Source organism: Cyprinus carpio, chromosome B19 (assembly GCF_018340385.1).
Source record: "Cyprinus carpio isolate SPL01 chromosome B19, ASM1834038v1, whole genome shotgun sequence".
In the NCBI taxonomy this organism is placed as follows: domain Eukaryota; kingdom Metazoa; phylum Chordata; class Actinopteri; order Cypriniformes; family Cyprinidae; genus Cyprinus; species Cyprinus carpio.
The window spans coordinates 15,510,858-15,771,177 of record NC_056615.1 but is presented as its reverse complement, the minus strand read 5'-3'; the positions used below and the strand labels follow the sequence as shown (position 1 = coordinate 15,771,177).

At 37.5% G+C, this 260,320-nt stretch overlaps 27 protein-coding genes across 47 annotated transcripts; 4 read left to right on the top strand and 23 right to left on the bottom strand.

Moving 5' to 3' along the window:
• Positions 1-1,982: 1,982 nt before the first annotated feature.
• lypla2 (lysophospholipase 2) lies at positions 1,983-10,086 on the bottom strand. 2 transcript variants are annotated; one of them, XM_019124718.2, is made up of 10 exons: positions 9,935-10,086; positions 8,568-8,660; positions 6,827-6,858; positions 6,671-6,736; positions 6,500-6,547; positions 5,869-5,939; positions 5,567-5,640; positions 5,372-5,473; positions 5,100-5,276; positions 1,983-3,845 (listed from the first exon to the last, which is right to left on the bottom strand). In XM_019124718.2, the coding sequence occupies exons 2-10, from the start codon at positions 8,643-8,645 to the stop codon at positions 3,795-3,797; spliced, it is 699 nt and encodes a 232-aa protein (XP_018980263.2). In that variant the 5' UTR covers positions 8,646-8,660; positions 9,935-10,086; the 3' UTR covers positions 1,983-3,794. The 2 variants fall into 2 exon arrangements, with proteins under 2 accessions (XP_018980263.2, XP_042600894.1); XM_042744960.1 differs by lacking the exon at positions 9,935-10,086 and adding an exon at positions 8,758-8,788.
• A 736-nt stretch (positions 10,087-10,822) lies between these two features.
• Positions 10,823-13,983, bottom strand: LOC109111731 (PITH domain-containing protein 1-like). The gene is made up of 6 exons (XM_019124719.2): positions 13,357-13,983; positions 13,060-13,103; positions 12,833-12,910; positions 11,611-11,715; positions 11,398-11,506; positions 10,823-11,188 (listed from the first exon to the last, which is right to left on the bottom strand). The coding sequence occupies exons 1-6, from the start codon at positions 13,555-13,557 to the stop codon at positions 11,087-11,089; spliced, it is 639 nt and encodes a 212-aa protein (XP_018980264.1). The 5' UTR covers positions 13,558-13,983; the 3' UTR covers positions 10,823-11,086.
• A 163-nt stretch (positions 13,984-14,146) lies between these two features.
• LOC109111732 (elongin-A-like) lies at positions 14,147-18,236 on the bottom strand. Its single transcript, XM_042744959.1, has 9 exons — positions 17,717-18,236; positions 16,914-17,185; positions 16,715-16,826; positions 16,428-16,580; positions 16,060-16,157; positions 15,744-15,924; positions 15,238-15,364; positions 14,931-15,079; positions 14,147-14,753 (listed from the first exon to the last, which is right to left on the bottom strand). The coding sequence occupies exons 1-9, from the start codon at positions 18,219-18,221 to the stop codon at positions 14,692-14,694; spliced, it is 1,659 nt and encodes a 552-aa protein (XP_042600893.1). The 5' UTR covers positions 18,222-18,236; the 3' UTR covers positions 14,147-14,691.
• Positions 18,237-18,920: 684 nt separating this feature from the next.
• Positions 18,921-25,324, bottom strand: LOC122140632 (elongin-A-like). Its single transcript, XM_042744961.1, has 3 exons — positions 25,139-25,324; positions 19,194-19,250; positions 18,921-19,076 (listed from the first exon to the last, which is right to left on the bottom strand). The coding sequence occupies exons 1-3, from the start codon at positions 25,208-25,210 to the stop codon at positions 18,957-18,959; spliced, it is 249 nt and encodes an 82-aa protein (XP_042600895.1). The 5' UTR covers positions 25,211-25,324; the 3' UTR covers positions 18,921-18,956.
• Positions 25,325-25,831: 507 nt separating this feature from the next.
• On the top strand, positions 25,832-32,069 carry LOC109112293 (kelch-like protein 31). The gene is made up of 6 exons (XM_019125257.2): positions 25,832-26,051; positions 28,583-29,293; positions 29,649-29,995; positions 30,225-30,524; positions 30,813-30,988; positions 31,253-32,069. The coding sequence occupies exons 2-6, from the start codon at positions 28,879-28,881 to the stop codon at positions 32,007-32,009; spliced, it is 1,995 nt and encodes a 664-aa protein (XP_018980802.2). The 5' UTR covers positions 25,832-26,051; positions 28,583-28,878; the 3' UTR covers positions 32,010-32,069.
• A 2,623-nt stretch (positions 32,070-34,692) lies between these two features.
• LOC122140650 (60S ribosomal protein L11) lies at positions 34,693-37,162 on the bottom strand. The gene is made up of 6 exons (XM_042745119.1): positions 37,142-37,162; positions 36,421-36,571; positions 36,193-36,299; positions 35,888-36,019; positions 34,902-35,012; positions 34,693-34,780 (listed from the first exon to the last, which is right to left on the bottom strand). The coding sequence occupies exons 1-6, from the start codon at positions 37,145-37,147 to the stop codon at positions 34,751-34,753; spliced, it is 537 nt and encodes a 178-aa protein (XP_042601053.1). The 5' UTR covers positions 37,148-37,162; the 3' UTR covers positions 34,693-34,750.
• A 550-nt stretch (positions 37,163-37,712) lies between these two features.
• Positions 37,713-41,160, bottom strand: LOC109112294 (cyclic GMP-AMP synthase-like). The gene is made up of 7 exons (XM_042745622.1): positions 40,949-41,160; positions 40,366-40,450; positions 40,063-40,277; positions 39,304-39,532; positions 38,765-39,022; positions 38,568-38,667; positions 37,713-38,483 (listed from the first exon to the last, which is right to left on the bottom strand). The coding sequence occupies exons 2-7, from the start codon at positions 40,385-40,387 to the stop codon at positions 37,982-37,984; spliced, it is 1,326 nt and encodes a 441-aa protein (XP_042601556.1). The 5' UTR covers positions 40,388-40,450; positions 40,949-41,160; the 3' UTR covers positions 37,713-37,981.
• Positions 41,161-42,112: 952 nt separating this feature from the next.
• LOC109111739 (elongation factor 1-alpha-like) lies at positions 42,113-46,232 on the bottom strand. Its single transcript, XM_042745046.1, has 8 exons — positions 46,079-46,232; positions 45,157-45,312; positions 44,572-44,751; positions 44,154-44,450; positions 43,899-44,049; positions 42,851-43,107; positions 42,536-42,770; positions 42,113-42,433 (listed from the first exon to the last, which is right to left on the bottom strand). Exons 2-8 carry the CDS (start codon positions 45,298-45,300, stop codon positions 42,309-42,311), a joined length of 1,389 nt encoding a protein of 462 aa, XP_042600980.1. The 5' UTR covers positions 45,301-45,312; positions 46,079-46,232; the 3' UTR covers positions 42,113-42,308.
• A 186-nt stretch (positions 46,233-46,418) lies between these two features.
• On the bottom strand, positions 46,419-49,771 carry LOC109111735 (elongation factor 1-alpha). The gene is made up of 8 exons (XM_042745044.1): positions 49,614-49,771; positions 48,749-48,905; positions 48,222-48,401; positions 47,825-48,121; positions 47,561-47,711; positions 47,236-47,492; positions 46,915-47,149; positions 46,419-46,830 (listed from the first exon to the last, which is right to left on the bottom strand). The coding sequence occupies exons 2-8, from the start codon at positions 48,890-48,892 to the stop codon at positions 46,706-46,708; spliced, it is 1,389 nt and encodes a 462-aa protein (XP_042600978.1). The 5' UTR covers positions 48,893-48,905; positions 49,614-49,771; the 3' UTR covers positions 46,419-46,705.
• A 6,251-nt stretch (positions 49,772-56,022) lies between these two features.
• LOC109111742 (sialin-like) lies at positions 56,023-62,843 on the bottom strand. 4 transcript variants are annotated; one of them, XM_019124735.2, is made up of 13 exons: positions 62,664-62,843; positions 62,378-62,436; positions 62,159-62,213; positions 61,525-61,670; positions 60,799-61,019; positions 60,417-60,650; positions 60,143-60,317; positions 58,845-58,963; positions 58,474-58,635; positions 58,263-58,395; positions 57,420-57,567; positions 57,027-57,117; positions 56,023-56,921 (listed from the first exon to the last, which is right to left on the bottom strand). In XM_019124735.2, exons 4-13 carry the CDS (start codon positions 61,619-61,621, stop codon positions 56,775-56,777), a joined length of 1,527 nt encoding a protein of 508 aa, XP_018980280.1. In that variant the 5' UTR covers positions 61,622-61,670; positions 62,159-62,213; positions 62,378-62,436; positions 62,664-62,843; the 3' UTR covers positions 56,023-56,774. The 4 variants fall into 4 exon arrangements, with proteins under 4 accessions (XP_018980280.1, XP_018980281.1, XP_018980278.1 ...); XM_019124736.2 differs by having other exon boundaries at positions 62,163-62,213; XM_019124733.2 differs by lacking the exon at positions 62,378-62,436.
• Positions 62,844-62,903: 60 nt separating this feature from the next.
• Positions 62,904-66,341, top strand: LOC109111744 (palmitoyl-protein thioesterase 1-like). Of its 2 annotated transcripts, none has more exons than XM_019124741.2 (10): positions 62,904-63,041; positions 63,404-63,532; positions 64,140-64,249; positions 64,465-64,592; positions 64,689-64,759; positions 65,219-65,321; positions 65,416-65,506; positions 65,592-65,690; positions 65,760-65,831; positions 65,935-66,341. In XM_019124741.2, the coding sequence occupies exons 2-10, from the start codon at positions 63,418-63,420 to the stop codon at positions 66,055-66,057; spliced, it is 912 nt and encodes a 303-aa protein (XP_018980286.1). In that variant the 5' UTR covers positions 62,904-63,041; positions 63,404-63,417; the 3' UTR covers positions 66,058-66,341. The 2 variants fall into 2 exon arrangements, with proteins under 2 accessions (XP_018980286.1, XP_018980285.1); XM_019124740.2 differs by having other exon boundaries at positions 62,909-63,041; positions 63,378-63,532.
• Positions 66,342-66,650: 309 nt separating this feature from the next.
• On the bottom strand, positions 66,651-76,050 carry cap1 (CAP, adenylate cyclase-associated protein 1 (yeast)). Its single transcript, XM_019124738.2, has 13 exons — positions 75,894-76,050; positions 73,066-73,173; positions 72,543-72,643; positions 72,369-72,446; positions 71,657-71,800; positions 70,868-70,953; positions 70,667-70,772; positions 70,407-70,581; positions 69,343-69,515; positions 68,960-69,083; positions 68,784-68,866; positions 67,928-68,071; positions 66,651-67,845 (listed from the first exon to the last, which is right to left on the bottom strand). The coding sequence occupies exons 2-13, from the start codon at positions 73,169-73,171 to the stop codon at positions 67,762-67,764; spliced, it is 1,404 nt and encodes a 467-aa protein (XP_018980283.1). The 5' UTR covers positions 73,172-73,173; positions 75,894-76,050; the 3' UTR covers positions 66,651-67,761.
• Positions 76,051-77,021: 971 nt separating this feature from the next.
• Positions 77,022-92,660, bottom strand: kiaa0319l (KIAA0319-like ortholog). Of its 3 annotated transcripts, none has more exons than XM_042744711.1 (22): positions 92,640-92,660; positions 90,716-90,862; positions 90,497-90,614; positions 88,621-88,949; positions 87,681-87,936; positions 87,426-87,530; positions 87,254-87,351; positions 87,068-87,155; positions 86,856-86,948; positions 86,163-86,295; positions 85,706-85,934; positions 85,484-85,607; positions 85,258-85,390; positions 81,179-81,327; positions 80,868-81,019; positions 80,488-80,626; positions 79,670-79,829; positions 79,292-79,434; positions 79,078-79,200; positions 78,888-78,978; positions 78,704-78,792; positions 77,022-78,479 (listed from the first exon to the last, which is right to left on the bottom strand). In XM_042744711.1, exons 3-22 carry the CDS (start codon positions 90,591-90,593, stop codon positions 78,283-78,285), a joined length of 2,928 nt encoding a protein of 975 aa, XP_042600645.1. In that variant the 5' UTR covers positions 90,594-90,614; positions 90,716-90,862; positions 92,640-92,660; the 3' UTR covers positions 77,022-78,282. The 3 variants fall into 3 exon arrangements, with proteins under 3 accessions (XP_042600645.1, XP_042600644.1, XP_042600646.1); XM_042744710.1 differs by lacking the exon at positions 92,640-92,660 and adding an exon at positions 92,320-92,595; XM_042744712.1 differs by lacking the exon at positions 92,640-92,660 and adding an exon at positions 92,320-92,595 and having other exon boundaries at positions 90,716-90,842.
• Positions 92,661-100,848: 8,188 nt separating this feature from the next.
• Positions 100,849-110,648, top strand: fam83hb (family with sequence similarity 83 member Hb). Its single transcript, XM_042746074.1, has 6 exons — positions 100,849-101,364; positions 105,051-105,520; positions 105,919-106,083; positions 106,163-106,287; positions 106,384-109,162; positions 109,657-110,648. The coding sequence occupies exons 2-6, from the start codon at positions 105,071-105,073 to the stop codon at positions 109,675-109,677; spliced, it is 3,540 nt and encodes a 1,179-aa protein (XP_042602008.1). The 5' UTR covers positions 100,849-101,364; positions 105,051-105,070; the 3' UTR covers positions 109,678-110,648.
• Positions 110,649-110,884: 236 nt separating this feature from the next.
• On the bottom strand, positions 110,885-113,958 carry LOC109111761 (synaptonemal complex central element protein 1-like). 4 transcript variants are annotated; one of them, XM_042746075.1, is made up of 10 exons: positions 113,541-113,958; positions 113,377-113,424; positions 113,077-113,154; positions 112,898-113,002; positions 112,770-112,817; positions 112,620-112,674; positions 112,230-112,322; positions 111,883-111,946; positions 111,673-111,739; positions 110,885-111,247 (listed from the first exon to the last, which is right to left on the bottom strand). In XM_042746075.1, the coding sequence occupies exons 1-10, from the start codon at positions 113,554-113,556 to the stop codon at positions 111,150-111,152; spliced, it is 672 nt and encodes a 223-aa protein (XP_042602009.1). In that variant the 5' UTR covers positions 113,557-113,958; the 3' UTR covers positions 110,885-111,149. The 4 variants fall into 4 exon arrangements, with proteins under 4 accessions (XP_042602009.1, XP_018980301.1, XP_042602011.1 ...); XM_019124756.2 differs by having other exon boundaries at positions 113,077-113,136; positions 113,541-113,956; XM_042746077.1 differs by having other exon boundaries at positions 112,928-113,002; positions 113,541-113,954.
• A 915-nt stretch (positions 113,959-114,873) lies between these two features.
• Positions 114,874-121,304, bottom strand: si:ch211-199g17.2. 2 transcript variants are annotated; one of them, XM_019124758.2, is made up of 14 exons: positions 121,159-121,304; positions 120,432-120,497; positions 120,272-120,343; positions 120,033-120,166; positions 119,359-119,472; positions 119,226-119,283; positions 118,680-118,760; positions 117,743-118,570; positions 117,516-117,674; positions 117,265-117,407; positions 116,981-117,094; positions 116,837-116,894; positions 116,665-116,748; positions 114,874-116,358 (listed from the first exon to the last, which is right to left on the bottom strand). In XM_019124758.2, the coding sequence occupies exons 2-14, from the start codon at positions 120,451-120,453 to the stop codon at positions 115,760-115,762; spliced, it is 2,466 nt and encodes an 821-aa protein (XP_018980303.2). In that variant the 5' UTR covers positions 120,454-120,497; positions 121,159-121,304; the 3' UTR covers positions 114,874-115,759. The 2 variants fall into 2 exon arrangements, with proteins under 2 accessions (XP_018980303.2, XP_018980304.2); XM_019124759.2 differs by lacking the exon at positions 121,159-121,304 and adding an exon at positions 120,606-121,132.
• A 3,806-nt stretch (positions 121,305-125,110) lies between these two features.
• Positions 125,111-130,472, bottom strand: cd164l2 (CD164 sialomucin-like 2). Its single transcript, XM_019125402.2, has 7 exons — positions 130,333-130,472; positions 130,042-130,143; positions 129,349-129,453; positions 127,070-127,147; positions 126,952-126,981; positions 125,830-125,980; positions 125,111-125,661 (listed from the first exon to the last, which is right to left on the bottom strand). The coding sequence occupies exons 2-7, from the start codon at positions 130,115-130,117 to the stop codon at positions 125,646-125,648; spliced, it is 456 nt and encodes a 151-aa protein (XP_018980947.1). The 5' UTR covers positions 130,118-130,143; positions 130,333-130,472; the 3' UTR covers positions 125,111-125,645.
• A 3,307-nt stretch (positions 130,473-133,779) lies between these two features.
• Positions 133,780-136,912, top strand: gpr186 (G protein-coupled receptor 186). The gene is made up of 2 exons (XM_042745953.1): positions 133,780-134,048; positions 135,367-136,912. The coding sequence occupies exon 2, from the start codon at positions 135,369-135,371 to the stop codon at positions 136,347-136,349; it is 981 nt and encodes a 326-aa protein (XP_042601887.1). The 5' UTR covers positions 133,780-134,048; positions 135,367-135,368; the 3' UTR covers positions 136,350-136,912.
• Positions 136,913-137,015: 103 nt separating this feature from the next.
• On the bottom strand, positions 137,016-147,250 carry wasf2 (WASP family member 2). Of its 2 annotated transcripts, none has more exons than XM_042745949.1 (9): positions 147,080-147,250; positions 145,967-146,125; positions 145,753-145,887; positions 144,535-144,688; positions 144,266-144,383; positions 144,004-144,128; positions 141,334-141,501; positions 140,785-141,242; positions 137,016-138,011 (listed from the first exon to the last, which is right to left on the bottom strand). In XM_042745949.1, the coding sequence occupies exons 2-9, from the start codon at positions 146,097-146,099 to the stop codon at positions 137,854-137,856; spliced, it is 1,449 nt and encodes a 482-aa protein (XP_042601883.1). In that variant the 5' UTR covers positions 146,100-146,125; positions 147,080-147,250; the 3' UTR covers positions 137,016-137,853. The 2 variants fall into 2 exon arrangements, with proteins under 2 accessions (XP_042601883.1, XP_042601884.1); XM_042745950.1 differs by lacking the exon at positions 147,080-147,250 and adding an exon at positions 146,813-146,973.
• Positions 147,251-147,392: 142 nt separating this feature from the next.
• Positions 147,393-153,175, bottom strand: LOC109111763 (methyltransferase-like protein 24). Its single transcript, XM_042745952.1, has 5 exons — positions 151,937-153,175; positions 151,175-151,273; positions 150,892-151,013; positions 148,563-148,779; positions 147,393-148,311 (listed from the first exon to the last, which is right to left on the bottom strand). The coding sequence occupies exons 1-5, from the start codon at positions 152,237-152,239 to the stop codon at positions 147,997-147,999; spliced, it is 1,056 nt and encodes a 351-aa protein (XP_042601886.1). The 5' UTR covers positions 152,240-153,175; the 3' UTR covers positions 147,393-147,996.
• Positions 153,176-154,420: 1,245 nt separating this feature from the next.
• On the bottom strand, positions 154,421-177,430 carry LOC109111752 (AT-hook DNA-binding motif-containing protein 1-like). Of its 2 annotated transcripts, XM_042745940.1 has the most exons (6): positions 177,088-177,430; positions 176,707-176,828; positions 174,355-174,440; positions 160,492-160,526; positions 155,884-160,324; positions 154,421-155,710 (listed from the first exon to the last, which is right to left on the bottom strand). In XM_042745940.1, the coding sequence occupies exon 5, from the start codon at positions 160,151-160,153 to the stop codon at positions 155,912-155,914; it is 4,242 nt and encodes a 1,413-aa protein (XP_042601874.1). In that variant the 5' UTR covers positions 160,154-160,324; positions 160,492-160,526; positions 174,355-174,440; positions 176,707-176,828; positions 177,088-177,430; the 3' UTR covers positions 154,421-155,710; positions 155,884-155,911. The 2 variants fall into 2 exon arrangements, with proteins under 2 accessions (XP_042601874.1, XP_042601873.1); XM_042745939.1 differs by having other exon boundaries at positions 176,707-177,430.
• Positions 177,431-179,290: 1,860 nt separating this feature from the next.
• yrk (Yes-related kinase) lies at positions 179,291-198,356 on the bottom strand. 6 transcript variants are annotated; one of them, XM_042745946.1, is made up of 14 exons: positions 198,074-198,356; positions 191,577-191,613; positions 189,036-189,301; positions 188,826-188,928; positions 188,537-188,635; positions 188,344-188,447; positions 187,244-187,393; positions 185,623-185,787; positions 184,069-184,224; positions 183,322-183,501; positions 182,394-182,470; positions 181,399-181,552; positions 180,973-181,104; positions 179,291-180,734 (listed from the first exon to the last, which is right to left on the bottom strand). In XM_042745946.1, exons 3-14 carry the CDS (start codon positions 189,244-189,246, stop codon positions 180,526-180,528), a joined length of 1,740 nt encoding a protein of 579 aa, XP_042601880.1. In that variant the 5' UTR covers positions 189,247-189,301; positions 191,577-191,613; positions 198,074-198,356; the 3' UTR covers positions 179,291-180,525. The 6 variants fall into 6 exon arrangements, with proteins under 6 accessions (XP_042601880.1, XP_042601877.1, XP_042601878.1 ...); XM_042745943.1 differs by lacking the exon at positions 184,069-184,224 and adding an exon at positions 191,023-191,087 and having other exon boundaries at positions 198,074-198,351; XM_042745944.1 differs by lacking the exon at positions 184,069-184,224 and adding an exon at positions 191,023-191,087 and having other exon boundaries at positions 191,577-191,609; positions 198,074-198,351.
• Positions 198,357-198,954: 598 nt separating this feature from the next.
• Positions 198,955-204,971, bottom strand: sesn2 (sestrin 2). Its single transcript, XM_042745951.1, has 10 exons — positions 204,437-204,971; positions 203,711-203,779; positions 203,341-203,529; positions 203,060-203,242; positions 201,528-201,737; positions 201,293-201,434; positions 200,883-200,995; positions 200,243-200,433; positions 199,843-199,987; positions 198,955-199,500 (listed from the first exon to the last, which is right to left on the bottom strand). The coding sequence occupies exons 1-10, from the start codon at positions 204,440-204,442 to the stop codon at positions 199,414-199,416; spliced, it is 1,335 nt and encodes a 444-aa protein (XP_042601885.1). The 5' UTR covers positions 204,443-204,971; the 3' UTR covers positions 198,955-199,413.
• Positions 204,972-205,886: 915 nt separating this feature from the next.
• LOC109110957 (cartilage matrix protein-like) lies at positions 205,887-213,228 on the bottom strand. Of its 2 annotated transcripts, XM_042745947.1 has the most exons (8): positions 211,924-213,224; positions 209,878-210,224; positions 209,452-209,674; positions 208,767-208,895; positions 207,504-207,908; positions 207,264-207,416; positions 207,102-207,182; positions 205,887-206,610 (listed from the first exon to the last, which is right to left on the bottom strand). In XM_042745947.1, exons 1-8 carry the CDS (start codon positions 212,003-212,005, stop codon positions 206,561-206,563), a joined length of 1,470 nt encoding a protein of 489 aa, XP_042601881.1. In that variant the 5' UTR covers positions 212,006-213,224; the 3' UTR covers positions 205,887-206,560. The 2 variants fall into 2 exon arrangements, with proteins under 2 accessions (XP_042601881.1, XP_042601882.1); XM_042745948.1 differs by lacking the exon at positions 208,767-208,895 and having other exon boundaries at positions 211,924-213,228.
• Positions 213,229-213,732: 504 nt separating this feature from the next.
• LOC122140681 (lysosomal-associated transmembrane protein 5-like) lies at positions 213,733-219,631 on the bottom strand. Its single transcript, XM_042745307.1, has 7 exons — positions 219,466-219,631; positions 218,455-218,563; positions 216,726-216,802; positions 215,493-215,621; positions 215,267-215,362; positions 214,190-214,282; positions 213,733-213,964 (listed from the first exon to the last, which is right to left on the bottom strand). Exons 1-7 carry the CDS (start codon positions 219,532-219,534, stop codon positions 213,890-213,892), a joined length of 648 nt encoding a protein of 215 aa, XP_042601241.1. The 5' UTR covers positions 219,535-219,631; the 3' UTR covers positions 213,733-213,889.
• Positions 219,632-220,803: 1,172 nt separating this feature from the next.
• LOC109110956 (homeobox protein NOBOX) lies at positions 220,804-227,074 on the bottom strand. 2 transcript variants are annotated; one of them, XM_019123904.2, is made up of 9 exons: positions 226,854-227,074; positions 225,046-225,972; positions 223,983-224,089; positions 223,789-223,889; positions 223,596-223,699; positions 223,155-223,374; positions 222,017-222,399; positions 221,628-221,938; positions 220,804-220,902 (listed from the first exon to the last, which is right to left on the bottom strand). In XM_019123904.2, exons 1-8 carry the CDS (start codon positions 226,885-226,887, stop codon positions 221,637-221,639), a joined length of 2,178 nt encoding a protein of 725 aa, XP_018979449.1. In that variant the 5' UTR covers positions 226,888-227,074; the 3' UTR covers positions 220,804-220,902; positions 221,628-221,636. The 2 variants fall into 2 exon arrangements, with proteins under 2 accessions (XP_018979449.1, XP_042601239.1); XM_042745305.1 differs by lacking the exon at positions 226,854-227,074 and adding an exon at positions 226,420-226,761.
• An 854-nt stretch (positions 227,075-227,928) lies between these two features.
• Positions 227,929-258,239, bottom strand: LOC109110959 (syndecan-3-like). The gene is made up of 5 exons (XM_042745306.1): positions 257,836-258,239; positions 237,531-237,624; positions 235,311-236,023; positions 234,071-234,302; positions 227,929-231,668 (listed from the first exon to the last, which is right to left on the bottom strand). Exons 1-5 carry the CDS (start codon positions 257,890-257,892, stop codon positions 231,502-231,504), a joined length of 1,263 nt encoding a protein of 420 aa, XP_042601240.1. The 5' UTR covers positions 257,893-258,239; the 3' UTR covers positions 227,929-231,501.
• Between the last annotated feature and the right edge of the window lie 2,081 nt (positions 258,240-260,320).

Sequence of the window (260,320 nt, the reverse complement as noted above, 5' to 3'; positions counted from 1 at the left end):
CAATTATGGGAGTACACATTTGCAAAAATACATAAATAAATAACTTAAAAGTAATAAATAAAAATAAATAACTTTTTAAAAATATTTTTTACAATTAAAATTAAAGTCCTGAATTTATTCTGTATTATTTGTCTTTCATTCCTTTCTGTATAAATCCATTTATTAAATATCTCTTTTCTTTAGTATTTTATTTATTTTTAACTTTATTTAAGTCTATATTATTAATGCGTAATATTATTAGTAAACCATTTAAATGTTATGTCGTAGGTGTATTTATATGTTGTTCACGTGAAACCCAGTCTGCATTCATATTTACATCTCACAACTCTGTGTAAAATACATTAAAGGGGTCATATGATGTTGCTAAAAAGAACATTTTTTGTGTATTTGGTGTAATGAAATGTGTTTATGCGGTTTAAGGTTCATGAAACACATTATTTTCCACATACTGTACATTATTGTTTCTCCTCTATGCCCCCAACTTTCTGAAACACGTCGATTTTTATGAGGCTCATCATTCTGAAAAGCGAGGTGTGCTCTGATTGGCCAGCTATCCAGTGCGTTGTGATTGGCCAAATACCTCAAATGTGTGATGGAAATGTTATGCCCCTTAACATATTGTGATGCCCTTTCCAGCCGGAGCGACGAGACATAAACATAAAACCCATTATAAAGTGATATAAACATGATTTCTAGTCATGTCCTCTTCTGGAAGGCCAAACAAAGTAGTTTCGCTTTCTCAACGAAACAGCATCACACATCGCAGCCTTGAGTGAGCGGAGGCGGGCGGCTTGAGAACGGTGCGGCCGGCGGATTCTACGAAGGAGCATCCATTGGGCTTACGGCAACCTCATGTGACGACCCTGGGCTGGACTCCGCTTTGTCCACTGTGAAAGCCGGTATGGAGATCCACAGTGCAATGTTGATGTATTTCCTCAGCGAACAGCATGGATCAGCTCCAGGCATGACGAAGCGGATATCGTCCTCTTTTGAAAGGCCAAACAAAGTAATTTCGCTTTCACATTGAAACACACAGCATCTATACGACATGGCAGAGGCAACAACAATACTACAACGAGAATAAAAGGTACGCCTTCTTTCGTTGAGTGAACATCTGGGCCACGTTATGCAAATCTTCCCACATCATAGACATGTGGGGGCGTGTTAGAACGAGCCGTTTCAGGGGGGCGTGGACGAGTCTTAACTTTGATAAAGAATATCTCTTTGGATTTGAGACTTTAGTCTTTGCAACTTTACAGATCTTCTTCATGCACCAAGAGCTTGTAACACTCCATAGAGAAAGGGAAAATTGAAATCGCATCATATGACCACTTTAATAACTTTAGATTATTCAAGCACAAAGAACATTTTGGTCACAGATGTGATCTTTTCGAAAAAAGTAACGCGTTTACGCCACCTAAAGGAATAATATCGACTCCGTCATGTAAATTTGAGTTATTGCGCGATTAGTAGATTCTGAAGAAATATGATCTGAATCAATCTGGGTATTTTGATATTTAGATAGATGGCACTGAATCGATGTTATGCATTTGTCAAATGATTCTGATGAAAGACGGAGGCAGTTTTATAGGCCTGCGTTCTTTAATTAGGGCATATTTTTGATCACTCTTTGATTTCAGTACTATTTCAAGCAGTGGTCAAAACAGGTCATCCGTTGTCAACAGCATTTCTGCTCCAGCTAGATTACTTCCTTTAGGGTTTGTGTACATTTTGACCTTCATATAAAATAAGAAGTTGTTACTGTTAGATATTTAAGACATTTTCTGCATTAAAACTGTTACACCCTTTGGTCTATTTGCTTGCCTCCTGTTAGGAAAACAAAAACAAAGACAGGGCAAGACCTTGATGCTGGGAATGTCTTGTTCAATTGAAGTTCAATCAAATTGCTTAAATTGATCCATCTATATCACATTAAAATTATTAAAGGAGCATTATCAATAAAATGCGCAGGACTGCTTTGCTATGATTTGCATCATTTATTTCACATACAGGTGTTTCGGTAAAGTTTCTGAAGAACCAATTGTCCCTCAGTACACTTCAAATAAAAAGACAAAGACAAAAGAACATGACAGATTTTTTTAAACGAGCACAAATGACAAAACAAAAACCAACAACAAAATACAACTCAGGTGGACATAAACTGATAAGTTCACTGTTAAACCCAAAGATATTGCCAGTTTCTGCTGACCGACTTGTGCCTGGCATGCCCATGATTCATACAATAAACATTCAAGCCACAGGGCACATAGGAAACAAGAAATTATTCTAACTAATAATAAGGAATAATGCCAATTAGAAAAGAGGGGATCATAAGAGTTATGAAAACATGGAAGTCAAATGGACTCTGTAAGATTAAAATAACAGTGAAATAATATATCGAAGAACATCTATTTAGATTAAAAAAGCAACATTCACTACTTTGCAAACAACTTGTTTATACATCATCACACAGAAACCTTTTGAATCCATTTTCAAATGTATACAAGCAAACTGTGAGAGAAATGACTATAGCAACCATGTTTGCAAACTCATCTTTCCATTTTTATAGCTAATCAAGGTTACTTCTTTAATATCAGCAGGCTTAATCAACTACGCTGCTGCGTAACTGTGACCTTCCGTCTTTTATTTATAGGTCATGTCAGTAAACAATACTTTTATGCAATAATACGGAACCTGAAATGTATATACATTTGCAATCTGAGACCCCAGAACACTTGAATGTGTTTGGTCACGTGAGTGAAGGATGAGGTGGACAGGGAATTAGGGAGGATTGAGGAAGCTATTTAAAGCAACTGGAAAATATTATCGGCCGTCTGGAGTGATTCACTCGGATTATTTTTAATATGTGATGTCAAGAGCTTAGTATCATTGATTATTATACAATAAAATACTCAAATCTAAAACTGGTTATGTGTGTTTATTCTAAAATGTTTATTTTAAATAAGTTTATTATATATTGTGTTATTTAAAAAAAATAAATAAATCATAATTTTGCATAAAGATTCAACGCATTGGTGCCAGATTTCATTCTGGCACAAATGAAATAATATTTTCTCATTCTGTGAATTGTTTTAGAAGAACAAAGCATACTGGAAGATCTGAATGATTCATTTGCGCAGTTTATTTGAGCCATTTTCACTTGCCTTTCTCATATTTCTAGTTAAAAAACAAGAGAACAAAAGATATTTCAGCAAAAGATATGATTTGCAGCCCCACCACAGGCATGCACCGTGGGACAGCATGCAGAGCAGCGCGACGCAAGTCACTCCAGACGGCACCGGGATCTCACTAACTTCCTCCACCACCACCACAGATTTGCAGCATCTGAACTCTCCCGAGTTCTGTTACAGAGCTGTCTAGCAAAATGTTACCTTTACCGCCTTGCTTATTGAGAGAAAGAGACAGAGGAGTGAGTAGAGGAGAGAGATAGTGGATAATGGTTCAAGATGTAACACGTACAGGAATGTATAATGAAAGTTAATGAGTCTCCCTTAAAGAAAAGGCCAAAAGACTTTCATGGAATATTATTGTATGTACGGATGCCACTTTTAATATCACCTTTTTAATGAATGTCCACTGATGTATGAAATTACAAAGAAACGTGTGAGATGACATGGTATGCATGTGTTGCATGTTCACAGTATGTACAACTGAATGTGCATGCTCATGTGTGTCGTTTCGTGTTGTAGGGGATCATGGCTGTTTCCTGTGGGAGAATGGCAGGTCGGAGGTGAGAGGTCAGTGTCTAAGGGTCACAGTGAGCTAGAATGAGGTCAGACTCGGGGCAACTGCTTTTCAATGAATTCCTTCACAGCAGACATCTCCTGTAAAGCCAATCAGAGAGTGGTATGGGTGTTAGAACTAGCATGAATGAATAATACAGTTTTACTGTAACCAATGTACTAAAGCTAAAATAATATTTTGCATGATTACAGTTCAGACTTCATCCCGTTATTAGGTTACATGAAGTGTCCTATAAAGAACAGGAGCTTGCTTCTAACTATATCCAGGCAGTTCTTTGCAATATTTACATTACACGGAAAAACTGTCACAAGGGCGGTACCCTTTCAATCAAATCAATTTTGTACCTTATTTACCACTAGAGTATGGAACATATAAGTACTTTTTGAAAAGGTACTGCCCCAATGACAGCTGTTGTAGGCTGCTGTACCACTGAATAGTTTGGGATAGGTAATTATTTAAAAGAAATTAAAGGTGCTGTATGTAGGATTGACACCGAGTGGTTGAACTAGGTATTGCAGTCCAAATTCAAAATATTGGAGAGGATTTTTTTCACCCGGCCCCTCCTCCTTGGACTTGATGCACAGGCAGGTTGCCAGATTGATAACACCAACAGGAATGAGCACACTTGACGATGAATGAAATGAAATATGCTGTGTTTTCCGCCAACTGGCAACCCGGGGTGCCGAAATACAATTGGGTAAACTGGCAGTGAGTGGGTTTCACAAACCAAAAAAAGAGATCGACATTCCACCCGGAACGCACATTTTTAAAGGAGAATAACTGAATGTAGCATTGTTTTTCAGATAAACAAGTATGTTAACTTAGCATGTTTCTTAAATATCTGCCAACATATTATGGTATATTTACGCTTTAGCAGAGTCAAAAACTTACATACAGCCCCTTTAATACTTATATTCATCAAGGATGCATTTAAATTGGTCAAAAGACAATACATAAGAAGATCACGACAATAAAGACATACATAATGTTAAAAAGGAATTCTGTTTCAAATTAATGTCTTTTGAACAATCTAGTCATCAAAAAACATGTCTGGAGTTACAGCTGCTAAATATTAAGCTTTGCCATCACAGGAATAAATTACATTTTAAAATACATATAAACAGAAAACAGTTATTATAAATTGTAATACTATTTAACAATATTACTGTTTTTTGATCAAATAAATGCAAGTAATAAAAATAATTAAATCAAAATCAAAAGACGACATGAAACAAATTCAGTTTTTTTTGTTGTTGTGTTTTGTGCATATTGAATTTGAACATGGCAAAACATGTTAAATTTAGGCTTCTGTGAGTGTAACAGAAGAGTCTCACCTGAGGACAGGAGCTATGCATGAGACCCGGGTAGGTGCGGAAGGTGACATTCTGTGGAGAAACAATGGTCTTGAGCTTCTCTGCCGTCATGGCCCCGAACTGCACCGGGATCATGGGATCCATCTCGCCATGACACTGCAGAATGGGAGTGCCCTTGTTTCCACTCCCACTTGCAGCCTAATGGATAAAAAAGCAGATCAATATTGACACACATACCTATTTACATATATACATATTTGTCCTCACACAAACTCACTGCTGACGTTTTGTACCTGTGGGAAAGTCTTGTGAAGTGGAAGCCAACAACTAAGTCCGACAACAGCCGCTAGTTGCTGCTGAGAGGTCAGAGCAGTGTAGAGAGAGAGAGCTCCACCCTGAAGAGTACAGACCACAAAAGAGGAACTGAAAAGCACCTGCCATGTCAGCCATTTGAGTGATAGTACAAAATTTCAGGATGGATCACTTACCTGAGAGAAGCCACCAAGAATGATACGACTGGATGGTATACCATTCTTTACCTCGTGATCAATGATGGCCTTTACTATCGAAGAAAAAGAGTGGTTTACACTTAGTGCCACATAATCAAATTTCAACACACCAAAATATTCTCTGGCAAGAAGTGTCTCATGAACATGACGTGTTTCTTCATGAGGTTTTACATATGATGAAACAGACTAAGCACATTTTTGGATGCTTGTTAGTGATGGGAAATTTGTATTCAGGAAACTGTCCCAATGTGCACGTATGTACAAAACCAAATTTTGCTCACTGTTCTCTGCTGCTTTCTTAATCCCTGCTTCATCCTCCGGTGATTCTGGGCTTAAGCCTATCAGATCAAACCTAAAAGGAAAACATTATACAAGAATTAAGGGAGAAATCCAAGAGTCCAATAGTGAAAATGCTTTATTTAGCATTTTATTCATACAATTTTCCCATATTACATTATATCATATCATAACAACATTTATTTTAAAAAAAATAATCTTTCTTTACTGTCACTTTTAATCAATAATGCATTTTTACTGAATAAAGGTTTTCCTTTCATTCAAAAATCTTTCTGACTGAACAGTAGTGTATATTATATTAAATATTTGTTATAAATGAATAAGAGTTGCATGACAAATTTAAATTCAAATGAATTTCAGAATGTCTTAGTATTTTGTTTGCTTTGACCACAAGTAGGCTATGTAACATCTGACCATGTGTACAAAGAGCCACTTGATTTATTAATTACCTATAAGAGTACAGAATTTGAAATTCTTCTTCATTTTACTCCATACATTTTCTTTGTTTTACATTTTTCAAAAACCTAGGCATTATTTATTCTCAGGTTTAAATTACCACTGCATTTTATGTGAATGTACTAGATTTTAATGTTATCTACAGCAGAGGAAACTTACCATGAGGGCATATTCATCTTCATGTTGAGTGTTACAGGGATTCGGGGTCTAGAGTCAAAGTATGATAGGCTTGTGGTCAATAAATTAAAAAAGTAAATCAAGTGATACTAACACTTTTGTATTGCATGACAATCAACACATCAAAAAAATATTTCACAGGTTTTCACTTACGCATGTGGGCAGATGTATTTGATGTATGGCAGTCGAATAGACGTCATGGCATCAGCCCAGCCGTGTCTATAATAAGTAACACCACTGGGTTATTTCTACACCAGGCCAGGGGGTATTAAAAGATCCTGCAACAGGCAGGTAATAAACAGAACGTACCCTGTGTCGCCCAAGCCATGAAGGAAGATCACCTGCAAAGTTTACAGAATATGATGTGAAACTTATCTCTGCACAGCCCAAAATAGGCCAGATTTCCTGTCTGATGCTGACTTTGTGGTTATTTTATATGAAGATACTATCTCAATAGCAAACTTCAGCTTTCTATGAATCTATTCACCCTTTTCTTCCAATAAAGATGGCAGCAGGCAGCCTTTTTGAAGATTTGGACTGTAAATGTGAATCTGAGTAACAGTATAGGTTGTATGTTGACCAGTGTTGGGGGTAATGCGAGTTACGTAATCAGATTACTTTTTTCAAGAAACTAGTAAAGTAAAGCATTACTTTTTAATTTACAAGAAAATATTTTAGTTACTTTTTCAAAAAAGTAACGCCAGTTACTTTGCTTTCCCATTTATCGATTGACAAGTCTCCTGTCCCCATACTGGGAGAAATCAGAAGTACAGAGGCGTCGTGTGCGCATGATGTAATTATAGACTAAATGAGAATGTGCATTAATTCATCCCACTCGCAAAAAAAAAAAAAAAAAAAAAATGTAATATTCATCAAAATGAATTAAAACAGTGAAATGCAAACTCAGAATATGACGCAAACCTGCAATAATTAAATATGTTAACACAAATGTATCTAATCCCATTTTATTAACCAATGCCTTTGCTGCTGACCTTTGATGATCCAGTTCAACCATACTAATAAGCAAAAATGACTTTAGATAAACTAACAATTGTGCTTCATTGTTTTTTATTGTTGTTGAACCGTCTTCTCCTGTGTTCTTCTGTACAGACGTGAATTTACTTTTCCTTCAGCCTGAGGTTTATTCATTACACTTTTTGGTGTGAAAGGGCTTTTATATTTGCTATAAATAGAACTTCTTATATTAAAAACAATCAAACCCTGCTAACATTTAAAAAGTAACTAAAAAGTAATGCAAAAGTAACGTAACATGTTACTTTCCATAAAAAGTAACTAAGTACCGTAATTAGTTACTTTTTTAGGGAGAAACGCATTATTGGAATGCATTACTTTTAAAAGTAACTTTCCCCAACACTGATGTTGACTATTAAAAGAATGAACTTTCTGGCATCAATTAGTCACCCTCATATCGTTCCAAACCCAGAAGACTTTAGTTAATCTTTGAAAGACAAATTAAGATATTTTTAATGAAACCTGAGAGGTCTGTCTCTCTTTTAGAGTCTAGGTAACCAAAACTTAGAAGATCTAAGAAGGTCATAGGCACTGTAAAATAAATCCATATGAATAAAACTGTTTAATCCAAGTCTTGTGAAGAGACACAATTGCTTTATATGATGAACAACAGATCTAATTTAGGCTTTTATTACATATGATAAACACAGATTTCCATGCATGCCATGCGCTAGAACAAACCTTATTGATTTTCATGCTGATTTTCATTATCTGAGATGCCTTTATGGTCTTTTTAAATCTTTGAATCTCTTCTTTTGAATCGGTTGGTTACCTGGACTTTCAAGGGACAGAAACTTCTCAGATTTGATTAAATCTATCTTCATTTGTGTTTTGAAAACCAACGAAAGATTAATTTACTCACAACATAAGGGTGGGTAAATTACTTTTTATGATTAGGTGAACTATTTAATGAAACTTAAAATAACTGATTTGGTTTATTTGAAGGCTTTCCTGTGTAATGCTAATGAATAACTTGGACAAGATTAGAATTGAGTTAATTATTCGACTGGTCTCTCACCACAGCCGTTTCCTTCTCCGTCCCAGGCACTGTCACGGCTTCAGAGAGCAGAGGTACAGACATGTTGTTGCCACACATACAATGTGAGGAGTGCTTTTAGGAAAACACAAAGACAAAATGTTCAAATGCAATCAGTACTACATGTTTATGCAAAATAAAAAGGCCCAGGCAATAAGTGTTGGATACGAACCAGACGATTTTAGAAAGAAACGGTCAGCAGGCTGCAGAATGATTAACAAAAGTTGGTTTAATTACCAGTGTTACTTCCTAAAGTAATTTCAGCTAGCAATTCATGCCCAACTAAAGCTAAAAGTGCTCTACTGCACCTGCAGAGCATCTAGACGTCAAAAAGAAAAAGCACTTTGGAAGGTAATGTAAAAATTACAGGCTGATTTAACCTACTGGATAAGCGCAAATGCTTACGTTAATCATACAGACAGGGGTTCGTTTTCTGCTGGTGGCTGTGCGGATCACAAGTTTGTACTTGCAGACATCTGCTTAATAGGAGTTCTCAGAAAACGGTTTCTAATGCAGCCTAAAATGAAAACCACGGGTCCCTGTTTTCCTGGAATCACATGACAGCCCTAAAAAATTGATTCTTGACAGCTACAGGAGGCAAAACACTCCGGTTTAAAGGTTTCATTCGTCTTTTGAGTGGCCTGGGTGACCCTATCACAAGTTTAAGCCTTAAGTGTTTCAACACTTGAATGAACTCCATGTGCCAGACTGGTTTTATGGGTCAGTCTGCCTTTATTACTGCACATGTTATCAAATATTTCTATCAAATCATCTGCATTCTCCTCTAAATACCAGAAAAATAAACTTTTTCAACTAAAGTACATTGTCTCCATATGCATTTGATTACACCACGACTTATACACATTACTAAATGACTGTATTGATAATCTCTAATGCGTCAGTGCGATAATCCTTCTCACGAATCCTGCTATGAATACCACGATCATATTCAAAAAGAATGAGAAGAAAGGGATGGGCAGCGAAAACAGAGAAATGGGCGAAGCTTAGCTAATTTTTTTGCAACCTGTCGCAATCAAGGAAAGGGTACATGTACAAATAAAGCCACCAGGTCGTTTCAATTAATACTCGAGCGACATGATCGCAGTTAGGCAGCTTAATCCTGTTTCGCCTGTATGATTGTCACAATGAATCCACAGCCTCGTACATGGAGCTATCTGGCTCTCCAACACCCCCGCGAATAATCGCACAATTACGCTACTCAACGACAAGCTTGCGCCTATGTAGCTAGGAATAAAGCCAAGGTCAGTGAGCAGATTAAAATTTAGGGTTCAACCGGGAAAAAAAGCAGATATAAACAGTGGCCCACTGCTACAAATTTATTGACTCACCGCTTGCTATCCCAGGTCACAACGGAACTTCCGCTCCTGCTGCCGGAGAGGGGCGGAGTCATGGCGCTGTGATGTCACCATATTTGTTCAGCCGCGTGATGTTGAATGTTGCAACTGTTCAATGCGGCTCCAAACATTTTTAGGTAGTAATCTGTAAATAATGCATTATTTTGTAAGCGTAAGGCTACAACGTAATGCAAAATGTTAATTATTTAAATAACTCTTTTTGTCACTGTATTTTTATTTGTTGTTCATTATTTTTAAATCTATGAAACACTTACCACAACAGACCGCAATTTTTTGTATATTTAAATTGTCTATTATTTAGCCCATCACACACCAATACAGCACTTTCTTTAACATCTGGGCCCAGCTGTAACACCTTTTAAATCAATAAAACCGTTATACAAAATATCTAAGCGTTTTCTGAAGTGGTTTATTGTATTACACCAAAAAAAAAAAAAATGTGAAGAGCAATGGATTTATAGTGAAAGTGTATGCTCAAACCGTTTGTCCACTGCTCCTGTCACAATAGACATTTATATGTGAGCATGAACTAAAACTGTAGAAGTGCACCATTAATTAATTAATAGCAGAATAACAGAAGCTGTTGTAAAATGTGTGATATGAAATGCCAAATGTAACATTAACCAGGAAATGTTCTTAAAAACTTTCTTTTTACACAAATTACATGAATCCATCACTTTGAGGACTCAAAAAAACATTTTGTAGTTTTTAATGTCAGATTTTTACCCAAGGTAATAATGCAAAACAATATTAAATGAATGTATAAGATATTGTAAAAATGAGAACAAGAACAACAAAATTTCCACTAGATGGCATTCTTTAGAGATGTTTTTAAGGAACAGACTTCTTGCACAGCTCAACTGTTCTGTTTGTTGAAGCATAAACTTTTTATTTGATATAAGCACACATTAAGTAATTATGCTTATATAGCCTAAGGTTAATTGGCACATTAACAGAATTGCAGATGAACAAACCCTGGTAAAGAAATCCCTGTTGAACACAACAAAGAACACACAGGCTCTCTCAGTTCATCAGCTGTTATCTGAACACCGTTATCAAGACTCATGCACACTTTTGACTTTATGGTGTCACACAGCACACGTGAGATTCTCTCTCCTCCGTCTGTCATGATATGAAATGTGTTTGGGGTGTAATAGTTTCCACTTTGTGATCTGCTGGGTTGGCTGCTGCTTCATAGTTGCAGATTGTGACTTCATGCCTATGAGCCTGAAAGAGGGATAAAAAGATACTAGATGAAGGTGACTGCAAAAATACAGATGCTTCTGGATTTATCTTATTTTTCTCTCCAAAGCAAAACAAATATGAATAAAAACATAAACACCAGCATAATATCGTCATAATATGGCGCATCTTTCACCAGTTATGATGGAAGTGTTTTTGTTGTTATAACAAGATATGTTTTATTCAATACTGACCTCTGTGTACTCTCCCCGCAGACCAATGTAATACACACGAGTGGATTCTGCCCCAAAGTTTCGAGATATGTGGATTGATAAGTGCTCCACATTGGAGAATCTTGCAATTCTAAATAAAACATTTGAGCATGGTCAACATAGATTTATAGTGTCCAACATACAGGATGTACTATTAATGTGCTTATGCACCTTAACATATTTAAAATTGCTTACTTGGTTGGATACTCAAGCTCAGCAAGCGGATCCCTGTTTAGACGAAACGCTTGCTCTGGCTCTCTGCTTGTATCGTCAAATGACATTTGAGGGATGTTCTTGTACCTGCTCAAAAAGTACCCAGTTGCAACACTCATTCATGGAAATTGTAACTGCATTATTCATATATGATGCTGCAAGAGATTTTTTTCTTTTAATATATATATATATATATATATATATATATATATATATATATATATGCCCGAGCATAGTTCACCCAAAAATGAAGCTCTCCCTCAGGCCAACCAAGATACAGGTGAGTTTGTTTGAGTTTTTGATCAGAGAGCTGAGAGTGAGATCTGATTCTGAGATTTTTTTTTTTTTTATCAAACGCTCATAAAAACTGTGGACTATTGTGATGAATTTTGTCAGCTGTTTGGACCCTCATTATGACGGCACCCATTCACTGCAGAGGATCCATCGGTGAGCAAATAAGTGACGTAACATACAGCCAAGTATGGTGACCCATACTCAGAATTCGTGCTCTGCATTTAACCCATCCAAAGTGCACACACACAGCAGTGAACACACACACACCATGAACACACACCCGGAGCAGTGGGCAGCCATTTATGCTGCAGCGCCCGGGGAGCAGTCGGGGGTTCGGTGCCTTGCTCAAGGGCACCTCAGTCGTGGTATTGCCGGCCCGAGACTCGAACCAACAAGCTTAGGGTTAGGAGTTAAACTCTCTAACCATTAGGCCACGACTTCCCCTAACGACTTCCCCAAATGGTGCAATGCTAAATTTCTCCAAATTTGTTTAGATGAAGAAACAAGCTCATCTACATCTTGGATAGCCTGAGGCTGAGTACATTTTCAATCAATTCCCATTTTTGTGTGAACAATTCCTTTAAAACAAATTTTAAGATATATAGATAAATTAAAATAAAAATTAAATACATATATATTTTATACAATTATTTGCATAAAACATTGTTACTTTATTATTATTTTTTTATTTTAAACAAATGTACAACAACAGACAAAACTATTTTAAATGTTCTAATATTTAGCCTTTTACACAATGTTCTCTTTAATAGTTTAGCAGCTGCACAGTTATCATTATTAAAACAAACTGCTTGGATACTCAAGTTCAGCAAGCAGTAACTGCATTACAGTTTATATTGCATTGCATCCATATGTGACACTTTTTTTGTTTTTACAGTGAGTGCAAACTCACAGTCTGATTTCAGCTGGGTGTGACTCATCATCTTCTCCAGAAATAATGATCCCTTTCAGCTTCACGCTACCTGTAAACCTGCAGGTTTAACCATATGAAGCAACTGTATCAACTTCTGTCGGTAAACCACTTAGTGTTTAGGCAAATCGTTTAAAAGTTATATTAAATAGACGATAATTTAGAACAGAAAAGAAACTGAAATGGATTCTGCTTGTAACAAATCTTACGGTATGTTGAACAGAAGCTCCTCGTCAGCATCACTTTCGACAAACTGAAATTAAAACAGAAGACATGCATTAAAACAGGAACAGCAATCTGACAACCGAGTTTATTAAAACCAGTTTATTTAATTTCTCAAAGACAACCGTTGACTTTTACTTAGAAGAGTTCATATAAAGTAAAATAAACATACATGTATGCATTTAAGTATGTAATTAAATAGAGAAGTGTCTTAATTGGCAGTTTGACAGGATAATGTAACGTATGTCACACCTCCTGCAGAACTAAGCCAGGTGAACTGGTACCTTCGTCCTCTCAGTGCGTTGATCCCAAGGCTTGAACACCAGTTTACCGTCTCCGTCTCGGCTCTCATTCAAACACTGAAGCTTCTCGGTATCAATGCGTATGTACAGCTCATATTCCACCCCTCGCTCTGCTGGCTCGTGATCGCATTCACAGCAACCGTGACTGTGTCCGCCGCCGTGGCCGTGACCGTGTCCAGACATGGCGTGAACTTGCAGATCGGGACCGAAAAAGTGCCGAAACACTCACAACTACGCTGACTGGAGAGGTGCGTACGACTGCTCTAGTAGCGGCTTCTGTGATATATGCTAATATCGTAGTTACACAGGTGGTAGAAGTGGGAAAGTAGACAACACGCAAATACGAAACGTGGAACGTGATTGGACCAATAAAAAAACAAGGGAACCAATGTCGCGTTCTTGTGACGCATTAACGTCTCATTGGTCGCTTCGCGTCATCGTAAAGTGGAAAGAAAACAAGCTGTGCCATTGATTCAGTTAAATTAATATTTCGACATTATTTACTCGGTCTAATGTTGTTTTATACCTGTATCATTATCTTTTTTAGGTTTAACACAAAGGTTAGATGTTTTTGGCATAATGACCTTTTAATGTTTTTAGTGGTCCACTGACGAAAAGAAAGTCATACAAGTTGGGACAACACGAGACGAAGTAAAAAATGACATAATTCCCATTTTCGGTGATAGGATAGTGATAAATGGAAAATTTTAATTTTAATCTCGTTATTGATCATCATAACCAAGATGTGAAACACCCATAAATAAGAACATGGTGAGATCAACACATGGTTTTTATTAAAAATTCCCATAGAGCACTTCATAAAATCTATTAAAACGACTTGATCTTTTATTCAAGGCAAGGTCCAGGACTGCCAGGTCCAAGATTTAAAATAAATATGATGGTGTGGAAGTGTACAGTCCTTGAACTTTTTACATCTCATCTCTTTCTCCCTCTCACTCTACAATTAAATCGTATACTTAGTCTCATGAAAATGCAATGATTATTGTAAGCAATTGAATAAACATAACAGAAAGTCTGGGTTCTGGTGTCACACGGTAATCTGTAGTGTACCACTTGTTTTCTGTGTTCGTAAAACGCTTACAACATGCTATGACATAACTGAGTGTGGATGGTCGTTGATGCAGATATTTTCTGTGATTGCGTCCAGTGAGCTGTACTGATAATATTAAAAAGCATAAAAAGACAAGATGCGCGAGAGGCATTGCACATTTCCTATGAAGCATTACAGCAAAAAAAAATGTTTCCTCTTCCAGTCGTTCTCTCTTCTATCTCACACACACAAAAACATTTTTCCTTTTACCGCCGAGAAAATCTGTTCTTGAATGCCTTGATAGTCTTAGCCATCATTGGAGCAACTTCTGGAAAACAAAAAGCAGAAAAAGTTGCAAGACACATTCAAACAACCTGTTCAAGCGATTAAATGAGCACATATTGGACATGATCTTAATAACATTAACGGTGAATATACAATACATAAACATCTGTGAAATAAATATGTAAAGATAAACAGCAACAACATTTCCTCTTAGACTCACTTTTGACCTGTGGTTTGTCTCTGGCACTGTGAGCACCAGCACTGCTGGGAGCAGAGGGGCGTGAGGAGGACTCAGGGGCACTGCTAAAAGAAGACTGACCACCATCACTGGATTTGCTGTAAGCACTGTAGTTTGTTGCTGGTCTGATCCTGTATATGACGAATTAGCATAATATTTAAATGGAGTTACAAAAAAACGCTTCTCTTTTTTTGATGGGAAGAAAACCAGATTGTCAGCTAAAACGTCATGATAAAGATTCATCTACATGACTAATGGCATCTTTGTGACTAATGCAGCATTCATTTACTTGGCAGATGGAGGAGCAGCGCTTGTGCTGGTAGAACCATTTTTAGTGCCAAACTTCTCCTGTCTACGGCGGACATCTCGCGGAGGCTTAGCGACAGAGTTGACAAAAGCCATTTTAACCTGCCGCCCTGTTAAAAGTGAGCAATATAGAGAAAACACTGTTATTATTGTGAACAGTTTACTAAATCCTCACCTACATTTTGTATTGCACTCACTGAGCTACAATGTTAAAGGGATAGTTCACCCAAAAATGAAAATTATGTCATCATTTACTCCCGTTAACTTCCATAGTAGGAAAATAAATGCTATGGAAGTCAATAGGAACCACCAACTGTTTGATTACCAGCAATCTTCAAAATATCTTCTTTTATGTTCAACATAAGAGATCAACTCATATAGGTTTTGAATGACATGGGGGTGAGTAAATGATGACAGAATTTTCATTTTTAGGTGAACTATCCCTTTAATATTTTCTATGCAATAAGTTTGATTACTGCCTGTGTGTACCTTTGGGTTTGTTTGCATGGGCAGAGGAGATGTTCTCTGTGAGCTTGCGCAGACGCTCTTCCCTTTCTTCATGGAGCCGGAGATACAGCTCCCTCCAAGATTCATACTCTTGTCGAGGTTCATGTTTAAAATCCCGCTGGCAGTGTTTCATCCACAGATCATCTGAGTCTTCTGTGAAATACTGAGTAGAGAGGATTGAAATTAAAGATTAGTCCAAAAATAAGCCTTAAATCACCATGCTAAGTTGTAACAGGAAAACTTCGAATGCAGTGTTGTTCTTAAGATAAGTATTATGACTGAGAATGTGAACACATACTGGATTACACTGCTCAATCCGGTAAAGCTGCTCAGGAGTGCATCTCTCCAGAACTGGTTCCAGAATCTCGAATGGCACTCCACCAACTTCATCAATTGCTAAGAGAATGCAAGAAATACCAGTAAAACGCAGATTCATTTCAGGTCAATTGGTGGTTGATACTTAAGCCAGCCTGAAACATCATGGCATCCTTTACAGATGTGATTTGAACGAGGTGTCATCACAATTCTCACACACATCCGACTGCGACTCTTGATTATATAGGGTTTAACTGACCCAGTAACAGCACATTAGGGCTAAACACTATACTAAAATATTTAATCAATAATTACTATTATAACAAATGATCAGAGAATGAGAAAACTTACAATCTATATTGTTCTGAAGGACTCTGATGCACTGTTCATACAGAGACATCATTTTCGGCATAAACGCAGTCTTGGACCCAGAGTACACCACCATTTTAGAGTTCAGTCTTCGCCCTGTGTAGCCACCATCCTCTTCCTCATATGACAGTGGGACTGGAGAAGAAATACATGAGTCCATGCAGAAAAAAAATCATTGGGATTTATATACTTATTTTGTTTTTTAATTCAGATTGTTTCAGGTATGATAGGCTAAATCTGATAGGGATAGAAAATAGAAAAACGCATACCTTTGCGCCTCTGGGGGGACAGTGGTGTAAGATCAATGGAGGGCAGTGGTCTGTAGTAGGGCTGGATGGCTGGCAAAGGGATATCAGGCAGTGTGGGAACCACATCCACTACCTGGAGAAATAATGATTAGAAATCCTTCGACACATGGACAAAATCTGGTTTCCCGTCACCTAGTCTGAGAAACAAGTTCAGCCTCACCTTCCTGCGTTTCTCCGGAACAGGCGTGGTCACTGAGGAAGAGGATGGCTTTGAGTGTTTACTACTGGTCCCATTGGCTTTGCCAGACTTAGAGGAAGCAGAAGGAATTGCGGCAGGAGGCTGAGGGGGTCGCGAGGACTGCTTTTTCTTCTTTTTGGTTGGGGTCGGAGCATCGTATGTGAGAAAGGATTCGAAAGACATAGTTGGAGCCTCATATGGCTCCTCATCCTCAACCACTGGCTCTGGGATTTCCCTCCTCTCCCTTGATTTTCCAAAGGCAAAGACAATTCAAGTAAAACCTTATACAAGTCAGTTTTAAGTTATTGAGAGGAAGTGTATAAAATTGATCAAAAGTGACAGTAAATCCATTTTTAATGTTACAAAAGATTTCAAATAAATGCTGTTTTTTTTTACTTTCTATTCATCAAAGAATGGCCTGGAAAAAAACAGTTTCACAAAAAATATAAAGCAACACAACTGTTTGATTATAATAAGAAATGCTTCTTGAGCAGCAAATCAGCATATTAGAATGATTTCTGAAGGATCATGTGACACTGAAGACTGCTGAAAATTCAGCTTTGCCATCACAGAAATAAATGACTTTATTAAAACATATTACAAGAGAAAAAATATTTTAAATTAAAAAACACATTTACAATATGACTATATATTAATAATATATTCACAATATGACTGTTTTTACTGTATTTTTAATCAAATAAATACAGCCATGGTGAGTATAAGAGGCTTCTTTAGGGGTATTGTCATGTCAACCACAATAAAAGCAAGCAAAAATTTCTTACCATCACTTCCTCCTTTCTTTTCCCTTTTGCTTTCATGTGGGCTTAAATGTCGATTGTGTTTAGATTTGTGACTCGTCCCACCCTGTTGCTCTCTGTCGGCTCTATGCGACCTCTCCTCACTGCTGCCGACACCCGTGGGACGATTCTTCCGTCTCTCCTGTTCCCAAATATCTTGGGAATTGTGCTCTCTGACTGCCTCTTTGTTAGGCTTGCTGTGTCTCATGTCATTGCGTGGGGGACTGGGCTCTGGCTCCTCTTCAGGAGGGCTTTCATATTCATCTGACTGATACTCCCTTGCGCTACTGTGACTGTACTGTGAGCTGTAGTTCTGTGGAGGGGAGGGGGAGTAGCCATGTTGGTATCCCATCTCTTCATGTTGTTCCTCCTCTATAAGTGGAGGCTCATCTGGAGACCGCTCCCGGACTCGTTTGTGCCCTCCAGACTCATTAATGCGTGAGTGGGAACGCCCTTCCTTTACACTTGGCTTTTGATAAACATGAAACATATGACATATGACATATATATATTCATCTCTTATCTCAGAAGACAGCAACACCACAACCAGGGTTCCAAAATTATTACCCGCCAAACATCAAACCTGAGTTAAAACTCATTAGCACTGGTAACTTCTGGTACTGGTAACCATTCAAAGGTTTGGGGTCAGTAAGATTTTTAAAAATATACTGTATACATTTACTTTTATTTAGCAAGAATTCATTAAATCTATTTCAAATGAATGCGGTTCTTTTGAACTAGTTATCAAAGAATCCAGAAAAACCAAATGTATCATGGTTTCAACTTTCCACAAAAATATTAGGCAGCAAAACTGTTTCTTAAAAAACAAATCCGCATATAAGAATGATTTCTGAAGTTTCATGTGACACTGAAGACTTGAGTAATGGCTGCTGAAAATGTAGCTTTTCCATCACAGGAGTAAACTGCATTTTAATAAATTAACATTTTAAATTGTGATAATATTGGACGATATAAATGTTTTTTTTACTGTATTTCTGGTCAAATAAATGCAGGCTAAGTGAACATAAAACACTTTTTTCAAGAACCCCCTTATCAAAACCCCAAACATTTGAACAGTATTCTATATATAAAAATATGCAAAAGTGCAATATACAGTTTAATGACCAATAAGAAACATCCATTTTCCTCAATACACCTGGTACTTATTACTTTAAAAGGTTAATTGCAATGATATGAATATGCAATATATCACCTTAAAAAAAACTCACCTGTCTGCAGATCTCTCTGGCACAAGCTTTTTCCACTTGGCCACAAGGTTCTTTGCTGCCTCCCCAGCATATTCATTTTTGCGCAGAGAATTCACTGTCTTTCCAATGCCTGTTTCCTGCAAGAATCGAATAAAACAAACATATTAAAAGCTATAGAACCAACTGCATTAATAAAAACTGTTAGACCAACTCAAGAGTAATACTTTAGAACATAAGTAATATTTGAATCTTACCACCAGGATGTCTACTGTTATAGGAAGCTCCCCCAGCCTTTTGAGAGTTTTCAGCAGCTAGACAGAAGGTGAAAAGTGGAAAAAAGTATTTATAGCTGGTAAATTTTCCATTAACACTCACCATTGGAAGTTGTAGCAAAATGTTAATTTTGGACCATCACCACAATATGAGAAAGAACATTGTCAAAATCTTTGTGATCAAATGAAGTGGAAAACTGTCAATTTTTTTGAAAACTACACTACTCTTATCACTAAAGATTATTTACAATGTATTTAACACATATTACCATAAAATCCCAATCACATCATTCTATAAAACTTACCACAAAAAAAAGAGAAATTTACAATGATACATAAATTATACCCAAAAACATATAAATACATATAATACATATAATAGAAATAATAATAATAATAGTAGAACAAATAATAGATCAAATACATATAATAGAAAACTATATAAATGTAATACATTAAGGAAAAAATGGAGTAACTAGCTTTGTTTCCATCCAAAGATACAAATCTAACTTGTATGCAAAACTGGAATATCGCATAAAACATTTGCGAATAACACCGTTTCCATCCAATGAGTCAAAGAGAACAAAATCGTCACTTCCTGATAAACTGGCATTAAATCTCTCTAAGAAAACTAGGAGAAGTCACTGAATATAATATTTTTTATATTTAATAAATTACTTGTGCCTCAGAGAGAGCAGACGTAACACAATAAATGCGGTCATTGGCGGAGGTGGATGCCTGTTATTTGGGAATGCAGTCGTGTGAGACAATAATTATACAGAAATACTTTGTTGACAGACTTTGCTCAGGCATTTCAGAATGACCAACACAACATATAGATGCTGTGAACGAGATCGGTCTGCTGGTTAGTCAAGTTCCCTTTCGAGGATGGTTCATTTCGACATTGCGTCAGGAATCTGACATGTCAGGGACTCCCTTCCTTCCCTAACCTACCTGAAATCTTATTGCACAACGCCAGTGCTGTTGCACTTCATACTGGCCAATGCCAGACAAGACGGCAAAAAGGGGTGGAGCATCAACACTATATAATCCGCTGTCTTGGCAGCATGAACTCAGAATCTTCCTCTTTCAAGCATCCTACTTCAAGACAGCTGCGGAGAAGACGCAAGAAGATGGATTTCCCTCTTGGCGTTCCAGCATGTCAAGCTATTGCACGCTGTATTTGGGACCCATCGAGGCTCAGGAGACCCACGAGTACTGCATCCTGTGCCTGGGTCTCGCCTACGTGGAGGCAGCACTCACCGTGTCTGACTGCCCACACTTCGAGGAGTTCTTAGTGCGGGTACTTAGGAGCCGGAGGAATATAGCACTTGGTGATTTCTCCAGGCAGCGTCCCACTGCTGCCAGTGAGCCGCTGGTGGGTCCGCCGCATGGGAGTGGTCACACACAGTGCGCTTCACCCCCCTCTTTCCGGTGCACTTTGTTGAAGACAGTCTTCGACCCACCTCTGGTGCCTCAGAGGTTATTTCATTTGGCGCTGTGGGAGACGACAACTTCGGTGAGTCTATGTCATTAACAGCTTCGAGGAAGGACTAGGCCCACACCCCAGTGGAGCGCTTTGAAGTAGAGGGGCCCACCACATTTCAAGACAAGCTCGTCCGAATTCTCACCAGGGCCATGAATGATCTCGGTCTGGAGTGGGAATCCCAGATGAACCGGTTAAGAGTAAGCTAGATTCATGGTTCCTTTCCTCTGGCCGCCAAGCCAACGTTCAGAGGAAGCGAGCCCCATGTCTGCCTGATTTGCACAACAAAGTCACTAAGGCGTGGGCAGTGCCCCAGTCGGCTCGCACCCACTCCAGCAGATCAGAGATTTTCACTAAAGTCGATGGAGCAAAAGCCTGGGGTTAGTGCACATTCTGCCTGTCGAGGAGTCTGTCGCCGCCCACCTCTGCCCCTCCTCGGCCTCTCTGAAAGTGGAGTTGATGCTGCCAACAAAGCCCTGCCGTCTAAATGCCCACATCACAAAAGCATACGCTGCTTCAGAAGAGGCGATTTAGCCGCTTCATACGATGGCAGTGCTACAAGTTTTTCAGCACAGCTCCCGAAATCCCTGGATGAGGGAGAGATGGATCTTGAGGTGTTCAAAGATCTGCACAAAGCGACGGACTTCGCCTTTAAAGCCACAAAAAAGACAGCTCAGGCAAGCAGACGAAGCATGGGTTTCATGGTGCTCCACCGGCATCTGTGGTTGACACTGACAGAGCTGAAGGACGCGGACAGGAAGGCTCTTTTTCTCCCTCCGGTCTCTTTGGAGATGCCGTGGAGGCCATTGTGGAGCACTTCTCAGAAGCTCAGAAATGCTCCAAAGCAATGAGTCACTTCCTGCCGCACTGTGCTAGAGCAGCACAACCTGCAGCACGCAGTAGCTCCCGCTGCATCGGCGCCAGTTCAATGCCTTCTGTTCGCGCCAAAACCGAAGATGCTCTACGGCCCCAAGAAGAAGAACGACCATCCCGGGGCCACACGGCGCTTCTATTTATCCTGTGAATATTCTGAACATGACCCCGGTGTTAAGCGGTGTTGCTCAGAATACAAAGAACAAAGCACTCCACCCTCTGTGCCGTTTTGCAGGCGCTTGGCAATCCATTCAGGGCATCTCAGACTGGATTCGGAACATAACAGAGAACAGCTTCATACTTCAGTTTCGGTGCAGACTACCCCGGTTCAATGGTGTAGTCACGTCGAAAGTACTGGCACACAGAGCGTCGGTGCTGAGGCAAGAGGTTGTCAATCTCCTCTCGAAATGCATGATAGAAGTGGTCCCGCCAAGTGAGAGAGAGAGCGGTTTCTACAGCTGCTATTTTGTCATTCCGAAGAAGGATGGAGGTCTCCATCTGATCTTGGACCAGAGGCCCATCAACCGTGCATTAGACAAGCGCGCTTTCAAAATGACAACGCTGAAGCAGATCCTCGCACAGATCCGGCCAGTAGATTGGTTTATCTTGGTGGATCTGAAAGACGCGTATATTCATATCCAGATTGCCCCTCAACACAGGCGCTTTCTGAGATTTGCGATCGAGGGCACAGCATATCAGTTCACGTTAATGTTGTTCGGGCTAGCATTGGTCCCATGTACATTCATGAAACGTGTGGATACGGCGCTTTGCAGAAAGCGAGCAGAATGCGCATTTTGAAATATTTGGATGTTTGGCTGGCTTTTGCCCATTCAGAAGATGTGCTCAACAAACACAAACACATCCTGTTACTTCATTTGGAGAGCTTGCGTGAACACACAGAAGACTGCATTATGCCCCAGCTGATCGATGACATATCTGGGGGTGCTGCTGGACTCGATGAGAGTGGGTCTTTGTCAAGAGCGCATACGAGATTTAATGTCTGCTCCAGATACTTTCAGCCTGGGAAGCCCCGTGGCGCTGAAAGAATATCAGAGGCTTTTGGGACGACGGTGTGTCACCTCAGTCTTCTTTATATGCCCCCTACCTTTAGATTCGCCTCGAGCTGAGAGCAGCCTTTTTAGCCCTCCAAGTGCTGCACAAATCAAAGAGGAGAGGGCGCCGGTGATTCTAATCACTCTGTACTGGCCAAACAGACCATGTTTTCCCGACCTGCTGGAGATACTGACGGTTTCCCCGTCGCAGATTCCGCTGAGACGGGACCTCCTGTCTCAAGCGGATGGCTGGATATGGCACCCCAACCCTGAATGGTGGAAACTTCATGTGTGGATGGTGTGCAGGAACCAGTAAACCTGGGCTTATTATCTCACCGCGTGATAGACATGATTACAGAGGCGCAAGCTCCTTCTACGAGATGCTTGTATGCTCTTAAATGGGCAGTCTTTATTAAATGGTATGAATCGAATGGCTGCGACCCGGAGAGCTGTCCCGTGTCTGACATTCTGGGCTTTCTGCAACAGCGAATGGATGGTGGTATTATGCCTTCCACTCTTAAGGTTTATGTTGCAGCTATTTCAGCCTCTCATGCTAATATCAATTTGGATGTGTGCTCCTTGGCCTCACAGGTCTTGTTGGTGAGCTCGACCCGTGCTTCCACATACAGATTCTAGCTGCTTGACTCTATATGTTTTCAACTAGGTCGTATAGGTGGAATTCGGAGGCGGGGAAACCACCGTACCTAGACATCGGTGCTCACTAAGGGACATTGGAGCGAGCTTTGTGACACATAGTGTTATCGTGTGCTTCGCCCTTTTACTGTATTACTGCTTAAGGGTTAGCGAGGCACAAGACAGCAGTTTGTCTCTGTCCTCACAGTATGCACCAGCTTGTTTATAACCTCTTATATTTATGCACTTGTACCGGCTACGGCTCCTAGCTGAGTGTGTATATGGTTATCGTTGTGCCCATCCTGTGTCTGCATTATTGTATTTACATGCTTATATATATGCGCATACTGCTGTGCTCAATAAAAATCCTATCTTTAGTACGATGGCATAAGCATTGTCTCAACAAAAAGGCCATGTTTGGATTCTTAGTGATCTGATTGGTTTTCTAGGTGGGAATATACATCTAATCACCTGGGGGCCTGTCAGGAGGTCGTCTGTGATTGGTTGGAGAGTGTTTGGTGTTTAGCACACTGTCAGGTCCACTGAGGCTGTGCTCTCTTCGCTGTTCTAATGGTGTTGTTCTATACAGTCCCCATTGCGTCAGATTCCTGACGCAATGTCGAAGTGGACCATCTTCGAAAGGGAATGTTTTCGGTTACTCTTGTAACCTTGGTTCCCTGAGAGATGGGATCTGCTGTGCTGGTAGTTCAGTCTAAGGATTCTGAGTTCATGCCGCCAAGTTGGTGCATTATATAGTGGCAAGCTCCGCCCCTTTTCACTTGGTTGGCATTGGTCAGTATGAAGTGCAACCTCACTGGCGTTGTGCAATAAGATTTCAGGTAGGTTAAGTAAGGAAGGGAGTCCCCGTAGCGTCAGATTCCTGACACAATGTCTTGTTCCTGTCACTCAGGGAACGGAGGTTATGAGTGTATATGACTTTTTTAATGCGCATGGTGGAATTTATTCGGTAAATGTGTTTCCATCGTAGTTTATGCACATTATTAGAATGTATACGCATCTTGGCATTTCCATCCAGCATTTTTTTTTTTATGCGATATACCAAAATGCGTATTAAAACAGATGGATGGAAACACAGCTACTAATATTGTATAGGTAAAAAAAAAAAAAAAACCTTGACATGACCATGTTGTAGTGCCCAAATAACACTGTAGTATTTTAAGACAACATTGTAAGTAAGACGAATGCTAAATAACAAACTTATTAGTTGGCCAAGCAGTAGACTCACTTTGATGCCAGAATTGGCAAAAAAACGTTTAATTGCACTTTTAAAGTGTCGTCGTGGCCTACACGGGAACATGGGGGGTTGCACTGACCAGTATGTTTGGCAGTATCTCCAACCTCGTTGAACTGCCTATCTAGACAACATTTAAAGGCATGGAATGAAGCATTCTGCCCACTAATGCCCTCTACATAGGCAGATCACTAGGTTTTGAGACACAACCTAAGTGTAACAACCATTCACAATTAAGAAGGAATCGTGTCTTACAGGGAGTAACGTTTACAGAAATTCTGCTGCATTACTCAAGGCCTGTCTTCATCTGTCACCGCTATCGTATTAAATCGCTATGGTTGGCATTTCTGATAAATGATCATAAGCTTCTGGGAAAGTGCATCGATGCTGTTATTGCTGTCGTATCGAGGCATATTTGAGGAGAAAGCTCAATCCAGATTGATCTATGTAAACCGATCATCCATTTCACGGTCTGCTGCTCTTGTAATTGTTAGACGTGGGATTTCTGGATAGCAATGTTGATCGAACCTCAGGCTAGACGATCGCCGAAGTGCGTATAACATAGTCGTACACGGTGCGAAAGGGGACGACGTAGAGCATTCGCGTCGTCTCACCAAAAAAGGTCTCTTACCTTGCGAGGCTCTTGATTCTCTGTGAGCCTTAACTGCAACTTCTCGACTGCTTCCAATATCTCCTCCGCCATGTTTACAGCTGGTGCATGTTGCCCGGAAGCCAAAACAGCAGTGGTGGGGGCCTGCTGTTGTTTCAGACTGCTGCGAACTTCCGTCACTCCAAATGGAGATTCCGGAAGAACGTCATTCTGCTGTTATAAAGTCATCCTAATCACTTTGTGAGGTCATGATGTATTCATGTTTTTATTGTTCAGCTTTGATAATTCAGCTTTGTGCTTATTTCAGATACATCCTACCTAGGAAGGCCAAATGAAGTAGGCCTAGTGATTTTTTTTTTTTACTTGCAAACTTTAATTTGCCTATAGCATGTCTAAAAGTGATTTAGAATTATTAAAGTATTTAATTAGTTACATATTCAAATTCAAGAAATTACCACAACAACATGAGAGAAGCATCTTCTTGGCCAAAGATGTAATCAAATGTTAAATCCTGATATATATATATACTAATCTTCCATTGAATAACTGTCTATGGATAATGTCTAGGGCAGTTATAGCCCTAATCTTGTCTTGGCTGTAAGAATGACGCTGCCTCTGTGTGTCCTATCAGGTTGGTGTTAGGAGGACAAGCTGGATATGGACAGTGTTTTTTTGGGGGAGAGGATGGCTGTATATGGAGAAGGTTATGTAGGTGGGGTGGAGGACTGGTAGGATTGTGTTGCAGAGCTGTGGTTGGTTCATCTTTTGCACTAACTCCTGCTGCCAACAGAGCTCTGACTGACAGACAGACAGACAGTGAGAGAGACCGATTACCAAGAAGCGAAAGAAAACAGTGTGGATTCAAGAACTAAGAGAACGAATGAAAGAAGAACAAGTAAGGACAAAGAAGAGTGGAAGAGAGCTGTAAATAGAGGTAAAATATTCTGACTGTGCTTCTTTTACTTTTGATGAATGCATAAGGAGATAATAATACATTTACATTAAATTAGACACTGACATGTGAATGTTTTAAAAAGCAACAGAACATTGACGTGAATGTTTTAAAAGCAACAGAACATTGCTTCCACTTTTAGTGCATGAATTAGATTCACCATCTCTTTGTAATTTAGAACAAGGATTTACAACAAGGATAAATCATAAGACATGCTTACTTCATATAGACATGCTTCAATTTATGTGAGTTTATTAAAAACTAAACATTACTTTGCATCCCTGACATCTCACAATCCAAACACAGACTCATAGAATTTCTTATCAAAGGCATCCCACTGTAGTGGGGTGGTCTAAATTTAATCAGACCCCTGTCAGAGTCAGAAACAGAGAATGACATGAGGGTTGTTTCTCAATGTCTATAAATAACAAGCAGAGCGAGGAGCTTGTTGGAGGTTGGCAAGCATATATTCAGTCAGACATTCCACGACACTACAGCATTTTAGACTGAAGACAGCCAGCCAGCCAGGCCTTCAGCTTTTAGGAATGATGTGTGTACCAGCTGCTTCTTTCCCATCTCCTCTTACCCTCTCATCCTTTCCTATTATCTTTCTCATTTCAAAGTATAGAAATTTTCTTGTCTCCCTGCTTACCTCTCACCTTTTCATATTGAGTGTTGTGAAATCTTCTTTAGAGCATCAGATAAAAGAACTTTAATCTATTACTTTTTTTTTAGTTAACCTGAAAGGATCACCAGATGACTTTCATTGAGCTATCTGGGTCAGATGGTTGTATGATCATCACTGAAACTTTCCTCAAACTACTGCAAACCTGAAAATTAAATCAGTCATTGATTCTTTCCCCTCCAGCATTTTCCTCTCTGTGCTGTAAATAGCTGTAAATGTGCTGTGGTTTTGTGTGTGCATGTCATAGCCCATGCAGGGCCAGCAGCTGCCGTGGTATAATGATAGTAAATGTCACAAAAGCATGGCAGGCGACATTACTTCTGTATCTAATGTGTCATCAAGAAAGCAATATAGCTTGTATTAAGACTTAATGCATAAAAATGCTCTATTTTATCATTCTAATATACTGTATATATATGTTACCTATTCATGTATGGTAAATCTTGCCATATTAGGGACCAACTAGAAATAAAAAATATTCTGACTAGGAAAAAAAAAACAACTGTGAAGATGGAAATAAGCACTGAAAAGTTTGCACAATATACTAAAATGGTATACTACAAAAAGGTTGATTTTTGTAACATTTTAGCCTTAGCAAAACAAAAAGTGGGCCATTCGATTAAAACAATTTTTTAAATGACACTGTTTATATAAGGTAAAAACATTGTTGCCTTTGGTGCCATATACATATGCTTTTCTAACATTCAGGATTTTATGCATTATATTGTCCAACATGTAATTGCTTTTTTGATGCTATTATTTTTCCTTTTTAAATGAGACCCTTCGTATTTTGAACACCTGTTGATCACACTCAAGCAGCAGCCCTTTGTGTATATGTCCCTGGTGAAAAAGGTTGTCATGGTAAATGGGCGGATTCACTTTGCACGACTGAGTCATCCATGTATTTCCGCTTGATTGAAAACAACTACATCTGATTTTGAGAATGCTGATAAACGTTTGTATTGTGGCACAGATTTTAATGTGAGATGGGGGTGAGAAAGGGCACAGGAAGGGAATGATGACAGTGTGAGGGTAATTTAAGCAGCACAGCCCCTGCCATTCTTCCTATGTGGCTTTAGAATGTTTTCAGAAGAGATGTAAGCACACCTGTCTATCACAGGCCAATCATGCTTGTTTGTTTGTCTATGAGTGGTCTGCTTTGTTCTGGTTTTGCAAGCATAACAGAACAATCTCCTCTCAGAAAAGATACACATTTTCAAGGAGCTGATTACAACCAACCTGGACAAAAGTAATAATTCTGCTTATGTATTTGCTGTGATCTGTAATAAACTATGTGGCTAAATATTTGAGTCTGGTAGTGTGCATGTATATTTAACTATAATAACTGCCAAATGGGAGGGGTTTGCTGATATAAGAATAAACACACATTCTCTAAGACATGCTGAGTCCTATAATAATAGTCAGATGTCAATGCAAAATGTACGTAACATCCTTTATAAAATTTAGTAACAAAACTGCATATAGTGTCCTGCAATATGCCCTGCTATACACTATCGATCTATGAAATGTAAAATTAAACCAAAAAAAAAAAAAACTACATGGAATATACTTCACAATTTTCTTTCAATTTGGAATACAAAAATCTACTCAGCTTGCTTATAATAAATTATAACTGTGGTCTGTGGCAATCCTTTTTGGAAACTCTCTTACGAGACCACATGCACCTGTCAATCAGCCTTATATCCTCCCACTGTAAAAGAGTAAGATGAGATCAAGTGTAAACCCATCCATGTTGACCATGATATTGTAAAGCATATGATATTTACTGAACTCATACTTACTATATGTTAACTGTGTTTATTTTCAGGTGGTGTGCACTGACACGGATCAATCGCACTCCTCCACTGTTAGGTTGGAAGTGTAGTGTGTCTGTCTGTCCATATAGCATCTTGGTTAATCATTGCTCTTGTGATACAGTAAAAGTGTCACAGCTTCAAAATTATTCTGTCAGTAAAAACCTTTAAAGAAAAAAACAAAAACAAAACAATTGAATCTATTCAAGTGTTATTGGGTCATTGTGACTGTCAGCACATAATCTATCAGTTTGAAAATCTGTTGACCTGACTGATAAAAAGCTATCATCTAACCAGCCTACACATCTCAATGGCTCCCAAGAAGAAGTCACCACGCCCTAAGAAGTCCATTTCTGAACCAACAACAGTTGAGAGTAGAGTGGCTGTCCCAGAGCCCGGTGTTAAGAAGCTGGAGGGTCCTCTTAATGTTGAGCAGCTCAACCGGCTCAATGGGGTGCCCCTGCCACCCCCTGTGATTCGACCTGGGGAGAGAGGTTTTGGCCTGGGCAGTGAGCTCACCCGCCCCCTGCATGGATCCGCTCTGCTGGAGGAGCTGAGCCGCATGAGACAGGAACGATTCCTCACTGATATGGAAATGGCCTGCAAAACCAAGGCATTTGATGTCCACAAGCTAGTAATTTCCTCAGTCAGCCAGTATCTTCGTGAAGTCCTGGCCAAGGACCCTGAACTCAAACGACTGGAACTCCCTACCCTGTCACCTCTCGGTAAGCCTTAAAAGATATAACCTAGCTCAGAGGTTTTCACTTGTGTGGCTGGAGACCCACTGTCCTGCAGAGGTTAGCTCCAGCTCTCATCAGACACACCTGAACCAACCATTCGGGACACTTCTGAATCTGATTAAGGATCAGAACCAACAAGGCAGGTGGTTTGGAGCAGCTTAGAACTAAAATTTGTAGGACAGTATGTCTCCTAGAGCAGGGTTAAAGACCTAGCTGCATTTGTTAAAGCTCCCCAATATTTTGAGTTGCCCAAATAACTGGAATCATGTCTGACATTATGGCTAAGTCATAAATATTAAAACACCATAACATATACTGTATGTATTATATTTATCCTCAGGACTTGCCAATGTGATTACTTTTGCTTACCTGGGACGTGTGCACATGTCCCTGTACACCATTGGCTGCACTGTGTCTGCAGCCAGCACCCTGCAAATCCCTCATCTTCTCCAGATGTGCATGGACTTCCTGATGTCCGAACTGAATGTGCACACATGTGTGTATGTGTGGAACATCGGCGCTGCATATGGCCTGATGCCTGTTCGAGAGGCTGCCCGGCGCTACATTCTGGAGAATTTTACCCAGTTTTCTGAGACAACCCAATTCAACCAACTCACCCTGGAGCAGATCACATCTTTCCTGCAAGATGACAACCTATCTCTTCCTTCAGAGGTCACCACCTTTCAGGTCAGTGTAAGGAAAGATGGATGGAAGGGCAAGAGGAATAGGGGTATTGCAAAAGCTAAGGAAGACCTATTTATACAGTGACCCAAAAGCCAAACATGTCAGCACATACTTGTAAAAAGAGATATAGTTAGAGTCGTGAGAAGAGTATAAATATGTACACTATTTATAAAAGTAGACTGCATTAGATACTAAACTTGGACCACTCATTTTAAATTTTCTTGGAACCTAGATTGCAATGAAGTGGATAGACTTTGACCCAAAGAGGCAGGAACATGCTGCAGAACTGCTGTCTCACGTGCGCTTTGAGACCATCCCTGCGAGCGCGCTGGTTAGTGAGATCCAGCCAGTGGCACGCATGATGCTAGATCCTCAGTGTCACCGTCTTCTGGTGGATGCCATGAACTACCATTTGCTGCCCTACCAGCAAAACACACTGCAATCCCGGCGCACCAAGGCCCGCGGAAGCCAGAATGCTCTTCTTACCATTGGGGGTCGTCCTTCACTAACTGAGCGTGCCCTAAGTCGAGAGGTACAAACCCTTGGAAAATGTCCATGACATGTATATCATTGGTTTCCAGTTCTACTCCTGGAAGAGCACCTTTCAGCAGAGTTTACATCTGTCCTGCTCCAACACACCAGCCTAGAAGCTTCTAGTAATCCTGAATACCATGGATAAGGTGTTTTGGATTAATTAGGGTTGGAGTAAAACTCTGCAAGAATGTGGTCCTTCAGGAGCAAGACTAAACTCCCTGCTCTGTCCAAACAAGGAAATTGTTTTTTTTTTCATTTGATTGCTCACTTGTTTTACTGTGCAAAGGTGCTTTGGAGAGATCCACGAGAGGGAACGGCTACATGGCGTCATCTTACTCAGCTGCCAGCCAAGAGTTTCAACCAGTGTGTGGCTGTGATGGATGGATTCCTGTATGTGGCAGGAGGAGAAGATCAGAATGATGCTCGAAACCAGGCTAAACATGCTGTTGGCACCCTTAGCAGGTAGGCTATGTTACCACAAATAATTTAGTCATCAGTCTAAAACTTGGGTGGTCCAATCTTGCTCATGAGGTCCCATCTTCATGTAGAGGTTAGTCCGAAACCTGATTAAACACAACTGAACTAGCTAATCAAAGTTTAAGTATTACTAGGTACTTCCAGGTAGGTTGCCACTCTGCAAGAAGGTAGCCCTCCAGGAACAGGATTGGACACCCTTAGTCTAAAATCTAATACACAGATTTGACCGCGTTACTTTCTGAACCTCAGATACGATCCTCGCTTCAACACTTGGCTACATCTTACCAGCATGCGCCAACGACGTACCCATTTCAGTTTGGTGGCAACTGGTGGGCGACTGTATGCCATTGGTGGCCGCAACACTGATGGCCTCTTGGCCACCATTGAGAGCTACCAGCCCTCTACCAACAGTTGGCAGCTCCGTACGCCAATGGATATGCCACGATGCTGCCATGCCAGTGCCGTCCTTCCATCGGGAGACATCTTGGTGACTGGTGGGTATGTTAACTGCGCTTACTCTCGCTCTGTCATTTGTTATAGCATTGACAGCAACACTTGGAGCGAGCAGGGAGAGTTGGAAACACCTCGTGGCTGGCACTGCTCTGCAACAGTAGGTGGCAAGGTGTACGTGGTAGGAGGTAGCCAGCTTGGTCCCGGTGGAGTCCGCATTGATGTGATGACCATGGAGGTCTTCAACCCTGAGAGCAAGAAGTGGACCAGAGCTGCTAACCTGCCCCTGGGAGTGAGCACAGCTGGTATGTCTCCACTGGGAAATCACCTGTACCTGCTGGGTGGATGGAATGAAGCAGAGAAACGTTACAAGTCAGCAGTCCAACGCTATGACCCAGGCACTGACAGCTGGTCAACAGTTGAAGACCTGCCAGAACCCATAGTGGGAGTGTCCTGTTGTGCCCTTCCCTTGCCCCCACGCCACACGACCCGCAGACACCGGAACACACCTTCCCATGAAGATCAGAGCAGTGTGACACAGCATAACACTGCATGAGAAAGAAAAGCTGGGGAAAGACAAAGAGCAAGAAAGAGACAGGGTGAAAGGAGAGATTGTTGAGTGTAGAAAAAGACAGCAAGGGAGAGAGAAACATATAGGTGAAATGGAAATTTGGAGTAGAATGTAAAGAATAACAACATGAAAGGAAAAGCATAGGGGTCTTTGTTTTTAAGCCTTGTTCTTAAAACTCCAAATATGCATTAGGTACACAGCAAGTTCAAAGAAAAGGTACTACCTAGGGCCCACTTATAAAGAATGTTAACAGATACATTTCACAAGAGACTCTGCAGTGCGAAGAATTTAGTGAGGTATCTGCTTATGAGTTTCTGTGAATGAATTTTAGAAATTGAGCCATACAGTTCTATTGAAAATACTATAATGGGATTATCACCATTTTAATTCAGTAGTACTGAATTAAGCCATCAGTTTATTTATTTCTCACATTATTTATTTATTTATTTTTACCTCTTAACTGTGGATGCCTAAGTTTACTTTACTATATTACAATTAAATCCTAATCTAATCATGACAAACTATATATCGTTGTAAAGGTCTATGACTCCTAAATAGATATTTTACCACTGTCTTTTGTTAAAAACTTATGTAGGAAAAGTAATAGATTAATTTGACAAGAGTGCACCTCAAAAATCTACATCACAACAGGAGTTCTGACCTTTGTCACAAAAAGCCTTCTTCATTGCCTTTTTCTCTATCACACTTTAGAAATCATCAGAAATGATATATCAATTGAAAACTTAAAATCTCAAAATTCATCCTTTGAAAACCATTTTAAAATCAGACATTGCATTACCATGAAAATGGTACATCAAAATCATGTGACAAAAAGTTTGGATAGTGCACTTTTACATCTATGTTCAAAAATGTGAGTGACAGTTAAGGGGTCAAATCAAGTTAATCAGTCTTCTCTCTTAATAACCAAACCCAATAACTGCAAAAGTTGTTCAGTGGTACATGCAAAAAGGTACAACACAAGTCAATACCCCACTCAGACACACAATTAAAGGGTTAGTTCACCCAAAAATGAAAATTCTATCATTAATTACCCACCCTCTTGTTGTTCCAAACCTGTAAGACCGTTCATTATCGGAACACAAATTAAGATATTTTTGATGCATTATGACAGCTCTCTGACCCTCCCATAGACAGCAAGGGTCCTTACACGATCAACGTCCAGAAACGTAGCAAGGAGATCAGTAAAATAATCCATGTGACATCAGGGGTTCAGCCGTAATTTTACGAAGCTACGAGAATAGAAAAAAATAAACGATTTTATTCAACAATTTATCTCCTCCGTGTCACCCTAGCGCCATTTTGGAGAGTATCCGCTGAATGCAAACAGCACATGCTGTTCTGTGTCAGCTGGGCCACACGGATATGTTTACTACTTTGTTTTTGCTTTTGAAGTACGCTGTTTGCGTTCAGTGGATACTCTCCAAAATGGAGCCAGGGTGACGTGGAGGAGACGAATTGTTGAATAAAGTCGTTATTATTTTTCGTAAAATTATGGTTGAACTCCTGATGTCACATGGATTATTTTACCGACCTCCTTGCTACATTTCTGGACGTTGATGATGTTAATTACATTGCTGTCTATGGGAGAGTCAGAGAGCTCTCAGATTCCATCAAAAATATCTTATTTTGTGTTTCGAAGATGAACGAAGGTCTTATGGGTTTAGAACGACTTGAGTAATTAATTAAAATTTTCATTTTTGGGGGAACTATCCCTTTAAGCACCAAACCAATGATACTGCCCACCAAAGAATGTGCTTAATACCACACATATTAACCAACATGATTCATAGACTATCTATGAATTAAAAAAATAAATCATGCTTACCATATTTACTGTTTTAACCCACTTATGTATTTAAGTTGCATTTAAGGGTCTTTACTTTCCTATGTAGAGGTCAAAACAACTACCTATAATGGTATATTACGGGGTGGCGAACTCCAGTCCTGGAGAGCCGGAGCCCTGTAGAGTTCAGCTCCAACCCTAATTAAAACTCACCTGCCTGTAGTTTTTTAATAACCCTTCAGACCTTGATTAGCTTGTTCAGGTGTGTTTGATTATGGTTGAAGTAAAACTCTGCAGGGCTGCGGCTCTCCAGGACCGACGTTCGTCACCCCTGCTATATGATAAAACAAAATTATCTAAAAGAACCAGTAAAATACCAAACAAAATTGTCAACAATTGAATACATAACCAAATGGAAATTAATGCATAACATGGAAAATGTAGCAGATTAGAGAACCTGGAGTATATCTGGTACTAAATCTCTGGAATTTCAATGAATAAAACTTGTTAAAGAAAAAACTTCTCTCTTCTTTCCTTTGCAATATTCACTGCAACATAATAATTACCATACAGCCCTCAACTGTCAGAAACTACTGTCTTTGTAATGAAATATCCTTCAAAATGCATTTAACTACCACACAAGTGTCTAGATTTAAAAAGGTGACACCCAAGATCAAAAAGCACTTCCTAAAATTTGTACCACCTAAACAGCTGATATTTCAGTTTTAAAATAACTTGCTAAAAAAAAGTTCAACAAGTCATTTCATAGTATTCATTGATAACTGTGTCACATGCCACACTACAAACTATGTGAAGTGAGTCACACCAGTGTTATACTTCACAAATAAAGACACATGGACAGCATTATATTTGGGCTTTTCTTTTATTTATTTGTTACAAATTGTGGAAAAAAGGTGGTCCTTTACTTGCCAGGGAGGATGATGCCATCATACTGAAAGAAGAAAAAAAAAAAAAAGCAAGCGTAAGTAAATTCAGGTACAGAAAAATTTTTGTACATTTGCTTATAGACTGTTTGGAAACTGAATCAACATAGGTATCAACTATTTAAACACCTTCTGTTGGAACCAGCGCATTGCCTCCTCTTTGCAGATACGGTGCTTGGCGCCGATGCGGCCCTGCTTCCTCTTTTTGTCAGCAATGCTGAAACCAGGTCTACCGAGAACCTACAATAAACACTGCTTATTCACAGCTGCCCAAATAACCATGAGATTAGAGGTTAAGGTTAAAAGATGTGATTGCTTTCATCTGTACTGCACTGCGACATACATTGGTAAAATATCTGTTATAATATTACAGATGATTCTGGACTTATTATTGGCTGAGCTGCTTTTGAAGCCATTGTAAAATACTGTATATACAGTCAACTGTGAAATTGTTACATCAGTAATATTACGAAACTGAATCGGTGTTGCTCAAGAACCATTCTGCCACACACCGGTGAAGAACTATATGGACCCTTTTCACAGATTGTGAAACATTTCACAGATGTTTTAGCGGTCATCAACACTGCAAAAAAGTTTCTATTTTAATTTAAAAAAAAAAAAAAAAAATTGTATGTACATTTTTAACTAGTTACAAAAAATTAGTTGCCACAGCTGTGAGGGTCTTTTTGACAGTCGTGAAAAAACTCATACAAAACACTGTTTGTCGAGTTTCTTTTGCTATTTGAGCAAATAGCAACGCAAAATATTTGATGTAGTCTCCAATTCACTGCAGATTATTAATCACCAATAAATGACTACATTTGTTACCATTTTTAGTACTCTTCCATGTTAGCTGTTCTGAAATCACTGCACATCACTGTTACTCCTTTAATTCAGTTTCAGACAGCCTAAAGCTCATCAGGAAGGGAAAAGTCCCTCCTAAAATCCACCTACAGTACAGTTGGTATTAAAATGGATACTCATATGAGCAAGTGTAGTGGCAGAACAAGATCACTTAAAACTCCTTAACCACCAGGAAATAAATAAGGTTCTGCAGCTGTAATGTAAATAGATGCATAATCGTGACCCTTTTGGATCAGTAAAATGCAACTCACCACATAAAAGTCCAAGCCGTAGATTCCAATGCTTGGGTCGTACTTGATGCCCAAATCAATGTGTTCCTGGATACCAAAGCCGAAGTTTCCTGTGTCTGAGAAGTTGTTCTTTCTCAACTCGTACTCACGCACCTACACACACACACAAAAATAAATAAATAAATAAACAACGGCTTACAAACAATACAGCATCCATAAACAAAACATGACATTTCAAGAACCCACTATGCATGCGCTATGAGTGAGGTACAGCCCTGGCTAATTTTAACAACAAATACTTTCCACTAGCAACACATTCCTCTCACCTTCAGTCCCTTCTCCAGGATTTCCTCAGCCTTGGCTCCACGGACAGTGCAGTGGACTGCAATCTTTTCATTTCTACGGATACCGAAGGATCGCACAGTGTAGCGGGCTGGTGGGAGACATTTAGACTTAACGCATGGCACAACTTCACAAACACCAATGAATACAAATCCACATTCATAAGATACAAAAAAGTGCACTCATCTTCAACCACTAGCAAGTCCACCTACCCTTGGAGAAGACAGGAGTCTGGCCTGTCAGCTGCTCCAGCACCTTAGCAGCACGGGTCAGTCTGTCACCACTCTCACCCACACAGATGTTCAGGCACAGCTTGCGGATGCGCAGCTCCCTCATGGGGTTCTCCTTCTTCTCACCCTGGTCCTGTACAGCGATGCACAGCCAAATAGTTAGCTGTCATCAAACCGGTTTTCTCACAAACCTCACCGCAATTTCATGCTGAAGTTGTAACATAAGTAAAACTTTAAAAATGAGGTGCTAAACAAGAGAGAAACTCTAACGAACCAACAGCTACTACATTATGAGCATGGGTCCGAGATGAACATGCCCGGACATATCCACCATTTGGAAAGCTACTAGTATGGCAATATAAGCCAACAAACTATCAATATTTCACATTACATACAACGGAGCTGCCGGTTATCCAACCGGACCCTGTCGTTTCCACAGAAACAGTACAGGGGAGTATCAGAAGCACAGAAGTAACTTTAAGCTAGTCAAGGACGTGCCATCTCGGCTATACAGCACACTCTAAAGCTAACGCCGATATCTGCCGCATCGGATCATTCTGGCCACAAATACCGCCATCATTCTGTATTTCACAGCCACAGGGACTGATAACAGTGTGCTGCACGTGATTATTGCATGCAGACAAGCAGATGTTTGTTGATTTTAATGATACACCTTCATGATCACAATTTCTCCTGTACTCACCGCCATGTTTGATTACTAAGAAGAGAACGATACAGTTCCGGCGCAGAGCATTTATGCTGCGTTTTGAGTCCTCAGAACTACAAAGACCAGCATGCTTTGCGCCGCGGAGCGAACTTCGGGTAATATTTAGAGACTCCAAAATTGAAGTCGAAGACCAGATTTAATATATGTGACACTTACACGTTTGCTTTAGAGTTCAGAATATAAGGGAATATAAGCTGGTGAAGGGAAAATAGTTTTCAGTATAAAAGAAAGCCTATTAGCCTATATCACTCGAATAGGAAATTCTGTTTTAAATCATGTTCATAATAGGGAATCATTAAACAGTATTATGTAGCCTAATCATTTGGTCAGGCAGAAACTGTTTAGCATGTATTATTCCATAGCTTTTATTAGAGAAAGAGAATAGTTTAATAGAAATTCAGAAATGGCCTGTAAGTTTAATCAATTACACTCTTATTAAATCCATCAGGCTGTCATCAAAAATACAAAGTTAAATACTTACACTTATTCAGAATTACAAATGATATACTGGGGAAAAAAAATTGTGTAGAAACAATTTCAACTCAGATTTATTTATTTATTTAAATAATAAAGGAAGCATACACTGTGTATCCCCATTGAAAAAAGGTAACTATTTTTTTCTCCAGTTTTATTTCTCAGAATATGGACATTTCTGATAAAACACACAGAAAATAATTTAAACATATGACATAACTGGATGACCTTTTGCATAATTTGCATTAGAAATGTATTTTAAAATTTTTTATATTGCACAAGGATTACCTCTCCATATTTGGAGAAGATTCTAAAAAATAAAAAAAATAAATCATTCATTATTCAGTTTTGAAATACACATCCGATTCCTACACACACAATAACAACCAATAAGCATACATACACATGCTTAAAAGTACGTTCAGAGGCAACAATACTGTCTGTGCCACTGATTGGGTGAATCACAGCATCGGTGTCAGGAACAAGAGCAGGGGTAGGACTTGGCACCTTCAAAACAGGGAACCCCAATTCTCTTTGCTCCCTCAGAACATTGGTCAGAAATAAAAGAGCTCGCTTGGGAAATGCAGGTGGGGAGAAAAGATTATGTTCGCGGACGAAGAAGTGGAGTAGTGAACCATTCAGTGCACATCGCTCAAAGTATCCAAAGAGCTTCATAAACGAGATGGACAGCTGGCTTGGAGACCAAAATGAATCTTGCACTCTGTCTGAAAGGACATGGAAGAAGGCTGTTTTCCCATGGTAGGAACACAGTGGCTCAAGCTCTTTGGGATACTGCTGCTTCAGTCCCTCAATCAAACACTTCAGAAGCCGCAAACAAAGTTTCCTATAAGAAAGAAGAGAAAATCTTAGGGGCATCATAACATTAATCTATAACATAACGAGCTATGAAATGAATGTTCGTTCATACCGACAACACTTATTGGAATTACTCTCACAACACGTCTTCTTGTTGCCATGATACTGCATCATCTCTTTTTCAATGTGAGAGAAAGATATTCGCCAGCTCTCTGAAAATGAATACCTCAAATATATAAATCCTTTATGTTAAGGAAAGAAAGAAATGTTTTTGGAATGACTGAAGATGTAGCTATAGTGCCAGCATACCTTTGGCGTCATCTTTGAGGTTTCTTCCTTTTGGTCTCTTTGGGACGAAATACACAGCCTTACTTACAAACTGGCGACGACATTTTTTTCCAAGCCATTTGTCTATATTGGGGCCTGCCCGTGCTGCCTGTGGCCAACCTTGTGGCACCTCAAGAGTAGGTACGATGTCCACAGACATCACATCATCGTCTTTCGCCTTAAATTCAAGGGTCACCGCCGGTGAATTTACTAGATTTCTGCGTATCACCCAACCTTCACCTGTGAACGGGCAGAAGGTTATACACTACCTTTTAAAGTTTGGGGTCAAAATGTTTTATGTTTTTTCTTGAGCAGCAAAATAGCATATTAGAATGATTTCTGAGGGATCATGTGACTAAGACTGGAGAAATTGCTGAAATTTTAAAATCTTTTTACATTATTTTTGCATCAAATAGACTTTTTAAAAACATAAAAAATCTTACCCCAAATTTTTCAATTGTAGCATATAAAAAGCTTTCTGAACATGACATGGTGTTGAGAGACAGATCAGTAAAACGCACCTTGAAAATGGTTGCTAATGAATTTGCGGACCAAGCGGTACATTTCTGCTTTGATTTTGGTTGCTGAGACGGTTCGTTCATCTTCCAGAAGAAAGTGCTGGATTTCAGTTCGTGTGGCTTTTAAAAGCTTTATCTTATAAAACAGTCCTTGATATTCTTCCAGTTCTGAAAATACAAGCCTTGGGACTTTCAGTTTCAGCATAATGTCAAACTCATTGGGTTTGTTGATCTGTTGGTGATAAAATTATAGTTTGTCATTCCATTATTCCAAACATTCATGAATAATTTTAGTCAATCTTTGTTCTTCAAAATGTGGAGGATTATTGCATATATAATATATATAAATGCATATATATAAAACGTTCAGCAGTTTGAGGTCGGTAAGATTTTTTAAATAATTTTGAAAGAATTCTTCAGTGTCACATGATCCTTCAGAAATCAGTGTAATATGATAATTTGCTGCTCAAGAAACTTTTCTTATTATTATCATTGTTGAAAACAGTTGTGCTGTTTTTTGTGTAGGCAAAGGTTCTTTGAAGAATTAAAAAGTTCAACAGAACAGTGTTTCTTTGAAATAGCTGAACATTTTAAAATCATTTGAACAGTGAATAATTTGTAACATCATAATTGACTTTACTGTCACTTCTGCTCATTTTAGTGTATATTAAAAACAGACCATATCTGATACAAACTTGAGCAACTCTTTCTATTTGACACTACTAGCTGATTTTTCTAAAAATGATCATTCAGATTTTTTACCTTCACCAGCTCATAATAGCTACCACTGGTGAGAACTGAGACCTCTCTGAAGAAGGGCTGATCATCATTGTTCTTCAGGAATTCCAGCAAGCTGTCAATTAGATGGTTTACTATCTTCACAGCATTCTGCTGGTCAAGCTTACGCAGCCTTAGATCTCGACCTCTCTGTCTGATCAAGCGGTCCAGTTCGGGTGAAATGGAAGAATCATCTCCAACTTTATGATAACAGAACAAGTATAAGCAAGTATACATAGATACAAACAATAACTCAAAGAGCAACTTAATAAAGATCCTCCACATTACTTGATCTCCCCTGGCTTTCCATAATAGAGCTGTGAAAAACCCAAGGTCAGATATACAGTGCTCTTCAGATGATGCTCGACCCAGCCTAAAATTGGAATGCAGTATAAAGCAAATGAATTATGTATGGAAATGTGCTAGGATTTCTTCATGGATAAAACAATAAGAATCAGTAAAAACCATAAACATAGAGAGTAACTGACTATCAACTCAGTGTTTGTTTCCAACACTTGCTCACATATTGTTTTTCCGTTTGTTTTACAGACAGTTGTGCAATGCCTGAGAGCTTTACACCCTGTTTTATGTCTTTCATACATTTTAAGAGTATAAACGTAAATGGAACGCCAAAGCTTAAAAAGGGAATAGAAAATAAAAGAAATTCGAAACTGATAAAAACATCAGGGATGTTTTGATGTACAGTATTTATATGTGTATTTTGCAACAAGAACAGAAAACATTTAAAAACTTCTAAAATTTACAGGACAGTTAAAGATAGGTAACTTTGTGACACCACATTTTATCTATTCTACACTTATTTAGATTTTCACAAGCATGTATTTAATGATACGAATGAATCCAGACTTACCTACTTCCTGGTCTAGAGAATAAGATCTACTGACACAGAAATACAGCACAAGTGTATATTAATTCTAAGCTCCTCCCTGCCACATCAGATCTTTTGCTTTACGGTAAAAGGTTCAGGGTGTGCCTTTTTCTGGTGATGTAAAACCGAAACTTAAGGAACAGATTTTTGATGTTTACATGCTAGATTCTTGTCTGTCAGCAGGTGTCACTCAGGTGGCGTGTGTACAGATGTACTTTATCAGCTGAAAGCAATGTTTAAAGGCCTTTGTAATGCACTCTCAGAAATAAAGGTAACAAAAGCTGTCACTGGGGCGGTACCTTTTTAAAAGGCACACCTTTGTACCTAAAGAGTCCATATTGGTACCTTAAAGGTACAAATTAGTACCTAAAGTATACATATTGGTACCTTTGAAAAGGTACCGCCCCAGTGACAGCTTCTGTACCTTTTTTTCTGAGAGTGTGTGCTGACCGAAGTGTATATGGTTAACCCTTAGTAGTTTTAAAAGTATTTTTCTATGGATGGCACACAATTTAAATACATTTGAATGGCGGTTTCATGCCAATTTCATTTTGTCTGTTTTTTTTTTTACTTTAAATGATACAACAGACTGTTAAATGAAAACAGCTGGTTGAATTTTACTAAACAAAAGTATGAATACATTTTTTTTAACAGTATAAACAATATGAGAAAATATATTTTAGCCTAAAAGTGCAGTATGTGTACATAACAGTGCTATTTTTGTATTATTTATATATTCTATTATAGTATTTAACATTTGAATTTGCTTTTATTTTTAGTATTCATTTGAATTCTTTTGCTTTCATTTTTGTTCCAGTTATAATTTTAGAAATTTTAGTAGTTCAGCTTAAAACTTATTTCAGTTAATTGCCAAGGGTATATTTTTTATGTATATTTATTTTTATGTATATTTAATAAGTTTTAAATCTAAAATTTGTATTTTCTTTTCTTTCAGCTTTATTTCTATTAGCATTTGTTTTAGTTAACTGTAATAACACTGAAATATTCAGGATTCAAATGTAAAAAAAAAAAAAAGAATCTTAATCATATTTATCATGTTCAAAAAGAATTTATTTATGAATGCACTTACAATAAAACCCATTCATAATGATTTGACCTCTTACAAGAAAGAATAATGGCACAAACTGATGAATGATCACTGTTTATTTTTATAATGGTTTTCTTCTAAGGTGTTCAGAAATAAATGGTTTCCTCCTTTCCTTCTGAAGCTTTTACGGTGGGTTTTTATCAGCATAAGCCAGTCCTTTAAAACTGTGCTCAGGTTCTGAGACATTGCAGTGTAGGATATCAATGAGGCTTGCTGGGTGTCTGTCAGGACGATTCATTTGGCTTTGGCAGCCTTCTGAGCAGACTTGGTCACCTTGCCAGCAGTGGAGGCTTTCTTGTCAACGGCCTTGATGACACCAACAGCGACGGTCTGTCTCATGTCACGCACAGCAAAACGACCTGGAAAGTAGTAGTGGGATAGTAAGGAGTTCAAATTAAAGCAGAACGTTTGATTAATGTTCAATATATGATGTTCATGGCAACATAAATGATGACTCTTACCCAGTGGTGGGTACTGAGAGAAGCTCTCCACACACATGGGCTTGCCAGGGACCATAAGAATAATGGCAGCATCTCCAGATTTGAGAGCCTTGGGGTTGTCTTCAAGCTTCTTGCCAGAACGACGGTCGATCTTCTCCTTGAGCTCAGAAAACTTGCAGGCGATGTGAGCAGTGTGGCAGTCCAGCACTGGGGCATAGCCCTGAGAGATCTGACCAGGGTGGTTCAGGATGATGACCTGCGAGAAAGAGGGTTACACGATAAAACACCTGACATTATGAAGATCATGCAGATAATATTCTATTAGTTATATCTAACCTGAGCTGTGAAGCTGCCGGCCTCCATAGGGGGGTCGTTCTTGCTGTCGCCAGCCACGTTACCACGGCGGATGTCCTTCACAGACACGTTCTTAACATTGAAGCCAACGTTGTCACCAGGGAGAGCCTCAGCAAGAGACTCGTGGTGCATCTCAACGGACTTGACTTCAGTGGTCAGGTTGGCAGGGGCAAAGGTCACAACCATACCAGCCTTCAGAGTTCCAGTCTCAACACGTCCAACAGGCACAGTTCCAATACCTGAGGGAAACACACAGAAAATGTTTGAATGAGTGACAGACGCTGGTTTCTCATTAGTGAAAACTGTGAATGAGTTTGGAGGCTGTGTTGTTATTGTTAATGAAAACTGAAACTAAAAGAAAACACCTTCGTTCAGTGAAATAAAAATAAAAAACAACATACCTGGGAAACACTGAGACTAAACTTATATTTATTACTTCAAAACTAACTAGTCCGCAAAATCATTTTATTTTATTTATTTTTTTTGTTTTTTTCACTGTATACTATAAAATTTGAAACCTTCGCAAACTGTCTACATTAAACATGAAAATGCTGTTTGTAATTTACTGAATAAGGATTAAATGTGAGGATAAAAAAAAAAAAAAAAAAAAAAGTTCAAATATGCCCATGGAGTTTAAGATTTTATTAATTTACATGACTTTCCCAGATCTAGAAATCCCTTTCCTCATATTTACAGGTATCCAAAGTTTTTCAAAGAAAAAACAGTTGTTGAGGGACTTTCTTTAAAATAAGACGCCTCTTGGAAGTTTTCTTTGGGCCCATTTGAGAATCGCTGCAATAACACTAGACTGTACTAAGAAAATTAAAGCATTTTTTTAATTATACCAGTTGGTGCAATAACTATGGCAGCCCTAAAATACTAAAACTGATTAAATAACAAGAAGCAAAACTAGAAAACAAACTAAAATGATAACTACAAGTTCAACACCAAAGACAAATAAAAACACTTAAATATATTAAAAAAATAAAATTTGAATCTATAATAACCCAGGTTGGTGGTTAATGCTTACCTCCAATCTTATACACATCTTGCAGAGGCAGACGGAGGGGCTTGTCGGTGGGCCGACTGGGTGGCAGGATGGAGTCCAGGGCCTCGAGAAGGGTAACACCATTGGCAGCACCCTCCTTCCTCTCGATCTTCCATCCCTTGAACCAGCTCATCTATTATACAATAAGAAAATAAAAACCAAAAAGCATGAACAATCGCAGTGATCACAAACCCTAACGAAACCCTTCCAACACAGGAAAAAGCAGCAGATGCTCACGTTTGTGCTGGGCTCCAGCATGTTGTCACCGTGCCATCCAGAAATTGGGACGAAGGCAACAGTGGCGGGGTTGTAGCCAATCTTCTTGATGTAGGCGCTGACTTCCTTGGTGATTTCCTCATAACGCTTCTGGCTGTAGGGGGGCTCGGTGGAGTCCATCTTGTTGACTCCAACAATAAGCTGTTTGACTCCCAGAGTGTAGGCAAGCAGGGCGTGTTCACGGGTCTGTCCGTTCTTGGAGATACCAGCCTCGAACTCACCAACACCAGCAGCGACAATCAACACAGCACAGTCAGCCTGGAAGGAAGAATGAATAAAATCACAACATTTAAACAATAATAATAATGCAAAAATAAAATCACTACACACAGACACAGTAATCTGTGATAGATTTGTTGACATAAAAAAAAAAACCTACCTGAGAAGTACCAGTGATCATGTTCTTGATGAAATCCCTGTGTCCAGGGGCATCAATGATGGTGACATAATACTTGCTGGTTTCAAACTTCCAGAGAGAAATATCAATGGTGATACCACGCTCACGCTCGGCCTTCAGTTTGTCCAGCACCCAGGCGTACTTGAAGGAGCCCTTGCCCATCTTGATGCAGAAAAAATATTCAGAAGCATATTTGAGATGTTTGTGAGACCGAATGGACAAAAGAATAACATAAATAAAAGATAGATAGATAGATAGATATATAGATAGATAGATAGATAGAAGGAAATAGCTTATAGAAGACTAACATCTTTTCAAACATAACATCTATAAGTGATGTATAAATGGGACTGTTTTAATTGTCATAATTCTCTATATTTCATGAATGATTATATTCTAAAGAACCATGCAAGCATATGCTGTTTGGACATTTTGAACTGACTGAGCCCAGTAAAACTAAACTGTAGATGTCGCTCACAACACATGGTGTTTAAAAAGACCCGCCCAGAAGATACTCGTCATCGAGATGCATTAGTCATCGGAAGTCACCCGGCTGTGATGACGTACCTCAGCGGCTTCTTTCTCAAACTTCTCGATGGTTCTCTTATCGATGCCTCCACATTTGTAGATGAGATGTCCGGTGGTGGTGGACTTGCCAGAATCGACGTGGCCGATAACCACAATGTTAATATGAGTCTTTTCCTTACCCATGTTGTATATTTACTGTGGAAAGACATTGCTGGGTTTAGTTTAGCCGACATAAACATTATCCGGGCATTACACATTAGCGTTCAAGGAATTCTGGAAAAAAATGCGCATATGATCGATCAAACAGGATCAATGGGCGCGGGGTAATCTCTGCGTCAACGCGCAGCACCGGCGCTGTTGCCATGTCTGCATGCAAGAATAATAATTTCTATACTGCATATAATATAACGAGTTTATTATGTCGCGGGCTGATATAGTCGCAAATTTTAGGAGGCTTGCAAGAGCTTGGTTCATATAGCATAAATTGATTTACCCTTATTCGCAGCTGTTGGAATTTTCACATACTATCTGAGACTAGCAACTGTTTCCATAATGCTTTTGTTTTCTGGGACTGAATTAGAAAACCCCGCATTGACGTTAAATAGATGGCTCGTTTCCATTTTTTTCAGTCCAGCTTCTTTTTGCAAGATCTGGCAACACCCACCCCTCCCTCTGTTCACTTCGTGTCCTCCATGTTGAAGGACTGGAATGACAGCACCAGCCATGTTCTCTCCAGCTTTGCCAACAAGTTTGAGCTCTCTATGCGTTTAAGTGGAAACGAGGTAGTAGAGAAATCATAGAAACCTGGAAGTAAAATAAACCTGATCTGAATCAGCTACCCTGAAAATAAAAAATTAGACCTCCTTGTGATTTTAAATGCATTTAAGGGCTTTTCCTTAGAACACAGCCTAGCAACTTTTTAGGATTAAGACTGAATAAAATGAGGCAGTAATAAACTTACCCGACTACAAGCACTACGGACAGCCCCAAGCAGACTGGAGAAAAAGGAACGAGTCACACTGCCCGTCTAAATTTATACAGGTTCAGAAAGGGGTGGGATATGAAAAAACACCTAGACCACATAGATACTGCTTCGATGTGGGGTACCATTGGTAGCTTTACTCTGCACTCACTATTTGCGATTGGAGGAGAAGACATCAGTAAAGTGGGCACACTGTAGAAGAAACCCGGCTGAAACACGTGTTAAAACAGCTGCAAGGACCATGACAAATCATATTACAGTTGCTCATCCCAAAAATCCCACCCAGTTCCCCCACTGATGACAGGAGACAAAGCGCAACTTCAATTTTTAATACCTTTATTAGTTTCTTATTCAGCAGCTTCTTTCGAAATTTTACTGTGGCATCAGGTGCAGTTCTAAACCATCAACAAATTTAACAACTGAAAGAGGCACTATCAGTCAAATGAAGCCACACTTAAATCCAAGTTGGTTTCCTTTCCTGCGAAAACTTTTCCGATGGGTTTTAATCAGCATAAGCCAGTCCTTAAGTAGAGTGCCCAGGTTTAGAGAAATTCCAGGAGGTTGGGAAGAGCATACCACAACCTTTGGAACAGCTTGAAGGGAAATTCATTTGGTCTTGGCAGCCTTCTGTGCAGATTTTGTGACCTTGCCAGAACCACCAACTTTCTTCTCAACGCTCTTGATGACACCAACAGCAACGGTCTGCCTCATATCACGCACAGCAAAGCGACCTGTGGATGGAGAATGATTAGTACAAAAACCTACAGAAATGCAGGATATGGATGCAAGAGTTGATTAGCATGACATGAACTTACCAAGAGGGGGGTAGGTAGAGAAGCTCTCCACACACATGGGCTTGCCAGGGATCATCTCAACAATGGCAGCATCTCCAGATTTGAGAGCCTTGGGGTTGTCCTCAAGCTTCTTGCCAGAACGACGGTCGATCTTCTCCTTGAGCTCAGCAAACTTGCAGGCGATGTGAGCAGTGTGGCAGTCCAGCACTGGGGCATAGCCCTGAGAGATCTGACCAGGGTGGTTCAGGATGATGACCTAAGAACAAAAAACAAGTTAGTATACATACACAACCCTGGAATTCAAGTGACTTTGTGACCAAGATGATAATGGGAAAGCCTAACCTGAGCATTGAAGCTGCCGGCCTCCATAGGGGGGTCGTTCTTGCTGTCTCCAGCCACGTTACCACGGCGGATGTCCTTGACAGACACGTTCTTAACGTTGAAGCCAACGTTGTCACCAGGAGTGGCCTCAGCAAGAGACTCGTGGTGCATCTCAACGGACTTGACCTCAGTGGTCAGGTTGGCAGGGGCAAAGGTCACAACCATACCTGGCTTAAGGACACCAGTCTCCACACGGCCCACGGGCACGGTTCCAATACCTGAGAAGTTGAATGCGTTAAACCAATTCGAGTGCCTTTAGAACTTTAACTTCACATGTTATACCAACCTCCAATTTTGTAGACATCCTGAAGTGGCAGACGGAGGGGCTTGTCGGTGGGACGGCTGGGGGGCAAAATGGCATCCAGGGCATCAAGAAGAGTAACACCGTTAGCATTACCCTCCTTGCGCTCAATCTTCCATCCCTTGAACCAGCCCATCTAAAAACACAGACATTGTCAACTAAGATGTGGTGTGAAGAACACTAAGAGAAGAGTTCCACACACAGAATTGTGTTTCCCACCACCCCGTGAAGTTTCACTGAAAAACTTACGTTTGTGCTGGGCTCCAGCATGTTGTCACCGTGCCATCCAGAAATTGGGACGAAGGCAACACTGGCAGGGTTGTAGCCGATCTTCTTGATGTAGGCGCTGACTTCCTTGGTGATTTCCTCAAAACGAGCCTGGCTGTAGGGGGGCTCGGTGGAGTCCATCTTGTTGACTCCAACAATAAGCTGCTTCACTCCCAGGGTGAAAGCCAGGAGGGCGTGCTCACGGGTCTGTCCGTTCTTGGAGATACCAGCCTCGAACTCACCAACACCACCAGCAACAATCAGCACGGCACAGTCAGCCTGGAAGGAAGGGAGAAAAAAGAAAAAACCTGTGAAGTTAAACCTCACCCTACAACATTACTCACAAACACAGTTCTGTGTGGGTGGAGGGTAGTCATACCTGAGAAGTACCAGTGATCATGTTCTTGATGAAATCCCTGTGTCCAGGGGCATCAATGATGGTGACGTAGTACTTGCTAGTCTCGAATTTCCAGAGAGCAATGTCAATGGTGATACCACGCTCACGCTCGGCCTTCAGTTTGTCCAGCACCCAGGCGTACTTGAAGGAGCCCTTGCCCATCTATTTTGCAAACAAATTAAATAAGCAGTATTTAGTCATTTTGAATTTTATACAAAACATTAAAGCTTTAAATCACAAGTGGCTTTAAGTGTTAAACTACGAAACCAGAACTGCTTGGAACGTTGAATGGGACGAGCACACATGTTGCGCGGCCTACTAGGCGCCATTACAGAATCTGCAACGTCATAGTGAAGCACCGCTTAAACCCCGCCCACTCCACACCCAGCCGGCTTGAGCCCAGGAACGCGTGCTACCGCCGCCATTTTGGCTCTCGTTACTCCGAGTTGTGCCGCAATCAATTAACAGAAATTCACGAAGCAGTCCCTACAAGTGTTTAAAAATCTCACCTCAGCAGCTTCCTTCTCGAACTTCTCGATGGTTCTCTTGTCGATTCCACCGCATTTGTAGATCAAATGGCCGGTGGTGGTGGACTTCCCGGAGTCGACGTGGCCGATAACCACGATGTTAATGTGGGTCTTTTCCTTTCCCATGATTGATTAGTTTCTGTATTAAAAAAAAAAAAAAAAAAAAAAAAAAAAAAAAAAAAAAAGAGAAGAGTAAAGTTAAAAAAAAATAATAATAAAGGTATGAGTAAAATAGACTTTCCATCACTAAAACTTTTGAGCGGGTATTTTTTAAACAAGTAATAGATGGCCCTGAGTTTGAACCGGCCTAGTTCACCAGAAGGCAACTGCGACACGTGCTTCTCTAAAGTAACGCGGTATTAAGTTACAGGAAAAATCCAAAATGTCTGAAAGGAATCCATAAGGATGCAGACAGCTGGCTCTCCAATCACTGATAACAGTTGTTGGATGCGAGAATGTGCGGAAGGCTTTTAACAGGCCCGCGACTTCAAGTCTCTGGGTGCCTTTGTTCTTTTGCCGGTTCCCTTTCTTTTGAGAGATGAACATGCACGGGAAAAAAATGGAAAAGCTAAATTAAGCCCATCTCCTCTAAATACACCACTAATTAAAAAGAAACCACTATTACGAACACATAATCAGAAAGAAAACCCATTGTAGAAACCAAAAGTGATGACAGCACAAAGACTAACGAAATAACGCTGAAAATGTAAAAAAAAAAAAAAAAAAAAAAAAAAAAAAAAAAACTCAACCTGAAGAAAATCCTTCAAAAATTATTCAAAAGTTCTTAAAGGGGAATTAACGAGCGTAAAAAAACCCCCAAGGCCTAACCAAGAGAGAAAGTACTCACCAAGATTGAGAGCTAACTCCTCGGCTGCGGCTCCCCTTTGCCAGGTAACGTTAACAGAAAGAGGAAGAAAACCGCTTGGTTGGAGAATTTATACACGGGAGGAGGACCGACTGCGCTGCAACCCCCCGCTTCCTCTCCCTCCCCGACCGAGCCGCAAATCACACACAATCGAGAGAAATTCTCCCCGCCTCGACAAACTGCGTCACGATTCGTTTCACTGAGCATCTGTTTGACTGCATGAAATAATATATATTTTTACAAATATTTGGGATATGTTGCGCTAAACATAATGGGAAAATATGTCTGAATACATACAACATATAACCAGCTAACAAATCTACAAAATAGCATAAATAAAATATATTTTTAACGTCAATGATAATGTATTCTACTAATTTGTCTTTTTAAAGTATTTCCATTTTAAATTGAGATTGTCACAAGATGTTTATCACACGTTTACATGTTTGGTCTCCTTATGATGATTGACGGCAGTCACTACAAAACCATATCACTGATTGAATCTGGTTTAAATTGAATCACTTCATCACATTTACTTCTTAAACTAGTTCACATTTAATTCTCTGGTTTTGGTCAAAGTAGCTGCTAAGTTTAATGCGACACAGTTAGTGTGCATGTGTATGCATAGCCAGCAAGCTGCTGATTTTCAAATTTCTTTCTTATCTTTGTGCTTATTCTCACAATCGTGACATCTTTGTTTACATGCTTTTATTCACAACAGTTTTAGAAGAATGTAAAGAAATCAGAATTGTATTTTATTTTATTTTATGAAACATCCAGTCTTTCACTCCGGAGACAGTGTGATCAGCCCAGTCTGTATGCAAATTAGTTAGCCATTTACTACCAGCACAAAGTTGATAAGGGCACTCAGGTCTGTTGTCTCAGATGCATCTCCACCCAGTGGTTCATCTATTCAGATTCAAATGCAATCAGATAGGACTGTTTGCTGACCAGTGAGATTCAAACTATCCTATTTTGAAACATAAGTCCAGGGGAGGCAGTGAAACTTTGGTAATTTCCCTTCGTTATTAGAGTGTGGGAATCTTTAATTCCTTACAGGCCTTCAATGCCATATTCAATGCCTTACATTCTGCATAGCCTTATTTCAAAGAGCTGGCATCTCCCCCTGAACCTCCGATCAACTCTCTCTACCTCTAGGTAACAGATGCTCGGTCGACAGCTGCTATTTTCAGTCAAGAGCAGCAGCGCAGACACACACAGTCAGACGATACTGTGACAATCAGAGCAGCATGCAGTGGGGTCTAAAAGTCAGGGACCTCATTAAAATTTGGAAGAAAAACAAAACTTAAACCTGGTTATAAATTAAGTTTTATAGTTTTAAAACATCCTAGCATGGACATTCATCATGAAAACTCCTTTGTACAGATAGTCTGATGTTTTTGCCTCCACTGAAGCACAATTTGCTCTTAGGCTCGTTTTCAAATCATGCTGCAGAACATGATCATCCAGTTTTACATAAACTTGTGGAGCTCGTGCAGCTCAGAATTGCTGCAGTCATAAAAGCAAAATGGGGACACAACAGATATAATAAAAGTATTTTAACATATTTTTATTTAACATAAAAAAACAAAACAGAGGCATTCCCACTACTGGTTACACATAACTCTCTTCATATTCTCTTGTAAAAAACAAAGATTACACAGAGAACAGTGATGGATTGATTGGCTGTTTGAGTAAAATATACTCAGACATAATTGCATTAACAGTGTACTGTTGTCATTGTCCTTGGTCGACGTCCTTAATGCAAGCAATGGTTTGAATAAATAAAAAGATTAATTATGTACATTAATAATATGAGACACAATGTGGGCCAGTACAGTATAAACTATTTTTCTAAATGCACCAGTTGTAATAAAGTGTGTGAAGGACAATGGAATTTAATATAATTTGTGTCCACAAAAATATGTCAACAACACATTGTACACTGCACATAATAACAATAAAAAAAACATAAAAATAAACTAAACAATCGTGAAAGCTCATGAAATTTCTATTCATGTAAAATATATGTCAGCATTTTTTTTTTACTTTAATTTTGCCATTTTTTTCTGTATTGCTTTGTATACCAGACCTTGTTATAGCTGTCAGTATATAATTTTGAAATAAGAAATATTAAACAGAAAATTAAAAAGTTTAAAATGAAAAAGTTCCAGGCAACTTGATGGTTGGGAAACAGCTAGTCTCATATTCAGATGTCACGCCCACGGACCGTTGGCTATTGCCGCGTTCCAGGCAACACGTAACCCATGTTTTTCCATCCTTCTACCTGTGAAAGTGCACTGGAACAGCAGTCAAACCCGTGACTTCCCACCCGTGAACTCATACTGGATCGATGTACTTCCAGTTACGAGCTCTGACGTCACATAGCACGCGAAACAACAATGGCAGCCCCTACGGATAATATTGCCTACGGATGCGGTGTTTATGCAAGTGGTACAAGTTGAAAAATAGATTTTAGGACAATATAACGTTGCAATAAAATTAATAATCTAGCTACAATTCCTTGCGCTCAGGAAGTTTGGCATGACTTGCCTGGAACGCTACAAAGTTGTGAAGCAGCATAAACTTCTGATGCATATGGGACACAAAAGTGGAAAGGTTTAGGTTAAACCTTAGCTTTAATTTACATTAAAGAACTGTTTTTTTCTTCTGTCAATAAAAAAATAATAAAAAAAACTTCACTTCAGGAGTGTTTAAGTCGTCATCGGATTGGTTGAATTCTACAGGATTTCCGTGAGACGTGTGTCGCGTTCTTTAATGTTCCCCCTGGAAACATAGATACTGTGGCACCAAACCCCCTCACGAAAGAAGAAAGCCTAGTGTTTACAACTGTGACGATGAGCGCTTATCAGGATCAACTAAATCCTGGATTTCCAAAAGTATGTGAAATATATAAAGTTCGCAGCATAGAATCTTTAAAATATGTCAGAGAGTTTTACACACCGGTCTGTTATTGTGGCGACATTTCCACGCCTCGAAACGTGACGATGAACGAAACAAACTGTGATTGGTTGTTTGACATGTCAGTTAAATGGCCTCATGGGCGAGCCTTGGCCAATGAAAGCTGCCATAGATTCCAGACCTTCAGTCTGAAAGTCTGGCTACCTGAGACTAGGAAACAACTAATCTAAAAGACTGAACAACTCTGATTACATCAACCAAACCTACAGATCAAGCATATAATCAAACAAATCCTTTGAAAAGTCTCTTCAGTCATTATCATGGCCTTCTTTAACTATAATACTAGAAAATGAAGTAAATAGAGTTATGCAGTAAGCATCAAGTCATATGATTGATGTCAAAAAGAGATGCCAAGGCATTTGAGAAAAAAGCTGGCACATGATTGTACTATGTGAACTGCAGTGATTCCCACCTTTCTTTCTTATTTTCTCACACACACACACACACACACACACACACACACACACACACACACACACACACCAAAGATGATTACTGTTCACAGCACAGCTGTCTAAAGTCCCACCCTGACATACAACACACCTCAGCATATCCTGCCCTGCTTCAAACATTTGTCTTTTTGTATACTGTGATGACTCTTGATCTGGTCTGGCCTGTTTACCAGGTTCATGTAGCGACACAATGCTAACAGGCTTAATATCTATTTGTCCAGATAAACTGCCTTTTGGTCTCTATCTCAGGCACTCAACAAGTGTGGGGGAGGGCGTGATGAATTTATGCCATGAATCAACGTCAATGCCTGACATGAGTTCACTGCTGAGTCATGCAATACAGAAGGAAAGGCCTGAACTTTTCCCTCCAGGCTCAAACACAGAGCAGGCCTCACTGCAAGATTCAAGATTTTTATTTGTCACATACACGATTATACAGAGCATATATAACCAGCAGTGAAATGTGAGTCAGGTCCGCTCCATGGACAGTGCAATTATAGATTGCTGTGTATTACGGTTTACTCTTGAAATTTGGTATTGCAGCAATGCTGATATTTCGAATGATCACAAGTCAGTCTGGACCAAAATATCTGCTAAATGAATAGATGCAAATGTAATGTAAATGAAAAAGTATTTTAATGATAGCAATGCTGTGTACCTTCAGAAGTGCTAAAACTGTTTAAAAAATCCTTCAGTCTTCTAGCTTTAAATCAGTTTCCGAAATAGGCTACATGATTTGACATTCAATTAAATAATTGTACTCTAGTTCTTAAATTAAAATACTAGTAAAACAACATAGCATTTAATAAAAGTATTTTAAACATAACATAACTTAAAATGAAATAACTTTAAAATGTAGTCATAAATATTAGACCAACCTAAATTATTTTTATAACAAAGAAAAAACTATTAAAATGAAATGCAGAAATCCCCCACCTCCCCCTCAAGGCAATAAACTTACACTTGCAAATCCCCTCAAAAATGTGTTTTGCATTTTTTAGGTGTAATGCAAATGGGTGGGGGTCAAGGAAATGTGTGAGAACCCCATGGGTCTGTCTCAGACCCTTGGTTAAAATGCAAATGTCCATGAACTAAAGGAAGCAATTCCTATTCAGTTCACAGTTGCTGAAAAATATGTTGTTTATAGTCAATATAATTAATACATTAAAAAAAAAAAAAACACCCATCTAAAGACATAGTGTTCACCTTAATGTTTCCTTGACTATGTCTTTCAAGCAGGGAATTTAAATAAGACTCATCCACAGTAATATTAAACAATATAACAGGGTATAGTAGGGCGAGATCAAGTTCATAGACCAAATTCTTGGCTCATTTGAACAGCTAGTAAAACTGTAACACAATATAGGTTATTTTATCACTCTACCAGTCTTATTTTTGTCCTCGTGGTATGCTGGACTAAAGATCGCTCATTTAGTCTCTCTCTCACACACACACACACACACACACACACACAAAAGATACGGAAAGGGTGCATTTACACTGTCATGACAGGAACGATTAAAGAGACCAACCTAAAATAATCAAATATTCGCTGTCTTATTGATAAAAATCGATATATCACATCAAAGTTAGCACTATATGACACAAAGGGTTAAAACGCCCAGTAAGGTTACATGTCAGCCTTCACGCTTACATCACTGTCACACATGTAGATAAGCACGTGAGACCTTGCCGCATTCAGTCATGTACATCCGGGTCGTTTTCTCAACAGTGCTGAGGTCAGTTGAAAGTGTCGGAGCTTATCTGACATAGGTAGTGACATTGTGCATATAACTGGGATTGTTGCCCCTTGACTGTTTTAGTTATATTAATACGCAAATTTAAGATATATAACATTTAAACACGCAGTACTGTCTATGATGTAAAATTTGAGGCATTCTAATAATTCAGCCATTTATCATCGATGTGTTGCGCCATCTGCAGGCTGTTGTTTTGAGAAATCGAGTCCCCAAACGCCACAAGTTGACTGTAGTGCTGCCTCGTACATCATTTGTAGCCATTAAAATGATGGGGTTATTTTCTCTGTAATCGCACATAGGAATATAAATGTTTGATTAATGATCTAGTCATCCATATTGAAGAACACATAACAAGTGCTGACAAAGCAGATGGAATATGACTGCACTGTAGAAAGTTCAATTTTATTTATTGAGCATGATCAACATAAATGAATATGACTTATTTAAAAAAATGAAATAGTTATACTGGGCAATTTTCAGCATTGAGATATTCATGACATTTAAAAAAAAGTGCTGGCCATTGTGACTCAATTAATGTATGACTCTTTGAGTGTTTTAAATAAACATTAAGTTTAACTTAATGTAAGAACTTGTTTAAAAAATAAATTGTGCACTTGCTTACCAAACGTGTAAAAATTTAATTGTGCCTTAGCTTAATGTAATCATCAAAAACTCAAATTCATTAAACATTTCAAGTTTCAAAACAATAAGGTACCATGTCTTGCAAATTCCAGTAAATATGAATGGACTGTATCTGTCAGTAAATCTGTAACAAACAGAGTGGCTGAGTGCTGAACTGAATGACACAATTAAAGGGTTACTCAACCGCAAAATAAAATTTTTGTCATTATTCGCGTAAATTTTTTACTTGTATTTATGCTTTGGTTAGAAAGCAAACAGTGCATCACGCAGCGTGGCTGACACAGAAGAGTGTACTTGTGTCCAGGCATTCACTGAATTGCCAAAATGGTGCTACGCTGATTTGGAGAGACACAGAGGAGAGGAATTGTTGAATAAAGTCGTTATTTTTGTTTTCTTTTTGTACAAAAAGTATTCTTGTCGCTTCATAACGTTACGGTTGAATCACCGATGGCAGATGGACTATTCTGACAATGCTTTTCATACTTTCCTGGACCTTGACACTTATTTATTTGGCAGTCTATGGGACAGTCTCAAGCCTCCAAAATATCTTAAATTGTGTTCCGAAGACACACGAAGCTTATAACGTGAATAATGACAAAAATTTTATTTTGGGATGGAGTATCCCTTTAATGGAAGTTACTTCATTAGCAAGTTTAAAATGACCTGAACAGCACTGGTACCAAGAAGTAAGATATTTTCTTTATTAATGCATTAAAGTGCTTATTAACAAGTATTTTCAAATGTAATTAAATTTAGATAAACCTCTAAAAAACCTCTAAATCTGTTCTGTTTCACCATTGTAGTAAACATTACACTTGTGTAGAGTATATTTTTTTTAATTGAATGAGATTAAGACTGAATGAAATTAAGACATGGAATTACTCTGAATTCTCCATTCCACTGTATTATGATTAATTCTGAATTGTTCGGCAATGAATAAATATTGCCAGACTAATAAACTACACATTTTAAGGCCCTTTTAAAACCCTGAGTGAAGTATTATTAATACTATCAGAGTCAAAAGTTTGGACATGCTATCCCTTTTTTTTATAAAAGTAATCATAACTATAAAATAACATATGGGGATTATGTAGTTACCATAAAATCTGGTCCATTTATTAAAAAAAAAAGTTATAAAGTAGGTATATTTTATGTTGGTCTTTATAACACTTATAACACTTGTTTTATTTTTTTAATCATGAAAAAGTATTAAGTTTGTCCAAACTTCTGGCTGGTAGCATGTATTGAGTATAGGATAAAACTCAAAGGCATTCTTCATATCCCTCCGAATTGGTCAACTGGAGTGTTTAATTGTGTGTATCGGTGTCAGATTCTTCATCTGTCCTTGCCCAGCTCTGAATCTTTCCAGTGCCAAAGATCACGTAAAAGATGGCTCCAAAGGCACTCACCCCTGCAGACAACCAGAACACGTGTCTCCATCCTGTAACTGAGTGCTGCTCGGACAATGAAGAAAGGGAGAACATATAAAAATGTCAGCTTTTGCTGATGATTTCTTTTAAACTACTGCAGTGTTACACAGAGTAAAGAACACAGCTTACATCTTTGGTCAAGTAACCCACTACAATTGGTGCAATAACACCAGGGATGGTCCCAAAAGTGTTTGTGATTCCATGAAGTGTACCCACGTACCTGGAAGAGAATAGCACAATAGATGATATTACTATTGCAATAAAAGTGAAGTTTGTAAAGATAACTTAATGGATAGACTGATGGACATCAGTTTTAGCACAGAGCTGTTCAGTTTGTAGTCCTATAACCCAGATGAAGATTAACATTTTCAACCATTATTTTAAATAAAAATTCAAAAACCCATAAGAAATCCTAAAGGGAACCTAAAGTGAAGGATCCTTCTGAGTTGCTCTATAGGGCCTACTTGAGCAGATTGACTAATTTTGACATAATAAACCAGTCAGACAGTCTTGGTTTTGTACCGTGGAGCAATGTCAATCTGGTTAATGAAGACACCACCAGCACTGAATCCCCCAAATGCACTGGACAAAGTGAGAAATGTCACAGCCAGCACAGCGCTACAACCCGTGAAGCCTACAGCAAGCAGGAAAACAGCAGGTAGAAACAGACCTATGGGACACAAAACATAAAAATATTAAAAACACAATTAAACTGCAATACTTTAGTGTCACGTTGTCCTTCAGAAATCATTCTGATATGCTTTTGTTGCTCAAAAAACATTTCTTCTTATTGTCAATCTTGAAGACAGTTTTTGCTTCTTAATATTTTTATTGAAACTTTGAGACACTATCATTTAAAAGTCTGAGACTGAAAAAATAAATACTTCTATTTAATCTAGCCAGCCAGGATGTATTAAATTAATTAAACGTGACAGTAAAGACATTTATAAATGTTACAAAAGCTTTGAATTTCAAATAATTGCGTTTCACAGTTGCCAAAAAATATTAAGCAGCAAAACTGTTTTTAACATTGAAATGTTTCTTGAGCACCAAATCAGCATATTAGAATGATTTCTGAAAACTGGAGTGATGGCTAATGAAAAATTACATTTTAAAATTGTAATGTTTCAATACATTACAAAGTACAATATTTCAGTTTTTTTATTGAAATGTTTCTTTTTTTTTTTTTTTACATTACAAAGTACAATATTTCAGGGCTTAATAAGCACAAGTGTGTTTTAAAGACATTTCAAATCTAACAATTCCAAATTTTTTGACCACTAGTGTAACTATTCTATTTCCACACCTTATACATGCACTCTGTCATCATAAATATGTTATTTATAAGGTATTTATTATTCATACCGATAAAAGTAAAGAGTTTTCGGACAGCTGTGACACTCAGGAGCTCCCTCTCCAGGAGGTTGTCTGCAAGCACACCTGAGCCCACTGAGAACAGCCAGTCAGCCAGATACGGCAGAGCGGAGAGGAACGAATTCTGATTGACAAAATAAAAATGAGTGAGACACAGGATTTAAACCAGGCTGGTTTAATCTAAATATCCAAATGGCCTCACCTGTCGCAAATCAAAGTGGAGCACAGTGTCCATGTAGGTAGGAAGTGAGGTGAGGAGCGTGTAATAAGACCAGTTAGAGCACATCTGTGGGATGATTATGGCCCAAAGAGGCACAGAGAACAGCATAGATAATACAGGCACTGACCAACCATGTGGCGTCCCCTAAAAACAGAGAAAATATCAAATCATTATAAATGCCTGCAGATCTAAACCTCTAAATTCATGTTATTTGAGGATTCCTTTTCAATTAAATAACATATTCTAATACATATTCACATATAGTTATTTATTTATTTTTAGCATGAATGATTTACTTGAATAAAGAATGAGACCAACTGTATACATCATCAAAAATTCAAATTTCCTCATACCTGTGCACCTATTGAGTTAATTATGTAATATTTCTCTCTGTCACTAATTCTTGGGTGAGTTCGGGGTTCATCTGACACCAAGATAAACCAAAACACTGCCCAGAGGCACCCGACACCACCTGGTGGTAAAAACACTTTAATGTTTAAGACATGATGCTATTATATTACATGAAATATGAAGACAAGAGTAAGTACTGTTAAGTACTTTCATATATCATATATGACCCCGGTCTTAAGTCACACAGATGTGTTTGTAGCAATAGCCAATAATACATTGTATGGGTCAAAATGATAAATTTTTCTTTTTTGCCAAAAATCAAGTAAAGATTATGTTCCATGAAGATATTTTGTAAATTTCCTACTGTAAATATATCAAAACTTAATTTTTGATTAGTAATATGCATTGCTAAGGACTTGGATAACTTTAAAGGTGATTTTCTCTATATTTAGATTTTTTTGCACCCTCCGATTTGGCCAAATATTGTCCTATCCTAACAAACCATACATCAACAGAAAGCTTTTCTTCAGCTTTCAGATGATGAATAAATCAATTTAAAAAAAACTGACCCTTATGACTGGTTTTGTGGTACAGGGTCAAATATATGAAACAATTACTTTCAAGCATTTTGCTTGGACTAGATGCTACACCAATAAATTTAGTTACATATAATGTTAAAAATTTTTGGGTCAAGATTTTTTTACAAGTTTTTAAAAGTCCCTTATGCTACCAAGGCTGTATTTATTTAATCAAAAACACAGTAAAACATTAATATTGTGAAATATAAATATTTTACTGTAAAATTTTTTTTTTTTTTTTAAAAGTCCCTTATGCTACCAAGGCTGCATTTATTTAATCAAAAATACAGAAAAACATTAATATTGTGAAATATTCTTACAATTTATTAAATAAATTGTATAATATGTAAAAATATAAATTAAATGTTTTAAAAAAATATTTTTTTGCTATATTTTAAAATATAATTTATGCCAAAGCTGAATTTTCAGCAGCAATTACTCCAGTCTTCAGTGTCATATAATCCTTCAGAAATCATTACAATTTTTTCAAGAAACATTTCTTATTATAATCAATGTTAAAAAAAACTCTTGTGCTGCTTAATAAATTAGTGGAAACAGTATTTATGTATTATAAATGTCTTTACTGGCACTTTTGATCAAGCTCTGAATACTTACAGAATGAAACTATTAATTTCTTTCAAAACAAACAAACAAAAATTTTACTGACCCCAAACTATTATGTATATAAATGCATCCATAAGTTAAATGTCATTTTCCCTCACCGCAGGAGTAGAAGACCGCTGGCCACCCCAGACTATGGCAGATGAAGCCAGTGAGAGGAAGAGCCACAAAGGCACCAAAGCTAGATCCTGCACCTGAGAACGTCATCAGACGAGCCCTTTCCAATGGAGGAGCCCAGCGGGCCCACATCGCCATCATGGCAGGAAAAGTCACACCCTAGACAAACAAACAAAAAAAGATACAGACTCAGATGCAAAGATTCTCTATTTGAGAATCATTGTGGAGCTTTTTTGTCTATTACAAATGTCCCCTAACCTCCCCAAATCCCTCAAGTGCACGCAAGGCAAACAGCCACTTGGCTCCAAGTTGTGCTGACAGTGGAGTGAGGAGAGTGAGGACGGCTGTTCCAAGCACACCACCTCCAAGGAACAGGCTTCCTCCAAAGCGACCTGATAGGTAGCCTCCCGGGATCTGAGTAAACAGGTATCCAAAAAAGAAAGCACTGAGCAGCATTCCCTGCATCTTGGGATTCCATGGGTATCTTGGAATCTAGGAAAAGAAAATCAAAAACAGAGAGAGATATGACAAGAACCAAGTATTATATATTTTTAAAGTATTTTAAGTTATAAAAATGCATGACATATGTGGAGATCCACCAGGTTCGGTGCATGAAATGCTGCATGCAGTTTATTCTTACCCCATCTGGCTGTTCTAAACTTTGGCTGTTGCTGTCAAGTGTATGGGTGGGTACTGGACACTCGTTTGATATATTGCTATTGGATGATGACTGGTCATTGGTTTCATTAACCATAGCAACCATGGCAACACTGAGATTTACACGTAGACCATAGACCACAGCAAAGCCAAAGAACATCATAGCAGCCAGATTGCATCGTACAGAGCAGCATTTGGGAGGCACTGTCACACATACAAACACATTCTGAAATTTTAAATAGTTACACATAGAAAAAAATAATTGGTAAAGATTATAGTCACTTAGCACACTACCCTTCAAAAGTTTAAGGTGCATTAGATTTTATATTTTTGAAAGAAATTAATACTCACATTAAATCCAGAAAAAAATTATCACATTTTCCCCAAAAATATTGAGTAGCACATCTGTTTCCAACATTGATAAAACAACAAAGTAATATCAGAATAAAATAGAAATAAATTACATTTTAAAATATATTCAACTAGAAAAAAGTTGTTTTAAATAGTAATAATATTTTGCCGTATTTTGATCAAATAAATGCAGCATTGGTGAGTTGATCTGGTAAGGGATTTCTTTCAAAAACATAAAAAGAAATCTTATCACCCCAAACATTTGAATGGCAGCATATGTGTGACAAGACCTATTTAATGCACAAAACACAGCACCACATTTCATGCAGACTGCAGGAGGATCAAACTGCAGACCAACCTGTGATTTTTTCCACTTCCTTCTTTAGAAATGGTGCAGTGTCACTGTCCTGGTCATCCGCGGTCGAGTTAATGGAGTAACCGTGAAGGAGTGCCATTATTGCAAAGACTGTACTTGAGTTAGTTTAAGTATGACATCCACAAATCCTGAAACACAAAAAAGACATTTCAGAACATGCAATTCATCTCATTTGTGTTTTTTTCAGAATTCATAAGCTTCAATCAATCTGAGGCACCGTTTCATCAACAACTAATCAACAATGCTGTATTTATTCAGGTTTCATAAATTGCTGTTTAGTTCTCCTTATGAGTAGTCCATTTTCTGTTAGTCTTCCTCTTCTGTTTGGACCATCCATCATGCCAAATACCAATTTTCCTGTCATCATTCGTTATGCAAATGTGTCTGTTTCAGCTTTCACTGAGTAATGTTCTGCTAAGAATATATATATATTTTTTCAGATCTTTACTATGGCCTGTAATATAATTTATTGCTATTCAGATGTCATATTGCACAACTACTCCTTATTTTTGGCATTAATCAGAAAGCTCCTCATTTGAAAGCTGTAATATGTTTTGAATATTTCTTGTTTAAATGCTTTTAAAAAATAAATAAATAAAAAAAACATGGCACTCACTCACTCAGGGGTTGGCAGCATCTACTGGGAAGCCCAAACCTCTTGTAGCACCTTACTGAAAATGTCCAAGCACATGACAATGTAAAATACCCTATCATGTAGGTTTTAAATTCCCATTATCTCTTGTATAGCACATGACAGTATCTGAACATAACATGACCATTGAGCAGCACAAAGGTTAACAGAACAGATTAGCTGACATCCTCCACAACATCCAACCTCTTTAAGTCAGGAGGAGCATCAGTGATACAGAGGACATTCTTTGTCTCATCTGAATCCTGGAGAAAATACAGATGCAATTCAGTTCTTTGACCCTTCAAGAGCTAGTTTTGGGTCCCTCTATTTTCTTTACTAGACTCAGCATATGAAATTAAATACACGATGAAAACATCAGTTCAATGTAAAAACATGATACAAAGGTTTAAAAGGTACGTTATATACATAAATAATGTTATCTATACAAATACAAAATTTGACATGGGGTGCGATTTTTATTTATTCTTACCATTAACATGCTTCCTAAACCCATGTACGATTCAGTCGCTGGATGCTTGAGAAAAAAAGATGATTCGTTTTCGACCCCTCCATAGCCATACAAACCGTTCATTACTTCTATAAGTGCTACATGTTTTAATGTTTCTCTGATGTTGCATTTCAGGAAAGCCACCGGTTTCGTTTGACGTAGCTTGTTGATCACATGACCTCTTGAGACTTCCTGCTCTGGAAAGCATCATAATCTAAACACTCTGGACCGACTGACTGTATGTGTCAGGTTTGATGCTATGACATACAAGTCTAATATCTGCAGCCATAAACGTATTTGTTTGATGTAAGCGGTGTTTTCATGTTTGTCATGTGGTAGAATGAACAGAAAGTTATCACAGTAAGTACACCATGGCTGTAACTGAAAATATTTGTATATTTAAGCATTTGTAAACATGTTTATAGCAATTCCTAGCTTAGCCTCATTAAGGCTCCCGGTTGTATAATTGCAAATGTTAAAAAGGGAAACGATTTCGAAAGCCATTGATGGTTAAGTTGCGATGAAACTGTTTTTTATCTTCTTATTTTTTATCTGTTTGTGCACCATGGGAAAATATTGTTGACATTTTAAAAATGTGTCGCAGAAAGCCCCTTCAATTAATTGTGGGCGACAACTTCACTTCTTCACTTCCTTATTTGAGTGCTTTCCCTTCCTGTAAGTGTTTTCTGTTAACAGGGATGTAAATGTGTTCACATCTTCAGGCTCGGATTCAAGTATGGGTTCATCCGCGGCTCTTCGCCTCATCTCTGTGTCTGGGTGTCTGCTGCTGCTGTGTGGCTCGTCGTGGGGAAATAATGCCACAGTCCCTCTGGTGATATGGCACGGCATGGGTGAGACTCACATCCGCACTTGATCAAATAAATAATAGGTCTGAGTCATTAAATAAAATCAATCATTAGGGTAATATACACTGGTCACAAAAAGGCGTTTGCTTTAGCAATAAAAAACTGACACTATATAATATAAAATAATCAAATGTATTACAGTTTCCTCTAAATATTAAGATATTATGTTTACATTTATAAGGCTGGAGACTGGATATTTTTTGTGGAAACTATAGTACATTCCAGGATTATTTTTGATGTATTTAGTGCGTTCTTTATGGATATAAGTGTGAATATCTTTCAAAAAGAAAAACTTGACCCTAAACTTGTGAATGGTAGTGTATTAAGTGACTTTAATCTTTACAAGTCTTTTTTTTATGTATAATTTGTTTGTACTCCACATTACTCCTCATTATCAATACACAATTCCATACCGTAAAAAATAGCTCCTAATTGTTTCATTTAATTTAACATTTTGTATAATAAACACCTTGTAGTGCCGTGACGTATGGAAACATGTTTACCAGATTAACAGAAACACACCTGCTGAGTTTACTATAAAGATAATTAGATCATTGCTAATTATCACTGTTATTTGTTCGTTTTTCTGCAGGAGACAGTTGTTGCAATCCACTGAGCATGGGTGCAATACAGAAGATGGTGGAAAAGGAAGTCCCAGGAATATATGTGCTTTCCCTGATGATCGGCAAGACTGTCATACAGGTAAAGCAGGTCCACACCCTCGATTTTTCTCATTCCTGTTGTTGTTTAAAATAAAACATTAGCAGCGCAAAAGGTTGTGGGTTCGATTCCCAGGGAACACATTAGGTAAAAAATGTTAGCCTGAATGCACTGTAAGTCACTTTGGATAAAAGTGTCTGCTAAATGCATAAATGTATTAATGTAAAAAGGCCTGATTTAGCTTCTGTTTTTTACAGGACACTGAAAATGGCTTCTTCATGGATGTTAATGAGCAGGTGTCTTTTGTATGTAATCAGCTGTCTCAGGACCCTAAACTGAAGGGAGGCTACAACGCAATGGGCTTCTCCCAGGGCTCACAGTTTCTGTAAGGGGTTATTTATTCAGACCAGTCCATGCAAGGGATTCTCTGAAGTCTTATCCATGTTGTTTTACCTTTCTATCTTGTTTAATGTTTCGTAAGACGGGCGGTTGCACAGCGCTGTCCAGATCCCCCAATGAAGAACCTCATCTCAGTCGGTGGGCAGCATCAAGGTAATATGACAGATGTGCTCTGCTCACTCTTTGGTTGATGTACTTGCTAAAAATAGCAGTACATTTGTTCCTATAAATGGTTCGCACCGTGGCACAACAACCCTGTTTTAATTTCACAACTTATGCTGCTTCAGGAAATGCAACCATTTTGAATTATTGAGTAAAAATAAAATTTGAAAAAAGAACGAAGGTTATAACATTTGCATTCAAATTACCGCATGAAAAAGTATATATAAACTACCATTTGCTAAGATTTTTAAAATGATATTTAACACTAATGAAAATAATATAAATTAATAAATCTTAATAAAAATGTTATCAATTAATAAAATAATTGTTTTTGTTACTTTATTTAACTAAATCTTGAGTGACTAAAATACGTTTCAAACGTATCTTTGGTTTAACCTGCTTTTTTGTCAGACATGTGATTCTCTCTTCCACTTTTTTCTTCTTTCACAGGAGTATTTGGTCTTCCACGATGCCCTGGTGAAAGCTCTCATATCTGTGACTGGATTCGCAAGATGTTGAACTCAGGGGCCTACACCGATATAGTTCAAAAACAGTGCGTGCATGGCTGCTTTTGGCTTCTCAACAGACCATTTCATGTTTTCAGTAACGTTCACTAGTCAAGCAAATTGATTGTCATTTGATTTTAGCTTGGTGCAGGCACAATACTGGCACGATCCCCTCGATGACGACTTGTATAAAAAGCACAGCCTCTTTCTTGCTGACATCAATCAGGAGCGGGTAAGCCACAGGATATTATCACAGAAATTATTATAAAAATAAATATATTTGTGCGTGTGGTGTAAATGAATGTTATTTCTGTCAGGTGGTGAATGAGACCTACAAGAAAAATCTCATGTCTCTGAATAAGTTTGTCATGGTTAAGTTCCTGCAGGACACTATGGTAGATCCTGTGGATTCTGAGGTACATTAGCCTCTCTTTTATTGAATTAGAAGAGGACTGAACTATTACTAATTGAATTGTCTTTATCAGTGGTTTGGCTTCTATAAACCTGGTCAAGACAAAGAGCTGGAAACACTGCAGGAAAGTGCTATTTATACAGAGGTAAACTAAAGCTTCTATATTATCCACATTTAACCCATTTATATATGTACATATATATATATATATTTAAAGAGATTTATCTGTCTTTATTTTGTTTGGTCAGGATCGCCTGGGTTTGGCAGAGATGAATTCTGCAGGAAAGCTAGTGTTCCTCGCCACTAATGGAGATCACCTGCAGTTCACCCAAGAGTGGTTTAATGACAATTTACTTCCCTACCTATGCTAAATACAGTAACAGGCTTATTCCTAATGAGGGAGTTCACACACACACACACACACACAGTCCAGTGTCTGCTGACTTTAGCATGCTCCTAACTACTGCCTTTGAGTCTTATACAATGTCTTATATACAGAAATGAAGCCAGTCTTGCTTGTTTTATTGCACTGATCTGATTTCAGATGTAATCAGAAAAAATCATCCTTGTTTCACTCCAAATTTTAATTTGTTCTAATTGTGTACTATTTTTCAGTTCATTTTTTGCTAGCGAATAAAACTTTGAATCTTACAAACCATGTGGCCTATGTTGTATTTATGAATCACATAAAAAGTGTACCATTACACTAATTATTTAGAGATTACTATTAAAATGCATCAAACTTAAACATACTTTGCAAAACAAATATTTGTAAACTGGTGCTATAGCTCAAGCCAGAGTCAAGCCAGAGACAGTTTCTGATAACCGGATACATTTTGTCCCATGTGTTCTGCTCCACATCACCTTTCTGGAAATGTTAAACCATAAAATGCAAGATGGTGGACTCCTGCAACAAAATGTATCTGCCAATTATATGCAATGAAGCACATCAAAGACTCAGAAATTTTTTTTTTATTATTATTTATTGAAAGTTTTAATGATGTTTGTTCTCCAGTACTAATTCTCGGCCAAATAAAGACAAACGATACAAAAGAAATTCCATACTCATGGCCTCAGTATTACGGAAAGTAAAGATTAAGAGGTTGGAATTAAAGCCTGAACTAGTTAAAGCATGCGATGAGAGCAAGAGGTGGACACAGGTCATGTAAATCCAGTATCTGTACAGCAGATAGTCATCAGATATCACACAGTACCATGAGCATCACAACATTACGCTGCATGTCCTTCTCTGCCTCCTCTCCAGTTTGTGCCAAGAACACTCAAGACAACAAAACGCTTTCCACACCTTTCCGTCATGAACATGGAATGTTCATTTATTTATATTACACGGAATGTGCATGTGCTCTGGAATACAATGTGAAATAAACAGGGAAATGAGAATTCCTAAAGCAACTACTGTTTTTTGCAACATTGTTTCAGTGTCACGATTGGAAATATAACTGTGAATCCTGCAAGGCGCCAATTGGTCCTGTAAGAATTGACACAAATCTTGATTCTAATTATCTCTAGAAAACAAATACAAAAAAGTTACAGTAAATGTCTGCATTGGTGGTCTGTAGAGGGACATTTATGTGCTTCAGATCTGAATTGCATATGTCAAACAGAAAACGGAATGACCCCCCCCCCACCCCCAACACCTGCCCCCTGACCAGAAAATGCAAATGAAAAAAGAATCTAAATTACATCAAAAATACAAAATTTGATTAAAATGACTTGCTTGCTCATGTTGGCCATTCACATGTTATTTTGTTTAGTATGGCTGCAAGACAACAACAAAAAAAACATATGAAAACACCTCAACTGTTGGCAATCAAATTCAAGTGCTTATGTTTTAAATCAATGGAATAGAAGAGAATGGAGCCCTGCTGCTGACTGAGCAAGTGCTTGTGGTAAGCAAGCAGTCATGTCATTAGCTGAAGGAAGATATGATTGCCGCTGCGATTGGCTGATAGGAGAGTGGACCTGGTTGGCATTCCATACTACTTTGTAGTTTAAGCTCATTGGTCAGTCAGGTAGGACACTGCAATGGGGGTGGTCTCGTACAGGCTGGTCCTTTATCCCGCAATTTCAGTGGCTGTGGTGACCAGCTTGTTACCGTCCCATACAGTTTTGAATTGTTCAGGGACTGGGATCTCAGTCTGGAATAAAACAGAAATAGAAAAGCAATTACTCCTATTCTTATAATCTTTATAATCATAGATGATTCACTCCATTACTTACATATTCTCCATCCTTGTTGGGCACCAGCACGTTCATCTCTGAGCTCTTAGCACTGATGATTTCACATGACAGAGAGTCCTTGCTCAGGTACACATGGCAGCCATCTGTCTTGTTGATGGAGATGGTTGGTATCTTACCCATAACCTGGAAATCAACAGAGGAACAATGACTCAGAAGATACAGATGCACAGAGTAAGAAGAAAGAAAAATTGGCAATATCAAGATATCTGGGAGTTTAAGACAATTAAATACAAGACCTTTTTTTTTTTTTTTTTTTTTTTTTTTTTAAATGCATTTGTGAGGAGTTTAAAAATCAGAAGCAGAAGGATTTTTAGTAACAAACAAATGCAGTCACAATCAGCTCTGTCTGACCACATGTGATCAGACCACCCAAGACTGAAATTTAGAACTTAACAGTAATTTTGACTTTTTAACCCACAATTTTTATCTTGTAATTCTGAGTTTATATTTGGCAATTCTGAGAAAGTCAAAGTGGGAAGAAGAAAAAAAGGGGAAAAAAAAAGGGAAAAGTGTAAAATTGTATAAAACCTTAAATGCAAACTCCAAATTCAAAGAAATAAAGCAGAATTAGAATTGTGAGATGTAAACTCTGAATTCTGAGAAAAATTGTATATAGAAATAGAGTTTATATCTCAAAATTCTGAGAAAAATAAAAGTCAGAATAAAAAGTCTGAATAAGTTTTTATTTAATTTTATTGTGATGGAAACAAGCTTCCATTCAGGATCAAATTAAAATAATAAAAAAAGAAATTCAAGACATTTTTACTGTTAAATGATACCGCAGATACTCAACTACATCTATAATGAGAAGAGTACAAAGCACAAGCATACACACCTGGACCTTAACATCTTTGCAGTTGATCACCTCAACAATACCCACAACATCGTCAAAGACCAGACCCAGTTTCTTACAGTTATCTGAAAACACGACAAAACAAACTTATGTCTAAACTTTCTACCTATATAAAAACAAAGTGAAGACCAGAGGAACACATGGTAGTGCATACATACCTAAAGTAATGGAGTTGATCTTCCCCTTCACCTGTAAAGTGCTGTTGTTGCACTTGAAGGCATAAACCACCTGCTTCAGTTCTGTGTCACTGATCACAAGGTTTTGGGCGCCTTCATGATTTTCCTGTAGGGGGAAAAAGCCCAAGAGAGAATCAGCATAAGAAGTGAAATGAACTGGCCAAACAGTGCCATGTCTTCACAAAAATTCCCCAAGTTCCCCCGTCTGTTTAGTTTAGTACATAAACAGTTCTAGTATCTTTTCTACTGGCATGTATAAAGTAAACATACCTAAGATAGAGATGGAAAATACCTTTCAGAATGGCATTTCCAAAAATAATTTCAGCTGCATACACAGACTATAATAGGCGTACTGACTCACTCACCACTTTCCATTTCTTGCCATCCAGCTCCAGCACTGGGGGCAGAGTGCGGGCTGGGCTGGCTGCTGCTGTGGGCCGAGCAGCGAAGGGTTTGGGCCCAGAAGGCAAAGGACCTCCTTGAGCTTTGAGCCCAGGATTCTTGTGTGTCTTCTGGTCATCAGACACATGCTTCAGTCCTAAAGAGAGTTAAAAGATATTATAGATAGGATATCAAAGACAAGTCTTCAAAAAAGTATTTTCATTGCCGTGTTTGTATGGGTGGGGATGGGAAAAATATATTGGGTACTTGTTGGTAACTTCATTGTGAGAAATAATAAAGTATTTGAAAAAATTATTTACTTTGGATAAAAGTGTTTGCCAAATGCACAAATAAAATAATAATAATTAAACAAAACAACAATAAATAATAATTTATTACAGCTGTTACAATCAGGGTTAATTTAGTTAACTAAAACTGAAATTAAAACCATAATAACAATTTTGTTACTTGAAATAAGACAAACGTTAACTGAGGAAAAAAAAAAAAATCATAATTTCTCATTTTTAGTTTAACTTCATGTACTAAAATAAGTAAAACTGTAACAACAAAATTACTAAAACAAATTAAAATGATAAAATAAACTGAAAATACAAAAATAAAAACTGATTCAAAATGTTAAAAACAACATCGCAGTGATACTAAAATAACACTTATGATGGCTATTTAATAATAATAATTATTATTATTATTAAAAAAAAAAAAGACAAATGACACACCCTACAGTCTCACCTCAAGTGAAAGCGCTAACTGTGCCCTATTATCATGAAGGCTGCATTGACCTTTATAAATATATACACACACTGATGCTCCCATTACAGCACATCAAGAGAAACAATCTGCATCATTTCCAATTAGTTAAAAGAACTGTTTAATGTTTTAGCAATGAACCTTCCATTTAAAAAGCAATAGAAGTGTCACTGAAAGTTTTGTGCACTATCGGCTCTACTGGACACATTTTAAACCTGTTTTAACAAACAACATCATATCCGTGTGTAGTACTACATCAAGTTAGGGATCCATTTAATACCTTTAGTGATATCAGCTCCCTTGTTGAGGGAGGCAAAGAGAGCATTGCGATTGGTTGCTCCGGAGTCTCCACCTGATGATTTGCCCAAGTCCATAGGGGGTGGAGGAGGACCTGGAGGAGGTGGGGCTGGTGCTCCTCCACTCGGGGCGCCTCCAGAGGCTGAAGCCACCGGACCCTGTAAAACCAAAATGCTTAAATATTTGGGAAATTCATTTATAGAAGCATGTGGGACAAACCGAACACACAAGAACGTGACTCACAGTCTTGCTCCAGCTCAGTCCAGTCGTGTGGTGCTGCTTGATGTAGGCCTGCAGCTCGGTCCAAATGGACACATAGGCATGGACCCATTCCACATGCATCTTATCTCTAAAAATAAGACAATAAGGCAGACGGGAAAATGATTGATATGCCATTTTGCTGGCATACAGACAAGCTGCTTTACATCGCAGACAGACACATACTTTTCCTTGTAATCCTTGAGCACACGGTTTGTGTAAAACGTGGCAGCGTCCTGCATCTCCTTCACAAAGGGGCCTGGCTTTGGTGCCTAACACATTTAGAAAGAAAAATATTATATGTTTACTGAAAGAAATGAATAAAGATTCCAAATCCACACTGATTATGACTTTTGTTTCTTGTGCATATGCTGTGGGGTTCAAAAGTCTGATGAGAAGGTTTTAGGAACATTTATGCACCAACGTTGTTGGCTTAGTGAAAAAATATTTTTTGTTAAAATGTTGCTTTGATTATCATAAGGACTGGTGCTTTAAAATCAGCGTACATCCAATCAGTCTGAGATTACTTGTGCTTCTATTTTCTAGCTTATTAATAATGTTATTTATATAACTATTTTTTTTCCATTACAAATTATATTCATTTGCATGAAACAATTAGTAAACTATATATTTTTATTAATTCATTTAAAATTCAGTGTTGCAAATTGGCTTGTATTCAATCTATGACCAAGAAATAGAACACAATCATAAATTTTTCTTATTGTACATCATAACATTTCTTTCTAATGTGGTCTAAGACTTCAATCCCATGTAAGCATCCCTAAAAAAAAAAAACAGTTATTTTTAAATGTAGGGAAATTCTTGAGAATGAGGAATGAGGAAACTGATTGGTTAGAGTACACTTCCCAAAATATAAAGTCCCATAATAGATTTAATCTCAGACAGAAACAACACACAACTACAAAAACTGCAACACTCAGTGCTGATAATCCCAGGCTCCACCCTCCGCCTTACCATGGCAACCCAGCCGAGGGCGGGAACGCTCTCGCTGACAGCAGAGAGGTGGTTGAAGAGAGGTGAGGAGCGGTTCTTCTCCCGGAACGCCTGCACCTCCTGGATCACTTTAGACACGGGGGCCAGCAGAGAGGTCAGGACAGACTATATAACAGAGAAAAAGAGAAATTGAGAAAGAGGAACAGACAACTGAGATTAAAGATACACTACCTTTCAAAATACTACCTTTTTTGTAAGAAATTAATACTTATTACGCAAGAATGCAAGTGACAGTAAAGACATTTACTTTATATATTTATTTTTACTTCTTTACTTTATAAAGACTTCAATTAACTGAACTTTCTATTCAAATCTGGAAAAAAGTATCACTAAAATATTAAGCAACAACTGTTTTCAACATCGATTAGAAATGTTTTTTGAGTAGCAAATCAGCATATTAGAATGATTTCAGAAGGGTCATGTGACACTGAAGATAGGAGTAATGACTGCTAAAAGATTCCATTTCTACATCACTTATTTAAAATATATTAAAACAGAAAACTAATTTTAATTCATAATTTTTCACAATATTACTGTTTTTAATATCTTTTTGTTACACATAATGTAGCCTTGTTGAGCATAAGAGACTTTGAAAAAACATTCATTTTGAAATGGTACTGCAGTAGCGAGTCTTAATCTAACATTCAACATAATATGGTGCAGGGACACTTACATCAGAAGGTTTCTGAGAGTTGGAGGCAGTGACCAGAAACTGTCTTTGACAGGAAAAGGCCTGCTTCATCAACTCAGCCTATGACACAAAACAAAGGATAAGACACATCGAGTGGAGTCTTTATCAATGTGTGCCAGTGTTCAGGAACTGTAATGACAGCGCTGCATTACGCACATGCTTCTGGACGTCCCCCCCTATCTTCTGACTGAGGGCGGTGTACTGAGCCACAGGGCCAGAGAGCAAGTTGTCATAGGCTTCAACATACACCGAAACCGCTAAAGAGAAGAGAAACAAGAGCAGAATTACACCATGTCCTAAACAGACACAATACAACATTTCCAGAAACCATACGCAAGCATGGCCCAACGGCAGAGTTTCACCATGCACGCACTTAAGAGTTCTAAAAAGATAGTAATTTACAGGACTAAGCCAAAAGAAATCAGGCTCATAATTATGATAATAATGTTTTGCAAGTCTATATGCTTTTTAGTCCAGGTCAATGTTCAAATGGTTAGTAAGATTACAGTAATATTACTCAAGTAATAGTTCATGCATCTTCAACAAACTGCATGATTTGAGGGGAGACAATTTACACAGCAAAGCTTAAATCTTCAAATTGCTAACTCGCAAACTCCCCTTTTGCACTAAGCACTACTAATTATTGTCAGATATATCTGGTTTGCATTTTTCTTAATACCTCCAGATGCAGCAGCAGGGCCGCCTCCACCCCCAGAACTGGACATGGCCTCCAGACGGCCCACAGCCACCTCCAAACGCTGCACTAGACCCGCCAGCTCTGCCATGCCTGATTGGTGAGAAAAAGAGAGACAGTGGGACAGCTCACAGATTACAGAAACAACAAGGTTGTACAGAAATCACTGTAATCAGATGTGATTGTGAGCTTGTGGTCGATTGTTAGTAAGGTTTTTTTTTTTTTTTTTTTTTTTAAGCGAACTAAATGATTGGACAAGTCTAGCATATGTCATCAGAGAGAAAACAGACAGGGTGAATTTTATTTTTATGCCAACTTTAAAGGCTATTATTGTATCCCGACTTCTTTGACCTATTCTTCAACTCATTCATGGTAAAATTAACAACAAGAGCAACAGTGGAAGTGTGCATAAAAAGTCAACAGATGGAAAACAGGCGTGCGCAATGTGCAGAGCCTGAAGAGAATGCAGGACGTGCCATAACATGTCCCACAAAAATGCTACAGGAAGAGAAAAATCTGCAATTGAGAGAAAAAATATGTGCCAAACCTCTAAAAATACAAAAAAGAAGTAGATCTTGTTGGCTTTCTCTGGGCAACTTTCAAAGGGCAAGTCCGTCTTTACTGCCCCTTCACATGCACGCACACTAAACAGGTAGCATTACGTAACAGAAACCTGATACTCGAATCTGGCTCACTGACTCACTCCTCCTTTCACCTGAATGGCTCTTCTGGGAAATGCACAGGTATCCATACGAGCACGTAATCACCTGCCTTTAATGAGAGCTTGCACAAGGGAAAAATCCCACTTATTTGTAACTCCTTCAGGAATCACACATTTCCCAAGACTACATTATAACGATAGTAGAAAACTATTAACAATGAAGTTTATGTCGGATACTTTAAATTGCACTAGTTTTGAGAAAATGTGAAAGATTGAGTAAGCTAGTTAACAATACTTTCATAAAAATAACAACGGGTTCCTCTGTGACCATAAGCAGCTGTGGCTGTTGTTTTCAAAAGTTCAGGCAACTGGAATGAACGATACATTTGATCACACAGGAATAAAATCACAGAAGCAAATTCACCTTTGAGGAAACAAAAACACAGGAGCAAATGAAACTTTAGTTTTTGCCAAATATAATAATGAGCAGACTGGAGTCAAACGAGATTCAAATTTCTTTTCTCCCCTTCTTTCACATTATAAGAAAATATTCACATTCAAATTAGAGTAGTCAAATTGCCTTGCCGCAGGTAAACAATTTCAGGGAGGCAACAACAACTGAAGAAACAGCCATCTGCAGATGTAGGAACATCAATGAGGGGATCTGAACTGCTTATTATTTGGGTATAAAATTAACTTTCACTCACCAGCCAATTTGGCTACAAAATGTTAAAGTTTCTAGTCAAAACTAATAGAAGCCAGATTATCAAAATCACTGCTAAGATTTAAGCAAATTCTTTATTCAAGCTGATTCTGAATCAGTCAATGGCTGAATGAGTCACTCTGTGTTGGCGAATACCATAAAGATGAACTTAAAATGAAATAAAAACAAAATTCTCATTGTAATTTGAGATGTGTGTTTTAAAGACATGGCCCTTGTACTGTGTGCAACCCTCTTTGAGCATTACTTCTCTAATGTTGGAGGACATCATTTATGAATAACCTAAACTTTCTTGTGTGTTGAGGTGCTGAATTTCATCCACATTGAGTGTGTTAGTGGATGTTCATTTCGAACCCAGATTAAGCTTCTGTGCTTCAGTATAGTAACACCTGCTCTACATTCTGCAGGTAACACCCTAAAGATAAGCATACCAAAACAAGATAAGAGAACTACATTCAGACGGTACATTGAAATGCCAAGCATAGTGTGCAAGCTGTGCTCCTGGACATAAAAACAGGTCATTTATGCTTCAGGACTAGTAAAACTAGGCCATATCACATCCATTCTCGGCATTGCGCAGGGTGAGATGTGCCATATTCATTAAACATACATACACGTCACTACCAATAGTCCAATGGCTTTCTTGAAAAGCAATCAAGCCATTATTAGGATTACAATAGGATACGAGGCAAGAAGCAAGCCAAGAGATGTGATGTGATTTGACTGAATGTCGCGCCTTCAGTCAGACAATACAGAGCGGTTGTTTATAGGAAATAATATGAAGACGGAAACAATGCAGCAATCGTTCAGATTTCCTTTACTTAACGCACGCCCCACTTCCTTAATTTGCGCTGTAGCGATTTTCAGTATTCTTTTGAGTCGGATCTTCTCAGTGAATCGCTTGAACCGATTCACAAGACTTTGAAAAAAACCTACATGTAAACGTACTGGAAATATGTTTAAGACTTGATGCACGAGAGTGTTATAAACACGCAAGCGAAACATAGCCATTTGCATTAAATGCATTTTATTAAAACCTGCGATGACGTAATAGTGATGCAAAAGAATCACATAATTTTCGAATCAGTTCTTTGAAACGAACCGCTCGAAAGAACCGATTCGCACAATCGAATCAGACTTCCCATCACTGGGCGCTGAGCTCTGCAAGATCAGGAACTTTTCCCACCGACGCATTACACCGCTGTTATGAATTCTGCAAACATGCAGTTGTACGATAAAACGCATTTTATTCATAAGGCCTAATGCCACTGCGAGGATTCATCGCTTTTGGCAATATTATGCGCGAGCGATGTCCGTTTCAGTTGTCATGATTTGCGCTGAGACGCCGCGGCGCGCTGTGTCTAGAAAAGATTTCGCCGGCAGGTCGTTTAACACAGATATCTAACAATGCATTCGGACTTTTCTCCTTACCGTCACCGTCTGAGAAATGTTACAGTGGTCCTGGCTTTAGTCTTTGATATTGAATAGGTGTATTACGGGCTCCCCGTCTGCGTCGTCTTCCTGTATGAGCGTGCTGAAGTTCCCAGCTGTCACCGCGCGCCGTTTCCGCCCAAACTCGCCCCAACTGCTCCACTTCCTTATAAGGACAAAGGAGAGAGAGAGAACGAGTGTGTGATGAAGTGATGAGAGAGAGCGAAGCAGGAACAGGAAGACTCGAGACCGAGCAAGAATATGTGTTTGTTTTTTATTATTATTATTATGAGTTAAGTTAGTATAGGTGATTAAATGTAATATTCATAGAACAAATTCCCCTATTCTACCCCTTAAAAATTATGACATAATTATGTAGTACTAGTGAAAGTGCTTGTTTTCTTAGTTTTACTTTTTGTTCACTTGTAGTTTTGAAGTCTTGGCCAACAATATTTCTAGAGCCGGAGGGGAAGAGAAATTCAGTACAGATGCTTCTTGGCCAAACAGGAAGTATGAATGCCGCAATTTTGTTCTGCTCGAACAGTGCACGGAATCACAAGTGCCTGCTTTCACTGGCTAGTAATAAATGGACAGTTTTCAATAGTTGGTCAGTGTGCTTTAGGACAGGGATTTCAGACTAATTTACAAAATGTTAACGCAATTTTAGCAACTTTATTTTATGGTGCCCTTGTTATGCATGTTGCATGTACTTCCTATTGTACAAAAATACTAAATTACAAACATTGTATATTACACTTTTGAAAGGACAGTCTAATATAAAGTGTAACCTATTTTCCTCATTATGTTACACTATGAACAATGAAATAAATAGGCTACATCAAAATGAGAATACTGTCAGTAAATAACTGCAGTTAGTTCCTTTTTTTCTGCAGATGACAAATTGTGTGCTCATCCCCTTAGATCACAGTAATTAAAAATAAAAACAGGCAGATGGAATCTAATTTGGTCTCAGATGACTTTAAGCTCCATTTAAAGCAGTAAATATGTGGTTTGGTTCTTACTTTCCTAAACACGGTCCTTTGAGGTAAGGTTTACAAAATCATAGAGGCTTTGTATAAGGTCCTAAAATTAAGAACAGAAATCATGTACAACAAAACAAAAGACAGCTGTAAATATATATTTTTTTATTTACTCCAGTTATTAGAACAAATCACATGAAACAGGGAATTCTTCACTAAAAACAGCAACAAAAAAGCATGGTTTTAAAAAAATCCCTTCATTTTCCCCCTCGTGCATTCAAAATGTGCAAGACTCAGACATGTGGGGGGAAATCGCACACACATTGTCTAGATAACATTCAGCTCTTTCATAACAAACCATCAGGGAACACTGTAACTGAAGCGTCTTGTCTCAGATGGCTGAGCAGAAATTACTTTAAAACTGAGTGATGATTTCTGATGAATCAGCAATCCAAAAAAAAGAAAAGAAAAGCGTAAAGAGTAAAATGCAATACTAACGCAAACCAAACCAAGTGTAACAAAAACATGACTTATTAACTAGTGGCCAATTCCAGTTCGAGTAAGCCAGCCAGACCCCATCCTGTCGTATTCATTCATAAAACCAGAGGGGGGGTGGGGGGATGGGGGGGGGTGGTAAGCAACTGGCCCTAGTGCAACATCCAATTCATTTTCCAGTTCACGATATCCCTCTGTAAACCTCTGAAAAACATGGCTATTTATGCTGCAGGTGCCACTTTTGCTGGTGTTTAAAGTAGAATAGGGGCAAAAACACACCTCTGATATTCAGCCATGCAAGACAGCAGAGTAGCACACGCACATCTCAATTTAATACATGCAAACCATAAAAATGAACGAGGGAAGCAAAATCTTGCCTTCTCATGCAGTCATACCACATTGCATTATTGGGTGCTGTAGGACTCACTCTCTGCATTATTACCACAAGTAAAAATATACAAAATAATAGACATGCCAGGCAGTGTTTGGATGTGACAAGCTGCCTGTCATATCAGGAAGCTTCGTAGAAAGGGGACAGTGAGGCAGGCTCAGTTATCCGCGGTGAGATGTGACATTCTGGTGGGGAAAAGTTTCTCAGAGAGCTACTTTGAAATGCCCAACCATAATCAGGTTCCGCTGGTACATTTATCACTTGTCTTTCTCTACAGTAAAGCAGGTACATTCTCATTGTCTTTTTGAGGTGCATGGCTCTACAGCTTTGCCTTTTCCACCATTCAGGTTTAAATGTGTTTTCATTTTGGCTCAGACTAGGCTGCGATTCAGCCCAGGGATGCAGATGCAGAGGTCATTGTTCATGACGTCCTGCAAGTCCCTCCTGAATTAAAGTGATGACACGTGTCGTGGATGAGGGGTGAACAGTGCGTTGGTGCGATACGAGAGGTTTGGTTTGTGTGCTAAAGCAGCTCCTCTCTTTGTTTTTTAGGTTTATGAGGACCTTGACCGTTACGCAGAGATCCGTTTTGGGATGGCAGGAGTTTTCCACGCTCTCGATCAGACCAGGGGATTCCTGCCTGACCATCATCACTTTCCAGATCAGAATCAGAGTGCATGAGTGCAGAAGATGTGGGAGCAGAAACTGGCTTCAAGCGACCTGGAGGAATAAGACAGGTATGGGAGGAAGTATCTTTACGATGAAGAATGTATCATATTTTAGGATTTTTTTTTTCATGGGATTTTTTGATAAATAGAAAGTCAATCTACTATCACTTTTTATTAATTTAATGAATAAAAGTATTTATTTCTTTCAATGAATTATATTTCTTGTAAATAAATAAAATATTGTAGAATAATTATCTTCGAATGAATATTTATTACCAGGTCTTGGTAACTGTAATTCCAGAGACTCCTGATCATCCTCCTCCAGCATTTTATAGCGGCTCTTTCGTCTTACTTTGCTTTTCCGTCTGCTCAAGACATCATAAACAGTTTTAATAAACAATAAACCTTGAATTAAAAAGAATATGATAAATGAACAGATTATCATCCGTCTAACTCTTACCTTCGACAGCAGCACACGATACCCCATATTACAGTCGCGATAGCAACCAAGATCATGAACGATGCTATCGTCACATATAATACACTCCATTCTGAAAGAAACACCAAACAACATTAACAGACCATCAAACCTCAGGTGAACCAATTTAAAACAGCTTCCCTCCACAATGTTTTGCTTAGTGTATCCTAACCACAATTGCTCTCAGCATCCCAAAAATAAGTATTGAATAAATTCTCCATCCAGAATGGGTGGCACACACAACGTCTGGTGAAGGAATCACATTCCCCGTGACTGGAGCAGTTCAGCTGGCAGACTGGGGAAAGATCAGATAGTCAATAAAATACCAGCGCTGGGCAGAGCTACATTACAAACATGACTTAATGAAGCATTTAATGAATACTCACTAACGGTGTCCACTCGCCGGGCCCTAAAGATAAGGAATTCATTTTTTTGCTTGCGAAATTTGTTGCGTAGTTCCATAGCAACACTATGGCCGGCCAATGGAGGTCGTCCAGGACCTCCAGATACCAGAAATACCAAGCGAGTGCTGTAAAAGAAAGTAATATCATCCCATATGTTTAATACTGAAACATGATTTTAAACATTTATTTCAAAACTAATGTTCCATTTATTTACATGAACCTATGCATGGATATTGTAAAATGAGAAATTCTTCAGTATTTTCTTTTCAGTGCCGTGAAGCAATTTAATCAGATCAGTGGAGGTGGGCATTAAGTTTAGCACGGTCTATGAAGCCTAAACGTGTGTTAAGCTGGACTGACCTATGCTCATTGAAGGCGCTAATCTCTCGCACAGTGATGTCACTGTCCAGGACACCTAGCAGGACGCCAACCTGTCTGATGAGCATATCCTTCTGTCTGCGGGACACCTGAGCCACAGCAACTTCCAGGATCAGCTCCACCAAGTCTCGCTCGTAAACGTCTGAGGAACAACAAGAAAGTAATATCATTAAATATTCATTTTATTTATTTATTATTGCCTCCTTTAGCTTAGAAAAAGCTATTCAAAGTACCAGAATTTCAGTAAGAGATTCACTACCACAGCCAAAACAGATTTGAACACTATTGATCATACTCTTTTATTTTAATAATAATTATTACATTAAAACAATGACATTTAGCCTTCACGTATTAATCATTAAAGTAAACAGTGGTTGCTTAAATTTTTTTTCAAAGTAAACATTCATATTCTTTAGGTATCTAACAGTTCTGACTCATGGACAAATTGACTGTTTGAGTCAGTTCTTTTGAATGAATCAGTTGAATGAATCATTATTCTGACCAGTTCTTGGATTAACTGCTCACCGACTGATTGAATAGTCTTTTTATTTATTTATTTATTTGACTGAAATTACAACACTGTTATAAATAAAACCTTTTAAAATAATAATAAAAAATAAAATATAAGCAGCAATATATGAATAAACAGAGCTTTATGATGAGGTTTTAAAGCATTTAAAGCAACACTGTAAAGTACCAGTACTTTAAATATCACAGGCTTAGCAGCATATTGAAAAATGTTAATGCAATGTTATTAAAAATATAAATTTTATGTAATTATCTTTTACAAGCATACTGACCTGGTCGAACCTCTACAGTGCCTTTATCAGTACTGGTCTTTCCCTTACTGTCAGTTACAGTCAGAGTGAAAGTGTACTTCCCTTCCACCAGATTACCAAGAAAAAGCACTGCCTGATGGTCAGAGTTATTCAGGACATCCTAGAAGAGAAAAAAAACAGAGGTCCCAATCACTGTGGTCCTGATACATGACTCCTCAATCAGGTGGAGTCACCATACCCAAAAGAAACTACACCAAATTAAATGGTCTCACTTGTTTTGTCACTACCACACAGTAGTGTACAAGCAGTGGGACTGTTTGAATAGTCAACAGAGTCATGAATGTCATTTGAATGTATGGAGCACGGCTAGTATGAATTTCACTCTACTGAACAGTACTGACCCCTGCAGCCGGGCTGCTGTCTTCCCGGGTCCAGAGGTAGCTGATGCTGCCTTTATCATCTGATGATCGAGTACCGTCCAGAAATGCTGTACGGATGGGAAGAGTGATCGGAGGACTGGACAGCACTTTGGCAACTGGTGGCTGATCATCCTCTGATTTAAAAAAAGGATAACTATTTCTATTATTACAGACAGACAACCACAAAACAGGTTGATGGTGGACTTGCCCACATAAACTGCATGAACAAATCTTCTAACAAAGCCTTCTAACACCCCCATAAAACCTTCCTGGATTTAATTAAGGACACATACCTTCTCTGACAATGACAGAGACTGTGTCAGAATTCTCCAGCATTCTTTCATCTGTCACTGTCAATGTGAAAATGTACTCGCCCTCCTGCAGACCGATCACCACAGCAACAGCAGTGTCTGCATTATCAATTTTCACCCCTTCTGGGCCCCTGTAATACCATCAAAAAATAAAACCACGAGTCTACAGTTAAAGTAATTACATTTACATTACGCATTCTACACATTGCACGATTTTAGCAATCCTATAAGATCACTGCATGTCACATTGTGCGACATGGATCTAATAAACTTGGGTATGACATGCATGTAGACTGTACAATGATGACACCTATGCGATTATGTCACATTTTTATTGGCTGGTCAGTAAACGTGGGTTGTAGCAGCAAACACACTGTGTGATGATCATGCTGATTTTTTGACACTGTCAAGAAATTTGCGTAGGCTATCACTGGTCGCAAGACCGTGACAATTCTGTCTTTGAACCTTTCTCACTGTATGACATAGGACTACCATTTAGGAGCCACGAAAACTTTGTGCTGTGAAGTATTTTTGAGGAAACTGTGATGCATTATTTTCAAGATTCTTTGATTAATAGAAAGTTCAAAAGAACAGTATTAATTTGATATAGAAATTACTTGTAACATTACAACGTCACTTTTGATCAATTTAATGCATCCCTTGTAGAATCAACCTATTAACAGATATTGTTGTATAATTACAACAAGCTAATTTAATCAAAATGTATTGCCAATTTTGGAAATTTCATTATTATGGGTTATTGGCTTAAAATGAATGGTTTGTCACTTTTGACCAATAGGTGGCGCTGTTACCGAATAGATGTGGTATGGTCAGTGTGAAGTGACAATGGCACATACAAAGTTTGGTGCCAATATGTCAAAGCTTTGCAGAGATACAGCCTCAGATGCAGTTTGGCATGCCAACAATTTTATTGAAGCATTATTCGAAAATGGTTTGGTCTATAAAAAAAAAACTTTTGATAAATTTTTTTTGGGATGGTCTGAGGATCTGAGTCAAATTTGGTGATAATCAGACCAGTGGTCTTAGAGGAGTTCGAAAAAGTAGATTTTCAACATAAATCAATATGGTGGACAGGAACTTTGGCTGAATATGGCAAAAATGGTATCTGTGTTCTCTGCATGACCCAAATTATATATGAAGAGTTTATTTTCAAAAACAGATAACTCCATTTTTATTTATTTTCAGAAATCATTTTTTTTTTTATTGTACATTCCAAGCAGTGGTGGTCAGTAATGGAGTAGCTTTACTTCGTTACTGTACTTAAGTACATTTTTCAACCTTTTAAATCGGTTCGCAAATCACACCAAACAATTCATTCACGAATTAGAATGATCCGATTGCAGCTGTTCTCGAGTCGACCACTCACTGATTCAAATGAACCTTTTAGTGCGAGTCTCCAGTGAACTGAATTCACAAAGAACCGGGAGATCTTGTGAGCGCACGCACGACTGATGCTGCTAAAAGTTACTAATGTCGAATTTTAGGATTAATTATTGTAACTGAAAACCATATTTAGGTCAAAACTGTCAGTTGTTTGTGAACTAAATCTGCTGTAAAGGGTGATCTATTTAAGCCCACTGAAATGCTTGAATGCAGACACATCAACATCCGTGTCATGTTTTAGGTCAAAAAAACAAAACATTAAAATAACACAGATTAAATAAAATAACTCATGCACATTCAAATTCCCCCCTGCCATAATGTTAACAGTTTTATTAAAACACTGCGTGTGATGTCTGTTTTTATATTGTTTATCAACAGTATAAATTTTTATATTGTTACAATTAACTAGCCGAGTAGACCGATATGAATGTTAATTCATAACCATACTGATAATAAGTACATTTTGTTAGCTGATGCTAACTGTCTAGCTAACAAGCTTGCTGGTGCTAAGTTGAGGTTATTTTTGGATATAAAGTCCAAATATTTTTATTCAACCATCTAGATAGATTACATCTGAGGGAAAAATTAAGGATGTGATGTTCAGAACATGGTAACTACAGTAATTATCAAAGTGGGAGGTAATGCCCTTTGGGGGCATTTGGCCAGGGGTGTTTTTACACCACAGACAAGGTTTGAGAAGAAAAAAAAATCATTATGAAAATTTGGATATGTTTGTTTTTAGAATGTTGTTAATGTCTTCAGGCCTTACTCTCATGTCATATATAACTGTGATGTTCTGCTAAACAACAAGCTTTAAAACACTTTTTTCTTCCTGGTGAAGATCAGATGGTCGAATCTGTTTTCTCTCATGTACATCGCAGCGTAATCTTCACAGTGAACATTACTAGCGTACATCACTCTCGTCAGCGTAGTCCATGTCAACAACAATCTCCATATAGTGGTTATTTTGGGAAAATCCCAGGCATTTTGAGTAGTATAGGATTATAAAAATATGTGCTAATGTAAAATTAAAGTAGCCTACATAAAATTGCTAAATAAATCTATCAGTACTTTTTTACTTAAGTACATAAAAAAAATCGTGTACTTTTGTACTTTCACTCGAGTAAAATTGAAAAAGGAGTACTTTTTACTGGAGTAATATGGTAAAATACTGGAGATTTGTGTACTTCGTCCACTCTGAATTCCAAGTAATATCAATCAAACTAATGGAGCTGGATTGTTTTGATTGAGTAATAGTAACTTAAACAAATACAGGTAACTTACAAAATTAAAGTTTATTGAAAGTATGTTTTTTGATATATACTAAAAGTTTTTTTATAGCAAAAGCAGATAACCTCAACAGTTGTTTTTTGGCAAAAGCAGATAACTCCACATTTCATGTTTCAAAGTTAAAAACACTTATTCTTTGCAATCTCTTCAGCTGACAATGTAGATTTTATTTCCCTTTTACGCCTGAAGAAGATATAATGAGTTCAAGTTCTTCGAAATTATCCATCCTCAGTCACTTTAAGACAGCTTTAATGAAACTCCTCTCAGCTAGTGCATCTTTTCAAAGGAAAGCAGCCTTGTCACCTGACCTGAATACAGCGCGCTGATTCGCTAAAATGGACTTATCAGCCTCTTTTAACAAACAACATGGGCGCTTGTCGGCTTCTGCAGTAAAACATGAACTTGTGATGCCTTGAAAGAGGACAATACCATGCTTTTTGACAAAACGTACTTGGGGTTAAGATCACGCTATATGTGGAGAATAATGCATGGCATTCAGTTAATTTTTTTTAAAGTGGCATTTATCGTTTTTGCAAATAAACTCTTCATATTGAGACCAGTTTCATTACAATAAGCTAATACACTCAAGAGTGTTTTTGGAAATGTAATTTGAACTTTTGACCCAAAACTTTTTGAATACCATCAGGGCATGGTGCCAAAGACATACCAAGTTTTGTAATGATACACCAATGCGTTATTTACTTGGCAGTCTATGGGACGGTCAGAGGCCTCCCGGTTTTCATCCAAAATATCTTAATTTGTGTTCTGAAGACGAACGAAGCATTCACGGGTTTGGAACGACATGGGGGTATGTGATTAATGACAAAATGTACATTTTGGTGTGGAGTATCCCTTTAAAATATAGCATTTTATGACAAAATTGAAAACAGCTGACACTCATAAAGTACAATTCGGCAGGTTCGACTTGGCATGCTGCACCAAATCTAAAGAGAGCAGTTTTGTGATTGTTGGCCAAACCATTCAGAAGTTATAAGCAAATATAACAATTTTTCATATCTCACGACCGCTGGGTGGCGCTGCACAGAAACTGTGCAAGTAGCCTCAGGTCATGGGTTTCATAACAGACACCAAGTTTGGCGACAAAGAGAGATATAGCCTCAATTCTGATTTGGTGAGCTTTTCGTTGAAATTGTTTATGCGATTTTTGAGAATGGATGGGTCATCAAAAAGCTTTTGATAACTTTTTGCCAACATGGGCTGCCATAGACTCAAGAGCAGAAGAAAAAGAACAATAATAGAAATGCCAATGGATACAATAGGTGCCATCGCACCTGCGGTGCTTGGCCCCTCCAACAAGAAACATACACAAGAACATTACATGCAAGGAGAGTGTATGTGTAACTGACTTGGTCTTTGTCCAGTGGTACGTGGCAATTTTTTGGTCATCGCTGCTCTTGCTGCCATCCAGCGTGGTACGATCGACAGGCAGCGTCAGCTCCTTGTCTGGACCAGCATCAGCTACAGGTGGCTTGTTATTTTCTGGAGGGATTTCCACATACAGTGGGCTCAAGCACAAATAGCACCTTCAAAAATATATGTGAATCAGAGTGCTCTGTTTTTTAAAAAACATACCTGGTTGGACAATGACAGTGACCTGAGCCGTGTCTTGCTGGCCAGATGAGTCAGTGATGGTTAGCTGAAAGGTGTAGTCACCCTCCTGCATGGCAGACAGCTGCAGAATGGGTGTTCTCACACCCTAAGGAGAACAAAACAAAGGTGTGGTCACTAATCCACTGGTTGGCAAACATAATAAACATAAATGGCATTCAAAATAGCATTGTGTTTCTCAAGTACCTGCATCTCCACCACCTTGCCCTTGCTTTCAGGGCTGAGAGACCATTCGTAGGACAGATTCTCGTGATCATCAGTGCTTTGGTTGCCATACAGTGTGATATAGTTGCGTGGTAGGGTGATCACTTGGTTGGGTCCGGCATTAGCTGTAGGCCTGTAGTCCGTGGCCTTGTTGACTAACAACATGGCTTGGGTTGAATTCTGAGCTCCATCCGAGTCAGTCACTGTAAGACTGTTGGAGGAAAAATAGATAGAGCATAACACTTTTCCAAACACACTTGTGAGTCAAGGGTTATTTATATTTGAGTGTTTTTTTAAATAGTTTGCCCAAGGACAGACTGGTTTGCCAGGTTTTACAGTAGCTCTCCGATTACTTCAGAGCTCAAAATGGTTCCAGGGTGTCCCAAAGAAAAGATTACGGACAGGCCATAATGTGCATTAAAAGCTGGATAAAACATACCTGAAGGTGTAGTTACCAGGAACCAGGTTGGTGAGAGTGAGAATAGCAGTATCACCCGAGGCTTTTTCCTCTCGGAGCGGCCCCTTCACCTCCTCCCAATGCCACGAAACCACTTTATCATCATCAGTACTTTCTGAGAAACACAAGACATTTATGAACACAGATAGATTAGATTAGATAAATTTGCCATCACAGAGAATTTTAAAGACTTAAATTCAGCAATGTGTTCAAACTAGGGCTACTCGGTTATGGCAAAAATAATCATTTATAATTTCCAGTGATATTGTAACTGCAATTTTTCTGATATTCTGATTGATAAAACTTACATTAAAACACTTAATTTGTGTGTTATTTTGACAATCTCATTATAAACAATGAAGCTGTCACTGCCTAATTAATAAACTGTTCTCAATATTCTTTCCTTTATGCAGCTCTAGGTTAAACCTTAGCTCTAATTTACATTAAAGAACTGTTTTTCTACTGTCAATAAAAAAAAATAAAAAAAAATTTTATTCAGCAAGGATGCATTAAATTGATCAAACGTGACAGTAAAATAAATGCTGTTCTTCTGAACTTTCTATTTATCAAAAAAAAATCCTGAAAAATGTATCATAGTAATACAATGAGTATAAAATGCTATCGTAAGGATAAAACAACATTAAGACTTTAATTTGATAAAAATCTGATACGCACGACTGCCGTCAATCACAGTGGAGCTTGTAGGCAGGGAGATTTCCTGGTACTTTGGAGAAACCACTGCAACAGGTGGCTTATTAACTCGTGGCTCTATAGAAAGCAAGAAACACGGGACTTATACATATTTTATGTGACATTTATACGGGCTGCCCAAACAGAGCACAACTGAATCCGGTACAATTAATTAGGTACATCAATACTTAAGTTACCTGGATTGACAGTAACGTTGACGTATCCCTCCCCATGAGCACCGTCACCATCCACTACTACTTCAAACTCATAGAGGCCCACTGTCAGCTAAGGGAAACATTGTTCAGAATATTAGGAAAGTCTAGAATATTAAAAAGTCAAGCCTTTTAGACAATAAAAGAATAAGAGACCCATTTTTTATGTACCTTACTGAGCTTAAGTGTCTTGCTGTGTTTACCCTCCATTTCTCCACTGTAGTCTTTTGGATGCGTTCTCAAACGCCAGTCAAAGTCATAGTTAGCCCCTAAAGGAATTACCAGAGAAATTAATACAAAGGAGGAGGAGGAACTAACTGCAATGGCTTATGCAAAGCTGTACCTGAAGGGGGCGCTGGCACTACGAAAGCATTCAGCTCCACCTCATTGCTCGGTAAAGTGACCTCCACATTTTTGCCAGCAGACACGACCAGCTCTCGCACTGTTACTTAAAACAAATGACATTACACAAGGTTTTAATGCATTACAGATAAGTCTGCTTTGTAAAACAGACATTGATTTTTGTTTCTTTTTCATTTACTTTGTAAAACTGACAAGACAGTACAATAACACAGTTATAGAGAGGAGTATGTTGTACCAGCTGGTGTAGTTGCAGGAGTCACTGAACGGCTGTCAGACGTGGTCTGCGGTGACTGATTACTGTTGTTCATTGCTGAATGATTCACAGTGTCTGCATCCAGTGTTGAATTATGCTCAGATGCTGAGAGCGCTACCTGTTCTCCACTGCCACCGGTGGACTGGATGGTGGTCTCACTGGCTGTTTGTGGAGGAGCTTTACCATTGGATGTGGTCAGTGGTGCTGTGGGTTTCACAGACAAGCCCTGATCTATTCCCTGTGAGAGTGAAAATATCAGTTAGTTCACAGCTATATAGTACAAATCAAAAGGTAAAGTGCAAAATTATGCTTTAGGGCAGTGATATTAAAATTCCATACCACTTTTGTCTAAATAAATTAAAATAAATAAATTTTTAAAACTCTCTTTTTTTAAATGCCACAAGTCACCACAACATTATAATGTATAGTATAAAACTGCATATTAATAATTTGTTATTAAATTTAACAGTGTTATTACATTATTTACTTTCATTAGAATCAATTACAGGATTAATATAGTCATTATTAAATAAAAATCATTAAACTGTAAAATATAAAATTATTATTTTTTGCAGTAGATAACGGCAAAGGTAATCTAAATCTAAAAATATGGGAAATAAGAACTGTATACTATTTTGTCTAAATAAATGAGAAAATCCCTAATTCTAAACGACACAAGTCACCATAACATTATAATGTACATTAATGCATATAAAAATTCATATGTTTGCTATTATATTTAACAGTGTTATCCATTGTAAAAAAAAAAATATTAAATTAAATTAAATAATATTAATTATTATTAAACCAAACAAAGAAAATTAATATTAAATGAAATAAAATTATTTTCATTTTTAAAAAGATAACTTTAAACAAGCATTACATGATGTCAATGGTATGATGATCATATAATACAGCTTACATGCTCCGTTTCCCTCATTACTCTGATATCCTCAGCATTTCGAGGTTTCCTGCGCATGCTCTTGTTCAGCTGCTGCAGAAGCCCCAGTGATTTTCTATCTGGCTGAGGAAGTGATGTAATGGTGCAGCCCATTTTTTTAACACAGGTCAGTAATACACATCTTCCACCGAGACTCCACACAGCTCCGCAGGAGGGCTTCAAACAGCAGGATTCCCAGCACCGAGGCCCTCCCCAGTCCACTGCTAGTGGCTGCCAGCCCAGACCAATCACGCTGTTCCAGTGGATACCCAGTACACCACCCGTTACTCTGCACATGCTGGCCGAAACCCCTGAGAGAAGGACATACAGTACATGGCAGAAACAATGGTTAACAAGGGCAAAATAGACCTGAGCAAAAGAAAAGATTACTAAATATTACAAAACTATGGCAATACAGTATGAATGTTTTGGACTGTATGCTGTAATTATTTTTATTTTATGGCCAATAACCGATAAATGGCTGATATAATACACAATTTTGTCTAAATAAATAAATAGAAATCTGATAGATTTCTAGATTTCTAAATCTAGAAATGTGTTAAAAAACGCCAAAGGTGATTTTAGTTACTTCAACATTATAATGCACAGTATGAAAAAAAGCATTTTCATTTTGAGGTTTGCTATTACATCTAGTTGTTTTTAATAATTTTAATTACTTAATGAAATAATTCGTGCTAAATATTTTTAAGTTCAATAAAACAATTATAAGAATATTAAATATATATATATATATACACATATAGTGTGTGTGTGTGTGATGGCAAAGATAATCAAAATAAAAAAAAGGGCAAATGAGCATGAAGAATAATTAATTATCCAGTATTGGATGATAAATATATTAAATTGACAGATATCAAAATATGTGAAAAATAAATAAATAAATAAAAATAAATACCTGAATTGTCCGTATATTGTCTGTTAACTGATAAATGTCTAATATTAAAAAACTCTTATTCTATTTTGTCCAAATAATAAATAAACTAATCAAATTTCTCATTTTAAAGTGATTTATTCACCACAACATTATAATGTACAATATAAAATATGCATATTTATTATAGATATTAAATGAAAAAAATAATATTTTTTTAAATAAATGAAATATTTAATAATAATTATAATTTATTTTTAAAATTGTAAGTGAACATTAAATTACGACAAAGGTAAAAACAGAGGAATTAAGCATACACAACAAAATATATATTCAATATAGATAGATAATTATAAAATTAACGAAGTCTCTAATATTGACCAATACACTGGAAATAATATACAATTCATATGGTATAGAAATGGCTTTTAAATGGACAGATTTCCCACATACGCTCAACTGTTGTGCTCAGAATAATAGGCTATTGACAATACTTGCATGTAGACTTGCATCTAGCCCTGATACGATGGGAGATAATGCCTGCCCATGCCACCACAAGAGCAGGCTGTTGATCATACAGGTCGCTAACACATTGCACTTTTCTGCACTGACAAGTTCCAGGAAGTCAGAGTCCAGTTAGACATCCACCCCCTTCCCCAATCCCTTCATATGCACTGTTTTGTCTATAAAGACTGTAACCATGACAACAGAGGGTTGCTTATTATTGGCTAGCAAGTGAAACTTGAACTGCAAGACACAGCCCCACCCATGAAGGTTTTCTTTGGGGTGGGGGACTGTGGGCCTGTTGTGCAATTTCCCTCTTTTTGTGAAAAAGAACACAGAGTGCTAACAAACATGCTAACAATGGTCCCAACAGTCTGCTTACCATTCTTCTGTCACTGATTTTGAGTTATTTCATACAGAGGTCACAAACCTCCAGGAAAAAAATCACCAGGACCTGCTTACCAGAGACTGAGCAGAGAAAAAACAGACAGCCCAGGTACAGTGAGGTTAACTGGATTGGCCATTTCCACCTGTGCATCCTTGGTTCCGCATTGGGCATCTTCCAACTAAGCAAGAGGACCTTGGAAAGAAAAAGACACCAAAGTTATATAACCATTTAACCTGACCTATGTTAAACAAAAACTAAAAGTTGCTTGTAAAGTTACTTAGAATGTTTGTTACCTTTCCCTAAAAACGTTACAGAAAGCCCGGCAATACAGGGAGGTAAATGATGTGAAATGTGAGCAAACAGATGAAAAGTCGTCCACACAAACACTTCCTGAAGCCACAGCCGCATGGCACCAAAGCACTGTGTAAATACAGGGATTTCTGTAACAAACAATTCATATTAAACAAATTAAAGTCTGTAAATCTTATCTGGGTTATGTTAACAAAATCAGCAGCCTACTATCTACTTAAGTGTCCTATCGAATTCAAACTTCCGCATCATTTTGAAAACCCAGCACTACACAATACAAAAATATAAAATAAAAGAACAATTTGGTGATGTCACATTTACGGAAAAAAGAAAAAAAAATACAATACAATACAAATTAAAACAATTTAAAAAAAAATATTATATATATGTATGTGTGTGTGTGTGTGTGTGTGTGTGTGTGTGTGTGTGTGTGTGTGTGTGTGTGTGTATATATATATATATATATATATATATATATATATATATAATATATATATATATATATATAAAATTACATTCCCAAATACCAAATCTCAAAAAGATTTTGTGAAAATGAATGAAAAATTACATTCCCAAATATAAAATCTCAAAAATTATGATTTTGTCATTTAATCACCAGCATATTGTTCCAAACCTTTATGACTTTTAATCTCAAATGAAACAAAAGGAGATGGTTGACAGAATGACAGCTGCGGTCATTTTTCATTTTCACGGCATTATTTCACATTGAATGAAAGCGAAAGGTGACTGAAGCTGTCACGCAGCATTTTTGTTTCTCACAGAAGAAAGAAATTAACTATTTCTTTGACACGTTAGAATTTTTCCTACATGAATTTCTGTCGTTTATTCATTTCAAAGTAATACCAAGAGAGTTAGCAGAACACAGTGGTTTTGATGTTTTTATGTTCTGATGGACAGACAGCGACCGTGATGTGAACAGTACAGGACAGTTAGTGTCGCACTGAAGACAGAAACGGCTGTAAGAAGAAGACAAGGAAGCGAGCAGGTGTAAAGATCCGGGCTGGCAAACTGTCACCACAGGCCTTCTTTGCGCCAACACAAACACAGCACAACGCACTGGGTAAACGGATTCATTAGTGTAAACCCCTCGGGGTTTATTTTTCCGTTCCGAGTTAGCAATGTCAATTTAACCGAGCGACCGGGGATTTAAAGATGTCGACAAACAGTTTCAAATTTAAAGGATGACATTAATCACCTTCGCTGTTTAAATTATACCCCAAAAACTGGCGTGTCAGTTCTAAATCTAAACGATTTTAAATATACTGTGTCACCTGCATGTGGGAAACGCTCACATTGCGCACAGCTGCATACGACATAAAACATGTCACATCTCGTCGACATTGTTTATTTTGCAGATATTCACGTATGATCGGTTGAAACTCACGGGTATTCGCAGTTTTTGGTGATTACCGGTGGGGAGCTCATTGACAGGTTGCTAACAGCTGTTTAGTCTTGGTTACCACTGGATATGAAATAACTCACGAATGCGCGAGCATCATCGCACGACTCTGTATTTATAGCTTATTATTGCGCTCAGAGACAACCAGCGTATAACACTGTCACTCACCTCCTCAATGTCAGTCAGACTTCTGTAGCGCTAAATGACAGTATACCCTTCCAGCAGCAGGACCTGTTTTCACGTCGTTCTGAGTCATTAATCTCTCGCAATCACACTCTCACACGGAAACAGACCAGCGTGCACAGCTACAGCAGCGCATTTCCGCCCCGCACTCCGAGTTCGCATTTCGAAAGTTCAGTGCTCGAGCGCAAAACAGAACTGAATCTTGATATACAATCATCACTATATTAGGTTATCAATAGAGTTCGAGTTATAAAAGAGTTCTAATATTGCTATCTATTTGATAAAGCAATAAAGACGCCACTCACAAATTTGGCCGACAAACATTCTCCGAAACGTCACTTCCGATTTTAACGTCCCATGTCTAAAACATATTACGATAACATAACATGAAACATAACCGAAAAACAATGTTATAATATAGAAAATGTATTAATCTGTAATGCCTAGAAAATACTGTTTTATTTTTATACGTTTTTCAGGTCGAATTAATAGCTGCTAAATGTAATTATGGCTTTATTTTTATGAATAAATAAAATAATAAATAAAATTATTTTATTTTATTTTACTTTATTTTATTTTAGGCAAAATGTTTGTTTTTAATCGTCGTACTGCAGATGTAATTTCACCACACCAGAGAGCGCTGTCTTTCTTTCTTGCTGGGTTTTAACCATAGACTGTATAAGAACAGGTTTTATCTCTAGCTCTAAACACTCTCATACGGAACGCCACACACGGAAACACTGACTGTATTGAGCTTATAATATGACAAAACTATCTGAATTTGTATTGTATAATTCTGAATTATTGAGAAGTGGCATTTATCAAAACTGAATAATATTATGTGGCATTTAACAGTTCTGAATTAGATTTTTTTTTTTTTTTTTTTTTTTTTTTTTTTTTTTACTTGAATATTGAACATTTGAAAATCTTTGACTGCAACTATCAAGTTTTTTCATAAAAGCTTTCAAAATGAAGAGGAAATTAGGAACATCAAATTCAATATTCTAAAATTCAATATGCAGAAATTCAGAGTATATCAGAGGTAATCCACAGGGAAGAGCAGATGATATCTGAAAAGTCAAATGAAGCATTTTGGCCATTTAATATTTTTCTGGCATTCAGATAAGGTTGAGCTACCTGATCATGAATCGCCCAGAGGTATCCTACGTGATTCTTAAACATTTATGGTTTATATTTAGGCCTATATGTTAGGTTAGCATTATCAGCATGTGAAACATTTATCTAAAAAATCTCTGTGTTTGTTTTAAAGTATACAGTATTTGGTGGGACAGTGATTAGCATGTCACCGTGTCTACAAAGGACGCGGAAGCAAAAGAGACAGTAGAGCCCATGGATTATAATCAGTGATATTTCATACACTGGATGCAGTGTGGCGCAACACCATGTCTATACAGATGTGACTGATTGAAGCGACAAAGCAGCCGTTGCATAGAGCTTGGACTATGTGTAATTATTATAAACATTTGGTGTGATTAGTTATTCTGCATGGATCCGTGTATGCAGTCCTTTGGCGTCTCTTTGTGGTCTTGTTTGGTATGGCTGGTTGACTTGTGCTTATCTGTTAAAGTTACTGTATAATTGAGGTTTACGTACTTTTATTAAAGTTACTGTATGTTTGGGGTTTATTAATTTTAATTTTTGCAAAGTATGTATTGATTTGGAGAGGAGGGGGGCCTTGGAGTAAAAAAGGTTGAGAACAACTGGCTGACTTAACATATAAATATAAACCATATGTTTAAGAATCACTTAGGATACCTCTGGGCGATTCATGATCAGGTAGATCAACCTGAAAAATACTAATTGGTCAAAATGCTTCGTTTGACTTTTTGGAGATCATCTACTCTTCCCTGTGGATTACCTCTGACCTACTTTCTGACCTATGATCTGAATTTCTGTGTATTGAATTTTATAATATTGAATTTGATGTTCCGAATTTCCTTTTCATCTTAAAAACTTAAAGCTGTATTTTTAACAGTCTGGATATTTGCAGTCAAAAAATCCTGAACAAAAAATTCGCTTTTTGAAAATACATGTCTATAAAATTCCGTTGTGTAAAATTTCAAATGTTCAATATTCAAGTTAAAAAAATCAAACTCATAACTATGTTAAATGCCACATAATATTCCATTCTGATTAATGCCACTTGTCAATAATTCAAATTTATACAATACAAATTCAAATAGTTTTGTCATACTATAAGCTCGATATGACCGTGGCCTGTTTTCCACCATCTGTCTCTGTTTACTGTAAATACCAGAAGGTAAAAATGCAAGTTCATGTACAATATGTGACTCTGGACCACAAAACCAGTCATAAGAGTCAAAGGGTCTCAATCAGAGATTTATACATCATCTGAAAGCTGAATAAATAAGTTTTCCATTGATGTGTGGTTTGATAGGATATGACAATATTTGGCCGAGATACAACTATTTGAAAATCTGGAATCTGAGATTGCAAAAAAAAAAAAAAGGAGATGTAGAAAATATCTTCATGGAACATGATCTTTATTTAATATCCTAATGATTTTTGGCATAAAAGAAAAATTGATCATTTTGACCAATTCAAAGTATTTTTGGCTATTGCTACAAATATACCCCAGAGACTTAAGACTGGTTTTGTGGTCCAGGGTCACATATACAGTAATAGAGTAAAGGTTTGGAGTTTGGGCTGTGTGAAATCAGCTTTGGAGACAAATATATGGTATCCATGTATGACAAAAATACAATGCAAAAATATATATATATATATATTATTGAAATCATTTTATAGGAATAAGCTGGAGCAGATAGCAAAGAAAAAAAAAACAGTGCACTCATGAACTGACTCAGAGAATGTCAAGAGTGTGTAATCTAGGCAAAGGGTGGCTTTTGGAAAACACGTGGATGGTTTTGATTCATTCACATTTTGCAAACTGCATAATTTATATATTTCACAGTTTGAAGGACTTCACTGTTTTTCTAAAATAGTAATAAACAAAGAATGAGTAGGTGTGCCCAAATAGAATATTTACATATTGTTTTTTCAAGCTATAGCTTAATGGACATATCCTGGAAGTATAAACAGGAAGCTGACAGAATGCTGCATGTCCTGAGGAAACATCTGGGGCAGTAGACATGAATGAGTTGGGGTGTGGGGGATTTACAGCCTTTTGGTATCTGGACGCTTTGAAGAACTGCTACAGCATCATCAAGGTCAGAGGTCAAAACAGGGCTATACATCAGTGATATCAAAACAGCCCTTAAGCCATCTCTGTATTCAACAGTACAAGTTTCTTAAGTGAATTGATCTGTTTCACCACTTGAAGCCTAAATATCTCTCTGTCACTTGTGACATGATGACCTCAGATCAGCAAGGGAGGAAATATGCTTTGTCCTAGTGTAGCTATATTATGCATATTTTGCGTTGACCATACAGCTCATGTGAAATGCCGGTGGTTAACTGTTGCAGCAGGATATTTACATATGACTGTGAAAGGAACAGAGCAGGAGATTAAAAGCATGTCCGGTGGCAGGGCTGGGTATTGTATTTGAGCAGTGAATCTTATATAACAATGACTTTGGGAAAGCAGGTTTTTCCTGATGACATATTGTTAAACAATAGTTCACCCCAAAATGAAATTTCTGTTTATTCATTTACTCACCCTGATATTAAGAAAACTGCTTCTGGACGGAGGCAATGAGTAAAGATGGGAAATTGCAAATCAAGTAGGCTACTTACAGGACATCCTGGGTCAGTGGAGTGGCTACCACTGAGACGAATGGGAATGCTATTGGATAGCTTTCTCAATGTATCATACACCTTACAGAGCCTAGGGCTGATTTCAATCTGTCAGCTTGCATTTTACACCTTTAATAACCAGACGTGTTCTAAGAATGTTTTGATAATTAATGGAAAAGTTATTTCGGAATGTTCTCAGAATCTTTTTTCTTGTTTATGAGAATGTTAGTGTAAACATTAGGAGAATGTTTCATTTTATCATTTAAACATTATGGGAAAATTACTTTGAATGTTCTATGAATGCTTTAAAACAAGTTGTAAGTAGTATTAAGTTTAGAAAGCATTTGGAAAAAAAGGTCCATGATTAATGTATAAATAATAACCTTGCCAGACCGTTCTGAGAACATTCCTTGTTAGCTGCATTAATCCAGCTAGTATCACTTCTGCATTTATATAAAAATACAGATGAGCTTTTGATGATGGTCAAGTTACTTATTTACAAGATGAATTGAACTAAAACGACTTTTAAAAAATTTAAATGAAAAATAATAAAGCATAAAAAAGGTTCTGAAATTCTGATAAATCAACGAAATAAAATCATTTGGAAAATTAAATGACATTAAAAAAAGGATGGGTAAATATGACATACTTCATTCTAATAAAAATATTTTAGGATACAAAAGTGTGAGAAGTCAAAACTTGACATATACTAAAATTTGATGATTTTAATGTGATGTATCTCAGTACATTATGCAGAATACATTTTTATGAGATTGCTGTGATGGTGGATGGGTAATTCTTTGGTTGTACCATGACTAGAGTGAAAGAATTCAATTGCAATTTCAATTCAATCAGGGCTAGAACAGTTCATTTTAACTCATATTTTGACAATTTATCTGTAACCTTTTTAACTAATCTGTATCCTCTGGTTTCACAGACATGGTTTAAGGCTAGTCCCAGATTAAAATGCATGTTTGAGTTGTCTCAACTGAAAATATATTGCTCTGACATATCTTAAAAAATGCCAGTCTCAAGATGCAACCATGTAACGTTTTCTTCTAAGCCATTTTAATAAAAGCTGCTTAAATATCTTAATTTAACTAAGGCCTAGTCCTGGCTTAAGCTAAACCCTGTCTGTGAAACTGGGCCTTTCTAACAATCTGCTTTGACTAATAGCAAAAAACATTATCCCTACTTTTACTATGTGGCATAATCTTTCAAGAGTCTTCCCACAAACTCTTTATCTATAGTGTGCTGAAAGCAGCTGCTCTTGAAAACCTGACAATGAACTGCAGAAACAGTCTACTGGCTAGATTGACATGAATTAGTTCCATTCTTAAGTTACTCAGATATATTTACTGCTTATATAACTGGATGCTATTTAAAGCATTTGGCTGATAAAGTGAAATCAGATCACATGTATAGCCGTGACACTATACATGATTAACTTGGATACTTACAGTAAATAATTATATATGAGTCTTATATATAATTATCCTGTACTTAAACATGCCAGCATCCAGTAATAACCATTGAAGTTCTTGAATTTGATGTCCAACCATTTCTGAATCATTTATGGAATTTAGGCACACACAGCCTTTCAAGATAGCAGACGGGATGGGCTGATTTGTTTGTCTTTGTGTTTGGGTTGGGTGGTGGACATGGACTGCTGGATGAGGTAATAAAGTACAATTCAACAAAGCACAGCCCAAGGTGTACATCATTGCTGGAGGAGCTGATGCATTCAACTGTAACTGGCTCTGTAGCTTCAGGGAATTGACATTTAATGTGAAAATATGCTACTTTACGGGTTTCAACCTCGATCACACACCACCTGAGCTTATCAGTAATGTATCAGCAATGTGCCACACACTCAAACGATGATTAAAAAAAAACAAAAACATAACACATGAATGGACATCTATTCATATAAATGGGTGACTGCAATACATGCGATTGACAAATTATACCAAAAAATGAAATGTGGTGGTGATTACAAATGCACATGTGAGTAAACAAAACAGAGAAAGCCTCTTCAGTTTAGATTATGCATAACTACTTTGAATAATACAAGTTTGTTTATGTGCATCTGTGTGTGTTTAAGAGCAACAGAGAGCTGCCTTGTGTCACATGATACACAGGTGTGATATTACAGCAGGAGAGGGGAATTGTGGGTGGGACTCTGCCAGACAGCAAAAGGACACCTTGTTTCGAAAAACAGAGCACTGTTTTAAAGATCACGCTTCAGCAAATGGATGGATGCAGATTATGCTGGCATGCTAAAACTTGTTTAGGCTATAAAACAAGACAAGAGTTCGTAGAAAAAAAATTATCTCAAACAGTCTTTCAGCATTGACTAAAATCCTTTAGCAGGGAGGTGGACCTTTGTTTGTCCTAACAGCAAAAAGCCCTTCGGTTTTAAAGCCACAATCATGCGGAATGTCTTATTTTAGATTTTTAGGTTTTGTAACTCGTGCTGTTACATAATTTTGATCAAAAATGATAATATGCTATATTATCACCAAATCTGGTATTAGTATAATATCAGTATTTGAGTAAAAAAAAAAAAAAAAAAAAAAAAACTTATTTGTGGATAATTTTGGCAATGTTCACACAAAAATAGATAATCTCAGATCAGGCCTATACAGTCAATCAGAAATAAATACAAAACCTGAACTAAAAGACAGAAAACAAACTGATAAAAAGACTGAATCCAATATTTGGTAATATAGACTAATGAGATATTTACAATAAATGTTTGTAGATTGTTCCTTTTTGACCAGGAACACCACAAGTGAAACAAGATGGGAAAAAAATCCTAAAAGTACAAAAATAATTTATTTTTGGGTAGGATGTTATACATTGTGTAAAGAAAGTCTGCAAGTTTTTGTCCATTTTGATAACATTAACTAGCACTTTCAAGAAAAAGAAAATCCTATCCAGGTCAAAATGACTGGAAGGTAATATGACTGTTAAATAAATAAAAAATTTACGTATTAATGTTTTAAAAATGTATATTAATGTTTTCCCCCTACTTGTTTACGGGACTGCTGGAAACATATGACACCTATCACAGTCAAGTAAAACTAAAAAAACTGAAAGTGAATAAAATGTTTCGACAGCTGAATGTTGAGTGTGAATGAGCGTGACAGTGTTCAACGGATAGCTTTGACATTTGCATACGCCATATTTGTGGTACAAGTAATGGTTTTTTGCTATGTGATTTGTGTGACCTCAAGTAAATGTGGTGAAGGTTATGAACAGAGAAGAAAAAGTTAGTATGCTTATGGTGTGTATGTGCGTTTGAGGAATGAGCGTGTCCTAGGCGTGGTGAATGTCAGTGAGTTGTGCTGGCACATTCTTCGGGGGGCCGCACCCTTTCTCACACCCTCCTTTACCTGAGTTACCTGAGTTGCTAAGTTCAGTCAGATACAGACACGCTTACAACATTCAGAATCAACCTCACAATCATAAACTCGAAGAAGGGGACATGAAACTGAACTCACACATGTAAAGAGCAAAAAATTCTCATAGAGTTCAAAGAAAACTTTCCCACAGTAAAGGGGAAAGTCTGGCAAAACGCGGATGTCTTTTAGTCTTTTCCTTTCTAGGGTGTGACAAAATCCTCTGACTTACTCCACCCCTCACCATGCAAATGTATTGTGCGCTTACTTTTACAAATTGCAATAAAGTAACCAATAATCATTACAGCCTCATAAAGTATGTAGTGTATTGCTCTTGGGATGTCTTGACACTACAGAGCTTGTATAACAAATTGTACTTTGGTCTCACTTAAAAATACATTTGTAACTATATATTAACCTGAAGTCTGTTTATTTTGATGAAATGTTGATATATCCATCAATTAAAATGGGTGACCTTTACACTCTGGAAAGGTGATTCCTTTAATGTATATAACTTTGATTTTTGATTTTTATTTTGAATTATTCACCGAGGCAGACTCAGTGCCAAAACTTTTGATCCATTTGTTCTTTTTGTATAATAAAAAAGTAAGCGTGGAACCTGATTTTTTTTATATTTGAAAATTAAAATAGATAGCATTAATAATACATAGCATTAATAATGTACTAGTAAGAGTTTTGACAGTTTAACAGTTAATTTAACCACAGCTGCTCAAATTCAGGTGTATATTAAATAATGTGTTTGTTAAAAAGAATATGTGCAAATATTTGTACCACGTTTCAATGGTTTAATCAATTTAATCTGTTGTTCACTAGAAAATCATTGTATAAATATTGACTATTTTAGACCTACAGTATATGTAGCCTAAGTCTCCAGTATATGTAAGTTAAAATAATAAAAGAAAACACTAATTACTTATATATAGGGGTTCTCACATAATCTAGAGAAAAACCTTTAAAAGTATTTTAAATAAAATATAATGTCCACTATAAAATCTAAACTTATAGATAGTAATATTTAATATAATATATTATGTATGGAAAAAGAAGAGGGGCAATGACTGTGTATTTGATGTTAGGAAAAATCCTGTGATAAAAACAAACTCATTAACTTTTAATATGATTTTAAGATACCTCTCGTTGGTAAAGTTGTTTACACGTGCACAGCAACTTGATGTGATCTTATAGACACGTTATTCTACAGAAATAGAGTTTTAAGTCATGAACTATTAATGAATCATTTCTATTCTATACCATCTGTACCACCAGACATACAAGAAAAAAAAAAAACTCAGCAGTGTGATCATGACCTGGGTGCGCCTTTGTCCTATGAGTAACAATCCACCATCTGTCTGTCTGCTCGCTGTGGAAGAGCAGGGTGAGCTGGGATATGGAGTGCGCTCGTGGAACTCCACGGAGCAAATTTGTTCGTGTTTTGCCAGTTATGCAAATGGATCAACTGTAACAAGTCCTGCTGTAAAAGCCCTATTCGGCTTTATTCGTATTGTATTCGGCTTTATAGTTGTCGGTTTTGTAGTAACTGTCTCCTGTAGGTGAGCGGTGACGCCGGCGATGGTTGGGAGGAGTTTCAGAACTGAAATTCAAAGGGTTGAGTTGTTCATTACGAACCGAGTGCTGTTGTGTTATCTTAACGGGGCTGAGACGTTCGGCGGGCAGGACTCGGCCGAACGCGAACAGGTTTCGCCAGGGCTGGTTTTCGCCTTCAAGCTGAATAGCTTTGGGTGGGGTTTCACCGACACCAGGAATGTACTGCGGATGCGTTCGCTGAACAGGGGGTGAAAAAAGCCGACTTTTTCGGAACGGAAAAAAGTTTCTTTACCGGCCACTGCAAGTAACTCCAAACGTAAAGGTAAGAACAACCCAGTAGTCTCAGCTTTCAAAAAGACGAGTCACATAGTGTGAATGAGCAGATGGACGTTGATAGCGCAGAAGAAACTTAACGAGCTCGAGCTAAAAGCTATTTTTATTCTTAAACGTTGTTTGCACTTTAATCTGATGGAGATTCGGAACTGTGTACACTCTACATACTATAGAAACCCATTTGAGAGATTTTTGAAGTAAACACTAAAACAATTGAGAATTATATAACTTGTTTGAACAATCGTTTTGAACATGATGGAGTGAAGTTTTGACAGCTGTGTGAAAATGATGGCAGTTTTTATACAGGAACTATTTTTAAATCTATGAATTACACGTATTTTATTAAAGGTTAAGTCTACTGTTGATCTTTGAAATGTGATGGTTCAGTGTCTTGGGTGCACAGAATTGTTCCTTTGTTATCAAGTAGGACTTTGCTTAGGGATTGGTTCAGGATGCCCTCTCCTCACAGTGCCTTAATGGTCTTAAAACATTGCATAACTCTAAATATTAAATTATCTATCCGTCTAAATCCACGCACTGATTCTTTTTGTGGGTGAGGCCCAGGTGAACCACACCATGAACAGACATGTGCGTTCTGTCATATTTCATAATTTCCTACATTTGGTTGAGCTTGAGTTATAAGACAGTTTAATTTTGCACTTGTTGAAACACGAAGCTCTTTTTTTAGAGAAATTACTAAGAGGGTGTTGTTAGTAATTGATCAGTGACAGAAATGGGAGTTTGGGTAAATCTAGCACGATTTCCATGTAGGCCAGAGATAAAAAAAATATCTAAAACCTGTTGGTGGTCTTTAGATCGATAAATGTTAGATTACGTGTCACAAATGTGTTGGACATGAACTGGGAAAAAATTGATTTTGCAGAGTTATGTACATCAGGATTAAGGGAGCACTAATATTATGGCTGATATCAATACAGCTATAATTATTTCCATATTATGACCAATAACCGAAAAAAAATAAAATGTCTGTAATTTAAATTTTGTCTAATACCCCCCACACTCTAAAATTTAAAAAACTAAAATTATTGAATTAAAATTGAATTCAGGCATAACAACATTATTATATTCAGTATGAAAAATGGATACATTCAGATTTGCAAAGATTACATTTAGCAGCATTATTACATTCTGATCATTTCCAAAATATTAATATAAGTTAGGATTAGGTGATGGCATAGTTAATGTTTAAGGGATATATATATATATATTTTAGGGTAGCTTTTAATTAAACATTTGTATTATTTTTATATTGTTTTATTTGTTGTTGTTTTGATTCTATTTCTTTTCATATTTTTGCTTGTAATATTTTATACAGTGTATTGTTTTATTTGTTTTTGTTCAGCGCTTTGAGATCTACATTTAAAGGCGCTATAGAAAATAAAGTTTATTATTATATTATTATTATTATTATAGTTCACCCAAAAATGAAATTTCTGTCATTAATTACTCACCCTCATGTCGTTCCAAACCTGTAAGACCTCCGTTCATCTTCAGAACACAAATATTTTTGATTCACATGGATTATTTTACCAATATCCCTGCTACGTTTCTGGACGTTGATCGTGTTAATTACATTGCTGTCTATGGGAGGGTCAGAGAGTTCTCAGAATTAATCAAAAATATCTTAATTTGTGTTCTGAAGATGAACGGAGGTCTTACAGGTTTGGAACGACATGAGGGTGAGTAATTAATGACAGAAATTTCATTTTTGGGTGAACTATCCCTTTAAGTTTTAATTTGTGTTTTGTAGTTGAAATTTGGTATTGGACAAATATTCATCAAATGTCAAGGGTTCATTTTAAACAATATTTGGTTATGCAAAAATCTCGCTTTGTTTGCTGAAAATGATTAAGACTATTCCAAAACTAAGCTACCGAATCACTGACTACCTGTTATATGTCAGACTCACTGCCTATTGTAAAGGTTATCTCAGGAATGTAAAGCATCTTCTGCATGGGTAATTTCTCGTTATGTTCTTGTTCTTCAGTTAAAAAGAATGTTATGTACATGAATGATGTCTGTGCAGACATGTATATGAAAACATATCTTCTTGAAAAGTAAAATTGATTTATATGACTATTGGCACTTGCAGTGTAGACCTGCAGGAATAAAGTTTCTCTGCTCTGGCTTACTTTAATTTCTTAACGTCTCTTGTTTTTTGTTTTTGTTTTTGTTTTGTTTTTTACATTTTGCCATCCATTTGCCACAAAACCAGTACAAATAAGCTTGAATTATAATTATCGGTCAATCATTGCAGTAATAGATTTTAATAAAGATTAAAGGCTTAAATAAAATTCAGTTTTAATAAAAGGAGACATTAATAGTGAAGCAGTACATTGCCTGGTAATCTTGAATCCACTCCAACATGATGGTCTGGGTGTCAACTCTCATAAAGAAACATGCTGACAGCGCAGGTTTCAGATTAGATGAGTAAAACTGATTATAATCAAGGCTAGTCATGAGTAGATGCAAATATATATATATGTATACACATATACATATATAGAATTCCATAACATTTCTGTTAGCGAATGTTTAAGAATCTCTTGTGCATGTAGGAGTTCACATTATTTAATGGACATGTTATGAATCAGCCACAGCAAGACTTAGTTAATTTACGACCTGTTCAAAGTCTGATTCTAATGTGCATAGTTAACTCAGCGAGTCTCTTTCAAAAGTTCATCAGCAAAACACTCCCTTCTTTGATTCAGTCACATGTTTCTTGAGTTTTTCCCTTTCGGTTGATGTCTTTTCGCTTCCCCTCTTGCCCACAATGAGTCATTCGCCAACAGGCTGTTTCCATGGTGACGTCTAAAATACAAACACATGTACACAAGAGCCCACAGCCTTCAAAAACCTTCATACTGGGGCCTAACCTTGCCTAGGGGTCATTGTCTGGAAGATCACAGAACAGCTAGGAATTTCATATGTACACAGTGAGTCAAGCAGCTAGTTTTTCAGCAGGTCGATCTATACTAGCATGCAGTAGTATGTTTTTTTGGGGTCATAATATTTCATAATACACTTGTTGACTGACTGTGTAATGCAACATGTAATATGCAAATTTAAAACACTGACATGGCATGCAGTATTTGTGCTTCCTGGATCTTTTGTATTGTAAATAATAAAAAATAGTCCAAAAGACAGTGCTATTTTATATTTGTTTTTGTATCCTGGTATTAAAAGCCAATTTTCTTCTTGTTCTTACATAAAAAATAGCTAACAACAAACGTGTTTGTGCTTAAATTTAAACATTTTCTGGAAGAATTATTATTGGTAAAAACAAAGGGGGAAAATGTAATAGCTAAATTTGGAAACACTTTAGTATAGGGAGGGACCATTTCTCACTATTAACAAGTTAATTATTAGCATGCCTATTATTAACATATTGGCTGTTTAGTAAATATAAAGCACATATTCTGCATGACAATATTCTACATCCCTTATCCTACCCAATACCTAAATTTAACAACCACCTTTCTAATTAATAAGCAGCAAATTAGTAGTTTATTAAGGCAAAAATCATAATGTTTCATTGTTTATTGTCATTTGTGAGATTCTGACCTTAAAATAAAGTGTGACCCTAAATTTAAGTTTACATATGCTATTTAGATTATTCCACATGCTCATTTATTGAAATATTTTGTTTTTCAGGTAGTTTTCCCTGCTCCACCATGGCCCGCCGCTCACAATGTTCTTCATTGGGCGACAACCCCCTGGATCCCAATTACTTGCGTCCGCATTACCGAGAAGAGTATCGCATGGCTATTGATGCCCTGGTGGAAGAGGATGTTGAGGGCTATTACAACTTTTTACAAAGTGCTAATGTAGTTGACTTTTTATCAAGGTCAGAGATTGAGCATATTAAAAGCTCTGTGAAATCACCACACAGTGCTGGAAATTTACCCGAACTGCCATATCGAGAAATAGATCAGGATGGGTCTTCTGACACCTACTGGCCACTGCATTCTGATTTGGATGCACCAGGACTAGACCTTGGCTGGCCTCTGCAGCAACATAGTTTTGTGGGGCCCACAGAGGTCACAATGTTGGTAAACCCCGCTGACCCGGAGCGGCTCAGCATTAAGGAGCAGGCCCGGCACCTCATCAAAAATGCTCATCAGGTTAGTGCTCTTAAAAATTTGTAAATGGTGTCAGGTTGGAATCAAGAATATGAAAGGTCCACTCAGTAATCATTTTCATCAGTACAAATATTTTACTTTAAGATTTTATTTTAGATATGTTTAACATGATGTACACTTACATGAAATTAAGACTATGACCAGCCAAATTCTAAACCCCCGTTATTGCTCATGGAATAAACTAATAGGGCATTTTTGCAATGGCCTCAGTAAATGAAAACATGTGAGTGAGGGTACTGTACATCAATACTAACTGTGATAGTACAAAGTCCAATACAACTGTGATATTGGTCACTGCAATATAAACAAAAAATATAATTTATTGCATGTTATGTAAAATCTTTATTGCTAATTTCATGTTTATTTCCTCTTTCTCACAGGTAATTGCAGTGGTGATGGATATTTTCACAGATATTGATATATTCTCTGACCTTTTGGATGCTACAGCACGTCATGTGCCTGTCTACATTCTGCTGGATGAACAAAATGCCCATCATTTTGTTAACATGGTGGCAAGCTGTAAAGTTAATCTGGATATGATCCATGTAAGTTCAGTTTACCTCAACTAGCCTAAGTTTGAATTTTATGAAAATGCAGACTTAATGCTGACTTCACTGGTTACAGATGATGCGGGTACGGACAGTGGCGGGCATTACCTATTTCTGCCGCACAGGAAAATCATTTAAAGGTCAAGTGATGGACCGTTTTCTTCTGACAGACTGCAGAGCAGTGATCAGTGGAAACTATAGGTGAGCTCAGTGGCAGATAAGAATTCTACTCTAATGCATGCTCACTAGTATGTGGCACAGATGACACTATTTATATTTCTTTCTCTCTTTCTCCAGTTTTATGTGGTCTTTTGAGAAGATCCACCGCTGCATTGCCCATTTGTTCCTTGGAGAACTAGTTGCCACATTTGATGAGGAGTTTCGGATCTTGTTTGCTCAGTCTCAGCCTCTTGTTGTTGAAAATGCCCTTGTACCCATGCCACAAGACAATACAAGTAGTTACCTTGGCAATCAGTTTGGCTTAAAAAGGACTCAGTCACAAAGGAATCCTAGAGGATATCTTCGCCAGCCTGAATTTACCGGTTACCCATTTGGGGATCGTCTTGAATCCATATTACCTTTTCGGAGGGAGGACCCATTCCGCCATACACTTGAACCAGGTGCAGGTCCTATGCAGGTCACAAAATATGCAACACAGCAGTTCAGGATGCAACAGTCATTCTTGGATCCAGGACGCTCAATGTTAGCCTCCAGGCAGCTGGAAATGAATGCCTTTAAGAGGCATAGCTATGCCGAGGGCACCCGTGAGACCTACGCCTCCTCCCGTCAGTATATGAAACAGCGTGTAATGAACAATTTGGAGGAGACGGAATCACATTACCAGCGAGAACAACATTACTATCATAGTGAGGGCATGGGACCGGATTCTGAGCGTGGGCACTATGACCGTCTTAACTACGGCATGTACCAGACAGATCAACAATCTGATTCTGCATATCCTCCTGAACTTGAAGCACCAGGAAATCTGAATGTTTTGTCCTCTGATGACCTCAAAAGTGAATCAGAAAAAGAGTACCACTCAGGAGGGGGACGCTATGGTCCACAAACCCACAAGAGGCCTGCTGCAGGCCACGCATATGCCTGTCAGAGTTCGCCGACTCAGCCACATCCTCCTGATCACAAGCAGTTGTTCTCCACTGGAGAGCAGGTACGGCAGTCCCAGGACCCCAGTGCAAAGCAGGGATTGCGGAGCTGGAGAATCAACTCTTATCTCAGCACTTATGAAGATTCAGGAGAGGAGGGCCTCCATCAGCCAATGGGTCCAGATGCCTTTGATGAGCCGCATCAACAACCTGACAGCAGACTTTATGGCTCAGAGGGACCAGGCCTTCATTTAAGAGAGCGTCCAAACATCCCAACTAAGCCGAACCTTGATTTGCGGCCACGCTATGGTAAACCCATCATACAAGATAGAAATCAAGGGAAAGACATAAGCTCTGACCTGGGTCCCACAAGTACTGACACATTAAAGCCAGCCATTTCAGCTTCATCACTATCATCTTCAACAGACAATGAGAAGGAGCCAGAATCGAGGGAAATCAGCATTACCAAGCATGAGTCTTTCCGATCTCGAATTAACCCAATGCTGCAAAGAAGCTCAAGACTAAGGTCTTCTTTAATCTTCAGCTCCTCAAAGCTGGAGCAACACAGCTCCTCGCAAACTAAGTCTGGTGGGGAGTTACAAGAGGAGAAAGATGAGAGTGAGCCTATTCGATACTCATCTATTGTAGCAGAGATTCTGGAGAAGAGGAGGTCGCTGTCAAGAGAGCCATTTGACTGGAATAAGCATAAAAAAGCTGAAGAAAAAGAGGGTAAAAATGCATCAGCAGGAGATCTGACTACGATCACAGATGCCAAAGAGGAGCCTATCAAAGAAAAGGAGAAACCTGAGAAACCTGACAACCCTGAACCTGAGGACAATAAAGTTACACAGCCAACAGAGCCTTCGAGATCTCAGCATACAACTTCTTCCCTAAACATGAATGATCCAGCAAGCAGACTTCAGTACTTCAAAAATTTGGAAGAAAAGAGAAAGAGCTCAAAATTAGAGTTAGATTTGGGTACTAAAAGTCAAGAAACAGCCATGAAAAAGCCAGACCTCACTGATACAGCAACCACAATTCCAAATGTGCTTGTTACTTCAGTGGAGTCCTCTGTAAAGAAACAAGAGCCAACGATTACGCTAACAGATCCTGTACCACAGCGCTTGGTGATTGCAAAACCATCTGAAGTCTGTGTAGACAGGCCGCTCACAAACAGCAAAACTCTGACGGAGAGCACAGCTGATGCAGCAAAGAAAGAGCCAGCGAAGGAACCAACAAAGTCACTTCGGCCTTTCCCATCACCCAAGTTCTTAAAACCATTCAAAGCATCTCAATCTTCTCATCGTCGTATCTCATGTGGCGAGGACATTCTTACGGATGCAACAGATGCTGAGAAGAGTGAGCTTAAGAAGTCTCGCAGCCTCAGCTCATCGGGCATCACCCGTGCCGAGTCCAAAGAAAGCCTGAGCTCCCTAAACCTTGGGAACTCTGATGGCAAAGATACAAAGGCCCTTGATTTCCTCAAGAAACAAACACAGAGATTAAAGGGTTTGCTTGTGCCAAAGGGAGAAAAGAAGCAATCAGGAGTTTCCAACCCTCAAGAGGACAAGTCAATGAAAACAGTCCCTGAGATGCAAGAGGAGCCCTCAGACAAAGAGAAACCATCTGAATCCATATCGTCTTCAACCACAGTAGAAAACAACAAACCCAATGTTAAACCGACTCCATCACGCTATCAGTCCTCTACCTCAAATGTGATATTTAGCAGCAACCTCAGGGATGATACCAAGGTGATCCTAGAGCAAATCTCTGCAAATAGCCAGAAAAATAGACAGCAGACTGAAGAGTCTGGGAAAGTCGAGGGGGGCAAGGAAGAAGTTTCCAATTCATCCTTCAGATTTCAAAACCGGAACCAGTTCAGCCGAACTCCAGTCAACCCACAGGAGAGGGACAATCTGCTGAAGAGAATAGAGAGCATGCGCAAAGAAAAGAAAGTCTACAGTCGTTTCGAGGTACTTTATCGTAAGCGAGAAGAGTGTTGTTGGGAGGACCAGGGAAATGTAGAGAAGGCAGAGCAAAGTCTGATTAGATCAATCACATGAGATCCTTATACAATATTTGTAGTGAATATATATTTTATCTCTGCTTATATCTTATATATGAAGTATATCATTTCTGAGCAAAGCACTTAATGTAACATTTAATGTCTAGGTATATTTATTGACAAATTATATTTTTCCTTTTACATGTTTATTTATTATTTGACTTCTTTTGTGGTATGCCTAGAATTTAAGAATGTAAATTTAAATTTCAAAAGTACTTCAGTGTTGTTATATGCCTTAACATTTCATTATGAGTTTGTTTACAACCTCCAATCTATTTGTTTTAATTTATGATAGAAATAAATGAAATAGACTATCACAGAATCTCCTGTACTATTTGTGGGCTGATGGATGAGAGATTAGTAGGATGTTTCACTCACATATCTGTCACTCTGCTTCAACAGATGGGGAATAACCTGGGATAAAACATGGATGAAGGGGCCAATATTCCTGACCGAGAACTGTAAAGAGAACCTGAAACCATTCTAAAAAAAAAGTACCAAACATCCCCAATACTCCTGTGAACAGACACAGAGAAGCAAGTAAGTCGCTTCAGATAAAAGTGTCTGTTAAATGACTAGTAATCTACAGTACATGGTCCATGGATGTCATGTAAACAGACCACGGAAATAGCACAACCTCAGATATGAGGATTCTTGATGCAGCAGGAGGAATACTCCTCGCTCTGTGCCAATCTGAGCCCACAGATGATTCACTTTGCCCTTATAAGGCATCAGGGCATACCTCTTAACAGTAATCACACACCATCCCTACAGAACATTAAAACACAAGTCAGGCCAAAGGAGGGTTCGAACCTTTAGAGGCTTTTCTCAGCTTTTTCTTATTCTACTGGACCTTATAAGTTCTGTAAGATGTATATGTACAAGAATGCACAATTTCCAAAGGAAATTAACGTGTCTGGGCAGCAGCTGAGATATGCTACTCTGAATGCACCAAAACACACCCTCTTTAAAGTACACCACATAAATGCCCCAGGACACGTCATGCTGAAATTATGCTTTGGTGCTGAATGTGCCAATGGATCACAGGCATAAAGGAAACCATAGATGGTTGGTAGACAACGCTACTTTTGAAGGCAAAGAACAGAGAAACTGGAACCTGAAACTGTCCGGAGATGACTGGAAAGTATGTAAGGGATGTATTAACATTAAAGGAGGCCTGTTCATTCATCTTTCCTCCATCAACAGTGTGCTATCAAGAAAGTGGACAAAGTCGAGAAAGTGATGAGGCATGGAGTTGAATTAATTGTATTTCACCGGCAATAAGAACTTGCAGTACAATGGTTTTGAGACATACTATACCTGTACGTTCCTGCATGAACTGTGTTGTCAGGAGAAACTGTAAAATATTAGGTTGATAAAGATATTCTCAGGAATGGCTTTAGCCTGTATTTTGTCAATGCAAAATTTAATTAAGACAGAATGGTATTACTAAACACCAAAGATATCCCAGAGTGCTCTCTGGATGTGTCATAGGACTGATTTATGGAAACTGGAAGCTGATCTAATGAGGAATATCTGATCTAGAAGTATGATGGAGTTGAATTTTGATAAGAGTGTCATCATTAAATTTTTTGTTTGTTTATAAATGCAAATCCTGGGGAATTTAGACTTGTTTACAAACTTTTTTTATTGTGTCTTATAAATTCTAAATAAATGGTTTAAGAAACTTTCAGTTTCTAGGTAAGGAATGGTTTGATTTTGGATTTAAACAGTATCTGTTCACAAGCATTTGTTGACAATACAGTTGGTAACAAGTTAAATTAGAACAATGGAACAAAATGGAAAAGAATATATAAGCTGCTGCTCTGTAAAATTCATATTTGTTGGAAGGTATTAGATACTCAGCTTAAGTTTGCAAAATCAGTTTGAGGTATTCATGGTGCTTTTTCACAAGTGTCCATGTGCATCTCTGCATTCTGGGTGAGGCTAAACCCGTCCAGAAGCTTGGTCAACTGCTCCAGCTTCTGTTGTTCTGTAGGGATGGGCACACAAACACACAGGAAAGAATCAGATTACTGTAAGGATGATGTTGGTCTCTTGTTTAAGGGCCGTCAGTCCAATGTTAAGAGTTCAGTTCTAGGTCCACAGACACTTGGGTATGAGGTTACATTCCTGCGCACTCCCATCATAAATTCAGAATATCATGCTACTCTTAATATGTCTGCCATAACTTTATTCAGCAAAGTAGTCTGCTAATATGCTATTCTGAATTCAATGACTGTCTTGTTGACTGGCCAAATGAGTCATTTTGGAAAAATGACTGGACTAATTTGACTTCTACGTCTAAATGAAACCAGAACAGATCAAATGTCCCACTAAGCACACAACTACACACTGGTTGTACTGGAAAGGACCATAAAAACTAAGCAATGGAACAAAATGAATAATAAAACGTACCAGCTTTCAACAGCTGCTCAGTGGTGTACTCTGCAGACTGTATTTCTGCTGGAAGTCTTTGTGGAGTCTGGAAAAAGAAAAGAAAAAAGGAACACAAAAGCTATTATAAAATTCTGTTGTTCTATGAATAAAGCACTCTCCACTTTACAATTACAAATAAAGAAAACTCAGTTGCTTTTAGTTCAATATCCATTCTCATAGGCCACTTACAAAGACGGTGGACAGGTTTCTATGCTGCTCCATTAATTGCTGAAGCTGATTCTCAAACTTCATCCTAAAATAAAATTAGATTATTTTAAATAAGTTAGAATTTTAAAAGCAGTCTCTCTTAATAAGAAAATATGCTCTTATATTTTATAATTGTCATTTATTCCTGATACGATCAGTAATGGCTTGTGCTGCTGAACTAGTGGGTTTTGGCATTTCAGTTTGAATGTGGGCATTGCAATAATGTTCTGGCAATACATGCAATGGCATTCTAAGAAATGACAGAGCATCTCATGTCTATTTCTGACATGTAAACATTTCTCTTCTCTGTTAAAAACAGTAAGTCATACCGAATCTTTCTGTGCTTTAGTTTGGTCTCCTGGATCTGAAAGCAGTACTGCTTTAATGCTTCCTCTTTCAGATGATGGTTCTGCTCAAGCTGCCTAAAAAGTTACAAGTTAGATCGTAAATCAAATAAAATGGGGCCTTCTAGTATGTCTCAAACATTTCTGTGTTAACATTAAGTTAAAAAAAAAAAAAATGCTGCTCTCAACGTCATCCTATTTTAATATGATTTGTGTAAGGTATCGAGTGAATACATTACACACCCTTTACAAAACTCATTGACCTGAGACCAAAGCTCAATGTTGGTGACTCGTGTAGTGATTCACATGTGAGCAGCTCCCATTTGAAGTGTCTAAATACCAATGAGTGTTTTATAGATACCCAAGTATGCTTACCTTTGTGCCTCCAGCTGGAGGTCCTCACATTTAAGCTGCAGAGATCTGTTTAACTCTTTATGAGAAGAGTATTTGTGTTAACACTAAATATATCTGAAAACAAAGCTTATGTAATTTATGGGCTCATTGTTTGGTTTTAGACTAGAGTACCTTCCTTTTCATCCAGTGTTCCCTCCAACTGTAGAGCTTCAGCAGTTACTGCAACAAAAAAGTACACTGCTCTTTACTGTTTTACCCTCATTTAAATGAATGCTACTGTGTGAATCATACTCATTTACCATTTGGGAGTAATAGGAGCATATACATACATGCATCTTCCTCCTCCTTCCTAGCACCTCTGAGGAGCATAGTTTCCTTCACTTCATCTTCAAAGTGTCTTTTGGCTGAAATCAATATATGGGTGTTTATTTTTGCTTCATAAAATGTGTTGATTTACAGTCTAAAGAGGCTAATTGACCTTGTTGTAGCTTCCTGAGTTTGATTAACAGCTCCGCTGGTTTCGGTTCTGCCCGCCTGCCTATAAAAAGACCAAATGCTTTTGTAACAAATACAAAGGCATTAAATCCCATTGAGTGGACAGAGAAAAAAGATCTGGTTTATGGGTTAGGCCCTCACCATGTAATGGGGTAAAATGTGAGAAGTAGCAAACTCATCGGTTTACCAGGATAATTTTTAACTTAACGTTACTTATATTATTTAAAATCAGATGTAATGTAAAACAATGCATATGTTAACTCGTTAATGAGTCACGTCATACCTGGGCTTTCCGGAGTATTTATAATATCTTCGATGCTGAATGATGACTCTACACAAAACAATATTTAGAAAGCTGCAGTACTCGAAAATCAAACTCAACCTGCTTAAGTTAGCTGACTAGCCAACACCTCCACACAAAAACAAACAAGCAAAACAATAACCCACCAAGTATCACACTCATTACGACGCCAGTTGATAAAACGTAAATAAAAAAATTATATATATATCTAAATTTGTGAGGTAAGTATATTAGAGTAAATAAACTGAGGGGAATGAGTTCGTTTGTACACGGTTCTTTAGAAGTCAGTTAGCGACTGCTGAGGTCAGTTCACAAACTAAAAGAGTCCGTTTAACTGCTGTTCACGCGCATCTGTATTTTAAACTACTAATACTAATGTTGTCGTAAAAACCCTTTTGATTTAAAATGCCTTTGTTATACAAATTATTATGCGATAATGAAGTTTTGATTAATTTACAAAAATAAATACTGATTTAGCAACAATTTTCTAGTCACATTCTTGACGTCACTTAACCTCGGTTTGGTTGTAAACTGGTCATTTGGCGCCATCACGTGGTTAAACATGGTACTGTTCAAAAAACAACCGTGGAATTACGATTAAATATAATAATAATTATATATATATATATATATATATATATATATATATATATATATATATATATATATATATATATAAAATAATAAAATAATATAATAATATTTATGCATTTTATATTTATGCATTTAGCAGACGTTTTTATCCAAAGCGACTTACAGTGGATTCAGGCTATACATTTATTTTTATATTTTATATAAATATATATATTTTATATATTTTTATTTTTATATGCAAAAAAATTTAGTTGGACTACTCACCACTGCAGCCTTTCTAGTATAGCAAATAAATATTTAGCCTACAAAATGTCTCATACATTATCACACAATTCAGATTATAGGTTTGTGAAAAAAAAAAAATATTGAAGAAATATGAATTTACTATTAAAACAATCAATTGCAATACAAATGTTTTTTTATATTAACACTTGTGATAACAAGAACTTTATATTAAATTCTTATAGCCATGACAAAAATGAAGAAATACTGTCAAAATGTTCCTGGCTGATTCTAAAAAATAATTACTCTTGGTCTAACAACAATACTAACTTATACATCATGAAGTGAAAGAAACAAAATGAGCGAAACAACATAAAAAGTAATGCTTGTTTAGTACAAAAGCATTGTTGGATTAAACAGAACTAAACAGTCAACATGGTTGAATGTCTCCCTAAATGAATCACTACAACTTGATCACATTTTCAAGAATATTAATGGCTGATAACACTAACATTAAAAAAAAAAAAAAAAAAAAAAAAAAAAAAATTATATATATATAAAAATTATATATATACTACTACTAATAATATATATATATATATATATATATATATATATATATATATATATATATATATATATATTAAACAAACTACATGTGACGCTTGTAGTTTCAAACCAGATAGACATACTTTTTGGATTCTAAAGCATACATTTGAACAAAAGTCAATACATTTCACATGTATAACTTAAACAACAACCATTTGGCTTATGAATGTCTATAAACAGGAATCGTTCTTGTGAAGTCAGTAATAAATGCATGTGTTTGTATTTCTTGCTGACCTCAGCTATGACACAGGACAGCATACCAGCAAATAATAAATCTGTTGTTCAATACTAATTCAAAGTTAATGTTACTGATTCCAAGTTAACAGATATATGTATTCACTGGTTACAGAAAATATTTATATCTGTTAAGTGGAACAAAGCAATGCTCTTTTGAATGTTACTATATATGTGTGTGTATATTATATATTTATATATATATATATATATATATATATATATATATACACACACACACACACACACACACACATATATATACATATATATATAGCTAAGGTAGGAAGTAACTAACAAATAATGTCTTTTTGATGGAGGATGAAGTTAAAGGAATAATACTGATGAAAAATCCATTAAATTCTGAACAGAAAAAAAATTATAGCATAGGTTTTGACAAATTCAGTGTATTGTTCTGCATTACTAAAGATAAGAACAAACAATATCTATATATTATGTAGAAGCCCTTTTAAGTTTTTAAGCTTACTAAATACAAATAATTTAGTAACTCAGTAATGGTTCGGTCCCATCTCTTACCAGCTTCAGAGACATGGCTGTTAAAAAAAATACTGAAAAATATTGTAATAGTGAAAAAAGAAAAGAAAAGAAAAAAAACCCTTTGGATGGAATTCTGTTGCTAAATCATTTCTCAGCATCTTCTCAAAAAAGTGCTCAAACTTTGTTGATGCTTCAAGACTCATTCTCATCAGTACTGCATGTAACTTGTACACTCAGAATAATCACTTCCATCCCTGTTTTGCCTCATTACAATCCACTGGTTGTTATTGCAAGACCAGTCCTGCAGCGGCCAATCAGCATACGTGACAGTGACCACCTCATCCACTGGACCACAGTCCCTAGGTCTGAGAGAAGGCTCGAGACATTGAATAACCTGAGACTGGTCAAACTGCCCCGAGTATGCATAATGAGCAGGATTTGTGAACTGTGTCTCATACATACAGCTGTGAAAGCTCATTTGAACTTCAGAATGTGTGTTAGTCTCTAAAGGCGGTGCATCATTGTCTGTGCATGTGGTTGCAGGGCTTTGGTCTTCGATCTCAGGCGCCACTGTGGTTGTCTCTCTTAGAGATGTTCTCTCAATGATAACAGGTCCCTCCTGCAGTGACAGGCTTACCTTAAACACAGGCTCCTTAACTTTGTTTGTACATACTACTTTCTTAGGATGATCCTTCTTTATTTTTTTGGACATCTGATGGGTTGGAGCTCCAGCAGGAGCTATAAAAGCCCGTGCATCAGAAGGGGGCAGCATAGACTCTGCTGGACGTTTAAGAGTCTGACTTGAACCTTGTGAAACAAAAGAAAATCTATCAAATGTCTGCCTGTAATCATTTTCTTAATTATTTTTGGTTTGTTTTCCAATATAAATATCAAAATTACATAATAAAACATTTAGAAAATAATCGTAAGGCACTTAATATCCAATTGTGTTGGTGTTTATTACAATCTCTACCCATAAATGAGCACCTTTTCCCTTTTTAAGATTTCTTGTTTAGGGCAAAGTAGCAGTTTTCCATTTTATTTTTCTATTTTAAAGAGGCTGTATGTAAGAATGTATTCATCACTTATATACACACACATTCACTCACTCACCTGTGGTTTTGTTAGTTCCTTCCTTTAAAGACAACAGACCTGATCTCCACCCCACATCGGCTCCACAGTTCAACACCCTCATGCCTTTTGATAAAGAGATGATGCATATAATAAATAATATAGTGAGGCAGGTATAACAAGTATGTATTGTGCTTTCATCTGCTGTACTTACACCAATGATAATCCTTTTCCAGTACCTCACTCATGAGACATGCAGACAACCTCATCACCTATAAACAACATGACGTTACCATACAGCTCTGCACAATCACATCTAATTCTATAACTATGAAAATAAGATGAACGTTGGTAGTACCTTAATATGTCCTCTTCCATCCTCTTTCTCCAGCTGGATAGCAATATCCTCAAGCATCTCATTTGTGTTGCAGTGTTTATGCTTTTTAGGCAAGAGCTTCGGATGGAGAGCTTTCTGCCGACACAAAGACATTTACATAAGCAGCAATATGGTGAATTAGCAATAGAATTTTTGTATATCTTGTATAGCATATATGTGCAAATTGTGTTATGCATAGATAAGGAGAGTTCACTAATTCAGTTGCTGGCAAGAGAGTAAGTTTTGCTACCTAAAGAAACACTTACTAAGTAGTTTCGCTGGTGATCACAGCCAGTCAAATGGCGGAATATTTTTTTCTTCTTCAGCTTCAAAGAGCACAGCTGACACAGGTAACAGCACGGAGGTGGATTCCCATCCACGCTCTGGCACTTAATAATAGCTTGTAGACCTGTGACAAACATGCTCACACACAGTTTGGTGCAGTGAATTTAAACCAATGCATCATCTTTTGTATGTGATTATTTTGCTAGATTACATAGTATGCAGATACACTCACCGATAAGAGGCTTTCGACCATTGTAATTTTCTAGAAAATCTTCTATTGATTGAAACTGATCAGAAGGACTTTGAGTCTGAGTAAGAGGAGACTGGGCAATTGGACTTTGTGAGAACACAAAGGTGTTTTCCTCTGCTAAGGTGTCTGATTGAGGCTCCTCTGTAAATATAAATGAGAATTACACAAACACCAAAAAGAATGATATTTTATATATATAAATAAACTACCATGTGCTTCCCAGCTGGTGTTGATTGGTTCTTGTAAATTAGACTCATCATGGAACAGACTTAAATCATGCGTTGTGGCCGGTTCCAGTGCTTCTGTTAGCATTTGGGTTCTGATCTGCTTGATAACGATCTCCACATCTCTGACAGGCTCTGGACTATCAGGTGAGCTTTCAATCCTGAAAAATCCATGCCTGTTTGATAGATCCTGGGTTAACTCTGGTACCATGTGGCTCACTGAAAGAGATGGTGTTTGCCGCTGGATTTCATATGGAATGGATTGGGCCAGGTGCATTGGATGTGATTCATAGCTGACTCCAAATGACTGGACAGAATTGTTCCCATCATCTTCACCAGCATGCACAATGTCATTCTCGCCAAGAATTCTGATGGGGATACACTGTCTTGGTGGTCTTACAACAGAGATTGTCCTTGCTTCAGTACAACACTGGTTTTCAGATGGCATTATGTATCGTTGAAGGCTTCTAACTGGGATTGGTTGATGCTGATTTATGTGTTGGCTGAGGACTGGAGCTGGGGAGCTTTCTAGAAAAGGTTTTCTAGATGAAACATGAGAATCCACTAGACTCTGAGGTGTAGATACATCCTGGCATGTGAATAATGTTTTGACAGGACCTGCGGTTCTATGGAGAGATGGATTTGGTGTTGGATTGGTTGAGACGTGTTGGGGTTCAATCCAACTTGAACACTTTGACCTCGATGGTGTCGTAGATACACACTGTGTTGGGACCAAACATCTTAAAGTTGGATGTTGTGCAGTCCCATTCATATTGTCAGACTCTTGCTGCTCTTGAGCACTGGTTTCTTTACCTTTCACAGAACATATAATACAATACACCAAACATATATCAGTATCTACTTACTACAGTATAATAATGAAACAGATTAAGTCATATTAAACATATTGCAGAATCCATACCTTCAGACGGGCTGTTGTGAACAAGCAAATTAGGTGCATTGGGGTTTGGCTGATCCTTGATCTTCTTCATCTGAACAAAAGCTAAGACAATTGAGAAAAGAAGATGTGATGAGGGTTAATAAAGATACACAAGTCAAAAATCACCTCCAAGTGCCACTAACCAGTTGTCTTTCCTTAAATTGTTAATTTAATCTAACATTTAGCACCAATTTATTTAAAGCAACATTAAAATATGAAAATGATCAAATCTCATGTGAACTAAATTGTAATACTAAATTAGATTCGATTAAATCTTGGATCAGTTTCATTTGTTAGTGACTCTGGTTAGAAGCATCTGTTAAATGAATAATTAACATTAAACTGCTGTATAAATAGGCTTCAAACAACATATTTGAAAATAAGCGCTGATAAATATTTCTGAGGTGACTGCTCTTTACTTAAAGTGCTTAGCATGGAAAATATACATATAACTCAATGTTTTCATTAATTTCAGCTATTTTCCACAAGTTTTGAATGGAGCAATAAGATAAGACATAAAAGACAGACCATCAGGGACTGGCAATGATGCCATCTCCTTGTAGATGACTGCATCCACACTCAGAACTATCAGAGAAATTGGAAGGTTAATGAAGAGACTGTATATTAATATATAACAAAAACGATTTTGATACTTTTTTACCTGTATATCACCTGTTCCCTCCTTCTTTTCAACCTTTTTTGCGATATCCATTAGAGGGCGAGCCAAAAGAGTCAGGTCTGTATCAGACGTCCACCCATGTGCATGATGAGATTTCTGTTACGGAACGTGCCAAAAAATAATTACATAGGAGAACTACTGCAAGTAGACTCAGAAGACAATAAAAGTAGTTGATAAAATGTGCATTTAATCACAACAAGACAAGAAGAGAAGCATGCAGTTTCAAAGTTACAAGATACAAAAAAACAAATAATAAAGAAGCATACATGATGGAGTATCTAGATGTTCTAACCACCACTATGAAAAACTTATCAGATTTGCTTAAAGGTATTACAGCTTCCATGTGTACCATGGAAGGGTCAATGCAAGCAGAAGATAATTGTGTATATATTAAAGAGTTTCTACATCCTTCAATAAAGATTAAACAAATGCATTAAATCTAAAACAAAAAAATGCACATAACAAAATTAAACTCAAAGCATAAATGTAAGCGTGCATAAATAAAAAATATGTAATGAAAGCACTTAATGTAAGAATACATAAAAGAAAATATATTTTCATATTCCCTTACATAAAATAGAGAAGAAAACACAGCAATCTGTCATGTCATGTTGAAAATCTTAAAAATAAAAAAAATCTCAAAACCAATAACTTACAATGTAATTGTATCTGTGAATGCTGCCCATGATGTGGTTCCTGATATCAGCCTTGGTTATCCTCAAAATGCAGACATCACAAAAGTACAATGCAGGCTGATTATATGCCAAAACCTCTGTGATGGAGTTCAGACCTGAAACATTCAAACAGGTTCACACACAAATTATTTTTTACAAGATTTTAGACGTTTCTTTAAATCCAAGAACTTAATAATTTTAGATGCTGGACCCTCTCTTACCAATGATGGGCTGTGCTCTGTTCTGATTGAGGAGATATGAACGTATGGAATTGTACAGGTGACTGTGGCACCCTGGAACGCAATACAGTACAATTTTCACCAAGAGGACAACTATGGTAAAATAATTACAGGAGTGTGCTGGAAAATGTGACAGACAAACCTGGGCTGCTGTGAGCAAACATAACTGGGTGCTGAGAAGACAACAAACAAAAATCCAGAGAAACAACTAGAGGGCGAAAGAGAGAAAGAAAAACCAGAACAGTGTCTTGGTAGGCTAAACGTTCAAGTTATCCACAGGTATATTCAGAATAGCATACTAACATCCTACACTTACTATATCTGCAGTGTACTGTATACTGAGTGGAATATGACAATTTCCTCTCACCAATGAGGTCGTCTGGCAATGTCTGAATGAAATCTTCGATAATATGTACCGTTTTACTATGTTTAACGTTACTGTGTTGTACACAGTATGATGTAACGTTAGGCACTAACTAGTTTTCCATTGCGAACGTAAGGTATGATATGTTTACATACAACTTTTGCAAGTCTAGTGAGTGCAACCGTCAGAAAATAACTGCAACCCATCGTTATCTGTTCTTACTCACAGTATTAAAGTTTTAGTTGAGTAACAGAGAGAAAATGGCTATAAACACAACATGACACGAAACCGCCGACATGTCATTGTTACGAGAAAAAGAGGCATCAAGTATTTTTAAAGTGTAACTTAACTAGCGTTTAAGTTAGTTGTGATTCCTAAAGAGCGCCCGCTACCATCTAAGCACGTGCGATTAGCTTGTCTCTTCGTCTGAAAAAACTCTGAACTTATCAAACAAAACTGGTTAAGTGTTTTTTCAAAGGGTTAAAGTGATAATTTGCTTGCCTACCTGAACTTTATTCTTTAGTGAGGTGTAAATGCTTGCTGCGTGGTTTGGAGGTGTGTAGAGTCATGAATATTCATTAACACGTCAGCAAAGTCTCGTGAATATTCATAAACTGAAATGTTCGTAAATCTTGTTTCCTGAAATGAAACTTATAATGAGGAAACTGAACTTTTGGACTTCCAAGTGCTAAAAATAGGATGGCGTTTAAAAATTTAAATATGAGCGAATTTGAATTTTCTAGAAAAAAAAAACACTTTATGTATATTTGTGTAAACTTAGTTAAGGTATCACTATTGTCGTTTTTTTAATCTTATACGTTGTCTTTACATTTCACATGAACAAGCACGTCTTATTTAACGTGTTTTGCAGTGTGATCTCCTTCCCCTTCAAGGCCGAGGAAGTGATAAACTATCCAAAAGTATTGTGTTGTCTCTCTGAACGCCAGCATGACCTTCTCAGCCCCAAGAGATTAAAGAAAAGAATTACTGCTGCTGTCATTACCTCTTCTTGGCTTAAGTACAAGAATTTCCTAAATGTGTGTGTGTGTGTATATATATTCCTCATCTAAATTTATGTTTTCACCTTAGTCTCACAGTACATTATAAACCCTTCTGGGCATTTCTTTCGTCTGTCTCGAAGACTTGTACCACTTCTCTCTTTTCTATTCTTAAGACACAGATGTTTTCAGTCTTGCTTACCCAGGCAAAACATAACAAGAAGACAAGAATAAGGTGACCTGAACAGAATTTGAACCGAAAAACAGAGCTCTAATGCAGAAATGTATTACTGGTAGAAGAAAACAGATGGTACAACTGTCCTGTTGGGAAAAAAGCTAGCAAACTGTATTATTATGTAATCTATAGTTAATCACAGTCTTCTTAAGTGCATTTATTCATGCCATGTTTTATCTGAGTGGTGAATGGGGGTCTGGCCAAGAGTAGGAATGCTTCTGAACCCCCACACATAAATTCCAACTTTGCCTAGGGTCATGGAGGTCAATAGAAAGTCACGTGACATACAGCCAAGTATGGTAACCCATACTCAGAATTCATGCTCTGCATTTAACCCTTCCAAACTGCACACACACAGCAGTGAACACACACACACCGTGAACACACACCCGGAGCAGTGGGCAACCATTTATGCTGCTGCGCTCGGGGAGCAGCTGGGGGTTCGGTGCCTTGCTCAAGGGCACCTTGAGTGGTATTGCCAGCCTGAGCCTCGAACCCACAACCTTAGGGTTAGGAAGCAAACTCTCTAACCACTAGGCCATGACTTCTCCACAATAGCTCAATAAATATCTCTAACTCTTTCAGATTTGTCAGCTCGATTGGTTTCTTCATACTACATTCATGAAGAGAATGTTTCTATAAAGTCAGTGTTGATGTGTTGTTCTCCATTGTATCTCTATGTTTTGATTCACTTCTTTTTAGCCGGTGGATGTCTGTCCTGATGACAGTCAACCCTGAATGGGATACTGCTGTGTTTGTTCGAAGTGTTTGCAGGTATTGTTTACAGCTATGAGAGGAAAGAAACAAATTGTAAGATATTTTAAGTATGTGACAAACAACAAAATAATTTCCTGGTCTCTCATGCACAACACTGAGTACTTAGTAACCACAGAGCAGTAAGTCTGAGCGTGAGGTTGGTGGGCATCAAATCAGCAACATTCCAGTTTTCATCCTGAAACAATAAGCCCCAACATGCCTGAAAAAGTCCTAAATGCCCAAACAGGTGCTAATAAAAGTCATGACACAGCTTTCACTCCACCCTGCGTGAGCTATTAGTTGTGCATTTGATTGGTTTTTATTTGCATGTAACTGTGGTTGGTTTAGTTGGTGGCCTCTTATGAACTTGTGATGAATTCTCGGGAAGTTTTACAACTATGTTCAACAAGAATGCAGTGTAACTTGTTGACTTCAAAGATTATTTGACATGAGAGTCTTCTCCATCCTCCCATGTTTCTCAAAAAAAAAAAATATATAAACTCATCCCACCACAGATTATTGGCCAGTTAATATAAACAATGGCACCTTTGATGAAACTGCCTGATAATTCTTATTTACTTTTATTCTCTGATTATATATATATTATTGTTTATGTGTTTAATACTTTTATATACAGTACAAATATATCTTTTCCTTCTCTTGTTTCTTTAAGACCTGACACAGAGGCCCTGTCCTTGAATGTTATCTGAGTGAGATGATTAACAAAGTAACTCCTCACTTTTCCCTGTGCCTGGTGTTTCATTTTATCTTTCTCATTCAAAATATCCATATGTTCACTGAATACCATATATTCATCATACATTTACTGTATCATATATTCACTGTATTGATTCCTTAGATCTTTCATGATTTTTTTTTTTTTTTACAGAAATTCTCATCAGTTAATCATTATATTTTGTTTTATCTTGTGTTTTATGCCTATGTTATATCCTTAAGAGATACTCTTAAGAGATACTGCTTGTATCTCCATACATGGTACAATTCATATATATACATGTATGTGTGTGTGTTTTGTTGGACTTTAATTTGATTAAAAGAGTTCCTTTTGGTGTTGAAGAATTGCAAAGGACAGTAGTCAGAGAGAATGTGTTTACCGATTTGGCTTATTAGCAGTAGTACAGAGCAGATGTCTGCTTCCTTCTTATGCTCTCGTCTCTCGTCTAGACAGTTCTCACACCCCACCCCCTCACAGAGTGAGCAAAAACAACAGACATCTGCATATCTGAAAGATATGAGAAAAGTGAAAGAGAAGCTGTGTGACAATACGAATTGTAAGTTTGAAAATAAACAAAGATAGTTTCCTTCTCGTTCTTTCTATCTGAGCTTTGCCTTCCTTGCTGGGTTAAAAGCCACAGGCCAGACATAGGCCTATGGCCATAGGTCTTCTTTTACCTAAAGCTGTCTCTCTCCCTCTCTTTCTTTATCTCTCAGGTAACAATGCCCATAAAAGCTGAGTGGAAATTAACGGCACCTGTGTATAATTTCATGCATCTATTCCCAAGTATAACCTCTCATTAATGTTATTAAACTGTTTCAGTTACAGTGTATGTGCAAATTAGTTTTGATTCCATATTTACATTTAAGTGCTATTAACTGCAATGCAGTAGAATCACATTCTAGCAGTCTTCTCTTCTATATATTTTGTTATTCTGTGATGATTTCAGTTGGTGGTTTCAGTAAAGTAAAGTGTGCTGATAGACAAGACATGTACAGTTTTATATCATCAGTCCTACAGTCCTGCAGTCCTACAGCCAGAATCACAAAATGTAGTGTGAATGTGAGAGTATGTGAAGAGTTCAGATGCAAAAAGCCTCAAAGTGCCATCTGAAATTTTCTTCTAAAATGAGCATTTTTCTCAGGCTCTCAGTGAGTTCAGTTATTTAACTTTAATGGCAATTAATAGGTTCTGTTCATTGTCATTAAAAGTGAAATAACTGAACATAAATATAGGAACCTGACAAAAAATGCTCATTTTAAGAAAATTTCAGATGGCACTTAGAGGCTTTTGCATCTGAACTCTTCATGTGTTCTTTCTGAATGTGTGGAGGGAGTGAATGCATATGCATGGTAAGTATATGGAATTTGTGTCTATGAATCCATAACAAGAGAATGAGAGAAGGAGCACAGTGAGGAATGCATGAGAACTGGAAATTCAGACTGTCATGTGCACTGTGAAACATGTCTTATAAAACTGATGTTAAAAAATACAAATATAACACTATTATATAGTAGGAATTTTGAATTACAGGAAAAAAGGTTGGTTGTAAAATTGAGGTATAGGCTGATGAAATGTTGAAAGTTGATTAAAGAGAAAATAAACGAAGGACCATTTAAGATTCTGACAAAAGCACAAAATATGTTCATTCTTGTAAGTGGTTGATGCATCCTCCAGACCCAGAGAGGTTTAGGTTATTAAAAATTTCGTTCTACTGACACCTACAGGGTTAACACTGTAACATTCAGAGTCTTATTACTTTATTGCTTCATTTTTCATTCAATCTCAATGCTACATGAGTCCAAGTAACTACCTACAAAACATAGCATTTAATAAAAAGCAGATAAAAGGGCATGCAATTATTCATAAAATTAAATAAAATAGTTCAACAACCTTTAAAATCAAAGTAACAAACAGAAACCAAACCAGAGATTTAAATCACCTTTAAACAGATATGAACTCACTCCACAAGAGATAATCACATGCCCACACTCAAATGTGAATAATTCTCTAGTATATTTGTCATACCACATGTCTATATCATTCTCTGTTCACAATTCTCTCTTCTGTACACACAAAAATAGTTTTTGTCATTCAAGAAATGGTGAGTTAACCAAAGCAATTAACAGGTGAATAAAGCTTTAGGACAAGCAAAAAGAGAAAACAGTGTCTATAGACTTCTCCCCAATGCAACATCCATTCTTTGGGTATCTGCTTTTCTTAATGTTCTGCTCCATAATTTTCTCTTCCAGTCATGACTCATTTTCTCACTGAGGTTGATCACTGTAGGAGAAGGTGGCAAAACAGTTATACAGTTAATGATCAACACATACAGAATAAATCCCTCTGCCTGTAAATCCCCTTGTTGTTCCCACATACTGCATTAAAAATTTAAGGACAAAATTCATCAAGTAAAAGCTCACATTGAGTTAATAAATGATTATTACTCACATAGTTTCATAAGAGCTGTCTTTCGTTTTGAGGAACCGCATGGCAAAAAAAGCCCCAGCCTGCAACACCAACACTAGGATGATTCCTCCAATGAAGCTGGACAGGTCAAATGATGCTTGAGAGAAATCAGGGCCTGACCCAGGGGTTGTTTCTATAATGAAAATGAGAATTCAGTAAACAACAACAACCAATTTGGTTATGTTTCCTTATTTTTCATATTCATTCATACAGTATATTCATTATGACTTATTCTTTTATGGTTTTATTTCACTAAATTCATATCACTGTATTATGTTACTCATATATCCTACTCATTTACTCAAGTATTATGCATTTATATTCATAATTCTAGTTGTACTCATATTCCTCTGATGTAATATATTTCCTTCATTTGACAGATAAATGGTAGCCTACATTTTGTCATGCTTAAGTGATGTTTGGACAGGATGTTGGAAACCTGTTCTCTGCAAAAATATTCTATATGCAAGGATGTTTGCTAAATTTGTCTTCTATTTTTGTGATACTAGTAGTTTTTTTTTTCCGAGAGCTGGTGTTTGCAAGAAGATTGCTTAACTCTGTTGTTTCTGCTAGAAGGATGTAAAACCACAACCCATGTCCCCATTTTTTATCTTATTGCTACCGATTGCATTTCACAGGTCATGTCAAAGAAATTCACCTTAGGTAGGGGAAATATTTGACTACACATACAGTAGATAATGACATAATGGAAAACGTTTGACATTTTATTGATTAGACACAAACATTCCATGATGCTGTAAGAGGAGGAAGTCTCTAGTCTATATACTGCTCCCCAAATTGGCTTCTTTCTCTTCTCTCTTATTGCATTCTCTGAAGATCTTCATCTCTTTTGCTCTTTAAGATTAATATACTCAGTTTTTAGTCGTTTCTCTTAGAATTTTAGCAGAATGTGTTCAGTCTGGATATTGCAATTTTACTTTTCTTTTAAATTTTCATATTTTACATTTAATCAACTGTAATCTTAATTACTTATACTTATGATAATTGATTTTAATAAAATAGAATTTCACGGATCTCTTTCTCCTGCATCAACAACAAAAATAGGCATAACAGGATTTATACAGTGAAAATCAAATGACTCACCTTTGCCACCACCATCAGCGGACCCACCATCTGCAACAATAAATAAACACACACATGAGCATACACATGAGCACACACACACACACATTAATTTGCAAATATGCACATTTTTACTCGCCTTGGCACATGCCAGTTTCATTGTAGACAGAGCAGCCTCCAAAGTCTTCAGTGTCAGACATGCATCTTGTGTCATTTCCTGCAAATGAAATAGATAATACTAACATTCAGTCACCGTCAGATAAGTGAATTGATTTGCTTTATTACACAGCTCTCTGGAACACTTGATTCTGATTGGTCAATAGACCTCAGTCAGGGAGATGAAAGCGAGATCCTAGATCACGAAATTTTAATAATAACATACAAAACTATTACTGACAGTTTTTTTCTTAAGAAAAAAATAAAAGAAAAAAAATCAAAACATGTTTGTATTAAACAACAGTATAATCCATTGAACGCTGTACTTCTACCACTCAGTCAGCCTCGCTTTCATTCCTGTGAAAAATTAAAATATAGCTCTACCATGACTAAGATCTATGGCGCCATCCAGCGGTCTGGTATTTTTGATATTCAAACGTTTAAAAAAATCACTTCCACTCTTGTCTCTGAGCAAGTCCACGAGGGCTTTTATCTAAATGGACTTATAATGTGAACGATAGACGCAATCAAACCCAACAAAAGAGCACTAATATGTAAGTGCTGTGAAAAGTCTCGGTTAGTCTAATGCAGTAAAAGTGGAAAGTTTTTTTTTTTACTTTATTTTATAATAAATAAAAAGAAAACAAGTAGATAGAATAAAAAAAGAATAGAGAACGCTAGCGTTAGATGGTCATTATCGCTCATCTTCATAACACAAAGTAAGATATTTTTGATGAAATCCAAGAGCTTTCTGACCCTCCATAGAAAGCAAGGAGATCCTACCATGGTCAAGGTACAGAAGGTAGTAAGGACATTGTTAAAATACTCCATGTGAGGTTCAACCGTAATTTTACAAAGCTACGAGATTTCTTTTGTGCGCAAATAAAACAAAAATAACTACTTTATTCAACGATTTCTTCTCTCCTGGGGCAGTCTGCCATTATCGATGCATGCACATTGCTTTCCTTGGCTTGTAAACAAGGCACAGCGCATGCCATCGATAATGACGGAGGACTGTCCAGGGAGAGAAGAAATCTTTGTATAAAGGTTATATATATATATATATATATATATATATAAGGAGACACACATATATATATATATAATTTTATTTTTTTTTTGTGCACAAAAAATATTCTCGTTAAATTACGGTTCAATCACTGATGTCATATGGACCGTTTTTGGGTGAATCCCTTTAAAGAGTAATATTACTGCCACATTCTGATTACTTGTAGTGGTTTGAACTGGCCTTATTTTTAAAGTAAGCACAGGAAAGGCCATTTTTCATTTAAATATGCGAGGCCGTTCCCAGAAGCTTTCGGTTATTTTATCTATACAAAAACAGTTCGCTATGCTGTTAGCTATTTGTTGTCATTTTACTTTAATTTATATTATTAACGTAACCATAAACACACTGGTTTGTTGAACAACTAATTTGACCATTTTCTTGCATGTTTCAAATGAAGGTCACTGGCAACACCTTGCATCTCTCAGATGGGCTGCATACATACTTAGAAGCTATGTAGTAGGCGGGAAAAAAATAGAATATGAAAAGAGCAGTATGTCAGAGTATTCATAAAAAGTAGGCAAAAAGTTCCTGGATGACCTTCTGCTTCTAGTGAGATTCTGAAGTGTGCATTGCTACTACATGAGGTCACAGCAGAGGATTTGTAAATGAAAGTGAAGCGATGACACAACAGGCAGGTCACATGACAATGAAAACATGATGAATATAGTATTTCCGGATTACAATCATATAAAATTTTATCAGCTTAAATCAATATTTCAAGTCATGTATTTGTTTATTTGTCAAGTAGTCGAGTAGAAAGCGCTATAATGTCATTTAGTTATTTTAGTGTTTAAAGCAGAGTGAGCATAAACCTAGTTGTATTTTAGATATGGATCTAAAATAGAAAGAGAATGGGTTACAGAGTTGGTTGCCTTGGCAACAGAGCATGACTAGACTAAAAGATGCTGTTTCTTGTTGAACATCTCTTTCTTTATGTCTCCTCACACTTATTTCCAGGAGGGTAGATAATGGTGTTGAATTATTTACTAAGACTGATGTCTGTGTGGACGGCAGCTGTAACTGTGCGTGTGCCTGTGTTTGAATAATTCACTGGGTTGTTCCTGAGATGGCTCTCTGTGGCTAGGATCACATGTCCTTCAGTGGGATCCTCTGTATGTGTGTGTGCGCACAAACAATAGAGACATTGCACAGGAGAATACATTTAAACTCATATGCAACATGTGTTTCTTTACCATCATTACAACTTTGCCACACACATCGTGTCAGGTTGAGGGCCGGGTCTCCGCTGATGCAGCCATTGCACGAGTCAAACTGAGAACAGTCCCCAGTGGGTGAATCTGTCAGGCCATCAAGAGATAAAAGAGATAAGGTCACCTAACACTCACATATGTTTGAGAGAAAAAGTTAGAAATGTTAACAAATAAATTATAGATAAATCACGTTGTAGAAAAGAGAGAAATGCTTTTCTGAGTTGATACCAATGAGAAAGTGTTGTTCAGCAGCACTCAAATGCAACAGAATAAACTGGACTTTAGCTGGATTTACCACAAGACCTGTACCTCTAACTAATACTCTCTTTTTTCCTCAGACTTGACAAATTTGACTCTTAAACTGTGCTTTAATTCAAGAACTAATTTATCAAAACTCACAGATAAGATTTTACTTCGATTAGGTTGATGTTTAAAAGTTTTTAAATACCCAACATTTATTTTTATGAGCTAAAATCCTTAAATATAATGATTAAAATAAAAATACAGAAAAGTTGCAATTGAATATAATGACTGCGAGACATCAGAGATAGATAGTCCGGTTGTCGAAGTAGGTTAGATATGCAGATTGTTAAAATTTTAGCTAAAAAGCAAATTTTTTTTAAGTTAAAGCTATTCAGCTTTGATATACGAGCTCATAATTGTATTGACACTTACCTGAGGTTTGTGAATTGGTTATAATAACCTGTGTTAGCAGTACAATCCCACAGAGTGCGGCCCACACACACCTCATCCTCAAAAAATCGTCAAATATCCCACCTGTAATAAACACATGCACAAAGTTCCATTATCAATATAGCAACAATTTAACTTATGAGTTAAACACTGTTTATCTCTGAATCAGTCTAACAACCTTAACTTTTTCTAGTCAGACTTACTGTACGAAACACTGACCACAATAACGCAACTAAAGTTTGATACAAGCACTAGACACCAATATAACTTTACCTCAGCTCAGAAAGAGTAAAAATAAAAACTTAAAGAGTAGCAGTCATAAATGTGCCTGTCAAGCAAACATCCAGTCCTAAATGTCTGTGTCCTCCAGACGAAAGGTCGTTGTGAACTGTGAGAAGCATGTGGTGTGTGTGTGTGCGTGTGTTGACGTCATGCCCTCTGATTCAGCGAGACTGGAAGGTGTGTAATGTGAGACAGGTAACATGGCAACCAAATGGCAAATGGCCATGTCTTGATATCCACACCACTGAAGATATTCTGCCTTTTCACAAGCAGGCTGCAGAAATTTGTCACATCTCATTCCCAAAATATGCAGGTCTCCTGTGCCCCAGACCATTATAAACAGTCAGCAGCATGTCCATACTGGTTCTTTTGACCTTCTTTCTGTTTGTCTGTCTCTCTGGTGGCCCAGAAAATGTTTTCAGAGAAAGCAATGTAGTGTAAAAGACTAAAAGGCTGTGTGGATGCCATGTAGTTATATATTTTATATATAATTACATTTTTAAATATAATTAAAAATATATGTAAACTTATATTAAAATGTGTATGCATAAATATATTTTCAGGTCCCACATAAATTAAAAAAAATGCATTTTGTTTTTACCCAAAATGCATTTTGAAATTGGAAATACATTTCCTTGTTCCATTCAAGTGCATTTTGTAACATATTTTGGCATTTGAAGGTTTAAACAAAATCTGTGCTTTGTACAACATAATTATTTAACATTTGAAATATATATTTAGCCAGGAAAAAAACAGAACAGGGCCAGAGCAAGAAAGCCAGAGTTTGGCATAGTTACATAAAAAGTTCTCTTTTCTGTATCCCTCAATTCCTCTGCATGCTCCTGGATGCTCAGTTATTAATTGTAATTAAAAGTCACAGCATAATAAACTAAGCAGAGGAGGCGATGATATATATGTAGGTGCGGGAATACTGCTTGTGTAGGAGGAAGCAGTCACCACTATCATTGCTACATCTGGTGATCAATGCAAATCAGGTCAGCATTTGTTTTTTACAATAAATTCAGTGCCTACCCACCGTTCCATTAAAACCCACCGAGAATCTTCCTAACCCACACCATCACTCCTTAAACTGTTTTGTAATGTCTCACGACACACAGACAGATCAATAGTGCCAAACCGTGTGAATACAGAAAGAGAGAGAGAGAGAGAGAGTGGGCGTCCTCCTCTAGGGAGAACTAGGTGCAGAGAGATTAAGCCGCGCATGCGCTCTGCAGATATTAGGTAACTGCGAGAAATTCCGCAGTACACCCCCACCACACGCGCACACAGACTTCCCGCCAAAAAGGAGCTCAAGGAGATACGACGGTGGAATGATAAACAGTGTCTGTGCTCTTATTTCTAAAGATCATTTTCAAATGATTCTCTCATTGACATAAGCTCACAGAATCAAACATACTGAACCTCAGAAATGAGCCTATGATTGGTTGAGACACATGAAGTGCATAAGGCCAATAATGCATTACTGCATAACATACAATGGAGACAGTTACAGAAAAGATTTCTACAGACTAGCAGGGATGAATAAAATAAACACTCAAAAGGCACCAGCTGGAAACCCTGGAAAGCTGCGTTTAGAGACATGTAGCATGGTGCAATTACCTTAAGGAGGTCTTGTTGGTGTACACTAATGTATTTGATTTGTTGATTGAGTGATTTCATATAATAGCTATATAATACTGTTACTTTAAATGTATTATTATTATTATTATTATTAGACTATCTTTTACCAACAAGCCCTAGTTTAGTCAATCTTAGCAGTCCTTAATAAATTATTCAGTATCTTCAGTCAGTATCTTCAACTGACACTTGCAGATACTCTCCCCGACCACAGAAAGTTTAAGGGGGTATTGCTTATAAGATTCCCCAGCTGGTGACCACCGGAAGCGCCTGTCCTTTTATAGAGAACAGGAGAGTTCCCCAGTATTGTAGCGCCCGCCCACCTGCTTCATTGAAATGCAGAGCCACTCGAGCACTGCGACGCCCACGCGCTAAATCTGCCGGGAAGCTCCATAATCTCCATCTGCGGGGAAATTATGTCATACTTATAACCTTCAATCATCCGAATAGTAGCATTTAAATAAAAATGGTAAACTAGGCAGATGCGCGTGCGCGAGTTCCTTGTTTGCTATATGTGAGTTTTGTCACTTATACGAGGTTATAGATGAACACCTGGGATTCTATGGTAGAGGTGAAATTAATAATCGTAGAGCAGTGTTGGGCAGTAACTAGCTACTAGTAACTTAGTTACTGTAATAATATTACTTTTTGCAGTAACTAGCAGTGTAACTAATTACTAATAAGATTTCAGTAATATTATACAGTTACCATCCATAAAACAGCTTCGTTACTTTTGATGCCTCAACATTTTGATGACTCGCACATGCACGTCATGTCCCCAGTGCAGCAGACAAGCTTGGGATATGGAAAAGCATGCATTCAGTAGATAGAAATATTGCATTATATTAATTTTGTCAGGAAAAAGGATGATCTGAACACTGCTGTGTAAGTTGTGACTTAACTTTACTCTGGCATTACATCCCACCTACACCCCTCTGATCAGCATGTGGTACATTATATTACTATAATAAAAATCTTTTTGGAAAATTAAACAGTGTCTTACAAACCTATGTGATTTGATCAAATACATAAGGAAATATAATCGTATATGTGTAACGGAGATATTACATTTAGCTTCAAGCTACACATGACACTTAATGAGATTAGTACAACACTTCTACTTGACTGTCACTATCAATTACTACTGAGTGCTTGTAATAACTTCTGACTGAGATTCAATGTGGATTTTGGTCAAATGATGAGGCAGAAATATGTGGTTAGCAACATTTTAGAAGAATTTTATGTGGAAGATACACAGTTACAACTTCTGTGGGTCTTGAAGAAAAAGTAATGTAACTAGTTACTGTTGCCAAAAAGTAACAAGTAAAGTAACAATATTACGTTTTAAAGGAGTAACTAGTAATGAGTAATATATTACATTCTTTGAGCAACTAGCCCAAGACTGTCGTAGTTGTGCCACGTACCCCAACAGTGCGGCACAACTTACGTCACTATCAACGAAGAGCAAGTTTTTCAGCACCATGGACAGCAGTGACTCACGCGCACGTTCCCTCTCAATCACACATGATCACACGCTTAAGGGCAAGCTTTTTCCATTCTGATATAAGTTTACTAGTTAAATGTCTATCATCAGTTATTTTTATGAAGTCCCAGTGCATTTTGGTCCACGCACGGACTGTCTTAAACAAGGCCGATAGGTTACACTTTGTCCTCTCTCCCGCCGTCGCAGTGGGCGGGGTGAAAGAATGCGGTATTTTTATGAATGAAATTACGACAGAGGCTGGTGTCCCTGAGAGTCTCCTGATTGGTCGGCCGGGGCAGAATCGCCCCTCATCATAGTAACTGACGTCAGAGGGGAATCGGTGAAGGTATAGCTCGCAGCCCACCGGAGCTGAGTGTTATACAGAAGCGATCGAAAGAGCGAATACAGCGGAGCTACGAAGGAACCTCACGGTGCAAGAACAAGATATCGTTTTCTCAAGAGCTGGATTTGCTCGCGCCTCAGATTCACTGGCAGTTCGAGCTCAGATTTCAGCGCGCGCTCAAAGAGACCTTCAGTTGGATGGTGGCGTGAAGAATTGTCTGCTTTGCAATCTTCTACAGCTTCCGTAAGTCTGTTTAATGCATCTTTATATACTCTGAGATTATTGTTAAATTCAAGGTGACTAGCTTTGCTGGCAGAAATTCGCTATGAAAATACAGCGAGAATATTTAAGACATTAAGGGATGGTGTTATTGGTGCGCGTATATTTTACATAACCTTGTATGTTGTATCAGTCTGCTTGAGGAGGGCTCAAATCAAAACGGTGATCCCCAGCCAGGCGCACGTTTAACCCTTCAGGATCCAGGAGATACCTATTTTTAGTTTGCTTATAAACCTACTGAAATTATGTGTAATTGTTGCAAATTTGTTTGAATGAATATTAATGATAATGCTACATGAATAAGTACTGTGATGTGAGTTAAACACATTTCAGTTCTGGATTATGATAATAACAGGTGGCAAATACTTGTCAAAATCAGCCTTTCAGTGAAAAATGGCTAAAGAAACAATAATTTTACCTACGCATTACCTATACCACATGACGCTAAAACACTAAAATGATGCAATAAGCAGTTAATAGACAAAATAAAACGTAACTTTCAACAAACCAATATGAATATACCTAATATACAGATAGAAAAACAAGACAAAATACTAACATTTTGTTGTATTATATTAGTATAGAAATTAAGGAGTAATATATTTTACTGTGACAGCAAAGTCGTTTAGAATTTTAGGAAAACAAAGCAGCAGCTGTTTTCAATATTGATAATAGTAAGAAATGCTTCTTGAGTAGCAAATTAGAATGGCTTCTAAAGGATCATGTGACACGGAAGACTGAAGTAATGGCTGCTGAAAATTCAACTTTGCCATCACAGGAATAAATTACAGTTTAAAATATATGAATAGAAAATGATTAATTTAAAATTTTAATATTTCACTATATTACTGTGATGTTGGGTATAAGAGACTTCTTTCAAAAACATAAAAAATCTTACCAACCCCAAACCTATTATCATATTATATTATATTACGTAACAGGTTTTCATTGCAGAATTCTTACATATATTATAATTAAATATTCTTTTTACATTAAAATTGTAATGTAATCTAAATCAAATGTGCAATGTATGCATTTGGAGACTGACTCATAAAGTGTTCCATTAGCTTTTGCCCTTGCCAGCATCTCCAGTAGTACTTGTAGTGTGCAGACTAGGAATGTCAAATTGAATACGATGTTATTAACTGCAGTTCATCTTACTCTGCATGTCATTATGAGGCCAGGCCTTAGAGTGGAGCGCAGGAGCTCTAGTACTCAGCAGAAGAAGTGACAGTCATTGTGTTGTGGATTGCGTGACTAAATCTGTCTCACTCTCCCACAGTAATGGCCCTGAACGACTCTGAAGTGGGCTTAGAAATCATCTTGGCGATGAACCAACTACTGGAACTCACCCCTTCCCACGTCACCCCTAAACCACTGGAGGCCACAGTGATGACTCCATGGGACGTGGCCCTGTGCGTATCAGGAGCCTTGATTTGCTGTGAAAATGCAATCATCGTGGCCACCATCTTCTCCTCGCCGTCTCTGCGGGCTCCTATGTTCCTGCTAATTGGCAGCCTGGCCTGGGCAGACTTCCTGGCAGGGGTGGGACTACTTTTGCACTTCCTGTCCCGCCGGTGTGTGTACTCAGAAGCTCTAGAGCTGGGCAGCGTGGGTCTGTTAGTGAGCGCACTCAGTGCGTCTGTGTTCTCTCTGTTGGGAATCACTCTGGACCGCTTCCTCTCACTACATCGTGCTCTGACCTACGGATCCCGCCGCACACACACGCAAACACTCTGCGCTCTGGCCATCGGCTGGACTCTTGCCGCTCTTCAAGGTGCCCTGCCTGCCATGGGCTGGAATTGCTTGCACGATGGAGAATCCTGCAGCGTTCTTCGCCCTTTGACTCGAGTGCACCTGGCGACCTTGTGCGGTGGCTTCCTGCTGACCTTGGCTCTGATGCTGCAGCTCAACGCTCGTATCTGCCAGGTCGTACTTCGCCACTCACACCAAATCGCTCTCCAGAGACACACACTCCCATCTGCGCGCACACACACGCGCCGTCGAGTTCACACACTAGCCCTCATCCTTGCCACATTCGCCAGCTGCTGGATGCCCTTCGCCTTGTATGGTCTCTTGGCCGACGGATCGTCTCCAGCTTTGTATACTTACGCCACATTGGTTCCAGTCACAGGAAACTCTCTGCTGAACCCTCTGATCTATGCCTACAGAAACACACACATACAGAGAGTGCTGCGACAGGCCTGCTGCTGTTGTCTACCTAACACACCCAACAAAAACACACACACTCCCAGTGATGTCTAACATCATGAGTACACCTGAACACTTTGGAAGATTCTATGGTGCCATACAAGATCCGTTTCATGTTTTATGTCTGTTCCTGTTTGGGAATATCACTGTGCCAGTTGCCAAATCTCCTGTCTCAGTGGTGTTAACATGACCAATGTCAGTGACCTGATCTAATCTGCATCATTTTTTTAAATGCTGAAAAGGGTTAATGTAACCGTCATTTTTTTTTTACTTTATTCTGAGAAGACTGCCACTCTATGAAGAAACCCTCCTGTCTGCTTTAATGTCTCAGATTTGTGCCTCATTTTACGTCCTCTGAAGTTCAGAGTTTACTGATGGAATCAAAATCATTTGCACTTTACAACAATGACTTGACTTTTAAGCTGAAACTTGTTTGAATTTTGTTATTTGCCATTTGTTATTCTGACTGATGTTTTTAGACATCATAAATGTCTTGTTTGCACTTACAGTGTATTAATGTTGCACAAAATGTCCAAATGTATGAATGAATGTTTTATTGTTCAAATGAGATGTTTTATGGAAAATTTTTATAATGAATAAATTGTAACTTTTGTACATTTTCTGTTGTGTTTTTTCAAAAATCTCATACATGTAGAAAAAAAGTTCAGCTATGCACACAACACTCTTCTAAAACATCTGTAACAGCAGCCGGACACAGTATTATATTTAAGATTTTATTTCAGTTGCTGATAGAAAAAAAAATCATAATTATTACCCACATGTATCAAATAAAACAATCTCACTTTTCTTTGATTTCAAAATCTTGCATATTTTCTAAAATTTTGGCATTAAAACAAAAGGCATTATGAAGCAGGCACTTGTGCTAAACAAAGAAAAAACTACTGGTAGTACTGTGAGGCTGACACAAACCTCCGAAAACAGCACAGACACAGCCAGATGCCATTTAAACAGATAACGACTTTTGGTCATGGAGCGTGAATACGTACTGCAATGAAATACAAGGTTATTTCGCCCTACAAGGTGCAAAAACTATCACAGACACAAAACATCTTACTATTTTAAATATTTGCATTATAAAGTGTGTCTAGTCTTGGCTGTAAGGAAGGCTTTAGTTGACTAGTTAATACAGAGTAAGGTTCAATCATGTGAGATTTTAACAGAAACGATACTGATGCATCAAGAGGAAAATATGGAAGTACTCACTCACACACACACACACACAAACACACACACACACACAGTCTCGGTTTACTTTTGGCCACATTATACAGACGCACAGGTGCTCTGAAACAGGAGAAGGCTTATCAACTAAATAATTCACTCTTTCATTTAGATTAGACTCAACACACACACACACACACACACACACACACACACACACACACACACACACACACACACACACACAATGTTTGGCCCTCTTCCCTTTATTTGCTTTTGGCCTCACTGCAGGTAAACGGGTAATATGAGAAGTGTGAGGTCTAAAAGGAATGATCTTAATGTCATCGCACAGGTGATGAAGAGCGGGGCGATAGCTTTAGTCAGACCACTCATCATCATCAAATTCGGATGAATCATCCTCCGAGTCGCTGCACTCCACGGCAATGCGGCGGGACAGGATGGCTGCGACATCATTGCCCATGTGATCTCTTTTCTCCTGCTCTCGCTGTTCCTCCACTTTACGCAGGTTAAATCCTACACACACAGACACAATCACAGCAAGCTCAGAGACATTTTAATAAACATTTCATATTCCCAGTGTGTAGAAATGATCTGATTGCCTTGTTAACTTGTCCTATTAACATCTGTTACAGGTAAGACGAGTGTTCAGTAAGACATTACTCTTCAAACACAACACATATGCTACTGTTCAAAAGTAAGATTTTAAAATACTTTTATCCTGCAAAGATGCATTATATTGATCAAAAGTGACAATAAAGACATTAGAAATGTTACAAATACTGATCTTGTTAACTAAATCATCAAAAGAATCCTGGAAAAAAATATACCATGGAAAATACAATAATCGAGATAAAATGATTATTGTGCCCTATTCCACCCCCTTTTGCAGCACTGTGCTTTCATTCCTCCATAAAAGCCCAATTTCACGTGCAAATCAGTAAAATCATGTAATGTGACTTTTGCCAAATGGGGCGTGCTTGATTTATAGAAGTATATTTATTCATGTTTTTAAAAGCTTGAAAGAGAACTTGCAATGCTCTGCTGCAAGATTCTGTATATTTGCTCAGAGAAGGAACAGAACACGGACATGTAAAGTAATCTTTTAGCTCAAGGTGCATGCCTAAACAGTCAAATACATGCAAAAATGTGTCAAAATGCGGCGCTTAGTGATTATGTAACAAATGAACGTAGAAAGCTTTAAAAAATAAGCGTGTAATGGTAAATTTGATATGTGTGGCTCTTAAAGTGACGGCGAGATATTTTCCTAATTTTCCTACAATACTGACCAAATTATGATTTCTGCCATAATTGAGCAGCCCTAGTATAAGAGACTTTCAAAAACAAACAAAAAAATCTAACAAACCCCAAACAAAGGTTTGAATGGTTGCATATACAGGTATATTAAAGGGTTAGTTCACCCAAAAATAAAATTTAGCCCATAAATTACTCGGCCTCAAGTCATCCTAGGTGTAAATGACTTTCTTCTTTCACATGAATCCAGTCGGAGTTATATTAAAAATTGTCTTTGATCTTTCAAGCTGTTTAATGGCACTCAGTGGATGTTGCATGCATCAGACCAAAAGAAGTTAAATAAAAACCGCCCATCCATTAAAAAAAAAAAAAAAAAGTGTCTCACACAGCTCCGGGGGGGTGAACAAAGGCCTTCTGTAGCGAACTGATGCATTTTTGTAAGACAAATATCCATATTAAAAACGTAATAATCACTTTAATGTAACTTGCACCAATAGTTTTACACAGAAGCAGTTCCAGGAGCATGATGTAAGAAGTCAGCACTGCGCATGTGCCGGTGAGTCTTCACCCCTCCGGAGCTGTGTGAGACACTTTTTTTAATGGATGGGCGATTTTTATTTAACTTTTTTTGGACTGATGCGTGCAACACCCACTGAGTGGCATTAAACAGCTTGAAAGACCAAAGACAATTTTTAATACAACTTGGATTTTTCTGAAAGAAGAAAGTCATATACACCTAGGATGACTTGAGGGTGAATAATTTATGGGCTAATTTTTTTGGGGGGTGAACTAACCCTTTAAGTGCATCACAATAACCTCCAGTGATAAAATTTTGCTAAACTGAACTGAAATAAATACTGCTTATACAGTAAATACTGCTAAATACAGTTTTCTTTCAAATTTGTTTAAAGCCATTGTTTTAGCAAAATAAACAGACAGGCAAGTAGGCAGCCCTTCACTTCTGTCCACGGACACTACAAATGCGATGGGGCAACATTTCTGACTTCCGAATGCCCGTTTGAATGCGTGCAATCATTAAAAATTTTGAATCCCATTTACACCTAAATTTAGCTCTGACTACTTGAGATCAGATCACCTTAACATGTTAATTTCAGGTGTAAACAAGTCAGTAAATTTACAGTCAGCATGTTTGCATTATGTTATAATCAAGCAGCGGCAGGTTTTTACTTAGTCAAATTATAGTCTGTCAAGTATACGTGACGCGAAGTGTAATAAAATACCCAATGTGCTTTGTTTTTGGAGCATGCACGCAAGGACAACTGATGTCTAATAAGCCTTTGAAGTGGCTGGTCTCATCCTCTGGAACAACTTACCAGTTCACATTAGAATGGCTTCCACTTAGGGGTGCACAATAAATATCTGCTGATGGAATTTACCGCTGATTAGAGAACCGGCTTTACTGACGAGATGCGCATTAATCAGCGGCCGATATTTATTGTGCACCCCTACTTCCACTTTATCTGAGTTCGAGTCAAATCTTAAAACCCATCTCTTCTCTTTGGCTTTTAATATGTTGCCAAATGTTGCACTTATATGGTTTTAATTTGTGTACTGATTTTTCCCTCTTTATTGTATTTTACTGTTTACTGTTATTGTGTTTTACTGTGTGCAGCACTTTGGTCGGCCTTGTTCCATGCTTAAATGTGCATGTCTAGAAATAAAACTGAACTTGATGTATGCTAGTCTAAGCCAAGCGACAATCTCATTATCTAGGTCTGTTAGTCCAACTTCACAAAAAAAATTTAAGGCAGACTAAAAGTGCAGTCACATTAGTGAAAAAAGGTTCACTGTTCAAAATAAATAAAGATATATAAAACACTTTTAAACCAAGCAGCTGTCTGGTGGTCTGCACAGCGAATTCACATGAACATGAACTTTTTTACCCTCACGCTAGTGCAGATTCCTATTGGAATGACTGCATTTCACCTATAAAATTCATTTATGATTCTGTTATAATTGTTCAATCTGGCTGAATCAAACTTTTAAAGAGTGTAAATGTATGTAGTTATGTTACCTTGACGGATAGCTGAAAGAAGGTCGCTGCGACCATCGCCCTGGGCTGGAGCAGGCTGGGCTTTGGGTGCAGCGGGAGTAGAGACTCCTCCTGAGGGAGGTGGAGCTGGAGCAGAGGGTGGAGGAGGACCTGGGGGAGGAGGGGGAGGGGGAGGAGGAGGTGGTCCCCCTCCCATGGGTGGCGGTGGAGGAGCTGGACAACAGGCTTCCATGGGTGGTGGAGGTGGGATGGAAACAGCATTGCTGGAGAATGGAGGAGGAGAGGGGGGCGAATCAAAACCTGGAGGTGGCGGAGGTGGGATCATGCCACCAGGAGGTGGAGGTGGTGGCGGTGCCATAGGAGGAGCAACAGTCGGACGGCCTGGAGAAGAAGGCATCACTGGTGGAGCTGGAGGCGGATGACTGGGGCTTAAAAGACTGCCACGCTTCGGAGGAGGACCACCAGATACATCATTATACCTGCAAGAGGATAAACGCTTGTCAGCTCAAAAATCAATCTGCACTTGATACTCAACAAGAGAGAAATGGTAGGCTATTTTAAGACTCTCACGGCATGTCTGGAGGTGGTGGTGGGGGGAGGTCCTCTTGCATTGGAGGTGGGAGAGGAGAGTTGGGGTCATAGATGTAGGAGTTAGTGCTTTGGTCCAAACAGTCATCAGTGTGATTAAATCCATCATCACCAGAGCCAATACTGCCATTCAACACTTCTGAAGAGTTGCTGTTAGAGACACATAAAGAGAAATATTAAATATTGCTATCAATCATTTCATCCAACAGTCATGCTGCGTCATGCTATTGCATTGACAGATTTTACAATCCAATTCTAATCAGAAGCTTTTGAGTCAACTTAGGCTCGATTTGGACATAATGTATATCAGGTAGAGAACATGATACTTCAGGAATAAAATCTCTCTCAACTAAAGCTGTAAACTAATCAGGGAATCTTGTCAGTTGGTACATTACTACTATTAAAGGTTAGAATAAACAAAATAGTCCATATACAGTATATTAATTTTTGTATATAATAATCAAAATTCAATTATTGAGTTGAATACAAACATTTAAAATCGCGCATGAGGCTTTTTTTCCATATTTGAATAAATAATGTTTCTACTCTAACTTGTTGAAATATAAAAATCTAAATGGTGGTAAAAATTATTTATTTGATCTTTAATAATGAAGACAACACTTACATCTTAAGTAAAAATAATAAATAATAATAATAATTTGGTATAGTGCATGTATAGCAAAAGCTCCTCCCTAGAGTTATTTTTTTTCAAGCTATCTAACAAACTATGGACACTTAATGGTTTTGCTGAGGTAAATGCTGCATTATGTGACATGCTGTTCTTTCCATGGTTGAAACTGAGTGATTGCATGAACAATGATATATTTCAATAAGTTGTACTGTTTCTTTCCACATAACTAGTAAAGAGGAAGAACTGCAGCAGCTATACAGTGATCTGTCACACCACAAGAAAGAGCATCAAAATGACACTGATAAATTGAATCTGGTATAAAATTGACAGAATTTGAAAGATTGGAATTTGTTACCAACTGACACTCACAAAAAACAGTGCAAAAGGTTGTGGGTTCAATTCCCAGGGAACACACATACTGATAAAAAAAATGTATAACCTGAATACACTGTAAGTCACTTTGGATAAAAGCGTCTGCTAAATGCATAAATGTAAATGTAATGTAAATATTGCAGTTATTGGATGGAAGATGTGCTTCAAATAATGTTTACTTCATGCATAAACTTAAAAGAACATAGACTAAAAGACAGATTCTTGGGATTTAAGAATCAATAAACAGGGCTAAGGAGCCATTGGCTCCTATAAGAAAAAAAACCTAGGCGCCAAATTGTTATTATTATCTTGACTTTATCAGCATTTTATTCCATCTTGTAGATGACCTGGGAACTAAGGTTTACTTAAAGTGGGAACTAAATGTCTTTTCCAACTTGAAATATACAGTCACAAAGAATTGTTTGTTACACAGAATCTGTACCAATATCATGGACCATAAGCATCACTTGGCCACTGAGTGTAATTTGGGCTCCTCCTCAATGCATCCTATAAATGTTGTTTTATGTCTTTCACACATTCAGTCTATTTTTCTTCATTACTAAAATGCAATTTTGTAGGAGAAATTAAATCATGTAGACAACAGGTTAAGTAAAAATAAATTATATGCAATAGTGCATACATATAGCAAAATGCTCCCTTTTATAGTTATTTTTCTAGCTGACTAATGAGCTTATGGACATCGAATGGTTATTCTGAGGTAAATGTATTATTACGTTGCAATGTTTACAAGCTTTACACGTTTTCCGCAGTTTAAAACACTGAATGAGCTTTTACATGAGACATTTCAGTAAGATGTACTGCAGGCTCTCTTATAAAATAGCCCTTTTGATGTTAATTCATCTTCATTATGTACTATAGTAATAAAGAGAAAGATATAATGGATTCACTTGCCGCTTGAATTGAGGCACTAAAGTGATCATCTCTGCCGCATTAAACAGCGCCAAAACAGTATTTATTGTTAAAATTTCGTTATGAATTTGGCATTATTTTAAAGCTGATACTTTGTTTATTAAATAGTAACAAAGCACAAAGCCTTCTGCAATTACTGGACGGCAAGTGCGCTTCATAAAATAAGAGGTTCACACATTAACAGAACACAGCATATAAATTAAGATCTTGATAAGAAGAAGCCATATTAGTAATGATTATAAACGAGAACTGTTAATGATATCGCCAGTATCCACACAGCTGACAGCTTTACCTGTTGTAGTTTGTTCAAGTTGTGCATGAAATACACTGCTTTTGAGCACTTTAACTTGTACGTCTCTGTCATTTCGATCTCTCTCATGCTGCACAACTGGGCTGCGTTTATCAGGTGTGCGTCACCGCTGCTGCGCGGCAGGGATGAGGACGGTTTAAAACTCTTTTTTCCACTAAAACTTTGATATGCTCTGTCTCAGTTTATCACGTCAAAAAAAAAAAAAAAAGATGTGCTCGCAAAACAATCAGGAAAAAGCATTACATGCACATTTTTAAGTCATATCATAAATATATTTAGTCGCCAGTGGTGACCTCAGCAAAAACTTCACTCCCAAATTAATATTTCTAGTCGCAGCCTGCAGCCCTGCAATACTGATTCATCGTAATGAAGTTAAAATATAGTCAGCCTAGGCCCTAGTTTTCATTACCCCATGCTATCGTTTTTGGGGACCACAAACTCCTCCCCCATTTTCCGGCGCTCCCATTCATCTTTACGGGTTTTGATCTTTCGAGGGTTCAAGTTCCTTCGGTTAGGGTTGTCATCTTTCTTCTTCTGCTCTCAATAAACACAGAAACAAACACAGTTACAGAAGCTCATGCATTCTGGTTCGTATTTTGTTATCATATTTCGTTTGATACATATCATGTTGCTGTACATGTGTGCCCATGCTTCATACTCTCATGTCCCACCTTATGTTTGCGTTTCTCTTTCATAATGTCTTTGGTATCTTGAAGCATTTTCTCTTTCCAGAGGTCAAAGAAATAAGACGGATCAGTGTAGAACTTCAGAGCCTCCTTTCCATCCTCCCTGGAAAACAGAAAACACTTTAACCACCTTACACTGAAACAAAATAACCATATTCTGAAGCTATACAATTAATATATTGTGATGAATATAAGGAGTTTCACATGCCTTTATATGGTCAGTACATGGAGGTCAGATATGATGGTGTGTTTACCTGTAACAGCTCAGATTGTTGAGGGGGGGTGGCTGGCTGCAGGTCAGATAGGTCTCATGGATAGGCTGCGGTAGTGACACCCTAATGAAGAGCTGCTGATCCTGGATGAAATTGGAGTGGAAGGCTTTGCGGCTGGTAATGGCCTGAAGAGAAACTGGAATGAGAAAGCAAAAATAGGAGGAAGTAAAAAGAAAGGAACAAAGACAGATAATGACATTTGTAATTCATTCATTTTGCATCATTGCTCCAAAAACCACAAATTAAGGCTTTGTTCACACTGCACACAGATTGGATATTTATGGCTACTGCCATTTTGCAAATGGTTATATCAAATCTGTGTTGCCATAGTAATGACTATGAAGCCAAGAGATAAAGGGGAGTAGATGGGGAAAACCACTAATTTTGCCTCTGCTCTTGACATGTTGCTTATTGAACTCATCAAGTGCGTCAGAAACATTAATGTACTATTTATACAGCTTATTAATGCAGTGAATGCCACATGAGCAAACAGGAGTGAATTTAGATACAGCTATAGACACACTACTGTGCTTTGTGCATGACCTCACAGTGACAGGTACGAGAAAGCACTTGAAATACGATCTGACAGCTGACAACAAAAAGCATTTCAAAAACAGATTTTTCATGAAGAAAAGGTGCAATACACTTCTAGAAAAAAAAACTTAAAAGTTATTTGTTAAAAACAAGTAACATTACAGCCATCCTCAGGGCTGTCATTAGATCAGTCATGACATAAAAACAGTTTTAAATCAGATTCGAACCACAAATAGATGTTGTTTGGAGATATATATATATATATATATATATATATATATATATATATATATATATATATATATATATAGATATAGATAGATATAGATATAGTCATGTGTTTGTTTTTTTTAGAGTAAAGTAAATTAAAAACAGAGTTGGAGATGCATAAAAGTAAATGAGAAGAAAATTTAATTATAAAAAATAAATATAAAATAATAATAATAATAATAATAATAATAATAATACAAATGAGCTAAGACAAATACAAAATAAAACAACATGCAATAATACTGTTCAAAACTGAATCAAAACTCAGCATTAACAATTCTGTTTTCTGTACAAAACAGTGTGGTCCAAATAAAATTTTATTAAACCAAAGGAAAATATGACTAATATGCCACATCATTATAAGGAAAAATCTTAGTATAACCCGATGTCTCTCACCTTCCTCTTCTTTAGGGTCCAGCTGGGTGACTTTGACCTGCAGCTTGTCCACTCTCTCTCCCAGCGTGTTGACACGTTCGGCAAACGAGCTGGCCTGGACAAACAGTTCACCGAACACATCCTCTGCATACTTACCTATGATTAAATGACAGCTTAAAAGCAGCAACACACAACCGATTTACTTCAGTTTACACCCCATTACACAAACACTTACTAAGTGATCCAAGCTGGCGAATGATGTTGGCAAGTGTGATGTTGGTCACACACTCCAGTTCACTCTTGATCGTATTTGGCAGTGATTGGCGACAGAGGTGCCTGGGTTCGATGTTTCGCGTCACCAAAGGCATGATGGGAGCTTATCGGTCACCTTCCTCTTTGAGACCAAAAAAAAAGAAGAAGAAGAATTCAATGCATTAAAAATCCTGTCATTAGCTGGGGAGGCAGAATCTACTATATGGTCTGGTGCTTTTCCCCCCATTCACATTACACATATTCAGCACAACCACACTCACAGCCTTATGTGCGTCCAAAGCAGAACCAAAACTGCAGCTGTTTCTTCTGCCAAGATGCAACTTATATCCTAATTTCTGCGGTTAATACCAGCAGCAAGCAACTACTCATTAACACTTCTTGTCTACGGGCTATTTATATTTTATGTAAATTTTATTTTAAAAGGGGTTTTATCTGTGGTTATTAAAAGGTCAAAACTGACCCATTTATAAACAACTAATATCCTTTCATGACTATATAACCTTATATATATATATGTATATATGTTAAATGTATATTTATATTTATATAATACATTTTACATATAACCATATATATATATATATATATATATATATATATATATATATATATATATATATATATATATATATATGTTAAATGTACAGATAGGAATAATTTTACACATCTGAATCTAATGTTAAGTGTAAAATAAATCCTGTTAAATTCAGAAAAAAAAATGTCTGTGCAAAAATGAAAAAAGTTCACCCGTCAGACTTCCTATAAGTGGAAGGGAGTGGAGACTCTAGTTAACAACAAACCAACCAACCTTTGTTTGTGACAAGATAAGATCAAATCAAAGTTGTTCGCAGTAAACCGATTTCCAGTTCAAAGTTAAAGCTATCAAATTGACATAGGGTTATTCGTCACGACTGTTTAAAATACTTAAAAAATAGTAGCTGAGGCCTAAACTCTCCGAGGCGTCAGTGCAGAGCAGGAAGTGTTCGCGTTAGCTGACTGACTTACTGTCAACTCGCTCACCCAAATGCGACTCTTCAATTACTTTACGCACATATAAAGTACTTCTTAGTCTTACCTGAATATATATATGGATTTGGCCTTGGATGCCGACTTCTTTTGGCTTTTCAACTACCTCAGCAGTACCATTCCCTGAGTTTAATTCCGTCCATAATTTTCTAAGCCGACAAAATGTCTACAAGTACTGTAACGAGAGCTGTACGGCAGCTACAGCTCAGTCCCGCGTTTGGTAACTTTTGATTGGACGGTGCGTGTTAATCCAACGTTACTATTGGCTGATGCGTCCGTCAATCACAGAAAAGGGGCGGATATGGAAACTGGAATCTTGAGAGCGCAACTCCACCCTAGCGGCTTGAAAACATCTGTTCGCAGTTTCTACACGGAGGGGAGGGCTAATCAACATTCCTGAACATCGGGCCAGTCCGAACAAATCCGAAACATGGCGACATTCAGAGGAGAAAAAAAAGCCACAAGTGATAAGAGATCAAGGAATTCCCGTTATCTGTCTTTAACATTTTTTGTGAATCAAATGCAGCCCAGGATTTCATTACTCACCGAAAAACAAATAGGACACAATTCTAATAAACATTTTATTCTGTACAGTTTATTTCATATAAAACAGTGCACTTGTAAAATATTGCACGTAGCCCTGTTGTATAACAATTTCGTCAATTAACGTGTTGAAGGATTATCACAGCATATATTTAATTGTGCGCACAAATGTATAGTTGAATCATTGCAATACCGTTCACAACCACTAGAAGGCATGTCTAAGCCTGTGCAGAGAAACAAAATAATACTAAAATGCAACTTTACCTCTCAAAATGTGATGTATTTGTATGTATTCAACACGTCAGCCTCATTAAATGATTCTGTTTTAGTTTAAAGTACTCTTAGACACATCTGTCATCTTTTCCATGGAATTAGAGTTTTGCTTCTGCATCTAAGTGTCTTTTGCAGTGATTCTGCAGTTGTCTATCTGGGCTGCTCGCTTGTCCTTATCCAGCTGAGTGTGTATGAGCTGTGTGAGTCGGCCAGTTTGTGTCTCAGCACTATGTGTCCCGGGCCATGTGCCGAATGCACAAGTCGGAGTCCTGAGATGCGGAGGGCTCTCAGTACACTGTACCAGAATCGCACCACCTCCTCTTCGGCACCACCCACCTCAAACCCCGCCCACTGCATATGAATGGTCAGAATGAGCTGATTGATCCTTCTGAGAGTTCCATCCTTAATCCAGCTTTCTAATATGCGCCATTCAGCGCTCTCCAAATCCATACGCAGAACATCCACCTACATAAACAGACACTAAATTAATGTGACATTATGGGAGCAACCAAAAAAACTAAGAACAACTATTGTATGAATATGAAATCTATTTTTTTTAATGACCAGTGATTAAATATAATACACATATTCCCTGAAGTGCACCTCATTTTATGAGTCACTGTTGTGATGACGCCCTAGTGTGAACAAAGACTTAAGTAAATAAAGGTGGTGATTCACTACTGAATCATAGAATTAGTGTATTTGGGTGTAAGTACCATGGTGTGGCCCAGGGAGTCCATAATGTCAAGCAGCCTGTGTTGTACATTACCCACGAGGCCTGCATGACGGCGTGGATTTCTCCAGTCTAACCAAGCCCGATGATTCTTAATAGATGCAGGCTCTCGACTCCCTCGACCGCTGGGGTCAAACCGATGAACCTCACACCCCGCATACAACACTGTGTCTAAAAATGCAGCATCCTTCCCATCCAGTTGAAAGAAACAGACAAAAGATTTCGCTCATTTGGAACTGCCTGAAAATCAAAATGAACAGTTCAACCAATTACTGTTTCTCTGCATCAGTCATGACATGTCAAGGAAAAAAGCTACAGAATCTGGGACAACCTTCAGCTTTTTTTTTTTTTTTTCTAGAGATTATATTTAACAAATCCCACCCTTCCAGCCTCACATAGAAACAAGGATCCCTAAATGACCGACATTCTTTGAAATAAACAAGTCAGTTCTTAAATATGCTGGCTGTTTTAAAGAATACCTAAAGTTAAAACAGAAGAAATTGTTAGATCAAGTACTAACTTAAACATACCTCAAGAATTAGTGTTTGTAACACTAACAAGAATACAAAAATATTGCCTTTGTTAGATTAGATAGTCTATTTTTTATAATTGTAAGTAATCTTCAATGCATATGTTTAATTTGACCTTATGATTTTTAATTTTAGAGTACATTTTTTTATTATTTGGCTAAAATTATAAACTTCTTTTAGTGACATATGTCAGACTTCTAAAATAATTTACTCTGCTTAAATTCCGGCACCCCACCTATTTTCCCATTCATTTTTCGAACAGGGATTTCAAAAAAAAAAAACTTTTGGAGTTAAAAGAGATGAATCCAATAAAAAAAAAAGTGATAAATATAAAACTATTTATTTAAAGATTTTGTATATAGAAACACGGTATTTCACTCTAATTGCAAATATGTGGGTAATAAATAATTTTTTTGGCAAGGGTTGTTTCCATTCACACAAGTTATCATTAAAAATAATTTCACTTATGGAGAAAATAAATGGGATTTTAACTTCAGGAACCAGACTGTAGCACTCTACAGACTGCAAGCTTGTATTCAGATTGATTGATTAATAATTTTCATCAATAACATTTTTTCACAGATGAAAATGAGATGATAGTGACTTTTTGAATGACAAAAACAATGGCAAAAATGTATTGTCATTTTCGTCAACGAATAAAAACGAGACAGACATGTTAGGGGAAAATTGGGAAGAGATCCAGTCAGAACGAATCTCCTGTGTGGAAGGGAAGGAAGATGCACACATTTGAACTGGCTCTGATCATATGTTTGCAAACACTTCCTGCACGATCTCATAAAATGTTAAAATCAAGAATCACGCACACAGAAAAGTGCCTCTCAAACAGCGCACGACAACTGAAATCAGTTCTTTTGCAGAAATACACACAAAATGTTTTGACCAGTATTCATGTAAACACAGCCGGTTACGTCTTAAGTGAATGTAAACTGTTGTGAGAATATCGAATGTTTGTACTAGTATAGCTATTGAATCCTTGGTGCACAGTCCGTTTTAAAGGGACAGCAGCCTAATTTAGTTGCTGTTGTCTGTGCCCTTATAGTTAATGATTTAACAAAAGAAAGGGAGAAAATCACTCACTGCTCTTCAATGAATCACTTTAGTAGCCCTAATAAGGATTAATCTAAATTTAATTTATATAAATAAATGTCTGCTTGAAAGAATGAAGGATGTTGTATGCATTATGTTATAAATAATGCATATTATATAACCATTGCTATTTAATTGAAAAGAGGACCATGTTCTTATTTCTTTATGAGAAGTGATTTTCTTAAAAGTATGTGTCAGAGCAGTTAAATATGTCTATATTGCATGTGCAAACCTAAATATCATTTATTTTACCAGCTAATAGATGTTTTCTTCCTGGAAATATATGAGTTTGGAAATTTTTGAGCAATTCCTAATAAATGCATTACACTGTAACTAAATCCATTAGATTTTAGTCTACGAAATCTACTGTAGATTTAGTCAATTAAAGTCTTATGAAATTTAGTCGACGGAAAGTAGACTAAGACTAAAACAATTCAGTTGACTGAAATATGACTAAAACTAAATGGCATTTTAGTCCAAGGGTCCATTAGTGCATTTAGTCCAAAGAACCAAGACCCCATCCTACATTTGTTTCTTTTTCCTTTATCCATGTCAATATGTCACAATATGGAAGAAAAGGTCTATCGCAACTTCTATACTTAAGTTTTTTAGGGGAAGCTTCAAGTAAATAAGCATTTTTGTGTCTTTTTGCTGTAATGTAATATATTTATATACCTGAATGAGTAGGCCACACAGCCCCATTTGCCCTTCCAGTGATTGATGCACAAAACATCTAAGTGACCAGGAGAGTGTGTTGATTGATTTCCATCTGAATCCTGCACCACAGAGCAGTTCACCTGCAAAGAGTGATAGGAAAAAATCCTCCTTTAAACGTCCAGATGTCTTGCTTTGAAAGTGACAGTCCATTTTTATATGCAGTCACATAGTGTTATGTAAGACAGCTGTAAGTGTGATCGAGCAGGGAAAAAGAAAAGAACATTATGGTATGTTTGATTACCTCTGTTGTGGTGATGAACTGGGTGAGGCGCTGCAACTCTGCAAAAAACGAGGGATGTTCTGATGCCCATGGCTGCAGTATCAGCTCTCTAGCCGCGGCCTGTAAACACATAAACACGAAGCTCTCTCTAATCTTGGTCGAATTTTAGATGCACATAAAACAACTGTAAAAACAAGGATTGCAGTGGAGGAGGGTCAGGCATTCGATAGCCACGGAAAAAAAAAACTATGTGAGCGTGTGCAGAGCTTCAGGCAAGAGAAGTTGCAGCTTGTTTGGGGTCACAGAATGTGCCCTTTTGAAACCAGAGGTTACATGAGTGAGAACAAAAGAAACAGAGAGAACTTTTTAAACCTGGGCTGTTGGAAATGGAGCCTCTCCCAAAACATACAACAACCCTGTTTAGTAACCATGGAGACACTAGACTAGAGGAAGAGGGGATATGACTCACTGAGGAACTCACTGTTGTGGGGGAGGTGGGGGCGGACAGCGAGACAAACAGAGAAAGGGAGAGTGAGAGACTTTATTTTTCTGAATTTTTCCATCTTAAAGTGTCCAGAAGGGATCCCCGTGTATTTTGCCAAGTCAAACATATGTTTTCCAGACCCTCCAGATAAAAAGCTGCAACCGGGTAGTTTATTCTAATTAAAATTCAATCAATTTACTAGGACAGTTTATTTTCTTTTGAGCTGCACATCCGGAGGACCCTCCACCTAAAACCGAAAGACAGCTAGTTACCTGCATCACTAGTGAATATGAGATTACCTGGCGTCCTTCAAGCTCGTTTTCGTCCTGGTATCCCGTCAGTCTTGAGTCCTCCTCGTCAGTCCAGAGACCCAACACGCCTGTTTCCAAATCCCGCTCATGTTTTCTGACCTCAGACGACGCAGAGCTGACACTCTTCTCTATGCTTATAACGAGAAAAGCAGGCTCGTCACCGCTCGCGTCGCTAGATGCGCGCGGCACCGTTAAACTTACCAGTAGTTGGACAAGCAGTAGCACCGGCAGACCTATAATAAATATACGGTGGGAAATGCTTCTCAGTCCGCTAAAGTTACAAGCGGCCATACTTCCCTTCTCTTGAGTTTGGAGTGACCCGTGGGAGCGCAGACACCAGAAATGAAGAGTCGGCGCCACCGTGACTCTCTGGCTTGAGGGCACTGGGATCTAAAGCGCACGGCTGGACAGACTATCAACAAATACCAGTATGTGTGAGTCAGTGTTTGCCTGCACCTCCCACGAGAAAAATAGCTTAATAGACATACTAAATAATACTAATACTAAATAAAACCTAAAAAAAAAAAGGCAGACCGGTTTGAGTGAGGTTTAGGGGACAGAAATTAGAGGAAGGTCCCCATACACGTGCGCACACAGCCATTCAAACTCAAACAGATACGCAAACACACACCACCCACGCGCGCGAACATATTTCACTACTATGTAGTATGCAAAAACAGCGCGTCAAATGAGTAGGATGTCCAAATAGCCACTATTCATAATGCAGTAGATGAGTAGACTTCTGCATCTGCTGGGATTCTGTTGTGTGCAGCCAGTGGTCACTTCCCACTATCTATTATGCAGTGGTCGGGAATTCAGTTCAGAAATTTGGATGCTGTTTCATTAATACAACATTTCAAACCGATAAATCTCATGCAATTAGGAGAATTGATCTGAGTTATTGTCTAAAACAATCAGGTATAGTACTACTGGTGCTTTGTGACATCCACTTTTCAAATAAAAGGTCCATTTGCGGTAGAGCCAGTGTCTCTATAGAACCGAAACACAAACTAATCTTTAAAACCGACCTGTAAGTCAGAAGTGTCTTGTACGTCGCTTTCCCATCAAACACTTTCCCTTGCTGCTTTTGCGTTTTTCTTATGTGATTTGTTAATGAACAATTACAGTTTTTGCTAAAAGCTAAAGCAAGGGAAGACTGGATGAGCATCGGATGATTATTAAGGATCTATTAACATCGTTCACACATGGCAGTCTCAGTGGTGAATGAAAAGTCCTTAACCACAAATCAAATTGTAAGCTTATGTCTTAAAGCAAGAGATTTTTTTTTAAAGTTTTTTTTTTTGAAATTTCTTAAATCTTTTTTGTGCCCTCTAAAACTGCAACTTATTAGGCCACAAACAAAGGGAGAAATATTGCGAGATGTAGCCTATTCAAATGTAAATGCATATCTGATATTGGCAGTGTTTATGACGACGTTGGCTAGATTGGATTTTAGAAAGACAAGCCGCCAACATTAAGTTTTTTATTTTATGTTTAAAATGTTGTATTTCTGTAAATTCAAATGGACAATCAAATAATATATAACACCATGGCAACCCGATGCCTGTTATCAGGTGCTGCAATTTTTGTTGCATATATAATGAAACATATAAGTGATAACCAAGAAACAGAAGTACAATTCTGCAACCAGACAGTGGTAACACAAATATCAAGCAACTGACTCAAAATAGAGAATGCACAGAAAGTGGTAGTGAAGAGAGTAGGTCTCTGTCTTTTTTTCCCATGCATCCATGTAGACTTAAAATATAATAATAGACAAAAAGCCAAATATTCGTATTCAGATGTGCAAGTCCCTTGGGTTGATCTGTTGCAGATAACTGTGTTTTAATTGTCCAATATTTTCGAATTTTCAACACAGTGGGGCAGCAAAAGGATGAGAAATTTAAGTTTAAGTATCACACCCCTCCCCCACACACTCCCAATACCACAGATTTACCAACAAACTGATCAATTAAAAAATACAGAATGAAAACATACCACACAAATAAATATTCTCACAGCTTCCTTCACTCAATTACTTTCCATAATTCCCATACAACCTTTCCTTCATCAACCGTTCAAATCACTGCTCATGTCCTTATCTGAACTCATCTGAGCTTCTGTTAGAATGTCTGATGCCAAAAGCACAATTGCCTTGTTCCAAACGCCTGAGTGGTGCTGCATGGTCCAGAATGCAAAAGAGGCACCAAAACCACTCACAGAAGGAAAAAAAGAGGAAGGAAATGTTCCGAAATATAACATATATCATATGAAGAGTAAAGTTTTCCAAATCATTAAATGTAATTGGACTGTCATCTGAATGAGATCTGAAACTTTGTTGAACATTTTAGTAAAAATCATAATAATTGGAGGTTATTACCCATTGTATTTTTATTTTCCTGCTTGGCCTCCATTGGACCTCATTTTATTTTCATTGTATTTCCCCAACCACATAGTAGAGGCAGGACAAAATTAAACAATGATCAGAACAGAATGTGTATTTAAATATTTTCACCTCAGATACAGTATATGGAACAGACAGATACAATATTTCATCACAAAAAATCACTGTACGACAGCGGACCACAAGAAGTACGAACAGAGGGGCGAAAGAAAAAGAGGAGGCGAATATGCATTGTCCACACCCTGAGTTCCAGGCCATCAAATCCAGGGTGGAAAGTGCCCTGGCCTCTAAACATGTTGACAAGGACAGCATCATTCGGGAGCAGTGCATGGGTGTCTGTCCTCCTGTGGTGATAAAAACACACAAATGAGAGTTGGGTGTTGGGCACAAAGTGACCATGCTGTAGATCCAGAGCGACGGTTGAAGGGATTAAATTTAGACACATTCCTGTTGGACCAGACCAGGCCACTGATAAAAAAGATTACTTAAACTGTACTTGCACAAACCCAAGCTGAACAATTTAAAGCCACATAAAACTGATATTTCCCTCGTGTCCTTACAGCAGTTCCAAAATATTGTCATGACATTGCTGCTTTAACATATGTCTCCTTCAGCAGGACTCTGAGATTCTGTTGTTTTCTTAGCAGTGAGCTCCTCAAGTGATGGAACCATTTGAGTAGCTTATGTACAAATGCTGTTTTTTATGCTGAACTTAAAAGTGAGAAGAGGGCAGAGTTTGTGCAGTCACCATTTATAGATGCTGAAGGAGTCTACCAACCTTTAGGATTAAGTAATCTCCCCATTGACAAAAGCAGAGGAGGCTTTGAGACTAAAACAGACAGAGAAAGAGGGAGCAAGATCAGGATGTAGACAAAAACCTTTTGTGTGGTCTTTCACATTGGTTTAGTTTTTGGGCATCACTGAAATGTGGGTATGTGTGAATCACATTTGCAATCTAAAAGAACAGGACAAAGTTGTTCCCTGCATTTCATTCATTTCAACTTTGTTTCTTCGTGATACTAGCAGTGTCCATTCTTTGTTTAGTAAGTCCCTAGCCCAAGCTGTATAGCAATATTAGTTTGCAAGACTGTTTTTTTGTGCGTGCATTTGCAGTTGCAAGTCAGAGTATGAAAAGTATATGCAAATATGTGAATGTTTTGTGATCACATAGTATGTTTGTGTTTGTGTATGTGTTTCTTTGTGTGTCCATGTGTATGGATTTGGATCTTGATTGTCACTGCTGGAGAAGTCTTTATTTAGTCCATAGCTCTGAAACTCTTCAGTCTAACTCAGTAAGTGTCTTCCAAAGCTTATCCTTTAGAAAAGATTAAAAATATGAAAAGTACTGTCCATTTCATCTGTCAAGAAAAGAAAAGAAAAAAAAAGAATAGTCAAATGAGGATTAGGATTAGTATCAATACATAATGACAAAAACTTATGTCACAATATAGTTTGTGGCAGCATTCAAGTATCTACTTGAACAATTTCATACTGAAATTATCTGAACTATGTCCCAGAATTAATGTCTTACCTCTTCAAGGATGCCAAGAGAATTTCAACTACAGGCTGGTGACGGTAAAGCCTTCTTCACTGGGCTGGTCAAGAAGCTGGCAGAGTACCCCTCCCCGGGTTGTTTGGGGTGCATAACGGTGTCCAACGGGTGCATAGCTGTCCAAGTTACCATGGTAACCCATCTCTTCATGCTGAGGGGAAGAGTCCAGTGTCCCACTCACACAAGAAGTTGACATGGAAGGACCTCTTTGTAAAGGGGAAGGGTAGGATGAATGGGATGGAACTCTCATCCCAGAGACCATCAATGACATGTCTCGTTTGTGGGAGGGCAAAGAGACTGCTGGTGGTCGCTGTTCCTCATAGTTTTGGGGGCTGCCAGCAACACTTCCTCCTTGCCCATACCAGCAGGGAGAGCCACTGTAGCTGGGGGAATCATACTGGGAGAACTGGTCTTTTGGGACTCGATGCGGACTCATGGCAGAACCACACTGTGGCAAGAGGCGAGGGGTTGGCGAGAGGGTTGGGCTAAAAGTTCTGGCAGCATGCCCATAAGTCTGTGAGGGAGGACCAGGTTTAGGGTACTGCTTTAGGGCATCTGACTGATTTGATAAACTGGGGGATATAGAGGCAGAGTCTGGAGGGTAGACATGAGCAAATCTCTCATCTGAGGAGGGAGTAGAGGTATGGACAGAATATGGAGAGGGGTATTCACAGGACTCTGGGGCATGGCTGAGAGGTGACAGGCTACTACTATCTCCACTGTAGTAGTCCAATGCTTCCTGGTATACACCCCCTGAACCCATCTGCCCTGACCCTGATGGGGCTGAAGGCTTTTGAGATTTGGTTTTTGGTGGTGGTGGACGATCTCTTTGGCAAGGAGAGAAACCTCCCCTGCTTCTGGGTCCTCTTGGCTGTCTACCACCTGTAGCACTATGTTTTGGCCCTCCCCCTTGCATAGGAGGGCTGGCAGGTGATCCTGGGGGAACAGAGCATGCTTCCTTCTCATTGTGTGTCTCAGACTTTTTCCTTCGCCCACGACCTGGTTTCGCCCCCCCTTGGAATAGTACATTCTGACTCCAGTTGTACGAAGGGCCTGCTGAATTCTCATTCCAGTCAAGCATTAGCTTCTCCAGGCTTGAAAGGCTAGACTGACCCTCAGGCATAGGAATATCCCTTGGGCGAAATGCTCCCCCCACAACACCCATCCCTCCTCCACCTGTGTGAGAAGAATCTGAGGAGGATTCAGAGAGTGTGTCAAGGCAAGGACGCTGTTTGGCTTTTTGGGGTGTGTAGTTTGAGATGTCAAGAATGTCTTTGGATTCTGATCCAGTTACAGCTACCCCATAGTCAGAGAAACCATGAAACTGATGAGTACCATATGCATCACCAACCCAGTTATTTCCCCCTTGTCTGTATCCCCACTGAGCTGTAGAGGTGTACTGTCGGCAACCCTCAGGCGGAGAAGAGGATAAGGAATAGGGGCTAGACTTTGAAATTGACATATAACTTCCACCTGGTGAGGTTGCACCAGAGTCCCCTCGTTGTATGGTTGAATGGGGTGGGCCTGGATATCCACTATAATTGCGCTTGGCAGAACCCTGGTAGTTTAAATAACTCATCTGACACTGTGCAGAGGGAACAGAGGGAGTTTTTGTGCCATATGTAAAGCTGCAGTCACCTGGCCTTTGCTGTTGTTGCTGCTGTTGAGGGAGGGGGTAAATGCTTCCTCCTTGAGGAACCCCAGCACTATAACTAGGTGGATATTGAGGATAACCACCAGATGGATGTGGAGAGCTGGGTGAACGGGAAAGCAAGAGTGCAGGGGATTTAGGGAAGGATGGGGTGGGAGAAGTCTGTGAGACACTGTATGAATATGAGGGTTTAGTTGTCAAGTTGCCTTGCGTTTGGGGTAAGGGTAATGGCGCCCCTTCCCCAAGACAGGCTGCTCCTTTAGGACTTCTTTTAGGAAAGGCAGGAGACCAACGTTGGGCTGCACCAGGGCTGCCACTCTCATATCCTGGGGTGAGCTTACGGCTTTCCTGGCGTCCAGCAGGGCTGGACATAGAGATGTCAAGCAGATCAGACGAGTCATCAGAATCAAGAAGAGAGCGAAAATATCCTGCAAACATTCCCTGAGACTCTTCACCACTGCCTACCCCTCTCATACCAGGGCTGTGGTACATCCCCCCCTTACTAGCCTCACTGCTTTGAAAACTTCCACGAGGGGAACAAGGGCTCTGATAACTGCTTGCTTTCTCAGAAATATCTCTGTCACCTTTCCTTATCCAGCTACTATTCTCATTTTGCCAGTCTTGCTCTTGTGCACCTGGACCATTTTTTAAAGCCCCATTCTTTCGTGATCTGCGTTTTCTAACCTTCTCACCTTGTGCAGAGTCACCTAAAGCTGCCCTACTTATTCCCCCAGCAACACCCTTGCCTCTTTTTCGAGGAGTTCCTGGTTCAGATGCAGGCACCTTTCGCTTCTTGCCAATTGTTTCAAAGAAGTCACTGAATGACCTCTTAAAGGAATCAGAGGATCCAGCTGCTCCCCCTCCTCTACTCCCCATACAGCCTGCACGACCACCTCTCCTGCGGAATCCTGTGAGGCGGTGCAAAAGAGTGGAAAGAGATGGATTTTCTGGTGGTATGTGAAAAGTTTCAGGCTCTGTTGGGGTCCAGCAACGTGGAGGAGAGCAGCGGCCTGTGCTGGGAGGTTGTCTGTTCAAGAAGGCCAATTTGGAGAGGACATCTGCATATTCTACTTTAACATCATTGGTATCATTAACATATGATGGCTGCGGAGATGGTAACTTTACTGTTCGCCGCCTCCGAATTTTTTTGGGTTCTGCAGCACTGGCTGCTCCAACTCTGGTCTCATGCATGTCAGGTTGTCCTGGTAATGCTTGTTTAGGGGGGCGTCCCCTGCGTCGCTTCAGGATTACAGGAAGCTCTCCCGGTGGGAACATCACCATCACACTCTTTCCATTGTTCTTCATGCGGAGTAGTGCGGTGGGCTCTCTTGAAACATTAGGTCCTGGCTCACCTCCTACACCCACCTCAGGCCCCTCTCCTGTTGTGACCCCTTCTCCACGGGGTCCAGCACACACTGGCTCCAGGGATGAAATCTTGTAGCTTTTCTGTCGTCGGCTCATGTGAACAGGTATTCTGGCTACTTTTACCACAATTTTCCTCACACCTAAATAACGTCCATGTCGCCTCCCTCTAACTGAGTGGTGAGTAACAATGCTCTCTCCTTCTGATGTTCTCATGCTATGATTTGGTGTAACACCTGCTGACATAGCTGGCGTTGGTAAAACCTCAAATGAGGAAGCAGCATGACAGACCTCTGGGGCAAGCTCCTCCACTGGCCTTAGGTCCTCGGTTCTCCAGACTCTATTCTCCTCCTCTTCTTCATCTTTTTGGTCCATTTCCCTTTTGAACATGTTTTCCTCAGCAGCTCTACGTAAACGGGATGATTTCCGAAGATGGCAGGGGAAACGTGGCCGGCCAGAGCTCCGCAGGGTATACTTCCTTTCACCCTCAACAGAGGTCATGACACTAGCTTGGCCTGTTATATGAATGTGGTCTAGGTCACTAGTGTGATCCATTTCTGGCTTAAATGTTGAATTGTGTTCTGTCTCCTCCTTGGGTAAAGTGGAAGGGTTATATTGAGGAGCTGTCAAATTGTTTGGGGAAAGGGTGGTATGTAACAAAGGGGCTGACTGAACATGTAAATTATGGGTGTCAGTCTTGGAAGGTAAAGACAAGTCCTCTGGAATCAGGGAAAGGTCCTGCTCCATAAGTGAGGAGCCTGTGTCTGTAGGCATGCACATGCCTTTCTGTGTGCGCTTATGTGTTAGTGTGTTTGTGTCCATCCACATATGTGTATCCATTGGAATATGGGTATGAGGCTGCAGGTGTGTGTTCGACTGTGTGAGTGAGTGTGAGTGTTGTGTTGTGTGCATCTGTGGTTGTTTGTTTTGCTGAATGAGCATTTGTTCTTGTGTGTGTAATTGCTCCACATAATCTGTCTGCCTACATCTCCTTGGTCTACGTTGAAGTTGCTCTTCATGATTCCGTAGACCATTAGCTAAAGAGAGAGGCGAATAAAAGCTGTGATGTAGTGAGCTGGCTGGATTAGAGTCAGTGGGTCGTACAGATGTGCCCCCAGGCTCTTCATCCCCCTCCCATAAAGAGGGGCCCTCATCATCACTGCAGTCCTTGTCAGCCAGTGCCTCAGAAGTCAAATGAACACCTCCAGAGCGCAGGCGACCTGACAGACGGCTCATTACCTCCAAAATTGCAGATCAGGAGCTTTGTATTTATATATATGTGTCAGTGATGGTTCCGTGTTAAGTTTAATTGTGAGCTGGTCCAGTTTAGTAGGTTGGTTGTTTCATCTCTTTCCTCTCACTGTTATTCTTAGCCAGAATGAATTGGACCATCAGGCTTCACATTGTCTTGGGATCCCCAGTTTTCATAAGTGCAGACAACAGGTAATTTCCCAAGGTAAAGGGGACAAAACACACAAAAATAGATGTTCATATTTACTTACTATTGAGGAATGCAAACTATTTCTGTACAACATAATTGAAAATGCTATTGAAATAACTGCAGTTGTTCTTACCATGTCTGCTGCTGTGGCCATGCTTTGTGATATCCCTGTGGGCGAAAGGACACTTGTCACTATGGCGATACAGTTAGAGAACATTTGTAACCATGGCAATAGAATATGAGTGGAACGGTAACCATGGTTACATAGTTTTCCTTACCAATGCAATAGATTGCAGGCCTCACTATGGCAATACAACATATGTCTCACTGGATAGGCAACTGTTCTATATACTTTATATTTGGCAATTTAAAGCATTTTTAAGTAAACTTTTAGTGCAGAAAAATAAAAAAATAACAGGCACGCAAAGTCTTGAACACAGTTTAACATCTGTGATCTCTTGCAATAATCCAGAATCAATAGTCACTCAAAAATCCTTTGGGCAAAGTCTGAATTTTCAAATTAACAGAAAACAGATAATTACCGATATCTTCTAAAAACTGTTGAGAAATGTCCAAAGTGAAATGTACTTAAATCTTCAATTAAAAACAGTATTTGATGAAGAAAAGTTTGCCTTCTGCAATTTTATTATTAAAGTTTTATTGTGTGATGTGTCATGAGCAGTGTTAGGCTAGTTACTCAAAGAATGTAATATATCACTCATTACTAGTTACTCCTTTCAAAAGTAATATTGTTACTTTACTTATTACTTTCTGGCAACAGTAACTAGTCACACTACTAGTTGCATTACTTTTTCTTCAAGACCCACAGAAGTTGTAACTGTGTATCTTCCACATAAAATTCTTCTAGAATGTTGCTAACCACATATTTCTGCCTCATCATTTGACCAAAATCCACATTGGATCTCAGTCAGAAGTTATTACACTCAGTAGTAATTGATAGTGACAGTCAAGTAGAAGTGTTGTACTAATCTCATTAAGTGTCATGTGTAGCTTGAAGCTAAATGTAATTTCTCCGTTACACATATACGATTATATTTCCTTATGTATTTGATCAAATCACATAGGTTTGTAAGACACTGTTTAATTTTCCAAAAAGATTTTTATTATAGTAATATAATGTACCACATGCTGATCAGAGGGGTGTAGGTGGGATGTAATGCCAGAGTAAAATAAAGCCACAACTTACACAACAGTGTTCAATCATTTTTTACACAAAATCAATATAATGCAATATTTCTATCTGCTGAATGTAAGCTTTTCCATATTCCAAGCTTGTCTTTCAATCAATTATTTGATTGTTGGATTTTAAATCAGCGAAGTTGAGGCATTAAAAGTAACTAAGCTGTTTTATGGATGGTAACTGTAATATTACTGAAATCTTATTAGTAATTAGTTAAACTACTAGTTACTGCAAAACGTAACTAGTTACTGTCCAACACTGATCATGAGGCCTTGCTAACACTATTTTTAATAGACATGGTGAAATATTTCCACATATTTTGATGCAAAGTATTATTAAATGTATTATTAAATTATTTAAAAATATCTACATTGTAGCTGATTGAAAATTTGGGCCAGTAAACAATTATAAAATAGAGAATAGAATTTAAAATGCAACATCTAAATAAAAAAGTACAATTTTCAACACATTTATTATTCAGCTCTCACTAACAAGAACCTACATGAAAACACCACACTGGTGAGGTACACAATAAATACACCCTGCAGAGAAAAGGCTAAAATTCATAGAAGTTGGGACATGGCAGAAGGGGGCAGCAAAGAGATGAGAGGAAGAGGATCGGATATAGAGTTCCTGAAGAAAGAGATGGAAGGATGAGAAGAATATATGAATGAAGAAAAAGTAAAATAGAGGAATTTAGAGTGAAAAACACATTTTTCAAATGGCAACCTGAAAATTGAAGGAAAGTAGACAAGTGCATGCAAAAAGTTTGAGTAACAAAAGGAAATTTGTACAATTTTTTTCATTTGTACAATTTACTCACTCCCGTGTCATTCCAACCCTCTGTTTTTTTTCTTTTTCTATGTGAAACAGAAAATGAGATCTTAGGCAGAATAAAAGTGGATACTGCATAACCGGCATGAATAAATTAATAAATAAATAAATCCTATACAGCCTACACATGTGCTATATATCAAGTCTACTCTGAAGCGATATAATATTTTTGTGTGTGCATAAAACCTTTCATATAGAAAACAGCAGCCTTGACATTCAGACTAACTTCTCATATTGCTTTTAGAACAATATAGTACAGGATCGAAATGAGATCGGGGTGAATAAATGATGGCAACATATTTGTTTTAGGCAAACTATTCCTACAAGAATTGCATTTCATACGTGATAAACATTGTAGTGATGTAAGTAACTCCAGGGGCTGGACTTTCACACACACACAATACAGTTCTATCCATCTCTCAGTCTGCTCCACATGGTTTTTATTACTAACTGGCAAAGATAAGGAAAGTGCAGAAAGAGAGAGTGAGCGAGCGAACCAGAAACATGTGCTACAGTACATGGTGCCGAACAAGCTGCCACACTTGCATTCTTGAAGACACTGAAACTGAGACAAATATACATGAAACATGCACCCTTGCACATAATAACACAGTATTTAGTAAATACATCAAGTATTTAGTCTCCATAATCCTTTATTTCACTACAAGCACTGCTGAAACTTTACATTTGATGCACATAATTATTTCTTTCCACCTAGAAAACAAAACAGCCTTTTCCCCGTACACTTAATATTCTGTGGCACAAACAGAATTGCTGCAATCAAGTGTTCAGAGCCATGGATAAGCTTCCCACACTACTGTATTGCCAGTTTGGCCTGATCTTCTTGTGCTTTAATTCTCCCAGATTTCAGCACTGCCTGCTCACAGTTTTCTTTTCTCACAGGTTTTCAGGGAGATTTAGATCTGAACACATTGCTGGTTGCTTCAGAACAATTATTTTTTGTATGTGCTGGAAGGCCCATGACCTTCACTCAATACCAAGTTTCTGACAATTCTTTCAAAAGTGCTCTCCAACATTTTTCAGTCTTCGCCTGACATCTTGAAAGCATGCACATGTTCACAGTGCCAAGGGCAACAAAACAATCCAAAACATCAATTAAACTCTCTTGTGTTTGACTCTCTCCCTCTTTGAAAGCTTCATTTTGTTGTCAGTAAACATAGCAATGATGTACTATATTAAAATGGTCTGATTTGGTCATCAGAAGGATTGCTGTTAAGGCACGTTCAGGCATGTTTTGGCTACAATCCTGCACTTATGCCTCTCTCAGCAGTGGTGTCTACTTGGGTCTTCAAATATATTACCCTTTCATTGGGTTGGCAATAGACAGTGAAAGCTTGTGTTTGAAGGTCAACTCGAATCTTTGTGCCAGCTGAAGAAGTTTTTCTACCATTTGAAGAATTCTGTTGTGAAATCTTCCTCTAATGGCCACATCCTGTGATGTTGACTACTGCTCTGTAGGCCTTAATCTCCTTGACACCATTTCGAACACTGAAAACAAGAGAATCAAGGTCTTTGAAGATCAACTTGCCGACTGTCATGCATGGCATCTATTGGCTTGGTATCTATTCATTTTACATGCTCATTGTACACGACACAAGAACTCATGGCAGGACTTAAGGTGCCATTTAATGACATAACTGTTAACTGGAAACATGATAAAATAAAAGAAAAAACATATTCTGTCATAATTTATTCGCCCTCATATTATCTCAAACCTGCATGTCTTTCATTCATTGACTTTCAATGTACAGAGAAAAAAAAAAAGAATCAAACAGAAAATATCTTCTTGTGTTTTGAAAAAGAGTAAAAGTCTTGCAGATCTGAAATGACATGAAGGTGAAAATATGATGACATAATTTTTATTTTGGGGTGAACTATCCCTTGTTCATGCTGTAATGCCAACTACAAGGGTCAAGTCCAGACCAAATAGCGAAGAAACAGAAAGGAGAATCAGGTCACATTAACACGCATGTGTGTTCTTTTCTTAAATCTTAACCCTATATAATATATCTTAATACATCTTGAATCAAATGCAGGTGATGATGTCCGAGGGTCAACAGGTAGGTGCACACGAACCAATATAGCTTTTAGATCACCCTTAAATTCCATCTATCTAATTCGCTCACACTTTAAATTTGCTTTATGTCTCCTTCTCTCTCTCTCCTTCTCTTTCTCTAATTAATACCACTCATTAATTAAGCATCAGTCTCACAGAAGACAGGAACAAGCACAACTGCAGAACAGCACTTTAATTACAGTCACGCACACACAGAGTCTCTCAGATATTCACACACATTCCTCCTCCTAAGCGTTTGAGAGAGAGAGATTGAATGTCTGGAGCTTCTCCTACTCTTCTCTCACAGTTCTGGCACCATCACATATTTGCCTGCCAGGACAGACTAGTGAGCTGGATTGAGTCAGTGATGAGTGTGTGTGAAGAGAGAGAGTAGACATGAGTGAGGCTAGCAGTGGTCTGCTTTGTGTACTAATTAAATGTGGCTTTCACTATTTCCAAACTAGTGGCATGTGGTATATTACTGAAAAGAGGAAGCAAAGACACTCCTTGGGTTTGAGAAATAGTGATGTTTACATAGTTTACAGGTTAAATGTAAATGGAACATTTTGCTTGTAATTGTATTTTTAATTTACACATTTTATTATTTATTAAAAGTTTCAAGTTCACACATTTTTAACATAATAACACAACATCTCTGTACCATATTGTTTACTGGCGGATATTAGTGGTTTTGTTTTTACAATTAAACAATATTGAATATTTAATTGCACATGCTAATTTCCTCTATTTTTAAATTACCTTTGTCTTCCACTCACTGAAAGTATATATTGAAAACACTTAGAATTTAATAACACTGTTAGATGAAATTTTTAACACATCTCAAAATGAATACCCATTTTACATACTGTTTCATACATGTTGGGATTTTTCTTTTTTTTTCCCTTCGTTTTTTTGTGTGTGTGTGTGTTTTTTTTATCGGCCAGAATTTTAATATCAATGTATCCCTAGATTTATTTATTTTTTTGGTTTGTTTCTACTGCCTAACTATTATTATAATCAACATTTTATAATAATCACAATCTTTTCACCCTAATAATTAACAAATCCTCTGTTAACAATGAGCTTAAAGGTAAACAAAAGAGACCATGCCTTACTGTGAAACAGTATCCGCTGATGTCGCTTTTGGACAGTGTAACTTCAAAAAGATGAGTGGTTTACACACAATTTGATCTCAGGTTTGTTTTTGCTTTTTTGTACACGCTATTAATTATATTCTCTTCATTTTCCAATGTTGTGTGGTGTGCTTCCCTTGCCTCCTCTGAGAAATACATCCCTTAACCCCTTTGTGTAGTTTTAAGCTCTTTTGTATTTGAATTAGAATCTGTTTGACTTCTCTTACTGCACCTCCCTCTCTTTGCCTTCCTCCACTTTTATGCTTTTTCGATTCTCCACACACATTTTGTCTCTTTCTCTATTGCTCCAATCCTTTTAACTGCTGGAATCCTCCCCAGGGGATCCAAACAGCTGGTAACATTTAGCCAATCACACAGATGCCTCAGATTCACTGTCCAATGACAGACATGAAAGTCTACATTGATGCCCACCTGTCCACTGGCAAAATCACCCATGCTGTAAACAAATACCACAGCACAAAACAAGATTATCTGTTGACTCATCCTGCAACAAGACTGAATGCTCAGAAATTTCAACCAATCTCAGCCTAAATGACGAGCAGAAAGCCAATTACATCAGACGTACAGGGGAAATAACTCATAAGCAACATGTAAACAATAGAACATTAATTAAATAAATAAATATACATCCTAAACATAGTGCAAGTGATCTTGTTCTCCTCTGAAGTATATTAAATTGATTATAGCATATAGGTACAAGAAAACCTGAATGATGCAGTGATTGGAAGCACTCCAAAAACTCTTTGAAACATGGACACATGCTCAAACACACCCATGCATTGTCTGGTCTGTATCTCACAATCAAACTTTTTTTTTTTTTAGTGTGATGTGCAAGTATGTTTGCACAAGTGTATGCACTGGGATGTGTGTTTGTTTACAGAAGTGCAAAAGAGTGTGTGTGTGTATGTGTGTGTGTGTGTGTGTTTACACAAGTGTGTGTCTGTGTGTCAGTGGGTGTGTTAGGGAAAAGCACTCACTCAGTTCAAATGAGAGTGCAGTTGTTGCTAAGATACAGGCAGCAGCCCCGACAGTGTGTGAGGGCGAGTGACAGAAAGAGAGAGAGAGAAACAGAGAAAGTTAGAGCAAGACAGGGTGAGAGAGAATGTAGGAGAAAGCTTAGAGTGGGGAGAGAGAGAAAGAAAGAGGGGGGTGGAAGGAAAAGGCAATGGAGAAGAGGGGAATGAGAGACAGAGGAGAGAGAGAGAGTTAGAGTAAGGGAGGGGTAGAAGTGGGTCATAAGATCCACAGAGACACTCCAGTGACACTCTGCAGAAAGACAGCTGTCATCACACACGCACACACACACACGCACACACACACACACACACACACACACACACACACACACACACACACACACACACACACACACACACACACACAATCAAACACACAATAGCTCTGTTCCAAAACCTAGTCAGCTGCCTCAGTGCCTACATAGTCAGCATCCTAACTGGAACCTCATAAGTCAGGGGTTTACTGTCTTTTCAGTGCCACAAACCTCAAAACATGATGATTGCCATGTGTTCCTAACATATAGGTACATATTTTCACGTGTGTACCCCTTTTTGCAGTGTTTGAGCAAAACAATAATAATGATATTATAAGAGAAAAAAGAGAAAGTATGTAAAGGTGTGTGAATAACACACATAAAGTGTGTGTAAAATGAATGTGTTATTGTCAATATGCAAACTTAAAGTTAATGCAAACATTGCCAAAAAATATATTTTGTAATCTCTCTGTCTTATAATTTTAGAATTTAAAAACCCATGTCAGAAGTAACTGATTTGGAAACCCCAACTAGACAGGAACTCGATGCGTCATAAATAGTGTTCTGCATGTTAAGTGCATAAAAACGACTCTCAGTTCAAAAAAAGTGAATTTAAAAAAACACAATACTCTACTACCCATAAATATACAATGCCATTCAAAAGTTTGTGGTTGGTAAGATCTTATGCTCACCAAGGCTGCATTAAAGTAAATAAAAAGTAGAGTAAAAACAGTTACATTGTGAAATGTTATTACAAATTAAAATAACTTATTTTTATTTTAATATATTTGGAATGTAATTTATTCCTGTTATGACATAGCTGAATTTTCAACATCATTATTCAGTGTCACATGATCATTTAGAAACCATTCTTGTATGCTGATTTTGGTGCTTAAGAAACATTTTCTTTCTGTTATCAATGTTGAAAAATTGTTTTTGGAAACTATAACAAATTATTTTCAGGATTTTGATGAATAGAAAGTTTAAAAGAACAGCATTTATTTGAAACATAAATAATTTGTAGTATTACAAATTTCCTTACTGTCACTTTTAATCAATTTAATGCATCCTTGCTAAGTAAATAGAAGTATTAATTTATTAGTATCCAAAGACTTTTATGTAGATTTTTGAACAACATTTCTATGAGTTTTTGACATAATTTTTCACAGTGCATTCTGGGATTTTCTTCTCAACTGGGGATATGTGTGATGCTGCCTTAGAATTCGGCCGAACAGAGGTATAACAGGAGAAGTATAATTAAGTTGTGTGCATGCCATAAAATGCTTCCTACAGGCAGCTCACTGTCTTTCTTCTGGTTTCCCTCATTTGCTTTCAATGCCTACATCATTCCTCTACTCTCTTCTACTTCCTTCTCATCTGCATTCTTAATATCTCCCGCATCTCTTCATCATCCCTCTCTGTAACCCCTCATTCCCTCCTCCCCTCCCCTCTCTACCTTTTTCACTCGCTCCCTCTTTCTCTTTCACTTTCTATTATACTTGAACGCTCTCTCATCCCCAGCTGCAGGAAATTCCGTATAGTCTTCATCACCAGAGACTGCATTCAACACTCAGCTCAACCAAAAACACATGCCACATACACGCACCTATCTTACTTCTACTCGTTGTCTTTCCTTGTTACTTTTTGCTGTCCTTATTTTCTTGTGCTTGTCTACTAGGTTATTTTAAGAGGAGCAGAGACTACACTATCCTGACCTCCCGCCCCTCTGCTTGGTCATATGACCACAGCACCAGCTGGGAACAGACATCCAACAGCAGCAATAAGTGAGAGACAGAAGGAATGAGTGAGACAGAGCATTTGGTACACATACTAGGGATGTGCACTGTGGTTATTTAGTCTAGTTGAGTACTAAACAGCTAAATCAGGTACCAGAAATGATACAAGGGCATTCCTTTTCTATGTACACCATGTGCAGATGAAACCGCACATAGCATACCTTAATTTTAGCACTAGTCACTCACACTTCACGTCTGAATGAAATGCTGAAGAAAACAAGAATGGAAAGCTGTGTAAAGGTAGAAGAATAGAAACAACACTACAAAACACTCACTATTTTTTAACGAAAAAGCAGGAATGGGCATTTTAACTTAAATGTGCAAGGCTTCCAGTGTCAGCCACATTCAGTTATTTAAGCTATACAAAGTCAGTCCATTAAACTGCTGGATACTGCAAATGAGTATTTTTTTTGTCATATTATTTTATTATTGTTTTATTATCGTGATCGTAAGCAGACTGGTTTGTAGCACAAATAGTTTTAGTGTTTACTGAACTTTGTTATTCTAGTTATTTACCAACACCATGTACTGGTAATTTTTGCCAAGACATTTTTCATTCATTTTACAGAAATACATGGCAAAATTCGCAATACATGTAAGACGCAAAAAATCAAAACACAAAATTTCTATTAATACAGTACACTGTGCCCTATTTTTACAGATTTTCAGAGTGTAGCAGCTAATGAATTGGAAGTCTTGCACATTAACAGGAAATGGTTTTCTTCAGTGTTGAAAAATAAGGTAGAGATGAATGAACATTACAATGTGAGTAAAGACAAGATGAGGATGGCCTGTATTTTTTTAAATGTTTTATTATGATCCAATGAGAAAAAAAACTCCCAAACCTCTTTATCATTAGACTATCATGAAAACTATCATGAGAAAATACAATGCATGTGAGATCCACGTCACGTTCAGCAGCGGCAGCTCTTAAATAAATAGCAGCCAAATAAACTAATAACCCCGCTGCTGTGATGTCTGTTAATTAAAGAAAAAATAAAGGAAGAAAAGGAAATAACTTTTATAGCTTTAAGGATTTATCTATATTTAATTTAGAATTTAGTGTTTGATAACTTTATTCAATTTCTGTATATTTCTGCCTCTAGGGCACAGGTAGCAAAATATGTTATTTATTATAAAGGGTTTATGTGAAGATTGTTTTAGGTTCACTTAAATTAGAAGTAAATTTTTAAAGTCTAATAAATGTTACAATTGATAGCTCTCAATTATACTGTAATGGTGAATGGCCATAGTCAATGGTAAATATTAGGGGGAAAAACAGTTAGGTGGGATTACTTGCGATAATTAAGCGATAAAAAATGTGTGTTTAATTAGTTGACTTTTTAAATCGATTGACAGCACACGCGCACACACACACACACACACACACATATATATGTAAATATATACTAACTATATATATATATATATATATATATATATATGTGTGTGTTTTTGTGTGTTTGATCACATTCAAAATAAAAGTTTTTATTTACATAATATACAGTATGTGTGTGTACTGTGTATAATTATTATTAATATATAAATACACACACATGCATGTATATATTTAAGAAAAATGTTATGTTTATATATTAAATATATATATTATATAATTTATATGAATATAAATATATAAATATTTTCAAAATATAAGCTTTATGTGTGTCTTTATATGTATACATAATAAATATACACAGTATATATATATATATATATATATATACACACACGCATTCTTCTTCGAATTTCCGTTATCATTGTCTTCTGTTTATTTGAATAATCCATTGTGCCACTGCATTCATGATCAAACACACCTCAGCGCCAGTATTATTAATAAATATTTTTAATTTGAAGAAGAAGCAATGGAATATGTGCACTCACTGTGTATATTTATGTTTGGGGGTCACTATAAAGAAAGCTGTTCTGGTTTTTATATGAATTTGCCTTAGGAACTATATTGTTTTACCGCAGTGTTTGACGCAGAAACCGCTTTCCCTGTGCAAGTTTGGATTCGCATCCAATTTAAAAATAACTACTTTTTTAATATTCAAAATAATGTGTAATATCATTGTTTTTAGAATTTCATGCAGTTTAAACTAATTTTCAAAAACATGTCCTGAGACCAATCTAATTCATTCAGTTTTTTAAAACATCTATTTAAATGTAAGAAAGCACCTTTTTTTTAAATCAAGGTCCATATTACCCAGAAGAAGCTTTTAAGATCTCATCTCAATGTCAATTGCTCACCTATTCACAAACATTCTTAGGCTTTGACATGGAAAAAAATTATGCTTTTTAGAGCCCTTCAGAAAGAATTGGGCACTAGTAAAACATCTAATGTTATCTAATCAAATATTAATGATTTACATGTTGTTTGACAAAATGTATTTAGTCAGAATACATGGCTAATTCTGTATGGCAGCCAGTAGAGAAATATGCCTTTATAACCAGATGGTCTAGTTACAACATCTACCAGCAGGGGCTAAGCAGCAAAACCTTGACCTCTTCTCATCTCACAGACCTGTGTCTCTGTCCACTCACTCCATCCACACCTCTCTCTCTCTCTCTCTCTCTCTCTCTCTCATAATCCAACTCATATTTATCTGCTTCTCACGTTGTGTTTATCCATGCCCTAATCTCCCCTTTCCGCCTGATATTCAGTAAACAGCTCATCAACCAATCAGCTCGTCATTTCAGCCGGTGTGTGTCTCTTTGCACACAAACCTGGCCGCTTTGGCGTACCTCTCTAACCCACCTCCTCCTATCCCTCTCTGGATTGTGTCTAATGCACAGCCGCTCTCTCGCCCGCCGGCTCTTACGCACACACACACACACACACACCCTACACATACAGACATATGGGCGCACGGCGCACACACTCACACATATTGAGTTAGACCTTGAGGCCAGTGTTTTGTAGAGGGGCCTCTCAACTGCGGCCCTGACTTCCTGACTCCCCCCACCCCCAGCACCCCTGTTCCACTGTTGCCGTGGGAGACGCTGCTGCAGAGCCCGTTGCCAAGGAGAAGGGCTGCTGGCTGGCTGTTTAAACAACAATGGCCGCCTTGTGCACATTCCAACTCTAGACACTGACAGCATGTTAAGACCTGCTTCAAAGATACACATACGCGCTCTCTCGCATACTAGTATGCACATATGCAGATATTCCCTTGACTTTTTCATGTGTTCTCTCACTCACAGTCTCTCTCTCACAGGGGCTTTATTCAAAAGCATCTGTTTCTTTTTAGCCTGCACAGCTCATTCTCTCTCTCACTCGCTATCCCTGTTTCCATGGTCTAAATCTCTCCTTCTCATTCAGGATGGGAGTGTGTAGTGCACTCATCCATCTTTCTGCTGTACACTCCCTCTATCATCATATCCAGAAAATTCCACTCCCTCCTACTCTCTCTCTCTCTCTCTCTCTCTTTCTCTCTCTCCTCCCTTATCGGCCTTCAGTACCTCATGCTCTTCCCCCACTCTCTCACTTTCTTCTGTTTCTTTATCTCTTTCTCCCTCTCTCTTGCTCGCTCTTTCTCCTTCCTCCCTTATCTCCCCCTAGTACCCCTCCTCTTCCCCACCATCCCTCACTTTCTGCTATGTCTCTCTCTCACTCACTCTCTCTGCACTGTGTAATCTCACTCGCTCTCTCCTCTGTCTCTAGCAGAGGAAGTGTGTGTTCCCCAGGGGGAGCTGGGCTCATTAACTTCCAGCAGACAGAGAGAGAGAGAGAGAGAGAGAGAGGGAGAGCAAGAGAGAGATAGAACACGAGAAACAGGGGGAGTGTGAGAGAGTCTGCAACAGTCTAAAGGTGAGGAAAAGACAGGAGATGGAGAGATAGGAAAAAGAAAGAAAGATTTGACAGAAAGAGACAGGATGGATAGAGAAATAGACATCTGATCAATCAACTGTGACTGCATTCATATCTTGTTTTAATGATTTTTCAATTACACAGTTTAATACATTGTATTAATATTAATACTAATTATTTTGTAAATTAGTTTATTTTATTCTCAGCCATCTATCTATCTATCTATCTATCTATCTATCTATCTATCTATCTATCTATCTATCTATCGCTCTCTCTCTCTCTCTCTATCTATTATTTATTTTCTGTATGCATAGTTCAATTAGGGTCAGCAAATTGAGTCTCTAGCGTTACAAGAGTATCCTGTGGGGCAAACAGGTGTTCGAAGCTTGCTGCTTGACACAACAACACCCACAGTCGTGTGTGGGAAAGCTGAGGTCACTGATGCAAATTTAGCACTGGAACCAATTTTAATTATGATTTCATTAAAAGAGCACCATGCCTTAAAATCACGAGAATGATACAGTGCTGCAGAGTACTGTAAATGGGGAACTGAGTAGATGGAATTGATGATCTGTGGACCCCTGAGCAGGTGGAGGACAGTTTTATGCATGATATTGAAGCCTGAACAGATTAATTTGATTCTCAAGAATATTCTGTCCTCCTCAAGAATTAGCCTACTGCACATTCATAACTTTGTGCCTGTTTTTCTTTGTACCACTGAGGTGAATTTATTATATTTACAATAACTGAATCTATCATAAATTATAATGCATTCATGGTAAAAATGTGACACCTGCAACATGTTTTATAACCATAAAACAATGACGATACATTAGTATCTATTAGTGACACGGAATTTGTCATGAATTTGTCACAATTTCTCAACCTGTGGGTTGGATGAAGGTATGTTTGTGATATTTTTGTATTATTATTATTATTATTATTATTTATTTATTTATTTTCTTATCTGATTATATTTATCTATTTTTTTTCCTTTTGTGTTTTTTGCTGTTTTGAAAATGTAATAAATCATCCAAAAACAAAAAAACAGTTTATATCAAACCTGATGATATTATGAAATACTTTAAAAAAAAAAAACAAGAAATTTTGTTTATTCAAAATGTCATTAAAAACACAGCTACCAAAAATGACCAAATTCATAAAAAATGTAGCAGTCTATAAATGTATACACTGCAATATACTGCAGATATATTTACAAAACAGACCCCGTTTACATATGCTCATATACAAGTGGATAATCTTTATCAATAATAAGTTTAAATCATTTACATTTTGAAAAATATATTTTATACTCCAGCTGAAATATGCTCTGTTCTCCTAAAATCTTAGTTTGAATGACAACTGAAAGATTTTGCTTCTGTGACGCAAGACTTATCACCATATTTCGGGTAGCACTGAAGTAATTCTGCTTTCATCATTATTATACTTTTTACGAAATATATGCAATTTCACTAAAATGTAGCTGAATAGAGTAAAAATTCACAAACTACTGTAAAAATTCAATGTGATTGGCAAAATTTAAAATGTGAAGTCTATTCTTATGTCTTAAAATCATGCCAAAAGGAACACAAAGGATAAAAGACAAAGTTTGGAAGAAAAAAAAAAAAAACTGAAGAAAAAGCATGATTGGCTCAGGTCTCAAACATGCCTCGTTCACTTTTCTAAATGAAAGCACATGAACACATACAAAAAGCCATGTTAAATCAGAGCCTTCATTCACGTAGTTATAGAAATGGAAAGTGCTTCAGCTACATAATTGAAAACAATGAGCATATTTGAACAGGCTGTCCTGTGTGACCTAAATGATGTATGGAATGAAAACCCACACTTACCTTAGACATTGATTCTCTCAATCATTTCTCATCTCACTCTCAAACTGCATGTTTCCATGGCAATCTTTAGCCAGGCAGTTTGTTACCTGAAAGAGAGAAAGGAAGAGCGAGAGAGAGAGAGAGAGAGAGAGAGAGGAAGAATAGAGAAAGCAAGAGAGAAAACGACATATGTCAGGAAAGAATCATGCATATATGTGCAACATACTATATCCCACTCTATCAGTCTATGGCAACAATATCATGAATGTAAAAATGCATGAGTTGCTTTATTTTTCTTACAATAACAATTCAGTTAGTGATATATCATTCATTCAAAACCGTAGGCTTCCATGAAAGCAACTAATGGATGAGTTTCAAAACTGGAAAATGTAAAGATGCGGCCGGTATGAGCTTTAGTCGTGTATGCGATGTGCTCTCTGTGTATCTCACAGCATGCATAGGCTGTTGTTTATGTGATGTATATGTGTTTCTCAGTCTACCGCTGCTTCTCTTCTCTCCCTTGTTTTTTCTCCCCTCCCTTTCTTTCTCACTCTTTAATAATTGAGCTGGTTCTGTCTCTTGTTAGAGTTGGCTCGTTACTGAGACACAGAAACCAGCCAGGTATACAGAACCCCTAGATACTCACTCTCACCTTCTCTCGCACCAACTCCACCATCAACCTCGCTCACAAGTTCTCCGTGTCTTTTTGTCTTTCTCACACACTCACACACACACACGATGCGGATAAACTTAGCAGCCTGCAACCGAATGCCTCCCCCTTCCTCCCTAGACTGAGGAACCGAGGTCAGAGGTGAAAATCTCTCCAAAAAAAAAAAAACACCAGCTCCAGCCAGCCAGCAGGGAATGAAAAAGTAGATGGAAGAGAGCGGAGCTGTGTTTTCGTGCTGAGTATGTGCAGTGTGTGATATACTAGCTGTGGCCAAGGTCAGCTTGAGCCAATGCTATGTCTCTCAGCTCTGCCAATCAGAGGTTTCCAGCTGTTGTGGGAAACCAAGCTTCCTTTACAGAATAAAGGTTGCCATGGAGACCAGCGCTATAAGACTAGCCAACACTCTCTGACAGGTGGACACAGTAACACATGCACAGACAGTCCCCCACTCCCTATTCAACCTAGTGTTTCCCTTTAGACACAACATTAACACATTTGTTAACTAATATAGCCTAGGTCACCTATATAAACGTACACTTGCATATCACTGCAATGAGAACTTCGCGTCCTCACGCGTGAGTTTACCTCATTACCTGTCAGTCTCCACGATGACGCACCATATGGAAACTATATGTAGTAATGCATTCCCTTGTCTTTAGGAATATCCGCGTTTCCGTAATGTCACCATGTGCGTGTTTGGGACAGAGCAACGCGCGTGTTTTGTTACGTTCCGTGCGTGTGGCGTGAATAATCGCGCCTGTCACAACATAAACATCCTCGCGCCACCGTCGCGCTCACAGCGAGAGCCGAAAGACTTGCGCCAACGCGCCACTGCATTGCTCATCATTGCCCAATATCAAACAGCAGAGGAAATGAGTTTAAAACATACTTAATTGGCATGTCATGAAAAGGCTGCATAATTTATTTTTATTTTAGTTTATATTGTATATTAAAATCATGACATGACATTTTATTACGACCATTAATTTATATATATTCTGTCATTTTTTTTCTTTTGTGTATTGATGCTTTGGCATTGTATGCTAAACAACCATGCCAATAAAGTACTTTGAAATTAAAAAACTGTCAGACAGGGACTGAATAATTAGCCAGACTAATCAGAAGTGCAGTCACTGGCGAGCGCGAGGCTGCTGTCGTCTCATAATAATCACCCAGCGCATCAGACGCGCATACATGCCGTCAGTCGAAAACCACTTATGATCACTCATCAGTGTTCCATAGTCAATGGGCACTACATTTATGTTCGTCCTGTGTTACAGCGACACGTTCTCGTTTCACAATATATGCATGTCAAACGGGAAATTTTCTTTCATATAGCCTACCTATACGAACGAATTTGCTTGTGTAGCTTATTTATAAATTCTTATCTTAAAAAGTCTATCGCTTTTATTTAACAAAATAATCTATGTGTCTGTGATATTTAATAATGGCAATCTACAGCTAGTAATAGCTATATGTCCGAATATAGGTGAGCGTAATCTGTGTACCTATGGAGTGTGTGTGTGTATGTGCGCGCGCGCTCGTGTGTGTGAATGCGAGTGACCTATCGCGAGCTCAATGAATGGCAGCGATGAGGTTAATAAAAATTCCTTCAATAGAAAACACAAACCCTCGTGAAATGCGGCGCGGCGCAGGGGAAGACTATGCAAATTTTGGCTGTGAAGCCAGACGCGCGCACTCACCGGGAGGCGCCGAGCTCCGCTGCTGCAGCTGTTGGTGCTGCGCTCCTCACGCGCTCATCAGGCTTCTCGCGACTGGATCACAGAACGGTCGGTGACATGCAACATCCTAAAAGCAGAGGTGTCTGTGAAAAAAAAAATTAAAAAAACACAACTATGTATGAATGTCGGAGGTTTTGGTCATCTCAGTCCTCTTCTGTCTTGCGACGCCAAGCAGGCTGGTCAGCATCTTTTTTTTCTTTCTTTCTTTCTTTTTTTTTTTTTAAAGATAAAGAAAACAGAAAAAAATCGCACAAAAATTTTTTGCAGGGGGAACAAGGGAAAACTCGCGTGTTGTTGTCACCACGTCGGTTAAAAAAAACTGAAATTGTAGTAAGAGAGTACCGCAGTTTGTCACAGGAGCGCCCCGGGAGTGCAGCGAGCGCGAGAAATTGGAATGAGCGCCGTTCTGCGCCGTTTCTCGCCCTCTGCAAACCAACTCGGATGAATCTAGTCAGAGAGGGCTGGAGACGTGCCTTGTCGACGGGGGCATCCGGGCCTCCGTAGATTCTTGTATCTAGATTTTTTTCCTCCTCTGGAGGACTCTGGGTACTGAAGTTCTGCTCATCGGGACTTCATTCATTCTCTCGTCTGCCTCTCTCTCACGGTGTGCGTATGGGTTGCATCAAATATATAATAACCAGACAGAGCGACGGGGCTCTGAAGAAATTCAATTAGATCTGCGTGCGTGACACAAATGGTTTTCTGATTTTTATATCGCACATTAAATTAAGGGTAGGCTGTACATAAGCAGAACAGATATTTGAAACAGATTTTTTTGAAGAATGTTGGTAACAATTTTGGACTTACATTGTATGACCAAATGTTCATAATGAGAAAAAAAGGGTGAGTAATGATGATGACAGAATTTTCGTTTTTGGATGAGCTATCCCTTTAAGAAAGTGCATACAAACTCATTTATTCACTCAGAAAGCCTAAAACTGCATAGAGGTGCTCTCCTGTGACTGTGAACATGTAGTCATAAAGCCTTGAAAACCGAGAAGGAAGCAATAATGCACCCAAAAATGTATCACGTCAACCTCTTGTTGTTTCTAACCTATATGACATTCATTCTTCCATAGAACACAAAAGACGGCAAAATGACAGATTCGGTCATTCATTCAATTTCATTGTAAAGGTACAATGAAACTGAGCAGTGACTGAGGCTGTCAGTCACTAACATTATGCCCAACATATTCTATTGTGTCCCATGGAATAAAGTCAGTCATACAGGTTTGGAACAACATGAGGTGATTCATTTCTGGGTGGACTGAAAACTGAATGATGTCCTGCAATGATGGAACACAATATATAACGTCCTTTATAAGAATTGTGGGCCGTGAATAATATAATAGCTGAATCTATTAGAGATCTAGACATGGTCAAAGATCACAGTCCAATAGTGTCTCTCCTCTGCTCTCCAGTAATCACATTTTCTTTGAATTTTCTTCCATGGTCCAAGCTCTTTCAACATTCCCTTTACCATTTAAAAAACTGGACTTGGAGAAATGTATATCTATATTCTTTGGCTGTCCTAATAACATTGCACTGTGACTAATTGCAGTTTTATTTGATTGCATTGATGTATTCAGTTGTGCTGCGTCTATAGCACCCGGTGGGCCCTCAGAGAACTCCTTTGTTGTTTTGATTATAGTATTATAGGCATATACACAATGCTAGCAGTATTATACAGTCATATACAGGTTAGGGAACTGAGCTTTATATTATGTTGTAAAAATAAATTTTTTTGCACCTCACTATAAAATGGGTAGATGTTTAAAAAGTGTTCAAATAATAAAAGAAAATTTCATACAAAAAAGAGAGAGAAAATTAAATCAGTTCGGGAAGAAGTGTTTACTTAATAGATGTGTATACTAAATAAGAAATAAACAGCCTGAAATCTAAAAACACAGATTGCAAGAAGAAACTCAAAGTCAAGCTACAAGAATTTTCATATCTGAAGCTACACAGCTGTTACCTGCTCCACCACTTATATTTCTTTTTTTGGTAACATCTGATTTTTATAAATGGGGACAAATGCTGAAATGTGCTAGAAATTAATCATCAACACACACATCCTCAGGGCTGCAGAGGAACACGTTACTCTGCTGCAGCAAAATGTAGATGCAACAAGCTGTTTAATTTATAAACGTTAAACTCAAATCTGCAGCAAGAACAAAGTGCCAGCTCAGTGCAGGTATGGAATGTACCATCATGACTACAAACCCCAGCAGGATAATTAATAAACCAATACAGCATACTAAAAACCCTGCACATCTCCAAGTCTCCACATTACGGTTCTTCTGCCATCTTGTGGACGGTAAAGTGAAGAGCATATGAATGCAGCCGCAAGCAATTGAGCATTTTTCTGTCTTTGAGATTCTTTAAAGCAGAATTTGGATTTGCCTGTTGAATCAATGATTGTTATTTTTCTGTTCATTACTGAAGATGCTTTATTGTATAAAGCCCTATATAAATAAAGGTGAGAGCATCCTGCAAAAGTGTATGATTTGCATGCAGAGTAAAAGAAACATGTTAGACGCATGGGTTCAGTAAGCTCAGTATAATAAAATGGCACAAACATTACATAACTGTAATACACATTCTTCAGTTCAGGGTTACAGTCTATCCCCGTAGAGTATCATTGATCCTGAATAAGGGCACAGGTTTGATATCCACTTAAATTATAAAAACGAAATAATTGAGATATGAAGTAAAATGTAAAAATACAGTGTAAAATGATGGAAAAAAAACAGTAGTTTTGTTCTCATTTTAAAAGACAGCTCTGAAGGAAGTCTTTTCTGAATGTCAATACTGTGTCTTTAAAGCCACAATAAAGCCCACTATTATACAACAGAACTGCTCTCTAATAAGATAATACAGGATTGTTATATTCAAAGTTAAACAAAAAGGATTATTAGAAAGCAATAACATGACTAGCTAAGTGAACAAAGCCTAAAGAAACAAATGCAAGACTATAAAGGCACATCCTTGTTAGCTGTGCATTGAGACTTATACACTAATATTTCAAGATTTCATTTTTGGCTCCTTTGCATTCAATTTACTTTTTGCCAGATAAAAAAGGAAAGACTGAATTGTTACATTCAAAAATGCACATTCAGAAACTGAATCGTATGTAAAAAAAAAAAAAAAAAAAAAAGGTTCATGTGGCTTGCTCTTGAGCTGGAAGAGCTTTCTCTGTTATTGGAGTTTAGACCTGTATATCACATTAATCACAAAACATACCACAGATTAGATAAGTCTGTAAAAAATCTCAGTTATCCAGGTCACTGTTGAATGCCTAGTAGAGATTCTTTTGTTCTACCTGTATATCAGAGCGAAATTTTCTCCACTAGGCACCCATTAGAAATGACTTAAATAGTCTACAAGAGACAGAACATTCAAATACAGTGGTGGATATAGTAATATGATTGAATAGGTAACTAATTGCTATTGGTTTAATGGAGAGATGAAGCATTAATATGGTAGCATTAATGTGTTGGTGTATTTTAAGTTAAAGAACCAACATTAACATTGACCATTGTATTACTTCAGACTTATAAAGTGACCCAGTCTTGCAGTTTGAGAGCAGTATCTTGGAACGTTTTTTTCAGTTTGAAGCACAGAATGAGGAATTGCACTAAAGCATGTTCAGATGGAGCTTATGATTGCAGGGCCATGGATCAAAATCAGTTTATGGAGGTATTGTGATAGAAAGTAAAGGCAATTGCATCTTTCCTGAAGGATATATTGAACTAATGCACTTAAGTGTATATGTGTCTATCACAGGTTTTCTCCAGGCTGGTACTGGGGTTCAGTGGCAGTAAAGTAGTCCTCCAGGAAGCTCTGCAGGTACTCAAAGGTGTGCCTCTCGTCAGGATCCTTCCGCCAGCACTGCACCATCAACTCATGCAGAGACGCCGGGCAGCCCTGCGGACACGGCATTCGATATCCACGCTCCACCTGCTCCAGAACCTCTCTGTTGTTCATCCCTACACAAATTCATACAAACAGAAACAAAAATAAACGTATTTGTGCAGCAACAGGTGATCCATATGAGAATTAAATGAGTTGATTTTTTATTAATATTAAAATAAATTAAAATGCCTGTTTTAAAGTAAAATATTAAACTAAAATGTTAAAAATAAAAAGTTTATATCTGTATACAAGAGAAAGAAGCAAACAGACAGTGTATAAAAGTGTAGCCATAGTGGTTCAGTGAAGACACACCTGGGTAAGGCACTCTGCCCTTGGTGATGAGCTCAGTCAGTAGGATACCAAAAGACCACACATCTGATTTGATGGTAAATTTACCATACAGAGCAGCCTCTGGGGCAGTCCACTTTATCGGAAACTTTGCTCCTATAATATGAGAATCATGACAATCGGTTCAGCACACTGAATCATGATTTATGAAAATTACAGATCAAATAGAAAGTGCTGAGATACAGCAGTCCAAAATAGAGTAATGAAAGATGAAAACTATAGTGCAGTAAAATGAATATTAAAACAAAAAGAGCTGGAATGAAATCGAGTAGAGGCCAAGGAAGAGATAAACAATGTTTGATAGTATCAAATAAAGGAGGAAACTATGGCAGATTGTAGAAATATGCTGAGTAGATTAAGATCAAGTTTGGGTCATAGATTGTGAATGACCTTGTCTAGCTGTGTACTCATTGTCCTCGATAAGTCTAGCCAGCCCAAAGTCTGCAATCTTACAGACCAGACCGTCTCCAACCAGGATATTGGCAGCTCGCAGGTCTCTGTGGATGTAGTTCATCCGCTCAATATAGGCCATGCCTGCAGCAATCTAGAAGAAATAAAAGCACTTTCATCAACATACTTAAGAAGGGAGACTGATATTAGTTTTAATAAAGACATGCGCTCAAGATGCTTCGTAGAGCTTATCTGAAGGACTGGCATATTTGTTTGAGGCATCTTATGTCTTCTATGGTTTGAAGGTTTTAGGGTGATTGACCTTGTGCAGAATGTCTATGGTACATGGTTCTCTTATTCAAGTTCAAGTCTGCTTTATTGTCAATTTCCACATGTACAGTACATACATACAGAGAATCGAAATTGCGTTACTCTCAGTCTCCGGTGCATACAGATAACATTAACATTAAAGCCTAAAAAAATAACCTAGATCAAATATAAAATGTAGATACAATTATACAATAAGGGATTTATAAAAAAAAAAAAAAAAAAAAAAAGGACATATAAAAGACATATAATAAAAATAAAAGTTAAAAATAAAGTTAAATAAAGCAGCGCAAGGTAAATGACAGATATAGTGCAAATCAATGAAGTCAACAACAGTGCAGTTAAAAGATTTTTAGTGCAAAAAAATCACTTATTAAAAATATCTTAAGTCTGATTAAAGTGACAAGTGACAAGTGACCAAGAGCAGTTATTTAACTGCTCTTGGTTAAATAACCAGTTGTGTACATTTCATGCTAATATAAATCCTACAGGCTGATCTATCTATGGCCTTGATTATGATATATTACAAGATTAATTTGTTCAGGAATTGTTCTAAATAAGAAATGGTTCTTGGTTCCAACCATAACCATTTGACAACACTTCTGAAGGATTGTCCCAGTAGTGGATAATAAATGTTTGCTAGATATTTGTCGACTAAGGAGCCTTACCTGGGCTGCCATATCCACAAGTTGAGGCAATTTTAGATTTCTGCCATCTCCATCTTTCAAGAAGTCCAACAAGCTTCCTAAATCACAAAAGCATCAAGGAAAAAAATTATATATACCTTTATATAAATTAATTTATTTAAATTATTTTTGTTCTATTTGTATAATACAGAAACATACATTATCATTCAAAAATTTGGGGTCAGTAATTTTTTTTTAAATTAAATAATACTTTTATTCTGCCATAAATTGGTCAAAAGTGAAAGTAAAGACAGTTATGTTTCAAATAAATGCTGTTCTTCTGAACTTTCTATTAATCAAAGGACCCTGAAAAATGTACCAGTTTCCACAAAAATATTAAGCATCCAAAACTGTTAATAACAGTTGATAACAATATGAAAATGTATCTTCAATCACAAATCAGCATATTAGAATGATTTCTGAAGGATTACACTGAAGACTGGAGTAATGACTGCTAAAAATTCAGCTTTGCCATCACAGAAATAAATTATATTTTAAATTATATTCAAATAGTTGCATTGCATAAAATTAAATTAAATTAAATTAAATTAAATTTATGCATTTAGCAGACGCTTTTATCCAAAGCGACTTACAGTGCATTCAGGCTATCAATTTTTACCTATCATGTGTTCCCGGGGAATCGAACCCCCAACCTTGCGCTTCGTAATGCAATGCTCTACCACTTGAGCTACAGGAGCACTAAAAAATAAATAAATTGATAAAATAAATTGAAATAATATTTCACAAAATTGCTGTTTTTGCTTCATCTTTGATCAAGTAAATGCAGCCTTGATGAACATAAGAGACTTCTTTCAAAAACATTTTACCAACCACAAACCTTTGAATGCTAATGCATATAATCATTTTGGCTTTGTATTCACTCAGAAGATATTCTTATAACTGTCCATACCTTGACTCATGAACTCAGTGATGATGTAGATGGGCTCCTCAGACACCACAGCATACAGCTGTACCAGTTTATCATGACGGAGCCTCTTCATGATCTGGGCCTCATCCAGGAAGGCCTCTGGAGACATGGTGCCTGGCTTCAGGGTCTTCACTGCAACTTTAGTTGTGCCATTCCACATGCCTACACATTGAAATAGTGTCAGACACAGTGGGAAGAGCCATTTGAACATGGCAAAGTTTGAGGGACAAAAGAATGGGACGAAGAGAAACAGATGGAATATGGCCACACACCAAAGCAACAGGAAGCTGGGATTGCTGCAGACAACACAACACAACACTCAGCTCTTGGGAAAGAGCTGAACTTTTTTTTTTTAATGTATTCGTGCTGTTGCATTTTTAATGTCACAATGAACATTGACACAGTCCTAAAATGCTACTGAGGTTTAGCTGACGTAGCACTATATTGGGGATTAGCTGACAGTTCAGAGCCATGGACTTATGCTTGACAAAGCAGGGTCAATCACAGCATTTTAAATGTTCAGCATTGTGAACGGCCCACAAACCTTTTCATATTCTGTTTTCATTATGACTGCATTGACCAAATTTTAGAAAACATATTGATTGAAACAGACATAGGAAAACATGCTAAAGTGGCAAAGAAAGCCAGTGCGCCTTTGGAAACACTGGCTGTAGCATTAGCAAATGCTGACATGGAGAGCAACACTGGGAATCGTCGTGTCCCTCTCACCCATCCAGACGTCGCCAAAACAACCCTGACCCAACTTCCTGTTGAGCTGCAATGTTTCCCGGGCGATCTCCCAGGCATCCCGCCCTAAACCCATTGTTTGGGGCGTGGCATTTGGACAGGCTTTAGTCAAGTAGCAACATAAACCATCATTACTACCTGTTGAGGGTGTTGAAAGAGAGAGAGAGGGTGGGGGGGAGAGGAGGGAAACAGGGTGGCATGCAATGTTAGAAGGACCAGAGGGAGAGAACAAAAACAGCACAGCCTTTACGTTTTATCCCTGGCCTCCAAACTTTCATCTTCAGCGCCTTGCAAAATAGTTTGGACCTCTTTTCGCAGTTTACTACAATGGAAGTCTTTTATTGTAAAATTGTAAAGATTTTTTTTTTTCAACAGAAATAAACACAGGATAACTGCCTTATAATGAGAGAATCATTTAGAGATATTTCACCAAAAATGAAAAAATTCTGTATATATATATTTTTACCCTCATGTCATTCCAAACGTATGTGACTTTCTTTCTTCTGTGGAACATAAAAGAAGACATTTTAAGATTTTTTTTGCAATATACTGGTAGACACGATTAACCAGTAGAAATCTGTCAACCTGGAGAGATTGTGGACTATCATCTCTACTGCTTTACACACTCACGTGATGTTGCTGTGCACATAAACACTTATCTTTGCATGGAATTGATGTTTAAAAACAAGTGATTTTAAGCCATTGAAACAAACAGCAGTGGAAGAGAAATCATTTTGCTATATGCGCACGCTGTCTGAAATACATAAGAAAGAAAACACATGTGTAACAGAATATTAGATCCGAGCAGCTCTTAAAGTGACAGCACTCTAATATTCCTGTCTGTCATTCATCTTAATCAAACAACAAAATGGAGAAAATCTCTCACTGCTCTTGACTAAATAACTTTGTAACTTTAATAAGAAGAAATATATTTAATTTATACAGTGAAAAATATGCAGTGTTTTATGCATTTGACTACTTTATACATTACACATTTATATATGTGTGTAGCATTTCTTACTTATTTGTTCTACTGTAGTTTTTTTGTCCTATTGCTTGTAATTAGTTTCTTACTCTTACATAATCGTGAGCTTGAGTTAGTTTTTCTTAAATTTAGCATAATAATAGTTCTTTTGAGATATTGACACTGGTGAAAAGAATTATGAAATTGTAATAGTATCAAAGATTTTGATATCACTAAGACCTTATTTAAAGCAAAAAAAAAATAAAAAAATAACTATGTTGTGATATATATTGTTACCGTGAAATAAAATGATTCATATCATGATATAAGATTTAAGTCATATTGCCCACCCCTTCAACGTTCTTTAAAATATCTTTTGTGTTTCACAGGAGAAATAAAGTCAATCATGTTACAACATGAGAGCAACGATGTAAACTATGACAGAATTGTAATTTTTGGATGAACTAGCTCTTTAAAAAATTTAATATAATTGCAAGGCTCTGTACCACAGGCAGGATGGGCAAGGTGTGCGAGTTTTGTTCCCTCCTTCCCATGCTTTTAGTGGTTCCTACCCATCCACACTTCACCAAACTGGCCATTGCCCAGTTTCTTAATGAGCTGAAGTGATTCCCTGGGAATCTCCCAAACATCCTTAGTCTTCACTGACAGGTCAGCCAGCTTAGGCATGCCCCGCCTACAGCTGCCAATCAAACGGCAGCACAGCCCTGCTGCACGCTCTAAAGAACAGAGTACGGAGAAAAGAAAGACACAGATAGATACGAGAGAAGACAAAGATGCAAAGAAGACACAAACAACAGGCTATATAAAACAAACATTTATAAATACACAAAATGCTGTACAAATCAGATTAAAGAAGCACACATATGCATGAAAAACCTGAATGATACATGTTCACTCAGCAGAGGGCGACAGAGATCACTGAGAGTCAGTGGCTGTTGCAGCAGCAGCATGTCAGACTGTGTTGCTGGGTTGAGTTATGCTAAAGTATTCTTATAGTATAGTAATTATAATTCTATTAAATATAATAATAATAATAATTATTGTAGTATAAAGACGAGATGGATTTATCAGCTCATATCAACACTTACTGTGTTAACATCAATTTGTGATAGTGTTTTTACTGTCTACTACTGTTTGAAAGTTTGGGTCAGTAAGATTTTTTAATATCTTTCAAAGTCTGTTATGCTCACTGATGCTGCATTAATTTGGTCACAAATACAGTAAAATTATGAAATATTATTATAATTTAATATATGTGCTTTTTATTTGAATATATCTTAAAATCAAATGTCATTCTTGTGATGGCAAGGCTGCATTTTCAGGATCATTACAGAAGCCACATGATCCTTCAGAAATTCTAATATGATAATTTGGTGCTCAAGCATCAGTTGTGCTGTCTAATATATTTATGGAAATCATGATCAATTTTTCATTATTATTGGATGAACAGAAATGTCAAAAGAACAGCATTTATTTGAAATGGAAATATTTTGAAACATCATAAATGTCTTAACTGTCACTTTTCAGAGTATGCTAGAGTTCAGTCTAACTTATTAGTTAGGGATCAGCACTACTCCAGTTCATTTCAATTAAAGTAGCAGATTGGTAAAATTTAGATTAGTACATTTCAATATGTAGATTAGAAACTAAGGGAAAATTGTTCAGCACTCAAAACTGAAAGTAACTGCTCCGTGGTAATGGTTTGCCCCATATTTGGGGTGGTTAGGTGGCCCAATTTTAGTTTTACAGTTGAAGTGGTCGATCTGAGAAGAACCTCTATTCATGAGAGTATATGTGCATGTGGGTGTGTGCAAGTGACTAGATTCAACAATAACAGTGAAACAGGAAGGCTGATAGCACCAGACTCACAGGTTGAGTAGGAGGATCACTAACAGAACTGATACAAATTATGCACTCAGACGAAGCAGAGAAGTCATTTGGGCAACAAAAGAGGAAATGAAGATGGGCAAAGATAAACTGACCTGTTGATAACTTTATTTGCAGTAAATATCAACACGTCACATACAGAGCCACTAAACAATGCTTCCTTCTGAGGAAATTCTTTAATATAGACAAAATCTATATATCTATAAAAAAAAAACTTGAAATGTACTGTCATGCATTTTGAAATCACAGTATGTTAAGGGTGAGGTGTACATGTATTGCACTGACCTGTATAATGCACCACCAGCTCCTGGACGGTATCAAACTGTGTCCTTGTTGTGATGTAATAACCACCATTGTCCAGCTTCCTAATTTTATAGTGCTTGACATGATCCCCCTTCGCATCATCCCAGTCTCTGATCGACAAAGAGTACGCTCCTAAAGAGGGGGCAAAAAGATGCTCTCAAATTTGTTGGCGAGATGAAATCAATGGATTTAAAAACATTTTTATTAATAAAAAATATTAGAAAGAATTAACAAATATCTTTTCAGTCAGTACTAAACAACTTCACTGGCATTTAGGTATTGTTGCATCATCTTGTTTTAACTTCTCATTCTGGGCTTCTACTGAAATAAACTGCATTACAGAACCTCCATTATTCTACAGTATTGAGCAACATTATTGTGCTGGATATCATCAGATATTTCTCCAGCTTTTTTGAATGTTTCTAATCGTTGTTCTTTCTGAATGGCACTGTAAGAGAAATTATGTAAACTAAATTTTTTTTCTATGCACTTATAGTAGACTATAAATGTTAATTCAAAGGATTATTTTAATATATTTAACACAGTTCATTTTAAAACACTGCTGACACTTTCATTTACTGTTCAAAAGTTGGGGTCGGCAACAGCAATATTGTGAAATATTATTAGAATTTAATATAGCTGTTTTCTATTTAAATATATTTTTATTATTAATTATATTAATATATTTATATATTATTTTCTGATGAATATAAAGTTCAAAAGAATAGCATTTATTTAAAATAGAAACCTTTTGTAACTGAGTAAAAATTCTGTACTGTTACTTTTGATCAATTTAATAAATCCTTGCTGAGCAAAAGCATTCATTCATATTTTTTTACTAATCCCAAGCTTTTGAATGGCAGCATTTATGCACATAAATTTCCCATTTACACAAACTACTGAAACCAATAATTGCAATAATTCTTTTTTTTTTTCTTAAAAAAATTAACGTGTTAACATGTTAGCTACAAAAAATATAAAATAAGCGATTAATCACAATACTACATGACATCACATATTTGTCTCTACTGACTGCAAAATGTAAATATAAATACTGATAAATTAACTTTAAAATCATTTACCTTTTGTTGTCTCGCTTTCTCGTATTAAGAATGTCCCTCTAGGATTGTTCTGCGCTAACAACTGTCGTTCTGCATCCTTCCGGCCCATCTTACCAAAATACCACCTGCATGGACACACACCAATAATTTACTGTAAAGCTTGCATATAATGTCATTATAAAATCCTGAAATAGCATGTTCACATGTAACTCACTCCTCAGCTTGTATGGAGTCCACAGGGGCCACATAGTTACTAGGAATGTACCCAGACTTCCCTGTGTCCAGAGAACGAGCCTCCCACCAGTCACCCTCGCTGTGGAGGGACAGGGGACAGAGAAAGAAGTATCAAAAAGTGGTACAAACAGATGAGAATAAAGGAAATGAGACAGAGGGACAAGGGGAACAACAGAGAGAGAAGCAAACCAAAAAAAGGAAGAAATGTCTGGTATTTGTAGTTTTAAAAGACTGTGAATCTTATTCTAACTGTCCTGCTTTGAACTCACGTATTGTTGATAATATGGAACTTTTCTCCTTTCTGGAAGCTCAGGTCATCCTCTGTACGTGCATCATAGTCATAAAGGGCTATAAAGAGCGTTACACCGCCTCCTGAACAAACACACAAACATAATTGGTTTAAGGGAAGTAACGCTCTTATCTACTCTGTCATGATAAACAGCACTGAAAATCACACCTCAACACACACTTTTACACACCTGTGATGGGGGCTGGGCGGGACGAGGTGAAATTGGATGATGGAGCAGGGTTGGAAAAATCATTAAAGTTGGGGATCATCCCAGAGTTAAAAGTGGGATCTGCGATGTAACGGGAGGGTTCTGATGCCTGGGTCCCATTGCCTGTGTCACACAAGTTGGGACTCGACACAGCTTTACTGGCCTTCCTCTGCTTACAGCAAGCACAGCCCATAATATTCTATATTTTTAAAGCACACAGCTCATCACCCTGGAAACAGAGCTTCTTCCTATTGAAACAAGATAAAGAGGAATTAATTAGATACAGTATTATTTAGTAGGTTACTTGATATTTAATGCAACAACATTGGTTTAAAGTTTTTGACTTTAAGGGTTAGTTCACCCAAAAATTAAAATTAGCCTGTGTTTTACTCACCCTCGAGGCATTCTAGATGTATATGACTTTATTCTTTCAGACGAATATAAAAAATTGTCCTGGCTCTTCCAAGTGTTATCATTGCAGTGGGTGGGTGTTTCTGTTGAACAGTGCACAAGACGTCAAATAAAGCACACGCATCCGTGATAAAACGTGCCTCACACGGCTCCGGGTCATGAATAAAGGCCTCCTATAGTGAATCCATGCGTTTTTGTATAAAAAAAAAATCATATTTCAAGCGTAAAAAAACACTTATCTGTCTTATGCGGTAGGGATGGGTCGCGATTTTCTAATATTCGATTAGTTGATTTAATTATAGAATATCGTATAGGTTTTGCGATTATTGTCTTTAAAAATTTCCCCATGTTTTCCGTGCTGATGCGGTGGTGATGCGTTCATGTAAGCAGAGGGTGGTGCTTCCAATAACGCACCTAAAAGCTGTCAAAGACAACAGAAGAACACACTGTCTCACGTGCACACTGTAGACTTGCGTGGCATAAAAAAAGACTTGCGTAGCATGTAACGGTTACAGTAAATTGGGGCGATGTCAAATAAGAGTTCTGTGTGGACCACAAACACCCCTGGCTGTTTTGTATTTGTAAAAAAAAAATGTCAGAGGATTTCAATATAAGCCAAGAGGAGACTGGTTTTCCTTTGCTAAAGTAAGGAAATTTTGTTTCCTTTGCTCCTGTAAACAAACTCGCGAGACCAGCATATCTCAGATGGGCGCTGCGCATACGTCCTCCGTCATCCACCCGGAACGGCTTCTGCGTATGACAGATACCGGAAGTGAGAGAAAAGTGTTTATTACATATGAAATCTGGATATTTTTCTTACAAAAATGCATGGATTCGCTACAGAAGGCCTTTATTCACCCCCCAGAGCCGTATGAGACAAGTTTTATTACGGTTGCGAACACTTTATTTAACATGATTTGAATGTTGAATAGAAACACCCGCCCACTGCAATGACAGAGCTTAGAAGTGCCAGGACATTTTTTTATATAACTTCAACTGGATTCGTCTGAAAGAAGAAAGTCATATACTATACACCTAGTATTCCTCGAGGCTGAGTAAAACACAATTGGGTGTTTTTGGGTGAACTAACCCTTGAAGTTAGGACTGCACGATTTAAAAAAAAAAAAATCAAAAATCAAAATGTGATTAAAAATGTAGTTTAAAAATAGCTATATATATATATATATATATATATATATATATATATATATATATATATATATATACATTAAACTAATTTTAGTTAAGGTGCTACAAGTTAAATAAGCATTAAACATTTATTACTATTGTAATAGTGTAATATTTTACTGTAAAATATTAAACTGAATATTTTATAATAATTTCTGTAATATCTGTAAAATTTAAATACTAATATTTTAGTCTTCATTTCTAAGCTTTAAAATATTCTTTTAAAGCATCAAGCTTTTATTTCAGTGGAAAACCACAGGGAGACCTTAAAGCTTCTCTTTTGCTGACAATAGCCGGTTTATAAGCACTTCTCACACAAAATTTAGGAAGATGGTTGGTGCATGTTGTGCATGTTGTGCATGCTATCCACCTTATTTTCAATGCAGAAGTAAGCTGTTTTCTGTGAATGTCTGAGACTTCCGTGTCATTAGCCACCTTAGAGAAATTACGAGAAGAATAGCAAAGTGCAGTAAACTGTTAAACTGTTTGCACTACAAATCAGTAAGTTCATAGTTAAGACAATACATTACATTAATATGGTAAGACACACCAGTTTGCAATATCAAGCAGCAAAACAAGCTGTTTTGTACAGCTGAAAATAGCTGGAAGCACAAATGGCGTGTAAAACAACACAGTGCTGCGCTACACTGTAAAACACACAGCACATGTATTTATTTCAATTGTGATTAGATAACCACACTACGTCATATGACCATTTAATTTTTATTTTGAATCGTGAAGCCCTAGCTTGAGTGTTCAGATTGATTTTGGGGTCTCTGTATAGTGATGATGTTTATGTTATGACATGACGAGTTTTCCATTGTTGAGAAGGTTTTCTACTATGTTTCTCGCAGTGGTTGGTATGTAAATGTAATGAATGAACTGTGGGAGTGTAAGGTTGGTGTAATCAGATTCGGCTCTCACCAGATCCGCACATCAGCTTTCCATACACACCATCTTCCTGGGAAGAAAGAGAAAGATGGAGAAAGCAAGAAAAAGAAAAACACAATGCATTTATATAAGAAACAGACAGTAAGAAAATGAAATGACTTTATATTTTGTAACTTAACACTTTTAGCGTTACTTCCTTTTTCTTTCCTGTCTAGAGAAAGGGAAGTTCTTGGTTAAAATTCCCCTTGAAAATGTAGGTGTGTGCACAATTTCCACTCTTTGCGCTGTATAAAGCTATGTCCTGTATTTCTATCTGATTGACCATCAGTGGATCAACAGGATGCCAGTTTTGTGAGCGTTTCCTGTCCAGCTCACTAAAGCCTCCCCCTCATTTCCTGCTGAGGGGAGAGGGTCCAGCTGCAAAGGGGCAACACATTAACAACACATACTGCTCCACCCCTCGGACAATCTGTCCAATCTATGCTTTTCTCTCTGCCTCATGAAAATATTCCAAACTTACTCTTAGATACACATAAACATCCCATCAGAAGATATCACAATGCAGACACACACTTGCGAACTTTACAAAGACGTCACGCTTACCAAATCAACAATCATCACAAGCTTTTCTTTTCAATAGGTGTGTATCATTTTTGCTGGAGAAAACAATACAGAAGTGTTCACCACCCATGCTTATTGTTTCCATTTTTATCATGTCTCTTCAAGAATTTCCCATGATTCCACAGGCCTGTTGTCCCATTTATATCTTCAGCCTATCTATATGCAGAATTACAATAAATAAATTATAAGTGATGATAAAGAACACATCAAATAAAAACAACGGCTTGTGCTCGTATCTTATTTTCTGTTCAGATAATCATGTGTAATTCAATCTGCACTGATGCATTAGTCTAGAAAAAGAAAAAGTGAGTACTGAAAAAGTCCTGAAAAGTCCTTTTTAAATTCAATGTTTGTTAGAAAGGACTGAACAAATAATGGTTTGATTAAACAGCTGACCACAAAAGAGAATAGTTGTTGACACAAGTGAAAGCAAATGAGTACTTGTGTAAGTAATGAAAAGCAGCTCCTGTTTATAGAGTTTTCTTTAGGTTTTGAGAACTGGAAATACAGGGAGAGCAGGCTGGGTGAGAGAAACGAGGAACGGTTCAGAGACTGCATCAAGTGCAGAAAAAAAATCATAACATGCTGAACGTATCAATTTTGCCATCAAGTCAAGCTTAAAAACACTTTTTGATTGGTTTCTATACTTATAAGCCAAATAAACTATAGAGATGCACTTCATGGTGAACACTTCCATCTTTTGCTCTTTTTTAGATTGGCCTATGGTTTCTTTAATATGACGAAAGTAAAATTGCTCAAAGTTGTTTCTTTCAGAGATCAGGAGACTTAATGAAGTTCTAAGTTGTCAAAGTGGTCTCTGCTAAAATTCACAAATAAAAACAGACAAACTGTTGACATTCAGTATGGGCACAGAGCTATGAAATCAATGCGGGTCGCAGCTTAGGTCATTTGAAGGAATTAAAGAAATGTTTGAATTGATATTAAAATCTCCAACGTTTAGGCTTATATTTGGTTCCGATGCTTTCTTCGAATCAGAGTTCAATTACACCCCTTTCGTCTGCTTCTACATTTCTAAATTTTTTGACTGAATTATGGTACCATCCACCCGACTACACTCTTAGAAAATTGTGCAATTGTACGTTTAGGGGTACAACCAGCACAGTACCCTCCAAGGGATATCTTTGAATTTAATGTACCCCTAAAAGGTTCAAAGAAGTACCTAAGGGTATAATACCACTCTAACGTACTAATATATAAACTTTCAGCTCAGATAAAGTACAGAATTGTACAGACAATTGTACAGACAACCCCAAAATGTACAATTTCATCACATTTGTTTCTGATAGTGTACCACTATGTATTAGCTGTAACTGTTTACCACAGTAGCCGGGTAAAGGTTTAAGAAAAACTATTACTGAAGCATTTCTCTCTTTACCACCACACCACAGACAGAATGGCACTTGAGCTTATCTGCCACAGGTGCATAACAACAGATACAAAGAATCCGATATGCTCTCCAAGGGCTAAGACAAGCAGTCATGAGAAATGCACAATAATAAATTGCAAATTATGTGTCATCAATAGGTTACACAAGTCAGGCTGGTTTCATTACAACTGGAAACTGCACTATAGGTCACATGAACCATTACTTGCTTTGATAATCACTTTTTTAACAAACTGAATTTTGAAATCAAATGAACATGGGTCTAGTATGAAACTGGCCTTCATTGCAAACTTTGGTATCTTCTGAGCCCAGACACTGTTGAGATCTGTCCTTAATATTATCAGAGATGTATTAGATTACTGGGGTCTTTTTCTCAGGAGAAATATCTCAGATGCAGGAGACTTAAGCAAAATCTCAATTTATTCTCTGTTTGATCTCAGTGCTGTTTAGGAGAAACAATCAAGATTAAAAAAAAGAGGAAGCCAAATGACGCATCTCTTCTCCTGTTGCACTATTCAATCTTTTCGATGGACGCCATTTTAACAGAAGAGAAGAGACGAGTCTACTTCCAGCGTTTAAATATATTCTAGACCAGCGAACACAGACACCGCACTTTTTTCTAAAAGAGGTTTGACACGTACACGTGTTAGCACCATCAGTCACACATCAACTAAAAAAAATGTAATGTAGTGACAAAGTCTTGTTATGCAACAACAACAAAAAAATACATTGTTACAGTTGAAAACGAAGACCTTTAAAACCTTTTAAAAAACCTTTAAACACATTACATTCCAAAGGCCAATATTCATCAAAAGCTATTTTAGGTAAGAAGATGAAAAAATATATAACTACAGAATAAACTACACAAAGAAGATGACTGATCAAACAATAAGGGTCTAAGTTGTTTTAGACTTGGAAGGTTATGAAAATTTAATGTAAAAGCACCCAGGGCTGCAAACTGGCAGACTCAATGTGTGTCAAAATGTCAGAGCCCTCCTACATTCTCACCAACCGTAGCATTTACAGCTGTGTTGATAAGAGGAAATTGCATTTGAGGGTTTAAGGGCTTACCAACAGCAAATGCAGAAGACCATCTAGTTTGTCACCAGAGCAAAGCCTGTAATCAGATCACAACTGAAACAAACCTCATGAGCATGTATTAAGGTTGTGTGATGAGTGTTTCATCACCCTTCTGAATTCTAGATGGAGCGAGATGCTTCACCTACAGGCCGATAGATTACTACGAATATACCTACACGGGAAAGTGGAAGGAAGATGGTGAGAAACTGCAGCTGGACAAAGACGTTCAGCAATAATGGAGACTACTGTAAATGATGAAATTCATCAGTTTTAACCCCCTCGCACTGACACCTTGCAACATACTGGAAGAAACACAACACTTGACACCTTTCTTGTGAAGTTTTCAGTGGATAAAATAATTCTTGGGAACTGTTTTATCAAAAAAAAAAAAAAAAAAAAAAAGCCAAACAAAAATGCATTAGACTAATGCATATTATATCAGTAATACAAAAGGTTAACAGCTGATATTACAAATTATTATTAATTTATTCATATCAGTTTACATGTTTAACTGAACATGTTCGTTTCCTCTATTTTTACATTTAGATAATTTTTGCCATTAAACACACTCTTAAAGTTAATCATTACACTAATAATGTAATGACAGCATTTAACTTAATATTTTGCAGATTTAAAAATGAACGTCCAGTTTTCATACTGTACATTATAAACATTGTAATGTCTGAATTCACTTGTAGCATTTGAAATAATTTTCAGTGTTTTGCACTCAATTTATTAATAAGATATAGCAAAGCATTTTATTATCAACCATTCTTTTGTCTGTAATATATAAAATAATCACTGGCAAAACTTTTTAAAATTAAATTCTTTGCTATAAAACATACTGTAACCGCATTGTGTACATCTTCACTTTTTGACCCTCATGTTTTCGCTTTTTTTGAGTCCGAATTGCTTCTAAGCAAAAACAGATAGACTACTTGACTAATGCTAGACTAACTTTCACATGCAACCAAAACATGTCATACAGAAATGTGGCAAAATACAAACACATGCATAAACTATACATACACATACAATTCGGTAGTTTTATTCTGAAAAGAATGACCACTAAAATTCACAGGCCTGAGAAAACATCTTAATCGTTGGGCCCATTCTTTTTTAAGCCTAATAAGTACACTACATATGACAGGGCCCAGGACAATCCTACAGGTTGCCCCACACAAAATACTTTTCTTGCATCTCCTTCATTCTTTGCTTTCCCTTTTCCCACTTCTCCTGCACTTAGGGAGAGGAAGTTCCCTCCCCCCCCAACAGGAAGTCCTGTGTGAGTGGAACTGGAATGATAGGACACCGGGAAACAAGCTGTCACACTGCAATCCTCTCTCTCTCACACACACACACACACACACACAGATACACATTCATATACACAAAAACTTTCATGGAAACACTCTCTGAATAAATAAACCACAGGCATACACACAGTGCAAGTAGACAAACATGAGCCTCTAGACAAACTTGTACTGTAGACACACACATACAGTACAAGACCAAAATTAAGAGAGAAACAGAGAGATAAAGTGGTAAAGAGGCCGAGAGAGAGAGAAGACAATAGCAAAGTGTATCCTGGGAACAGTAAGTCAGGTGTCACAAACACAGCTACTTCCTTTTTCCACATGATGTCAGTTTCCTCCAGAGTGAGATTCCACGAACAGGCCTTTCATGAACAGCCAGTATTGTAGCCTTGATGCAAAACAAAACATTTGTACTTTTTTCCTCTAAAAAACTCAATTGATTCTTTTTAATGAAACCAATTGTGGATTCTCCGTTTTCCCACTAAACAGAAGGTTGTGAAATTCATCTGATTCAACTAAAATAATGTCAGACAGACCCTAACAGACAAGAAACCTTTGCAAACCACACAATCTAGCACATTTTATTACTTTATTACCTTATTCTAACACTCATCCTGCACGAATACATCAGGTGACGCCCGTCAGTACTGAGCGATTCACAAAAGAGCTAAAATGTGTAACCGAGACTTTAACTTGGTCAGTTTTAACATTGCATTTTGGACAATTTTACCGGACAACCGCACCCACTTCCTCCCATAGCGCCAGGGGACAGCAGCCAGGAAGTGGCCTTGTACAGAACAGGAAGTGATGAAGCCTATGGCCTAATCTAGTCCTGGAGACATTCCATTCTGTTTTTTGCTCTCCGGCAAACTCACTGCTATTTGATTCCATTTGATTTAAACTACATAAAAGTTTGAAATGACCATTTCACTTATTACGAAAAGAGTTCAGTTGCAAAAGTGCTCAGATTCCCATCATCAGTCCAGTCTTTCCTTTGCTATTTCACTTTAGACTGCCAAACTGGAGAGGAAGATGCCTGATATAGTCCTTGACATACATAAAAATGTATAAATGAACCAAAGAATCAACAGTTTAACACTCACAGTGAGAAATAAAACAAAACAATACAAGATATGATAAAACTAGGCAGAAAAGCAGCCAATATTACTAGATGAACGGCACATATGTCTAAATATAACATCAGAGACTGAAGCTCTCAAGCCACAGCAGCAAACTTTTCATTTTTGTGTTCTCATTATCATGCTTTCCATCTAATTTGGTTCATTCACACATCTTTAGCCCATACAAACTGGTTGCATAATGCAAACAGCAAAATCTGAATAAAGAATGGAAAGCACTGCAAAGAAACTTCAATGCACCTGCTTCCGATTCCTTTGCTCATCTAATTATTTGAAAAGTTTCAGATCAGCTCAGCTCTCACTTTCACCCCTCACAGCGTGTCTCGACCTTCTTTGCCTCTCACTTGTGTAGACACAGTCAGCAGACAACCTAGGGGAACTAACAGCTTCCACCATCTAACCCAATTTAACCATTCACTGCACTCTTAAAAATGATTTACAGTTCATTCCATAACACACACACACACACACACACACACACACACGTTTGTTTGTTTTTGTGAATTCTGGGGTCATTCCATAGGCATAATGGTTTTTATACTTTACAAACTGTATGTGCTATTGCCCTACACAAACCCTACACCTAACCCTACCCCTTACAGGAAACTTTGTGCATTTTTACTTTCTCAAAAAAACTCATTCTGTATGGTTTATAAGCGTTTTTAAAAATGGGGACATGGGTTATGTCCTCATACTGTAAGTCACCCTCTCCTTGTAATACCTGTGTCATACCCATGTCATTATACAAAGTTGTGTCCTGATATGTCACAAAAACACACACAAATTAAACAGCTCAAACCCTACATACATTCCTAAACAAGTTCATTTCTCATAGACCCTCGTATATGAACCTGCCACTGACATTTGGCACTTAAGTAAAAAAAGACTTCTTATTTCACATCAGTTTCTTATTAACAAAAAGCAACTGCTAGTAAGTAAAATGCGTAAGCAAGAGTAAATAATTCCTACCTTTATGAATGTCTAACAGGCGGGCAGTGACAGAGCTGGATCAGGCACAGACACGGGAGTCGGTGCGGCGGTCAACCGGCCGCGGATGCGCTCGCTCGAGTCGCGCGGTGTCCGGAAGCGCTGAATTCCGCGCGTACTCTGCGCCAGGCGAAGCGCGAGCGACTCCACCTCCTGTCAGCACTCAGCTGCACGCTTCTACATATTCAAATTATTTCCGGGAAATTAAATGTGTTTGCTGAATGCTTTACACAGTACTGAGGTTTTACCACCTAAATATAGCGTTATGTCTTGTCTCATATCGTCACAAACATTTAGTCCGTTTTAAGGTAGTTTCCAGTAGTAGTTGCCATTTTCATAGAAAAAGACCTAAGTAATTGACTGTAGCAAACATATTAATGCGATAAAATATGCATACATCATGGCTGTGTTTTAAACACTACTATCAGGTACCCGCGCTGCTACCGGAAAGGGTTTCTTGTTCGTCACTGACCCCTGGTGGCTGTTTGGTGGTAGTGCAATTCTGCCTGGCTCCAGCGGATGGAGATATTCATGTTAAGATGAAAAAAATATATATATACGATTAGGGTACAAAGTATGACCTTAAACTCGGAGGTGCTTAATTGTAAGAAAATTATGTTGTCATTTGAGTGGTTTTCTTTTTTTCATCAACTTGTCAAATGTGTAAATAGTCTTTTAGTATTTATTTTTGTTCAGTTTTACAACATTAGATAAAATAACGACAATATGTATACAATAAAAAAAAAACGTTATTATAAACAATTTTGTTGGTAATTTTATGTTAGATAACAGTTTATCAAGCATATTTGGGGGCTCACAAAAAACGTGCACATTATATGCAAAGAAATTAATCAAAACAGTAATGTCATAGTAAAATATTTTATTATACATAAAAATGCACAAATAACACCAACAACAAAATGTGCTTTTTCATCCATCTTACCCCACATTAAATCAGCTCTCAATCTGAGAGAGAAATAGGCAATGTAGAGTTCTTAGTGTCAAACTTATATAAACATTCATCAAAACGCACAAACATACAGAACACAATACTGCAGCAGGGCAAAGACACATTCACAGTATGATAAGAGAAAGAGCTCAACTGCAATTTACTCATAGAACACATGTGCAAAATTCGCTGCCTCCCCAATCCAATTATCATCCAGCAGCAGCTGATCAACCAGCCCAAATAAGCCAAAAATATTTGAAAGAAAAGAGAAAATGAAACTAAATTGCTTTTGAGCCTTTGTGCTTTTAAAATGTGTTTGTGTGCAATTTGTGTGTTAACACACGTCCCTTGTTTTAATGCTCTTGTGTGCATATTAGGTCATGTAGCGTGTAATTGCTCTGAGAGCATAAAGTAAAGCTGCCTGCAGTCGAGCCTCCATCAATAACAGGTTCACATGGACCTGGATAAAAGAACAAAGAGTCTTAAATAAGAAATAAACAGCCATTTTTACCACCCCCTAAGTGATAGATCCACTTGTGAAGTTAAGTTCTCTATAAGTTATCAGTCTTAGAAAAGACATTTAAAGGCTTTTTTATTTGTTGTAAGTTTTAAAAGGAGTTTGTAGTCTGTCAATAAAAGTTTAATTCTGAAGAGAACCACTAGAGGCCACTAAAACATTACTCCAAAACGCAAATTAATTCAACAATTCAAGCATAATTCAATACCACTGCGGAAGCAAATGAAAGTTAATAAAATATGAAAACACTTGAATCAGAAATAAGAAATCTCACACGTCCTCTACCTTTTCTGAGTGGCGAAACTGCCTCCAAAAAGAGAAGTACATTCTTGGTGTGGTTTTCTCCGGGTGACAAGCCACTGTCTTAACGTACACTTTTAAACTGCGTTCCAACAGCTGGTTGACTTCCCCATAATTGTAATCATCATACCTGTGTAAGTGAACAATGACATGCAAGTGCACATTAGATCCACATTAGATTCACATTAGAGCAATTTTAGAATTTAAACCACCAAAATTAAATGTATTTTATGTCTACCTTTTTCCTCATAATGTGCAGTCTTTAAATATGATTATAACAAGGACTGGGTTTCATTCTTATATAGACATAACCCTAACCCACTCTTTGTCCCATATGGCTGAGGTTCTAAGGTCGTTTCATGGCTATGATGCATGCATGACTGACCTGATGCCGTAGATGCAGTGAATGTAGTTCCAGATGGCTTTGCGGAGTGTTGAGGTGTCCACGTGCGAGTGCATGGCCATGGTGTGATACGTGAGCGCACACACCACCTGAAATTTCTCATCCAGAAGCTGTGCCATCTCTCCATACAGCCTGTTCATAAGAGAGAAACCATGATCTTCCCACGAATAGTCCTGAAAGCACAAAATCATATGTAGAGATCATGATATAACCAGTGCTGTTATTGTTAGCTAAAACTATTAAAAATAGTTTTCGGTAATTGGAATAAAGCTGAAATTAAATAGAAATATTACATGAAAAACCTAAACAAAAATTAGAAATGTTGTCTTGGTGACTAGTTTAAATAAATATGTTTAAGTTGAAGCATTAAACAATATTTATCTAAACAGAAATATTTAAAAAAAAAAAAAAAAAAAAAAAAAATATATATTACTAAAAGCTAAACCAAAATTAAAGTGAATATATAAAAATAGAAGATAATTCAGAATATAAATATGAAAACAGTACATGTATAATAGTACCAGATAAAACAACATATAATACATATTATATACTTTAACAAAAATAATGCACAGTCTATGCACAGTTGTTATGTTGTTGAGAATATCGAAGAGTATTCAACCTGAGCTCTCATGGTTGGGGGGGCCTGCACTCCTCTAGGACTAAAATCCTGGTAAGTAAAATCTGCATCCACAACAAACCTCGAGAAACAATCAGGAAGGACAGAACGCTGTACTGTAAGGGATACAAAAATATGACACAGGTCAGGCAGAGAAAAAAAGATGTGAAACATCCATTAAAAGTTATTTAAATTGTTCAACTTAGGGCAAAAAATGCATTCAATGTCATAAAATTTGCTCAGGAAAGCCTAAAATTTCACTTGGTGGCAGCCAACACAAATATAATAATATTTAATGTGATTTATGAGATGTACTGTAATGTGCAGAGCCAAAAACTACAACAGAAGACTATTTTGACCCAGGAGAAACCCTGCCACTGGGTGTATTGAATTATGCATGTGTGTGTTCATACCATCAGCAGGTTCCAGTAAACTCTCAGTCCTTTCTCTTTCAAAGCGAGTAACCATCTCTTCTTGTGTAAATTCTTCACCTTGCTGCTGAACTATCATCATCTTTTCCATCAAGAGCTTAACCTCGTTCACAGCCTCAGACCACTGCGCACAGACCCATCAAAGAGATTTACCGGAGCAAAACAAACTAAATATTCTCTTTTACTTATGATCAATACATCAGTCACATTTCAATACCTCTTGCTGATTTCTGGCCTTGTCTCGGGCACAACAGGACTCTGTGGCTGAACACATTTGGAGAGACTCATCAGCAGACTGCTCGGGCTCTGGGAGAACACCACAACCCAAAACAAATGAGGCCAGAGAGTGGGCATGACTCATCAATACAATAGCCTGAATCAGTTCTGCCAGGGACCACCGAGCCTCTGCACCAGGACAAACTAACTCCTGTGAATACAGAAGATTTTTTCTTAGAACAAGTTTCTTTATAAATAAGTGGCAGTAGAAAATAAGTGGTGACTGCACAATACAATAATTTAATTTTTTTAAATAATGAGTTTTATTTATCTTTCTGTTATAAACGTAAATTAATCTTTAGTCATTAAGTTAAATCTTTGTGTTTTGTCACAAAATTCAGAGTTTTAGAAAGATGGTATAAAAACCCAACATTCAACAAAAAAAAAGTTTTTTGTGGAAATCTGTTAAATACGATGCAGAACAATCACTTAGAGCATCAACTTATAAAGCATAAAACTGTGATGAAATCACAACAAGAAAATCGGCACAAGCAAACAACAAAAGACAGCACACAAACTCACACAAAAAACTAAAATAAAAATAAAATAACAGCAATAACAGCAGACATAAACACATGTATTGTACAACCAATAAACTCTGTTTTTTTTGGCACAAACAGAACGCCATCGTTTTTGGAAACAGCCTTCCAAAATGAACCGACAGAACAAGATGACACAAAGAATACATATCAAAATATAAAAATAATAGTAGCAATTCTACAAGCTATTATAACTGCATTTTGAGTAGCATAGCTCTAGTCCAAAATACTGTGGAATTTCCAGTAACAAAATTATATTTAAACAATTTTTTTTTTTTTTGAAAAATGCTCACTGAACTTCTATTTTTTTGTACATGCAGCTTTACTTAATTCACTTTAGTGAATTACAAAACCATTAAAATAATGATAAATGTTAAAAAGTCAAATAAAAAATAAAAATGTAATTCCGTTTAAGGCTGTCACCCTAATACAGATGTTTATGTTCTAAATAAATGCCTAATTTCAGAATGAATTTTCTGAAATTTAAATTATAAAGATATTGTTTGTCCAAAGTAGCTAACTTCTTTTTGTTAGCAGCTTGTAGCGAGCTATATCCACCTTATTTTTTAATGCGGAAGTAAGCCGTTTTCTGTGAATGTCTGAGAATTCACAGTTCATTAGCCTCTGTAGGGAAATAGCAAGAAGAATAACAAAGTGCAGAAAATGGTAAAACTGGTTGCACTACAAACCACTGTGTTCATAATTAAGATAACACATTAAAATAATATGTTAAGACACACCCCAGTTTCCAATATCAAGCAGCAAAACAAGCTGTTTTAAACTTTACAAATGGCCCTGTCCATTCTTATGGGAAAAATAAGGTGGATACTTTTTAATATGTGTTGCTTGAGTGTCTACTTCAAATTTCCACGTGTCACTTAGAAATTATGGTTTCAGAGTAGCTTCCATAACACTGATGATCTGTGCTTTTCACCTGTATATGCTCCTGGGTGATGATCCAGGGTCTGTGTGCAAGCAGTTTGTTGAGTGTCTGCAGGTGCTGTATTTTGGGAGGTGCACAGTGAAGTCCTCTAAGCCAGGACTCATCTCCACCAGCAAGAAGAAAAGCAGAGCTGTGATGCTGCACCAGGTACGAGCACTGGTGACGCGCAGACGCCTGCACAGACACAGAAAATTACTGTTGTGTAGTCCATAAACATACACTCATTTGTGTTTAAAACTTGCAATCTAAAGGTACCAAGTCTCTTCCCTTACCAATATGATTATAAAATGTCTCCATGACAGAGGCAGAGGGCCATCCAGCTGGAACAAAGCATCATGGGTGCGCAGAAAACAGGTCAGGTAGGTGGGATGTAGCCCCATCATCATTTTGATATGGTCTGCACGTCCCTCTGACAACAGAGCCTCTGACATCACTTCCTGTGCGGCCCCTTCCTCTAGAATCTGAAACAAACAGATATGTAGAGAATACAGTTTTGTTCTGTAAACACTAACAACAATATTTATAACACATTTTTAAGATTTAATTATAAGCTTTTCACCAAAACACAAAGCTACTGCATTCATTGGATGTAAAGACAAATTTCACAAACAGTCATGTTAAAAAAAAACAACACACACACACCTCTTCAATTGGGATAAAGGCACTGGGCCCAGAGGGCAACACCTGGGGTAGGTCAACTCCTGCTTCCTCCTGAGAAAAAGAAAGGGTGACAATAGAGACTAATAAAGACACTGAAAATATAAAGCCCTTTGTTGACCAGTTGAATACTTTTGGAAAAATATGAACCCCATCGGAAAGATATTAATGTGCAATGCATTATCATATAAATGTCACCAAGCTATCATTTCAGTAAATCCTGATAACATGTTTAAAAACCATTCAGCAGTTCTTTACAACTTCATGCGGTTTATTAAAATCAACAGTTTTTTATGTTGATAAAAATGTCATACAGTCAAGTCATATACATATTTCATACATTTTATTAAACATTTTTTTTTAAGTAATTTTTCGCCTCAAAGTGTTCACCCCAAATTCTATTATCAGCTCATTTATCGGTTGTCAGAAGGAAATGGTTCTTTGTTCAGTGAATCAGTGAACGATTCGGACCGATTCATAAATGTAAAAAAATCATCAAGTTTGGCATTAACAGATAGCGTTACGCTCACTAGAACAACTGGACACTTAAATCAACATCTCTGGCTGAAATGAACACATCAAATGATAGCTCAGGTAGAGCATCGACTGTAAAGTTTATCCGTGAGCCGTACACAAACCGTATAAAAACAGACCAGGCGCCTGCTCACCGACACCGACACAAGAAGGACTCGGTCACATAAATGAACTCACCTTCATCTGACGAATGTAAGTGTTCAGAAGTCCCAGGTTCAACCCAATAATGAAGAGGGAAAGTCTCGGAAGGTTTATGCTCTATGACTTCATTGCGCCTGTAGAGACCGTCTTCTGGAAAGCAGGAAACGTCACCGGGAGAAGGCGTGGCGTACGTGAACACACAGCTCCGGACTCTTGCGTCACCTCTCCGGCGCAGCATGACGCAACCCGCCGGTAACGGAGATCAGAGCTCCCGGGCCCCAGCTGTCATCATACATGACCTGCCGGTTTGGTGCTGCTGTATGGACAAACTGTGAGCGAGTCATCTTGACATAGCTGAGGGCCTGGTTAGGTAAATATGAAAATTTAGAAGCCTTGACACTTTCATAGTTGAAAATGAAAGTGAATAAATCATTTCGTAAATATATTTTTTCATAAATTCATTTGAGACAGAGCAGTGTTTCCCCGCTGATTAACAGCTTATCTCTGCTCTACAGAAGCATTTATCTGACAGCCTGTCATGTCAGTGACAGGAAGCTTTAAAATAATAACAGGTCCAAACTGGTCATTACTGGCCTGGTAGACCATCAACAAGCAACAAATCCGTGTATTATCAAGTCATATAATCTTACATTCAAGAAATTTAAATTCACCCTATATATTTTCTAAATGCATATTAATGATCTTACTGTGAACAATTCATTAATGCATGTTAAATTTTTTATTTTATTGAAATGATTTTAATCAGAATATCATTATTAGTCTCAGTGGTGACGTATGCTGGATTTTTCTGATCATATTAGTTTGTCTAAACCCTGCCATTTTACAGTCAACTGCAAGCTAGCATTCAGTTCTTACTTCATCAACAGAACCAAGTCCTCCTAATGCAGTTTTCTTTTCTTTTTTAATATAATCCATTTACATTACAATACAGAAGAAAAGATCTCTCGCTACTTCCATTTCTTTGCAATCTTAAATTGGTCAAACTGGATATGGTTGCTGGTCAGTAAATTAACACCTAGCTTAAACCAGATAGGAACCATGGTAGGTCAGTTTGCTTAGCCTCAGAAACCATGAGCAAACTAAAAGTAGTGTTAAAAAAACTGCCTCAACTATAAATAAGGGTTATGGGTTTACTATCCAACATAAAAATTACAAGAGTGTTGTATGCAACATAAAAATGGGGTCCTAAAGAAAAAGATCATTGAGTGTAATAGAAAATGTTCTATAGTTGATGAGAGAAAGCCTCATTCACTTCATCTACAACCTTTCATTACTGCTGATGTTATAAAACTACAGCTGCTTTACATGTACACAGACTCTTACACTTACACTATACATCCTTCTGTACCTGGGGCTCCTAATAATTACGCTGAACATTTTCTCTTATGTAACCTTGTATTAAAGAGAAATGAAGCCTAATGCACATCTGTTTGACACACAAAAACAAGGACACAACAAACAAAGACACAGACACAAAATGGGATTTTATTGAATCATCACCGCTTGCCGAGTCAGTGAATGTTTGCCTGTGAGTTATGTGTGTGTGTGTGTTGTGTCTGCTTTTGTGTGTGCTTCATGGAGTGTTTTATCTGAGAAAATTATCAAGCATTCACACATTTATTTCAAGTCCAATCTTATATTAAATTACCATTATATATATATATATATTCCATATAAAATAATATTTTCGGGGCAAAATCTGGGAGAATGGGTTTGAGAAAGGTAGAATGAAGAAAAGCAAAGACAGAATGAAACCTTCTCTGGATCTAATGTACACACCACGTCCCCACAGGGAAGACTTTATTGTCCAGGTTGTATGTGAAGACCTTTGCAGACCATATGGGAATATTTTTATTCAACGCACACAGGGTTTTGTTAGAGGGGATGGCTGTTTGAAAATCGACACCTTGAATTGTGTCGATTGGTGACCATAATTCAGAGCAAGCTTTATAGGTAAACCATGGTCATCATGCCAATCAGTGCTCCATCCCCATGGACAATAGTGATGAAGGCAGAGTAGCAGAATTGGAGTGGAGGAAAGGAAAGGAACTTAAGCATTAGGGTCAAAGGTCACATGAGGTGTTTTTTTTACAAGAAAAGAAAGGAATGGCAGTGTGAGAATTAGATGTTGGTGCCTTCTCAAACAATCTTGTTCTCCAGGGCAGTGATCCTTTTCATCACAGCTTCCAGTGATGCTGCTGTCAAGGAAATAATGCAATAGTAGCATCCTAACCCTTTATGATGACTTATACATTTTGATGCTTTATACATCGTTGTCTATTCCTACACATTTTTCTTTTAGAGATGCATTGCTGCTAACATTCTGGTCATTATAAGCCAATGGTTATTTTCATTTTTATGGCTGATAACCATTTATTACTTATACAAGTTGGTGAAAATTAGCATGCATAATTAAACTTCCAATACTGACAGTTATATATCTATTAAAACCACTAAAAATCAGCTGTTAACCAGTATGGTACCATTATATTGTACACGCCCTAATTTCTTTACATTTGATTTTAATTTTAATAGTGAGTCCAAAGGTGTTTCATCTCAAAACCTTCTTAAAAAGATACATCTCACCTCTCAGCATTCTGTAAGTCAATATTGAATATTGAGCACAATAGGACTTTGTGTAGTAGACCTGAACCTAAACGTTTTAGTTAGGAAAGGATATATTTCTTTGTTAATGCCTGTAGTGCCTCCTCCACTTTTTTCTGGAACTTGACAATGGAATTACATTCACAGGGATCTTCCACTGCAGGTAACAGGAGAGCAAAAACAAATTTAGTTGATGAAATGCAAGTTTAAAGGTCATATTCATCTTGATTTTATTTACCTTGACAAACATTGATTTGCAGCTTCATTGCAATTTGGTTAATGGATTTGAAGTCCGCTGTGTAGAAGTAATGGTCAGTGACAGGTTCAGAGGCGATTTCTTTTAGCTCGTCCTCAACAGCGTTGCCAACGCCCACAGCATACATCTTAAAGCCTTAAGCACAGACACAGCGCTCTGTAAAACACTCAGATCTCATACACATTGCTTTTTGCATTGCATTTCTGTATGTTTTTTCCTAACCGTTATCCTTGGCCTTCCTGGCAGCATCTCTGATGGAGTCTTGTGACCTGCCATCAGTGAAGACAATACCGACCTTTGCCACTCCGGGTCTGGCGCCCTGGTTAGGAGTAAAGCTGTTATCCACCAGGAAACTGATGGCCAGGCCAGTCATGGTTCCCCTCTCCATATAGTCCATCTTTTTCACTGCTTCTTTCAGGGCCTTTTTGTTGTTGTAGCGTCCCAGAGGGAACTCCTGCTTCACAGTGCTGGAATACTGCACCAGTCCCACATGGGTGTTTGTCTCTGACACGTCCAGTTTGTCGATGATCAGGATGATCCATTTCTTGACCAGCTCGAAGTTCTCTGGTCTCACACTCTTGGAGCCGTCGATCAAGAAGACCACATCTGTGGCTGCGTTACTGCAAGCTGGCATAAGAGAGACAGAGGATGTTTGTTATAACTCATTAGTTTACAAACTAGGGTCCAGGAACCCCCAGGAGGATTCTGGGTGTCAACCAAAGATTTGAGAGAGAAATACAAAATTAATTATTAGGGCTGGCAAGTTAACATGTAAGCTTAAGGTATAAATTATATATGTATATATATATATAAAATAATTTTAAATACATTTGCCAAACTTAATTATTTCTAAATGTAAAATGGCTAAAAATCCAATTGATTATTTTATTAATGGCCCTAGTTTTCAACAGTAAGAAATAAATCTGAATCTGCATATATTTGTGTAAGAATATAAACAAAAAAATATAAACATAGGTTTATACAACTAACATTACCCTAATAGTGGGTGAAAAAAAAACACTTTATTTTGAAGTAAATATTTTCCATATGATATTTCCAGAAATGTGATTTTTGCTTCCGTATAGCGGAATATGAAAGCCAATTATTTTATTTAGATTTTTAAAAAAAGTAATATTACATTATTCTTTGCTTACAATCGGTAAATGGGTCTGTATGAAAATATAAAGCAGACTTAAAATTTTATAAAGGGTGTCATTTTTGGGTTAAAAAGCTTAAAACCCTTGTGGGACCCTTGATGTTAAATTATCAACAAGTCATTTAGTCACATGATAGTAGTTTGCTTATTTTGCTTAGAGTGAATGTGTTTGGTTAGTAGGGTGTGAAAGATAAAATTTCTCTTGGCCATTAAGAATCTGATTCATCTTTAAAGCAGGGGTTTTAAATACAGTACATCAAAAATTGCACATGGCTGTGAAGTCTTTTGCTCACGTCTTTGACACTTACCCAAAATTCATACATACTCACCGTTGCATGATCGGCCGTCGCCCTGGAGTGTAAATCCCTCTCTGCAGGCACACTTGAAAGATCCGGGTGTGCTGATGCAAATGTGCTCACAGTCATGATCGCCTGTTGCGCATAGGTCCGACACAACCTCTACCATGAATGTAACACACACACACACCGGGTAGGGGAAGGAAGTGTTAGCGAGGAGAGAATTACTCTATGTGAAGTGGGAACTCAAGAAAATCAATGCGTTTTAACAATCTGCTGCACTGCAAATGAACAGCAAATCTTTAAAACACACAGAAATATGTCAGAGACCCAGACACCCGAGACCTGCAGAAAAATAAAAGTTTAGGTATTAGACTCAATTTTGTTTGTCTCAGGTGGCTGTTGCTCTGATCCAGACTTTCTACTGCATTGGTTCTCAACCTTTTAAGGTTTGAAATTGTCTGTAATATCAGCAAGCTGAGAACCACTGCACTGCAGCGACTACAATCACATCAGTGGCTACACATGCTTTTACTTCCTCCCCCAGAGAAGTGCAGTGGAGATCTACATCTGGAGGTGAGATTAATCATAACATGCCCTATGGATACTCATGCCCTCTGTTGTTTATACACCTTTAATATCAGCAGCCATGGTGAGGACAGTCTCCAGACCTCTTTTCCCTCCCCTTTCTTCCTCTCACCCTCCTCCTTCCTCTTACCACAGAAAGCCTCCTGGAACTTCTTGGTGAGCTTCTCAATCATGCTGTAGCTCTCCACGTAGTCCACGTGATCCTCGAGAGTCTCGCTGGCCAACTGTCTGAGTGTGGTCATGTCCACACGACCCACTCCGATGGCGAATATCTCAATGCCGGCCTCTCGCGCCCTTGCTGCAATGTCACGGATGTTGTCCTGAGGTCTGCCATCGGTCACAATAATGGCCACCTGTGAATGTTTATTAATGATATATTTTACTGAAATGGTCTGAAACTGCTGATTTGCTCACATAATTGTAGATTCATATATTTGCCTGGGCCTAATGTATCCATTGCGGATTACATAGCACAAGATGCATGTTGCCAAACAAGAGGCTTAACTTTGTTATTGATGCCAATATGGGGGATTTATGGGATTGTTTGGACTCTGACCTTGCTTATGTCAGGGGATTTGCGTGCTCCCTCGGCTTCGCTGAAGGCCACATTCATAGCAAACTGGATGGCGAGGCCGGTCATGGTACCGGTGGACAGTGGCTCGATCTTGGACACGGCTTTGACGAGTGCTGCTTTGGTTTTGTGGGACTTTAGAGAAACCTCGTTCTTTACTCGACTGGCGTAGTTTACAACGCCCACGCGAGTGGCATCAGGCCCAACATTCAAACCGTCAATTACTTTGGTCATGAAGACCTTGACTTGTTCAAACTCTGAGGGGCGGACACTTCGAGAGCTGTCGATGATGAACACCACATCAGTGGGCTTGGTGTTACATAAGCCTGCAGCTGGAAAGAGTGAAAGAATGAAGAACAGATGTTAATATGTGTGAATATATGGAGGAGAGAAGTCTTATGCTCACCAGTGCTCAAAAAACTGTAATATTGTGAAATATTTTTACTATTTAAATGAACGGTTTTATTTTTGAATTTTAAAATGTATTTTATTCCTGTGATGACAAAGCTGTTTTTATATCAGCTATTAATTCAGGTTTCAGTGTCACATGATCCTTCAGAAATCATTCTAATATGCTGATTTGTTACTCAAAAAAAAACTTATTATTATCAATGGCAAAAACAGTTGTGCTGCTTAATATTTTTGTGAAAACTGTGGTATGTTTTTTTCAGAATAAAATGGAATGTTTAAAAGAACAGCATTTATTTGCAATAGGAATCTTTTTTTTATAACAATATAAATGTCTTTACTATTAGTTTTGATGAAAGTATTAATTTCTTTCAAAAGAAAAAAAAATGTTCCTGACCCCAAACTTTTAAACAGTATTGTACATATTGCGGTGAAGGAAACAAGTGAGAGTGAAAAGCAAGACTGTAGTCTGCAGGTAACTCAATAAATGTACAGTGTTGGTCCTTCTCATAATAACTCCCATTGATTATACATTCACCCTCAGGTATGTATGCACACACACACACACATACTCTCGTGCAGTACAGGGCCTCTTTGTGTACAAATGCAATGACATCTGAAACCTTAAAAACTAATTTTCCTAGAGGATATACAAGTTATGTACCACCACTGGAAACATAACTCTAATTACCCACTTCATTGAAGTTCCTCTGGTATTTTTAACACATATATCTTTGCAAATGAAACTAAGAATTTAATTAAAGATTCTCTAAGCATAGCTTTAGAACACAGAAAATTATCTTTAGCACTAGAGGAGATAATATAATTCTACTCAGAAGTTATAATTAGAAAAATGTTGGCTTCTCAGTGCATGCTTTTTGAGGTCACATGTTTGCTTATCAAACATGTAACAACTCTATTACCCAAACTATTGTTAAAATAAAAAATAGGCAAATATGATGATTTTAAATAAAATATTTCTACAGATGTGATAACTGTGAAAATGAGTAGTTTAGCATATGCTGTTGGCCTGCATGTATTTAGTCTTCTTAACTTAAAGGGACAGCAAACCCAAAAATTAAAGTTCTGTCATCGTTTACTTACTTTAAAGTTGTTCCAAACCTGTATGAGTTACTTTCTTCTGTTCAACAAAAAAGAAGATGTGGCCGAAGAATTCTGAAGAATGTTGGTAACCAAAAAGTTGCCTGTTGCCATTGACTTCTCTAGCCACATCTTCTTTTGGGTTTAGCAGAAGAAAGAAATACTGTTTCTTTTACTGTCCATACTGTTTTTGAACAACATGAAGGTGAGTAAATTTTCACCCTTTAAACCAGCTTCAGAAAAAATATAATGTTGGTTGACCTGCATTCTTTTGCTATTCTTTGTAGTTATAGTTATTTAGCATGCTGGTCAACCAACACTAACCAACATGCATTTCAAAGCCTTTTCTGCAAAGGACACAACTACATTGAACCAGCCAGACTCATTTTTGTTGGGATAACATTTGCCCTTCAATACATATTCAACAACACAAAATTATTCCTGTTGTTACTGGGTTATTAGTACCCAGTGATAAATTCATGACATTGATGGATCTGTTAATGATGCAGACTGTATTCTTACCCATAGCTGCAGCATTTCTCAGATCCATGGTGGCTTGAGCTCCCAGGATGCATAGCAGCATCACAAACCCCGGCAATGTCATACTGTAATGCGATGTGAGTCCTAATGACCTGCTCGACAACCAGAGACAGACTGATTCACAGACAGAGAGACGTGCAGGTTATCAACACACACATATTCACAGATACACACTTAAGTTTCGAGACGCCGCCCTCAAATCCATCTCCCCGAGGTGTACGGACTGTTTTGGGGGGAGGGGGATACCTGCTCCGAAAAACCTGGAGTTTGGGTAGGAAAGACAAACACACCTTGATCTGTGTATATGTTTGTGTAAGGGAAACCGAGTTCATTTGGAGCCCTAGGAGGGGTCTCTAGCTTGGGGTTGAACTCAAATAAACATTAAGATGAATATGGCTTTTCTGGGCACTTTTCCTCTAAAAATTAATTTCACACACGCAGGAATTTATGCACAGGAATTATGTGGGAAGCCTCCGTGCCTGATCCAACACAGACGGCTCTGTTCTGACTATGTGTACGTGTACGTCTGTGTTTTTCTTCTATATGCACCATGCAGTGTCTAGTATGTCTGTTAGGAAATGCGAGTATCCATGTGAGCACATGTAGGCCTGTGTCTGAGTCTGTGCGTGAGATAAAAGTTGATCACACTGAGCGTGATACAGCATTTCTATTACAGGTGTAGGCCACATTTTCACCTGTCAGTACAAAATAGTTAAAGATTTCATATATTATTTTCTGTCACTGTAAAGTCACTGGCAGACCCCTTTTTAAACCTCCATGACTTACTTCTATGCAACATGAAAGGAGATATTTTACAGAGTGTCTAAAATGAAAATGAATGGTGACTACAGCTGTTAAGCAAGATTATCAGTGAATGTCTTAAATTTCAGCCAGTTCCTTAAAAAAAAGCTATTGTATGCCTTCAAAAGACATGAAACGCACTGCACAAATTGTATAAAAAACTTTTTTACTTTTTGTCATTTTGGGCTCGACAGCCCTGGTTACTATCCACTTTCAGTGTATAGAAGAAAGCAGCTCAAACATTCTGCTTAACTCGTTTTTTTTTTCTCAAATGACTTTGGAACGACATAGGGGTGAGTAACCCTTTAAAGCTTCTTGTGAAGTACCCAGAAACACTCCGAAAATAATTCTCCGGTAGTCCACTGTTTGTCTATGTAAATGAGGTGCATGTGTTTGTTTTATATATTGCATAACACAGCAATTAAGGTATCTGAACACATACTGTTTCTCCTGCTTCCATCCATCCCCAACCTGCCTGAAAAAGCCATGTGAAGTGTGCCAATGACACTGACAAGAACATTAAACAGTTTTTTTTTTTTATATTTTTTTTAAGTTTACTTTTTATTGTGCTATATTTTCCTGGCTAAAGTATTGATTGATAAAGTTTAGTGCTTTATAATTCATTTTGAAAAATGTTTAGCTATTGACCAAATAAAGTGGAAACTAAAGTATATGGAACAGTTTGTTTATATATATATAAATATTTTAAATACTTTACATATATTTTGTCATGTATCACTGAGCATGAAATGAAGATTTATGTGTTTGAATTTTATGCAATTATATCAAGCAATTCAGATGGTTATTACAGGGATTCAATTTCCCGTCTTACACAAACAGCTTCAAGTTACCTCAAGTTATCTCATAATCATATAACCAGATCTAGCTTCTGGCTTGTGATCAAATGATAAGCATGACAGTGATGCATGAGAGAAACATTACTGTTTAAACTGAATGCCTGCCAGTAAGGACACAATAATCAGAAACACATAAATTAAGTACCTTTATTTTGTAAAAGCATAGATGTAAGCAGAGCCACGCCTGTTTGTGTTGCATGTGGTTGTTAATATGCGTGCTTAATATTTGTGGCTTAAATCCATTTTTTGCATTTTGCATCATAAAAGCATGCCTGAAACACACATTCAGTTTAAGCCTCATGATAGGAAGGGGGAATGTCTTCTGCTCTCATCTTGAGAGCCTCATCATAAGAAGGGAGCTTCACCTGTTAGTCAAAAACACAACAAATATCCACATTTTTAAACAGTAGATAAAATATTAACTACATATAGTTGATCTATTTCTGTTAAACAATCACTCAAAAAACTGGGCAGTGACTTGGAATTGGAGGTTTATAATATATATGTAAAAAAAAAATTATGTTATACAACAACATTAAAACTGCTGTATCGTGTGACAGCAAAACAAACTCCATTATAAATGCACTCACTGTCACAGTATTTCCAGTGTCAACACTGACAGCAGCCATACTTTCTGCTTTCAGGAAATAGAAACACCTCATTGACACATGAAGGACGTACACCTACACAGAAAACACAGGGATACTAATAAGGCCCAAATTCACAGAATTATTCGAAACATATAAATGAACACACTTATATGCAAAAACCATCCAGAGGGGAGTTTAATTTCCCTCTACCTTTTCCCAAATCCTTCTCAAGGCAAAATACACTTTATGACTAGTTCCATACATCATGTTCATTCCTCAAATCCCCCTTACATTCCCTCTTCTACAGCTTAAAAACAGCTAAAAATCAGACCAGCAGACAAAACAACACTGTGTGAATATAGGTGTATGCGTGTTGTTCAGGAGTTCATTTTTATAGGATGATTACATGTATCATCATATATCCACTACTTTTCAAAAGTATTGGATCTGTGATATTTTAGAAATTTAACCTTTTAATCAGCAAAGATGCATTAAATTGATCGAAAAAGTGACAATTTAAGATATTTGTAATGTTCTAAAAGAAAAATGTATCATGGTTGCCACAATCATTAAACAGTGCAACCCTTTTCAACATTGATAACAATAATAATAAATGTTTCTTGAACAGCAAATCAGCATACTAGAATGATTTCTGAAGGATCATGTGACACTGAAGACTAGAGTAATAACAAAGTCCCTTTAATCCTTTAAGGGTATTCTATAGTCTTTTATAATTTTTATCAAATTAATGCAGGTTCGGTGAGCATATGAGACTTTCAAAAACATTTCGGCAGTGTATTGATTTGAACGATTAAATGAAAATTGCTTTATTGATAAAAGTAGTAAATCATTTAAAAAAAAAAAAAAAAAAAAAAAATTATATATATTTATATAAATTATTTATATATATATATATATATATATATATATATATATATATTAAAATATATTTAACAAATGCATTTCATATATCTAAAACTTATTTTCTGGTTTAAATATAATTTTGAATCCCAGTTTTTCAATGTAGTTTGAGACTTTTGAAGGCAATTATAGAGAAATACACAGACGGTTTTATACCTTCAGCAGTACGAACAGCATATAGAGAACTGAGTACGACATGGTGAAGTGGCCAATTTCCTCTTCATTCAAACTATCGACTCTCCTCACACTCTTCTGTTAGAGACATACATACATGTACACATTAGTTGGGTAGAATTATGCTGAAATTAAAAGCTGAATAGCCATGCGTTTGTCATGAAGTCAACATTTGGTTTTATGACAAAATGTATGTTATGTATCTCACTACAAATTGCAGCATGTCTCTGTAGTTGGGGGTCCCTGGCAGACCCCAGGCTCCATCAAACAGGTACAGAAAACTCAGACTCAGCTCCACAAACATCATCAGCACAAAGGGCAGCACAAACATTGGGCCTTATACAGAGAGACACAAGTGTTGAGTTATCTTTCTATCAATCACACATTCAATCATTCACACTCCATATAGAAAAAGGTAAGAAATGAAGAGAGAGAGAGAAAAAAAAAAAGATTTTTCCCTGTTATAGACTGATCAGTTTTGAAATGTGTAGTTTGGAGAGAGCGCTAGGATTCCGTGTTTCACCACCTTCATAAATATTGAGACAAGCTCTCTTTCTGGAAGCTGGGTAAATATTGGTGTCAGCCTGCAGAGTTGAAAATCGAAGGTGCACACTCGCACACACTAAACCACTGCTTACATGCATAAACATCCAATAAAACAAAAACAGACCAGACTTATTTAAAAGGTTTCACCACACAGATCGTTACATTACAAATTTAGTATGTATATTTGTCTTCAGTAGCACAGATTTATCATTGTTCTTGTAAACTCCTCAATGAGTATTTATTAGAGTAAGTTGTTTGCTGTGCTGAATATGGTGTGCATTCAAACAGCACAGAAGTCATAGTATAATAATGGCATAATTATTCCAGGTTAATTTACATATTTTTGTAAGTAAATGCTATAAACTAATATTTAGTGTGATATAATAACCTTTAGTGTCATGCATAAAACAATCACCTTAAAAACCTATCTGAAAATAAATAAACAGATAAATTGTGAATATAAATTTTATTTCTGTCAAACTTGGTTTAGCATTGTATTTTATTAGTATGCCCGGGAAAATGAAACTAACACAGTTTGTTCTTGTAATCTGCAGATTAAAAAACCATCTGATGAAAAAAAAAAAAAAAAAAAAGATGTATGTATCAATTGCAATTCACCTAATGTAATATTTTTTTTGTACAGTTAATAAAAATAAAATATAAAATTTAAACATTAACTATATCTAAATATTTTTATTTCATTCATAATGCAGTTATTCATGTATTTAAATGTATTCTGTAATGTATCACAGTTTTTGCTCAAAAACCACATTTAATTCATTTATTTCTGTACTGATGTTTTCAGACTAATGTATCACTGTGTTTTCCCCCACATTTCCATTTATTTATGTTTAGAGTATAGATAGTTTTCTGTCAGTGGCAGTGTACACAATACCTTGCGTTTAGAGAAGAGGACCAGCACAGCAGAGATCGACATCAGAACCAGCATCAGAATGTTAGTGCTGATGTCAACTGGAGAGAAACAAAGAGAGAGAATTTTAATGGCTTTCAATTTAATATCTTATATCAAATAGAGTTATTTTAATGTTTTTTTTATCTTGTGCTAAATGACTAAGTAATTTATGTCTTATACTGAACCATGTTTGGTCAAATGTAGCATTTAGGGATTTTTATATTGATTTCATAAAAAGTTTTCATATTTAGTAAAAATTATTTATATTTTTTATAAACTAAACACAAAAGGTGTTTTTATTTAAAGGGGTCCTATCCTCTTTTACAAAGTCTTGGTTTTGGGTATGTAATAGAACATGCTCTCATGCTTGGTTGTTTGAAAAACGCATTATTTTTCACATAATTTACATTATTACAATACCTTACTCAAACAGCTCAATTATTTCCGGGTTTGATAAAGGCCCGCCTTCCGAAAAACAAAATGTGTTGTGATTGGTCAGCTGTGACTAGGCTGCAACTAGACATGGACTGAAGTAGTTAAGCGTGACAGTCTGGGAAGCTATTCTGGTTTCCTTTGCTTTAAAGCTTTACTTACATCAGCTGGTTTTTCAATTAAACAAAAATGCCCCCAAAACAGAGAATGGGTGACTTGAAGGAATTAAAAAAAAAAACACTACAGCAAATTATACATGTCAAAAGTGAACTGTCTAATTTGTGATGAGATAAGAAAAGTGTTCTGTTACTCTCCATTTTTAAAGGCAGATGCATCTATGCATTCAATAGAGTATGTAGGTGACACCCATCGAAGTCCTGATAATCCCAGCCACTTTTTTTGCAACCATGATCAACAGTATAATATCCCTACACAACTACATCATGAGTAAAATAAAATTATTTAAGTTTTTCTGTCTACAAAATATATAATATCCAATAGAGACCATAAGTCTGAGGTCAATGACAATCTGCAATTCAAAATGTAATTTAAATCTTTACATATATTAAAGGGGTCATATGGTGTTGCTAAAAAGAACATTATTTTGTGTATTTGGTGTAATGAAATGTGTTTATGCAGTTTAGGGCTCAAAAAACATATTATTTTCCATATACTGTACATTATTGTTTCTCCTCTATGCCCCAACTTTCTGAAACCTGTCGTTTTTTTACAAAGCTCATCGTTCTGAAAAGTGAGGTGTGCACCCTAATGAAACTGACATGCATATCTTTTGGGATGGTCCTCACACACAGCTATTTTGGTTGAATGTTATCAATCACAGTGTGCTCCAGGGTTTCTCTCTGCTTTTTAAGGATGTACTGTTTGGCTTCTTTAATATACAAAAAGACAAAATTAATTAATATTTTATTATTAACCTATACTTATTAACCTATACCTATACTTATTAATCTATACTTTAACCTATACGTTTTAGGGAGCGTGGACAAGTCTTAACTTTTATAAAGAATATCTCTTTGGATTTGAGACTTTAGTCTTTGCAACTTTACAAATCTGTTTTATGCACCAAGAGCTTGTAACACTCCAAAGAGAAAGGAAAAATTGAAATCATATGACCCCTTTAAACAATTTAGAATTCTGAAATGCATTTTTGATACTTATGTGAAATCTTGGGACAAAACTTCCTATGAAATTATGAAATAATTCATAAGAAAAATTTAACTTTTGAACTTCATTTAATATCTGAATGAAGTGAACTCACACACACGCTGGCCCCTGGTAGCTTTAGCTTCATGATAGGTGACAGAAAATGCCTCTTTATCCAATGAAACCATTAGAATGATGTTCACCAATTTCAGCACATTACCAATCTAGAGAGACATGTACATACACACACACACACACACACACACACAGAGGGTACAGATGAAATGAATGTAACGGAGTGAATTCATAAAGGTAAATGTGTCTCAGTTTGTGTATATTCTGGCAGCCGGTGTGTTTGGTCTCTCTTCTCAGAGCCAACACCAACAGAACAAGTTACACAAGAACAGCAGTTCATTCAGAAAAACCTGTAGAAGTGTAAATGTCATAACATAACTCAGCTAGATGTCCTATGGAAGCTTAAACACAGTCTGGTTGACAGAGGGTTTCCTCTAAACTTATTTATTCCTAAACCGATGATGCTAACAATTGTGGTTTAAGTGTCCATAAAAGCTTTATAATAATCTTACTCAAATCGGAACATTGATTCTCACTCATTTCCCATCCCCCAGATCATAATGTGAAATTGTTTCTTAGTAGTCTATATATGTAGTTAGTACATTTAGTATCTCTCACTATCTGTCTTATCTATTGGTTGCTAAATAAATATCAGCTTCAGATAAAGAGATGGCAAGTGCTGTACAACAAACATAGTGTTAAAAAGAACAGTCAATATTGAATCTCAATCTGTGGCTCAGTAACTGACTGACTTCTAAATGGCGCCAGCTTCCTGTAAATGCACAACCTCTCCATTAAGTGTATGCACAAAAAAACAGCAACAAAATGGGTGTGCTGTCTTGCCAGAGTACAAAACCTTAAAATATTTACTCTAGGAAGTATGCAAGTCCCTAGAATTACTGCAAGTGTATCCATCTGATATGTTACACTAACAAACAATTACAAAGAGTGGATCAGAACAGGAAGGCAGTAAAGACTCTAATTGTAACTATATAAACACATTGTATACAGTGTCGGTATGTGGTTGTATATGTTTGCATGAAGTTGTTACCAGATATAAGACAGCAAATGAGAGGGTCGCAGTGGTGACATGGCAGCAGAGGATGCGTGTTCCAGACATCTTTCTCTTTGTCTCTTTCACAATGATACAAACAAGCTGAAACACTCAGAAACTGTCACATAAATCCACCCTGTTACTGACGAACACACATGCACATGTTAGTTCCTGTGTGGTGGTCAGGGCTTCCTGTATACTTTGAGAACTTGATGATGCTTTGTGTTATTATCTTAGGCTGATTTGAATGAGTTCTTAATTTCAGACTTTATGTTAAATTCTGTAAATGGATAGATCACATTCTGATGCATCATAAACACAAGCCTAAAAAAGACCAACAGGCATATTTATGGCCACACACACACACACACACACACACACACACACAACATCAGGCACTGAAACAACAGTTTTCTTTGACACGAACTTTAAAAACTGTCTAAGTGACTGTTCAAATCTAAGAAACCTAAATATTAAAAAAATATATATGTGAATAAATAACTGTTTCTTATTATTTATAGTATTTAATTGTACTTTTTGCACAAACAATTCTATAAACTTCCTTTTCGTTGACCACTGAATAAATAGTTCCTCATGGATTCTTCACTTAACATGACCCAAGTTTGCATTTCCAGTCATTTAATTGGCAAGCATTAAAAGGTCAAACTAACAAGCAAACATGTCACAGACCATTTCTTTTATCTAGCATAATTTCTCACCATATCTTAAAACAACCAGAGACAGGAAGTGGAAGGGAACTAGAGCGTGCATTTGCGTATGTGTGAGGGTTATAATAACACTGTGGGGGGTTGTGGTGTAATGATCATGTTTCTGGCATCTTTTCAAATTATCTTTGTGCAAATACATTTAAAAAAAAAAAAAAAAGATCTGTCCTGCCCTTAATTAATTCCACTTGAGAGTAGCTGAGTAAAACTATGGAGAAAGAGAATAAATGTATGTAGCGATGAGACCAACGAGGAGGTGAGCTGTGACAGAGCTGTGACACTGAATGCTTCAACAAAAATGTCAAAAAGACCACAGAAGTGTGTTGTAGAGGATTGTGGAAACTCTTCAACTGAGATCAGTGCTCTTGTAAAACAGCGCCCCCTTGTGGCAAATGCTAGCCTGTTTTACAGGTGCTCTCACGTACTGTACATACATACTTTCCTTTAATCTGTGATTAATCCAAAAGGAGATAAACATAAAATAAACTGAACATAAAGGATTGTCCTGGGCCCTCCGATTCCTGTATGTGTCATTGACTGTAGGTATGCATCAGTCTAGTTTACTAGTCCACTAAATCTCGTGAAGATGCATAACAAACACAGAAAAGCATCAATGAAAGAGCATTTTAATAGCTCCTGCACAACAAAAAACAGAACACACACATACAAAGAAAAGAAATATCGCTTGCAGATCATCACAGTCAGTACCCTGAAATACAACACAGACATTAATCAGTAATATTAGACAACAACACAAAAGGCAATATTCAAGTATCAAGACACATTTAAATTATATATAATTTTAAATAAATGTTATTAAATTATAATACATTAAATTGTCTTACAATTCGATTTACATTTATACAGTTTTTTTTAAACAACGTGTTGTTTTATTACTAAGATACCATTATTAGTCTTAGTTATTAATATTTTAAAGTCGTTTTATTTTTTTATTTTTCATTTTTTAAAAACATTTATTATTATTTCACTTTTAGTTTGAGTTATTTTAGTTAACTAATACTGCTTTGGCATTTAGCTGAAATGTGTTTTAGTCTTTTAATTAATTTATTTTTTTCAGTTAATGCTTAATTTCAATTTAGAAAAAATAATTTGGTTAACTATAATAATCCCAATTCAACACAAATACTACTTCCTGCACCTTGCAAGGAGACATAAAATACATACTTTTTTTAATAATACGAACTATTTTATTAATTTTTCCAAGTCTTTACATTTATTTTATACTAAAATATTCTACATTTATTTTACACAGAACCCCCCCCCCTCCCCAGCACCCCCTGTCAGCTCCCTGACACCACTTTAAAAACCCCTGATGTAGTTCTCAAAAATGATAATTACTGTTCTTCAAGCAATTATACAACACAAAATATGTACATATAGACTCTCCATACACGTAGTATAAAAATGCATCACCTGCTGTTGTTAAAAGTTGATCGGTGAGAAATCGCAATGAAAATTAGGCTCTGCCTCACTGACTCTGATTGGCTGGCCAAGGCCCATGTCTTCAGACTCTACTTTGACATTGGACAGCAGGGGTTCAGGGGTGGGTTTGGGTAGGGTGGGCTGCGGCTGCACTCCTTCGAGCTGAACGTAGTGCTGCTGGGGCAGGAGCTGGGAGTATTGGGTCTCGTGACCCTGTGATGATAACTGTTGCCCAAATACTGCCTGTGTATACCGACCCGACTGACCATACATCTCAGTTGTCCAAGGGTAGGCCTGAAATGCTGATATAAACATATAAGTTACTACTTTACTTCTACTTTAAGATGTTTGTTTCCAAAGGTGTAATGTGGTTGACTTACAATGAACTCCTGACTGTAGCAGCATCTGGTTGCCGGTTTGAGACTGGAGATACTCATGTCCGCTGCTGGTGTATGCAGGCAGAGTGTTGCTGGTTCCTGTGGTGAGGGGCAGATAAGCAGCACTGCTGCTCTCTGTAGGGTTGGGTGTGAGGTAAGGAGAGGGCGTGAGGTACGACAGGTGCGAGTACTGGGGCAATATTGTGCTGGACTGTTGGGGCATAAGACAGCCGGACTTTTGGGGTAACAGAGTGTTTGTTTGCTGAGGTAGGAGATTATTTGTCTGTTGAGGAAATGTGTTGAGCTGGAAATTTAGAGCGCTATTCTGTGGAGCAGAAGTCATGTAGTCCAGCTTCACAGAGGTCCCCAAGCCATCATAGTCAAACCTGTGAACAGCAAAAATACATTTGAGAAACTGTATCATGTGATATTAAACAACTTAGGTGATATTTGCAAACATCTGTAGTGTTGGGCCTTCACAGTGACAGCAGTTTGCAGTGACAAAGAGCTAGAGCAAATTCATTTTCAGTGACAGCTGAGTGATGTGTCCAGCGATCATAAGTTTAACTTTGTGCAAACAAGCAGTGAGGTGCGTTAAGTAAAATAAAAATAATTTTAGTAATAATGATGATATTAATAACAACAGTAATAATAAATCATACTAATTTAAATTAATGTCAATTCATATAATAATTGATTTAAATAAATATAACACAAATTATATACATTTATATATAATAACAGCAATAATAATAAAAAACCTGTCTCAGAAATTGTTGGCACTCTGAATATGTTTGATTAATGCAATAATAATCTTGTTCATTTTATGATATAGTTTACAAACATATAATTTTCCCATCAGAATATTCATTTTTATAAGCAAGAAATGTCAATACAAAATTACTTTTTTAACAGCGGTATACTACTTCGATTTTCTTATGCTTGACAAGGGATGCATTTGCTTAAAAACGTAAAATATGAAAAGGAAAAAATTAAAATAACTAATAAAAATAATAATTTAAAATAACTCAAATAATTTCCACGATGGCAAAGCTCTGAAAATCACTATATAAGCTCTGTGCTGACGTCTAGTGGTTAACAAAGGAACTGCAAGAGATGAGTAACCCAGTTTCATACTAACCCCATGTCAGTCTGCAAACTCAGCGGCGTTGTGTCTGCGGAGCTGGGCTCACTGTGTTCAGGTGTGTCCAGCAGCAGGGACACGGTGTGAGTAGGGGGGTTGTAAGCCGTGATAAGAGGCAAGGAAGCACGCCGTATCGGAGGAGGACTGTGCATAGGAGGGGGCATGTACTCCAAAAAACCTCGAGACACACAAGGTGCCATATCAACACAAGCTGGAACTGAACACATAAAATTGCATTTGTTTAAAAAAAACAGGTGTTCATGTTTTGAATGTGTCAGCATTTTCAATTCAAATTAAATAGTTTAATTAAATGGCTTAAATCCTATAGACCTTAGGTTAACTAAAGGGTTTAATCCCTAATGCATAATTGAATTAAATAGATTAAGCCCTAAAATATAGCTTAATTAAACTGTTAAGGTGTATGTCTGAAAATGTGACCTGGTGGACTGGTGCAGCTGGTCCGGATGGTACTGTAGGGAGGAAGTGTGTTTCCAGGGTTGACATGTCGAGATGTAACAGCTGGAGCTGTGAAAACTGGTGGCCTGCACACACACACAAAAGAACTGTTAAGTGATTATATGCATTGCATCACATAGTATGTTAGCTGCATTGCATCAGTGGGGTCACTTACCTGTTGACCTGGACACAAGGTTGACCTCGACTAGCAGGAGGCTTTTTTGCTGTGGCTTTTGCTGTTTTTCTCCACTTGGCTCGTCGGTTCTGAAACCACACCTGATGTGAGGATCAGAGTACAATTAATGATACTTGCATGCATCTCGATTTATTTAATGTGATCCTAAGGAATAGATGCATGTGAACAGTGACCATGATTCTCTGGGGCGTAACACCGATGGAGGCAGCGATCTCCTTTCTCTTGTCTCCGTCAGGGTAGTGATCGTCCTGAAACACACGCTCCAGCTCCTCCAACTGATCTATATATATCAATATTAAAAACTGTTTTTGCTGCTTCACATTTTTTGCGGAAACTCATACAGTACCATTAAATGTAATAATAATTACACTTCTATTCAACAAGGTTGCATTAAATTGATCAAAAGTAACAGTAAAGACATATTTAAAGATACAAAAGATTTCTATTTCAAATAAACAGTTTTTTTTTTTACTTTCAATTTATCAAAGAATCATAACATTAATGGATCACATTTTCTACAAAAAAAAATATGAAGCAGCTAAACTATTTTCAACACTGATAAAAAATAATAAAAAAATGTTTCTTTTTTCACCAAATTAGCATATTAGAATGATTTCTGAAGGATGTGACTCTGAAGACTGGTATAATAGCTGCTGAAAATTCAGCTTTGACAGCTTTCACAGAAATAAATGTCATTTTAAAATGTATTAAAATAGAAAACAGTTGTTTTGAATTGTAATAATATTTCATAATATTATCACTGTATTTTTGATCAAATAAATGTAGCTTTGGTGAGCATAAAAGACATAAAAGTATTTCAAAAACATACAAAAAATCATTCCAAATTGAGATATATATATATATATTTATATATTTAGTTTATAAAATGTGAGTTTATTGATAGATAGATATTACAGATGGTTCGTGTCCATAATTGTATATATATGCAATTGTGGACACAAACCATCTGTTATATCTATTAATTAAAAAACTCACATTTTAAACATAAGCATTCTTCAGTGGAACACAAAATAAGATATTTTGTCCATACAATGAAAGTTAGTAGGGGTCCAAAACAACACTGGACCCCACTGCGTACATTGCAAGGTATTTCAAAATATCTTCTTTTGTGTTTCTGCAGAAGTAAGTTTTACAGATTTAAAATTACATGAAAGCGAGTAACCGATAAGAACATTTTCTGGGTGAACTATGCCTTTAATTTGTACGTTCTCTCACCTGTGCTGTAGAAGGTGCGAGTTTTCTTCTTTGGAGGCATTAGAGGAGCATCCGTGCTGATGGAGGGTAAAGCCTGACTGCTGGTTTCTCCATCAACTGAGGCCAGAGGTATAAGAGGGGCCACTCTGCTGGCAAAACGGGTGTAGCGGCGAGTGCTGTACACCTGCCGCAGCGTCACCTCCAGCTGTCCTGTGGGTACATCGGTCCTGCTTCCATAGGGCCGTTTGCCCAAGCACGGGGCCTCCAGCTGGGCCTGTGGTGGGAGGTGAGGTTGAAGTAGAGACTGGGGCTGAAAGGGGAGTACTGTGGCATTTTGAGGGGGTAATGTGATAGATAAAGGTCTGGGTGGGGATTTTACAGGGGGCTGCTGGGGGAGATCTGAAGATTTGGGGGAGCATAACAAAAGGTCTTCGTTCAAACATCTCTCCACTGACTGATCACACACCATCACCAGGTCTATGGTGCAGTCTGGGCCCATCTGCAAAATACAGTCATCCTCCAGAGGCGGCACCAGCAAGTCGCTTGCCTCTGCATCATCATCAACTGTCATTGTTTCATCGTTTCTGAAACCTAATGTACTTTCCTGCTCATCTTTGTTATATTTTTCATCCGTTTCTAAATTATCTACTTTCTTGTTTGTCTCTTCATCATCTTCTGTGCCTTTTTCATTTTTCTGTGTGACATCTTCAGTTTTGTTTTCTTCTGTGTCCGTCTCTATTTTCCTATCTTCATGTTCTTGACCTGCTGTCCAATTCTCTTCAGTTATTTTCTCTAGTTTCACCTCAGCGTCCCTCTTGAACTCCTGTGACTCCTTGTCTTCCACCTCTTCTTCATCACTGTTTTTTTCTCTCTCATTCTCTTGCTCAGTGTTTCTGTATCTACAATACCCTCTCTGCTCATCCTCTTCACACAGAGGACATGGACCATCTGTAAATATGACATGGCATGAAAAGAAAAGAACGCTTGTAATGTTAACAAGCAAACTCGCAATGAATGAAATCTTCAATTCAGAACTGATTCAGCATCCTGTCATAGAAAGGTACATTATTATCTGCCTGCCTGGGATATAGAACTCTCAGACTTTGATTCCAAACAGCTAGTACACCTAAAATGTTATCATTTACTCACCCTCACGTTGTTTCAAACCTGTTTGACTTTATTTAGTTTAACACAAAAATTGCTTTAACAAATGTTGGTAACTACACTCTTTTGGTTACCCCTGACCTCCATTGTACAGGCCAAAAAAGAAGAAGAAATATCTTTTTTTCCTCAGAGGAAAGTCTAATGGGTTTGAAACGAGATGAGGTGAGTAAATGATGACAGAATTTTCATTTTTTGGGCGAACTATACCTTTAACTTGGAGACTTTGCTCACCTTTCATAAAATAAACTCTTAATTTCTAGATTTAACTTCATCTTAAATGTTTTCAGTCATTACAGTTCATTACTCTTACAATGTAAAACTGTAAAAATAATTCAAAACTGCAAACTGTCTTTATGTGTTGAATTCTGCAGCTTTTCAAAGAACTTGAACAATTTTTAAAAAGGTGTGTGTGGTGGGAACTGGGAACAATAATAATATTATTGCCGGAGATTTACCATTTAATTAATGTTATAAACATTACTTAAAGGTGTGAAACGTGACGCTTTCTTCACTTGCGTATTTACCGCTAATTAGAGAATAAATTGAACCTCCGCCCTGAGTATCAAACCATTAGACCTGTTATCCGTGTAGAAATTAGACCAATTAGACAATTATCGGTGTCAAAAACAATGAGTCAATCAACTAATTTACAACAAATCACCCACCGTAATCACTGGCAAACAAGACATCTTCAGCCATCGTGTTGCGCACACGCACAGACCTCTATCCGTAAACTAGATATTAAAGTGATTGAGCTTGAGTGAAGCACAAACTCTAGCCTGAGTATTGATTAATAACCTGCAGACGCTGCTCCGGTTACATCACGTGACACGCACACCGGGCGTGTTTCCGTCAGTGTCACTGTTGCAATCATGCGCGCCTGACCTTCAGTAATAGTCATGTAATTTCACTTGTCTTGAAAGGGGCTGTATTCAACAATATCTGTCATTGTAGATTAAATGAAATTGAAAATAGATTAAAAAAAAAAAAATTGTATATGCCTATAATCATAAGGACTGACGTAGCCTACGGTTTGTATATATATACATTTTATTAGAAATGAATGACTGCGACAACAAAAACGTCTTCATTTTAAATTAATTGTTGATTCATGACTTTTTATTTTTCTTTGTGAAATTACATTATGGGTCAAACTTAATTTAATTCTGGAGCACAAATATTTTGCTTTCATAAAGCATACTCTTTATATTAGATCACAAGGGTTCAGTTCAAAGAATAAAAATCTGGAGTTCACAAACAAGCTAAAAACTAGGTCTGCAGCTATCCAGTGTTATCTTAGTATAATTGAGGTACTATTATAGTTTTTATTAATATTTTTCATTTTCATGTTAATTCTTATTTTTAAATGTCTATATAGGCTTGTTTTTTAATTATTATTTTCGTTTTATTTATTTTAGTTCAAGTTAATCTAAATCTTGCTTTGTTCACTAGTTCAGTTATCCTCTCAAAAGTTTATTTTGCTTTTCTTTTTTTTTTTTTTTAAATAAAAAATTAATTTTGCCTTTATGTAAAACTCCTGGTAGCCTTATCAATTAATGACAATGGTGTTAAAATTGTTGCTGATGTTGCTTCTAGTTCATACATGACAGCAAATTAACAAGTCAAGCACGTTGCATTGTAAGATGCAGAATTCTAAGTACTTAGTATACATACTACATTATTATTCCACCATAGCCAGCTTCAAGCTTTTAACCAATTAAATCACAGCAGCTACAGATATAACCAATCAGGTTTTATTTAGAATAGAGTGGCATATTAGTGACAGAACTTTGCCTCTTTATACACAAATCAACCAATGAGAAAAAACAAAGAAAAACAAAATTTTTTTTTAAAAAAATGTGCATGTATAAAACCACGCTGGGCAACCCTCAGACCAGGACCATGCTGGTCTGTGATTGGCACACAGACACAGGAAGGCCCGCCTCATATTTGGCTATGAATAGAAAGAGTGACAGGTTACAGGTAGAAATGAGTAGAAAAGACCGCAATGCAAGCTCAAGGTTCCACTGACGTCCATAACGTTAACAAACAGTGACCTCCAGACTGGACAGGTGCATGTTTGTTGTTGGGAGGTGGGGGCTTCACAAGGACATGTGAATGTGTTGCTCACAAGATTAGATTGTAGGAGTGGTGGGGTGAAAGCTGTGAATGATCAAAATATTAAACCTCCAGCACCATCAGCTTGTTTTGTACAAAAAAAAATGTTAAACAATCATCACGTCTTAATACCTGAATTTCACATACTAATTGTAGGCTTGCAACTATTTGTTTAGCATGTAAGCAACTGATTAACATTATTTAAGTCAATATTCCAATTAGACACTAAAGATTGCTGAGGTTTTGTGAGCATTGATTGTTAAAGCCAGTCTCTTAGACACAACTGAAGACAAATCCTGAACTAACAGATAAGTTTTTTGTAATGAAGGTTATAATGTTTCACTTTGAATTGCCATTTATATCTGTTTTTTGACAAAATAATTAAAAACACAAGCATAATAATTATTTTCTCAATAATTACAAATACTAATAATTGCATTTTATTTTGTAATATATTTATAACTTTCTCTGTGTTTAGTAGTAGATCAGATTAATTTCTATCTTTATTTGGTCTATATGATCGATGTCTAAGTCTCAAGGTTAAAATGCTTCTGATTGTTTCAAGTGACATAATAATGCAAACATTTACAAGTCTTTATTTTACATGTGAACATATAGTGGTGTAACGGCATTGCTGCTATTCTTTAGACATCTACTACATGGTGTACTTATTCAGTAGATTGAATATTACAGAACAGACAGCCAAGTAGAAAATGTGAATATTGGTAAAAGAAACTCTTATTTTCTCTTAATACTCTCAATATCGGTCAAACCGATTATCGGTCTGTAACTGTTATTCAGTGTCCAGGAGACTGGCCCTTACTATAGTAATTTAATTAAAGGTGTGCTGTGATGGGTCAGAAATCACTCTATGTCCTATTTACAAGGCCGAGGCTGTGATGCTATGTAACATTGTCAGTGTCACATAGCAATTTAAGTGCAGGGAGAGGAGAATATGTCCCCACAACGGAAGAACTATTGGGGAGGGAAACACTTGCAGATGCATTAAAACAAGCCAATATTCACACATACATACTCGCGCACACTGTCAGGACATGATCATACAGAGTACAATATTCAAGCTACAGGTACCGTTGCACAGGTGTGACATTACAATCGTAGACTGAAGTACAACCACCCCGTTTGGGTCTCAAGATTTCCCCCACCTGCCTAAAATATCCCACTGAGAACAGTGTGGCATCTTGAATGTGCTCTAGTAGACACACTCAGTCGAATATGCTTGAGTGTAAAAAATCATGACCATGCATTCCCAACGCATGATTTTTGATATAACAATTAGCATTATTTGATGTCATGTTTCAGTGTTATGGCAGCTTTACCCCTCACCGATATGTTTATAAACGGGGGTGGGTATAATTCTCCATTACTGTGGATATAAAAAGGAAATTTCAGGGACGGAGTGCTGATACTGTGCACAAACCATCCCAGACTGGATATAGCACAATTACATGATCAGATATTTAAAATGATATGTGATAAGACAAGTTGTCATCATTTCAGCGTTTTGCTAACATCTTGTGCTACAGCTGCGAGTAACACTGACATTACACCACATGACATGTCACAGAGACTGTTGTTGATAGCTTGTTATTGCTAATTCATGCATTTCTAGTCATTTTTTTTCATGAATTAAATGTATCCTGACATGAACATCAAATAAAACACAATAACAGAGGAAAAAGTGACAGTAATTTTGTCTATTACTCAAATCGAACTACTTAAAGGCTTTCAGCTCAGATATCTTTATGTTAGACAAGCTATTTTTCTCCCAAACCATAAGGTTTACGTTGACCAACCCCCTAATCACACACGTTCCGACAACATCCGTCTTGAGCATCACCGTCCATCAGAGTTGTTTGTGTGGCATGTATGCGAGTGGAAATTTCTCCATTTGTGAGTGAATGTGGCGGTGAGGGAGACTAACCTTGTGCTTTCAAAATAATTTTGACTAATGACTGGTGAAATGCTAATAAACCTGAGCAAAGGTTTCAGCATTTCTCCAGGTTAAACTGACAAAAATTAGATAACGATAGCATATGTGTCTGTGTGTGTTTAGTTTTTTTTTACTACAATAGCATGGTTAAAAGCTTGACAAAAATAAAAAGTCGAGTTGATATTTACACCGATAAAACCTTACTGCACAGCTAAGTAGATAATATCCTTCACTACAAATATTATGATCACCATTTTCCTTCCATTCAGAGCTGCTGATATATTATTGATTATTACTAATGATTACTAAAGTCTTTATACAGAGCGGAGGAGAGTCTATTCCTCTGATTCTATGCATGCGCTCCCTCACAGCAAACCTTCAGTGTTTTTAATGTGCTGTGTACGTGTTTCGGGCTCCCTGCTCCAATCGGACGGTACCGTCGTGCTGACACATGCTCTCACCAGCAGAGGGAGAAGGGCTGAGTGTGTGCACCTGTGCGTGTGTGTGCGCGTGAGTCTAGGCAGGGGTCACAAGGGCACCTTAGACATACATTCGTACACATATGCACAAGCACACACACAAACGCTCGCTCTGCTCAAGCTGTTTCTAGCACCAGGGAAATGGAAGGTACCACACAACGTTGGATCTTTGACCTTGGTGACAGAAGAGCATTTTGAGGACAGATTTCAAATTCCTCCTCTATTTCTGCCATGCAACTCTTATTTCTGCTCCTTTTTCTCGCTTGACTTTCACAATCCCTCCATGACCCCAGCTGTGTTCTTTTCCTCTCCCTCATTTTTCATGCCTTTTTTTTTTTGCTCCCATAATATTGTGCAGGAAACACATCTGAAACGCAGTGTCTTTACAAAAAAAGATTCAGGTCATAATTTCATAGAACAACGATCCTAAACATATCAATAATAACATGTTCTTAAAAAAGTTTTTTTCTTCTCTGTATATGTGTAGACTCACTTCCCGCCCTCTCTGGCCCCCGCCCACACCCTAAGCCCCACCCACAACCAATTCCATTTTTTTCTACTTTGATCTTTTTCAGTTTTTTTTTGTTTTGTTTTGTTTTTTTGGAAAAGAAAGTTCAGAGTCTGTGGAATGAGAGGCACTCTCATGGGGAAACGAGGGAAGAAAGGGATCAAAGGAAAAGGGGTGAGATGAAAAGAAGAAAGGGGGGATCAGATAAAGACGGTACAAGGTTGGAGAGACGAACGAGGATGAACGAATGGATGTTAGGCGTAGAATTCTTCCTGCTTGTCCGGTTTCTGGTAGGTGACGGTGGCTTGTTTAGGCTCCTCCAATGTGTAGCTACCTTCATCTTTCTTTTTCATTCGGTAGACGAGTAACATTACGAGGAATGCAGCGAAGAGTGCTCCGACTACACCTCCGACAATCACAGCTGCAGAAAGAACAAGAGGCATTGATTACTTACAGCATTTCAAATTCAAATCATTATGAACACTTCAACAATAATTATGCTCTCTCCCACCATCCATAAATGTGCAAATGTCTTTGGGTCAATGACAAAAAGAGTGTTCAAGATAAAAAAAAAATAATAATAATAAAAAAATGAATTTAAATCTTTTTTTTTTTTTATCAAGTCATATCTTTTCATATGGTTTTAGGGGGAAAAAATATAATAACTGGCTATTTATAATATTTTAACAAAATTGATTTACTGTTTATTTTTCCTAAGAAATAATAACAGATTGCATTTTATAATTTATAAAAATATTTTTATAAATGAAAATAATACAAGTTTATTTCAGAAATTAATTAAAATTTAATTTAAAAATGTAAAAACATGTTAAGGAATTCAGGCATTGTATGTATAAATTAAATTTGTAATATATTTTTAAACAAATCAATAGGACAATAAATATCAAAATAAATGAATTATGACATTGATCCCCCTCTCATTACGCTAAAAATCAGTCAGAATTTAGGGGATGCAATGCCAACAATAAGCACAACTACAAATGAACTCTTCTGAAAGAGACCATCATTGATGGTTTTGAACCAAACACACTGCATGATAAAAACCAAACCAATGAAAAGACAGAGAAATAAAGACACAGACAAACAAACATAAAACACATTTAATCCAGGCAGGGAGAGTTTTGTGTCTCTCTAAACTAAAGCTTATCTGTGAAAATTGAAAATGCAAAAAACGAGCTAAAATCCAACTAATTTCACGCTATAGCCTGCGACTCCTACATCTTTACCTATGACCAGGAAGTCTGCAAATACAAAGGCAAACAGTCCTCCAATCAGAATGGCTGAGGAGAGAGACACAGCATATCAGATGACAGAGAGAAACGAGAGGGGAGATGGAGACAGAGAGGCAGCAAAACAAACAGAGGAGAAGGTGAACCTGAACAAGGAAAGAAGACAAAGAGCAGAAGACTGTGATCTCCTCAGAGAGCTACAATAAAGTCCACTGGAGGCTCTTGCTTGAGATCATAAGAGCAAGATGTTGTTGAAGGGAAAGGACAGCAGAAATAGAAATCATCATCAATTTTTGGGTGAACTCTTGTTTAAACAACTGTTACTCCAAACATAATACTCCTACTAATAATATTTCTAACAACTAATGTCTAGCTTTTGTGAAATGCTATTTCATGCTTGAACCTTGAACACAATATCTATTACTTTTCAAACGTTTGGGGTCAGATGGTGGAAAAATGTATTTTTCTTTTCTCAAAGAAATCAATACTTTTATTCAGCAAGGATGCACTGAATTGTCAAAAGTGACAGTAAAGACATTTATAATGTTCCAAAATATTTCTATTTTAAATAAATGATGACCTTTTGAACTTCTTTGTTTCATTAGAGTATACTAAAAATATATATATTAAGGTTTCAACAAAAATATTTAATGGCACAAATGTTTTCATTGAGAATTAAATGATAAAACATAGATCATTTCAGAAGGATCATGTGACAATGGAGTAACAGGTGCTGAAAATTCAGCTTTGCCCTCACATGAATAGATTACATTTTAAAATATATTAAAATAATAATTTTTAATTATAATAATATTTCACAATTTATATTTTTACTATGTACTTTACTGTTTATCTTAGTGCACATAAGAGACTTTTTTCAAATAAATATAAATAAATAAATAAATATACATATATATACACACATATATATATATATATATATATATATATATATATATATATACATACATACATATATATATATATACACACACACACACATATATACACACATATATATACACACACACACACACATATATATATATATACACACACACACATATATATACACACACATATATACACACACATATATATACACACACATATATATATATACACATATATACACACACATATACAGTATTTTTTTGAGTTATATAGTTTTTTGAGTTTTATTGATATATTACATATAAATATATACATATACTTTTGAATTTTATTGTTTTGACCTATATACATATATATATATATATATATATATATATATATATATATATATATATATATATATATATATATATATATATATATATATATATATATATATATCACAATGTTAAGCTGTACAATAATGCCATAGAGTTTTTCCGCAATAGGATTTTCAGTTCAGTGTGGTCTATTAATCTTATAAGCAACAGGGAGACAGATAAAAACATGTACAAAAATAAAGAAAAATGAAAGATATATACAAGACAAATAGACAGACAGGTTCAAAGACAGAAGCTAAAAAATAGAAAGACTGAACTGGGTTGTGGGAGTAGCTTTGAATGCATCAGGCATCCCTCACCTATCAAAACTTCCTTCCTCTCAAGGATGTTCTTCTGTGGAAGTTGAGCGGCTGAGCTTCCAGCAGCATCTACACTGTTACCAGTCAGATCTGGTTCTCCTGCCACGGCAGGCTCCCCTTTGCCTCTCCTGACCTCGTTGCCTTGGCGACCTTCATTCTCGCGGATTTCAAAATCACCACTTGGACCTGGTCCTGCAACTTCATTATTTACGGTTTCATCTGGTGTTTGTGTCTAAATGAGGAATAAAAAAAGGAAAGAAAAATGATAACCCTTCAAAATTGCACAACAGATCATGTATAGCAGAAGAAACAGATTTTCAGAGAAACAGAACGGCTGACCGACTTTTCTGTAGAAGTTCTAGGTTTTAATATATTATAAACTTGGTTTTTGAGAGTAGAATTAGCAAAGATGTCTGATAAAATAATCTGATGAAAGTGTGGTTTTGATGCAGTATGCACATACTAAATCAATGGAATTAATTCACAATTGACAGAACAAATAATGCCACTCACACTTTTTTTTTTTTTTTTTGTCATAATATCCAAAAACCTTTTGGGGCCACTGCATTTGATCCCAAATGTAATAAGAGAATACTTACAGAGCAAATCATTCATGTCAAAAGCAATAATGGGATTAGGGATGCACATTATATTGGCACCATACTGGTTATTGACCAATATGGCAAGATTTTTTTATAAATGCACCTTTACCTGTCGACAACGGATATTTAACTGTGCATTTCCACGATTTTAACAGTTAGACTGCCTTTGCCCACATCTAATGCTCACTTAAACTTGACCTTTAAAACAAATAATTTAACAATACTGTAATATTGAAATACTCATAAATAAATGTAATCTTTAACAGGTCTCAAAATAAATATCCATTTTTAAATCTGTTTGTAGATTTTTAAATGTTGTGCTGCCTAAATCCGCTTTAAGCATTTTATGATTTTCATTTTTAATGTTTTATGTTTAATTAAAGATTAGATAATTCTCAAATTAATTAAGATTTTAATATCTACCATTTATTAAAAATAATTACTTGCTCTGTACTGGCTGGAATTTTCATACTGGTGTATCTCTTGGAATATTATTTATTTGTTAGATAGATAGACAGATTTTCCATTTATTAAAAATAACTACTGGCTTATCTGTATTGGCCTGAGTTTTCATAGCGGTGCATCGTTACATGTAATATTGTTTCTTTTTCATTAATGTATACTGAGGACCATCTAACCTGTGTTGTGGTCATCACTGAACGAGTGCTGCTCTCAGTTGGGGTGGCTCTACTGGGGGTAGTGTGGGGTTTCCGGGGTCGTATGGGGGTGGTGCTCGGAGTGGTGGGGGCGGGACGTGGTCTGGTTGGCTTAGCAGTGGTGGACGCAACAGTGGTTGGGATGACCTCAGTGGTCGGGATGTCATCTGTTGTCGCCTCCGATGTGCTGGATTCCTTTAACATGATGGTTTCTGTAGTAATGTATAGATCCTCCTCTTCTTCTGTGGCGAGGTCCTCCGGGTCACTAGTGGCCACTGTAGTCTCCCCCAGAGTGGTGGATGAGTCCACGAACACTAGAGGAACATCAGTCAGCCGGGGGGCAACTGTAGCTTTTGATCTCTCTTGTTCCTCCTCTCCGCCTTGCACTTTCTCAGTAACCAACCTTATTTCGATCTCAGGTTTCTGTTCTCTATCCTTTTCCTTCGCACGTCTCATTTCCTCCTCCTCAGGCTCCTCCTCCTTTTTCTCAATCTCCATCTCCGATTTGCTGTCTCTGTATACATCTTGTCCCAAGCCGCTCTCGAGTTCCACCTCAGGTGGAGGTGGGCTACTTGGCTCTGCGGCGGGGGAGGCTGAGGGGGCGGGGCCAGTGGCCTGTGTGGTAGAAAGTGGGAGGGGCTCTTCTGTAGTGACCATCACACCTGCTGCAGTTGGTCTAACGTCCATATCTGGAACTGGAGGTGTAGAGAAAGAGCATTGAAAACACGGTGAGACAGGGTGAAGGAGATCAATACTCACAGCCATTTTAGACCGTGTTAATGTGTCATATGATACCTAGCAAAAGCGTCTGCAAGGCTTCAAAGCAACCTTTGGATTGGTCAGCCCAGGAATGTGAACATCCCCATGGCAACACATGAATAAAATATCAATAACCTTGGTAAGAAATACACATGCATACACACTAGAAACAAAGAACAAAGCAAGCACCACTGCGACACACAAACTCTGCTGATAAAGCGCACACACACAGACAGCGGTTCTTTCCCTACAGCCATTCTTATGTCCCAAGGGTTGATTTTTATTAAAACTAACTGATTTCAACAGATGGCAAATTTGTCTTCTTTTTATTAAATGAAGGCCACGTTAATATTGTCTTAGAAACTTCACCTTTATTTTTGCTGTTTTATGTTTCAAATGCTTTAGGAATTGATTTTATTGTTTATCCTTGACGCTTAAAAATTATGAAAGCCCATTATAGCAATAAAAGATATTTTAAAAACGATCAGAAACTACTTCAATGTTTAGTGAAGATGTTTCATTTATATAATCTATTTTTGACACATACAGAATTATTACAAGCTGATGTCATTTTTACCACGAGTTGTTAGTGTAATGGGGGAAAAAAAAGGTAAATGTTACCCTTTTTACATTTTGTTTTACATTATCTATGTTAACTTTTCAAATAAAAGGTATTTTAAAGTCAAAATGTAAGATATATCATATGGTAGCTATGAAAATTAGCTGTTTATTCCATTTTAGTCCATTTAAAATGTCATATCCACCTCAGATTTGTATTAAACAATCCATCACTTGAGACGTGATGGAAATGACATTGTGGTGGAAATTTAACAAAATGAATTTCAACAAAATCACAGAAGTCTCTCATGAGATATTTATGTTCCCTGTTCAATAACGTTAGCGGTTAAATTAAATAATACATAAAAAGCGCGTTTGAAGAGTGTTTATTTTCTTCAGGGCCAAAAGTGCTCTAAAGAAACACCCAAGCACTAGCGGATATTGGCAGTCCACACCCAGATTCCTCATGATTAAGTGATCTTATTTACAGTAATCTGATTACTGAGGATCAGATGATCACTCACAAAGACACACACACATGCAAATATATGAAGAACTGTTCTTTATTTACAAGAAAAGAAGGGTGTTTTTTACTGTCAGTCTGTGGGCATCAGTTAGCAGAGGCTAAAATAAATGTATGAAGTTGTGGGAGGAATGTGAGACAGAGGGGCTGAGAGAGAGAGAAAGCAAAGTGAGACAGCGCAAGAGATGAAGAGGGGGATAAGGCGTTGAGTTGTGAGAATTATACCAGCTGGTGAGGGGATCGGAAGCCCGGGCTGGACTTTTAAACAAGGCAGCTGTGACCTCGTAATGAGTGATTCACACTCACACGTCACAAACATGCTAAAGTGACACATACAGAAACACATCACAAATCAAACTCACAGCCAGAGCCGGATCCAGAGAATAAGTCCTCATCGTCGTAAAATCCATCTCCAGAACTCTCATCATCGCTTGATCGAGATATGCGACGATTTGCCTTTTAAAAAAAAAAAAAAAAAAAAAAAAAAGAGAAAAAGTCGTCAAGAAACTTTTGTGCAAATCTACCAGAAGTGGAATGATTTAGCAGTACATTGTTTCAAAACCAATATCAGATTAACTGTGTGTGTGTTCATGTGTATAAGAGCGAAGGGGTCTAGAGTGGGGAGCTGTTTCATCGAGAGGCCTGTTGCTAGGGGCAACACTTGCCTTTAACCCAATTTCTTAAATAGGGATGAAATTTCAGCAGAAAAAGAGCTCTCAACTGTCCTCAGACCCAATGTGTCACATAAACCAGAAAACTGTGGTCATAAAAATACACAAAAACCCTAGTAAAATAAATTCTAAACAAATTAGCAGTTCCCATCAAACAAAAAGTTTAGAGGCTGTTTCTGGCAACAAATGTCCTTTAAAAATATTGAATCTAAGTATAGACAGCAGCCAACGTGTTCAGAGTGATGCTTTCAAAAACAACATTACGTAACACCTAACCATTGGTGTAAAAGCACTACCCCCTCTTCTGAATCATTCTTTGCTCTTGTGGTCGCTTTCCTCCCCCCCCGCTCTCATGATTGGTTGGTCTCCATCCCAGCAACACCCCATAAATACTCAGAACCGTAAACCGTTCCCATGCCCTCCCAGTAATCCCCCATAAACACACAGACTGGCCCCAAAATGCTGTCAGTAATCAGCGTGCACTTAAGCTTAAGAGCATCATACACAAACAGACACACTATTATAACTGTGCCCAGTTTTGTATCTGGTCAAATTACATATTATGCACATTATGTAGCATATATTTATGTGCAATCATGTTTTGCATTGTAAGCATGTGTGATTCACTCTATATAATATGTATCTATAACATTAATCACTAAGATTTCCTTTAATGTTTCTGGAAAGAAGTCACGTATGCTCAGCAAGGCTGCATTACTGATCAAAAATGCAATAAAAAAGTGAAGCTGATTACAATGTTTTGTCATTTATTCCTGTGATGGCAAAGCTATATTTCCTGCAGCCATTCCTCCAGTCTTCAGTATCACAAGATCCGTCAGAAATCATTCTAATATGTTGATTTGGTGCTCAAGAAATATTTCTTATCAACATTGTGCTGCTTAATATTTAGTAGAAAATAAATATTCTTCCATGAAAAGACAGCATTTATTTGAAATCTTAATCTTTTGTAACATTATAAATGTCTTTACTGTCACTTTCGATCAGTGTCTTTCCTGAATAAAAGTATCACTTTCTTTAAAACAACAACAACATCATCATGTTTTTATTAAAATATGTAAATATATTAACAAACACATATTTCCATTACCATTTTGAGGCAAAGAAACAGTTTGAAACGCATCAAGTTTAAACCAGAGATGTATCTCTGTCTTAATGCTCTCATATTCAGATATAGTTATGAGACAAGGAAGGACCTTTAGGGCATTATAATAGCCTGATAAAAAGCACATTTAAATCACCACAATATTCATAGTGCATAATGTTATATTACTTGCAAAATCTTTGTGACTATTTTGACTACAGTACATCAGCCTCTCTAGTGCCAAACACATACTAGCAATCTGAAGCGATTCCAGTTACTATTCTAGCCATTTTATCAACTAAACCAGCTCTAAATAGTGCTATGGATTTGCGCTGATCTTTTTTTAAGCTCAATGTGCATGTGAACACCAGGGAATCAGATCCCACTGTGCCTCAATCTCAACTGCTATTAACCACAGGCCATTCACTAAACGCAATCAGGTCTAATGCGATTTCCTCTCCAACCTGTACAACACTCAGAAATACATGCTGCAGATGCACCGGATCTCCTTTCCAAATCACATATGTCTCTGCAAAACCTGGTGCTCAAGACGCAAGACTAAGCCAGTATGCATATTCGGATAGACTGTGTGTTTGTGTATGTCTGTGTATCCTCCCCTGTAATGGTGGGGTTGGTTTGTGGTGTAATTTGGTCGACGATATGATTAAGGGGTAGATTTGACTCGCACAGCAAGGGTTCTTTCACAAACAGTTTGTGTGTGTGTGTGTGCGTAAAGATAGAGAGGGGGTGTGGATAAAAGCTTTTTAGAGTCAAATATAAATATAACATCCATCCCTCTGGCGGCATATAATGACAAAAAATACACTGTAGGGCTGTGCGATTATGAATTATCAGTTTTCTTTGATACTGAATTTATTATTTTTAATTTTGATTTATAAAATTTGCATTATAATGCTTATTTTGTGCAATGGGTACGTGTAAATCAAATTTCTCTTAGCAGCATAAAATTTATTAAATACAAATGTAACTGTTTTTCTAAAATACTTCTTTGAATAATTATAATATATTTATAATGGAATGCAGTAATTGAAATTTACGTAACCGTGGCAGCCATAAACACAATTTTGATTATGGATTTGTATAATTGTGCAGCTATAATGCATAGAAATGTATATATAAGTATTGTCCTCTCTTTCTCTGCCAAATTTGTGGTGGTTCTTTTCTGGCTTCTTTCCAGAGGAACAGCTGCGAGTATGACTTGAGATAGAGAGAATGTGTGTGAGAGAGAGAGAGAGAGAGAGAGAGAGAGAGAGAGAGAGAGAGAGAGAGAGAGAGAGAGAGAGAGAGAGAGAGAGAGAGAGAGAGAGAGAGAGAGAGAGAGAGAGAGAGAGAGAGAGAGAGAGAGAGAGAGAGAGAGAGAGAGAGAGATCACTCTGTAAGTAAAGTTAAGAGGTGACTTGGTCACTAGGTAATGACCTCATTACCACAGAGTTAGGCATACACAAATATCTGAATGCACATCTACATGTGCCAATTAAAGACAAATATCAAAAAACAAATGCATTACAGCACCTCCACCTATAAAACCTCTGACCCTCAAGTTTAAACTTTGTCTCTTGAAATGCATGTTATATACATGTATGAAGTGGGCAGCTGTTTCTGTGGGACAATCCTTAATCCAACCAGCAAGTGATCCCATAATCCCACGGGATTAGGACCATGTCGGATGCCCATATGGGGAAGACGCTGTGTGTGTCAGTATAAGAGATCCTCCAAAGCATACAAGTATTAAGCATTTATGAAGCGGTGACAAAAACTATCCCTGGTTTAATCAACGAAGTCGGACACATAATCAAATTATTATACATTTTACAAAACTAAAATATTAAATTTGAAATCAGCAACCCTCTTTACTTCATTAATGTGAAATTTTAAATGAAAAAAAAAAGGATATTATTAAAAGAGAAACAATTGTAGGGTGGAGCTATATTTAATTGATCTGGAAATAACTGGGTGGTTAATAGTGACAGGTGTTTGGAGGGGACGGGTTGAAAAATAAAAATCGATTACATAAATATATACAAGAACATGAATAACACTTTTTAAATTTAAGTTAATAACTATTGTTAAAAAACTGTTCTATGTTGTTCTATAGAAATTTGAAAGAGAGAGAAAGGATACATTAAAAAAAGAAAATTTAAAATGTAAAAATTATTGTTCACAATAAAAATGTGTATTAAAGTAAATAAATGCATGAAAATGTTAATTTACGCTCCTTGTAAGAGTCATTTTTTTTTACTCAAACATAAAACAGTGGCTTCTGTGTTAGAAGAGAAATCTGAACTTCGATAATAAACGATTTGCTGGATTGGATGAGCAGTTAAGGCAGTTTTGGCTTGGGTTTTCCAAGTGTTATGTGGGGAAAGTGTCTGGAAAGCTTTCTGCTGAGAAGTTGCCATGGAAACACTTTCATGGTATATTATCCGAGTCATGACCGCTCTTCCCACACGACAGCGAGCCTAAAACATCCGGAATCACTGCTGTCTGGGATAACAGGGTAAAACAGGGTTAACTCGCGGCAGCATGTGCGTAACATGACTGATGTCACACAGACTTGTAATAAACTCAAAAGTGCAGATCAAGTGATTTGAGTGTGCAGCGTTTGTGAAGTTTAAAGGATGGTATTGTGCGTGTATTTGTGTGTCCGTGTGTGTCTGGGTGAATGAACTCTTTCTCCTCAAGCAGATGGGGCTTCCTGTGGATCATAACTTCTCTTGTGTTTCTAAGAAACTTTTCAAAGGAGCTAAAAAATGCAGCCAGGGGCTAGGGAATGGCTTGCCTTTGTGAGTATGTGGGTGTGCATGTAAATGGCGAGTGTGTGTGGCCAGTCTTTGTGATTATGAACAGTCCTCCCCCTATCCCAGAATCCCCTGCTGTTCTCAGTGTGTGTGTGTGTCTGAACTTCTGTATGTGCCCGGAGATCCTCATTTCCCATATCTTTGGGGACAATCTCAATTTTGGCGCACAAATAAAAAGGAGGAGAAGGTACATAGAACTGAGGGAATGAGAGCGACGGCAGGTTTTCTAGAATAGCAGTCCCTGAAAGTGCAATAGGAGCATTTCTGGACTATTATGGAGAGTTGTTGCTCAGTAACAGCATACCTGACTTGAGTACAGAAGTGGATGAGAAACACTGTGGAAATTTGGTCCACTGTCAAGTATTTAATAGCATCTACCTCCATTACAGAATCACACTTACCAATCAAAGGATTGCGCATTTTATGTAATGAGATCATCATTTAGGAAACAATATTATATCCGTTTTGTTTGTTTTTTGCATAAAGTTAAACTTTATGTCCTGCTACAATCAGTTAATGGCTCAACATGTCTTTAAAGGTGAGTAAAATCAACAGATGGAGTTTTGTTCTCAAAAGCAAACATTCAAACAAACAGGTAAGCAATGGAAACGGTCACGTGGACACCTATACTCTACAAAACTGTCACTGGGGCGGTACCCTAGTTAGGTACAAGAGTTAAAAAAAAATTACCACTAAATGGTACACAGGCCTATTAATACTTTAAAAGTACGTATTAGTGCCTTTATAAAAGGTACCACACAAGTGACTGCTTTGTATCTTATTTCTGAGAGATAAACACTGCATTGTATTCCATGTGTGTACAGGTGTGTACAGGGTTGGCAGGCATTTTCTCATCTTCCATCTATGAATTTATAGATGAAGTGAAGCAGATGGATCTACTATTCAAAAGTTTGGCATCTGAAACTTCTTTTTTTGAAAGAAATAATTTTATTCAGCAAGAATGCATTATATTAGGGGTGTACTCAAATAGTTGAATGTTCGAACATTCGCCCTGTATTTATTATTCGCAAAAAATAAAAAAAATACTCTGTGTTGCTTTGCTGGCTGTAAATGCAGGAATCCGTTATAAATCCTATAAACATGCAAACTAAGTCAGTTATAACTAAATGCACTGGGTGGCGCTGTGGATCGCGTTCACAAGTTAATTGTATTTGATCACAGAATGTCATCTAGGGATGGGCGATACCACTTATTTTGTTTTTGATATGATACCGATACTTTTAATGGCCAGTATCGTCGATATAGATATCAATACGATACTTCTAATCTGAAGTTTTAGATTATGAAATTTATTAAATTATTAAAGGGGTCATATGATGTTGCTAAAAAGAACATTATTTTGTGTATTTGGTGTAATGAAAGGTGTTTATGCAGTTTAAGGTAAAAAAAAAAAACACATTATTTTCCACATACTATACATTATTGTTTCTCCTCTATGCCCCGCCTTCTGAAACACTTCGATTTGTACAAGGCTTTTACAACAGCTGTATTTCCTCAGCGACCAGCACGGATCAGCCCCAGGCATGATGAAGCGAATATCATCCTCTTTTGGAAGGCCAAACAAAGTAGTTTCGCATTCACAGTGAAACACACAGCGTCTATACGACATGGCGGCAGCAACAATAATACAACGAGAATAAAAGGTACGCCTTCTTTCTTTGCGTGAACATCTGGGCGGCGTTATGCAAATCTTCCCAAACAGTGACGTAGAGATGTGGGGGCGTGTAAGAACGAGATGTTTTATGGGGGCGTGGACTTTTTTAAAGAATATCTCTTTGGATTTGAGACTTTAGTCTTAGCAACTTTACAGATCTTCTTTATTCACCAAGAGCTTGTAACACCCATAGACTGTATAAAAACATGGACGTAGTGTCCGTGACATCACCCATAGATTCCTCAAGAGCGGTTTTGAAGCTCAATGTGTGCGGAGCGGGCCGTCGCCATCTTGGCAGCGCGCAAAATTAGCTATATAGACCAAAATCATTTTTTTGCATCAGGCTGTAAACATGCTGTAAAGTTGGGCATTTTAACATGGGGAGTCTATGGGACTGACACGCTTTTGCAGCCAGTCGATGAATTACAGTTTTAGTCCCTTCCTTATTGGCTTCACGAGAAAGAGTGCGAGGTTGCCGCTCTGTAACACCCCAAAGAGAAAGGAAATTTTGAAATCGCATCATATCACCCCTTTAAATTACTAAGAGTACAATGGGTAATAATACCTATTTAACTTTATATTTGAAATGCATTTTAACATTGGATATGCCTTAATTGAAACTTATTAGGTTATATTTTTGTTTACACAAGGTTAAAATATGTTTACTGTAGTGGTAACCATGGAAATCTACAAATACTATAGTTAAACTATGGTAACTTTAGGAAAACCATGGTTCATTGTCATAAGGGACACAATTATTTGCTAACATAGGTTATTCGTCCAATTTAATGTATATTGTATGCATAATTTTTTGTTAAACAAAATCACTGGTAAATAAAAACACCTTAGTATCGATATTTTTTATTTGAGTATCAATACTCGCATTAGAATCGACATATCATTACTTCAGGATTGATTCGCCCATCCCTAATGTCCTCGTCTGCATCACGAAGTTTGGAATTATTACTCAAAATGATCTAACTAAATGATCTTTTAAAATATTTAATTACTCTTGATTAAATGAATCAGTGAAACTGATAACATTATATCATAATATAACCACTACAATGAGAAATTGCATGAACTGAAGAAAGACAGATGTCCATCACTGCATTCACGACTGCAGGTAAGCGCAGCTGTACCCTGAGTGGGCCGAGAAGAGAGCTTATGATTGCCAAATGATCTTGTGACATATGCTTCCTTTAAGTTTCCTCGAGGGAGAGTGGTTGAAGAACAGAAAACAAAAAGCGCTAAAAGGATCATTGCTTAGCACACCGTTATCTTTGCGTCTCTGGAAGGTCTGTCAAGCCTATTCATCTGAGAATGTGCATATTTGATATAACGTAACATTTGTCAAATAATGTTGTGTATAATGCCTAATCAAGCTTGAGTCAGAAATAGTGCCAAAACTTGACGTTTTTCTCGTTAAAGGTCATTTAAATAAACAAATATTCAAATATGAGCACAAATATTCGAATACAATATTTTAAAAAAATGTCCATTCCTGCATTTTATTGATTAAAAGTGACAGTAAAGACATTTATAAAGCAACAAAAGATTGCTATTTCAATTAAGCATTGCAGCCTCGGTGAGCATAAGAAAAAAATTCTTACCAACCCCCAAATTTGAATGGTGTGTGTATATATATATATATATATATATATATATATAATATATATATATATATATATATATATATATATATATATATATATATATATATATATATATATATATATATATATATACACACATGGCATACAATGATTTTGCAATGTGGAAAGATAAAAAAAGAAGTGGATATCATTCAAATCCAGTTGTTACACCATCAAAGATTATGTTACATGTCATTTAGTGACATACAGTACAGTAATTGCAGGGACTATCCTGCACGAGTAACTTGAGGTTACAAGTCTTACTTAAGGTCGCAGTAATGACAGGGCATCTGTCTGACGCTCCATTTCAGAATCCCTGAGCTTTGGGTTGCCAGCCCACATCATTAACCTCTACTCAACCATCATGTGATGTGCGCATCTGTGCATGTGCATTATAAATGAAAGTCACATTTGCTTCAGAATGAGACTCATCTGACCAGAATTCATCTCAGGGTTATCATCGCCCATTAAAAACATCAGGTTAAAGCAGGAATGCAGTTTCCCGTCACACGCTCCTTCCTTTTCAACACAAAAAAAATAAAAGTGAAGTGTATGGAATGTGTGTAGTTAAAGGAGTGCAAATATACAGCGAATGCGATCACGAATGCAGTGGACTTTCTCAACGTTATCTCACTCTCCACAGGCCTCCAGACTAAATGACCCCTGAAACAAAACATTCAAATACCATTTATTGCAACAAAACTTTTGTGAATATGTCGGTAATTAGCAAGCCTCGCAAAGCTAAAGAGAAAAGACTAATGGCCCATTCACACCAAGGATGATAACTATAATGATAACGATAAAGATCTGGTTTTTAAAATCATTTGAATAGTCCACTACAACCATAATGATAATGGCACAGAGGAACAATATCATTGAAATCACTTTCAGAACATTTTTTCCAGCTGAAGAACAATAAAAACACTGACAGCGTGTCAGAATCAATCTTGAGCCGTCATAACTATAGCATGCTCTTATTATAAACAGAATGCTGAAATAGTTATTGTTTTAGCTATCATTCTTAGTGTGAACGGGCCTTAACAATAGATATCTTTTCAGTTTTAATCAGACTGGACTTAAAATGACTCAGTGGTTCAGTGAGTCGAACTAAAAATTAAACTGATTCATTAAAAGGAACTTGCTCATATGATCCTGATTCACCCAAAACAATTTTTTCTAGTCCGATTTAAGCAACCATTTTAGCCCCGGACTGGAGCTCTGCTGTAGGGACATCTCTCTCTCTCTCTCTGTAATCTTTAGTGACTGTGTTTAACTCTCTCTCTCCTTCTCGGTCTGCGTGTCAGTTTGCTCTACCTCCAGCAGGTGATTCTGCTGTAATCTTTCATCCCTACACTTGTGGATTAGCAGCAGCAGCATAATCTGCTTTCCAGCACATCTGCCCAAGCGGACGCGTATCTCACTTAACTCATATCGATCAATATCACTTTCCATGCACAACATGATAAGTGAGGAGATTAGCAGGAAGGAACGGAGAGAAAAATAGATTGACTGAGGCAGCTGATTCTGGTCTTCTCCATCCGTCTCCCTCTCTCGCTTTCACACTCCACCTGCTTTTACAAATGCATGAAATAACAGGCAGCTATTTAACACGTTTGCAGCGTGTCTTCAATGAGAATTTAGCATGCATCCATTTGTTCCCTCTGGAAAGTTTATCTGGGGTTATACTGAAAATCACTGCACGGGAAAAACAGTGTGCACTCAGCTTGACAGTCACATTTTTCCAAACACAACTGCTCTTATTACTGACATGTCAAAGTATAATCATACCTTAGGTAATTGCAATTATTCACAAATAGCGGTGATATTCTGAGACACTGTGACATTCATTTATTCTTATAAATTAGATGGAGACACAGCATGAGCATTTGTGTGACAATATACTGTAAAAACTACATAGACTGATAAATCTGCCAGCATGCGGCTTTTTTGGCATCATCTACACTACCTATGAAATTATTTCCCAAGTTTACTGTTTTTATCATCAAATAAATGCAGCTTTGGTAAGCATGAGAGATGTTATGCAGAAGCATAAAACTAAAATCTTACCGACTCTAAACTCAAGTCAAGAAAAAAGTGTGTCAAATATCAGATCTGTGCATAAGTTTTCATGTAAATGTCTACATCTGCCACTGTGCCATCTCTAGACTTTTATGTTATGGTTCTTGTTTCTGTTCCTGTAACACTATTCCTAGCTGGATCAGTTCAGTGGTTTTAATAAGCCTTCTACAATGAAATGAACAAAAGTTATCCCTAAAAACAAACTGTACAGTTCATTTTAATTGCAGGCTTCCTTCTTTTTCGCTGTGGCATTGGAAGTTTTTAATGTTATATTGCTGGTCAGCACTTTGGTTATTTTAACTGTGCTCTATAAATGAACTTTACTGACACATTTATTCCACTGACAGTAAAGCTGTGACAGCCAGAGGACCTTCATTTTAGCTACAGTCATGGCAATATCAGCTGTACTATCATTCAGTGTTTGTGGCAATGACAGCGTAGCACTGATCTTGGCCTAAGCCCTTGACTTGGAGGCCAAATGAAGGGGGAGGTGCAAGCGTGAGCCTTGACATCACGTTTGAGTCAGAATCCATCAACTCCATTATATCTGTAGTGAACCTGACATCCAGCAGATTGTTGATGATTCAGGCCGTGGCCTTCTACTGTCAGACCACTGAGACAAGATCAGCCATTAATCGAGCTGTTGACCCAAAAACAGAAATTCTTATTTTGTCTGAACAAATTGTAAAAATGCAAGCATAATCATGAATTAATCGTCCATAATATAATCAATAACACACTTAGAAAATAATGTGAATTGGTTTAGTGACTTGCAAAATCAAAGCAACATACCTTAAATTAATAATGAAAATTACATCCTTTGTGTTCAATGGGGAAAAAAAGACATGTCAATATTCCTTTACACACATAATGGAGACGTGCATACAATATTAATGTAATTTCAAAAAGAAAAACAGTTTAAAATGTTTATTTTTATATCTCCACCATTTATTTGTAATATCACAGTTCTTGTGCAGAAACTGAAATATCTGTTATTTACAGGGTCTCTCTCTTAGTCATTCTCCACACTTGACAGAAGTCTGCATTTCATCAGCTGTGTGTGTGTGTTTGTGTATGCCAGATCCCTCTTATCAAATACTCAAGAATCTGGCTGAGCAGCGCAGAATCTCTTCAGCCAACATTCTGACATTATCACATTTTTTAAAACAACTTCACAATCATGTCAGTGGTACAGATTATAATGCTTGTTTTTGTCAAAATCTGATGGATAAATACAAAGTATAGCATTCTCTCTCCCATCACAAAAACAACCTACACTGGTTGTTCAGTAAAGTGTGCAATAATGCTGTGCATTACATCATCTTGTACTGCAGTATGCATTGAGAAGTCAGTGCACATCTTTTGACTAAAGATTGGTACTGAAATTAATCATCTTTGTATGCAGGCCACAGTCACAGCTAATGGAAATTGAAGGGCTACATGTTTAAAAAAAAAAGTTTTGGTGATTTTAAAAGGATACTCCACCCCAAAATGAAAAAATTTGTCATTAATCACTTACCTCCATGTCGTTCCAAACCTGAAAAAGCTTTGTTCGTCTTCCGAACACAATTTAGATATTTTGGATGAAAACCGGGAGGCTTGTGACTGACCCATAGACTGCCAAGTAAAATACACTGTCAAGGTCCAGAAAAAAGTATAAAAAGTATAAAAAGTATCGTCAGAATAGTCAGCCACGCCACAAGGATATGCTTTCTACGTGTATTTACCCTTTGATTTGAAAGAAAACAGCGCATCCTTGTGGCGCAGCTGACACAGAAGAGCGTACACTGCCTGCATTCAGCTCATATTCTCCAAAATGGCACTACGGTGTGCAGAGAGACACAGAGGAGACGAATGGTTGAATAAAGCTGTTATTTTTGTTTTCTTCACGTACAAAAAGTATTGTCATTGCTTTATAACGTTACGGTTGAACCTAGGGCTGGACAATATAGAGCCGTAGTTTACTGACAAGCTACGCTATATCGAGTTCATTATCAAAGGCGATTCATCTTCAATAATGAACTCGATATAGCGTAGCTTCTCAGTGAACTACGGCACTGTGTATTAACTGCAGCTCCATTTGAAAGCAGGTGATGGGGATTTACCGTTAATCATGGCTTTACTGACGAGATGCGCATGATCATATCGTTCGATATATTGTCCAGCCCTAGTTGAACCACTGATAGCAGATGGACTATTCTGAAGATGTATTTCATACTTTTCTGGATCCTGACAAAGTAATTTACTTGACAGTCAATGGGACAGTCACAAGCCTCCCGGTTTTCATCCAAAATATCTTAAATTGTGTTCCGAAGACGAACAAAGCTTTTATGAGGTAATGAACCTTTGACATGGGGGTAAGTGATTAATGACAAAATTTTAATTTTGGGGTGGAGTAACCCTTTAATGTTAAATAAAACGTTATGGTTTCTATAGAAGATATTCTGACTGTTTCTATAGAAACCGGGACTTCTAACGGCAGCTGGAGTGACGCTCTGACTTTACCGATTAGCGATTGGCTCTTTTGCTCAGAATTCGGGGCTCTGTTCGATAGAGCGGCCATATTGAGCATGGCATTTTTCCCCATTCAAAACTATACGAGTGACACGTATTGTGTATTCTATTCTCTTTGACTGCACCTACTGTAGGAAGATGTTCTGGTTATTGAGTTGCAAAGACACACCGTTAATTTGCACATCAATGTGCACAAATCTTTCAGCTCCGTCACTCAAACAAGTCTTTGAGCTTCAAAAACGGGCAACTGTTGAGTGATTAAGCTTCAGTAGAGGTTATACTGAAGGTGAGGATGACCTTTTGTGCACGTTTGCACATGCAGGCTGAGAAACAAAGACAATGCAAATGGATTAAGCGATGCACAGTGTTAAATCCTCAAAGATGTGTGCTGACAGTTTACTTTATGCGTGTGCTTTCACACACATTTTTGTCTTTTGGCTGCAGGCTCATTTTTTTCTTTGTCTCTTATCTGGGAGTTTTTACTTTGTATAAATAAATCCCTAAAATAAAGCGTGTGTGAATAATAAATATTTTAAAACTATTATCTCAATGTTTGGCGTCAGTTCGGCTATGCAGAGTCATATTATATAACATAAATCCACTGGAACTAAAACCCCCTAAAGAATCATTCAGTCAGACTGACTATGATGATGTGGATAAATACTTCAAAGCAGAACTTTGAACTATTTAAATAAGCTAAATTGCAAGAGTCACTAATACAGTTTTATATGTGTATATCTGCAGTTCACACTCACACATTTTTTGTCATCCACCATGGGGACTGACTACTAAATAATGTAAAGTCCCTCTTGCCAGGAAATCCCTTCAGACATACCACACGCATATAGGTTATGTTCACACAGCAGCAGAATACAGTTATCAGTCCCGCTTTGAAGCTAAATATGATTTAGTTCACACATGCACTATCATTTAAAAGTTGGCCAGTAAAATTTTTGAATGTCTTTTATGCTCACAGAGCATTTATTTGATCAAAAATATAGTTATTACATTTCAAAACAACTGTTTTCTGTTAGAATATATTTAAATGTAATTTATTCCTATGATGGCAAAGCTGAATTTTCAGCAGTCATTACTCCAGTCTTCAGAAATTATTCTAATATGCTTATTTGGTGTTCAAAAACATCATCAATGTCAGCAATATCAGCATTTATTTGAAATAGAAAACATTTGTAACATTATAAATGTCTTTACTGAATGCATTTTTCCCCAAATTGTACTGTCCCAACATGTGAACGGTATCATGTTTTAGTTTTAAACGAGTGTGATAAAAGCATTCTGAACCGATTCTCTTAAGTTTTCAGGACTCATTTGTCTTGTGTACGCTTTGCATTTTTTCACGGTAACTCACAGAGATGCAAACATAAGCTGCACGCTTTCAGAAAGTTTTAAATCCCGTCACTGCATTTCCAACCAAGCCTCTCTCATCAGTTTTGTGGTCTGGACGTGACAAATCCTGTGCTCTACACTGTTTTTTTTTTTTCTTCCAAAAAGCACTTGTCGGTTAATTAAGATTGAACAGATGAGGTCATGCCTTCACTGGACTCATTTATTAACTGACGTCATTTTCACTGTGATAACACTTTCTGGAGTGATGGTCTCACAGCCATACACACGTCCATATTCTCTCTGCACACAAACTTTGTGTGCAGCTACAAATAATGTTGTCAGCAGAATGGTAAAACGCTTGCGATGTTTCTCTTATGTAAGCCGCTTTGGATTAAAAGCATCTGCTAACTGCCTAAATGTAAACGTATATGTAAACAAATGCTATATTTTTTCACAAGGCCATCTCATTAAATGCATGAATGCGTGCTCTCAAATGAATGAAAGCACTTACTTCAACGCAGTTTATCATTTGTCTTTATAATAAACGCAAATCTTGTTGATTAATGGCCTGCACATCGCATCTGACACGCTCCGCCAGCGTTATCGAAATATTACTCATTCTTAATTAACTCCAGGGCTGTTTTAACATTCTATAGACGCTCGTCTGGCCCTCACCTCGCCCCACCCTGCTACTGGAAAGTTAATGACATTCCAGATGTCCCCGGAGCAGACGGCCACGCCCCCATTTTCTCGTTAACCCAATTATCCTCGTGGATCTCCACGGAAACGTGTCACTACCCCAACCCCTTCCCCAAGCAAGAGGCCATGAGAACATCTGCAGAACAAACAAACAGACAGGGAAGGAGGAGTAGGAGGAAAAGGAAGGACACATGCGCATAAACACGTTTTCTCCGGGCAAGGGCTGTCCTGTTTGGCTACAATAGCTGTATTCATATTTATAGAGCGGCTTGGTGAGGGATCTTAAAACTCATTTTGGTTTTGGAACGCCTCCTACCAATGCTCTCTAATTTAGGCTCTTATTATAGCATGGCGCACGCAAGCACACAGAAATTTGGGACAGAAATGCACTCGTCATTTTTGAGCGGGAAAGACATTCAATCATGCTGTGGCTTTTCCTGAGATACCGATCGCAACTGCCATTTGCACATCTAAAACCACACCCGTAAAAAACATTACACTCCAGCCCGTTATAAACGCACCAATGCCCACACATCCGACTGTAAAATAGTTTACGTGTCCCTTTCCTCCTAGCCAGTCTCTCTCTCTCTCCCTCAGGTATGGAGTGATTTCCCCTCCCCCACCAGACTGCCGGAGCCGCATCTTAATTAGCGAGGGAGACCGAGAGAGAGAGACAGAATGAAAAAGAGCAAGCAGGGAAAGAGAAAAAGGGTGAATGACAGAATGAGAAGGGAGAGACCAGAGATATGGCAGTGACGGAGATGTGCTCTGCCGTTGTCATGGTGACACTGTGGAGAACAGGTAGAGGTACACAGTCTCCTGGGAAAGAGCAACGAGCCCTGATAGTCTCCACCTTTCTCCCTCCCGCTTTCTGTTTCCACCTCTCTCAGCAATTCATCCCTCTCTCTTTTCTCTTTGCGTGGCTATACGAGCTCTGGTCCTAAAATGGGTTTCTACAGTACAGCATCATAGCTTGTAATATTCAATCACAGCATGTTCTTCCTACTGCCTCACAGGTCAAGGTGTGAAAGGAATATTCCAGGTTCGATATGGGTGAACAACAGAATGAGATCCAATCATTGCCAGCATAAATATAATATTGAATCATCCCTATTTTTTCTTTTTAAAAAAAGCAGAAATCTTTACACTCTTTATGTGGTTCATGGTGAAACTCCATAGGTGTAATATTTACCTTGCAATACCCATGTCATTATACACATTTTTATCCTGGTATATAGAGTGTGTGCGTGTACACATGTACACACATACACATTTATTTTATATATATATTTTTTTTCCATTCGTTCTCTAAGGTTTAGCCAATTGTATGTAGTTGGTGTTGCTGTTTTATTTTCCTGTATGCATGTTACTATTTCATTTATGCCGCATATAGCAAAACTGATTTTAAAACTGAATAAGCTTAAATAGCAGGAATCAAGGTTATAGTGATGCATTTTCAAGGAAAGTAAATGGTGCTCATTTTTGGAGGATTAAAAAGTTGAAATGTGAAGCTTACAGTTTTACATCTGTAAAACGTATGTATTATTCGAGCTGTAAAGCTGAAAAGTTTGTTAAGCTGTAAGTCATTTATATAGTAATTTTAAGGTTTAAGATTTTATATCCAGTAAAACCAAATATAATTTTACACAGAAGAGGTTAGGAAGCGATTTTTTCCACACTAAAATTATGTTAACAGTCATGTTGTTTACGCCTTGTGGCTTTACTGTTTCTTGCACATACAGATTAGTGCTATTCCTTTGAGAGCACCTCACTGCAACAGATTTCTGCTTTTTTAAAGAAAGCAAAGGCGAGGCAAAATTATTATTTGTGGTAATCAACATGTCACAAAAACCTCAATTACATTCCTTCAGATTAATCCACAAGTGCTTTTTTTCCAACTGAATGAATGAACGACACTCTCACATTGCAATGATTTGACCCAGATTTCACCTACCCGCATCCATCATCTTCAGGTTATCGGGCAGGAGGCGGCTGATGGATGTGAGGAGGTCAAAGGGAGGTGAGCGTGATGTGGCTCATTTAGTTTATGTGAAGCAGGTGGGCTGATAAGGTGAACCTCCTCGGCTGACACCTCTAAATTAAACGATTTCACACCAGAACACAGTGCCATTTGGTGGATCCGATAAGGTTTTCTTTTCTTTAGTGACACTAAGTGTCAGCTGGAAGCCTTGGGAAATGCGCTTATTATGTCAACATGGAATTACCACAGTGTTTGTTGCCAGAGTGTGGCTAGTACTGAGATTTGCTTGGAGAAATTTAGAGTGGTCAGATGTTAAACATTTGGACTGGCTTTAAATAAAAGTGTCTGAGAACATCCTTTGCCAAAATAGGAACAAATTCAACATTCAAATTTATATGCAGAACTTGCTTTAGAGAACTGACAAGCTTTATTAGATGCTTTTTATGTAGGAAAAAGCAACATATGAGGCTGTTCACATAGATTATGTTTTTGCATTTAAAACTGGGAAATGTAGGGAAGTGGATTGAGGAAAAAACACGAGATCTAGAGACGGGTTCATTAAAAGTCAAACTACTTTAAACTTGAGCAGCGCATTTTTAAAACACTGTATCATGCGTGTCAAGACATGAGACACGATCACCACAGTCAAACACGTCCGTCTAGTGCATGTATGTTTATGTAGCATGTTAACGGCAGAATGGAACTGAAAAACGAGTTCTGTGAGAATGACATCTGACATTTTTATAAATATCACTATTGACGTAAACTACATTTACATGCCAAATTGTAACTGAGCTACACTGGGGTTTTGGGATTTTCCGATTAACATGTTTACATGCTTGACAGTACTGAGCTACAATCACATTATTAGACTAACAGACCTAGAAACCTGTAGTGGAGAAATTTGACTCAGACTAAAGTGTTTAAGTCACATTTAATTGCTTAAGAACCAACTGAAATCAAATGTTTGTGTTAAAATAACTCTATCACATTTGTCTCTTGAGAAAAAAAAAAAAATCTTGTTTTACAATTCCCGAAGATCTGTGTGTCACACTGTGCTCAGATTTCCAAGAAACCAAAAGTTTGAATAGATTTCAAAACGAAGTCAAACGTTTCTCTTTAAATTCTTCCAAAACCAAACGATCCCTGTTGTGCAACTGGATTTTAGTCAGGTGTGTCATAACTGCCGACTGTTTTTGCTGAAATCCCTCCCTCTTATGTTGAAGGTCAGAGGCCTGCCCCAACAACCTGATCATTCTGATCATTTCAAACGGGAAAGAAACTGACTTTCAGACTGTAGGGTGATTATCTCAGCAGGGTTCTGGGTCGCGGGGCTGTTAACACCCAGCTGCCGAGAGACACAGCCGAATGCACTGGCACTCAGATTATTCAGCAACTGGAAACCAGCTACTGAAATGCTGCCTTTACTGTATGTCAACGACTGTATCATTTGTGACAAATTTGAGAAATGTTCTTTATTTTCATGACTTCCTTCTATGGATCACAAAAGGAGATATTTAGAAAAATATCTCTGTATTTTTTGCACATACAATGGAAACCAGTGGCGTCTAATATTGTTTTGGATTCTTTTGACTTGCATTGTTTAGACAGAAACAGCTGAAAAATTCTCCCAAAAATCTTCCTTTCTGTTCCGCAACAGAAAACCATACATGTTTGGAAGGACACGAGGGTGATTAAATGATGTTGCATAAACCATACACTTTGGCTCCAATCCCATATTGGTTTATTCTCCCAAGCAATGCTAATCCTCCTCACAGGCCACACAGACTTTGAGCGAGGCATGTCACAAACAAAACTTTAAAACACTGTCTAGCACTTGCAAGTCCTTTATACAGTGAGAAAGTCAGCAGCAGAAACTTCCTGTGTCAAATTGCTTTACACATTCCTCTCCACTCATTTTCTCCTCCTCATCTCCCTCCCTCTCTATGGTTGTCTTTGTCGTCTACAGCACAAAACACTGATTCAGTGCTGAACCCAGGAGTCCAACATGATCCTTTAAAATGCACACATACACGCTCAACTCTCAAGAGCGGATGTGTTACCATGAGCTCAATTCCCAGATCTAAATTAAACTCCATCTCTGGCGCACAAAGCCAGAAAGGATATGACACCACTGACCTGATCCACATGACACTTCCGTTTGAAGTGGCCACAACAACTCAACCAATCATGCACTATACTACAAGTGTGTTGATTCATTTTGAGTGGGCAAGATGGGTATGAAATAAACACACGCCACCAGCTAAATTTGGGTATTTTTTGCATGGTAGCGTGTAATCTGGCTCATCAGCTACCCCATTGTGACTTGTGACATCTCAGTTTGACACTTGGCAAGAAAAACGGTTGCTTAGACGCAAAGACACACAAGTGCTCTGAGTAAACTTGCTTCAAATCTACACTGTGATTTGCTTAAAGTGAATGAAAACAATGCAAGTTCACTTGTTTGTTGCTAACTTAAGGACTCTGTATAACCTGGTTTTCCAAAAAAGAAAAAAAAGTCAGCTGAATGAGATCTAAGTTTAAGTTTCAAGGTCATGAGGGCAAAGAATGTCATTTTAACCCATTTAAAAGTCTTTGCACGTATGTTTACATATATGGTGGGTTAACTTTTATATCTAGATTGGAAAAATAAAAATGCCTGTAAAACTGAGCATTCATAAACTACTGTGGGCAAAAAAAAACTAAAGTTTATTTCATGCAACCAATTTACAATTATGGTCGATAATAGAGTCCTCAATAGAGTGCAACATTCTCCTAATGTAGATAAAGTGAAAAACTCCACAAGGTTTGTATTTCTTAATTGATTATTAAAGCCTGTCAGTATAGTCTTTGTCACTACTTCTTTGCTTCAAATCAAAGTTTGTAATGTTGTAATTCACCTTGTAGCTGGCTGGTTTAGTAAATGGCTTAAACAGATCTTTTTAAAATATCCCTGTAGGAAAAATACTTCTGGAACCAAGCCACTGAAAAAGTGGACGGGCCCTGTTGCATTCTGTAGTGTTTGCGACCACCAGTGTGTTATTATTACCAGTCAGTTGTTAAAAAGAAGGGCTTTGGACTCGACACAAGTGCTCAGTAACAAAAATCATAGCATCCCTAGTAAATACTTTACTGAGAGCTATGTTCTGATTTTCTTAAAGGATTTCATCATAACGCATTTCCTCGCGCGCACAGCTCAAAGGTAAACACACGTCTCGAGGTGGATCCTGTGTTGCGCTTTTCGAATTCTCAAGAGCACATCATATAAACGACTTAAACGTAAGAAATAAGAAAAAACGTGAATGATTCCGATCCCCTTCTGAATCTGGGTTCATCTCTCGCGCGCCGCGAAGCCCAATGACGTCATCCCCCCGCAGCCTGCCGCCCCTCCACACCCCGCTCACCCCACCTCCGGCCATCTCCGGCCAAAATCACCCGCCGAACGGCGACAGCCAACACCTCCGGTACAACCCCATTATAATGCAGCCCTGCTGTAATTACCGACCATGTCTGAAACCCACCGACCCCTCCTGACCACAAAGAGAACCTGCGTGTGGAGGGACCACCGACAGGCAAACATGAGGGACAAAGGGCTTGCAATTAAACCCTAATTAGATGCGACGCGTTAACTATAGTTTTTCCGGACACGCGCGCACACACACACGCACGCACCCCAGCTTCTTCTCGCCAGTGTAATCAGACAAGCGACTAACGGTGCGTCCCTGACCCACAACATCTACACACACCCACCTACCCACCCACATCCAGCCCAAAATGGCCAAACAAGGCAAAGGTGCCCAGGAGAAATCCGCACGGTTGTGGCTGGCTCGTAGGTCCCAGCTCAGAGCTTTCTCCAGCCCATTCGGAGCGCTCCCCAGGCCGCCAGAGACGCGCTGTCTGCGGTCAGCCGAGAGAATGTGGGTCGCGTCCAAGATTTACAACCGAGCAGCACACGGCTACCGTCGCCTAATTAATGACCTTACAATTCACACTCTCTCATAAAGATTAACGCAAGCATACACGAACATAATTCCGAATGTGAACGTTGGGCATGTTGTGAGCGCGTGTGACCCGCGGTAAATCGCCCTCTCGTAACAATGGATCACAATAGAGTGTCATTCTTACCAGGGCAGTCTGCGCCAGCAGCAGCAGCGCCAGCGCCATCCAGCACGGGAGCTTCATGGTGCTCCGAACGCAGCAAAACACGGGGCTCCCGCTCTCGTCTCCGCGCTCCTCTTCAAGGGACTAGGTAGGAGTAAACCTTTCGTTGTCGGTATCCAACTTCAGGGCAGGCGCTTGCGTCGGCACATCCGTTTCGCGTCGGCACGGTCAAATCCCCGCAAAACCACGCGAAGACCGAGGAGGAGCAGCTCGTATGATTTCCTCCTCTCTGATCTGACTTGAGTGGCTGAGACCTGATGGATATGGAAGCAGGGAAGACCAGAACTCCTCTCTCTCCTTCTCTTTTCTACGCTATGGCGTGTGTGAGAGGAGGACGGGCATTGGGTGGATTTTCCTCGTGCGGCTGAGGATGCCCCCTGCAGCCCAGTCAAGCATCGACCTCTTTCCTGCCTCTCCCTGCTCCTCCCCTATCGCGATTTCCATCAGAGCTTCCCGAGACCCTCAACATTTTGTCTGTAGTAGTTTGGACACCGTAAGCAGTGATAATACCGCTTACATAATTTCATGCTACTGTTTTGAGTGAATACAATGTCAACTTTAATGTCATTTATAATGTTTTTTGGGTGGTGTTTCAATATGTACGTAAAATTAAAGGTCTGCTAACAGTGTTTGGTGCATGAGCAACAAGTACCAGAATGAAAGTGGCAGTTTTTTTGGTTATCTGACATTTGATTGTATGAGTATGGGTGAGATGCCTTCAGACGACTACATTATTGAGCTCAGTTATTAGGAACACTATAAGATATCATTTAGCTCAGCGGTTCCCAATCCTGGTCCTGGAGAACCCCCAACACTGCACATTTTAGATGTCTCCCTATTCAAACACACCTGATTCAACTCATCAGTGAAGACTCCAAGACAGTGGTCTCCAACCCTGCTCCTGGAGAGCTACCGTCCTACAGATTTCAGCTCCAACCTCAATCAAACACACCTGAACCGACTTATCAAGGTGTTCAGGGCTACTTGATAATTACAGACGGGTGTGTTGGAGCAGGGTTGGAAATGAAGTCTGCAGGACGGTAGCTCTCCAGGAGCAGGGTGTGTCAGATAAGTGAGACACGAAAAGTGTGCAGTGTTGGGGGTTCTCCAGGACCAGGATTGGGAACCACTGATTTAGCTGTTGATGTTGGATAGCATATGAACAGCTTAAAACTCTGTCATACATTTAGAAATGTACACACTCGCCTAATATATTGCAAATAAAGACATTTTTGAGTTATATGCATCTAGAGACGTGAATTATTTGTTATTAATAAATGGACTGTGAATGCCTTGGTTCTTGGGAAATCATTAAGGACTTACAAAGAATCTTACAAAAACCGTATATCCCTATAAAGCTTACTGTGTCATATTCCCTGAAAAACTCAATCTACACAATCTTGCTGATTTTTTTTTTCACATTACTTTTATATTGTAATAAAAGTAATATTTCAAGACAAACATTCACTGGACTGAAGCAGCTAAAGTTTACTTAATCCTTAATCTGGCCCAATTTTTTTTTTATAGAAAAAATCGTCAATAAAACTTGTGTATAAAAATTTATCAAATATGATACATCAGGCTTTTGAGGAATGTTTATTTGTAAATCTCTATGTCATCATTAAATTGCATTATGTTTTGCCCTAATAATTAAACTAGACTTTAAGTCATAAAAGTAAGCATTTAAAATCATCCTGATAAGACATTATTAGGAGATATAGAGTGACAACTGATATTCATTTTATGAAAACTGTGTTATCGAGGGATAACATGCGTCGGAATGTCGCGACTGACCAATCACAATCAAGTATTCCACAGAGCCGTGTAATAAACTGTTATAAAAAATGCATATTCTTACTACCATGCTATATGGGTCATAAAAGCCTAACGATCCAAATATGATATGATACAAAACTCATCCTTTTTTTTTTTGGCTCAACGTTTACTAAACTTTTCCATAAAAAACAACAACTTTGAACTCACACATCAGGTGTTACAGGGTTAATATTCATTGTACTTTTATGATCTATTCTTTTTAAGATCTATTCATATTAAATTTATTTTATATGGCTTGTGTTAAGGCCCATTTACAATGATAAGTGCACTGCAGTTATGAAGTCTACTGCTTTAAATGCTTTAAAAAAGGTCTTGTAACATTTTTGCTACAAAAAAAAATTATTCTGTAAGTGGTTCTAATGATATCACTCTAATGTATGGTTTTTGTTATTACTGTGGTGTGTGGGCATTTGTATTCTCATATAATTAGAACAATTATTAACTTGAACAGCCACAGTCCTTAGTGTGAACAGGCCTTAAGTCACCTTCATTGATTGAAATTAATTGAAAAATGCAACATCTGGCAGACGTTTTCATCTAAAGAGATTTGTGGTGCTTTCAAGGTACGTATTTTGCAATTACGTGTTCCCTGGAAAGATTTTATGTTTCATTT

Excerpts from the sequence above, each read along its gene's own strand:
- lypla2 (XM_019124718.2), bottom strand. The coding sequence starts at position 8,645 with ATGTGTGGCAACAACATGTCTGTACCTCTGCTCTCTGAAGCCGTGACA. Across the intron at positions 5,474-5,566 it reads TTCTTGGTGGCTTCTCTCAG|GGTGGAGCTCTCTCTCTCTA; the intron begins GTAAGTGATCCA and ends TGTACTCTTCAG. Across the intron at positions 5,277-5,371 it reads TTCACAAGACTTTCCCACAG|GCTGCAAGTGGGAGTGGAAA; the intron begins GTACAAAACGTC and ends TTTATCCATTAG.
- LOC109111731 (XM_019124719.2), bottom strand. The coding sequence starts at position 13,557 with ATGTCTGGACACGGTCACGGCCACGGCGGCGGACACAGTCACGGTTGC. Across the intron at positions 12,911-13,059 it reads GAGCTTCTGTTCAACATACC|GTTTACAGGTAGCGTGAAGC; the intron begins GTAAGATTTGTT and ends TTAAACCTGCAG. Across the intron at positions 11,507-11,610 it reads GAGCTTGAGTATCCAACCAA|AATTGCAAGATTCTCCAATG; the intron begins GTAAGCAATTTT and ends TGTTTTATTTAG.
- LOC109111732 (XM_042744959.1), bottom strand. The coding sequence starts at position 18,221 with ATGTTTCATGTTTATCAAAAGCCAAGTGTAAAGGAAGGGCGTTCCCAC. Across the intron at positions 15,365-15,743 it reads CCATGCAAACAAACCCAAAG|GGCGGCAGGTTAAAATGGCT; the intron begins GTACACACAGGC and ends CACTTTTAACAG. Across the intron at positions 14,754-14,930 it reads AGACAAACCACAGGTCAAAA|AAGTTGCTCCAATGATGGCT; the intron begins GTGAGTCTAAGA and ends TTTGTTTTCCAG.
- LOC122140632 (XM_042744961.1), bottom strand. The coding sequence starts at position 25,210 with ATGGCGGAGGAGATATTGGAAGCAGTCGAGAAGTTGCAGTTAAGGCTC. Across the intron at positions 19,251-25,138 it reads AGAATCAAGAGCCTCGCAAG|CTGCTGAAAACTCTCAAAAG; the intron begins GTAAGAGACCTT and ends CCTTCTGTCTAG. Across the intron at positions 19,077-19,193 it reads TAACAGTAGACATCCTGGTG|GAAACAGGCATTGGAAAGAC; the intron begins GTAAGATTCAAA and ends CGATTCTTGCAG.
- LOC109112293 (XM_019125257.2), top strand. The coding sequence starts at position 28,879 with ATGGCTCCCAAGAAGAAGTCACCACGCCCTAAGAAGTCCATTTCTGAA. Across the intron at positions 29,996-30,224 it reads CAGAGGTCACCACCTTTCAG|ATTGCAATGAAGTGGATAGA; the intron begins GTCAGTGTAAGG and ends CTTGGAACCTAG. Across the intron at positions 30,525-30,812 it reads AGCGTGCCCTAAGTCGAGAG|GTGCTTTGGAGAGATCCACG; the intron begins GTACAAACCCTT and ends TACTGTGCAAAG.
- LOC122140650 (XM_042745119.1), bottom strand. Across the intron at positions 36,300-36,420 it reads GACTCCTGTCTTCTCCAAGG|CCCGCTACACTGTGCGATCC; the intron begins GTAGGTGGACTT and ends GTCTCCCACCAG. Across the intron at positions 36,020-36,192 it reads TCCTGGAGAAGGGACTGAAG|GTGCGTGAGTACGAGTTGAG; the intron begins GTGAGAGGAATG and ends GTGTGTGTGTAG.
- LOC109112294 (XM_042745622.1), bottom strand. The coding sequence starts at position 40,387 with ATGGAAAGCCAGGGGAGATCAA. Across the intron at positions 38,668-38,764 it reads CCTCAAAGATGACGCCAAAG|AGAGCTGGCGAATATCTTTC; the intron begins GTATGCTGGCAC and ends ATTCATTTTCAG. Across the intron at positions 38,484-38,567 it reads AATTCCAATAAGTGTTGTCG|GAAACTTTGTTTGCGGCTTC; the intron begins GTATGAACGAAC and ends TCTTTCTTATAG.
- LOC109111739 (XM_042745046.1), bottom strand. The coding sequence starts at position 45,300 with ATGGGTAAGGAAAAGACTCATATTAACATTGTGGTTATCGGCCACGTC. Across the intron at positions 42,771-42,850 it reads CCGGCAGCTTCACAGCTCAG|GTCATCATCCTGAACCACCC; the intron begins GTTAGATATAAC and ends TCTTTCTCGCAG. Across the intron at positions 42,434-42,535 it reads CTCTCAGTACCCACCACTGG|GTCGTTTTGCTGTGCGTGAC; the intron begins GTAAGAGTCATC and ends ACTACTTTCCAG.
- LOC109111735 (XM_042745044.1), bottom strand. The coding sequence starts at position 48,892 with ATGGGAAAGGAAAAGACCCACATTAACATCGTGGTTATCGGCCACGTC. Across the intron at positions 48,122-48,221 it reads TGATCACTGGTACTTCTCAG|GCTGACTGTGCCGTGCTGAT; the intron begins GTATGACTACCC and ends CCTTCCTTCCAG. Across the intron at positions 47,712-47,824 it reads TGCTGGAGCCCAGCACAAAC|ATGGGCTGGTTCAAGGGATG; the intron begins GTAAGTTTTTCA and ends CTGTGTTTTTAG.
- LOC109111742 (XM_019124735.2), bottom strand. The coding sequence starts at position 61,621 with ATGGCACTCCTTCACGGTTACTCCATTAACTCGACCGCGGATGACCAG. Across the intron at positions 60,318-60,416 it reads CACTTGAGGGATTTGGGGAG|GGTGTGACTTTTCCTGCCAT; the intron begins GTTAGGGGACAT and ends TTGTTTGTCTAG. Across the intron at positions 58,396-58,473 it reads TCCACTTTGATTTGCGACAG|AATTCGTTCCTCTCCGCTCT; the intron begins GTGAGGCCATTT and ends TTTGTCAATCAG.
- LOC109111744 (XM_019124740.2), top strand. The coding sequence starts at position 63,022 with ATGAACAGAAAGTTATCACA. Across the intron at positions 64,760-65,218 it reads AGTCGGTGGGCAGCATCAAG|GAGTATTTGGTCTTCCACGA; the intron begins GTAATATGACAG and ends CTTCTTTCACAG. Across the intron at positions 65,322-65,415 it reads ACCGATATAGTTCAAAAACA|CTTGGTGCAGGCACAATACT; the intron begins GTGCGTGCATGG and ends ATTTGATTTTAG.
- cap1 (XM_019124738.2), bottom strand. The coding sequence starts at position 73,171 with ATGGCAGAGCTGGCGGGTCTAGTGCAGCGTTTGGAGGTGGCTGTGGGC. Across the intron at positions 71,801-72,368 it reads ACTCTCAGAAACCTTCTGAT|TCTGTCCTGACCTCTCTGCT; the intron begins GTAAGTGTCCCT and ends TCTGTTATATAG. Across the intron at positions 69,516-70,406 it reads GGGAGCTGATATCACTAAAG|GACTGAAGCATGTGTCTGAT; the intron begins GTATTAAATGGA and ends AACTCTCTTTAG.
- kiaa0319l (XM_042744711.1), bottom strand. The coding sequence starts at position 90,593 with ATGCCCAATGCGGAACCAAGGATGCACAGGTGGAAATGGCCAATCCAG. Across the intron at positions 87,937-88,620 it reads TAATGAGGGAAACGGAGCAT|GGAATAGATCAGGGCTTGTC; the intron begins GTAAGCTGTATT and ends TCACTCTCACAG. Across the intron at positions 81,328-85,257 it reads TACCACTGGACAAAGACCAA|GGGCCCAGAAGGGGTGAAAA; the intron begins GTCAGTTACACA and ends ATGGTATTACAG.
- fam83hb (XM_042746074.1), top strand. The coding sequence starts at position 105,071 with ATGGCCCGCCGCTCACAATGTTCTTCATTGGGCGACAACCCCCTGGAT. Across the intron at positions 106,084-106,162 it reads TTAATCTGGATATGATCCAT|ATGATGCGGGTACGGACAGT; the intron begins GTAAGTTCAGTT and ends CACTGGTTACAG. Across the intron at positions 106,288-106,383 it reads GTGATCAGTGGAAACTATAG|TTTTATGTGGTCTTTTGAGA; the intron begins GTGAGCTCAGTG and ends CTCTTTCTCCAG.
- LOC109111761 (XM_042746075.1), bottom strand. Across the intron at positions 112,818-112,897 it reads GCTCCTATTACTCCCAAATG|TAACTGCTGAAGCTCTACAG; the intron begins GTAAATGAGTAT and ends TTTTTGTTGCAG. Across the intron at positions 111,248-111,672 it reads TGAGCAGCTGTTGAAAGCTG|AACAACAGAAGCTGGAGCAG; the intron begins GTACGTTTTATT and ends CCATCCCTACAG.
- si:ch211-199g17.2 (XM_019124758.2), bottom strand. The coding sequence starts at position 120,453 with ATGTTTGCTCACAGCAGCCCAG. Across the intron at positions 120,344-120,431 it reads GTTTGCTCACAGCAGCCCAG|GGTGCCACAGTCACCTGTAC; the intron begins GTTTGTCTGTCA and ends ATTGCGTTCCAG. Across the intron at positions 117,095-117,264 it reads ATCACCAGCGAAACTACTTA|AAAGCTCTCCATCCGAAGCT; the intron begins GTAAGTGTTTCT and ends TTGTGTCGGCAG.
- cd164l2 (XM_019125402.2), bottom strand. The coding sequence starts at position 130,117 with ATGAGGTGTGTGTGGGCCGCACTCTGTGGGATTGTACTGCTAACACAG. Across the intron at positions 127,148-129,348 it reads GTGGCAAAGTTGTAATGATG|GAAATGACACAAGATGCATG; the intron begins GTAAAGAAACAC and ends TTTCATTTGCAG. Across the intron at positions 126,982-127,069 it reads TGAAACTGGCATGTGCCAAG|ATGGTGGGTCCGCTGATGGT; the intron begins GCGAGTAAAAAT and ends TTATTGTTGCAG.
- gpr186 (XM_042745953.1), top strand. The coding sequence starts at position 135,369 with ATGGCCCTGAACGACTCTGAAGTGGGCTTAGAAATCATCTTGGCGATG.
- wasf2 (XM_042745949.1), bottom strand. The coding sequence starts at position 146,099 with ATGCCTTTGGTGACGCGAAACATCGAACCCAGGCACCTCTGTCGCCAA. Across the intron at positions 144,689-145,752 it reads GGACCCTAAAGAAGAGGAAG|TTTCTCTTCAGGCCATTACC; the intron begins GTGAGAGACATC and ends TTCTCATTCCAG. Across the intron at positions 141,502-144,003 it reads CCCAAAAACGATAGCATGGG|CAACTCTTCAGAAGTGTTGA; the intron begins GTAATGAAAACT and ends TGTCTCTAACAG.
- LOC109111763 (XM_042745952.1), bottom strand. The coding sequence starts at position 152,239 with ATGGCCGCTTGTAACTTTAGCGGACTGAGAAGCATTTCCCACCGTATA. Across the intron at positions 151,274-151,936 it reads ACGAGCTTGAAGGACGCCAG|GCCGCGGCTAGAGAGCTGAT; the intron begins GTAATCTCATAT and ends ATGTGTTTACAG. Across the intron at positions 148,780-150,891 it reads TGTGTGGCCTACTCATTCAG|ACTGGATGGGAAGGATGCTG; the intron begins GTATATAAATAT and ends CTGTTTCTTTCA.
- LOC109111752 (XM_042745939.1), bottom strand. The coding sequence starts at position 160,153 with ATGAGCCGTCTGTCAGGTCGCCTGCGCTCTGGAGGTGTTCATTTGACT.
- yrk (XM_042745946.1), bottom strand. The coding sequence starts at position 189,246 with ATGGGCTGTGCTTGCTGTAAGCAGAGGAAGGCCAGTAAAGCTGTGTCG. Across the intron at positions 188,636-188,825 it reads TTCCATATTATCAACAATAC|CGAGGGTGACTGGTGGGAGG; the intron begins GTGAGTTCAAAG and ends GTCCCTCCACAG. Across the intron at positions 180,735-180,972 it reads GGGCAGAGTGCCTTACCCAG|GGATGAACAACAGAGAGGTT; the intron begins GTGTGTCTTCAC and ends GAATTTGTGTAG.
- sesn2 (XM_042745951.1), bottom strand. Across the intron at positions 199,988-200,242 it reads CACTGCATCTACGGCATCAG|GTATGATGATTACAATTATG; the intron begins GTCAGTCATGCA and ends TCACTTACACAG. Across the intron at positions 199,501-199,842 it reads AGTTTCGCCACTCAGAAAAG|GTCCATGTGAACCTGTTATT; the intron begins GTAGAGGACGTG and ends TCTTTTATCCAG.
- LOC109110957 (XM_042745947.1), bottom strand. The coding sequence starts at position 212,005 with ATGACATTGCCGGGGTTTGTGATGCTGCTATGCATCCTGGGAGCTCAA. Across the intron at positions 208,896-209,451 it reads GTTCCAGGAGGCTTTCTGTG|AGGTTGTGTCGGACCTATGC; the intron begins GTAAGAGGAAGG and ends CATTCATGGTAG. Across the intron at positions 206,611-207,101 it reads ACAGGCATTAACAAAGAAAT|TGGAAGCTGTGATGAAAAGG; the intron begins ATATCCTTTCCT and ends CAGCAGCATCAC.
- LOC122140681 (XM_042745307.1), bottom strand. The coding sequence starts at position 219,534 with ATGTCTGGAACACGCATCCTCTGCTGCCATGTCACCACTGCGACCCTC. Across the intron at positions 218,564-219,465 it reads CATTTGCTGTCTTATATCTG|ATTGGTAATGTGCTGAAATT; the intron begins GTAACAACTTCA and ends ATGTCTCTCTAG. Across the intron at positions 215,363-215,492 it reads GAGACATGCTGCAATTTGTA|AAGAGTGTGAGGAGAGTCGA; the intron begins GTGAGATACATA and ends TGTCTCTAACAG.
- LOC109110956 (XM_019123904.2), bottom strand. The coding sequence starts at position 226,887 with ATGGCTGAAGATGTCTTGTTTGCCAGTGATTACG. Across the intron at positions 225,973-226,853 it reads CTTGTTTGCCAGTGATTACG|ATGGTCCATGTCCTCTGTGT; the intron begins GTGGGTGATTTG and ends TCATATTTACAG. Across the intron at positions 223,375-223,595 it reads CAGCTGCACCAGTCCACCAG|TTCCAGCTTGTGTTGATATG; the intron begins GTCACATTTTCA and ends TTATGTGTTCAG.
- LOC109110959 (XM_042745306.1), bottom strand. The coding sequence starts at position 257,892 with ATGAAGCTCCCGTGCTGGATGGCGCTGGCGCTGCTGCTGCTGGCGCAG. Across the intron at positions 234,303-235,310 it reads CAGTGATGACCACAACACAG|ACACAAACACCAGATGAAAC; the intron begins GTTAGATGGTCC and ends TTCCTCATTTAG. Across the intron at positions 231,669-234,070 it reads GAGGAAGGAAGTTTTGATAG|CTGTGATTGTCGGAGGTGTA; the intron begins GTGAGGGATGCC and ends TTCTTTCTGCAG.